Source organism: Trichoplusia ni, chromosome 16 (genome assembly GCF_003590095.1).
Source record: "Trichoplusia ni isolate ovarian cell line Hi5 chromosome 16, tn1, whole genome shotgun sequence".
In the NCBI taxonomy this organism is placed as follows: Eukaryota; Metazoa; Arthropoda; class Insecta; order Lepidoptera; family Noctuidae; genus Trichoplusia; species Trichoplusia ni.
The window spans coordinates 7,385,459-7,624,443 of record NC_039493.1 but is presented as its reverse complement, the minus strand read 5'-3'; the positions used below and the strand labels follow the sequence as shown (position 1 = coordinate 7,624,443).

At 35.9% G+C, this 238,985-nt stretch overlaps 9 protein-coding genes across 21 annotated transcripts; 3 read left to right on the top strand and 6 right to left on the bottom strand.

The window, feature by feature from the left end:
* Positions 1 to 8,328: 8,328 nt before the first annotated feature.
* LOC113501854 (dynein beta chain, ciliary) lies at positions 8,329 to 40,554 on the bottom strand. Its single transcript, XM_026883148.1, has 67 exons — positions 39,419 to 40,554; positions 39,180 to 39,337; positions 38,840 to 39,062; positions 38,560 to 38,712; positions 38,202 to 38,413; positions 36,626 to 37,141; positions 36,403 to 36,513; positions 36,147 to 36,301; positions 35,706 to 35,895; positions 35,278 to 35,539; positions 35,028 to 35,176; positions 34,743 to 34,954; positions 34,364 to 34,649; positions 33,917 to 34,204; positions 33,654 to 33,789; positions 33,362 to 33,543; positions 32,983 to 33,141; positions 32,704 to 32,877; positions 32,387 to 32,532; positions 32,185 to 32,311; positions 31,598 to 31,627; positions 31,011 to 31,256; positions 30,521 to 30,745; positions 30,107 to 30,333; positions 29,881 to 30,022; positions 29,321 to 29,733; positions 28,337 to 28,472; positions 27,833 to 27,967; positions 25,795 to 25,925; positions 25,369 to 25,702; positions 24,509 to 25,221; positions 24,135 to 24,436; positions 23,813 to 23,967; positions 23,590 to 23,726; positions 23,014 to 23,480; positions 22,707 to 22,822; positions 22,470 to 22,631; positions 21,830 to 22,029; positions 21,464 to 21,620; positions 21,081 to 21,269; positions 20,730 to 20,969; positions 20,182 to 20,372; positions 19,701 to 19,870; positions 19,033 to 19,295; positions 18,652 to 18,772; positions 18,390 to 18,565; positions 18,003 to 18,172; positions 17,513 to 17,651; positions 17,206 to 17,370; positions 16,615 to 16,808; positions 15,964 to 16,333; positions 15,695 to 15,835; positions 15,383 to 15,553; positions 14,775 to 15,011; positions 14,615 to 14,694; positions 14,254 to 14,530; positions 13,818 to 14,009; positions 13,360 to 13,531; positions 12,970 to 13,145; positions 12,309 to 12,551; positions 11,728 to 11,910; positions 11,585 to 11,644; positions 11,291 to 11,404; positions 10,786 to 10,934; positions 10,314 to 10,319; positions 8,874 to 9,021; positions 8,329 to 8,525 (listed from the first exon to the last, which is right to left on the bottom strand). The coding sequence occupies exons 1-67, from the start codon at positions 39,729 to 39,731 to the stop codon at positions 8,364 to 8,366; spliced, it is 13,479 nt and encodes a 4,492-aa protein (XP_026738949.1). The 5' UTR covers positions 39,732 to 40,554; the 3' UTR covers positions 8,329 to 8,363.
* Positions 40,555 to 45,029: 4,475 nt separating this feature from the next.
* Positions 45,030 to 167,354, bottom strand: LOC113501815 (kinesin-like protein KIF13A). Of its 8 annotated transcripts, none has more exons than XM_026883089.1 (37): positions 167,104 to 167,354; positions 162,117 to 162,204; positions 112,298 to 112,461; positions 86,028 to 86,155; positions 85,546 to 85,695; positions 74,660 to 74,907; positions 73,429 to 73,576; positions 66,969 to 67,148; positions 65,671 to 65,770; positions 65,338 to 65,486; positions 64,993 to 65,230; positions 64,536 to 64,679; positions 64,060 to 64,170; positions 63,738 to 63,961; positions 63,325 to 63,507; positions 62,872 to 63,033; positions 62,627 to 62,743; positions 62,114 to 62,414; positions 61,589 to 61,785; positions 61,010 to 61,170; positions 60,668 to 60,782; positions 60,360 to 60,461; positions 60,134 to 60,239; positions 59,371 to 59,562; positions 58,770 to 58,914; positions 55,719 to 55,882; positions 55,221 to 55,366; positions 52,986 to 53,160; positions 50,397 to 50,462; positions 49,438 to 49,571; positions 48,595 to 48,721; positions 47,919 to 48,407; positions 47,696 to 47,841; positions 47,073 to 47,223; positions 46,508 to 46,663; positions 45,990 to 46,142; positions 45,030 to 45,774 (listed from the first exon to the last, which is right to left on the bottom strand). In XM_026883089.1, the coding sequence occupies exons 1-37, from the start codon at positions 167,156 to 167,158 to the stop codon at positions 45,689 to 45,691; spliced, it is 5,901 nt and encodes a 1,966-aa protein (XP_026738890.1). In that variant the 5' UTR covers positions 167,159 to 167,354; the 3' UTR covers positions 45,030 to 45,688. The 8 variants fall into 8 exon arrangements, with proteins under 8 accessions (XP_026738890.1, XP_026738889.1, XP_026738886.1 ...); XM_026883088.1 differs by having other exon boundaries at positions 66,957 to 67,148; positions 167,104 to 167,353; XM_026883085.1 differs by having other exon boundaries at positions 64,536 to 64,703; positions 167,104 to 167,353.
* Positions 167,355 to 167,747: 393 nt separating this feature from the next.
* On the top strand, positions 167,748 to 171,602 carry LOC113501817 (proteasome inhibitor PI31 subunit). The gene is made up of 6 exons (XM_026883092.1): positions 167,748 to 168,064; positions 168,330 to 168,479; positions 168,989 to 169,172; positions 170,411 to 170,501; positions 170,815 to 170,961; positions 171,397 to 171,602. The coding sequence occupies exons 1-6, from the start codon at positions 167,924 to 167,926 to the stop codon at positions 171,527 to 171,529; spliced, it is 846 nt and encodes a 281-aa protein (XP_026738893.1). The 5' UTR covers positions 167,748 to 167,923; the 3' UTR covers positions 171,530 to 171,602.
* Positions 171,603 to 172,691: 1,089 nt separating this feature from the next.
* On the top strand, positions 172,692 to 195,771 carry LOC113502135 (protein tyrosine phosphatase type IVA 2). Of its 6 annotated transcripts, none has more exons than XM_026883518.1 (6): positions 172,692 to 172,800; positions 189,077 to 189,269; positions 189,851 to 190,335; positions 191,892 to 192,058; positions 193,376 to 193,507; positions 194,686 to 195,771. In XM_026883518.1, exons 3-6 carry the CDS (start codon positions 190,228 to 190,230, stop codon positions 194,795 to 194,797), a joined length of 519 nt encoding a protein of 172 aa, XP_026739319.1. In that variant the 5' UTR covers positions 172,692 to 172,800; positions 189,077 to 189,269; positions 189,851 to 190,227; the 3' UTR covers positions 194,798 to 195,771. The 6 variants fall into 6 exon arrangements, with proteins under 6 accessions (XP_026739319.1, XP_026739320.1, XP_026739321.1 ...); XM_026883519.1 differs by lacking the exon at positions 172,692 to 172,800 and adding an exon at positions 182,073 to 182,260; XM_026883520.1 differs by lacking the exon at positions 172,692 to 172,800 and adding an exon at positions 182,073 to 182,425.
* A 140-nt stretch (positions 195,772 to 195,911) lies between these two features.
* Positions 195,912 to 199,973, bottom strand: LOC113502134 (deoxyribodipyrimidine photo-lyase). Its single transcript, XM_026883517.1, has 7 exons — positions 199,399 to 199,973; positions 199,095 to 199,297; positions 198,414 to 198,572; positions 197,729 to 197,927; positions 197,324 to 197,516; positions 196,919 to 197,160; positions 195,912 to 196,588 (listed from the first exon to the last, which is right to left on the bottom strand). The coding sequence occupies exons 1-7, from the start codon at positions 199,805 to 199,807 to the stop codon at positions 196,422 to 196,424; spliced, it is 1,572 nt and encodes a 523-aa protein (XP_026739318.1). The 5' UTR covers positions 199,808 to 199,973; the 3' UTR covers positions 195,912 to 196,421.
* Positions 199,974 to 200,607: 634 nt separating this feature from the next.
* Positions 200,608 to 209,589, bottom strand: LOC113502133 (ankyrin repeat and MYND domain-containing protein 1-like). Its single transcript, XM_026883516.1, has 15 exons — positions 209,343 to 209,589; positions 208,787 to 208,960; positions 208,030 to 208,239; positions 206,429 to 206,626; positions 206,025 to 206,233; positions 205,226 to 205,346; positions 204,744 to 204,924; positions 203,971 to 204,502; positions 203,584 to 203,752; positions 203,085 to 203,312; positions 202,577 to 202,816; positions 202,271 to 202,409; positions 201,960 to 202,179; positions 201,298 to 201,667; positions 200,608 to 200,897 (listed from the first exon to the last, which is right to left on the bottom strand). Exons 1-15 carry the CDS (start codon positions 209,466 to 209,468, stop codon positions 200,682 to 200,684), a joined length of 3,333 nt encoding a protein of 1,110 aa, XP_026739317.1. The 5' UTR covers positions 209,469 to 209,589; the 3' UTR covers positions 200,608 to 200,681.
* A 473-nt stretch (positions 209,590 to 210,062) lies between these two features.
* On the bottom strand, positions 210,063 to 214,588 carry LOC113501847 (phospholipid scramblase 2). The gene is made up of 7 exons (XM_026883138.1): positions 214,431 to 214,588; positions 213,787 to 213,840; positions 213,468 to 213,608; positions 212,876 to 213,093; positions 211,509 to 211,676; positions 210,381 to 210,530; positions 210,063 to 210,175 (listed from the first exon to the last, which is right to left on the bottom strand). Exons 1-7 carry the CDS (start codon positions 214,489 to 214,491, stop codon positions 210,119 to 210,121), a joined length of 849 nt encoding a protein of 282 aa, XP_026738939.1. The 5' UTR covers positions 214,492 to 214,588; the 3' UTR covers positions 210,063 to 210,118.
* Positions 214,589 to 214,913: 325 nt separating this feature from the next.
* On the bottom strand, positions 214,914 to 228,147 carry LOC113501846. The gene is made up of 5 exons (XM_026883137.1): positions 227,580 to 228,147; positions 218,626 to 218,829; positions 216,663 to 218,498; positions 216,452 to 216,582; positions 214,914 to 216,368 (listed from the first exon to the last, which is right to left on the bottom strand). The coding sequence occupies exons 2-5, from the start codon at positions 218,813 to 218,815 to the stop codon at positions 216,144 to 216,146; spliced, it is 2,382 nt and encodes a 793-aa protein (XP_026738938.1). The 5' UTR covers positions 218,816 to 218,829; positions 227,580 to 228,147; the 3' UTR covers positions 214,914 to 216,143.
* A 4,629-nt stretch (positions 228,148 to 232,776) lies between these two features.
* LOC113502026 (piggyBac transposable element-derived protein 4-like) lies at positions 232,777 to 235,381 on the top strand. Its single transcript, XM_026883385.1, has 2 exons — positions 232,777 to 233,150; positions 233,306 to 235,381. The coding sequence occupies exon 2, from the start codon at positions 233,306 to 233,308 to the stop codon at positions 234,854 to 234,856; it is 1,551 nt and encodes a 516-aa protein (XP_026739186.1). The 5' UTR covers positions 232,777 to 233,150; the 3' UTR covers positions 234,857 to 235,381.
* The last annotated feature ends 3,604 nt before the right edge of the window (positions 235,382 to 238,985 follow it).

The window sequence follows — 238,985 nt, the reverse complement described above, 5'->3', positions numbered from 1 at the left end:
AAGAACTGTATTAATTTTTAATTGCATTAAATTAGCTTTATTTGCAGATTCGTGGGAACCTTACGAGATTTACTATTTCCTATATATATGACATCTAGAGAACAGGATGATTTAATGGTTTTACGAAGATTATTGTCAATTAAATATTTGGATTTTCTTTCAAATATTAATGCGGTTATAGCAACACTCCCTATATCTATCTGTTCGCTTAACTTGATGGAACATTGTCTTTAAGACAGTCTTCGAATTATAGAAACTAGAATGCCCATATGAGGCTCTTGAAGAAGTTCAAGGGCTTGCTTTTAGTCGCCGCAGCCGCTAAAAATTAGGTAATGCTTATTCTAAAACATGTTACCCGTACAGCAAAAGAGAATGCAAAAGCATTTTAACTTACGTTTTTATAAGGACTTTATCGTACATTGACTGCCAAGCAATTAAATATGTATCTGACTTTCAAACGTTGGATTAAGCTCATGATAAAATCAAACTCCATACACTCATAAACACCTACCTCATTATTTGCTAAAGCTAGAAATCGGACTAAATCTACTTTCCCAGGTAGCAATCGAATGCAACTTGGATAAATATATTTTATTTAGGTAATTGCAGATACTAGTTAGATGTACAGGATTCCATTAGCATTTAACATGAGTAACGATTTGAACCTACAGTTGTTTTCGTCCTGCTTAACATGTGGTCAACGAGGATCCCACGATGTGGGAAAAACAAGTTAATACCAAATAGTCCGTATGATAAAATTGAAATATTCAGAAGAAGATCCAATATTTCTAAGCAAATATATGTGTAAATTTTGAGAAGAAACAAAGAGAAAAGAAATAGCCATCAGTTGGACTAGAAGGTGATAATAGGTTGTGACTTGCCAGTGAGAGAAGAGAGTGAGTGCATATGACTAGTACGTACAAGACACAGGATACATACAGAATGCTATTGTTATAAATATTCTTCGGATTGTTGCCCATAAGTTATATTTGTTACATGGCCTTATTGGAACTCTATCATAGAAATAAATTCTTAAGAAACGGAACTAATACCGAAGGTATATAGCATAACTTGGCTATAACGTTAATTTTTTGAGCGTACGAACAAAATAATTTCAAAAACGAAAGAATTTTAAACTCAATTTGTTACCAACAATTAATTTCGAAGAATGTGCCAAAATTCCTATCGTCTTTCCAAACCCGTCCCTTTAAAACACATCATTAAAGGCGTAAATTATAACTTAGCTAATACATGTTTCACAGGTTTACCTGACATTGGGACTAAAAAAGGTTTTAAAGGAATGAAGCACCAATTTAGATCAGTGGCTGTACTACGTGCTCCATCAACTGAGAGTAGCTAAGGTTGACGTCATCGTGGAAGTGAGATGGCTAGCTACAACGCTTAGCGGCTTCTCGCCTTCACAAAGTCGATAGATCTTTAAAATAGTTATAGTACAGGGTAAAGGCACAGGACTTGGGTGACCTCGGTAAGGTCATGACCTAGACAAAGTTACACAAGAGTATTTTGTCTTTTGCTAGCGATGCTCGACGCATCGGTCTGACTGATAACTATTGATTTGTTAAACAAAAACTATTGGTTTTTGTAAATGTTAAGTTCATGTCTGGTGTTTATTTTTTCTCTTTTTTTATGCTAGATGTTTTGTAAGGTTCATTTAGAGTTCTTGTTTATAGTACTAGACGTTAAAAATGTATTGTTTTTTCTTTATTTTGAATAATAGTATATATAAGTACATTAATTAATTTTATTTTATTTTTGTTCACCAAATGTGCATCAATCACTATCATTTTTATAGATATGGTGTTGTGTAATATCTATCATAGTACAATATTTAATTGCATATTCACAAATTCACAGCATCATTAAACTAAAGTTTTTTTAAACCTCTTTTGTAAGTTTTATAGATTAAAATACATTCAATGCCACATACTTAATACGCTTTGTATAGCGCATAATAAAATATCAAAAACCACAGCTAATCCTCTTGTAAAGAATTCTTTTTAAGATGAAATAATGTTATTTTTAATATTACTTCAAGGGAGTTTAAGCTTGCTTATTAATTTATAATCCATATTCAAGCGGTGTATAATCTGTAGGTATCTATAGAATATCTGATGATACAAAAGGTCAATGCAAATGATAAGTAAGAAGATTTTCCATTACCTATACGTCTGTTAAGAAAGAAGCTTTATTATATTATGTAATTTCATTAAAATGATATTAGTTATTCTATTTTGAGCATTGCCTCTCAAAACAGAAACGATAATAATAAATATAAAAGGTAGAGTACGAGTCGGACTTGCAACTATGAGGGTTCCGTAATACGTCTGAAGAGAAACTAATTTGGAAAAATGCACCTCCTCAATTTTATTATTTATTATTAAATTGGAAAAGGCAACTACACACTGATAATTTTAACTTTCCAGTTATCACGTTTCACAAAATGCGTTTTTAGACACGGTTCATGAGATGCAGTATCTTGATAGATAGACCGACAGCCATTTAGGCTTTAGTAAGAGGGTTCTGTTTTACCCTTTGCGTACGAAGTCCTAAATATTAAAAATCGTTATCGTAACTTAATTATAAGTCTTAAAATTATGATTAGCAGGTACTTATCTAAAGCTTATTCATAATCCCACACGTGTTTACAATAGATGCACAAAAACTGGTGTCAAGGTGAGAGGAGTCTTTCTATTTGCTTTGAGAGTAACAACAAATGTCGCAGTTGTGTAGAATACAGTTCTAACGATAATAATCAAAATGTAAAATTAAAAAATCTATAGTATTAAGACTTTTTTAATTTTGTATTTTTATGTATTTTTTTTTTAGGAAGCGGTGGCGAGACGCCCTCGACGCTTACCAACCAGGCTGGTTCCAAGCGGCCCAGAATAGAGAGTCGTGGAAGGATTTGGGGGAGGCCTTTACCCAGCAGTGGGACATAGTAGGCTAGGAAAAAAAATGTATTTTATGTTGTAATCCTACATTACAAATCAATCACTGTTTTTTAAACTTCTTCATATTTAAAGTAAATAATTCTCGTAGATTGATACGGGACCAAAAATATTAGGTGCAAAGAAAATGTTTTGTCAATATTCATAGAAATACTTTCATATAGAGAAAACTGCATTTTATTGACGATATTATTATGATCTTGGGATAAATATAAACTAAAACTATACAGTATTATTTGTAAAAGCTCCGTTTTTTTTCTCGATTTAGTTAAGTTACCTAATTAGTTTATCACGAGACTTGATTTACTACTTTTTCAACCGGCCTGTTGGCCAAGTGGTTTCTAGTATTGACTGCTATACCGGAGGTCGTGGGTTCGATAAGGAGAGTTCGAGAAGATATCTTTTTCTGTGTCTGGGTGTGATTTATCATCCTGTATGTATCCTACTACTATTATAACGGCGAAAGTTTGTAAGTATGGATGTATGGATGTTTGTTACTCTTTCACGTAAAAACTACTGAATGGATTTGAATGAAACTTTACCACAATATAGCTTATACATCAGAATAACACATAGGCTACAATGTGAGGTCGTAAAAAAACTCATTTTTTGCGCTTACATTGCAAACGCTGACTGAATCCTACAAGATAGATAGAAGGCAGATAGATAGACAGAAGGCAGGTATAAATTATAACTTATATCTTCTAACCACGCGGACGAAGTCGCGGGCAACAGCTAGTTTAGAAATATATAAGTTGTTTTTATCAGTTATCTAGCGAGTATTCATAACACATGCCTGGTTTAGTTTGAGACAAAAAGGGGGTTGCGGAAAAAATAAAAAAATGTTTCACGTGCAGCTTATGATACCTATACCTAATTATTCAAAATAATATCATAGTTCAAAATAACATATCGTACTAAGAATAGCATCAAATCAGTACTCTATACATCAATAAATAATATATAATGTAATAAACACGTCACCAGGAAACAAGGTTCAAATCATTAATTACACATCTGACACCAAAATCATATTCTATTCGCACCTGAATAGAAAAAAATTGACCTAAAAACCGGTTAGGTGCGAGTTGGATTCACGATACTAAAGGTTCTGTATCTACATAAAATATAAATAGGGAATTAGAAAATAAAATACCTATTTGTCACCCATCAAATTTATGATCGTACCAATCATAGCTTAACCTTGATCTTTTCTCATATTTTTTTCTGTAACAGCGTCGGTAGAAAATTTCAACTATGTAACTTAAAGGGTTATAAGATACAGGCTTGTTTTAGACGAACAGACAAAAACCATAGTAATAAGATTCAGTTTTGATCATGCGTGTACGGAACCCTAAAAACAAGGATGACATGATTTAATGATGTAACATTAAGTTAAATAATAATTAAAGTTGATTTATATTGATTTAATATTATAGCAGTTACGTGATCTCCTGACCGACAAAAAAAATGTTTCGTAATCCAATAATGTTTGAGCATTATGATTATGTGTTAAATCTGATGGATGTGGTGCCGACAAAAAACATACGTGTGGTCGGTCTATATTGGTTGATCAAAATCAAAAGTTTTTAGTGGTTTCTTAGGTTTACGCGAATGTTAGACATTGAAATGAAACGACTTTTACGGATTTTATCGCGGTTTAATTTTTGGTTTTAGTTCCCGACGTTTCGACACCTTTGCAGGTATCATGGTCACGGGCAGACGAAAGTCAAAAGTTTTTATTTCAAATAGGCCGTTTATCAGTCACTTTAAAAACGTTACATTACTGACTCTACTTGCACTAAATACGAGTATAATAATATACAGATATATATATATAAGGATATTATATTGTTGAGGAGTTGCGAATTAACCACAATTTGTTTCTCTGAAAATACAAAGCTTTATTTTATTCATCACGCCTTTACTATATTTACAATACTAATAGTTTAACTATGACAACTACACTAATCTTACCTGAAAATACAAAGAAACGACATTAAAGTTAACTGATATCGCCTCCTCAATTATATCATTTCAACAAGTCTTTTTTAAAATATAAATGCAAATAAGAAATCTAAACAAAATCCGCCATTTCTATCACGCGTCTCTGGCCGCTGTCCTCTATCTTGATTGGACAACCTGTCAACGCGCGAAGCGCGTCAAATTCAAAATTTAATGAAACCTCATTTCATTACATATATATGTATGTACAAGGGTCACGAAATTAATGTAGGAAAGTAGTACCGTGTGTGGTGGGCTGTGGCGGAACTTGGTCGATACCTATGTCCAGCAGTGGACGGCTCGATAGATTAAGTTATACTAGCTGTTGCTTATAGCCTAAAGCCTTCCACGATGAATGGTCTATTCAACACAACAAGAATTTTTCAATTTGGACCAGTAGTTCCTGAGATTAGCGCGTTCAAACAAACTCTTCAGCTTTATATATTAGTATATAAGTATATATAGATAGAAGTATAGGTAGATAAGGTTCTTATTTTAGTTTTAGAATCAAATTCAAGTGACCCGATTCTATTTTGTGTTTCCAGCTTAATCTACGCTGTGTTAAGATCTACGAACTAATGGGAATACATATACATCGTCATTCCTAACCTTGCACCCAACCTCGATTTTTACATTCAGATTTAATTAGTTGATTTGGCGAATCGAATTCCAATAACATAAATGTCGTTTATTTGAGCGTGTATGTACCACTGATTACAAAATATCCCTTTCATCGCAGTTTAGTGAAAAGGAACAACAAAAGCAAATCAAATAACCGAGGAATTCCTTATCTTGTCTAAAGAACAATTAGATATCAACCGATTCAGAACGGCTAATCCAGAAAATTCCAAGATAACAAAATTAACCGAACAAATTCACACCGCATCCCATTATTTGAATATCTAAATAATTCATTTCATTAACTTTCGTTTTCTACGCGTTTTATTGTGGTTACAACGACTCAATGCGCGTTTGCCTCCTACATGTGAATCTAACAAGGCTGGGGCCCTAACGATGTACTAACTGCCTCTATGTAGCATGCTAATGTCCCACCTACGAGGCACAAATAACAAACAAATGCGAATCTAATTGTATGAAAGGGAATCGGAAAATAATTTCAGAGTGAATTTGTTTTGGATAAGATAACGAGGTTTGTGCAATTTATTTATTTGTAGAAGTAAAGACAACATGGATGTATTTTAAATTGCGTTTTTTATGCATTTAATATGTATACTATGTACATTTAATTGTAATAGAGTGGAGAAAACTTCTTAAAAGCTTCCTATAAAGTCAAAGGAAAGTAAATTTTGTCGACCCAAAAATCCGCTACCGAGATACTTAAATATTCCGTGAAGTCAACATAAGAGTTTGAAAGGTGATGAAGAAAGATAAACAAAATTCGGGCACAACATTAAATTTGAAATGTTTGTAATTAAAAAAAACTGGTTTCATTAAAATTCTCATTGGAAAAGAAATATGGAATTGCTAATAAATTACCCTCCGTCTCATTTTCTACATTAATTAATTAGGTAAAAACGAAGTTCACGTAAATAAATATCACGCTGTTTTTTTTTTTGTAGCAATTTTGTCCCCACATTGTTAAACCCACATTGTTAAACTGTACATTGGAGAGTATTTTTCTAACTTTTATTATTGATCAAATAATCAAAGTACCGAATTATTCCACCAAAATGTGTTTAAGTACAACTGTTGCTTTACATTTTCAAGTTAAAAATGAGCAGCACCACTATCTATCTGATAAAATATGTAGTAGCAGTTACTAACACTGTATAATTATTAAAACTAGCTGTTGCCCGCGACTTCGTCCCCGTGGGTAGAAGATATAAGTTATGATTTATATCTGCCCTGTTTTTTTTTCACATTTTCCATTGTATCTTCGCTTCTATTAGTCGCAGCGTGATGGTTTATAGCCTAAAGCCTTCCTCGATGAATGGTCTATTCAACACAAAAATATTTTTTCAATTTGGACCAGTAGTTCCTGAGATTAGCGCGTTCAAACAAACAAACAAACTCTTCAGCTTTATATATTAGTATAGATAATCAGTCTATCACATAAATATATATTCTCACATAAAATCAATTTCTTTGATAAAACTAGGTAGTTGGTTTTTGTAATTGATGTCTCATGATAAAGACGAGACGTCGATTAGTCATACGACGCAAGGTCAGAGGGCAGGAACGTAAACTTTTAGCATTATGTAGCTAACAACAAGTTTTTGTACAAACACTTAAAAAGCCTGACATTTAACTCAAATGTTTGAGATAAAAAAATAGTGTTCGCGGCAAAAAGGAATTTGTTTGACTATAAAATTATGAAGTGTTTAAGATGTTGTTTTGTCTATAGTACAAGAGGCATAGAGTTTTATTGAGACTTTTCTAAAAGTGTTTCACACATAATATTTTTTTATTTTTAAAATTTACAATATGGACTTCTGAGCAGAGTATGGAAATATGAAAAATAAAGAAAATATAATAAAGTTATGATGTGAGTCAAGAAAAATAAAAAGCCGCTTCGATTTGAAAATCTCAACCTTCTTTTACTCCATTAAATATTAAGGTCATCTGGCCAAGTTAATGTTCCACACAATAACATAAACCATACAATTGTTTTCTAAATCTGATTAATCTGACTTTCGATGTTAATTAACTGTACTTAAACAATAAATAGAAAACTTTCCTTTCAATGCCGAGTAATGAACAACATTACAAAGCGATAACTTTTGTTCTTCCAATCAACGCAACGCTAAAAATAATCAACAACAATAGTAAGACGTATTAATAGATAGTACAAGAGTGTGAAAGTGACACGTGATAATATATTCAAATATTAATGAACAGAGAAAGTGTATTGGTCTTTCCGTTCGAAATAAAGATGACTCAAAGGTCATAAGGTCCCACAAATGTCAAGTTCGATGTGTCGCCGACGGCCATATTCCTAATGGTGATATGAAATCATGTGTATTTTAAGTTTGTATTATAAAAAAGTTGATTAAAAGTATCTGTGGAATGCATGATGATGGTCGGAGTGTTTCTGGTGATGATATAATATGAGTCACGTTATGGTGTGATTTAATTTAACGTTTATGTAATTTTGTGACAGGTTTTCAATTTGTTTAGCTATCATGTATGGCTCAAATCCATGAATAGGTACTACCCAGAATTACAGAACTACTTTGGTTGCGGCACCCTAAAAGGAACCTAAATAAATATAACACAGTTTTTGCACAACAAGTTTTAAAGTGAAGGCCCTGTAAATTACTTCTTATTCTTTCTCTACCAGGTCTCAATGAAAACTACTATAGAAGGGAATTAAAGACAAGTAAAACTCCTCTTACTGCAACAACTATATATATTTAAGTCAACAACAAGCTATATCTGTAGTAACAACGCCACTCCCGCTAAGTTCCACTTAGAAGGTTTGTCTTTAGTTTTCAAGTTAAAGGTCCAAACGTAAGTAGGACCTCGGGTCCGCGTCTTGTATACCGGACACTCATACATGTTCCTGAGATCCTGTTTGTCTTGGGTTATGGCCTGAGAAAAAAGAATAATTTTCGATCAATAGAAAACAAACACTTTTCGTTAATTTGGATTAGGAGAGCATTTCCAAACTTATCATTAAAAATATATAATCTGCGATGCCGCCACTATATTAGCAACCAGTACAACCCATATTTAAGTCAAGTTTACATGTTATTTTTTTATATAGCCCACTGTGCCCCACTGCAAGGCAAAGGTCTCCTGCAAATCCTTCCACGAATCTCTGTCTTTGGCCTCAAAGAACCTCCCTACGCGGTAAGTGTTTTGATCGTCTTAGCATCGTTTTCTAGGCCGCCCACGTTCCTGAATGTTCAATAACTTCATTCGCCATCAGCTACTTACCCTAACATTTATCACTGGCATGGGGGGAAAGAGATCTTTGAGCTTGGAGTCCATAATGATGCCAGATTGCTGATCCCATCGCGCTCCTTCCATTAACAGACCGTGCACGAAGGCGCCATCTCGCGGTGCTGTCCTTGTGTCAGCGATCCTATAAATACGAAGAAATATAGTAGGAACACAAATACGTTTATAGGGATGATATTCTGGTCCTTAGCATTCGTAATACAAATAGCATTATTCTCATTATTTTTGTAATTAAAATTGCCGATCTTGACATTTATATTTACACTGATATTGTGTACCTGATGGTACACAATGTCTTTCTTAAACTTCGTCATCCCATTCCCCTGTCCTTATCCGAATTTTTTAATAGGGGTCGGCGCAGCACGTCTTTTTTTCCATACCTTTCCATCTCACGTCATCCCACTAGTAACACTCTTTGCAGCCATATCGTCTTTTACACAATCCATCCATCGTTTCTTTAGTCGTCCTCTTTTCCTACATCCATCCACATCCATGTTCAACACTTCCCTCACCTCGTGGTTCTCAGTGAAATTAAAAACCAATTTACCATTAGTATTTTGGCGAACACGAAGGACCAGAACAATTATGAATTCTGAATGATGATTATGAAGAGTAATATGTACAGAGTTCTTGATTACAAATATAGTACTTATTTACAGATACTAAAGCGTATATTGCAATGCTTTCATTGTTAGGGGCTACACTCTATTTTATAAGCTGAAGAAAAAAGAGAGTTTCTGTAAAAGCACATAGAAAGAATTGTTTGATTCACATTTAAATTACATAAGATTTTTATATCTAAGGACCATATAAAGACACCTACCGTAAATTTTATTAAGCTTGAGTTTACATTATAACATATGACAGGCTTTTAACAAGCTCTAAAAGTAATTAAAATTTACATCTAGGCAAAAGTAACTATTAATAAATATGTTAAAAACTATTGAAGGAGATTACTTTAAGCGAAGCGGTTCTTTCCTAAAGGATGGAATAGAAATAGATAGAGTTAAAAATATTTACCTCATCACGAAAACATTTACAGTCCCGACTAGTAAAGTTGAGTTTACAAGATAGGAAGATACTACTGTAAGCATTTATACAAAGGAAGAACTAAGAGAGTTATAGTATATTCTATCTATGTCCTAATATGTAGTTTTATTTTCAGCGCCTAAGAGGACCAAGGACGCCTACTCCCACCTCTTAAAGTACAATTGAAGTTGTAAAAGACAGACGCCACCTTACTCCCACAATAGCAAAAATACTGGTTTAAGAGACAGCGGTAGGACACCCGGGCTTCCGTGCTTTTATTAATTCATGCGAGTGTAAATATTTATTTCAGGCAATCTTTAATTATACGTTAACCGATACACTATGTATACTTAATATCCCAATAATAATTGAAGCGGCTTTACTCACCAGTACCTATGAAAAGTAACAAAACAATGAGGTAAGAGTGACAACATCACATAATGCAACCACAAACATTTGTTATTATAATATTATTACATAATTGTGTTATTTTGACGGCAAATGATGACAGTTAATTGTTATGAACATTGAGTAAATTGATGGAATATCACAATTAGAAATGGTAAGTTTAAATGGCTTAATGTCTTGATGTGTCAATAAGTATACGAAAATTGTACTCATTGGTGGGGTGCAACTGTTGGATATTGCTTGAAGGGCCATCGAAAACACCTTAGATTTACTCTTGATAGCAAAAATAACTAAACGGAATTATATCATATATGAGTTAACATAATGATACGCCCGTTTCTAACTCCAAAATATCCAATATTTGGACAATGCCTCATCGATTCAGTATATATTCACCCCTTATTTTGTTCAAATTATTGCGCACTTCATATCTTAGCAAACATATACTCACGTGAATTCCTCTTTCATTTTCTTAGTGACGTCACACTGCAGACACATCTTGTCGAGAGGCAGTTCGTATCGCCGAGCTGTGCTTTGCATGATCGCTGTCAGCAGACTTTGAGGGTTGAAGAATCCACCCAGCCAGACTGATGCTGGCAGCTAGAAAATTGTAAATGTTTTGAATTAATAGTATGATAGCCTAGTGGTGAGACAGCATTATTGTCGTATCAAAGGACCCGAGTGCGATCCCAAGACATGAACTGGCTTTCAGACTGCTGTGTACATTGTAGAAATTAATACCACAGCTTCCGTTTTTTGGAAAACATCCTGCGCCTGATCTCTCTCCAGTGTTGATTATTCACTGACAAGATGTAAGATTACAAAATACGCCTTAGCTACTGAAGATTATGATCAGAACAATTTACTTTCAAGTTTAAGTACTTTAAGGAAATTGGATTGCCCAAAAAACAATGTTACTAAATGCAGAAAACTTATAAATGATAAACCAAACTTACGACGAAATCTGTTGCCCAAGTTTCGAGCTCACGTAATCTTAGAGTTAGGTCCACAAACCAAGCTGATAGTCCAAGTAGGGAGGGGTAAGCACGATTGGCCCAAATTGCTGGTACCTAAAAATAATATTTACATATCAAAATAACATAAGTAACATGTAGGTACTCGTAAGGGAAAAGAAGTGCATTCATAAATTTTGGACCATTTTAAAATACAAAAGAATTTATATTCTTTGTTCTGTTATCATTGTGTCATAATTGAGATTTGATAAATGAACAGACTTAAATTCAACTTACTTGGTCTAAGAACAAAGCATTTTCTAAATCCTCCATGTCCGATGTAATAGTCAATTCACCCTGTAACAGAACAGTTGACAACATGTTTTCAACCGTATACCGTCTACCATAAGGTTGTATTTTCCTCATATCACATCGTTTACCTTTAGACCCAAATCCAGTTCTCTGAGTGACCTTTTCATCTCCCCCGTGAGATAGTTCATCCGCTCGCACTCTTGGAAGGCTACGATAACGTATGGGGTCCTTTCCTCAACCTTTCCCATAATTTCTGTCATGTTGAATTCCTCTGGCAATTTTTCAATGATTTCGTCTAACATTTGTTTTACCTGGCGAAAGTGATAGTAGATTATATTATTCGGTATTTTATACTACTTTGTCGGTTTAGAAATTATCAAAAATTATCATTTATGTTTTAGAAAGGCCGGCTCGGGCTAAATTTAGGTGTAGCTTGTAGCTCTGAAAAAATCTGTGATATATTATAGATTCCTTCATAAAATAAAATACAAAGAAATGCTCCCAAAAATTTACCCTTACTTTTTTACATCTTCTGTAGAGTTAAAAATACAAGTAAATACTGAGTTCAACATCAAATCGTTCAAACTATCTGCAACTAAAGTTTATTAAGATACATACTAAGATCCTACTCCCATCTACGTAGTTAAAACTTTTTAATTAAGTCACTATGCACGCCCAAATGAAACAATTTAGATATTTCAACACAAACCTTCTCCTCCCTAGTAACAGTAGCAGCGCCGGACGCTTGGGCATCTCTCGGTTGCATCTCAAATATGGTCCTGAAGAGATTCTCCGATGTCGTGGTAAGGAAACCGATCTCAGCGTTTGGATGTAAACCGTATAGGTACGGGGACTCAGCTGGCATGGCATCTTCTATGTATTGGTGGTAGCCCACGTAGTCTGTGTTAGGAGGTGCGGGGAAACCTGGGGCTAGTTGGAGTTCACCGTCAACCTGGGTGAAAGTTAATTTAGTTGTATATTTAGAACTAGTCACGTCAAAAATCTACACAAAATGTAGTAGACTACATACAGTCATGTCCACTTTGAATAAGTTTCCGAGTTAAATGGCATATAACTTGTAGTCTTCTAGTCAAAAATCATTTTTCTAAAAACGTCAATACAAAATACTTGAACGTATAACGATGACAGGCAAACTCATTTTCATACATTTGAATGGGCAGTAATAATTTTAAACATGCCACTTGCTTAGAGGGGAAATTTCAACCAAGATTGAAGATGAGCGCTACATACAATTTTTTTTTTTTAATTAGAGCTTCAAAATATTTTCAGCTGGACGATATAAGTGCCGTAAGACAGCAAGAGTGCTCTCTAACAGTTTTGCAGTTTAATAAATATATTAGTCTACTCACTAGGTCAGGCTGCATGAGTTCTTCTAGATAAGCATTGCACAGTCTCCGATCCCAGTCATCAGTGATATGACCTCCATACATAATCTCTCCGAAGAGGTAACGCAGGTCCTCCCAAGGCACCCTCGAGTTAGCTTCCAGGTAATTGTATAAGACGAATACGCTTATAGTTAAATCACCTAGAAAATTAACATGGAACTTGAAACTTCACCATGATAGAAAATAAACCGGTAGTGATCAAATCACGTCGTTTCATTCAAACAGATCAAACAGAGTAAATAAACTTGTAAAGAGTAAACAACTTGCTGTGTTTAAAACATGACCGATCGATTTTGTTTTTGCTGAAACTGATTCTCTTGTTTCAATTTATAAACGTACTAACGTAATACGTACCAACATTGAAAGGATATATTTTATTCCATCCCTGAGGACCAAACTTGCGCCTCTCAGCAACGACAGCGTGGAAATAGCAAAGAGCGAACAGGATCGCTTTGAACTCTGCTTCCTTACCACACATCTCCAGAGTTTCTTGATTGAAGTTGTCCAGGGCTTTGTGGATATTTGCCTGTTGATAGTTAAAAATATGATAATGATAGAGGGTGTCATTTGGCAACGGTTAAATATTATTTGGTTCAAGCACACAAACTAGAAAAGGGTAATTGGAGCTAATACTCAGCAGCAATAAGCTAACACAAAATTAATAATAATAAGAAATCTGAAGAATTCCGTTATCCAACAAGATTCAGTTGAAAAAAGTAAAAGAAATATCTTAATTTTTTGCGATTTCTAGTCATAATTGATTTTGCCATAACGTATAAGTGTATTTGAGTCTCATATTTGAGGGGACCAACCTGCATTCCAGTGGGAGGTTCATTAGTGATCTTGATACTGGACTCCAATATCCCCTGCGGTATGATATGAGCGGCAGGCGTGGCCGCTGGCTCAGCTGACATGAACAGTCGGAAGTCATCGTGACAACCCGTGGCAAAACTCTCCATCTTCTTCTCAAGACTCGGAAGCCATTTCTTTACTAAGTGAATATTCTGTAATTTTGTATTTGATTGGAATCATCATAGTCAATATATTCAGTCAGGTATTGTGTTTACTTCATGTGTGGTATTCATTATCATAATTTATCATCAAATGATTTATCATCATTTTTGTGGGAACATGTTTGAGATAAAATAAACCGTACTTCATTCAACAGAATGCTACACTACATGAGGGTCCAGAGAATGATTGCAAATATTTTTATTTTTATAATTTTGGCTTATGTTTTATTCTCACCTGCAAAACAACCCAATGCCCTTTCTGCACGCCGACTTCCATCGCCTGTTCAGCCACTATCTCCTGACCTTGACCGAGCGATACATTATGGAAGTTCCCGTTGTCTGCCGTATATCCCATGATCTTTCCTAAAGCCTCCACGTCCTTCAGTGGATTAACTCCAGGAGATAGGATGAAGAATATGGGTGTCGTGGAACTGGTCTCCTCGAAAGATTTGCTGAATTCGACGGTTCTATTTTCAACATATTTGGCACCCATTTTCTCCTCAATGTAGGCTCTAAACATGGGATACAAGAATTCGATAGTTAGCTACAGTATTAAAAAGTTCGAATTTAAATTATTTGTGGCATAAAATACTTACGCAACTGCATATGTCATTCTGTCCGGTCTCAGAGCTCTTAACATACAAAGTCTTTGCAAAGGCGTTTTGTTTTTCCATTCCTGAAAAAAACTCATGTGATGCAATAAAAAACATTATTTTTTGCCTAGCAATACTTTTATTTATGATCAATTTAACAGACCTGAGGAAATTTCTCTCTCTCCGGACATTCAACCTCTACGATCTTCTTCCACCTCTTAGGAGAAGTTTCAATATCTCTATCCAGATTCCTAAACTCCTCTTTACCAGCGAGAGAGCAGATGCCGCCCCAACTCGAGTTGGATAGGAAGTCTACTGGACTGGTGACGTGAGGCTTTATAGGGAAACGAAGGAAGAAGTCCAGCTCCACTGATGATATCTCTTCACTCATTAAGAGTACCTAAAAAGATTAAAAATATTGGATGTTAATAATATATGTCGTCTTAAATTTATTTGATACTAAAAATGGTTTCATCCTTGGCTACAAAAGGTTTTAACCATTGTTTCAAGTTTAACCCCCAACATGATCATCCCTGTCCTGCACTTAGAAATTCTAATCTTGATTTTCATGATTAAAAATTCTAAATTGGGTTTGAACTGAAAACCTAAAATGGCCGTAAACTGTTCGCGTAAAATAAGTTGACATACTTTGTCTCCAGCTTCCTTCCTTACATAGAAACACTATTATGATACCCACTTAATAGAAAAAACATGTATTTTATAACCAACAGCTTGTTTAAAAAAGTCTAAAATTTCAATTTCAGAAAATACCTGAAAGGTCATTTGCGAGGCAAATATAAGTTTGTCGCATTCAAAGAGTCCTCGTGAGGTGTACTGGTAGACGGAGAAGCTGATACAGTCGATGAGGTTCCTGATGCGCTGGCTGACCTCGTCCGCTGGCTCCGCGCGGGATATCGCCTTTTGAAACACTACGCTAAAGGCCTGCAAGGTGCCAATGATAAGGATTCGCATATATAACATTAATATTAACAAAGACGTTTCAACCCTATTTTTTCTTGGGATTTGATGAATAAAGTCAGAAATCGGCTATTTAAAAACAGCTTTACTGAAAACTGTTCTTACCTTCAACGAAAACTGGTATATGGGATTGATGGTATTAAGATCGTTCAAAATAAAGTACAATAATGATGCTCTCGCTGAGGCGGGCCGATAGAACTCACGAGCCACATCTATCTCACGCGAAGTAATTTTGGCTTCAGCAACCTACAAAAAGACAAATTTAGTATAAATATATTTGTATGAATGTATTCGATAATATTATTGTACTGAAAAACACAAACATATTTTCCCTAACATTCACAAAATATGTACATATATGGAAAATTCCTTACTTTCTTTTCAATATCAGCGGCAGTCTTCTTCGTAGTCTCCAAGTTTTCTACCAAAGCTGTATCACCAAGGATATCATCACCAGCTGAGGACAAACGCGAAAGCAAATCGTCCTCTAACGACTTCAATTGGATCTTGAACTGATTCTGCTGTTTCGTCAACTCAGCTTTTAGCTCTTCTAAATCTGGTCTTTCTGCTTTCACTACTTCTGCCAGTAGCTGGTCTTCTAAACCATCTCGAGTGACTGTGAAGTTGACCAGGGTAGTTTGAGCCTGCATTTCTGGTTTATAATGAGGGTTGGCTAGTTTCGTGTGTAAGATTAGTCTGAAATTTGGGCTGTATTCCACTTCTTTGTCACCTATTTTGATGGCTCTGGAAAAATAAGCAGTGATACACACATTGATGTGTATAACATTACACTATAATTGTCAAAACTATCACTTTTCACAACCTTATGTCCTACTAGTGATAAGAAAATGTAATAAAATTGATTTTTGAGATTTCGTCGCGAGTCTTTTTGGAAAAATGAACACAAATTCAATATCTATGGACATTTTGGCCTGCGAGTATTCAGACACTGAATGTTAATGATAATAATCATTCATAATTGAAATGCTGTGCAGGCAAACACTATTAGAATTGGATCCACATACCTCCCTTTCTTTATTAAATTCCTTCCAAGTAGCGGGTCTAGTACAGGATCCACAGTCTCGCCAATATTCTCCAAAAGTACTGTATCACCTTTAATAATGGATTTCTCTATGGTATCTAAATAACCCTTCTGTCCTAATCTTATTACCTGTAGAGCATCGCCATACTTCTGTTTGATCCATTTTACACCTTGTAGCTAAAAGGGAAAAACAATGTCATACACATTATGCTCTTAAAGTTTCCTAACCGCAAGAAATTGCATATCGTTTCGGTATATTTCGTATTTCGACCAAAAAGAGCTTACAATCGGACTAAACCTGGTTTCAGATTATCAGCCTGGAATCATCCACAGCTGGGTTTAAGCCTTCAAACTTTCCTGATTCTGTTGCTGTTTAGAATTTCTCTCTCAAACAGCTAGCTAGTTTCATTTTCCAAGTAAATTTTCCAAGTAAGTCCAATAATTTTAAAATTATTAATTTGTTTTATCCGACCTACCGTTTCCTACTGCTGGACAAATGTCTCTCCCAAATCTTCCTACGATTTTCTACCCTAGGCCAGTTGGAAACACCACAAAAATAATATAATTTACAAACCTGAGGATCAATCATAAGTGGCCATCTATCAGAGTTAGACAATATAGTTGCGTTCTCTGTACTCATGCGGTCAGAAGGCAGACCCTCGTTTTGCCACATCGCTATGGTGGTGTCATCTGTCAGCATCGAAAGGGGATCCAGGCCTTCTGTTATTGGGATCGGCGGCTGAAGAAGTTGTAAAGTTAGTACTTATTCTTCAGATTGTTATCAAAATTGTTAGAAAGAAAAATGGTTTAAACATTCTATTATCGTGATATAATTAATTTGAACAGTAGTAGTTGTGTAAAATTATAAGAATTGAACTAACCTCCAACGTTTTTAAGAATACGAGCCAGTTTTTATGCAACAGGTCCAATCTGAACTGCTTCGTAAAGCAACCCACATATGATATGAAGGCACACACAAGGAGGACATCTCCAGGCAATGTCGTACTTTGTTGCATTAAACTGAAATATAGAAAAAAAATATAAAAATTGACATTGCTTTTTTTTAAACGATATAATTTGCACCATTAACTAACCTAACCTAACCTAATGATTTCGATTAATTGCAAATAACCTAAAACTAAACCAATAACGATAATTGAGTATCTAAGTATTATTTTTATAGCTCTCGTTATTTTGAATTGTATTTGATTTTGAGCAATTAATTTCAGACATCCGGAGTACATAATAATGAGCTAGGCAGCTTCACTCTAGGATCAATCGGACGACTCCGATAAACACGTCTGAAAAACCGTATCGTATGAATAATTACAAAAGTTTATTATTTCACGTTGCCAATTAAACTCAAGTTACCTCGAAACAGCTTCAGCCCATCTGACATTTTCACTAGCCAGCCCGTTAACCAGTCTGTTAGCAAGTTGGATGGTGGCATTCGTAGCGTCGGCTTCGTTCTGGCACTTCATTTTCTCTGATGTGGCTTTCTCGAAGTCAGCTGTTAATGTCGCCAACATTTCTTCTAAGGACTGAAAAATGAGACTCATAAATTAATCAAGAACAATACTTAAGTAAGTTTAAAATGTTTATGTACATTTCACTTGATATTGACAAAAATGCTGAGAGTTTCTGCTATGCCTCGTTCTTGCAAACGGATCATTATCATTTCACTGCCGACATTAACTTGTGCCATGAGAGAGACCACCAACAATACAGTGTAAATTAAACAATTTTTGATATACATACCGCAACTTTACATTTGATTAATCTTAATTTCTCTGTCGCAGCAGCGAGCTCAGCGTTGGCAGCAGCCAAAGCTTTCCTTTTGGGTTCAACATCGCAGAATACTTCGTAAAACTTAATAATGTTAATAACCCAAGCACAAAGACCAGCAGCTGCAGCCGATTTTGATCTTACAAACTCTAAAAATAAAGTTCAATTTTGATCGCACACTAAACTCTAGGAACTGAATAACTTTGATTTAAAGAAGTCTAGTCTTTGGCCTTACCAGGTTCAAACTCCGAATCTTTTAAATAAGGTTGAATAGCTTTGATTACATCTGGATGTATATTTTCCTTGTCGTAGTTTATTAGGCAATCAAGAAACACATCTACTTTTGCCATGACCACCTGGGAAAGAAACATGCAATCTTAGATTATACCTCAGCTCACCGTCTGGATCAATCGTCTGTTATCAAACTTAAATGTCAATTAAAACTTCTTTAGCAAATAAAGAACTTGAGAACTGTTTTAGTAAATTAGAAGGAATAATATTTAGTATAATTCATGTCAAAAGGGTCTGATCATCTTAAACAGATGCTATTGTCTCATTGCGGGATCATAATGTAGAATCCAAATGGAATCGACGGATCGAAGTTAAAAGTTCGAACCTTAGCAGCTTTCCAGCTCCTATCCTTCGGTATCTTCCCTCCTGGAGCCAGTAGCACCATCACGGCCGCAGTCACATTAGTCACAGCGCCGGGCGGTGAACCGAACGACTTCAACTCAGTGAGGTTGGACTTGTTCAGTGTGTTCAAAGCTTCTTGGGCCGCTACCAACGCAGGCTCAGCCTTTATTAAATCCTCTTCGCAATCTTTCTGTTTCTTTGTTACTTCTTCGGCTATTACTGCTACTTTCTCTTCTTCTTCGTCGGCTAGAGGTGAAAAAGGAGATTGTTAGTTGGTCTTTTTTTATTGGTCGCAAGAATCAAATTGAAGGAATTATGGTCTCGTTTAAAAATGTGATAACTGTGTATATTTTTTTTATTAGACACTGATTCAAGCATATTCAACTGAATATATATTATGTATTGAATATGAGGAAAAAGTAAGACAAATAGTAATTTGAGAAATGTTTAATAGTATCTCCAGCAGAGGACGAATATGATACATTATAAAACATACTGTAACTAAGAGTAATTGTGTGCGCCGATGGCGTGACATATAATGTGACTAGAATGTTTCAGATATTCGCGACATAATGATTACATTTATTCATTAAAACCCAAAAAAAAAATGAACTTTAAGCATTATCACATATAAATGCCGTAACATCTTACCAAGCGCTTTCTCGCTTTGCACTTTAGCAGTCTCAACGCCGACCATTTCAATAAGTTTGTCAGCGGCTTCGTTCTTCTGGTGTAACTCAATTTCCTGCACGGCTAATTTTTCTTTCAGTGCATCCACTTGGCATGACGTACAACGTAGCTTCTCAAGACCATTTTCAAGCCTGTTTAAAAAAAAGAACAATATAATCTTACACGTATCCTTGCAATATTTTCTTAACAAACAGGACTTGAAGAATTTATATTTTTCATTGCATCTTGACGCTTCACATGGCGGTCTTTTAAAGTTTTTTATATGAAGATAGGTAATATACATTCGACACACCTAAATTAACAGGATTGTGACTGAAACAATTTTCTACAGAGCTAAGAATCGGAAAAGCCAGTCGAGATCTAAGCTTCAACAAACATTATATTTGAAGTTGCTTTTGCTTTTGTTGGACCTTTTTAGTTAAAATGTAAAAGAATAACTTGCCTAATAATCTTAGCACGCAGTTCATCCGTTTTATTATTGACAAGTTTGGCGTATAAGCTAATTTGTTCCAGGTAACTCTTCGGGGTGGTGTAGTTGTATCGCCTCTCGTTGGCTAGGTAAGCTTTAGACATCGTATTTACTGATGTGTGGACGTACGCCATGAATCTTGATATTGAGTCTCTTAGTGTTACCTGGGTACATAGAAAAGTAATGTTTGACTGTAAGAGACCTTAGTTTTGAATGTAATCGAAACTCTATATTCCGGACAGTCCAGTTTGTGTAATTATTTTAAACCATTTAATAAATCTATAGCATGAACTACAGAATCATGAACAGACTATAGTATTACGACCAATCGCAACACTTGAGGACAAGGGTACCAATATTTACAGCTTACTAAGTAGATATATTTAATATTTTATTGTCATTCAGATCTAGTGTCCGTGTATTATATTTTTATATAACTGATTGGATCATACAAAATATTACAACTAAAAGATCAAAACAAAACATACTCAAATACGTCCTTACTAAAACTATACTCTTACCGGCAAATTATGCAACTCCTCCAAAAACCTCATAGCTACAGACACCAGCGCCTCTTGCGGCCATTCGTGGAACCAGTTAATTGAAGTACAGTTTATAAGAGCCGGGAATTTTCGCGACCTCACTCTGAGAGTAGACCCTACTGGTGAGAAACAGAGCACTACTTTCAATTGCTTCCGGACTCTGTCAATGAAGAACTTCCAACAAGTCTCTCGAGTGTCTGGTAGGCCTGCGCCTTTTACCTGGAATTTGAATCTTAATGGAGTAATGTTAAGGTTGATTATCTGACAATCTGGGCCCGTCTTTCTCAAGAACAAAAAAACACAAGTTTTCGTATATTTTTAAACATTTACCTCATTCCTGACACCAGCTATGATATTTTCCATTTCATCATCAGGGAACAGGTCAGCAACTTCGCCAGACGCCAATAAATCGTTAATTAAGACCAGAAACTGTTCATTAGCCACTTGAGCGTCAGTCATGAGGAACATTATGCCAACGTTCTTAAGGCCAGTTTTTATGTATAACTGATTTAATTCATTCTAGAAACAGGTAAGACACGCGTTAGCAATGTGCCCCACGTTGGGCGCCAAAATAAAAAAATATACAATTATACATTGCGTGAAAGATACTAATTCAAGTCAATGGTAATGTTACACGTTTAAAAAAATATATAATAAGGTGTAACAAATATTTTTTTACTAAATTTTTTTTTTTTTGCTACGGTAAGAATTACCTTTAAGTCAGACACGCCATATCCTTTCTTCAGTTGAATCTGCAGCACTTCCAAACTTGATATAAATGCAGCCAGTCGTGATAGAGACTGCTTGCCAGAGCCACCCACGCCTACCAGCAACGCACTGCCTCTTGGACTCTCAAGTATACGAGATATTCTATAATTATACTAAATATTTAGAAAAGTTAAAGTGAAAAAGCCAATCTTTACGTTGGAACAATGACAGAGACGTAGTCCAACGTTTATATTTAAGGTTTATTTTAAAATTGTGTAGTTACTTAACAACTCATTGCAGTTAATCAATTCAAGCAGTCAACAGAACTTTTATTTAAAAAATCTTTTTAAAAACAAAATGAGGTAGTTTACCTGCAAATATGCATCATAGCATCCTCAAAAAGCACCAAGTTCATAGCCGCTATCAGGTCGTTATAACTGGCCATGGCTTCCGTCAGCAGTTTGTTCAATTGATCCCAGTTCATGATAGGCATGTACTTTGGCTCACCGATACCGCCAGCAAAATGGCAGTATATGTTTGGTCGCTCGAATACTACGCCTTCGTCTATATCCTGAGGACAAAAATACCTTCTAGTTTTGAGTCAGGAAATTAGTGTCAATAAAATATGTATACTATGTATAAGACAGTATTCTTCCTTTTTTTCATGGTGGAAAAGTAGCTTGAGTATTTAATCATAAATACAGGGCAGGAAGCAAACTGGTGTATGATAGTTTGCGTCAACGATTTTTTTAAACGAATCCTTCAATAAGCTACTTAATCCATGTGTCGAGTGGGGTTTCACAAACATACATACAATTCACATACACGAATGCCACCCAGACTCGGAAAAAGCATTCGTGGTTCACACAAATGCTTGTCTTGCGCGGGGACAAACCCACGACACGACGCGCACAGTGGGTTTGGCGTGTTGAATGTGCCTTAAATTAGTATGGCATAGCCTTATAACGTAAGAGGATAAATTATAAAGTATTAACGAAAATATTCAGTTACCTCAAAGTTTTTCTTACAAAGATCAACCTGCACTTTGAGGAATGCGTCAATATCTTTTTCTTCTGTCAACTTGTCGCCGTACACTCGACTTGTTTCGTGCAACCATAGTCTGAGAATATCAGATGTATTTTCTAAGCATTCATTGGTACTAAAGAGGAAACCCTGTAACCAGAAGACAAATTAGTTCCAAGTCTTTCAAACAGTATTGGTCTTCGTAAATTGTACTGAAAACTATACCTGAAATACATTCGATAAGTCCCTTAAATTGAAAATGTAATGGAATTTGATCGCTGTAGGCAGAAAGACCTGAGATATTTTATTATGTAATGTTATCGTAGCCATCACCACGTTCGCTGCGAAAAAACATCATGAACCATATTATACCAAATAAAACGCACTCTTAAAAGTATTATCAAAAGGCATTTAGGCGAGACGAAAAATTTCCTGCAGGTTGTATATTTACATTGCGTTGTCGCTCAACAATCGAAGTGATATATAATCGCCAAAAACATATATCGTCAAAATGGACCTTCACAAATCTTACCAGATAATTTTGCAATCTGCGGATTGATCCTCAACTCTGGGTTAGCCAAATGCTGGCTCAAAATCGAATGATAAATATTATTGAGCGCTTCAGCGTTCGGGAAACTGATGGCAAACACACAGAAATGTCTTTGCAGCCTCGGATTTATAGTGAAACTGCCTGAAGTAGGGTTCATGCAAGACACGTATTGCGTGTTATGAATGTCTTTTAAAGACAGCTTGGTTCGATCGTACCAGTGCCCATAGTCCATATGCTGTCGTATTATTGTGTGAGGTTGGACGGTTCCGTATGCATCCACCTCAGGCATATTCATGTCATCGATGAAGTATATCAGTGTTTTGTTTCCCGGCGGTCCGTAGTTTCGACCTGCTTTCTTTTCTAAAGGCTTCTCTAGAATCTTTTGTAGCATCTCCGATGATGTGTAGAAGTTGAATGGTACCGATTGTATTGCGTAACTTTCTGATAAGCTGTAAAAAAAAATGTCATTATAGTCAGATTCACACTGCACACAAAGTGAAAATGATTTAACGTCATTGATTTTGGATAAACAAGCGTAAAAGTTTGTGTAAATCTCACGTTTGTAATTTCTCATTAACCAAGACAGTTTTGCCACAGCCCGCTGACCCTACCAACATCACAGGGTGCTTATTTTTCATCAGCAAGTCTAGGAAGAAGCGTATTCTTATCGTTTCTGCTGTCGGCACAAGTACAGCCTAGAACAAAAGACACACTGTATTTTTCTCAAACTTATAATAGGTACTAACCTTCATCTACAATAATAAAAGAAGGATTTTGGTACCTGTAAGGGAATATCGGTATCCAATTCAAATTTCGGAATCTTTTCAGTCCAAGGAGTAAATTTCTTTGTTTCATGATCTATGTAGAAATCAAACACGGTCCCACCAGCAGGGAATTTAACCGTCTTAAATTCATTCATCCACCATTTTGAAAACTCTGAAGCAAATAATTTAAAGCAAATAAATTCACGCATATGCACATTGCACATGGTCAGGTACGGCCAACCATTTTGAAAATATTGGAAAAGCAGCAGCAACATGACTTAGAGAGTAAGAGAGAAATTTTAAAATGTTGAAAATCTTAATCTTCAAAATATAACTTACCGATTCGATAGTCAACACTAGCCTCTTGAAACATGGCAGACCCAAACGCCCAGACACAAGCAAACACGAAGAAGATATCATGCCATTCCTTAGGGCATTCCGCTGGAGTATTTTCAGGTACTAGCAGACAGTTTAATAAGTGGCATAGCATATGCACATGCGCCATGTCCACGATAGGAGTAATCTTCTTGAACCTGGTCCGAACTGTCTCTAGGCATGAAGGTATGTATTTATCAAATAGGATGACTAGGTTGGACTTTTCTGCTGGGATTTTTCTTGTTTCTACCCAGCTTGTTACGTATCTAAAAAGTTGAAAATATTATTAATACAGTTTCGTGAAGAAGAAATTGTGAACTCAGGCTATATATACTTACGGATTCCATCCTAAATCCTGTGCATTGATATATAATATACCAGCCCTGGACACAGTAGCAGGGGTCGCGGTACGCAAGTTTGAAATTTCAAACATAAGTCTCATAACTGGAGTTAGTGCTATCCGTTCATTACTGGCCAGCGTCAATATCTTATTATCATCCATTACAGTATTTAGAGATTCAATCCACATAGGATCAATGTCTCCGTCAAGTACTATCCATTTTGGATTATCACCAGCTAAGTTCGCCTGATCTCGCATAATGACCGACAGTAGACCATCCTTCCATTCTCTCGTAGCCGGATTAATGATACCAAATAATTCATCGTTAGTTACTGCTTTAGGATTCAAGTCATTGAATATAGGTTTCTTTTTAAGATTCTGGTAAGTTTTGAAGAGTGTCTTCCATACTTGAGTTTTCCCAGTACCGGAGTTACCGACTATAAAAACTGAATGTCTCACTTCGAGTAATTCTTCTAATTGTACCACTTTTAAAATAAAGTTATCTTCTGGCTGTAACGAGAGATCCATTGCAGCCTGTTTGACTGTCCTCTCAAATTCTAAATCACGTTTTCTTGGTACTTCTAAGGCGGGGAATAGATCTCCGATTAGACCCATGAATACTGGCATATCGTCTGTCACTATTTTCGGTATGTTAAAATCTCGTAGAGTTCTCATAAGTACTTCTTCTTCTGGTCTGCCTGGATCACCTCGCTGAAACACGGCAACGGTAAATCATAAAGTAAAACTTCAACATTAAAAGTACATTACATTTAAAGTAGAAAGTAACAAGTCGTTGACTTATTTAGAAACTTAAGAGAGATTTTGCAAGCAGAGGAACAATATAAGCTACTATTTTACCTTCAAAGACCCAGCAACGACAAGTACAGACTTAATCGCTCTCAACCCCCAATCGTAATGGTCTTGTTTCGAAAGCAGCTCTTTACACAACGTATATAGCGTAATAAACTTCCTCGCCAAAATCTTAGCTTCCTGAAAACCTTCAGCGACCAACATGATCTCACAAATCAATTCAAAGTCAGGTACGACCATAGCACACGGTCTGAATAAAGCCTTTAAATTCTCTGGCAGTTCAGTACGGCCGGCATAACCAGGGTTCATCGTGATGAATATGCCAACTGATGGAACCAAGCATATGATTTCTCCCATGAAATTGAACTTCTGTTTTTTGTCTCTGGAAAAAGACATTTTATTGAATAATTTGTTTCTTTTGATTAATCATATTTATTAATATATCATCCGATTATTTATGGGTAAGTATATTACCTTATGGCATCTTGAACAGATTTGACTTGTACAGCAACGACGGAGAGTACCTCAACGGAGATTCTGTTGAACTCATCAAAACAACCCCACGCTCCTGTTTGAGCTAGTCCTTTGTATATGTTGCCGCAAGACTAGAATCAATAAAAGAATGTAGAAACGTGAAACAATAAACGTGTGGTACAGGGGGTCCATCGCCAAGCAATATTACCTCGTATGGAACATTAGGAATGACTCTCTTTGAGCTTTATTAATATCGCCAAAACAAGTTTCACTTTCCGACACTGACCTAAATGCGACTAGCAATAGTTAGCCTGTTTAGGAACAATAGCTGTAAATTATATTGGTAAATGTATTTCATTGTAGCAATAACACTGATTCAGTGGCTTGGTAAGGAATCCGGAGATTTGAGTCACGCAACCAAACAGGCGACTACAACATTATTTTAAAATTTGTCACAGAATTGAGTAAAGGTTTTCCTTTTGCAATGCAGTACTCAAGACAATTCAAATTTTGTTTAATGGGTGAATTTCCCGGACCCAAAAATTGCGTGGCCTCGATGAAATCGGTACTAAAAAGCATTGTTATAATGTTCTTACATTTTTTTTTAGGTAGATGACATAAATATCTGTCTGTAGCACTAAATATTTTATTAATAGAATTAATAGGTTTTCCAAAAAAAAATGTTAAACCACATAATCTTTCATCGCCGTGTTTGTCCACACGTCACCTTGATGTATTAAAGACATCATTGATGAAAAATGTATCGTTATATATATTAAATCTTAGTTTTATTTGATTCGTGAATAGTTAAAGTATTGTCTCCGAATACATTTATTCAAATATTTAAACAATACAACGTATGGTTAATAAAAAACCGTTTGTCCCAGAACTACCTTTCATCGCCATGTCCTAAACATATTTGAGAATATTGCATATTCTAACGTTTTGCGTCGCTCCCATTTTGCGTTAAACGTTGCATATAAGTAACGTCGAAAGGCTCGACAAGGAACGACGTGTGTACGTGCCTGCGTTTTCGAGCTATAATTAAAAGTATTCAATTTTTTTGGTACTGGACATTTTTTCTTTCATCGCCGTGGATAGGTCTAACTTCTATTCCAATAAGTTTTTAATCTCGATTGAGCATTCAACACAATGCCATTTATATTTAGTTTATTTGTAAAGTATTCATTACTGTGAATTATTACCAGTTTTTTAGTAAATTGAATTATATCCCTTGATTTTCATCGCCGTGCTCTCATTTCCGTGGACAAAATTTGCTATGGCAATGAAAAAAAATACACGGGAATGAAAAAAACATCATCGCCGTGCCTTGTAAAACAGTTTCCTTTCATTGCCGTGGCCACGTGTTTCATTTCCGTGACTTATGTTTGTTTCGCCACTGGACATTAATGTACATATATATTTATAGTTATATTATAAAAATAATATCATGTGTGACTGGATTTTTACATATTATATTCTATTATTATTGCGAATAAATTAACAGTATTTATTTTTGTTTCAATTATTAACTTTATCATTTAAATATTCTTGTACACTACAATAATATTTCATTGCCATGGACGCCTGTTTCATTGCCGTGCATGCATGTTTCATTGCCGTGGCATGGAATTTTCAATCTTGTATATGTCGTTAGTTTTTTAAGCAATCTGCTAGATATTAAGCAAAACTGCATATCTGATCAAAAACTTGAGTAAACACTATTTTTTCTTGTTCTAAAGTTGAAGAATAAAAAATCCACGGAAATGAAGATTTTATTGGACCTGTTGAAATTCACCCTAATGTTTGATGATATCATTGTAAGTAGTACCTAAATTAAATTAAATTCCTAAGTTGTTTATTCAAACTGACTACTATAGAGCACCTATGGATGACAAATCCACACCGGAAAAGTCCCGAATTTGCCTACCTTTTACCACTTTTTAAATGCTTCCTAACTACGACTAAGTCAACAGTTGTATAAATTATGATGTCCATAGGTCATGGGAAAAAAATCTTCTTATGTTTTGTTGTTTACCTGATAGTCCATTTGTTCGGAACAGTTGAAGACATACACCATGATGCCCAGAGCTCTTCCTAAATCTTTGGTGGTCTCAGTTTTGCCCGTACCAGCCGGCCCCGCTGGACCTCCACCCATGATTAAATGTAACGACTGTAAATATGTTGTGATTTAATTTTAAAGAATGCGTCGCATTAAGCATTTTAATCCTTGTGTCGCAAGGGGTTTCAGACACCTTCAAGTCACTGGCGCAAAGACATCAAGACTAAGGACAATCAATTGTAATACGCGGGGATCGAACCCGCGACCCGTGCAGTTAATCGTTGTGATGCTGTCATTTTAAAAGGTATTTTTATCCAACAAATACTATAGTAATAAATAATACTCGCATGAGACGGTAAAATGAATAAGCGAAGTGTGTTTCAAATATCTCAGTGTTTTCCTTCAACCTACTCAATTGATATACGAGAAAAATCTTCTGCATGCGAGATAGTTTTTTCTTTTTCCACAATACAATCTCACCTGTGTCAGTGTGATGTAACATCGATCGGTGAGAGGGGTGATGACCAATCTCGGGGTGTTCCCCAAATACTCATAGCTGTACGTGAACTGCGCGTCACAAATATTTGCAAAACAATGATATTCCTTTTCTCCCCATCTGAAAACAATCATTCATATAAAATTGGATGGAATGAAGTAAAATCAAAATGTACAAATATTCTGTTTCGTGACGATTTTTTTGTTGTTTTGTTATTACAGTGAATAATAACGGTATAATAATATCGTTGTTGTATATAAATAAATAATTGCTCTTTCTTTTAAAAGTGAGACGGATTAATAATGCGTTAAATAAGTAACATCTGTTTCGTTCATGACGATAAACGCGATTTGAAAATTTAATCATTTCATGTTAATGAAGTAAGTTAAACTCATAAAAATAGTTGTTTAATTAATATTTTGTAAGATAGTAACATAGTACATCAAACTAACAACCAATATATGTGTACATACATGTAGCATCAATTAATATTGCCATAAATTATAATATGAATTAACGTGAAATATTAATTGGTAACTCTGATGGTTTATTCAATAAATTACATTGATTAATGCCAACATCTTATTTCACTTCGTTGCATATCGTACCATTAATCTATGCATAAGAAACTGTTTCCTCATGTTTACTAAATAATTATTTTCTTTAATGGTCTATAAATACTAGATTGTATGCATGTATCATAAATAGGAAAAAATACTGGAACAGGTCCCAAATTTCGCTATTTACAATGGCCAATGAATGAATGAGATATGATTAAAATGTCAATATTTGTTTCTCCTACTTAGTATCCGAAATCCAGTACAGGGCGAAGCACTGACGATTAATACAATGAATTTCCAATTATTAGATTGGAAAAATGCTAAAGATGCAATAATATTGTCAAATTTAAACCAATTGCCATTCATTCATTGGCCAGAGTCCATCTATAGCATTTTAAAGAGAAATACCTGTGCCTCAGTTGTGACTGCCATTGAAACGCGGACCCTGCCTCCACCTTCCCCTGAATCATCTTACTGACGACATCTCTAGAGTGCACATCTATAGTACAAATTGTCATGATCTTCTGTCTGTCCTGCTTCGTCAGCTCGCCTATCAGCAATGAGATCAAAGTACTGAGCTGGGACAATTGCTTCTTATAATAATCCTTCAACGCATTGTCGTAACCTTCTTCTAGCCTCGCGAAAGCCATGTTGACTTCTGTCGTCCACCAGATTTGGGAACCACAGAGGGATACTTGAGCCATGAAGTCGAAGAGCCATTGCTCTCGCGGTTTCTCCTCGTAGGAAACTATGGCTTCTCCGAAGTAGTGTCGGATTGTAGATCGCATCATGTCTTGCAGTCTGTTCAGCCATATCTCAACCTTGAAAATAAAGTTGATTATTTAAAAGTTAAGTTCAATTGTTTGCCCGGTATTTCAAGCAGACGTGATTTTTGCTCAAATTCCAAGCTTATTCTTATACGTGGAGTACTATTTTGGTAAATAATTTATAACATAGGTATTACTTACAGCTCCTGTACAATCACAAGAACCATGAAATGGCACCAACTCTCCATCCTTGGCTATCATACCAGAAGCTACTCTATCACTCGGTACATCACTCTCTATAAATTTAAGACGAGCGATAGAGTCAAACAGTTTCGTTAAATGCCTGAAAAATTAATGTATTAACACGTTTGTTGTGATAATAATCTAAACTCCAAGTCACTATCTTATCCTGGCTTTCATTACTTACCTGATTACTAAATCGGCTTGATTGCCATTCGACAATATATCTAACAGATCTGCAGACGATACGAAATAGAATCTAGGAAATGCTAATCTCTTAGTTTCCAGATACTCAGCTAACGCTTTTTCACAAATAATTAGATCTTTCTGTAAAATGTCAAGTTGCTCTACTAATCCCTCTTTATTTGTACCTTTCACAACGTTTGGAGTTTTTGCCATTTCTGAAGATAATATCTGGAAAAAAAGAAATATTATCAAAATTTTCATTTTGATTTCATACATCCTAATACAGACTACATCGAACAACTCATAATTATTCATAAGCATTTTTATAATACTAATTAACTATATTTTACTGACCTCATGACACTAAGAAAAGATACAAATTGAAAGCATCACTCAAAAGACGAAACAATCTTACTTTGAACTCCGCATCAATCCTATCGAATCTTGCCGAGTCATCCGGCAATTGTTTCCTAATATCCTCAGAACTCATGAAGATGCTCTCCAAGTGCGTCCAAGTCCTCTGAACCTCAAACCAGACGGTGATGACTTGATCAGCTATGGACAACTTCTGTTGCCATCCCGACACTTCCTCCAAGAAGTATGCTATGAATTTTGATGTTATTAAGTTTTGTAGTTGGACCTGAAATATGAATTGGTGTCTTCAGATCACAATACAAGAACTTAATACTATGAAATAGAAAAATCTTTGACATTTTCTTTTGATACAGGTGAAGCAATGTTCAATTTCGTAATAAAAAGGTGGTACTCCCATACAAATTTTGATCTGATTTTTTTTACTTGAGAATTGATCTGTATTTTTAAATGAAGTTTTTAATTGTGCACTAAGTACTATTTGAAAATGGCAGGAATATATTCAATAAAATTGTGCATTTCCATCGAAATACCTGATTTTCTTCCAGCGTCTCTATCAGCTCCTCACTGGCCCTCAACAACGTACACTGAGTCCTCGAATGGACTTCCTGTTCAAACTCCATATGGCTCCATGTTGTATGCAAATCCTTCAGTACTTTCTCCATCGACATCTCTTTAACAGCCTTATCTACTATATTCTTCACTTCTTCCTCACATTCGTGCAAGTTAAGAGCCAGTAGATCTGCTAAGGTTGTATTCATGTCCATAACGATTCTTACCTGTTTCATTACAACAATTCATAAAATATTCCAACCACAATATTAAAAAAATAATGAAAAAGACTTGTTACATCTACAGATTTTAATTTGATTTATTTATTTGTTTATGAGTGCGTGTTCAATACTTACTTTTTTTAAGGTAGATGAAACTAAATACATTATGAGGCAGACTCATGCACACCAAGCAGTGTTCATTGATAATAAAATAGGTGCAGATATCAAAAAATACAAAGACGAATAAAAATATAGGTAATTAATAGACAAAACATTCATATACCTACTATACAATGGAAATTATACATATATATACACTACACACACCGCGGCATTGTCATACTTACAGTGAGTTCACGTGGTAATGCTGCTAAGCTCTGTGAATCACAAACATATTTACATTCGCAAAACACATCATCATAGCATTTTGAACATCGAGTTGTATAATACAAAAAAACAGCCAAACACCAAACTGTACAAACGTGTGAACATCTCATTCAAAGCAAATGCATGCCGCCACCAATCTTAAGGAGAAGTAACCATGCCATTCGGAAAAAAACGATCGAACAGAAATAAATTACAATTTGATTCAGTTATGGTAATATCGAATCAAAAAATAAGGAGTAGTTCCAATTCGCACCACTTCACGAACTGGCCGTAGTGTCGAGTTCCGGAATATCGACTCGATTGAAACAGGGCTCGATTCTGTCAGGAGTAAGCCAAGCGGTACTAGTAGTATAGTCGTAGTAAGTATGTTCAAATGGAATGGTTACTCGAAACGATCATGCAAAATGCATAAGTTAAAAATTCAAACCCATCAGCCGATTTGCTATCCTGATTTTGAGAGTGCTAACACAACATTCATGTTATATTTACATTTTATTTATTTTATTTACAATTGTTTATTTATTTGTCCAAATGTTCCAAATTTCACCTTGGTTGTGCTCATGAGTTGGTCCCAATGTCTTTCCCTTATAGCAGGGTTCTGTAGTTCACCGACTGCGCGGAGTGACGTCAGCATGTTTTTAACTGTTGCTTCCAAGTTAATATAAGTGTCCCAGCTGTAAGTCACAACTTGTTTAATATCAACATCGTCAATGACAAAAACCTCTTTTTACAAAACTGGATCATTTTACCTTCTCATTTCCTTGTCTAACAATCTGATCTCTTTTGCAAACTTCTTACATTCAATGTCCATATTTTCTACATCTATCTTCCTCCATGGTGTAGTTTTCCAATCTTCAATGCTCGTTCTTACAATATACACGTAATCCCAAAGTTGCTGAAACCCGAAATAAAGCGTTATAAAAGTGACCATAATTGTTCTGAAAGATTTATTTCTTTACTACTTTGTTTTGTCCGTTTAGTCCGTATTTACTTAAGGTACAACTATACTATAAATAAACTATTTTTTTTTTCAAATCATATAATCTCAGTTCATAAGATTTTTCACCTTCAACATCCTCAATTCTTTTCGACATTGTTTGAGCAGTTTAAACTCTGGTACATTCACTTCAAACAAGGATCCTGACTCCTGGATACCTCTCATCTCTTCTTCTAAGAACAGCAGTTCAAAGTCAACTCGAGACATAACTTCGTAAGGGTCGTCACAATCGTATTTGAAAAACTAAAAGAAAATATGAATAAAAAGCAATATTAACACTTAAATTGAAATTAAATAAAAAAAGAAATCATTATAAAGAACATTTTTGTAAAGAATAATTCACATTACCTCATATCTCTTGAAAACTTCTCGATAGTAAGTGACGTGGCTATCAAATGTGGCTATTTTCTTCCTGATGCCTGACACTTCAGCTGCTTGCAGTGGCGCTACCTGCTGTTTTACTGTGAGTGCCAGTTTCTTTGTGGCTTGCCATTGTTCTGGTAGTTCCTATAAAGAAAGAAATATAGTTCATGCAAGTACTTTGTTTATGACAGGCAAATTGATGTCTAATAAGTTATAAAAAGTAAAAGTATTATTTGCAGAAATATCTTAATAAGCAACTGTTTTTTGTGATTAAGGCTCTTCTAATTTGCGAAAATTGCCGCAGGTACACAATTTACATTACCCAAAAAATAAAGCATGACAAAGTAAACTTTAAGACTTTAACCTGCAGGAGAACATTGACTTCTTCAGGGATATCCATATCATAGAACTTCAACAACTCAATGGTTTCGGTCAGAGGCTGGAACATATCGTCTGTTGTTACTGTCCTATCTTTCACATTCATCAGGTATCCCATGATTCTGACGAGAGCCTCATAGTCACCTTCGGGCACTGGCTGGAGCAAGCCTGAGAAAGTCCATAATTATTTTCAGATTTTACCCCAACTCTACAGTATTGTAACGGACCAGAAAGAAACAAATAGGATATTGCGACAAAGACAAAGAAATTAAATTTACCTTCGTCTGCATCCCGTATAAAATTGCCAAGATCAGTCAGACTACATGTGACGTTGTTCACCAGATGCTCTTTATACATATTTCCCCATTTACGTACAGTGTTTAGAAGAGCCTGACGGAATGGTCTGATATCCACCTATCAAGAAAAATACATTGTAGATAAAACTTTCAACACAACGCAATTTTCTTCCGTTATAATTAACACCGTTTAAGACTTTGATCTATTTTACGATTTGAGTACGCTATAACTGTAAATTAAAAACCTGAAACCAATTGCTGAAAACTTTGTAGGGCTCCATATCTTCAATCTCCATAAACAAATTTTCGTAATGGTCTATTTGTTCTCTGAAACCTTCCATTTTGGGCGGACAAGGCACGGGACCCTCACCCTCAATTCTGTCCTTTTCTTCTACAACTAACTTATCTACTTCATCTGGGGTCAAAATTCTGCCGTACGTAAGGAATATTTCCATTACTGCATCTCTTTCTTCAAGCCACAAATAGGAGTAGTTCTCAAATGTTTTGCAGAATTCGTTTGCATCTTCTATGACCTGAGAATAAGAAACTTCAGTCATCTATTAAGTGCAGCCTCATTCGATTGGACAGGCACTCCATATAATATAGTATTTAAACGTGTTTATTTGTGCTAGTAAAAAAAAGACTCTCATCTTAAGGAAAGCATAGGTAAAAATGAATTAGAAGCAAACTACCTTTTCGATTCCATTTAAAATTTCCTCCTTCATTTCAATAACTTCATCACTGCTAACAATTTCACCTTCATACGTTTGATCTTTCTGTTTATCGATCCTCTCTATCAACGTTGCCATGTTTAAGACATCATCAATAAGACCTTTGATTAACGCTGTAAACCCTTTTTCGTCAGCCGGGTCTAAACTTGGAACAAATACCATATCTGGATCTAAGAGTTCAAGTTGCGCTTCAAATAGTGGTGCCAATTTGTTTTTAGGATTCATATGTTCCGATATGTAACCCAAACTAAAATTAAAATACGAAATTTAGATCATATTCAGTTGTTATAAAGTCGACTTTCATTTAACTGGTTTCACAATACTAAATTGGATAACTCACCTGCAAGCAATAGTTTTGAACAGTGATTCTTCTAGCAGTGCGTCAACAAAAGCGACATAGTTCATCCATATCTGACTGTTCTGATTGTCTTGCATGTTAAATAGCTGCATATTTTCATTTAAAAGCTCATTAATACGTTTTGCTGTTGCTTCTATATCTCCGTAACGTTTGGCCTTCTTTTCTGGTCGATCTTCCAAATTCATTAATGTATCCTACAAACACATAATATAAACAATATAGTTATTTATATTTACATTTAATGAAGAGACTCCAAGTACTTCCTACCTTTTTACCCTCTTTTCTTTCAAACAATGGCTGTAAGGACCAGTCCTTCATGACGTCTTTAATTTCAACCAAATTATCTTGTATTTTTGACATCCTTTCGAATAAGTTTCCAACTAATCTATGTAGTTCTTGCAAATAGTTCCACAGATCTAGAAAAAGCATCAGAGTTTAAATATTATCGTTATCTAACAATGAGTTTCAATTTACATAACAGAGCAAAAACAGTCATTTATATCTTGTTGACACTCACCTGGCGAATTCCAATTCAATTCGTGTTGTGCCATTTCTATCCTCTGATCAATAGCTTTTATTTCCTCTTCAACTAGATCAAATTCTACTTTCTGACTGTTCTTTCTTATCTGATTGTACCAATCAATAGTTATTCCCAAATTGATGCGATACTGTCGATACGTTTCCTGCTTCTCAAAGATCCGGAGACCATCTTTTGGTAAATTGTCTGCGACATCTGCGTTGTTGCGTAGATGATGTACTTCTTTAAGGACGTCTAAGAGCTGCACAAATACCAACAAATTTACTGATTTCCATACTATCATGATATCAATTCATACTCCGTTTGGCAAGCGTACACAAGCAGACGAGATGTTAGAGCAACAATATTCAGATATCCAATACACAGGAAAAACATACAGTAAAAAGTCCAATTAAATAAGTACTAACCATTGGGTGAAAATTCAAAACTAGGTCGGAACCCTGTCGGGCCAGTATCATATTATTTGTAGTGTCCTCAATAATCTTCGAAACATTCAAAGTCCACTCATTGAAATATTTCTTCTTGAACTCGTTGATCCTTTCTATTAATTCCTCATGTCTGATAAAGATTTTCTTTGCCTCATCCGTATTCTTTATCCTAGTTGAAACAAATAAGTGCATCTTAGAATAATTATCGGCTGTTTATTGATAGGCAAGCAACCAAAGCTTTTAGGTAAGGAGTTGATTTACTTCTCATCATTGTATATAAAACTAATAACTGGTTAAAATATTCAAACTACATCATAAAAATCGAGAACATTAAACCTTAACATTGATATTGACAAGTCTATGGATGAATATAAGCCAGATAATCAGCTTTCGCAATTTGCCCCACCCAGATCAACTTACGGGTGCGGCAAATTGCGAAAGCTAGCTATAGGCTTTGAGATCCTCGCAGCTAGCGTGTTCATGAAGAGAAGTCCACCGGCGACGGGCGGCAGGAAGGCATCCACTTCCATCATACCGTATCGCTCCAGACGGTTGCTTTGTTCAATAAATAGTTCCTGAAAGACAATCTCACTTGGACCCAACCTTTCAAATTAACTGGCTACGGTTCTAAGAGCACAAGATTTATGTAAAGTAAAGTTAGGTAAGGTATACTTACTTCGCATGTTACAATTTCAGTTTCAAGCATAACGATGATCTCGACATACTTCGCTGTAAATTCTTTGCTGATTAGAGGTCGATCCAAAACCGAGCCAACAACATCGATGAGCTGAAATTAATCAGCTCATTAGATATAAGAATTAGTACCTGCGCGATCATTTCATTAACTGTATAATTGAGTTTTCGTTGTATAATCTAACATAAACATGCAATCGTATTACCTTGAAGATCGATTCTAATGTCGAGCAATTATCGAATGATTCCACCAGAACGGTCGAAAGTTTTAAGTCCAAGTCGATTATGTTCTCTTGAAAGTCTTTGAAGTCTTCATTGAATGTGTTGTCGTCTGGATCCAGGACATCGTAAGATTTTGAAGCGAAGCCGTGGAAGTAAGCGTCGAATTCAGCTGAGATGTCTCTTATTTGACCACCAAGAACTCTTCCTTTCATTCCACCAATTTCAATTTTCTCCAATTTTTGGAACTCGAGGACAGTTTTGAAGAACCACTGAATGGTGTTGAGTCTATCTAGGAATCTATTTAGTCTCTCAAATACAACGTTTGGGTGAAAGGTCCAAGGGATCACTCGTCTGTCTACGAAGTATTTAGCTAAGTTCTCTTTGAAATATTCGAAGGTGTCTCGAAACTTTTTGAGGATGTTAATTGTAACTTGAATACGTAGTGTCGCTTCATCTATGTCACTGTGGAATAGCGTAGTTGGATCGAGACACTTCTTGGCCTAAAATGCAAAGAAAATACTTGATTTTAAATATCATATATATTTATTAAGATTTTAACTGTTTAACACAGTTAAAATCTTAATAAAAGTGAAAGTTATTACCTACACGCTAAGTTCGAATACTCCTTTTTGCACTAATCATTAAAACAAACTAAATGCCTTCACTACTAACGTTCATGACCGATAGCCGCAAAACTTTATCGTTAAGTTATGTTTTATACTTTTATAGATACCTCGCATGTTTCTAAGTAAGTCGCGAGTTCGTAAATTATGAAATTTATAAACTCCGTGTCTGCCACCGTTGTTTCTATCAGAAATTAATAATTCAACGTTCTCCCAGAAATCGTTGTGGAGTTTGTGGACATTCGTTTTGGAATATCGCGAGTTGGTACCGAATTATTTAACGTTTAATTGCATTTATCATGCCAAATATAGTCAGAGTATGAAAAAATTAAACACAGGAGTTCGAAGTTATTACGCGAAATTGAATTAAATAAGGAACCTTCTAAGTCTTCTAACAGTACAGTATACAGCTAACTAGCTTGCTATTATAGCAACATACGAGTAGTCTAGGCATGTTTACGATTTCAACAGACCAGTCTAGCAGTCCACCTGTCAGAACAAATGACTGGCATCATATTTATCAACATCGCCCGCTTGCGCCTAACGATATGCGATGCAATTTACGTAGACTACTAATTGCTCGTTTAGATTTCCATATTCAGAATTGGGTTTTGCATTTCTAAACATTTTAAACTCATGTTGCGCTACTTAAGCTTGTTAAAACCCCTATTATAAAGTTTAAGTTGAAGTCAATTTGAAGTCTGATTTGTGCATGTTATAAAGTAAGACCTGTAACCCATAATAAGCGAATTGGATGACTGATTTATTAAAGGTTTTTTCTTCTAACATGACGTAAGTTTAGATTCTGGCGGTTTTTATCATATAATCAAACGTAATGGATCTTAACTACGAATGAAATAGAAAATAATAATATCAGTCGAGGCCTATGCAACACGATCGAAAGTTGAAAAAAATATGGCAGATTTCTCTTCATTACCTGATGAATAAGCAAGTTTGATATCTGCCTCAATAGCACAATGAGTTTGGACGAGTTGCAATAGTACTTGGAGTCTCTCCAAATCATGCAGATGACGTGGAACAGAGGTCTGAACAGCGGCTGGCACTCCGTAAAGTCTATCTCTTCTAGACCTTGGAAATGTTTTCCTAGGGTTTGGAGATATAGGTCGATTTCGCGAGCTTCAGCCAATGCTAAAAGGAATATATGTTATTATATCAGCTAAGGTCAATTAATATAATTATAACATATTAAAATACAAATTATTGCAACAACCACACCCTCAAATTAATAAGAAAATTAAGGGGTATATACCCTCTGAACTTTGTCTGGAACAAACCTGAGACGATATTCTTAAATAGTCTGCTGAAACAGGGATAATATGCTGACGTTGTTTTCTCGAGAATAACCGCCATACACCTCACTCTTTCTGTTCGGAGTTGATCGTAAATGTAGTTCAGATTACTCAGGCGTGATTTCCAAAATGCTAGTTCTGTGAAACAAAATATATGTGTTAGATATCTATTGTTTAAATTTAGATTACGGTGTGATAAGGCTTTATCGAAGATCCAAAATGTTCTGCATGTGACGTAAAATTCAGCAAGAACAAAATCACTCACCAATACTTGGAAGTGGATTCTGTCCATTCTCAAAGGCCTGTGCGGAATCCTCCATCATGACATCATTGATCTGCTGCGCCCACTTAATGACCACGCCTTCGATAGCACTCTTCAAGTACAAGTCGACCTCCTTGCCGCGATGAAGGTCCTTCTCAGCCTCGTGGACTAGTTCCACGCCAACTGGCATCGGTAGAACCGTTTGGCCGTTGACTTTGCCTTTTACCTATGACAAAAAAGAAGAAATGACCAAGTCTTATGGATGGCACCAAGTCCGAAACAGTTAATAGCAAGGAAGTCATTCACTCACAGACTTAGTATTTTTACGTATAAATTGTCTTACCTCATACACAGTACTCTTGAGATTATGAATTTGTTTGAGGATATCTTGGGAGACGACAAGTGGCCAACCTTCATGGTTAAGAGGATTTGACAGAAGAGGCACAAAAACCTCGTCGACTAGTGATGCTAGTTCATCTATAAGCCGTGGAGCTAAATCACCTAGAAATTATGAAATGTTTTAAGTAAAATTGCATGAAAAATTTCGGAAAGCCACATTTCAGAGTTTATGAATGGACTTACCAAATATGACCATCTCTGCACAGTTTTCTTTCGGGATGGCATCAGGTTTCTTCTTTACAAAGTAAACGGCTTTGTTCTTCAAGTAACATGGAAATGATATAACAGGAACTAACTGCAGGGCGTTTGTTAAAACCACCACCAGAAGCATTGGGTATGGTTTGTCCACGAAGTCTTTTAGCGTAGATCTGTGTTCTTCTAAACCCAGCACCCTCATCCATTTCTCCGGTTTTAATTTGAGTGACTTGACAGCGTAGGAGCCTATGAAATCGAAACGTGGGTCCTGATTGGATGTGGATGCGCTTGGTTGTTCCATGTTTTAAGGAGTAAGTGATCCTTAGTTAAGTCATTTCGGAGGCTTCCTTCTGTCTCGCCGGCTGGAGTCGCTTTGACAAAGAGCGGCCTGCGAAAGGCAGAGCTAGGCAAATGGCAAGTCACGCAAGTCCCAATGGCATGCCATTATGGAACGATGTCTCCTTTGTAACGAGCATCGGCATCGCTATACTAAAATAGATTAGTGTAGCGTATACAAAAAAAGGACGGATTATGTAATTGCTTTGTAATTGGGGAGGAATAAAGAAAACTTAAATGCCGTCTTTTGAATATCATGTTAAATACCCACCAACGTATACCTAGTCAAGTTGCTTGTATTTTAAACAGATCTTACAATTTTATGCAGTTGGACTAAGCGAAGGCTTTGACTGGTTCAAAAGATAATATTACCTGCGTACCTACTATCTGCCTTAATTTTGGAATATAAATACATACACCTATCTACAGTTCATGCGAGTACAATGATCGTCTCAAGTCAAAAAGGTTTCCTATTAGCCGTCACCTTATTGTCTTTCGCTGTCATTTTCAGGCAACATTCACGCCTTACAACAAGCACCAGTAAACAAGAGATAACATCCAATAGATCAAATATAAACCCAGTGTGTGTAACTACATACTTGAATCAAAATTTCATTATTATTTTATAACGTAAATTACTAATCAGTTTGTTTTTTTTTTCTATCCTTTTTAGTCCTTGTTTCTGCGACCAGTACAGGTAAGTGGGCAGAAGCGCGTACCAGTCGCTGTGCGCGCCGCCCTACGCCGCCCGCCTGCAAGATGACACTCGCGCGACGTCGCCCAAGAATAAGGTCAACTGTCGCTTCTAATGCCTTCGAAGCTGCAAGTTATAGGTGGTAGCGATTCATGAAAACTGTAAGTCTGTTTGATAATACCCTACCCCTTTGAAATATAGATATTTACTGGTGTGTTAATTTTATAATTGCTGAAAACATTCATCATCTTGTTTACCTTTTTCAACTACCTGGGATTAGCAGGCTGATTTTAAAAGATTGCAGATTCGGTATGATTCAATAGATACCATGGAATCAAACCAAATCGAGTAGTGCTGACGGTGATAATGCTCGATGAATTATCAGCGTCGTTAGTTGTCGGTCGAGCATAGTTCCAACTATCCTACGCGAATGGGTGCTAGTGTCAGTTTCCAGACTACCAACTCGATCTGGAAACAGTTCTGTATTCTATTCCTCGAAATTGGCAGGAGGAATAATACCATTTGACAAGTACTTCACCGTACACAGTAATAAATGAATGTTTTGCTCTCGTTAAAATCCTTGGGGGTAATGACGAAGTATTCAAATCAGTTCTATTCAGCTTCTACGACATATTTTTACAGATGATGCACCGCTATCATCTGTATCTTGGCACACCGTGTTGAGAAAGCACTGGGCTAATCGTTACATAACATTAAGTTTACTTCGGCTTCCTGAGTTATAAACTGAAATGACTTTTGCTGCTTACTATTCTTACCGTTCATAAAATTTCACAATATGAAACCGATAATTAACATAAGGATAAATCGATGTTCCGCTTTATTGAACTTGTAAGTACACGATACGTTGTGAAAAAGATGCAATTGATAGGTAAGTAGGATAAGGTAGTAAGGTCTTTAACGGATCTTTTTACGTCATATGTTTCTAAAGAGTTTTACTAATCTTAAACTTTAAAATAAGTATAACTCTCGGATATCTGGTTGCCATGTCACGATTTATACTTAAGATAATTATGTAAGTATTGAACTAGATACTTAATTTACAGAAAAATAAATGAGAAAGTACCTATGAGGACGTCATTGAAATCAGGATAAGGTGTTGAGCAGGACATTCGGGTGAACGTAGAGAGTTATTGACTGTAGCCACAATCATCGGCGACTCCTAAAAGACATTTCTGAATTACTTGAGATCGATGGTATAGCAAATACAAATAGAAGTCATAGAAACCAAAGAAAGATTAGTTCGCTTTGAAATAACATTTAGTTTAAAACATCCCACTGTAATGCCAACTCCTCTGACTCTACAGTGACCAAATGCAACTATGAACTCTTCCTATTCAGTTGTTTAATGTATTGTTGAGTTATATCTTACCTCTGCATACAACCATAGAAAATCCTGCCAATCATTTTTGGCAACAGCAGCATAGCAAATTTTGTCTTGAAATTTGTGAAAATCGCTTATAAAGTGTTTTTTCAAAATAATCTAATTCCTTTGCCTACTATACTTATTTATTCTAACGACTATGTGAACTATTTTAGTAATTAAATACTGTTCTAGTTTAAAATTATACTTACATCTGCTATTCAGTCTACTTGTTACTGTAGTTACACCTAACTTTCAGTCTAGACTACTCTGTAATGTCATCTATATTTAGGGGGAAACTACTTTCTACTAGAATAAATACGAACACAATATTTTATAATACATTTATTGATAATGATAGCGATGGTTGACTCGAACTTGCTACTTGGCAAAAATATTTCCACTAGATGTGAACTATTTCTGTATTTAAATATTAAAATCTCTTTATTATGCTTTATGTGTATAGTAATGAATATGCAACCATCTATGCTACAAAGTAGCTGCCTATTTATCACAAAAATAATAAGAAATACATACATTACTTTGTCATTTATTTATTTTACACTTTCCAATTCTGGCAAATTAATTTACTTAAATACAGTATCTATGCTAAAATAAAATCCATGCAAGTCACAATTTTATAAAATAATAAAATTACATTCACATTCGTAATAAAAGCGTGTGATATCTTGAATTGACTGCGAATAATACACACAATTTTCTAATATGAAATAATAATAAACAACAAATTATTTCGTTTACCTAAAAACTATTTGTTTAAAACAAAAGCACAGCACATGGTCAGCTTAATTTCTAAAAATTAAATTAGGACCTACGAGACACTGCTTTTAAGGTCACTATTTGCCTAAACCTAGGAGCCCTAGTGCACACTCCGAGACACCGATCCCGCCTTGCCGTATCTCATACTTGCTTGCTTGACCGCTAGTCCTCTGCCCGTGGTCTACCAACTACTGGACATAAGCACATCAAGAGTTTCAAAGACACATCCTACTATATTTCAAAATACGTATATTTCATTTTAGATTTTTTAACGTTGACTACACATTGAGCTGTCCTAGTTAGGGCCAGATTTATTTATTATAATGGTAAATATACTTTTACATTCAAGTTAAAAATCGTAAAATGCAAAATAAACGCCATTAAAGTCGCATTCTGTAGTTAAAAATCTAACTAATCATTGATAAATACTACTGAACTTCTGCTAGAACGATAAATGTATAGAAAAAATGGAATGTTTAAGTACGACAGTCTAATAAGCATTCGATAAATGTTAATCGTGAACTCTATGTGTGACAAATATGATGTCAGTCAATGCTTACAAATTATTCGAACCGCCGTCCCATAGCGAGGGAGTCGAGTGACGTCACAACATCAACAATACAACACAGATAACCTGAGCGCTCGGGCTGCACGCCGCCACGGGACGCTCGCGATGGAAACGCGGCCCTCTAAAATTGGCATTAAATTCTCGAGTGCATACTTTTTAAACAGCTGTTTTATAATTTTTGAATAACATTTAATATTAATTACTTACATTTAAATGTAAATATACATATGTTAACAGAGGTATTCGTTGACGTCACATGTTGGAACGCAACACAGCGACATGGGGCGACTCACAACACGTGGATGACTCTTCTGAATGTTGGTGTACTACAATGATCTACGATGTGACGTCACAGAATGTCCCTCGGGGAATGGAGGCAAGTGACGGACTATGAATGAACAGCTGAAGTGGGACTTACAAACATTAGTAAATAACCAGGCGTGTTAATCTATTTTGTGTACTCATTTAGTGTACTTACGAACGATTACTTTACTAAAAGGATGGAATATACATTAGGTGATCTAAGACTATTGCCCCGTATTACCACGGAGCGAACAATGTGGACATTACCTAATACGATTACACGCGCACTATGCCGCTACAATATATCTTGATAATTTATCCAAATTAGGCATTATTCAAAAAATTAAACTATAACTCTTCATATAACTATAATGGAGAGAACATCGATTAAGATTTTCTTTTACTAATTACAGATAGATACCTCATCGATTTATTGTTCGAATGTGGATGGAGATAATAAATTGAGGACATTTTTGTAGTGATATTTTTTATTTTACAGAGTGCCGATTCTCGACTACATTTACATAAGTTTCGAATATACACAACCTAATCGATATATGTGCGTGGCGCAAGTGATGAGTGAATCTATGACGTCCCACCTGTCGCAGCCGACACCTACTTGGCAAGAGGACCATGTCGCCACAAAAATGACAATTGGTACTTATTCGATATTATAATTTAAAATGTTAATATTAGAATAGAAACGATTACTAGTAGTATAGTCGAACAACAAGCAGATAAATGGCAGTATTTCATTGCATTTTCGTTCGCTCACCGCTTGCGCCGTACATCGGAGCGTCAATGTTTGGACTTGAGTTATCCGTCAGTGGTTGTTTAGTGTACTAAGTACAAAAGTCTTTTACTAGGACGAAGATGTAATATTGGACGATTTCATATACTACTTGAGTTACACCTTTAAATGAAAGGGGCAAAAGCAGGCATCAAAATTAAAAAATAAACATATTTAATAGTAAGGTGGCAAGATACTATCACAATCGAAACTGGCAATCGTGTGTTCAACACAAAATGCACGTGAGCGGTATCGAGTATAGGTTAAGAATATTGCTTTACCGTGGAGGATGAAGTATGTAGTTTATTGTTCAGGACCTTAAACAAGTTATTAAGATAACGAGTTCGAAACTAATACTTATATATAAACTATATACTTTACCCTTAGTTTAAAATATCATATAAAATGTAACAGTGAAGAGAAACAGTAGTAAATAGTAAAAATCACAGGAGTTATATTCTCTGTGCGGAATATAAGACTGTGCGGGTCACACGAGGGTAAGCAGGTAAAGTGGTCGATGAGCTAGAAATACATAAATAAGTATACATTACCGTAACGTCTAACCACAAACTATACATTACAAGAAAATTTATACAAATAACTTAATAAACAATATTCAATCACCAATGATTATTACAAATAATAATACACACACAAATCTTATTTACAATCGATTTTCAAAAAATATAAAATTAAATCACATAATAATAATTTCATATTTATATTTACAAATATTTGAAAATAATTTCATTTAATTCATAACATGATAAAATAAAACGACCGGACAGTTGACTACAGAAGCTTTAGTTTAAAATGCAAATATAAATAAATAACAAACGTCATTTCATTAAAATTATTTGTATAACACATTTGTCTATCCTACTATTTAAATATTTTATTACTAAATTTCGTTACCCCGAAGAGAGTTAAGTCTGTCGGAAAATTCAAACGCAATAATTTGTTATTTAATCACATTTGCATCTATGTTTCACTTCTGTAAACGACTGTACTCAAATCAACAGGGCTTTTCTTCTTTCGATGACATTGTGTACATCGAAAGGTGCACATTCTGGAAACGTCGTAACATCTACGTAACTCCATTGACATCGTCAACAGAATCGAGACCTTGTTTCCCTAACTCTGTCCCCGACATAATAATAAAAACGAAGGCGAAATATTGCTTCACAGGTAGTAAATAAACATCTACAATACATATAAGCACCATATAAGTTACATGACTGCAACAAAAAATGCGGATACTATGATACAAGTAGTGTGGGACGTTAATTTAAATTCGGTCCGATACATTGCCGGCTATGTCCGCGTACTCTGAGCTGTGTGGAGGTGGTCGGTGCGGAGCGAGCGATGTACGTCGAGCGACGCACGCCGCCGTCAGTGGCGGTGGTCTATTTGCTAATCCTAGTCTTGGTGCCGACGGCGTTTATGCTGTCGCCACGACTCCGCGATCTGTGCAAATTATGTAGGCCTTCTCCTAGAAATTTAAACATTTATGTCAGACAATACTCAAGTTATTATGACAATCTTATATTCAGATAGGAACAGGGTGAAATGTTCTGTTTTATTAACGCGTGAACTTTTTATACTTCAAGCAATATCTGTCGTATAATTGCGATCGATATATTTCGTATATAAAAACACAATGGGAGTGTTTTTAGCATGTGTGTGTTGTAAGACATGTGCGTATACCCTTGCTGGTCGCCCGCTTGAGCTCGGCGTCGCGGAAGGCGCGCGCGGAGCGGCCGCGGCGGTCGTGCACGATCTTGTCGGGCCGCACGAAGATACCGTGCCGCGCGCGACACTCGAAGTACCGCGTGCCGCCCACCGAGCCGTCGTTTTTGCCTGCGATAACAACATTATACCATCACTAAAAGAAGTTCTTCCGCGGTCCGCCTAAGGTCAAGGCTAAGGAAAGTTAAGAACTTGATTCAATCTAAGTATCAAATAAAAACCATGTACGGTTTGAAAAACGGATTCTTTTAAACTTCTGACTCAAATTATTTGAAAATATATTTTCATCCTGAAATATTAGTAAGGCATTCTTACCGAGCGGTCGAGGCTATTTTAGCTGCATTCTTTGGTATACTTTCATTGTAAAATGGTTCACAAAAAATATAATATTTAATCTATAACATTTCTGCTATACAATTTACTTGATACATAATTATAATTAAATTGTTCTGGTGTTTGTGTAATTGTCAAGTTACCTGTAGGCGCATCGAGCTCAATGCCGATCCAAGTGCCGCTGGCGAAGTGCGTGGGCCCGGCGTAGGCGATGATACCGGTACTGCTGCTCAGCCGCAGTTGCACGCTCTCACCCACCGTCATCCACGGCTGCAGGTTTGGCGATTCCGACGAATCATCTGGAGCAAACCGAAAATTATACTTTACATCGAACATTTAATAGATGCAATGGTTTACAAGAGTCCTTAATCATGAGCTGACGCTGACGCAGCGCGTCGCGAGTTTAGAAACTATTATATACGGGAAACTCGATAAATAGGCGCGAGCAAACCATTGCATCTTTTAAATATTAATAATCAATACAAATATTGCAATGAAAAATAGATCTTGGTTAAAATCTATTACCGCACATTACAAATAAGGGACAGAACCTCTAGTACGAAATAGAACTGTCGATTAAATTGATCATTATTAAATTCATTCACATTTCTTTATAAAAACTGAAAAAAGTATCAAAAATCAAACTTCACAAACTTGGAACGGAATATACTAAAATGAATGATGTAAATGGTGAATAGTTAATGTTACCGTCGCCAATGCGCTCGGTGGAGGAGGCGGGCGTGTCGTGCAGCGCGGGCGCGGAGTCCGCGGAGGCGCGGCGCGCGCCCGCCAGCGGCTCCACCGCCGAGCGCGGCCGCGCGCCCGAGCGGGGGGCGCCGCCCGCGCGGCGACGGACCACCTGCCGTGATAATAATATGTATTAAGCTTTTTACAACAACATTCATCTGTATTCGTTTCTGGACAGTATTTTTTTACGAACTATTTACTTTTTTTAATGTACTTAGATTTAACAGCACGTGGATTGTCAATCAGAAATATTTCATGATTAAGGACATTTATTTCCGATCTTTATGAAAAAAAGACAACAAAATAGCAAGTAATAGTTCCATTAGAGATAATAAGTTAGAAATGTTTGACAAGCGAATGAACCAGCAAAATGTGGCGTCGTCAGATAGCGCGCAGTGCGACGCGGTTTATTATTTATCTCCATGCAGTATGCATCCCATCGGAGGAACAATAGTTAAAAAGTATTGTCGGCGTGTGATCATAAAAGTACCTAAAGTTTTGCTAAATTGTAATCGATATTATTAACAGCCCAAAATAATACTATAATACTTTTGTATAAATATCAACTACGTGATAGTTCTTACCTTGCCCGCAGGCAGTTGCGTTTTCACAACAGTCTGGTCCGGTCCCGTTGACGCTGAATCGCTCTCTCCGACTGATGATGCTTCACGACTCCGTTCCGTGTCGTGGCTTGATTGTTCTGAACTTACTGATTCTACTTCAGCCTCACCTAATAATATAGTAACATTTTAGTTTATGAATAATTTTCAAATGGGGATAAAATCGTGAATCCTTCAAATATCTTACCAAATGATGTATCATGTGACGAATCATTTAGTCCTTCGTATTTTGTCGGCTCGTGTGTCGAGTCACCGTTAACTTGTGTGGTCTCAACACTCTTGCTCTGGCTGGCTAGGACAGCACTCTCGACGGGAATAGCTCCCAAAGGATCGACGAGCGGTGCCTTTGACTCTTCCTCTTTGGCCGCTTCTTCACAATCCCTCAAAAACGGATTGATGCGATTCCGAGAGCCAGGTGTGAGTACTGGAGTTTTCGCTTTCTCGAATAAAGAATCGTCTAACTCGTGTTTAGACTCGACGATATCGTTCTTTAAGTCGTTGATATCGTTCCTCAGTTCAGTGATCTCGTTTCGGAGGCCAGCCATAGAGTTCTTGGTCCTACTGATGTGTGTGTACTCCATAGTTTTGTCGAAGTCCGGTGTCTCGTCTACCGACATGCTTCGGATTGACAGAGTGTCGTCGTTCGTTAGGTTTGTCGAGGATACTGCTTGTGAACCTAAAATTCGATACATGGTATTAGACTATACGACACAATACTTTATGAGCGGTCCTGACAGACGTTGGTGGAGGTCATGACAGTATCAGTATCAAGTTTCACACGAAAACTAACAAAGTTTTGTCAAAATTATCTATATACTTTCATGTCCCATCTACTTAATTGAAAGCATGTATCAAATTCTTACCATAACCGCTTGAGGATATTGAGGGCGAGTTCTTGTTGGGCACGCGCTCACACGCCAGTTCGTGCAGAGAATCCAACGTCTTCGATGTCGGCAAGAAACCGCGAGAGGTCGCCCGGCTACGTGTGCGCTGTAGAAAAACAAAGCTTTACTATAAAACTGTCTTACAGTGTAATACGATTATGTGTTATTAAAAGTATGGAGAAAAAAATACATGGAACGGTGATTGCTGAGTTGGGATCATTTTGAAGACACCTCAGCTCTTCGTGCATCATCAAACGTTACTAATAAAACATTATACATAGATTACAAACATTAAAGTGTCTAACATAATATCGGTATTTAATTTCATGATGTTAGATCAGACAAAAGACATTTGTACGGTTTACTGATATTGCAAATAACAAAGACGATATTATGACAGCATAAAACCGTTTCAACTATCTCATAGCATTCGGGCTTATAAATGATAAAAAGATTGTTTTTCAATTCAAATCAATAGTTAACCATTGAATCTAAAAATTGCTCTCAGGTTTATATACGAGTGCTAACAAAATATTCAACTTAATACAAATGTATTGAAATTTAGGTAGGGGCTGATAATAAAAAGACTCAGTCACTTGTACAATAATTTTATATTGCCTTTTTAAAAACTTGGAAGTAATACGACTGGATCCTACCACACAGTATGACGGAAGAAGGAATGAATAGCATTAGATAGATTGAAGTAAAAAAAAAACAAGATGGTGGCTTGAATGTGTCATTCTAAGAACTGTCAATCTTTAGTCAATACAAAGATTGTTTTTTGCAATCTCAATCGAACAAATCAACAAAATGAATACGTACATGTGACCGTGGCGTAGTGAGTTCATCAACGGGTGCAGACTCAGGTTCAGAATGTGAGTCCTCGTCGTTGCGCCGGCCTGGTTCCTCATGTAACGTCGTCATACGGAGACCCAGTTTACCACTAGCAGGAGACGCTGTAAATACACACATACATTAGTCCTATCAACTATTAAGTTGTGATGATACCTCTGTTACAGTAAAAAATAACAAAGTAAAAAACAAAGTCAGCAAAGAGAAGTGATTAATCAAAATCGTTAAAAACAATAAGTGTTCGTGATATATTCAAATTGGTAACTCCGCTGCAAATAAAAACTTAAAACGCAAGTTTAAGTACTTAAAAAGAGATATATTTTTATTTTATCTCTGCCTGAAGTAGATGTACAAAAATAAGTTTTTGTATATTCAACCGTGCCTTCTCTCAAAACGAATAACTGCTTGCATTCTATCATAAAATAAAGGCAAAGAACCAAGTGCAACTCTCTTAGCTTAACAAATAGCGATGTGCCTAACTTACATATAAAAGATAGCACAACTGATATAATGATGAACAATAATTTCATGAATGACTAAATTAGACAGAAATAACATCATACGAACGCTTCCATGCTTGAGATTGTACAATGATTGAGTCATGCCAATGTTTTCACTAGACGTACTAACTAGCTCACTATGAGATGTAGCAAATAAAAAATTAAAACTAATGTTTACACTTTACGATGCCTAGAGTCCTTTCAGTGTAGTGTGTTCCAACATTCAAACATGGAACATAGCGAGACAATTTTCATAAGATTAGAAACATAGTCTAATCATTGAAAACTGTCTGCTATTCACATTAGAGTAAGACTCAAATTACACTGAAAAGATAATACAATGAGCTTTATAAATAATACAAACATGTAAAGAAAACCGTCAAAAAATAAGCGAAACTAGTGATTCTACGACAGAGTAACTGAACGTACACTTGTTGGGCGTCTGCAGTCTCAGTGAGTTGAGGTTCAAATTCAAGTTTAGGAACGTTGGCCGGGCTGCAATGAAAATATCAATGTCTTCGTCAATACAAACCTTTTACAATACACAGTTACTAGGGACCCTACACAACACGTCTAAGACTCATCACATAGCTAATAGATTAATAAACTAGGGATAGTTTATACAGTATTTTAACAATACAAACAAAATTAAGAAGATATGAACAATTTAACATTTAGCTTTAAAAGATAGTTCTATGTACAATTTTAGCACAGAGTGTCGTTTATTGAGACAAATAAATCTAATTGGCGCACAACAGGGACTACCTAACACAATTTAGCGCTTGACACAACAATATTGATTAATATTGAGACTCAAGGACTAGTCAAATTGAAATGAACTCTGTGACGCCCTCACACTGATTGGTTACTTATTAACTGTCATTAAAGTTGACACATATTGTAGACAGAGTATGCGTCAGAGTCGAGAGAATTTGACTAGTTTGTCTCTTAGATCTACTCATATTATATTGGTACTACTTCATCACAATTTTATACTATATTAGACATTTATTACAAGTTATCACACGAATACTCTAAATTCTGTACATTTATAGGAAATTTACTCACAAAACACCATGTTAAACTAATTACTCCCTAGATAGGGTACGTAACGTCAAACCTACATTACAATGTATTGTACTAACACATGCTCGTTACAGTTTCCATTCAGATAGTAGTTCCGAAATGTCTACATTACATGCATATTCTGACCTAGCACACACACAAACCTACATCCAATTTCATTAGACTATCACTACTATACATAACTACAAATACAAATAAGACTGTTATTCAAGTTTTTACGCATCGCACAATTTATCAATTAAACATTAATTTATAATTATTTGGCTGCAATTATTAAACCCTAACGTATAAGCAGTATTGGTAGTCTAAACTGAAAGCGCCGTTCGTCTTTCGAATCCACAGCAAATAGATCAACGAAGAGGAAGTGGGAAGGAGAGGAAGTAATCACAGGTCATGCGCGGTCCATGCAAATGAAAGAGACACGCAAACAAACAGACAGTAAACACAACGACAGAAGCCTGATGCTCGAAGCTTGTTCTCTCTAATAGCCAATACAAGGGTCTAATTTTATCAAAATGATCTCTGCATAGTATTTTGTTCTCAATCAATTTCGATATGCCAATAGTTTCAGATGATAATTTACAGCCAATTGATGGGTAAACATACAAAAATAAAATTTCTTATGAGTAACAATGATCACAACACATCTATTTAGATTTAATCGTTCGGTTGCATTCGTCTAATAATTTCGCAATACAGTTGCCATTCCGATTTAATACCATATTGTTTTCTCTGTTTACCTGATAGGAACGAGCCTGAAGGTAGCGGGGGATCGAGATACAGAAAATATAACGTTAGTTTCAAAGTTAGGAATATTTTGGTGGTGTTATTCGACCTTGTTCTTTAAGATCTATTGTAATGGAGTCCAATATACAGTGATGTTACACGATACTAATGATTTCAATTAATATAATTTTGAAAGAGTAAAGGGGTATTCGACTCCATTTATGATCAAAAATATCTCAAAGAAAAAGATAAAATACTAAGAAATAGATAGAAGTAATATTAAAGTGAACTTAAAATAATTCACATCAAGAACATGAGAGTGAAAGAAGTAGGGGGTAAAGATAGAAGGGGAAGTTTTCTGAGCCATAGCGTTGCCACAAAGCCATCGGAAAATAAAATAATGTCATAGTGAGGTTATGAAGAGTGGATGTCCAAGTACTGTCGTGACAATTTTGTGAACATGAATTGCCTGATTTCTTTTTATATTTCGTCTATTAGATGTAATGTTTACTATAAACTTTATGTATACACTATTCTAAATAGTCTATCGTGCATTGATAACTGTATATACATACTATCGAAGTTATGTTACCTATTCTACTGAAATGCTCTAAAAATCGTTTGTCTAAAAATAAAATTCACAATTTAATGTATATTATATAAGCTTCTATGATGTAGTTAAATGCACTATTTGTATGCTCATGTGCAATTTAATATATGTATACTGCAAATAACTCGTAGATAACAAATCAATTATACTGGAGGCATGACAATGTACGAGTATGAGTGGTAAAGAATGAATGTTTCGGAAATAGGAGTGTGTCTTGTACTGTAAAAAATATATTATTTAGTTCACAACAGATAAAAAATTGCGGCGATTCCCGTATTCACAAAGTAAACTTTATTTAGAGTGTTGCAATCACAAAGCACGCAGTAGTAAAAGGAAACAATGCTCGATAACTCGTAACTTGTTGCATACGAGAATATTATATGTGAGAGCTATGAGCCATAGATTTTCACTTGTAAGGTCTTCAGAGCATTAACTATTTTAAGTTTATGAGAGCTTGAATAATAAGATTCTAAGATCATTATGTTCATCTTATTAAAAGAAATCCATGATAACAACACCCTAAACAGTAAATTGTGCAAACAGAATCATCAGCAACAACAATATATTGTCATAAGTACACAGTAGTTCACACTTACCGAGTCCGAAGGGTTTAGTGGGTGTGACAATGTCGGGGTCGGCGTGCGCGGGCGCGGCGTACGAGTGTCGGTGCGGCGCGCGGCGCGGGGTCTCGTCCGCCAGGTCCGCCATGCTGCCCGCCCGCCCCGAGCCCAGGCCCGACAGCGACTCGAACGACGAGTCCAGCCGCATTATCTGAGGGGTGAACATGGTTATAATAAGCCTGGAGTTACATTTTTGCTGATCAAAGCAACGGAGATAACATTAACTGTGATAAAAACTTTTTACTATACACATATACATCTTTTGAAATGTCAGAACTAAGATTTAAAGATAAAATTGTGTTCACAATAAGCTTTACTGACACCTTTAAGCTACAACATTGACCACATTATTTTAAGACGACAATTATTATTACTAAATGGCTAAAAGGCGATACATTGAACTAAAATAAATACAGAAAAAGTAATAAATTAAGTGACAAAGAGAACAGTGATAAGCTTACAATAACAGGTGGCGCATAAAACTATAGGTGTAAAATAATATTAAGAAGAACTTAAGCTACAACTGAGCTAAGCTTGTGATGTCTACATTTATAAAATTAACTTAAATATTTACACAAGACGACACAGTTCTATTAAGACGTTTGATCTTAGATCTTAAATAATTTTGATAGTCATTACAATTAAATAACCATTAAAATGATTCAAGAGCGATAAAAAGTCATAAATTATAACACTACAGTGGAAATTACACTCTACGACATTGTGATAAGGTGCGATATCGCGTGATCTAAAAGGATAAAACAAAGTGTAGTATATAATGCGTGGTAGGCCATGCTGGACTCACGTTGTTCCCGTTCTTGGCGGCGTTCTCGAGCGCCTGCGACAGCTGCGGCCGGTGCGTAGCGACAACACACGGGTTAGCAAGCTCAACACTGATCATTGTGAATGTTTGCTTTTCAGGGGGGATTAGGTATATAGTAACGTTTCAAAATAGTATGAAATAAAGACACTTCTGTTACAAACAGTGTAAAAAATTAAACCATTCTAGGAAAACCTACTTCAACAAAGGCGCGGAGTCGCACGTTTAGTACGTAAGGCCGATGCGTACGGGCTTGAGCCACTTTAAACGGGCGTATTACGCATTATCATTTTAAATGTCCATCGGGAGTTTTATATACGCGCTTGTAAAATACTAGTATATGATTGTAAATGTACCATATGGAACCCTGTAGAGCAAACGTTCACAAACGACAATTCCTATTGACTGTGTTATGTTTATATACATCGTGTGGACGTCTAGAGCTATTTAATTGCCTGTGTTCGTTAGTAGCGACTCGGAAGCTTCACAACATCTATTGTTTATTTTAGGTTCGTAATTATAATTTAAGGTTATCTGGATATTTACTTATGGGCTACGTGTGTTATATGTTTGTTTTTCAGGAGTGTCTTAAATACATAAGACTTTATACAACAAACTCTGCCTTTTTACAACACCTACTGTAGTTTTAAGTTGGCCATAAATCTTATTGATCGTTTTCGTAATGTGAAAACGATCGTAATGTAAATCGTGAGGTGTGATCAACTTTTTATTCAATTTGCTGTTTAAACTATTAACAATATAAAGACTGACGTAATATATTCTAAACAAAAAAATATGTATGTAAGACACTTCTCTAAGCCTATTCAACTCATTGTGTTTTACAATGTTTATAATTAAGATTTCTCCTAGCAACTTCTGTGCATTTTTAAGTCTGTATTCTAATCTGCCGTGTACCTACGTGCTAATCTAGCTTCGACTGTACGTGCCTATAAAAACCGTGGTGGTAACGAATTCTATGTCAATATGTACTACTTAATAGTCACACTGCTCAATACTGAAGCATCGAGCACGATGAAAAAAATTGAAGTCTACACTTCAATTTTTTAAGCTATCATTTATTTATTTAATATCGATTGATTTAACACAACTGTGAATATTCAACAATATACCGGGTTCACACTTTAGCATCGAGTAAAAATATCATCCCGTAAATTAATTATTCTTCGAAAATTTCATCGGTCACCCGTGACCGACAAACTGTAGACTTTTTAAATAGTTGTTATCAAGAGTTGAGACAACTTTAATTATTTCTTACAACCGTTTAAATCAGCATGACTATTATTTAATACGGTAGTACAGTGTCATAGTAAGTACAGTGTCATAGTAAGTACTATATGTTATCTAAGTGATATAATGATATACAAGTGTACCTGTGAGAAGTTGGGCACGGAGGCGGTCTTGCGCATGGTGATGGGTTGTCCGCGCGCCTGTTCCAGTTCCTTTACGGCGACGCTCTGACGTAGTCGGTCCAGAGTCAGTATACTTTCGACGGCGCTTACACCGCGAGTGTATTTTTCTGGAAACATTAAAATATCATAATTATACATTTATTGGAGCTACTCGGGGGATTCCTATGTCTAGCAGTGGACCTCGAGAGGCTGAATTAATGGACTGATTGAATTATGAGTTTCGTTTATTCGATTTTTCTAGCGAACTCAATTGGTCATTACGAGAAAAATGCGAGTTCCACTATATTACTTTACTGATCGATCACTTTATCCTCTCCTATTTATTGCTAAGTAGAGCTAGAAAAGAACAGATTACCTTTTCATAATAGATCTTCATTACTTTCTACATATAATCACACTGACGCGGCGACGTTACAGGCGTTTCTGATTAACAATATTAATATCTCCATCATTTCTTACCGATATAAGTCTCTCCGTCGGCAGCACTCGCCTCCTCGCCCGTGGCGGCGATCTGCGCGAGGCTCTCCCTCTCCTCCAACTCCTCAGACGCCTTCGGTATGTTGGAGACCACCTCGTAAGTCACGCCCGTCTGGGTCAGCTGGTCCGTCCTGTCCACGTAATAACTAACACATTTGTATATTACATATGTCTTGTTTTCTTTATAAATTGTAGAAGAAAGCAGTATTGGCTCTAGTAGCTCTTTTTGGCAATTTTTATTTATTGGAAAACACACACAACGTTCACAAAGCAAACATTTACAATATACCAAAAACACGTACCAACAAAGTGGTTTCTTAGGTTTACGCGAATGTTAGACATTGAAATGAAACGACTTTTACGGATTTTATCGCGGTTTAATTTTTGGTTTTAGTTCCCGACGTTTCGACACCTTTGCAGCAATAGCAAATAAAATACGCCGGTTGGAAGATCTCAAAACTAAGCGCGCAAGATACACAACATCTTTAGCATTCTTGAAGAGATGCCGTGACCACAATCTCATCCCAACGTGTCTCAAGATATCACCTAAGAAAGACATACGAGGGAGCGCCAAGATCCTCCATCAGGCAAGCAAAAAGTTACTCGTACTAAAAATTCACGAAACTCGTTCCGACCTACAAAATTTAAACAAAACCGTTGAGATCGTGACTAATGATTTGAAAACAGTTTTATCAACTTTCGATTTTGATACATGCTTAGAAAAACTAAACAAGCGCGAAAACACCAAATATCTCGAGAGCAAACTAAACTTAATAAATAAATATGAAAAATTAAAATCAAAATCGAACGCGTCAAACAAAATAAACGAAAACGGAACGCGCCCGCCAAACGTCAACCAATCACGCGCAGTTATAAATCTGTCAAAACAAACCTTAGATACACCGACCGTGCAAGTACTACAAAAAGGTTTAAATTTCGCTGTAACACCGCGTAGAATACCGTACGAGGACATTATTTGCAATGTTGAGACTTGCCTGTTCAACAACAACGTGAGGAAGGAAGATTTGGAGGCGATACGCCAAGATATATCATCTGTTCTACGTCGAAGTGTAGTGCCCAAACCAAACCTCCCTAAAGCCGAACATCTCGCTTTAAAGAACCTCAAGAACAGACAAGATGTAACTATACTCCGTGCAGATAAAGGAAACGCTACGGTTATCATGGATACATCAGACTACAATGCAAAAATAGAAGATCTATTGTCGGACTCAAGTACATATAAAGCAGTGAAAACTGATCCTACCAAGAAGGTGTTAACAACCACCACCGCCTTGGTTAAGAAACACTCCGAAGCATTAAGTCTAGATGTCACATACTTAATACCTACATGCGCGAAACCACCTAAACTGTATGGGTTACCTAAAATACACAAACCAAACGCCCCGCTTCGTCCTATTGTAAGCCAAATCGACACACCAACCTACAGATTGGCTCAACACGTCGCGAAAACACTCTCACCACTCAGAGGCAACACGACAGCGTTTGTAAAGGATTCATACCACTTTGTCAATGAGATTAAAAATATGCAGAACTCCTAGAACACTGCCTCACATCTGGCTACCTGCTGTGGAACAATCATTTCTATGTACAAGTAGATGGTGTAGCGATGGGGTCGCCTGTATCCCCTGTAGTCGCCGATATATTCATGGAAGACTTCGAGGAGACAGCCTTAAAAACAGCTCCTTTCACTCCCAGGTTTTATAAACGGTACGTAGATGACACTTTCACAATTTTACCATCTAACCAAGTAAATGCATTTTTAAAACATCTCAACTCCATAAATAACAAAATTCAATTCACTATGGAGTTGGAGGATAACAAATCTCTTGCCTTCCTAGACATATTAGTTAAACGGAATCCTGATCAGACCATAAGTCACACCGTGTATCGCAAAAAGACCCATACAGATAGGTACTTAAACGGTGAATCTCACCACCACCCTAAACAGTTAGCTACCGTGGGAAAATCTTTGTTTCAGAGAGCACACGGACTCTGTGATGACAGACACCTTGCCGCTGAGCTTCAACACGTCAAGCAAGTACTGCGAGACAACAAGCTCCAAGTTCCACGGCCCCGTCACAGAAACCGAGTGAAGCCAGCCACAGTTGATCGTTTGCCTGCTGTACTACCATACGTCCGAGGAGTCACTGACAAGATTGGTTACATCCTGAAGCGAGCTTCAATTAAAACATACATCAAGCCGCCCAAGAAGATTAGCCAGTCCTTACCATCTGTCAAGTGTCACATACCTCTACAAGATGCAGGAGTATACAAACTAGATTGTGACTGCGGCCTCTCTTATATCGGTCAAACTAAACGAAGCATAGGGACCCGCGTAAAAGAACACATAGCTGACGTCAAACACCGCCGCTCAACGAAGTCTGCAGTCGCCGAACATGCTGAAGGCTCCAGCCATTATATTAGATTTGATCAACCACAGATCCTCGCTAAAGAATCCAAATTCCTACCAAGGATGTTTCGCGAGGCTATTGAGATTAAAAAACACCCTAATTTCAATAGAGAAGATGGCTGGAAGATATCACCTACTTGGGACCCAATAATACAAAAACTCAAGGCTAAACCCAAGAGCAGCGCTGCAAGACATCACGACACAGTGAGCTCATACTGCGTAGGTCGGACCATAAATAATTAATTAAAAATATGAAGGTAGAACGAGCAACATCTTCTGTCAAGACGAACACCATCTCAGTCTGCCCGTGACCATGATACCTGCAAAGGTGTCGAAACGTCGGGAACTAAAACCAAAAATTAAACCGCGATAAAATCCGTAAAAGTCGTTTCATTTCAACGTACCAACAAATGCAAACTCTAACAGTCATTATTGCAAACACAGCAAATTTTTAAAAAATCTATTTAGATCACTGTTAACACTGACGTGCTGCCCTTTCAACCTGTGCTACCACCATCCAGAGCGTGAAGTAACCACGTGAGAATTAGTTAAAACACCTGCCTACTGAAAGCGGTATGAATGGCATATAGTAGACGACTAACCTGACAATTTTCTTCCGTATCCTGTCGGTGAAACTCTGTCGCTTGTAAATGTTTAATCCTAATCGTTTCCTAAGTATGAGATCCATGGGGGCGGGGTGCGACAGACGCACTGTCGTCTTCAGAATCAGGTACACGCGTTCGTTAGCTGCAATGTTAACAAGTGACTTAGTATTGTTGCTGTTTGGGCGGTTTAACAATATCATTTTTGTATGAAATTATAGCTCTTATAAATTGGTTTCATTATAAAAACATTTGGATGTTGATCGATATCTCAAGATATCACTTTAGAAGACTTGTATCTTGACAACGGCGATGAAACTAGCTCAAACCAATATTGGGTTGCGCCCAGTATTGTAACTTTGGAAATCGGTCGTAGAATCGGCACGAAAATACCAAAACAGGCGAGTTTTTATGCTAAGGCTAAGGAACGTAAACGACGTAATTCAGGAGCATATTCCTGAATTACGTCTATCGTTTACGTGTTAGCGTAGCATAGTAGAAATAATATTAGTACAGAAATGTCAAAAGTTGACAGTTTTTTCTTTATCTCTGCCTATTTATTTGACAAGTAATATAATATAATATATTGGGTGTAGTGTACCTTCAGTGATCCGGTTGAGGTACTGCGAGTCGTGTATGGAGGAGTCCCAGGAGGCGAGCGCGGCCACGTCCTTGTCGTGATGCTGCAGGATGTGCAGCTCGTAGAACTTGTTCCCGTGCTCCTTCGGCAGGATCGAGTGCAGACCCGCCACGCTCACCTCCTCGCCGCTCGGGTGCGTCGTCAGGTCGTCCGCTGGACCATGCATTATTACACATTACGAACAAAATGGTAAAGTTACGATAGCATCGATGTTATACCGTCGACGGTGAAATAAATTCGACAATTAACATTTACTTTTATACAATACTAGCTGTTGCCCGCAACTTCGTCCGCGTGGTTAGAAGATATAAGTTATGATTTACACCTACCCACATGATTTATACTTGTCCACATTTTCCATTGTATCTTCGCTCCTATTAGTCGCAGCGTGATAGTTTATAGCCTAAAACCTTCCTCGATGAATGGTCTCTTCAATACAAAAAGATTTTTTCAATTTGAACCAGTAGATCCTGAGATTAGCGCGTTCAAACAAACAAACAAACTCTTCAGCTTTATATATTAGTATAGAAGTATAGATATAGATTATGTTCTTATACTTTAGTTGGTTATTCTAGTTCTATTTATAGTAAATGCACTCCCACGTCGAAAATAAGTAAAACTAACCGTGATTAAGTCAAATCTGATGCAGAAGCCCTACAGATTTTATTAAAATAAATACTTAAACAAACTAAGTACATCTCTATAAATGTTGGTGTGAACTTACCGTTCAGGTCTAAGAACAGTACTGGTATGTGCTGTTCCATCCCCAGCGGCGGCACCCAGGCTGCGGGCGCGCCGGGTATAGGACTGCCCGGGCTTGGAACTAAAACCTGGATAGATACACAAATGTCTACTTTTAGTCCATTCAAAAAATAAAGGCAACCGAAAATAGAACAATTGAAAGAATATTGATAGTAGGTCACCGGTGACCTACGCAGAGTTATACTCACAGCGTTCCTCTCCTCAGTGAGTGACACCCACTGCTCGACGAGCGACTGTTCCCGCTCCATGTCTCGCTCACTCTTCATTGAGGGCGACATGTTTACTAGTTTCTGTATCAAACAAAATTAACATAAGCGAAATTTTATCTAAACTAAGCGATTTGTTTTACATTTTAAGTACTTAAACACATAGAAAAACTACTTTAGAGAGCAGCAAACCTCTCAAGAACTAGTTTTTTATTTGAAGTCAAACGGACTTTATTTCAAGTCGAGGAGAGTAGTATTTCTTTCTCCACTATAAAGTTATATCTTTGTACCTGTAACTGTGCATGTAAATGCTGTCTTCTGCGGAACAGGGCATCGCTCCACCTTTCCCGTAACACCGCTAAGTCTTCGTCCTGGTATGAGTCTAATGGCATTTGTAAGCGAGATCTGGAACATAAAACAAAAAATTAATAACACAGTAACGGGCATGTACGTGGACATATGTAAATATCAAATTACACTGACATCCTGAACTTCTGAATATCTTAATATCATCAGTTATACTTAATTTTTGTATAAGAAACTATCATGACTTTCCTCGTTTTCGTCACTACATTAGAGGGACAGACACTGATATTATTTGAGGAGTTGTATCACTAGTGTGTGTGACGGACCTGACGCTGACGGAGCCGACCTCGACGCTGACGATCTGCTGGCACACGAGCGGCAGCGTGCCCGAGTTGTGTGCGGGCCGCACGCGCACGGCCAGGCGCCGCTGCTGGCCCTGCCGCACCTGGTACACGCCGCCCGTCCACACGTCGTTACGCTGGACCACCTGTCAAGCACAAAAATACCTTATTATCATCATACTACTTTATAGCCAGCTTTCAGTATGAATACAATAACTATAAAGATCACATCATAATACATGACACGCAATCTCATCGCGGCAATTTAACAAAAACTAATGTTTAATGAGCTCCAGACACCGAACACGCTGTGGAGCGGCCTGTGCGCTTGGTGATATAATCATGATTAACGAGGAGAATATCGACGGCGACAATCGTTGGTGCAGCCCCATAAGCATCACATGTTCAGGTCACAAACAAACAGCATCAACGTCTCTAAATCGATGCACATCATATTTTTATTAAGTACTTATTTATTACAGACATCTAATACTTTGCAGTTTACATATTTACATAGACAATCGAAAAACATTACACTACAACTACTACAGTACTTTCACGTACCTCGACTGGCGCGTATTCGCCGTTATCATTGAGCTCGTGTATCTCGACCCAGAGTTCGATCTTGCGCGTGAGCTCGGTCCAGCGGTCGGCGAGCGAGCGCGCTTTAGCCAACTGCTGCTGTTCCACTTCCCAGTTGCCGCGCGCACGACTGAACCCAGCTGAACGGTGGCCCCACACCTCGATTGATAGGGCGCCCTCTGGTGGATTCAAATATGGTATTAAATATTCCGTGCGTCTTTGGTGTTAATTACCACATATTTACTGCTAAAGCGTCATCATTGATCTGCATATGTACACTTAAAATAAGTACTACATATCAAAAACAATAATTAAAATATTCATTATTAACTTCGGTCGCCAGTGACCGACAGGACATTCCAAATCATAAATTAAAATGCTATACCTTATTTTGATATTTAAAGTGTAGCAATATTAAAAAGCACTTCAGTAAATCCTCACCCTCAACCACTCATTATGTCAATAAAGCTGAAAGATTAGGTAAAGTTAACAATTAGTTAAACATACCCGCACAATGTTCAATGAACTCTTCCGTCAAGGGTATAGTGAAGTCCTTCTTGTGGTCGAAGCGGAAGGTGACGAGGCTCTGATGGCGGGGCGAGACGGGCGCGGGAGTGGTCGCGGCGGGCGCGCTGCTGGCGGGGCCGGCGGCGGCGGGCGCGGGCGGCGTGTCGGCCGACACCACGGGCGGGACCACCACGGGCTCGCCCGCGCCGCCGCCGCCGAACACTGAGTACTGGCAGAACACGAAGTGCGACAGGGACGGGGGTAGGCCTGTCGCTTGTTTGATGGCCACGCGAATTGTCACCTGAGCACGAAAAAGTTGTATGAATTTTGATTGAACTTTTGTTGTATGAAGAATTGTTTAAAATTCCAACATAAGTCAAGTATAAAAATAGAATGCTAAAGAATAAAAGCAAGGCTCTGATTAGGGCAAACGTATTATTAAAACAATCACAAAGGGAAAGTTCTAACAAAAACTTTTTACACACTTTATAATGTTAAAGCAGATAATTTTACCTGTTGCGTAGCAGAATCAGCGGGGTCATCATCGTCTCTCATATCTCCAGAGCTATCTGAAGCTGCTTCGCATATTCGATCTTGAGGAAACTGGCCAGCTACACGACTGATTTCCACCTAAAAGAGAGAAAAACAATGTATCCGTATAGAATATCTATAAATTGCTTCTACGAGACAAGAAATGTTAAACTAAATTCCAAAACATCATCGGTTATTAAAAAAAATCTTCTAGATGCTGAACATACCTGCAGCCTACCAGCGACCTCTCCTTGCTGACTAATAATAGGCGTGTGATAGTCCAGGGTCACATCATGGAACAAAGCTTCTAAGAAGACGTTCGCGACACCGATCAGATTGTGGTTCTCTTGCGACTCGTAGAATGGATCCAGTGCTGTTTCCACTTGTTCCTGCAATACAATAAAATGAAAAATGCTAAAACCATTACTATACCAAGATTAGCAGCAAGATCAGGAAGCAATATATTATATACCGTTCCATCGTTAAATACTTCTAAATTATGAAAGTACCAAACGAACTAACTTCTATTATAGTTGAACCGGTTAATTCTTACAAAAAAAAATGGCTATCGTTCATGCAACTTCTGACTGCCATCAGCGCCAATGTATCAATAATTAACGATCAAGCATTGTCTTGTCTTGTAACACTAGAGCTAAGTACCCAACACCAGTGCTACTTACGGTCTCGCTGGCAGTCCGTACCTCTTCTTCGTTGTCGTCGGCGCGCTGCTGGCGGCGGCGCCAGTCGTCGTACATGTCGCGCATGTCCACCAGCTTGTTGTCGAGCTTCTCCATAGACCACACTTGGCCGCTGCGCCCGGGACGCTTAACCATTATCGCGGGTTCCGATACGAAGGCTCCACGCTGTGATAATTATAACAAAATTTTCAAATTTAAATTATTTTTACTTATACATTCAGTTATATAGTAAGCCATCAAAATTTTAATATCGTAAAAAATATTCAGTCATCAGTATTTTACTCTTTTACCTGAAAAATTTATACATTAACATATGTAAAATTTCGCCTCGAAACTCTTTATTTCTTTCCTTGTCACCCTACCCTCAAATATGCAAAGAAACAGTTGAAGTGTACCTTTCGATTAGGACTCAAGTTCTGCGGTGGTATCTGCAGCGTGACACTGAAGCGGGTGTTCCGTCTCATCTCTTCAGCCAAGAAGTTGGCTTCTTGTACGAGAGCATTAGCCCGCAAGATATCGGCCTTCAGTCTGCCGAGCGACCGTTTGAACGTGTCGTCGCGTTCCGCCGCCCAGCGCTCTACGCGGGCCGCTGTGGTTGGAGTACACGCTGTCATTTTACCTGATAAACAAAAGATAATTTGAATTTCTTGTGCATTAATTCATAGATGATTATGTACATTGGTGATATCTAATAATTCTGGCTAGCAGTGATCTTACCAAGTTTGAGTGGGTCGTAGGAATAAGGCGGGTAGGGCGTCGACGGCGACAGTATATTTCTCAGCTGCTGGAACTGTCTCTCGTACTCCTGCCTCTGCTTTTCCAATGCGACTGTAATCAAAACACATGTTTTAGTCAAATGACAGACAGACTCAAGCCAACTAATTAAATAATACCGTTAATAAGCTTTAAACCACTCGAAGGTAAATCGGATTTATGAAAGGTAGAACATTTGAAAATCATGTATTTTTAAAGATAGTAAATGAGTTTTTCATTATAGACGAAATTTAAGACAACTTAGTAATACTAAGTAGTTGCAATAATGTTGTAATAAGAAAATGTATCTTATTTCCCTTATCACGCCCTCAGATATATGCCAGTATATTTCCACTAAAATCGGTCTAGCCGTTGCGGACATTAAGCAGTTAAAACTAAAAATACTTTATATAGTATTGTAATCAGTCGTAATAAAGTACCTTGTTTATCTTCCTCGTGTTGTTTCTCAAGCCTGGATATAGCGGTCTGTATGGGATCGTTACTGAGCTCGTTCAACATGATTTCGTCGCGAGCGAAATTGTAGTCGATTGGCTGCGCAGGAGTCTGTGGCTCAGACGCTGCCGCTGAGGAATAAACAGAATCTTGTTCTACAACGATAACGTTAGTAGAACATAAATCAAATTAAAAAAAGAAGCAAATAAAATGCATTTTATAAATAAACATATTTTTAACGCTAGATACTGTAGGCATATTTTGAAATCGCCTTTTAGAACCACCAAAGGTATTTTTATCGTTATCAAGCAGAAAAATAAAATTGCATATTTCTTTACTGATTACTATTAATGTAATGCCAAATCATAAACAGCATCAAACGGAATGACATAAATTTCACTGTGACATAAATAAACAGATTAAAAATTTATTTTCCAAACTCACCGGCAGCCTTTGGGCAGTTGACCCTGAAGAAGTGATGGTTGCCCCACAGTATCCTGTCAGCGTGTCCGAGGCGGACGCGGGAGACCACGGGCGTGCCGTTGACGAAGCAGCGCGCGGCGCCGAGCGGCTCCATGTGCAGGCCTCCGCCCTCCACCAGCAGCTGGCAGTGCTGCGGCTGGATGCCGAGGCCGGAGAGCTGGATGTCTGCTGAACTCGCCGCTCCTACTAGAGTACGATCCTGGAATATGGTGTTTTATGGTTACACCTTTATTTTGCAATCAAAATGTTTTAAGATGACAATGTCCGATGATGACGTTCATTGATATGAATTGCGTTGAAACAAACCTTTAGATAGTACACCAGTAGCTCGTTAAGCGAGGGATCGGCATTGAGGTTGACGAGGTAGTATTTATTCTTCTCCACTTTGATACCGCTGGCTTGGACGCTGATACCCATTTTCTCTAAAGCATGTTGCCTCTCGCTCTGTACACGACCTGAAAAATTTCAAATCAACAAATGACCCGTACAAATTATCACAACGCAGAAACACGTGCGGCAATAGTAACGACGCAGATCAGTCCAACACGACAAAGTCAGTCATACATTCAATGAAGCATTTAATATTGTTTGAAATATCATAGTGTTTATTTAGTATAGTGAGTCATCTTCGATACTTACCAGTTTCGACTAGTTTTTCTTCCCAAGTGCGCGACATTTCTTTCATGAGGTGTTCACTTTGCGCGAGTTTTTCGTGAACTTCTTCACCCACCGGTGACCCCTGCAGAGACATTTAATTTATATTTTTGATATTGTAGTCAAGAAATATTGTTGGTGTTGTAGAAAGAATTTGGAGAAGGCCAATGTCTACAAACAATCCCAAAAATAGTCCATCTAACACTTTATTCAAACATTAATCTAAATGAGATTCAAAGGTTCTTTGTTAAATGAAACACCATGAGTCAGTAACTCGAGTTATAACGCTTTACTAAGCCCTAATTAATTTCGCCAGTAGCAGTAAGGTTCCTTAACAAGAATACTAATCCTCGAAGATATCCGATCGTAAATCACGTTTTCTCTCGCCCCTTTGCAATTCGAAGTTTCGAGTGGGTTTTATTCAGCGAAAATAGGCCTTTTGGTTACAGCCTTTGTTTTATTAAAACGTAATATTAAAATCATAGCAAAAAATATTTGTATTTATAACGCTTTTAATCGGTCATTTTAATGGATTTGCGGAGCGTATTTCGAACGGCTTATTTTATAATGAATTCTCTATAGCCACTGTAATGTTCAAGTGAGGAATTACATTTCATAAGCTTTAAAAATAATCTCTGTACCAATTTAAAAATTCAGAACACCAATCAATCTTTTATCGTTAAAATGTAAAAGTGTTACGCAGTATCGGGCAGCAGCATTGATATTCATCAAGCCATTGTCATATAGCCGTGACACATTTTATGTTTCCCTTGAGCGTATCGATCCCGTGTCATCTATGTGTAGGTACCTACATGCGATATGACCATGTGTTGACACAACGTGCCATGGTGTGGTGCATGAGTACTTTTGTAATATTAGAAACGCTTTTGACCGCAGTAATGGTTTACCCGAAAGTGCATACTGAATCGTTCAGGATGTTTTCGCCTTTATTTCGTGAGGCTTAGCATTAAAAGCAAATGAATAAAAAATAAAAAAGATCAAGTTAAATTTTAAGAATTGAAGATTACTTTCACCCCTTTTAGAACTTGCAATGTCTCAAAACGTTACCCAACTTAAATACCAGAAAAGCTCAACCAAATCTGAACTTGTTGTCATCAATAGTCCTTACATCCATACATACTTAGTCCTAACAAGAGAAGGCAAATTTGCTCTCTTTAGTAAATTACTGCGGACCGAAAATGCTCAGGAGTAATTCAGGGAATAGAAGATAAAATAATGACAGAGCAGCATCCCCAATGCTTCGGACTTACCGTGCCACTTACCGTGGCATATTTGAGCATCTCCTTGAGGGTCTCCACCTCCTGGCGCAGCTCGCGGATGATTCGGGCGTTGGGATCCTCGTTGACGACAGCGTGGTTCACGATGCGTTTCGCGCGGTCGGCGTAGCGGAGCGTCGATAGAGTTTCTTCGTAGTTGTCCGCGGCCGGAGATATTGTTGCCACCTGGGAATTTACAGTTCCTTCAATATAATGACCGTGAAGATTGCGAAGATAAAGTTTCAATTACATAAAGTGCACATATTAGAGAAAATTAGCTAATCGGAACACGGTTGTCCTTATCAAAGACAAAATAAATGAATTCCAGAATTGACTAAAATGACTTGCATAAACTGACTTTTCAAACCAGTCTTCAAAATTATATCAAAATACTCAGATAACCAAAACAGTAAAATTTAATTTTCTGCAAATATTAAATTGTATTTATTGTCTTCGCAAACTAGCAAGAGACAAAATATAAAAATAAACAAAAGCAAACCGTCCCACATATCTCCATACATGTTGTTTAAGTAAACGGTGGGTCGTTTGTGTGAGAAAACTGCAAAATATATGGGGCAGCACAAAATGGTACTCGTTTTAACGTGGACGGAGGTTTTAAAACATTTCTATGCAAGACGGCAAGCTATGAGTGTTTCAAGTTGGGTGCGGTGACTCAAAGGATGCGACGCCCCGTGGACTGAATTTGAATTTACTTCAAGTCTAGAGAAACCTTATTTGCATTAGCTTTCCGGTTTAAGAGCTTTTTAAGTGAAAACTGATTGAGCTTGTAATGTTGCAGTTTTCTGGAAAATAACCTGAATAAAGCGATAGGTATGATATCAAAATTACATTCATCATAGAAATACCATTGAACTTTTCGTAAATATCATTTATTTAACAAGACTGACACTAACAGACAAGAAGACAAGTGAATTGTAAGTTCAAAAATAAACAATTTAGTTTACAGAAAACGGCTCGGCAAATAACCAAATATTTTAAATACCTGACGAATAATAAATAAACGCTTCAAATATCTCTCGACTTTTAGATAGCCTCTTCAAAACTCCTAACATTAATCAAAATAATATTTAATCAAGATTGTGAGAATAATTCGATACTTACTGATATTTACATTTAAAATAAGGCACTAAGAAGAATTCTCATTCATCATCAGTCAAATACTATTAAAATATTTCAAGATGTAATAAATTTTACACAGGCACACAACAAGGTATATTTTTATCAAGTGTGTATATAGAAATAAAAGCAAAGTGCGTCAAGTCACGCAAATAGTAACCGCACACGTAGCTTGAAATGTTTTATATTTACTTTCTTCTTTCATTATTGTACGTTAAATAAGAACATTAATTTATTTTTCTTCACCGTTGTTAATCTTTAATTTATTTATTTATTTATTAGGGAAAACAAACAATTACACACTTAACATAGTTATCTAAATATAAATTTCATAAGTAATAGAATCAGTGCGTAACTCACAACGTTATCCACAGTTTATATATAAAAAACACGTATGGTTAAAAATAACTAAGCTTAAAATTATTATTTTTTTTTTTTTTAAAACAAATTAATTTAACTTTAAAACAGCTGAAATCAAATTATAATATCTAAAAGAGAATGACGAAATTTATTGGCTGGCCAGGAAAATATATCCAAATCTGAGGAGTAGACATTATAATTATGCGCCAGGCGGTACAAGGGTGCACGGACCCCTGCATTTGTGCGGCATGAAGTTAGAGCAAACAGTGGGCGGGTGCGCACCTCACGTCTTATAACAGTCCTGGGTACTATATAACATATCTTGTTAGTTAAGTCAGGGCAATCGTATTTGTTATTACACAAGTCATAAAGAAACATAGTTTCCAAAAATGTGCGCCTAGCTTTTAGGGTAACAAGTTTATAATATTTTAATAAATGATCGTAAGAGTCAGTTTTACGATGACAACGGTAATGTGTGGTTCTAAGAAATTTTCTTTGTACATTTTCCAGATTATCTACATATTTTTTATAATAGGGGTTCCATATCATTGCACAATACTCTAACTGAGATCTAACTAAAGACTTATAAAGATAAATGTATGTTCGCGTGCTTTTAAATTCGGTCGTAGATCGCATCACAAACCCGAACATACGGAAAGCATTATTTATAATTTTATCAATATGAGTGTCAAGATGCAGCGAACTATCCAGGAGTACTCCAAGGTCCTTTACTGAATTAACTTTATGCAAATCGCTGTTATTTAAATTAAATTTGTAGGAAATAGTATTTTTCTTTTTAGTAAATGTTATAAAAGAACATTTTTCAGTACTCAATTGAATCTTATTATTAACGCAGTAAGCTGTAAATCTGTTTAAATCTTCCTGTAGTAAGTAGCAGTCATTAATATTTTCAATTTTTCTATAAATTTTTAGATCATCGGCATAAAGTAAAAAATGTGAGTGTTTAAAACACCTGTCAACGTCATTTATGAATAAAATGAATAAAAGAGGACCTAATATGGAGCCTTGGGGCACACCGGAAGTAACATGAATATTATCAGATTCAAAGCCTTTTATGACAACCCTTTGCGTCCTATTCGTTACATATGAAGAGAACCAGCGAAGTAAGTCCCCACGTATGCCGTTAAAAGCAAGTTTTGATAGCAGCAACTCATGGTCCACCTTGTCAAAAGCCTTCCGGAAGTCTGTATATACAGCATCTACTTGTAGTTGATTATCCATACTATTAAATAAGAAGTCAGTGAAAACCATTAAATTTGTGGCAGTAGACCTTTTTTTGACAAAACCGTGTTGTTGTTTTAATATAATATTATGTAGTATAGGATAGATCTCGTCATGTACAAGTCTCTCGAAAAGCTTAGGCAAGGTAGACAAAATAGAGATAGGCCGATAGTTTTCTATAACATGCTTAGACCCAGACTTATGTACTGGCGTTATGTTGGCACATTTCCAAATATCTGGGAATGTACCTTCTGTAATACATTTGTTGAAAATTATTTGTAGAGGTAGACATATAGCGTCAGCGGTTTTTTTTAAATAATACGCTGGTATTCCATCTGGCCCAGGACCTTTAGTGGTATCTAGTGATTTTAGACTTTTTAAGATTTTATCAAAAGTAAAATGTAAACTATTAATAAGAATGGAATTTTCAACATATGATTGTGGCGGTAACCAGGTATTTTGATCAAATGTGGAATGTTCGTAAACTGAATGAAAGAATTTAGAGAATAAATTGCAAATCTCAGTGGGATCGTTTGAGCTAAGTCCATTGTAAGACATTGTGGAAGGTATGCCGGCTGTATTTCTACGATTCGAAATATAACTCCATAAAAATTTAACATTTTTATTAATATTTTCTTCGACAGATTGTATGTATTTACCGAAACTATCTCTACACTCCCTATCAAATCGATGTCTTAAAAAGGAAAATTGTTCATAGTCTGAAATATTGCCGTACACTTTCCATTTTATCCAGGCTCTATTTTTATTTCTAAAAGTACGTATAAGAGACTTAGGGAACCATATCGGAAATTTAGAGGAACGCGATGAAACTTTAGGGGTATGGTTATTTATTGTGCGTAAAATAATTTCATAGAAAGTGTGAACAGACTCCTTGGCGCTTTTTCCACTAAATATATTAGACCAATCGGTTTCACGCAGTTCCTGATTAATCAAGTCATAATCGGCTTTGTGAAAGTTAAACCTTGTTATTTTATCACGTGGCAGCAATAATATAGGTTTGAAGGGAATAGTAGCACAAAGAGGAGGATGATAATTATCTTGGGGCAATAAAATAGATGAAGGTACTTGAACACAACAGCGGTCATTAGAAATTATTAAATCAAGAATACGCCCCTTACAATTGCGAAAGTGGTTAAACTGGGAAGCATTTAATAGGGAAATAAAATTTTCCAAATGTCTACTAGCTATCGAAGTTCCATTACTATAAAAAGTCCCGGAAATTTCATTATTATCACATGGAACCCAAGTGATATCAGGTAAATTATAATCGCCAAACAAGTAAACCTTGCCGGAAACCATCCCCTCCAAAGTACTAAAAAGGTTCTCCAGGTAAGTGCAATAACTCTCGTCTGATAACTTAGGTGGAATGTAAGTTGCAACAAAGTAATACTTTTCGCGGCCGTCTCCGGGAAGCTGTACAAGTATGTGTTGTATATGAGGATTTCTAGAAAAATCGAGTTGCACGCATACAGCATTGAGCTTTTTTAAGACAGCAACGAGTACTCCGCCACCCTCTTTTTTGTTTGTCGCAATGCGATCTCGGTCACATCTAAACACAACATAACGATCATCAATGTATTCGCTATCAAATATATGTGATGTAAGCCAAGTCTCAGTCAGAACAATAATATCATAAGAGTTGCTTAGAATATTCATGTACAACATATTAAGTTTCGTGCGAATACCCCTGCAATTCTGATAATATACTATCAAATTATCTAACATTGTAAAAATATCGACATAAGGAAATATAATTTAACATAATCTGAAGAATGCAATATAATATTATTCTTACATAACAGGTTACAATTAGCAATATCGGCCGAACCCCGATTTAAATTATGCAAAAAGCTATGCAATATGTAAGTAAAAAGCTGTGTAATAACAAATACATTAGCCCCCACACACCGCTCAAAGTCCCGCATACTAAAATATAAATGTTTATTTTTAATAAGCAAAGCTACATAATTGCCAAGAGAAGACTCAACCAGACAATAGAAATAATTGCAAAATGAACGTATTATAATAGTTATAAGAATCATAATAACATGACCGTAACAATAAGTCATAATTTTAAGACTGTTGACTGTCACTATTATACGATTTTGTTGATCCATTGCCAGACTTAATCTTCTTGATATCACTTGATGAGTGTATCGCCATTGCCGCAGTAGAATCCGTTTCACGTACAAGGATTGTGCCATGTTTGACCCACACATACTTAAATGCATGTTTTCTGGCCGCTTCCCGGGTCTCTCGAAATAATTGTTTTTTTTTCAGCGTCAAATGCTCGTGCATATATATACGATGCGAGTTGCCAGATAGTCCTAACTGATCCGAGTTAATACCTTTTGCTAATCGAAAAGCACTAAGCAAGTTGTCTCTGAGTATGCGAGAGCTTAATTTGATAATTATATTTTTCGGCTTGTTATTGTCCTTATGCGCATGAGGTACGCGGTGTATGGCGATAATATCCTTCTGCTGTAGTGGAAAATTTATTTTTAAACAGACATTTTCTATAATTGTAATCAAGTTTTCATTGCGTTTATCAGGCAGATTACATAGTTCGACATTGCAATTTCTGGCCTGCTGCTCCAAAGTATCCATTTTCATTTCAATCGCTGACAATGTACTGCATACTAGGTCGGAGCTTATACCTTGCGTACAAAGAGAATTAATTTTTGTTCGTAAATCCCCCTGCTCGTCCACAGCGTGTTGGAGGGAGGTTTTTAGCTGCGTCACTTCTTGGGTCAACGCCATGTGGTTTTGGCTCAGATCAGATACCTTTTTTCCAAGACTTGAGTAATCTGATTTAAGAGAGTTGAGTTCAGTTGTTATATTAGATAATAGACTTTAAGCACAACCTTTACCGTAAGAAGGGTTGAGAGGTATATGGTGACTTATGGTGTGGGCCGAAGCGCTTGTCCTTCCACCTCTTTAGGTACTTAAGAGGTGTGTTGGCACCAGTGACAACACACGCAACTTCGTAGATTGTCCGACTTGTAAAACTTGTCTTCTTTTGCCTACGTCCTCCATGCAATCGTTCAAATACTTCAGTAGGTGACTAGCAATTGTGCGCAGTCTTTGAAAATATACCCTTTTATGTGACTCGCAGTTAAACTTTTTTAAGGCTAGTTTGGAAGGTCCTATAATGGCATAGTATTTGAATATCAACATCGCCAAAAGGTGTTCCAATCGATCGGTTTCGAGAATACATTAAGGTTTATGATATCGATGCCTGTTTCAATGTATACGATAATAGCGTCCCGCCCCTATGTTATTGGGCGCTTTAGGTAAAAATAACTAGAATTCGTATCATTTATTTACATTAGCATTCGCCGATAAACCTTACTCCTATGTCGACGTTGCTATACGAAATGTGTTACGGAAATACCCATTCAAGTTAGGTTCACCTAGCTGACTTCAGTTAGGTTTTTCTTAAAAGAAAATTTAAGTTAACGATAGAAGCTGATTGCTTTTAAAATTTAGATCGGCGACCGATCAAATATGATAGTTTAGACTAAAAAATCCTATATTATGCATTAGCAATAACAAGGCTTAGAGAGGTGATCCTTCTTACTTCACGTTATGTATTTGTGGTAACGAAACAGTACACAATGAAGAGCGGCGCCTGTCATGTAAAACTGCAAAAATATTAATTTCCAAAGTGGTGGTTGGCCGTCTGACGTAAGTAAATATAACTCACCATGACAGTTTTACTGTTCCCTCCGAGGTTGTCTTTGAGCAGCCACGTGAGTACAGAGTCTCTGTAGGGTACGAATTTGTCCTTGTTCGGTTTGCCAGACGACTGGTCTGCCAGTTTTGATATGACGAGACCGAGTGTTGTCAGCGATCTAAAACAAAACGAAAATCAATTGATAACCTCGAGCGTAGAACCTTCTGGAGCAGCTGGCTCTCTAAGACAGGTACAAGAAAACTTTAACACCCTTTGTATTGAAGGCTTACCAACCCTATGTACCTGTGTATGACACGCGTATAATATAGACTCTATCTTTCAGGAAATTCGAACTGGGTCAGAATTTCCTACCGAGAACTAAACTAACTACAAACTTTAAACCGCTAAAAGGTGTTGATGGTATTTACTGCTGGTATTAAAATACAAACCTCAAAGTTTGAACTCCTCTACAGAAATGGGCAACTAAAATCTTGACTATTATCAAGCACCCAGTGAAACGCTTCATGAATAGCAAATCGCCTCTTTTATGCTGTTGTTTGCGGATCTTTACAGCTAAGGCCATATGCAAAGCATTTTGCAAATCTGATGTAAAATAGTCGTAAAAGTGAAAACCTACTCCCGTTTTACTTGAGCGTGTCGCGATCTAAGTTTCTGAGAAATGTTTTTGTTCGCAGGGAATTGCGGTAAATATTTTACCTATATCAGGTAAATGTGAGTAAACACATTAGCTAGGCAAATTCGTTATCTTTGTCATTAAGGTGATCTTATTACTATTAAATAGATCTAAAAGCAGCGGTGTCTATAAATAAAATTAGAAAATACGAATCCTAAATGTTCTATTATTGTAAGTGTAAGTCTATAAATAATATAATCTGTAGAAGACGCCGCCCGTGACCTTAGAAGCCACACAGTCACGACAAAGGCTGAATAAGTAAGAAGATCTGTTCGCCTTTAGTTTAAACTTGACACTTTATACTCATAATAATATACACAAAGAAAGGCTGGCTTTGTTTCTTGTGTCTAAAGTAATCCCTGAAACTGTTCAATGAATTTTATAATCATGGTGACGGATCACACGGAAACAAGACCTTCGCATCACATAATGATATGTTTGGGGACTATTAAATACTTTGCTTATTGCTCCGATTAATTCGACTGATCCGGTACAACTACTAGTTACCAATTAGCCACTTATTAAAGTACCGTTATAAATAATTTAAAAGCTACACGTTCCACCTACTTGTTAATATTTGATCCTTCTTTCAATCTGTCGCCAACAGCGCCGGTTTTCACGGCTCGTTCAGAACCCGCCAAGTCGACCAGCGACAGTCGCGCTACTTTTTCGCCGCTGACGCCTGTAGCAGCGTCCGTTAACGTCTGCGTTAGAACGACGCTGAAGACGGCGTGCGACCGAGACGATTCGCTGTTCATATTCGTAGCTGCGACAGTACGGGATTTGTTGCCTTCAGTCATTAAGTTGTCGATGTCCTGGGGACAAAATAATAAATATAGTCAACAATTATTTTAACATACCTACAAAACAATAATCATAACAAAAGGCTTATCAAATCACATTGTACGGTAGACACATTGTAACAGTTTACTCTATTCAAAACCAGTAAAACTTTTACACTCGTGTTACACAAGTTTCCACTCCATTGTGTCCAAGTCACTACAGGTGCAAGTTTCCAAACGTACATATGCAATTACATAGCACGAATAGGCGTGTCAAAAGAAATAATGCAACTTCGTCTTAAAATATTTTGTATTCGAGTGTGTTTAAGAGGAACTGTTGAATAGAGCACACCTTTGGTACCAAACTTATCAATTTTAACATGATACGAGTGCATCTTTTTTCGGGTATTTATATGAACCCTAGATATTCTCTGCCTTTAGCTTTGCTTATAATAGTGGTTATATTTCATAAAGACTTAGTCGTTCTTCTCTGTCCACAATCCCACTAAGTGCGCCTGTACCCTTCAAAAAAGTCACGTCTGCCCTTGTATTGTCATAGCACCTCAAGGATAGGGTTAAATAGTATTAAGTAGTGTTAAAACTTTTTGTTACTGGCCACGTGGTACCGTTCTGCGATGTGTTTACGTATGCACAGTAACGATTAGTGGTCCGTCTGATTTTAAACTACTGTACTATGTATGTAGTACATAGTACCAGCGGGTTTTACGTTAGGTTTAACATTGGCTGGCTTAGTACATACTATGTACTAAGCCAGGCTTCTGACGTGCTTTGTCATTGTAAAATTTAGCACCACGTTTTGTAATACTTAGTAATTAATATTAGAGATTTTCTCAAGTCTCCACCGGAGTGGATGAGCAAAAACGACTAACACTCGTCGGGAATTAAATTTTTATGAATTCCTTCAAAAGACCAAATTCGCATTATTCAAAGGTTATTTTTTGAAAGCTTAACAAAAGCCATTCAGTACTTTGAAATCAGGGACCGGACAACCCCACTTTAGAGTTAAGCCGTTTGACAGGGTAACCCGTACACGGGGTAACTCATATCGCAGTGTTACCTTTTGTTCGAGTTACATCCTCGAAACCCAGCGAAATGGTTAACACCTTCATTATGGTAACCACGTGAAGGGGTTAACCCCTTCAATAACTTAACCCTTTGAAGTGGTTACCTTCACGAAAGGCTTTTATTCGTGTTACCCTGAATTAACCACTAAACTTGAGCTGCATACTTGCACCCTAGCGGCCCCTCATTGCTTTACTAAGACTACAGCTGATTTTTTTCTACCGCCGACGCGTCGCGCCGCGACTCGCGCCTCTCGGACAAACTACCTACGCGCGAAACGTCATATAGGTAACTAGCTGTTGCCCGCGACTTCGTCCGCGTGGTTAGAAGATATAAGTTAGGAATTTTTGAACGAAAGCCCTCGAAGATTAATATTTTTCCCCGTATTTGCCACATTTTCCATTAAATCTTCGCTTCTATTAGTTGCAGCGTAATTTTATATACCTAGCCTAAAACCTTCCTCGATTATTGGTCTATTGAACACAAAATGAGATCAAATTTTTTAGATGAAATTATTTATAATAATTTAAAAAAAAATCGATTACAAGTTTTTTTTTTCATTTTTTGCATTTTCTGAGAAGATTTGACGGGTGAACTTTCGATTGAAAATTAGAGTGTTTTTTTATATTAATTCAAAATAAGGTGAAAAAATAAATATTTTTAATCAAATAAATTACAGCGTATTTGGGACACAAAAAAGTGAGTTTTCACCAAATTTCGTTACAAAAATATTTTTTTGTAAAAGATAAAAATAAAAAACCACAATCTTGGTTTTTTAGATTTTTCACATAAATTTTGAGGTTATGTGAAAAAAATGTAAACACAAAAGTTTTAGATCTTTTTCTTTTAGAACTTTGCCATTTGACTTTTTTCGATACGAATTTTAGTTTTGCCGGAAATCGATAAAAACCGTTTTTTACTCTTCAAACGTCACTCCCACCCCCTTCCCGACCTCAGATCACCCGTAAATTATTTTTCCTTTCATTTTTATAATATTCCCCTCCTTTTCTAATGGGTTTCATCCTACTATTTTTTTTTTGGTTTTAAAAATTATCGACCCTGGTCTACAAGTATAGACACGAAAAATATATATCACAACGTTTGAAAAGTGCGACAAGCAAAATTAAACTGTAAGATCATATCCACAATGATTTTTATTCCATGTTTACAAGTCGCTCGGTAAATGCAACAATAGCGCCGCTGGGCGGTAAGATGTCACGTGCGCTCGTGGTTATACTATTTTCAAACTAATGTCTATGATAAAGAGTGCATATTGCATTGTCTTAGGTTGGAGTGGGTTACCCTGTTACAGTGTTACAGGGTAGTAAAGGGTAACCTGTTCGGAACAGGGTTACAGTAATTCGTTCGAAGGTGTAACATATGTCATAGGGTTTTTTCTTGAAGCGCTTAAAAAAACCCCTTGAAAAACCCTTTCAATGAGTATCCGGCCGGTCCCTGTTTGAAATAATATGTTTATTTTATTCGATTCTTTCACATTTAATTCATTAGTCAGTTGCCGTTGACTAACTTAACTTGTTTTGTACCGGAGACCGTACTCTACTTGAAAACTTAAGTTCTGCTTCAAATTAAATTTCATTCATTGAGATAAGCTAACTTAAGAGTCAGGGCTGTAAATGATTGTTTCCCAAAAGGAAAACATATTAAAATCAATGCGACCAATCAAAATTTGGATTGATAGCAATGAATTGAACTAATACTGAATGGTGCTTATTGTGGAGATTGTGCGGTCAGCCACTGAAGTGGGTTACGAAAAAGCAGAAAGTAGAGACCCCTTTAACCATCCAATATTATTCCATTAATTGAGTCTATGAAGTAACTTGTTCTTATACCCGCAGCGGAATGATCGAGCGAGGTACCTTGCAATGGCGGTAGTACTCATGAAATACCTAAACATGTAACAGCCCTGTGTCCTAGTGAGTTGGCTTGTAATAACTCTACGCAACTGGGATAATCCTGGCTGTGCCGCATGATTAAACACTTAGCCGACACTTCAACGTCACAAGGATTAACAGAATCTGATTAATTTTTGCCCGGAGTAGTAAACCATTTTAAATGTCACAAAAGACTGACATTGAAATTGTAAAGGTTGTTTTATTTGAGGATTTGGTTTAAGTAATAACTTAGTGTTAGGTGGGCTGAGCTAATTCTCGTAAATGTTAATTACTTGGATCTACTGTTTATGTCTAATGTGACTGTTACTATGTTAGACCCATTTGCAGTATTGCCATTAGTTATTAGATATAAATTGTGCACTGATATTCCAGATCTCCCGAAACATGCAAAAATGAAACCCAAGTTTATTAAAATAATCTAGAATCAGCATAATAATACCCGCCGTAAATTTTGATGAAAAGGCTCTAATAAAATTATCATCGCAACCAAAAATGTTTCTGAGAGGAAAAGTAAACGAAATCAATTTATGTATGTAGTAAAATGTATGTTAATTTTAGGTAAACAAATTCATATGTGGGGCAGACACCCAATCACCATCCGGCGAGGGTTGCTTGCGCACTCCGAAAATAAAACCCCCAACAAAAACACACCAAGACATTTGTACTGAAATTGTGTTAACAGGGCTGCCAGATGACCCCTATGTGGTTTAATATAAACGCAACATGTTTATACAAAGACCGGATGATATAATTAAAACAAATAACAAGAAAAGTCAGAATGTGGATACTTCGCTTTTACATTTTATTAAACGTATTCTTACATTGTATTAGTGCAGATTTGTGGGAGACACATATTATTTAATTATTATTTTTTAATCGTTAGTCTAATTAAAATATTTCATGTTTTAAAATGTCAATGATTCAAACCAAATGTTTAATAAAATTAACAACCGCTTCAAAAAACTGTCTCTTTAAAAAGCAAATTTTATAATAACAACAGTCCAAGCTAAGTATATAATTGAAAACTCTGCCAGCCCTACAAGTGCAAGGCATCGAAATTCAATTTGGCGAGAATGGTTTATTACAAAGATTTTCATTCGCTTTCGTTACGAAAAAAACAGAAGAAGAAAATGAAATTATACTATTTTATTCACCACAAACCATCACGTGCTTGAATTCAATCAACATCTAGTATGCTTAGTTAGATATTCATCGTACAATATCCCGGTTATGAGGTAGACTATTTGGATACATTGGTAATGTCGGGTACCGGCCTGCTTGCTCACATCACTCAAATCAAATATGTGGCGGAATCGATCAAATTGAATTAGTAAACATACTTCAATTTTCTTAGAACCAGGTGTAACCTCTTTGGAACCTTTCGAACGTATTGCCCGGTAAGGCTATTCAGCTTATGTTTTCCTAATTAACTTGAACAAACAAGTCACGTGAATATCGAACTACTAACAATATAAATACTACATCAAATCAGTACAGTATGTCAGTAGACTAAATGTGTATACACATATTGACTTTGAAATAAACTGTTACTAAACCGAAACTTGAAATCGCAGCATTAACACCAGCGCCACGTACAATATTAGCATATTGGCTTACAGATCACTACAGCGTGTGAAAACAGATTGTCAGAGCATTGCCATGAGACCAGAGCAAGCAAATCTGAACAGAACTTAATATTTCAATATTCAAGGCAAACACTGGAAGCAAGATGAGTTTCAATTTCGTGAAACGTTTGAATTTATTTGACAACCGATAACTTGAGGTGGCCGACAAATTGTATTATATAACAGCCTTGGGTACTAGGAACATCCAATATTTTGAATCAATACCGGGAATCGAAATCAAAAGTAACAGAAATATGTTGTAAGCACAGAATATTGTTTATTTAATAGACACAGGATAAACAAAATCAACAGACATTCGAAATACACTTTTAGTTCATGTTTATTTTAGCTGGCTCTACAAATAGGGGTAAATAGAATAAATATGATTCAATCGGTGCAATTCAAAACGGGTTTAATAAAATACGGTATCGAATTCGGAGGGTGAATGTTTTGATTGTAGCAACTAAATCAAATAAATACATAAAAGTTTTCAATATCGTAGTCAATAACACACCGTAGAGACTATAACGTCCGGTCGGGATACATTCGCTTCGGTCATAAACCACCATTGTAGTGATTTCCGAATATAATAAACACAAATGTTCCCATTTCCTTTACTTCGTATTTTTTGCTCTTTTAGAAATAGTTTTAGGGATATTATGATAAAAAAAGTGAGAAACGTGACATGTATCAGATCAAAATATGTACGGAGAATTTTCAAATACAAATACTTACTTTGTAAAGAAAAGGATCAGTAAAAAATGAAACTACCGATATGGTCAGGGAGCTAACAAAGCCACAAGGGATTCAAATTGAATGTCAAAGATATTAAAACCTTTACTCCGATACATGAAAGGGGATACCAACATTTAATGCCCATTTACCCAAATAAGGTAATCGCATTAAACAACTGAGTTTCCAATAGGGTCGGATTGACAGCGCGACTGACGGGTTCAAGGTCACCATTGACGTTGACGAAACCACAATATAAAAACATGGAGAAGGGTCACTCGTTCAATGCCCTCATAATTCTCATTCAATTTATTTTATCAGGTTCTATCTACGTATACCCCTTAGTGGATGTTCGTATTTTGTTCTGTATTGTGAAACCTTCTAACGGCCTCTTTGATCGGGATTATAACATTAGAGGCCAATGTCTGTTGAGAACATTAACCTACTATAGGTTTATTTTTTGGTAAGGACAAAGAACGTTAATCTCCAGATTGCTGCAGATGGAGAAACAAAAAGAACCTAAATATATAATTTATATCAGTGGTAAAGTATTATTTACTATAACAACAAGAATAGTTTGAATTATTTTCTTTATTACTCTAAATGGATTTAAATTTCCAAATTAAACTCCCAACAAATCAGGGTATATTAAAGTTTAATCAGTCTATACAGATTCGTCACTACGATGCACGTATTTGACACATCGAGTTGTGACGCAATCGTCTATCTATCACCGCGAACTGATTTGAATCTGCAAAACGTAAGCCCGCTTAATCAGGATTATGAAAATGAATTTAATAACTGCGGCGATTGCAATTCATGAACAGCGAAATGTATTTACGAGAGTTGTTAATTATTTGATAAAGATAAAAGTGATGAATGGGTTTGTTGGAAACATTCTGTCGGTGTTTGCAGTTTGTAAGGCAGGGGAGGAATCGTAACGGAAGGAAGGAAGTTTCGAAACAATAGACGTATAGCCCTTTGTCGTGAGGCAAGTCAAACGCACAGAGAAAGCTAATTTTAAAGCGGAATCAGAGATCGGAGAATGGACTGCACGAACTTCCGATAAATCGAGAACTATACACAACATATGATTTTAAGACGAGACAAGTTACCTATAATGGGATTAAGTCCAAAACCAATTACGTCTAATCAACGTCTTGAAGTGACTCTCACTTTTGAAGCCAATAATGCAAATGTGAATGCATCATAAATCGCGGAGCGTATAAACAATTCATCAACCGTGACTGGAATGATCGTGTCTAATCCATCAAGCTGGACCTGTACGCACTCGTAACATGATGTATTACATAGCAACGTCTAAACCGTGACGTAATGCAGCATAGGAAAAATATTCAATAGGCAGGCTTTGACAGAAAAGAAAGAAAATGGTCTACGTATTTATACCTATTATTTCATTTATTAATAAAGAATAAGTGATTTTGAAGCGATTTTCCGTCCTTGCAATTTACCTTTGTATGAGAGAAGTTTTTTTTTAATTGGGCGTGGAATATTCATGCTGGTATTATAATAGAGGCAGCATGCAAATGTTTTGCAATGGTTTTCGGAGGTCAGAGAGTAGTCGCTTAGGAAAAATATTTTATTCAGGTAGATTCGTTAAAACAAGAAGTCGAAAAAAATATATTTTAATAAGAAAACAAATAACTTAAATTCACAATTCCACTCGCGTTAATAAAGGTTTCCTTGGGAAACACTTGAAGCGTGTTAAAAAACATTTTGTTGTTGTAAGTTTGAACAAGCATTTAAACCTAATCTTGGAAGCGCTGTTATTCAAAGGGAGCGTAGGCGTTGAAAAGTGTAGAGTTAATTGAAAACGAAACAAGACTAACAATAACAAAGAGACAGGAGTATTTACAATATTACCACAACTAGGCAAAGAAAAATTTGTAGCTAAATGGTTTGTGCAAAAAAAAAAGAACCTTTCCGATATTTACTTCATCGTTGAAATAAACTATTTGAAGACTCGAACCCAGCAATATTATTTTGATTAAACAATAACCCGATATCCCTAGTTTATTTAACGTAGTGAAGTGGTTTCATCGAAGCTTCTTTAATCTTGGATGAAAAAAGATTTAGAGTGAACATTTTATGCTTATATACAGACGAAAACAACGGTTGCTGTTGTAAAAGTAAAATTGGGTTTCTATAACCGCCTTGATAAAATGATATTGCTTGAATTTTTGTCGATTAATACGTTTGATTCAGTGTTGTAATAACCTACGCAAATTCTAAATGAGAATTACGTTCGATTTGCATATCACTTATGTAACTACCTACACAAGTTAAAGTCTCATTGAAGATTATGAAACATCAGAAAATCTAAACATACTAAAGTAAGAAAAAAAGTTGCGGCCAATAGATAATGAAATGGTAATAGCCACTGTACAAGTCAATGGTACAAGTCAAAGTATTATTGAAAAAGTAATCTTACCAATAACCTACAATTGAAAGTGCAGCCAACTATAAAATTGTACCAACATCTGACACACGTGGTCTGCTCTACATACAATTTTAACACAATTACAGTCCCTGAAGTGTTATAAACTGGTTCAGCCCACTACATGTAATTCGAAGGAAATTTAATAAAACAAGAGGGGGAAAACGTTATAGTTTTCACTGAAAATAGGTCGCTCTAGTTTAATTTAAATCATCGGACGCTTGAATACTGTTTGAGCTACCGTTTTAGAAACTGGAAATTGGAAAATAAATTTAATTTGGAAACGAGCTTTAATAAAAATGTCCAGTTGATACAATTTTGAACACCTTGGCAGAAAATATATTTAGTTAGAAACGTAATCTGAAACTGATTTGAATTAAATAAGTTAGATATAATTTTCAAGATTTCAAATCAATAAATAGCGGAATAAATGTAGAATATATTTAGAGTCCACAAATATAATAAAAAACTTAAACTTACTAGTTCAACAATAAGGTGTGTTAAAATTGATTAAACATAAACAATTAAAAAAATTACTTATGGATATTTACAATAAATTCCGAAACACGTTCGAATAAATTTAAACAAAAAGATGTTTCGCTGTCAAGTAAATTTAATTAAGCATCCTGCTTCAAGTTGGGCCGTTACCCAGCACTGTTGGACAGTAACCGCTCTCGGAATACAAACTTTTCGAATTATACAAGGATGCCGCAGTGTAACCAAATTATCAAATAAGTGATTGAGTGGAAACAAGGTGGAGCGAAGGTGGAAGGCTTCCGTTCTTAACTAGGAAGGAAAAAATAGAAAATAATAAAGACGCTGTCGAAGGTTGATCTTACCGAAAAATAAATAGGAAATTCATTGATGAACTGTTTGTAAGCCTCACTACTATTTATACCTAGGAGTATGCACAAATATAGTTATTTGAAACAATCGCACTAAATAATAATTAACGTGAAAATCATCCATTATTAATTAATTAAATGGCAATGGTTTAAAAATTGTTGTCCAGAATATCATAAAGTTGGGCATTAAGTCAATGTGGTGGAACTCAAAAACGTCTCAACAAATAGCTCCCACAATAAACACAACAGCATATGATTGACAAATGATCAATAAACTTTACTGGTCCATAAAATTGGAGTCGACTTCGATAAAAGCCGTTTAGATTTACGATCCTTCAAATTACAGTTACCCGAAGCGAGGTTAGGGCAACCATGCAAAGTTGAGGTTTAACGAATTTGGACAAATTGAAAAGCTATTCAAAGACGTATTGAAAGGTTTCATCAAAATAAAGTGAACATAGAGAGAAAAAACAACAATTATTTAAACACATTTCTAATTCAACTGTTGTTGGGTTTTCGGTAGGAAAGGTAACTGAACTGCGGGCGAATTTTAATAGGAATAAAATCAAATCGGTGGCAAAACCCTTCTGGCGAGTCTAAGCCACTTTAATGAACCTGTCGAAACCGCCAGTCCGCTCGGAAAATGGGATTATTGCAGTCAATTACTAAATCTTCACCAAACGTTTCTTTTTTTGTGAAAAATATATTAAATGTATTTTATTTAATAGAAACCTTATAACTTCATGAATCTTTCAAAACTACTTTGTAGATTTATAAGCACTTATTCAATCAAAAAGTATTTAACTAAAACCGATTGCATAGCAATTCAATACGACGGTCGTTTGAATCCATATTAGCTACCCAGCAGCAATCGTGAAACATTCACGAGTCGAGAGAACTTTTCAAAGTATTTTATGAGGCAATGAAAATTTAATCTGGAACTGGGAGCGCTGGTATAATGAGCGACAGTGGATCGCAATTAAGGGCAAAAACGAGCTCCGACCTTTCGCTCCGAACACAATTTAGCAATAAAAATGCCACTATAGCAATCACAGGGTTGGTGTCGGTTTCAGTAAATAATGACTGAGTCTATCATTAACCATGCTTTCAAAGGAAATAGGTTGAACCACTCTTTAATTTACCAAGCTTTTTGGGTTGATGTTTTGTTAACGGTGGCAATCAAGGGCTGATATGAATTTTCCGGTTTATTCTGCCGACACATTTATTCTATATAAATGTGTTAAGGTAATTCAAATATGTGTTTGACACAATTCCAAATAATAAATTAGAAAATAATATCCTGTACGCATTACTTTTGAAGGGTACTCTTGAGTATCACAAGAAGGTGTCACATATCCAGAATGTAGACTTACTAACTTGTTTACAAACACTTAATACTCCTAGGAATGTTTAGGGCCATAAAACTTTACGTCATCTCAAGAGCGTAGAGAAACAAACGTAAAAGCGTCGTTCCCAACAATTCCCAAACTCAATGAAAATGCTTTCAGTTCTTTGAAACTTGAGTCCGTACAGTGCTTACGGTATAGATGAAATCTAAACATTTTCGGGGTAAAAGCAAATCTTTTGAGAAAGGACAAGGTCAAGGATTCGTGGAAAAGAATCTTCGTCTGTATAATATTCCCTCGTTTATACGATGGGGAACGTATTCAATGGGCCATAAATAGAGGGCTTAAGCAGGTGAGCTGCGAATGAGTACTTTCTGCTTTACCCTTGAGGATGAGAAGGGCCGCTTTTGGGTGATATTGTGAGACTTTAACGACAGCAAGATACTTTAGGTTGACATTAAGCCGTAGCAGTACTACTATGCTACGGCTCGTCAGATAAGGCGAGGAAAATGACTTTCGCAATAAGTCATATTAAATTTCAAATTGCAATAGTTCTCAATTTAATCATTAACATGACCATAATTAGTAAAAAGGGTTTTAAATGTACAGTTTCAGACAAAAGCTCTACAATGACTTAAGTATAGAGTTTTACGGTTATAGCTAACAAACCTGGAATGATGTGACGGCGAGTTGCGAGAGCCCGTCCACGTATGGACCGAGCACGGCATGCTCGCGCACGCGCAGCGACCGCCGCGTCGTCTCGGGGTCCAGCAGGTCGTGCACGCGTTCGTTGTATATTTCCATGTACGACACTTCCACCTGTGCGGAAATTAAATTCCAATAAGCCTCCATCAAAACACATAATCTCTATTTTTTTGTGACTTTGTGATTGCACACCGGAACTTCAGTTTGGTTTTAGCAAATATAAAATATTATCAACAATATGATGACAAATCACAGCGGCTTATAAACGCGATCCCGTCAGGGTGGACTTATGTATATTGCGCCCATTGACCATTTGACTATTTACCCGTACTAAATACACTTTATTTACTCTAATTAGTGCCTCGAAGTAAATTACAGTCAAGATAGTTCCAAAATAATATTAAAATAGTATAATACGTTTAGAACAACATTGAAATAGTTGGTACCTTGTAAGTGAGTGCCGGTGGTGATTGTTGCACTTTGATCCTCTCGAACAAAGCGTCGCATAGCCGAGGTATGATGCCTCCCTCGTCAGCCCCCGGGGAGCCCATCATCGTGTAAGACTTCCCTGAACCTGAACAAAGTGAAAGGAATTTGTTAGATAAGTTTACACCAGAGAGTTAAATCTCCGCTTTATTGCACTTAGATCATGAGCTGCACTTTGAGGCAAACTTTTAAACAAAAGGTGTATGGAAAAGTTAGGATTTAAATCGCAATATACATTTACGAATCGATTTCAGACTACATCATATCAATGATGAGTATATCAACTCGTAAAACATAATTCAGATTGACAGTACAAATCATATTAAGAATTTCGTTCGCACTACAAACAAGGTTAGTAAATAAATTTGGGACTGAATGCATTTGCCTCTTTCAATCAATCTGTTTCGCTCACTGAACGTGAAAACGGTTCGTTTGTGAAATCCCACACTATACACCTACGTGAAAAATTTGGTCTAAACTTTTTGGATAAAAACAGAGTAAAGCCGAACTAATACACATATGTACTTACAACATTGCAATATTCAAATAAAGTTTTACGAATGTGGAGATTTCTAAATATCATCCGCAGTTTACGTCCTTAAATAAATGCAGTAACGAAATACCTACAGATACCGTTATAGTATCGTACAAACAGTATCGGAAACATTAATTTGTTTAAAGCGCGTAAAATTTATATTCTGAATATGTGAAATCGTTTTTTCTTTCAGTTGAATTGTTGTTTCAAGCCTTGCTTGTAATGTAATGTAAAAGCTATTTGCCTGTTTCTTTATTAGCATTTTCAAAATTGAACATCTGAGCCGTACAGCTGTTTCTTATTTTACCGTCGACTAAGAACAATATTATGTATATCGCAAGCCGCCTACACGCTGGAGAACGTGTGGCTGCGCACCGGTTTTAAACGTTTCATGCGATTGGCTAATAGAAAACAAATATTTTATTTGTTTCGTTATTTACAAAACTACAATGACGCACTTCTTTAATTTTCTCCTCTTAAATACACAATAAGGTGTTAATTGCAAAATATCAACGAAATCAGAATCAAGAAAATCGTTCACTTAGACCATTTCAAGTAGGAGCTATTGTTCGGAAACCGTGTTCGAATGATGTTTGTTATCGCAAGGCCTCAACTATTTCGGGACAGGTCCGAGTTCTGGGACAGCAGTTTGTACTTACAACAATATGAAGTTAGACTTGTACATTGTTTATAGATTAATACAGGCAGAATCAGAAACAAAGCTTCTTGTAAACTTGGAATGTTTCACTTCGATAGAAATTAGGACAAATGGTATACTAAGTTTTGTTTGTTGTTTCCAAGTTATAAACTGAGTCTAAAAGCCCAGGTGAAAGTAAATTCATAAATTTATTTACTAGACATTTCTGATGTTAAAGAATAGCTTCTTGGAAGTTCAGAACTCACTCAAAGTAAGCACGAAAAGTAATCTCTCTAGAAGTCGGAGAGAACCACTTCTGAACGCTGGCTTCAAACTTTCCGTATCAATATCAACTGAGTATCGACCATACACTCGTAAACGTAAAGAACGTCATATCAAGTAAAGTTTCGCGATACGGCCAGTCAAGTTCAGGAAAATTACACATTTATCTTCGTTGACAATAAATGAAGACGTATCATAAGGGAACTTACGACTTACGTTTCTAAGTTAGAAAAATAGTTTGGACTGTTTCCTTTGATGGGAAAGTGAGAGAAATCACTGAGTTTTCGAGTGAGCTTTACAAAAAGTAAAAGTTTTATTACTTTCTGCGAGTTGTCTCTTATAAGTGACTTAAGCAAATATAGTGTGAGAGTGTAACAAAGTAAATTTGTAACATCATCCTGTACTGACTTCTGTTCTCTATAGATAATTATATGCGATATACATATGGTCCTTGGTTTAAGGGTTAAATTTAATGTTCGAAAAGCTATCAGTATTCATGGAATCATGTAAAAACTTATTTTCCTCTCAACACAACAACCTGTCAAAAGAAACAGAATCTTACATAGCTCACATTTCGCAATACATGAGGTACACGCAATGTCGTCCCAAACTCCATATTTCATGCTTTGTGACAATGTAATACAAAACTTCGTTACCTACGCAAGTTATTTTCTGCACCCATAGCTTTATACGACTTACTCCATGTTACGCAGTAATATGACACGAGGAAAAAGTTCACAAACTACTCGTCCTTTGACGTAGACTGCTTATGAAGTGTCAGAACTGACGTCCTACGCGAATAATATGTTTAAAGAAAATAAACTCGGGCATTGGACGGATATTACTTAATAAGATAAAATGTGTTCGTACTTTTAATTTCCTCGAAGCGTATAGGATACGAACGTTACACTGCACGTGGTAGTTATCATATTTCAATAAAGGAAATGAATTGTGGGCGTTTCTGCACGTGATATTTGTTTGTAAATATTCCCGCACGATTTCACGCTATAGATAGAACCGGTTACATTAAAGTGTGTTGCTTAATTGCTCTGGTCTTAGACCTGAACCCATTATTTAAGTTAAATTTAGCGACGTGTTAAGATGTCGGGTTCCTTGACAATTACACGCGTATATTGCAGCCGCCAAATACCGCAGGCTCCGGTGAACATGTTGCATTACAAAGGGAGCCCTGAATCACGGAGGCGGTGAGCTAACAACACGAGTACCTCTGACGTCACTGTGCCATGTAATTACGCTGCAGTTGTTGCAGTGTGCGCTCCACAGTTAGTGTTCTACGAATATGTCAGTCTCATGATTACCTATTCACATTTGAGTTGATTAATTACTCATTTTCATTATACTCTTTCTACATTATTTACGTACGTACTAATCATCAAATAACAAACAAAATTATTATTATTTGGGTTTGAGCTACATATTGTTATGGCAAAATATAAAATATTCCTGCATGTCACACCTTGAAAAATTGTGTGCACACAAATCATGGGTCGAACGTGTATCACGTATTGATTGAATATTCAAAACGCGTGTCGTGCTTGTATCCAGGGAAGATGGAAACATGCTACTTACATTACGTACATAAAATTTTACGATTGAAAGTATTACGAAAAGATGTAGGAAATGTATGTTTTGCTTAAAAATGTAACTTAAAAATACAAAACTAGAAGTACCCTTTTATATAATAAAACCTGACAAAATATAAAATAATCCCTAGCATAAAATATCGTGTCCCATAAAATCCTTTAATTCTGTCAACGAGTAAATTACTCGGACCGCGAACAAAAAAGCAACGTGTCACAAATTTACTCCGGTTCCTAAATCCGAGGTTGGGCTACCAGGAGCCCAGGAATATAAATCACAAAGGCAACAAAAGCACGAAACACCATGGATTACGGCCGCATGAAACATTTGGCCGACATAACTCTTTCCGACCGCTCGCTACCGGAATGTCAACTTTTATTAGAACACATACTTGTACGGTTCGGAAACCATTTCGCTTGAAAAATGTTTGCGGCCGATGGATTTTATTGGTGATAGGCTCTTTGTACAAATATAGGTCAAGAAGGTAAATATCCTGTCGGCTCAAACGTTGCGTAAAACAAATGTGGAACAGAATTCTCCAGGAAATTCACCACTGGAAGCAAATGTAATAAACAATTCTAAAAACTAGTTAAAATGTTTTCAAAGGATGAAACGATGTATAAAGCGAACCAATTTCCACGAACTCGTTTTAAGATTAGCCTGAAGAGCTTACCGACACGCGATGGCGAGCTTATATCGATATCGGCAGTAATAATGAAAAGCTATTGGCTAGATAAGTTTTCTCTAAGTTCTACCTATAGGTCGTACATCGAAGAAACGAGGTAACGTTGAAATAATACACAAAGTGATTTATACTCTACAAAATGTAGAGAACCTGATTTCAGTGTATTCCCAGACATATCTCCAGGTAAAAACATTGATAGTTATCTAGGTCGGACGTCTAAAGTAATTTGTATTCCGCAAAATAAAACACAAGCTGGCAGTTCGGGTACGTTTTCTCTGTTATCTGATGTGGTAAAGATTTTCGACAAAATTAAAATGAATTTTAGTAGTGAAATGTTAAAAGTAGCATTTGAAATTTTTGTTCTAACAGGTATTTAATAATAGATAATGCCTTCATTGCTCTGTCTAAATATTCCATTAAAATTAATATCACTCTTAAATTGAAGTGGCACGATTCAAATCACTTCGCTTCGATCGAATCAATATTTGCGATAATCCATCAGTAACCGTTTCGGTAGGCCGTCCCAATTGAATTATAACTTCGTTGGTGCTTGTAGATCTGTATTAATTCTATTGGCACATGTTCTATTTGGCATAGGATCAGACACATATGCATGTACAGATTATATCCCACGGATTTAATCCTTTACTTTCATATTTTTCATCTGTGTTTTTGAATCGATTTTAACGTGTTTTACATGAAATCCTTTACAATTTCAAATGCTATGTTTAAGTACTATACTCAAAAACTTGGCAGTATTTTTACGATGGTTACAAGTTAATTTAGCCTGGTTAAAAAAAATACAGCAGAAATTGTTACAGTTATGAAACATAAAATAGCAAACATTCCAGCTAAAATTTCTATTATTTCTGAAACGATCAGGAAAATTCACAACGGTGTAAGGATAGAGCCCGTCCTTTTAAGGGATTATGCGAGAATATACTCAAACAAGGGTCTTTTTACAGTTTTAATCTAAAATGGAATGGACGCAAACATCCCTGAGTCCCATAAGATTACACTTGGGGATAGCTACTCTCTGATACTTGACCCTAGTGAATACAAGATGTCGCTTAACTAGAGTAATAATATGTATCGGAGATCAGACCAGAATATAAGAACATTCAGAACTATGAAAAGTATCGTACAAGTATGAATAAATTGAAAATAGTCTCTTCATAATCCTTTAGTTGTAAACTTGACTGTACTAACACTCAAGTAAGTTAACTAACAATTGTGTTGGCACAGCTCAAAGCCAATTTAAAGCAAGAACAAAACTTTAATTAACGTTTCTACAAACATGTAATGGCGGACTGCAAAGTTTTGGAGAAATATTAAACATGGTCGGAAAATGTTTTTTCGCACTAACAATTATGTCTTATACGGAAATACTATCAACAAATTTAAGAAAGTTGATAATTTTCAGAATATTATTTCTTTCTGCAATGATTGTAAAATACACATTTATCAAAAGACACTACGACACTACGCCAGAAACCTCAATGTATCAAAGAACAACTTCAATTTGGGAAGTAATCTGAGATTTTGTCGAAACAAAACTGCAGTCGTGACTTCAATACAAGGAGAGTGTACGTCTCTGCTGGCTCGATTCCAGCATCGGGATATGACTCGTCAGCGTCATTCCGAACGTAGTCATTTATCACCGGGAATTAAAATTTGTACGTGAAAACAACAAGCTTTATTTTTTGCATTGATAGAAAAAGTACGTCACTAGAATATTGTTTGTTACCATGATTTATGTGTTTCGATATAATCTAGTGTTGCGCTTATCGGATATTCAACTATCATCTACCAAGAATAAAAACAAACCTTTCTTTTCAATCTAATATTTTATTGGAAGCTGTGATTTAAAACTGATAATCTTTATTAGATAACTACACTACAGATATCGGTTAGATACAGGGCTGATGACTGGTTGGCGACCGTCCAAGCGATGCGTCAGCATCGTTGTACCGAGTCATTCGTCAAGATTACTGACAACCGCTACATATACGTATAATATACGATCTTAATCATATTGATAGGGTTGTTAAAGAATTAACTTTATACAATTTTCGGTATTACTTGTCATTTTCTTTCTCACATGTTTTGATGAGAATAGAAATTACATGTGACAATGTAATTTCTACTCAACTTTTTATATTCAGTGAACATATGGTTGCCGTATAGTCTTCCTTTCCCACATCAATCAACGTTGATGTTGCAACCGTAAGTGGCCAAAGTCAGTGATATAAAAGCTATCAATGGATGTAACATCTGCTGCTTCGTTCTCAAGATTTTTTATTGGCGACGTAAGTGAACTAGGTACTTAATGCTATTTGGTAAACTAAGAAATACTCTAAGACATGCATGTCGAGCAATACAAAAAAAGGATGGTTAAGTAACAGTTGTACTGTTGTTTTTCTTTCGGAAAACATTTGAGGGGTCGCATTTGACCGTTTTTTTAGGAAAAGAAATCTAATTTTCATCTTAAAATATACTCATTGCACTTTAACACGCTATGTTTATGTATACTCTCAAACACCTAAGCATGCTAACTAAATATCTTAGGATCCTGCAAATTTACATAACTCCGAACTACGAGATTACATTTTAGCATCAAGTGCTAGGGACGTATTCCTCGCTCGCCTACTGTGAAGCACTCTCGAATAAGGCATAACCTAACGTGAGTGTGTACTTATCCGGTATCGATTGACTGTTGAGCCGCGCACCTGCACAATTAACGAGCGCAAACATCGGATAGTTAAAACTTAGCCTTCCTGCACTTAAAGCGAGAGCGTAGAGCGAGCGTGCAGTACTTCTTAATATGAAGTCATTAGTTGTTGAATGGCATGGGGAAATTGAATCGGAGCTTTTAGAGATGTTGTTGGCATAAATAAATCTTTCTCCGGTACGGCGCTATCACCGTTTATGTTTAGTAAAGATACTAGACGGATAAGTATGATATACATTGCGCAGTACGCAATTACATCTAAAGTCAGCTGTTACCGTAATGTTACCGAGGACAATTTCGCGGATGTCTAAAATACGTCTTTAAGGAATGTTCCTTCATCTGTGAAGTAGAATCTTTCCGTTTGGTCGAACGTCAAAGCTAAGGGAAATGGGCGCGACCGACAGATCCAATCTCGCACAATATAAATAACGACGAAGGGAAATTCGTCAATTACGACACTAAAAGTAAAATTAAGGTCATCAAAAGTGATACAAGAACTCTAAACCAAACAATTTCAGAGAAAATCTTTTATCTAGTTTTCAACACATCTTTTACACATCATTACATGTATTCAAAATAAAAGACCAAGACCATCAATCAAGTTTATCCTAGTGAATTATACCAGTCAGAGCTGGAGCTACATAATATACTACTAATAAACCTTCTAAAATCCCTGTCAATTTCCGAGCAAATGTCTGACAATATCCAGTTTAAACCTTTCCTAAAACTCTGGCTACCGCTGTCAGTTTATACATTACAGTGCCGCGACGCTGGCACCTGCAGTTTTAGGTCACCCGGACGCGGCACCTGCCACAGCCTCTTTGTTCTTATTCCTGTCCTATTTGTTACGTAGGTGCAGCCAGATAAGTGCTCCGTCCCACGAGCAGTAATTACTGTGAGTGCTCCAGACGTTTAGATTTTAGGTAAACAAAACTGGCTTGAAGTTTTCATTGGTCATGTCATGGATTTTTTTTTCAGGTGTTGTAAAAACTAGTACTTTATAACTGGTGCGAGCTTAGCTTACCAAGTTGGATAACCATACTGATTCCAAAATGTATTTTTATTCTTTGTGAGATGTTTGTAATACATAGATGAGCATGAAGTTGGAAATATTATATGTGCGATAAGGACTTTGCAGTTGAGAAAAAGAAGAATTTCATAAATTAATCTTAGTCACAATTTTTTCTCGTATTTTATGTGCAAAGCTATAAAACCGTTACTTTTCGTCCACTTCTACGACGCGCAACTGCCGCAATGCCTCATTTTTCACTCTTAGCACCGATGTAGTTTCCACCGCAACATTCGCTACGTCGTAGCAAACTCGTAGACGCGAGGCTACGAAAAAAAATTTTACTTACGCCAATGTACCTACATTGAAAATTGGGGTACATATTTCAAGTCACAATATAAATTCCAGATGAAAATTTATGTGTCGAGTTGAGGCAATAAGCCTGGCTTGAAAGGAACTTGCAAGACCAAGTTTTAGTGCCACGCCAATACAGGGTCCCTTGCAAATTCACGACACTAAGTTCGCGGGTATATTTGCATTGCTAAATACTTCAAGTAAGTAAATAGGTATTAGAGAAGTTAATAAACGTAACTGTCTAACATATGCTACATACCGTGACGGCACAAGTTAATAACAAATTAGGACAAAGGTAGGTTGTCTAAAAATTTTAAATATCCGTTGAAGGAGGAAATAGAACATATACATACGCAATTTATACAGTACAAAGATATATAAAGCTGTTTATAATTATGATTTCAGCACAGAAGCGTGTAATGAGCTTGTATTTAAATTAAAAGGAACTGAACAAAGAGAATTTTTCCATAACATTTCTGTTAATAATACAATTTTAAGAACAAACTTCTTAATTTAACAATGCGTACTCAGCCTTCTGTAGAGCAAGCCGGCTTTTATTGGCAAAACACCGAGCTTTGTTAAGCTCAGGCTTTTGCTTTTAAAATTAAGCAATTTGAATGACAATTTTCTATTGAGGAACCAAACAAGGTATTCCTATGCTTACATAACGGTAACTAATTTTTAGCTAATTAATTTAGACTAAGTAACCAATTTTTTGGCTTTTACTATTTTGTTGTTTAGGTCGCTTCTTTCCCCCAAGTCTGCAAATACAAAAACATTGTTACCAGGAAGCATTTTACTTCAGTTTCCGAACCCACAAACATAAAGCAGGAGTGTTTACACGATAAATAAAAAAGGAAACAAAGGCTTAGATCCGAAGTTGACGAGACAAGGCTGACGAGGGTGCCGTAAACACACCAGTTATCATAAAACGGCGTTTATCACCGTTCACGTGACCGGCTTGAATAAACAAAGTCAAAACTTTAGGAATGTCACACCATGTTGTGTTACGAGGCTGCGCGCGGATCTGGCGGTAGCAGATTAAAGATGAAGTGAATTTAATCTCAGTATTCATTATATGGATTAAATGTAGAGCCATGATAATCTGATCGTAATTTAAACTTAAAATCTCTTAAGAATTTTATTGCAAAGTAAAGGGTAAAATCGACCTATTCAAACATATGTATTTTATAGCTGAACTGAAACGATTTTGATTGCGAAAAAACCGTGGCAATAGTGGTTGGAAATAAGTCTGTAATGTATATTTATTTATAAGCACGGCGTATGACGTATAGATGTAAAATAGTTGATACCTATAACATGCAACGAGTTGATGGCGTGCTATAATTGAAGGTAATCTTACTAAGAAATCAAAATGGGAATAAAAGTATTGTTTTCTTAACGTATACACACATTCACGTAAGCATAGGTATTTACCAACTTATTTAAATGCAAAAAATGAATTGTCCTAGATATACCTATTGTTATATATACCAAATATCAGTAACTGAAACATACTTCGATTTTTTACAACTAAACTACAATTTTAGATCCCAGTACTATCAAAAGATTGAATAAAAACAAAGCTGAGTGAATATTACATTTCCATTTTAGTCAAATAAAAACTGTTTTATTTATTTTGCGTAACACACAAAGTACCTACTAAGAATCAGTAACGAGAATCCAAATAATCCGCGCACATTTCTGAATACTTCATGAAGACGTTATTCTAATAAAGAACGTGTTTGTGACAAACAAACACATTTGTTCACATCAAGGTCGCTGCATACGAACTTACTCTACCGTATAGATGATAATGTACGCAAATGTTTACGAAGATTGGTTTTTATTTTTAAATGAAACTTAGATGGAAATATGCAGCCATATCTGTCAAATTATAAAACGACGCAATGATTTGTTTTAACGGCATTACGAGGTGTACTTACTATCTCGTTTAGGTTGTTACTAGACAGTAGTTACTGGTGTTGAAAGGATAGATAGATTACAGATAATCACCATATTCGTCTGCTTCTTTTAAGTTTTTACAAACTTCTCGGACCACAATTCCAAGTCCTTCTTATATATTTAAATTGTACTTTATACTAAGATAACCTATACTTGTGATGAACAGGGTTTTTGGAACGAATTAATATATCATATTATGTTACAAAACAAAAGTTTTGTATCACAACACATACAAGAAACTAATGCAATTTGCGACCACGCTCTAAGCAAAAACAGTAACATTTCTAAGAGCAAGTAAATGCTCATGAAATCGCTCACGTATTTGCATTAACACGCACGAATCTTGAGACCAACCTCATGTATCTCGTGAATACTTTACAAGAAAGATATAGTTACAAAAAGTGGGTTCGTAATGTAGGTATTATAGGTAGCAGAATTATTAAGCATCGTCGGTTCATGTCAGGGGAGTCGTAAGTCTCGTGTACCTCAATATCACGCGAGTACATAAGGTAAGTCTCCCCTAGAGACTCGTTCAGATACCGCAACTCAACATCAGAGCAGATAGTACGAGCTATGACCTACGCCTGTAATATGAACTCTTAAAGTAGGATGTGCAAATAGAGCTGCCGATGTCGAAGCGAGATATACTGCGCATAGCGGCATCTCGCTTTCGCAACGACAAAAAAGTTACATTTAGAGCTCATCGTACAGCACTGAATTCATCTTTTTTTAGAGTCAGATGAAATCAGGCGTCGCGTTGAGCATAGTTTGCATTGTGCAGGTGGATCTCTTTTGGTTTTACCTCAGGAATAAAGTTATAGGGCTTATTAAAAAAAACGATCTCTATTTATGCAAGAACTAAGTATTCTTGTTTGTTTGCTTCTTATTGCAATTTCTGTCAACAGATCAGTGCGAGAAATGTATAAATACCTAATAATCCGAAATACTTTAAATATAATAAAAAGTATTACAATTGTTTAGTTATAATTCTCAGAATCTAATGTTAATGAAGCAAATATTTGCTTGTAAATAAAAGTCTTCATTACATACACAACAGTACATTCAACATACGTGAATGGTTGACGGACCGTTAAATCCATAATTCCGTTCGAGATTCGGTCTTGCGTGCACGTGGTTGTAAAACTTGGAGAATATCCAATGTGAGTCAATTTGAAGTAACGCTCGTCCAAAAAACCGTCGAGATTCGTAGATCGTATATATGGGGTCTCAGGAAGTAATATTCGGGAGTTCCAACCATTATGCATGGCGATCAGCCAAGTTGTGTGTGTAAGCATTACTTACCAACGTAACAACAGTTGTTACAAAGTCTCGTGATAATAGTAGTTTGCTTTCTTCTGGTTGGTATATTTTATAATGCAAAAGAGTTACTTCTGATGTCTGTGTCGGTAACTTAATTTCATGTATACTGCACAATTTCAGACAGTCAATCTGTTATATCAAGTTAATTAGTAAACAAAACGGTATATCACTAGCGAAAACAATACCACACGAACGTACACTTGAAGTCTACTCAACAATACATCCAAACAGAATGCACGACAAATTATCTGTTCAAACTCCGATACAGTTCGCATCGATACTCCAAATAGTTGAATTCAATAGAATCATTGCAAACGAATCAAACAATGAGAGAGACATGGAATGCCTCAATAAATAGTACAGATGCAGCGGAACCACTCCAAAGCGGAGTGTACATAGATCGTTATTGGAAAATGTTGGAAACCACGCCGCGGGTACACATTATTGTACGACATACAGTAACAATATGAGGTTTCCAATACGTTTCACACACACTTTACAAACGCAAACTTGTTCGACTATGCTAATAACTATAATAAACGTATTGTCGATGACGACGATTATGTTTCTGGTATTGTAATGTTCGTGTTTTGTTTTAATGGGCTTGCTTTCGCGCACACTCGGTTTTACGTTCCTTTACGACAGTAGTTTCAACTTCAAGTATAAGAAATCTAAGGAAATATTACATTCCGTGATAAAATCTCTTCAGCATATCTTTGCCTCGTGGATGAAACTATTTGTAACCAGCTCAGAACTTCGACGCCTCGGCGGTGTTGTCAATATCGCCAAGCGCTTAAGTTGCAGGTGTTGGTATACAAAGGAAGATAAGCTTCACTACCCAAGATAAGCTTCCTGAAGGATGACTTACTTCCGTACATACCACCGTAAGCTGTTTGCGAGATTTAGGGCTACCGAAAATGGTTCTAAATTCTAGGAAATTCACGTAAGCATTTTCTATTTTCTAATTTGTATAAAATCATCAGTTTCATACACACAGCACATACACATATACATACATCTTAAGTTAAATTTCTTAGTCAGTTTGTTAACTTTTATGAGTTTTATTTTTTTTACTTTTTCCATTTCATTTTGCTGTTTTTGTACCAACTAAGATAAATATTTTCAGAACTTCCACCACTCAGGCCTTCTAGACAGAAACTTAAGCTTATTTTGAGGATCAGTGTCATTGCAATGAGTTATCTAATTTAATTTTATTATTACAAAATATTAAAATCATCGCTTTAAACCGAAAAAAAAACCCCTGCCTAACGCGGCTTTTTCTATTGGTAAAAACGCCGAGAGAAAGGTTCTAAAGTTTGACGGTCACAATCATACGGTGACATACACACAAGCTTATAAAAGTGGCTTTCAAAGTGGGATGCCATGAAAATATGAGCATACGGCTCGGTTCGCATTGATTGCAACGCGTGAATGATGGGGTGGAGCACAAAGCGCTAAGTGACGTATCTGGGTGAGCGGCCCGGGGCACTGCCTTTTGTTCGAGGCTTCGGAGCCGGGACAACGCCAGGGGATAACGAAGCACCCCACTAGTATAGACAATGAATGGAAAAAGAAAACAAAATTTAGTAAGGGAAAGCTTGAGCTTTTAAGACTTAAAGGGAATTTTGATAATTGCAGAGTAGGTATATGTAGTTTTTAATTCTTTACTTAATAGATAGTTTGCTTTTATGTAGATAAATATAAGTTGAAAAAAAATCTATTTAATGAAGTCCTGTGAATTGAACATCTACATTTAATAATAACATATTCCATAAAACCTTTAAAAAGGTTTTTACTTAATGTGTGTGGTACATGTTGCGTTATCGTTAAACACACTGGTGTTTTAGACAATTCCGATTTAATGTTTAGTCAGTTAAAACGTTAATAGCCGCGTTATAGGCGGAACAAAAGGTAATGGCTCCTGAGAGAATGAAATCAGGGTTGGGGTGTGCTAGTCACTGTTATTAGATTAATACCGTGTTTAGCAAAAGTATTTGTTACTAGTTTATACTTTTAAATACGCTAGTCACTGCAACATATTGGTGATTTTTTAAGGTATTGGTATTTATTATACAAATTATAATTTTAAATATTAAAATACAAAATTCGTACGGAACACTCTACATTTGTTGAGTTGGATTTACTAAAAGCAAAATGAAAATTACTTTTAACTGTACCTAATTAAGTTCTGTGGTCTTTAACCTTAAAATTATACTCAAGGGTCATATTTTTGGGATCCCTAGTTGGATAGTTGCATGCATTAGCAACACAACAGAGGCGGTGAACTCAGCAGTTCAATGTTACTAACAAACTTAATTCTGGCGTAAGTTTAAATAATGAAAAATTACGTGTTCAACTGTGTGTATTTATTCTCAGCTAAAACTTATAGAATTTCAGAATGCTTCTAGAATTGCTAATAGGGTATTTATTACAAAGAAATAATCTCTACTATTTTTTTGGTAAAAAATCTACACGTGCACCGGTTATTAAAATCTGTTATATTCGAAAAATCATATCACAGTCTGAAAAATATTTCAACAAGACCAAATATCCAATTCATGGAGTGACCAACAGTTTGCGGCCAAAAACCGCTGTACCTACGTAAATCGTTTTTGCACGAATACTGGAATATTCTAGCAACGTAAATAGGGCTGTCACTTTTGTTCCGGCCTTGGCTTTAAACATCGATGTACAAAGTTGTGACTGTTATGTATTAAAATTGAGCGAAAAATTTATCTTTTATCTTTTTGAAGTTAAGGTCGACAAGAAATTGGGAGTCTTAAATATTACTTTTTTGTCCAGTTAATTCTTTACTTTTGAGTTTACTTTGAAGTGGGTTTTTTGGACAATAAGCTTAAGGGACTTTTGTCAAGTATAAGTAAGTGATAGCCCTAGAGCTATCGCAGCTCAGTTATTGGCTATGAATATTCAAAGTTATTCGCTAAACGTACGGTGCGTGCGCCTCGCGGCGCCATCCGAACGCGTGGCATCCTCGTAATGAAATTTTGAGATAGTATGAATATCTAACGGTGGTCGAACGATCGGGAAAACATTCTGCAAACGAAAGGCGGCGGAGGTCAGTTTTGATATTGTACATTCCATCAATTCTTCACGTCGTCCAATAAAATAGAGAAGAATAAGTACAAAAAGGCTTTTACTTTACTTTTACACAATCGGTAATTTAATGTTTAATTCATTACAGCCTATGAGCTCGAGCAGAGAGAAATTTGTATTTTAAAAATAGTGCCTGAATATCTACAAAAACGAATCCATCACCCGACCGAACATGATATAAATTTGCGTAACCAGCAGTATCGCACTGAATACGTTATTACGATGTGATAAAACATCGCAGCTTGATTTATGTGCTACTTAAAGGTTGTCTAATAATCAAAATGAAAACCTGTTTATTATTTGTTTCCAAACGTGTAAATCAATTTTATGACCGACTTTAACACTTTCCAACAGAAAAAAATTCTATACCGAGTGTAACAAAAATATCATACAAAAGTATGTATCTTCACAAAACAATTTTACGAAGAGCCACAGATTCCACAACAGCGAATATAAGTACGTCTATTAACACGGTATAAATTACGTACTAACACCTTGGAACAAATGCCGTATATTTAATAATGACAGCATGAAACGGCGTTGTTTAGCAAGGCGCCCCGTGGTATTTGACATTACATAATTGGGCTTCCCGCCTCCGAGCGAAATGTTTCAATTGAACCCACAGGAGGCGCTTATATGGAAGTCAAAAGCCCAAATGTAAGGTTAAATTACAGCCAAAACACTTTCAAACAAAGTCAACAATTACTTTTACATGAGAGTTTAAAAGCTACATCTTTCATTTACTTTGTGGCTTGAGAACACAAATGCCGCTCAAATACAACTCCAAAAGTTCACACAGCAAAAATATTTATCTGGTAAATAAGACCTAATAACTATAATATGAAACTCATGAAAACCAGCCTCTGATTGTATACAAAACAATACAAAAGTATTTACAAGGCTGTAAGTAAACCAAGCACGTATCCTTGATAAACCCAAACGCCAAATAGCGCCATTCAGTAATCTTCAAAGAAACATTATCTAAAGCCGCCATAAAAACAAAGACCTATTTTAAGGGATACGAAACAAAAATATATTAATGAAAGACTAAAATAAAACGTTATTCAGAGATAAACCATCCAATTATGAGGAGGCGCAAACAAAATAAGAGATGTTTAATAAGGTAATACATTTAGACGAAGCTTTACGTAACTCCGGCTGGCTTCGTAACGAAATGCAATTTAAAAGGAAAACGATCTCATTAACTCTGAAACACCCGAAAAGGGGAAGACTCAATTTATAAAGTTGGCGTCACTAATAAGTTCACATCTAGGTGTGTATGGCACGTAATGGGGTTTCGTTTGATTTACCAAGTGTGCAGTATTTCAATCTTTATTTAACAACGTTACGTTGCTGTTAAAGTTTACGTTGCTCTAAAAAGATTCCAATTTAATTCCAGCTTATCAATCACGAAGGTCATGCGATATTTTATCCGGCTAGCTGACGGGCATTCAATCATTACAGATAGGGATTAATTAAATCATCCGGGTCGTTGCGCCCGCTCGTCACATGCAGTGCTTTCCGGCAGATGATGAAATTACTAAAACGGTTGCAGTAATGTTTAAAAATCAATTTCCCGTCGTCTTTCAGACCCTCCCCCGTCCGGAAATTAAGAATCACTTACGCTATTTTGAGCTCTATATATGCGAAAGAGAGATACATATTCTATCCAAATAGCATTTACTTTCACAAATTCTTCTAAAATTACATTTAAAAGGCAGACACTTCGGTATAATCTTAAATAGCATTGACCTTTGCTTTCGAATAGAAGTGAAGAATACTTATAAATAATTCAGTAATTCATTGTACTTTTAAATACCCTTTCAGACCTATTTACGTAGAAATAAAATACAATCTAAAGCGAACCCTAGCCATTTGCATTCCCTTTGTAACAAAATATTCCGTAAGAGGTGACCATTTACCTACTACCTTTATGAAAGGAATCTGGATATTACACAGATAAATGGCAATTTCATGGCTGTTTAGATAGTTGACAAAGGACTGTGGTGTCGTATCGTTGAATTTCACCGACGAAAGTGTTCGCCACCACGGTATTCACTATTCACCGAGAGATATTATAGTTATTTATTACTAAGATTTGCATAAAATAGTCTACAAAAGGGAAACGATTATTGAAGAGAAATACAATACTGAACTGTCATTTGCACTTAACTGTGCTGAACTTTTTAAATTAATAAATAAAAGCTTTGCTTTGAGAGCTTGTGGTTTTTCCGCGTGCTTTTATTCCAACTTGTTACGCAGCCCTCGTTGGTTTAAATGTGATGATTCAGAGCTCTCTGGATATTAATAAATGTGAGTTACCATTGCATGTTTTTAATTGGCTTCACGAGTAACGAAAGTTTTAAATCACTTTTTAACACGTAGTTACAAATATTGTCTAGAGCTAAGTCAGAAGCAACAACAAACCTTACGCAAGGGACTGAATACTGGCATAATGCTACTTGTAGGTACTTATACTTCTTGTGTCCTTAATGTTTTTGCTTTTTTCCACTTTCATGAATGTTTTAACCGGTGCGTCTTGAGTCGGTACAGGGCTGAAGGACATACCTTTAGGAAAACCTTTGAGAAAACTCCGTCCCAAGTATGTAATGTAGGTACATTTTTTATCACGTATTATTCGGAATAATAAAGCAAATGGTTCCCAGTGGTATCATAATAAAGGAGGGGAAGCATCATTCAACAATGTATAAATGAATTCATAATGCGATCATCATTCCTCGTGGTAAACGTGATGTTGTCTGTAGTAACTTTTGTTGTGGAATCTATTGTTAACGACAAAGGAATGTCTTCATTGGTGCTGTACTGTTCAATATTCACAGGTCTATTGATTTACTTCATTCGTCACATCAAACAATGTGACTGACTGGCACTTGACATGATCGAACCGATATAATTCACACGGTTAAGAGGAACATGACAAGTGTGTCACAATACCTACTCAATATATTTGAGTGATAGGATATGATACGGATCCCTTCTGTTAAATCTTAGGGATCTACTAGATAGTTGCCCAGTTCGTATAGTGCTGAGTGTGGTAAATTGATATTTGTAAATAACAAGAGTATTTAAACCTTAATACAAAGAGACAATACTCAATTAAGTATCCTAAAAATACAAATTCACTACGCAAAGTTAAATCTATACAATCAATTAACTATTGGGTTTATTACATTTTACAAACGCTTAAGTTTAATTACACGATAAATTAAGGAGTTCATTAGGCGAAAAACACGAGTTCGTAATTTATCGAGCAAGGTAAGCACACTTGTTCACCTGCGCTAAAAACGTGTAGATAAGAGATAAAAGTTCCACGACAGTAGGTATTCGCGTGTTACGAAAGCTTTATTAAAATTATGGATGATGGAGAGTGTCTGAAATATGTCTGTGAGGATCGTAACATATACTTTAAGTTAAGAATAATAATTTTAAATATACGGTACGGTCTTTGAGACCATTATTGGGGGTATATTTAACAATTAAAATTCGATGTACTTAATAGAAACTATTTTAAATAGAACGAAAGTGGCGGTTGACTTTTTGACGCATGGAAAGTGTTTAATATTTTCTTGAAAAGTGAAAACTTTTACTTGCACAATACAACGCTGCAATAGAAGTAAAACAAAATCTTCGTATGAGCGGATCTACAAGTGATATAGATAATTTTAACTCTGCAGAAATGTTGTTACGTAACGTAAATCTGTTAAACAGAAGAACGTCTTAGAATTTTAAATAACTTTCACTTTGATATCCGTTATTCGTAAAGAAAATCTATAAAAAAAAGAACCAAGTATTCCGTTGTAAAATGACAAAATCAACTCAAATCCAGTACATATAAAGTAGATTACTGATATCGATCTGTAGATCTGACCCACTAGTCAGCGCGTTTCACGGTCCACGTCCTAGGGATATCCCAATTAATCTTATTCACACGATTCAGCTACATTTGGAAACGCTTGAATTTTCACCGCTCCAACAGCCTTTGACAAAGCCGCAGTGTAGATGTGCACAGAAGGACAACCTTTCAGATATATTTAGGCCTAAATTGAATAAAAAGTATTGTAAGTTGATAATATTCGGTGTACCATATATTTTTTAGATATTGTAATTCTAGTTTATTCAACAGATGTTTACCTGTACAACAACGTTTTTACTAAATTTTAGAAAACTGAATCTTAAGATAATTTTAATAGTTTGACAATGTCAAAGTTTTCTTTTCAAAGTACTCCAGCATCTAATATTTTTAACATTATTTGAAAGGGGGTTTTCTCGTATAACTTAACACAGAACGTAACCCCAGCCAGAATTTACAGAATAATCCGCGGTGTGATCAATTTGGGCGATTGAATGCTATTTGTAAGCCTTTTCTCTGGTTAACGTATTTCTTATCTAAGACGTGAATTTTCTATCAGTGTGAGATTAAAGGACAAGGATTAAACGAGAGCAACCTGCTATAATGTTAAACTAACTGAATATTACGTTAAAGAATTAAATTTAAAAAGAGCATGCGGTATAGAGTTTTTACTGTACGTAATAAATACTGGGATCTGTATTTGATCATCATGTCAAATGCAAATAATTAATATTGAAATACTGTCAACTATGAAACCCTATATAATTTAATACCAGTTCATTAAATAACTAACAATACTGTAACATTCATACATGTAATAATAAATGAGAGGTAATGAAAAACGGGACTGTAATTATCATAAAAGTTGTTATTATGAATTTAGCATTCAACCGGCTGTTCATTATTTTTAACCTACAAAAATAATTATTGCGAAGTAAATGACAATTTTGGTTAGATTCTCTCTTATTCGCACGTTTAATTCGTCTAAATGGCCAAGACATTGTTTTTGCAATTTTAATTTTAAGCATTAATTACCATATTTTGGTATCATATTAAAAGCAAACAGAAGCACATTCCGTTATTTCTTTATGCTAACGAGAACTAATTTTAATGTTTACAGTTAAATACAAAAATAATACAATGCAGACACTCATGCATATTCTTTTTTTTGCGTCAAGACGATTAAGCTGTATCTAAATCTGCTATCTCGAGTTCAAATCTCTAGCACAAAAACATTAATTGTGTTAATCCGTACTTCGTGACAATTACAAACGTTTAAGTTTTTACTGATAATGTGTCTATTCTCACGAGAAAATTTTACAATATCAGCACGAAATGATTAACTCTGATCAATCGTGTCAATTGAATCATCAGGTGTTAATCAGTCTTGACAATAATAATTCACTTGAAATAAGGTAAAAGATTAAAGATTAATAAAATAATGAGTAATTAAATGCCTCGAGATAAATCTCGTCCATTAATTATTTACAGCTCAATTCCGTGTCAAGTCACGAACCATGAAACATAAGTCTTGAATTACTTATGCTCAGTATAATTAGAGTTTTTATTAATAAACTTACCGACAATGACACGGTAGAGTACAGTTACCGGTTAATACCGTTAAAAGAAGGTCAGGTAACATGGATAAGCTACTTATGGTTAGTCATACACTAACTTAGTATCTGTTTTATTTGTAGGTGATGCGCGTGGCCTGAGTACTAGTTGTCTTATAGTAATACCAACTTATATATATATAATACGTCCCAGTGCATCCATCGATTTCAGATTCCAAGGTTGGAAACCCAGGTTTTCTCACGATGTTTTTTTTTTCACTGTTTTCTTAACAGTTAAGAATTTGTTTCCAAGCTATAACGATTTAATCTAGGCGTACCTTAAAACAAATAAGTATTCTATAATATTGCATTTCATTTTCGTCGTGTTGAACATTTATGACTAAGCAACTGAGGTAATCCAGTTATGACTTAGAAGAATACCGGTTCTTAACCAGACAGATATTATTTATTGCACACTCTGACTGGCATTGTTCTGATTTTTATATCACGATTCACGACTGCAAAGTACTATAAAAACACTAATTTAGAGTCTTCAAATGTTTGTGTAATATCCTATAGGAACCTACCTACTTAGTTCACTTAAGCTATGAGGAAAGGCAATTCTATTTGTAACTTTTCAGTGGTCGTACATTTTCAATTAAGATATCCTTTACAAAACTCGGGTTCCAGAAATGATATTTTTACAAAGTTGTGTATTACTTGAAATGAATTTCGAAAAGTCGTTCGTTATTAAAGCTCTCCTTAAAACCCACGCAAAGAAAATGTTATCTTACCCTTATTCATTTAAAACCTTACCTTGATTCTAAGATCTTAAGTATATCTACAAAGTTTCAAGGAAGTTGAAGTATTACGCCTTTTAAATTCAAGTATTGAAGCTACCAGATTCAATATCGACTAACGATTACTCAACCTCTTTGTCTGAGTAATAATTTCAACTTAAGGTCTCAGCTGTGGCTGTATTATAAAGTCATCTACCTATTTTATTCAAAGAGAATAATACTGAAAGAATGATATTAAGTTTTGTTTACGGTGACTGGATAATAATAAGGTAGATAATAATTTGAAAGAAAATACAAATATTATTTTCGTTTGTATGTAAGAGATTTTGTAAGTAAAACCGGGGAAATTGGTTTCTGTAATATGGGATGTTTCGGTGATTACAAAATAATGTTTTGTTACCAAAATCCTATGAGGTAAAGTTTCAATATTGCGTAGAAGCATTGACAGCCACTATTTACTGTAAGACCTATATGTCCTATATCATCTTAACTTCCAAATTTTGAAGGAAAGTTCGAACTCGATGTGTTTCTTTGCACAAACATATTTCTCTACAGACATTAAAGAAACCACTCATGTGTGGCAGTAATTGTACAAAATTTAATAAGGTAACCGTCAAGTGAATTCCCGATAAAATTACGTCAAATGAAAAAATATCAGCATAAAGGGTATGAAGGGCGTTGCTAAATTCCAGGCCATACTTTTACTGTTACGATTTCAACTTTCGACCCGAAGGCACATCGAAGTCGCGCCAACGCCTCAAAAATGTTAATATTACACTTCGCTTACATTTTTACGCTCATTTATTTGATACATTAGACGTAAATTGCACATTTTGTTATTCTCGAAATTACCTTACCGACATTCGAGGGTTAATACATTTTCGTACCTGGATATTTTTGGGCAGAGGTGTTGCGAAAATGGTATAATGCGAATTTACATAATATAATAAATATATTTGCCATAAGCTGCCCGGTAGAGAACTATCTACATCCCCTGTACTCCCTGTGAAAGTTGGGTAAGAAGAGGCTTAATTAAATATCATAATGGAATACATGCTTCAGTGTTAGTGCTTAAATGCTTAATAGCTTAAGTAACTAACAGTTCAAGGAGGAAAGAGTTTCTTTGTCAACGTTAGTTTTGACGCAAACTTTAAATAATCACCTTTATTTATTACACCTACATCCAAATACAAACATTCGTTGACACAATTTCCATACATACATACAAAATGCAGAATCCGGGAAACAAATATTGATCGTCGATAGGCTTGACGGCGGTCCGCTGGATTTCGGACGGTGATGCGAGAGTGATATAGTCTTCTCCCAATAATCCCTCAAATGTGACAAGGGTGATTGATAGCGGAGGATTCAAGTACGCGTTGACTTTATACACATAAAATATTTTCTACCTCAAATCTTTCAGATTGTGGATAGATTTTTTTCTTCAGAAATGATTTACTGTTTAACTTAATTTTATCTTGGATGAAACTCTTTTATCTCTTTCTCTTTTCATATTGTAAATACAAACAGGTTAATGGAAATATATTCCTCAAAATGTATCTACGTAAAGGTCGCTATAAAAATATCCCTTAAAAACAAAGTGTACGAACGAATCTATTCTTGTTTTATTTACGGTCCTTTATTGTTTATATTGCTTTCAATAGGCGCTAAGCGTAGCGTTGGAACAAAAATAACCGTTGTTTATAATAAATGTTGACGTAAAGCGTGTATATATTTTTGTAACAGAAAAAAGATAGAGACTGGGTATATTAAGTGGAATACGTCGTCTAGCCGACACAATCAATTCATTGGACACTTTATGAGATACATATCTATTTTAAAACATATTCGCACACTTTTATGGTAAGCTTTTAATCCTATAAATGCTTCACCTTCGTCTACATGTGAGTTTTTAAAATACATTAATTTATCTAAATTGTATATTCAAGAACATTATCCTTGTCTTCAAAATGGAGGGATATATATTTTCCACTTCTAACATTTTGCTGCTAAAAGAAATTGATGGAGATCTTTTTTTATTGCGGGAAAATCCTCATGAATCCCGGAGGCATACCGGACTGTAACTGGAAAAAGCCTTCAAGGAATTACTTCCCTACGGCCATAAGGCAAGATTTACTCCGGCGTCCATAATATCCTATTGACCTTAATAAAACTATATATTTTTTTATTTATTAGCGCTGGATTATTGATTTGTTGCAATGCCTTGTGGATTCCCACACGTGAAAGCCTCATAGCTCTACATAATGGCTCCTCTATATAATTTAATCATTTTATATTGCTTTTACAAAGGAATGTTCATTACAATTTTATACTTAACGTTGTTACATGTTTTTTCTGTCACTGGTCGTAAGTATGATCTGAAAGTATAAATCTAATAAAATACCCCATTATTTCAAATGTAACGTTCGCGAGAGTCAGCGTGACGTCACACTCTCAGCTCATATTCGCACAAGCAAATAAACACGTGTTTCACATTTCAAAGCGCTTTGAGCATTAAAACTTAATGTGGAGCATAATTTAAAACCGCCACGGGTGAGAGTCTCTCGCAAACATGGCGCCCGTATCCGTTTTAACCTTTACCGGTAATGATATTTTTAATAAGCCTACTTTATTTTACATCGAATGTATTATTTGGAAGGGTATTTATCTAAAGACAACAGGATGCTACATTGATCATTTTGTTACCTCAATCATACATCAATTAAGTTAGCGCATGTTTCATCCTATAAGACTATCAATGACTTATTTAGGAGAGATCATAATTCATCATTATCACAATCTGCACCCAGGATTGCATTCGCATTATAATAACAATTTCTAGGAATACAAATAATAGCTAGGCAGAGCTTTGTTATTAGAACTACGAGTTGATCTTAAGAATGGCTATGATATTTTCTTAATGAATAATAAATAATAATCACTGCAGTTGTGAATATGTCTATGGAAACAATTTAATTGGTAACGAAGCGTTAGTAAATTACATTTATAGTTTTACATCTCATCAACAACTGCAGTACTTCCAGGTTTGTTCAATGTAATAAGACAAGATTTGACTTTTTGGACCTAGACTATATTTACAATATTATGTAACACAAAAATATTCATAACCTCTACATTGTTCGAGGTAACGAGCTCGGAAATAACGTTTAAAACATGTAACAGCGAGCGGTCTTGAGTCTTTCATGCGCCGACTTAAGTACGTAGGCATGAAATGTTTGGATATCATTAAACTTTCTGTGCCGACGACCGAACGTGCTGAATACAGTTTTTCAAAGAGCCTTTTTTATGAGAAAAAAATACGTTTCACTAATTACGTAAAAATGTAATGGTGACTCTCACCTTGGACTTTTTAGTTCGTAGTTAGTAATAATTTCGTTTGTAAACATCGAAGCTTTATTAACAGCGTTAAATGCAATTCTTTCTATAATACCATACTATAAACACTCAACCCTATCCACTTGTTAACTCAACAGTTGACGTCCAAAAAAACTCAAACAAATAGTGAAAACTCTAGCACCTCGTGAAAATGAATAGTGGCAACATTTGAGATGGTTTTAACTGTCCGGCACGTGACGTCACGGCGTGGTGCGTGGACAAATCCCTTCACGGTCGGGCAGGCGCCGGCGCACGTACCGCCCTTCGTGAGCCATTTGTGACCGCGTGTCGGAATTTTTAATAGGACCGGAACACCGTCCGTCCGGTAAGTGAATCATCGGGAACGGGCTACAGAATTGCACGGGCTTTTATGCTCATTGCACTTTCGAGCAAACTGTGTTGTTTTTCGTTTGCAGTTATGTCTATGTGAATGAGTTAAACAGAGTTCATATGAACTTGTTACAAGTTAGCGCGAACTTTAATGGGAAGTACGTATAGCGTTTTTAAGCAGGCCGTTTGAAATCATAGATCCTTAGAATACGTAGCGGCGAAACATTCATATTCTTCTTTACATTTCAATGTTTACGTAAAAGTTTAGTATTATCAAAGTCTGATACGAACGAGAACTCATACAAGTCTCGTAATAACATTAACTTACATGGTGTTCAGAAAGGGGTAAAGTTTTTCGATTCCATTACTTATTTCATAACTTTATTATACTTTGAATAACTGTCGATAAAGCAACCGAAATCTGTGAATCTATCACACGCCATGAAATTGAATCCGAAGCAGAAACTAAAATGCAAAAGAACAAAAACCCTATATTTTATATAAATAATTCAAGAAGCTATTCACTAGACAAAAAGCCCCGACGAAACCAAAAAAATCATCTTAATACTGTAGAAGAATAATGGGCATTATTTCTCGAAATTTGAAATAATCCGTACTACGTAAGGAATACTTATTTTTCGTCGGCCGAGAGCGATAAACAAGATTAAAATTACACGAGGCGAACTGGGAGCGGCTACGGCATAAATCTCGAACTAAAGCTGGGGAGTTGAATGGCTAGTTTATAGTACAAACAACGGTCAACAAAGAAACAAACATTAAAACAACTACCGTGGCTTTCTCTGAATATCAAATGAAAGAGAAAATGATACTGCATAATAATCTCGTAGAGCTGAAAGGACACTCGGTTCAAGGCCGCAAGCACGAAGCGTGTTTGCAGGTACGGAACATGTGCTTTCCTTAAGATTACTCCCTTGTATAAACTCGTAAAAATTAATGATCGTAGACGATCGTAAAACCGGGTATGATCCAGACGACTAAACGGTAAACATTGTTCAATCATTCTGTTATGAAAGTGGAAATGACGGTCTGGATTGTAATTAACGCTGTCGCAACTGTACCGAACAATCCAAATTAGAATTTGAGAATTTCCTTAAAATATTGTTTTAATCAAATTCTGAGAAATTAAAAATAACATCACGGTATAACGGCACGTTTTTCATCTGCATGTATTACGAAACGTTTAGGTTTATTTAGATTGCAAAGAAGGAAGCTTATGCAAATCAGGATATAAACAAACGATACGAAGATATATTCAAAGGTCCTTGCGGCATCATAACGAGAATCAAGTTTAGCCGTCTTATTTGACCTTTAAACAAAAACATTAAGCTGTAATTTTATTTGTTTTCGTCAATTCTGAACATGATCGGTCAAAGACCTTTCTGTGATAGAATAAAATATATCTTTGTTTAGCTTGCATGAATATAGCTGTTGAAAACCCTTGGGGAAGCATTTTATCTGACAAAATACTAGCTATTCCCGAGCCATTACTCTCGGGCCACAAATTAGCATGGACTAGATGGGTATGTCTGAATTCACTTTTTATTTTTGCAATATTTCAAAACATAACGTAGCATTTGTTATTTATTTTTCTCTAGGGAGTTAACGGAAACAAAGAAAAACGTCTCAAGGTCAGGTTAATTCGTTACCATTTCATCCTAAACACACTAGATATCATTTCATTTATGTCTTAATAAGGTCTATTAAAGCTATTTAGTGACAAAATATTATTGATAGTATCACTCTTTCGGTCAATTTACTTTTATTTTATCCCAAACAAGCGACGACCTTACGGATTTCCGAGAAGCTTTAATAAGATTCTCGATATCTCTTAAGAATATAAGTAAGACGCTTAAATACGAATTCGGAAGGAATATGGAGATGTGTATGAGTCCCTTTACATTTTAAATCAGAGACAAACAAGAGCCATAACTACGCACAAGTTTAACCTATTCGATTCTACTAATTATAACTTCTATTATTAAAACAAAATTGGTGAACGGTAACAATAATGAGGTCATCACTAACCTGTTTGTCCATACGCGAAGATACAAGCGTTGTACCCGTCGAATGCATTGTCGAGAATATCCCTGCCGAGACATTCGAATACTGTCTTCTGAGAGGCAAAGTGAGGCAGGGCGGGGTCCAGGGAGTAGAAACAATGGTCGAACGCAAAAGTCTTTGGTTGTTTTCTGGAAGAGAAAAAGCAAAATTAGTTTCAGTTCATCTAAGCTTCCTACTATTTATAGTGGTTGCGTAAAAGTCAATGAAAGAGATTTGAACGTTTACGGAATACATTTTTTTTAGGTTTAAAATACATGGTTCGTCATAGTTTAATCACAACCCGTGCACGAAAACGATCGTTAACCATATACATATCTGGCACGAAATGCAAAAGTGAATACGCGTAATGGGGCAATTTACGTGATAGATCGCTTCAAGATATTTTAAATTATACGTAAATAAAACATAAAGCATATTGTACGCGAAGAGTTCCTAAAGAGGAAAAACTCCACCACGTAATATGTGGGTGTCATTGATGTTCTGATAAAATGTTTCTTTAATATAAAGATTTCAATTTCGAAATCGTTTTGTGAGCTACCAATAATTGTGAATTATTTTGAAGTGACATGAGACCTTAACAATATAACTAGGCCATATTTAGAATATCTATTCGACAAATCGGAACTCACTATTCTCATTTTACTAAAATAAACTGTTTTTGTCGTAGCTTGTAAAGTTACGTATAAAATAAACGATTTCGAAAAGCCTTTGTGGTAGGCTATGTCCACGGACGTAGTTTCGCTTTAATCAAACTATGCTAATGGTTGTAACTTTAAATTAATTGCATAGTCCGACCTTTACTGGATCCGACACTATTTAAACTAACGTGCTTAAAATAATAATACCATTCGAAACATTCTGTGACCAGCCAAATTAGTTGGACCCGTAACGATATGAAAATGCAACATTTTAGGATTATTCGTGTTTGAAGTTTTAACTTTTTGAGGTTTGCCTCAGCTTAAATGTAAATACGTCTTTACTTTCCTCGTTTCTATGCAGCGTGACCCAAAATTTTACAAAGAAGTGGAGTGCAATGCAAGGTCTTTTGTAAGTCGAACGACACCCAAAAAATTCTTGAGCATTGGTTTTAAATTTAATATTATGCCAAAAGAAAATATTTCGGGTCTGCTAGTAGAGGTTTCTCCTAGTACATCTTCTTCTTATGCCCTGGTTTTCTACTGTTTGCTGTGTACATTAACTATTGAAAACATAAGCAATAATTGAAAACCATCAAAACAACATCAAACTAAAGTTTTGTAAGGTTTTCTTTGATGTTAAAAGCAAATTACCGTACGATTCAAACGGGTTCATTCACTATCCTACTGTGGAATCTTTTATGTCTCCACCCAATGACTCGAGATGCAGAATTTTTCAGCCAACTTAAAGCTTCCAACTGAACTTATTTCTCGGAACTATCCAATATATCCTATCCCCTTCACCCTATCGCATATTGAGTGGGACAGAAAAAGGAATAAATTTCCTCAATACTTTTCGTTTGGATTGGATACGAGGCGCGTGCCAAAAGATAATGTTATTACTTCGATTTATTGACCTAATTGTTGATTTTTAACGATAGGACTGTAACTTTCGAACTAGATTTGTTATAGCATGCCTCATTAGGTTTTATGGTTTTATGTTAAACTTAAAAATACATGTTTTCGTATTATGAGTAAGTTCAACGACCCCTATGACCAAATAAAGTTTAAGTATGTACCTATATCTTGCATAAATATATTTAAAGTAATATCTATTAAATACTACTTTTTGGTAGAACCAGTTGTCAACAAAAAACGAGATAAAAATATCTATGTTTTAAGGAGATTGGGTTGCCAGGTAAATGTCCCTCGTTTAGTAAACAGAAGAAACAAAAATGCAGGTTTAGCAGGGGTTAGTGACCTAAGGTTGTAGGAACTACAGGCACGCACATTGGCTTTGCGTGTTATTGTTACATTTTAAATACTATAGCAGAGGTATTTGTACAAGACTAGTAGACTAATGCATCTAAACTGTTCCCTGTAACAAATAGTGTTACATTCAATAAATTTTCCTCGTTTTGGCAACTTTACAAGAGGCAACGACCTCATCTTAATTTCAGCTTCTTTTCACTTCCAAAATGGCGCACACGGTTCAGGTAACTACACAATTTAAGTATTTTGTTATAAGTTAAAAAAAACATAGGTATTTTAATGAAATTAAGTTTCTTACACTTTGGTCGCTAATAAAGGATTTAAAGTTCTCAAGTTTAATTTCCGTGAATTCCAATCATTTTGAATTCCGATCAAGTTAAAACTTGGCTTTAAATTAAACGATGAGGAGTGGGATGAACTTCCATTAAATCTTAAGTTTAATGGAAGTTCATCCCTTATCTTGGAGTCCGTAAATCTGGTTCAAATATCAAACCGTTAAAAGATGGCGGCCTTGTAAAATGACTTGGGTATGAAACCATTTCAACGCGTGTCAGATAAATTGCTGAAGCCGGATAAATTCCTGCACACGCCGAATTTTCTGATAACAAGTTTTCGGGAGGCGGAAAATAGCTCGCGTCGTAGAGCACAATAAAATTCATTAAAGCTACTGTCATCCGCGTTCCATATACAGCACGTTCTGCATGTGGCTATGACAGAATTCAATTTGCTAAAGCGACGACTAAGTCACACCTTCGAGCATGCACGGGTTAGTAATCTACGTCGAGACATGCTTTACCAATTTTAGCTAAGTATTAAACTTATGCAAGACAGCAAACCTTCTTGAGACAGTAAATTGCGAGAGGTGTTGAAATAAATCGATCTCAACTAATGAAGGTAGTATCTACGTTATAGTGATAATCAAAATAATTATTTATTTAATAAAAGAAGTTACATTTTCAGCCCCAATGTTTGGGTTCATAACTGAATAATAGGAGGAATTAGAGTTAAACTAACAAATTAGCTTTACAGTCTAATTTAAGTAGTACGTAGTCATTAGCAAACGATTCAAAACTAATTTAATTCCGTTTCGGTCGTAGAATAATTTCAGTTAATTTGTGCAGATCGTACCGACATCAAACTTACTAACGAGCGCCGCAAACCATACTTAGTTAGAAATCGGCAAACTGCTTGCAAGAGTTGCAAGTACGGCCATATTATAAGGCTAAGTTTGAAAGAAGAGAGCTTGACGCGTGTTTGACGACCGTTCGTTTACAAAGTCTTAATGAGACTCTCGTTTGAAGGTGAAACCTTTTGAATATCCTAGCAATGGTATAGTTAGAGTTTGAGCATCGGGAAGCAGGTTTATGTATACCTGAATTTTAGCCTGACATTCAGATGCATGTAGAATTGTATCTAATGTATTCGGCAATAAAATGTTGGTTCTACCATCTGCCACTAGATCATGACGTGTAGGTATGAGTTTGATGAAGTGCGGGTAATAAGCTTGTTTCAATTTAATAAATTGGTACTACAAAACTATTGTGCAAAACTTTTGTTACTAACTCTAAATGCGCCTTACAAAACATGAATCCGCGTACAGAGCTGCGTCAAAATTTCATTAGACAGCAACATGTAATACACTCTCATATTCCCGCGAGATAACACTGGACGGGGAAACTTTTAAAGAGCTTCGCCGCTACACTTATGTACAAGTAACTGTAATACAAAATCTAGTCAGACAAGGGACATGGATTTATACGTCGCGAGGTAAAAACAGAGTGACTTCTGTAAAAGAGTTTGTTGTTCGGAAATAAGTCGGGAGTGAAAAAAGAAACACATGTTATTTTGCGCGGGGACGGTGATTGCGTCACTTAAGTAATTTACAATTGTCGGATAAAAAATAACATTGGTCGTCGTTTTATGTTCGTAGTGTGTAGCTAATAGTTGTCGTTAGAAATCGTGTTTAAATTACTTTTCATCCTCGGTTCGCAACTGATAAAACAACGCAATATTCATTCATTAAACCTAAACTAACTTTCACGAGGGAATTAAAATTAACATACAAATTTTCATTGATTAAATTTATAAGTTAGAACAGTTTGGAAATTCATTAAAGTTAATAAATATTGTTTGAAACTCGGAACTTTTGTCTGTGATTAACAATCACTTCTAAGTTTATGGGTGCCTTTATTAAGTAGCCAGCGCATGCTTTCTAATGAAAATGCTTTCGTGAAAGCTATTTTACTTTAAGGTCAAAACCCTTATGTCGGTGCCAATCCCCTAAAGTGCTATTCACAACCGCACAACACACACGAAATGGTAATTCAATTCCATTAAATTTAACAGCAATTTTGCTTATAACCCAGTATACCGAGTTAGGTACCCTTACACCGCATACAAAGTCCCATCCAACTTTGTATGCCATTGAGACTGCCTCGTCCATTGCTAACAAGTCCTGCAAGACATTAGCCACAAGACAACTTTATTAAACTTCAGGCGGTAAACCACAGAAACAGAAGACAAAAACGTTTCTCCCAAAATGTATAGGAGTCTCATACATCTCGGAAGAATTGTGGGATTTTAAATTGGCTCCCAGACAAATAAAAATATCATCGAGTTCAATAATAGCTCATGTATGTAAAAGCGGGAAGTCCATGCGGCGGCAGGACGCCGGAAGGCTCTGCAATGTTTGCCATAAAACAACATTCTCTGGCAACAATCCAGATGCTCGCTCATAATATGGATGCGGCAAGAACGTAAATGCCATGATCCTTTAAAAAAACTGAAATGAATTTAGTAATAAAATAACAAGCAGCTTCTGAAGGGTTTTACGACAGCAACTTGGTTCTCGAGTCAGCAAAGCTTAGCAAGGACTCAGGGACAATTTACGTTGACGACGTAAAATAGTGCTTTACTGTAATGAAACGTTTCATGTTAGCGGTAAATCCAACACGTAGCACATTATTTAGAGTTATTTAATGTGTAATTTTGGAAATAGTGGATGCTTCTTTAACATTCTTGTCTTAAGCACAAAATTAGCCATAATACAATTATATTTTACTACATTTTAAAAAAGGACGATGAAGTACACCCACATATTATCCAAACTCTATAGTACATGTAAGGCACGACATGTTCGCAAATTAAGGAACATAAATTTGCCAGAACCGTTAGGAACAAACCATTATCTCTCTAATATAGAAGTTTTAGCTGAAACTAACTCCGAGTAACTGTCAAATAAATACTCGTTCAAACTGCGGGCTCATTAAGACATTTATGATAGTGCTAAAATCTTCGATCTATGGGAAAAAGGATAAACTTTATTTATTGGAGATAAAGCAAATAAAAATTGGCTTTAAACCATTTTAGACAAACGAAACGCATATTGTTTTTGAACCATGTTTTCAAACGTTTCATGTCATTATTAATAAAATTCAATCATATTTTTTACATTGTGAATAATTTGAGTTCTGCTTGTGTAAGCATGAGTAAGTACATTACTGTGAGATAACACAGCTTGCAGACGTCTGCAGTCTATAAGTTTCTAGTTCAATGCCTTCAAACTCATTTCCCTTCATTGCCTATATCAAGCACGCAAGATGAACAGCTGCTTCACACACGATATTATGTTCCATCGTAGCAGTAATAGGAAATAACACCCTTGGGGACAATCTATTGTTTCTTGGATAAAGAGTATTATTATAATAACTAAGGTTGCAGCAACTAATTTAAAATTATGCTAGCCATACATTTCAGCAAGAAGCAATTCCATTTGTCTGAGCCGGAGATCTAATTGCTAATTTAGCTGGCAGACATGACTTAAGTGAGGTACCTACCAATTACCAGCACCTCTCCAACTCGAAAGGTAACAGATTAATTAAAACCAAGTAAGGACAAAAGGATGAAAGTAAGTTTCTTTTGTCACCGATTGGTCGACAGTGAGCAAGTATACAATAGGACCAATCCCTCAAAACAGCTGGTCTCGGATTGATGTACTCCTTTATTGGCTCATAAACCCCACAGCTGAGCACACTACAGATGACCGTAACAAAATCTATGGAAGCTGCCGCAATCACTATAGGAAGGTTTCCTGAGGTAATCGTTTATTAACTTTTTGAGACGCGCCCTTGTAGAAAAGAACACGCTACCTTTATCGTAACCACATAATCTAAATTTCATTTCCACGATGAATAGGTACCGCTAATGGCACTCGAAGAGGTTACCTAATAATGAACCCTACGTATTTATAAATTTTCTGTACGCGCGACAAACGTCTTCTTTTTTACTTAATGCGAAAATGGCTTCGCAGGTCAAATTAGTGCGCAAATTGCTCTTTTACTCATCTGATAATGCGAACACCAATCATTTTATACCCGGCCATAATAGTTTTGTTTTTCTATACTTTCACTCTCATTTCAAGAAATGGTCGTAGCGAAATGAAATGAAAGGAAAAACAATTTTCTCGCCTTTGTGCACATTCTTTGACTCATTATTATTTCATTAGAAATTCACAGAATGCAAGAATGTTTTACGGAGATTCCTTTCGCAGTAGATTGCGTAATATCCTACGTATATTAGAAATACTGTAAACTAATCATACGAAAACGGTTCTGTATTTTGAAATATTCACCTATTATATTTTGATAATGGCTATTTTTAAATTAAGTAATCTAAGTTAATCACGGTAAATACTTTTGGTTTTACAAAACAAAAGATGTTAATACAATATTTACCGTGAACGAGAACAATAGAGGAAAGGTAAACGAATTTAAATGGCGGTACTAAATATTCTTAGTAGTGCAAAAATATATATAGGGACCCCTCTGTGTACTTATTAGGTTTGCCTTGAGTTCAACAGTACTAAACAAAGATTCTATTATCCTTTTAATCACCATTATAAATTCAAATAGCCACTAAATACGTGTCTCAAGTTCGACACTTTTACAAGTTACATATCAATTTTATTACAAGTTCAGTCGAGTAATAAAATGAGATCCATAAAATATCGTCGTTAATCAAATTTGGGAGACAGATATAAAGATTTTTGAAGAAAAATACGATGCCTAACGTGTGCTCGGAAAAAATGACACTGGAAAGATATTCCTCGCTGGAGACCTAAAACAGGTAAAGGAAAGTAAATATAGGACGAAAAAGGTTGACAGATGAAGCTACGAAATTAGATTTATTGTTATAAAGAGATGGAATCGCAGACGTGTTTGTACAAAGGGAAAACGACAGGAACTTGGTATAACAGGCAACAAATTGTGTTTGGTGTAAATGTAAGTTTACGGAGCCTTTTGGGATTGGGTCCAACCGCATGGACAAAATACAATTATCCTACACGAGCCAAACACATTTTCGCAAAACCAATCATTATTTTTAGTATTATGGATAACTTAACTAGCGTTCAAGGTTTAATTAAAAAGCTATCCACAAAAAGAATAATATGATGTTGAAGATATTTCAAAAGCGCAGTGTAAACCGATCTATACGGGAGTATATTCTATTCACAAGCTGGGAATATTGGCGAAGAGTAATATACTTCCCTTCAAGTATTAAGCTATCGCTCCTGTGAACACAGTGATAATGCGAGGCGATATTGCTCCCCTCGAAGATTATCATGTCTGGCGCGTGGCTATAGCAAGTGTGTACAGGTGAACGATGTAGTTCGCGATTAAAGATAACATTACTTGTTGTACTTGTGTACTTAAGAATTTGTATTGCAAATATTTGCAAGATATACTCGTACATACATGCCAGAATTTATTTTGTCAAGCAAAGTCTTTGGTGTTCTTGTTATTTTGTGTTTTATTAAAGTTCTATATGTTTCTTAATGGCATGCTCAATACAGTCTAATTACTTTAGGTTTAAATGTGCTATATACTAATTTAATGTTTCCATCGACAAATTTCGAAAAAAAAACCCAACTATTTAAGGAAGTAGAAATCTGGCTGCATTAAAAAGGTTTCAGTTGCGTAAATTAAGAGACAATTGAGTACAAAAAGTATAAAAGGCAACTTTCTAATGATCATGACCCGTGTCTTGTGTAAGCGCAGAGCGTGACGTCAAGTTAAAAGTGTCGTTTGTCCGTTATCGAGTGACGATTAAGCGTTAGACTCACTGGGAAGTAACATTGGCAGGTAACAAAATCTCGCATACCTACAGAATATTGAATAATATGAATGAGATTTGTTAGCGTTACTGTTAGTACACGAATGCAATACGTCATTTTAATTATCATTAAAATCACGACGATTAGTTCTGCGAACGAAGAAAAATTTTCGGGTGTCGACGTCTCACTTATAATTTTCCATGAAATTCTCAAAGCAATATTTATGGAGATGAATCAGCATACATTATAATGAAGACAAGTCGTCTGCTTTTTTACAAATACGTCAGACACAGAATTCACAAGTTCTTTGTCTTTTAACTTATTTGCATTAATTTTACATTTTGTTTTCACTTTTTAAATCTATTTTCCCCTAGTGGAAAGCTATAAATGTTGTAAGATCTCCGTTAATCCGAGAGTTGTTTAACCCTTGTGCTAAATTTACAGATCGAAGTGTAGCAAGAAAACTAACCTAATCAATGTATCCCTGATTTATATTCCTTAATGATACAAACCATGATATAAAACTAAGCAAACTATTCTTCATTAGAATCCTACTCTCGTACAAAATATTTAGGAATAGTGTCATTACAACCTTCATGATAATGACTCTTACCAAAAGTGACTGGTACATAATGGGATAACTTTTCAGTAAAAGATCCGCATACAAATGCTTGCATGCCAGTTACGTTAAGCTTTCCTACCTTTAACTCAGTAACTTTGAGATATTTTATTAGGTTGACATTGTTAGAATATTTATTAAAAGTTACTGAAAACTTCACTCAATCCTACCGTGTATATATACATATGCTGCAAGACTCGAAATGTAAAGTTTGGAAATTCAACACAATGTGGGCAAAGAAATAACAGTATGCATGTTTGTTTAAGCTTGAAAAAACTTGGCATGCGGGTTTTTCGTTGGTTTTGCTAAAGCATTTTTAGGAAAAGGTGAGCTTGTTACAAAATTTAGAAATACAAAGAGCCCTAATTTTGTTCTACAGACTTTTTTACAATATTAAAACATGATATTCGTTGTCTGACTACTACAGTAGGTATAATTAATTAAATCTAACAGGATAGAATACCAAATCACTGTTAGGTACATGTAGAAGTCCATTTAGGAATATGTATCTACATAAAAGTATTCAGGTCCACCCACATCGCTAATCGAATGGAGAATATGTTGATGACCAGTCCTAAAATAATATTAGGAGAAGTGTAGGCGAGTCATCGCAGAGGCTAGCAGACTTGTAGCTAGTCTCCCTCAGCTTCGTCTATCCAAATTAGGATTTTATCTTCGTCAAATCCACTGGTGACATCATGGCTTCGCCGTTGCAATAAATGTATCAAAATCGTGAAGTGAGTTATTAAATCAACGGGAAAAGTTACAAATATGAAGGTAACCAGGTAAACATGACACATGGGTCGTGTTTACCCTGTGTTAAGGGCCGAATAGGCCAGGGGCGAGGCGATGACGTCACGGGGCGGCGCCCCGGTGGCTCGGAGCGTTTCAGCTATGCTCACGCTGAAACGCTGGCGACAGGACGGTGATATGTTTACTTTATTTGGGAACTTGCAAAAATGTTACAATAAATCTATAAAAGTGATAAACATTTTATAGTCTAAATAGATCTCTTATTGCTGAAACGGAAACACTAAAAAAACTTGTTTATCCATAACATATTTATATTCGCTGGATAGAAAAAACCAGTCTAATGAGTCAACATAAACACGATAAAATTATACACAAAAGCTGACATCATTGATAACCGGCTCGATTTATCGCGCCACGAAAACATTGTGCGCGTATAAAACAATTTGCTTGGAACTCTCGGCTCATTGGATAATAACTTTGTTGCTAAACAGTTTTGTTTGCGTCTGTCATATTACGTATAACGACATCGAATCTGATACACAAGATATTTAGTGACTGAACATAGACTGTTCAAGTGATTTTAGGAAATCTTCGCAAATTATATTATTTGGGCCGATGTTTTCTTTTTTAGTCAATTTTGCGACATATCGATGGTTTCAATGAATCAATTGATTTTATTTGAGAATAGAATTCGCCATCAATGCTCATACACAATCAATGTCACGGACTGGCGGTCACGATGATCATCACAAGGTCAGAATCTATTTCATCTTAATGGACGTGAATAAGTTTCGTCACCTATTGTGTAGCTAACTTGTTGTGATTTTGCTACGCTTGTAAATTCGCCATTCGATGTCTCAAACATTGGAAGTTATTATCTATTTAGTATGCATTATTTGTGATAGAGGTCATTTTAAAATGAAGTTTAGCAAAATAATCAACGTTTCGCATGTTGATGAACAATTTATACAAACGATAATCGGCAGTGAGCTCATCTTTAAAAACTAGTAGCAAATCCACGACAGCTCACAAAAACACTACTAGGAATACTCAAAAACATCTTTAACAAAAATAAAAAGATCGCTAATGAAACTTGTAAGAGTCGTGAGTTTGAATTTTAGTTGAAACCTTTTTAGTAAACAAACAAAGTAAAAAGGTCGCTAGTTTGTTCACAAGGTGGCCCCTTTGCCCTTATTTAGGCATACTCACGTTGAGTGACCTCCTAATCTGTTAGTACTCTATGTAAGCTTAAATTGAAACGACCTACATTCAGTTAAAAACTTAATTATAATAATTAGCATTAATGTTTGACATTTTGAACAGGTAACTGAATAATAAAAGGTGCTACTTGTATACTTTAACATATCTGATCGACTTTTAATTGTGAACTTAATTTAACATCAAATGAACTCAAAATTTTGGACTCGCAACTGATCGCAGACTGCTAAGAACCTTTATTAAGAAGATAAATAATGATGAGAAATAGTTCAGAACGACTACGTATTCGGCTAACAATACGTCTACTGCACTAAGAAATTAATAAGTAATGTGTATCTGATGATCTTGAGTATGTTACCTTTCTTCATTTATTTTGTTACTATGTCATCAATTTAATTGTTATTAGAAGGAAGCGCGGGGTACGCTTAAGTCTCGATCAAACCTGCTTCATCGTTATTAGCGGGTTGAATAATTTACATTATATTGTCAGACGACGCTTTGTGACAACATGTTGCGGTAATTGACATATTAAAACGAAAAGACAGAAATTACCTGACAAATTCTGTGAAAGTAGCGATGAACTGCTTAAAACAGTGTCGATCATTTATTTTGAGTGTTACTTTTTCTCATAGGTGATGTAAAAAGTTCATTTAGTATAAAAAAAAAACTTAACTATCTTTAAATTTGAAGATGCATCTCAGGTTACTACTGATAGTGTGTTTTTCACAGAATTGAATGGACCACTTAAGGACCTATAATTCTTGAAGCCCAAACCCCAAATATGTCCCATATAAAACAGAAACGTCGTTAAAACAAGACCCAACTCCTTTCCCTTAAGAGGGAGACACAATAGAATGATAAACGACGTCCTTACGTCATATCGTCGCAAGCGAGAAAGACAACACTAATTATTATCAGATAATACCGCTATTCATCACGGGGGCGCAGCGATCGCGAGCTCCACAAATTAAAGGGATAAATAGCTCACGATCGAGAATTTGCATTAATTTTCCGCATGGACGGAAAACGCAGGAAACCGGTAATGATATGAAAATCCTAAGATGCTTTAAAAATATGGACGAGCTCACGTATGTGGAATGAGTTCGGTATACGCGACGTATTATGCAATGGAAGTAGGTCACATTAAGTAGATTTAGGACCTCAAGAATTCTATACCTAATACATTTTCTCGACACCAAATGTATTTTAAATTAAATTGAATTATGGCTGCACGCGAATGGGTATTTTATGTCGGAGAGGTAACTTACGTCTCCCATTCTATTTTGAAATACGTTCGATTTTATCTTGAATGGATGTATTTTTACCTGATAACTCGTTAAAATCTTTTATAACATATGTAAGGTTAGTTTTCGTTGCCCTTTTCTCAGTCAAAGCGTATCTTTCTTTTATTCCTTATCCCCGGGCAATACAAACAATAAAGACAAGTATCTTTTCCGTTGAATGTAATATTGCCCCACTTCTGTTTATTCAAAGGATTCAAACTTAAGATATTACTTTTAAAAGTTATTTTAAAATTCCCAAGAGTTATAAAGACTGTTGTATACACTCTACCACTTGCCCCTCTACTTTGGCATATAAAATGATTGGGGTCGGTTTACAATGCCTGAACAGCTCTATCGAGACCAACTTAGATTTGATACTATTTGCGGAACAAATTTAGAACCACATAAATTAAGTGATTCTATTATTTAAATTGAGCAATTAATTTTATAATTATTTACAGAGTGTTCAAATTGGCCGAAGCAGCTAATTGTATCATTGATAATGTTGACGCACGGCGTGACTAATTCAAACAAAAACATCCTTAAAGAAAATCTGAAAATAGATACGGTGAAACATTTTTTCTCTCTCAAGTTAAAGGCCCTGAGCCAAGAAGAGTAATTTTGTAGACTTTCATGTCTTTCCAGTGTTAATGATCACATCAAAGCAAGAAAGCAATTTAGAAGTGTTGTAAATTAGCGTTTAGAAATAGTTATTACGGTGAAAGATGGCTCAGAAAGTCAGAATGAAGACGTCCATGGTATTTACTGTAGAAATGTAGAGTTCAGCTTTCTACAGCTATTCATAGAGAAAAGAGATCACTTGTTGGAGAGACTAAGACGTCACGAACGAAAATCGTTTGTTGAAATCTAACTTGGATATTTATTCAGATTGTCCAAGGACGTGCGATAACCACGTCCATGTCATCCTTATATGGAAATTCTTGCAAGTATCTTTGACCTGTCGCTAGTGTTATTGTCTAATATTCGGGCTACTTCCTTAAAATCTTGATAGTCTCTTTATTAAGATAAGAGTTTTCCTTGTTCTTTAAGCATTAATCTTAGAACAGTTTTAGAACAGCTATTTTTAAACGTTATTACGTTATTATAAACGTTATTATCAACAAAATATTTTCCTTGAAAAATTCTCGTCAAAATTTTCTAGTAATTAATAACTGAACGTAGTAATAGTATGTTTGTTATACCGATTAATTAATGGTAGTTTACTAGACGTTACAAAACTATATAATGAGTCATTTTAAACCCATGGCAGGGATGCAAAAAGTTTGAAACAATTCACAAAATCACAAGTTTTGGTAAAGTTTTAACCCTTAACGCAAATACGCTATTTGTGTAAGGCTGCGTCACTATACCTCTTGAACGCATGACTCGATTTTATTTTTCTTTTTTGAAAAAGTAAATTAGGCGGAAATATTTTTTGTTATTCTTGTTGAAAAGGGCTGAAGTGGTAGAATACTAAACCACTAAGAAGAACATACTAAAAGCATACCGATTCGACGTGCTTACGATATCTATTAAGCTTGGTGTAAACAAACTCCGCAAAACTAATGAATATTAAAGTTTTTAGTAATTGAATTAGAAAAGTACTAAACAAACAAAACAAAAACACGTTTGTGAATATAAATAGATTATGTTTATTTTACCTTCAGATGTACTGGAATTTTCATTGGCATTTCGTATCTTACTAGTCGTTTCACAAGTATTTAGATAGCAAATCCTTTCTATGAATAAGCTCTCGGTAAATAAATAGACAACATTTATTTTAATAAAGTCACAACGCTTTACAATTTTTATAAATTTTCACTTAGATTTATTCATGGTCACGTACGGAACCTTTTTACTCTAATTTCGGAATCCTCCAAGCCCTTATCGAAATCCTTGAGCGGGAGCTCGGGAATCGAGTTGAACAGGAAGGGATTCCTGTTCAACTCGATACCATAATTATTCGGTTTACTTCGTGACTAAAAGCTCATGATTATTTAAAACTGGAACATATTTATAATGGCTTATCAATGCGTTTTGAGACACGGAACGCGATAACGATCACGTGTTACATGGTATTAAAATTCGCGATATGTTTATTAACTCGTATGCAGTTGGATTCGTTCAGTCTGGCAGTATCCTGGTTTAATTTCCAATGGGTAACGACAGTGGACCGATGTTTCTTGGATAGGTGACGTGTACCCTGCTTACTAGGATTTTAATTACTGATATATCGAACGTAACCTGTTCGTTTAAGAGTACTTTAACATTTACATAAAACTGAAATGTGTAGGGATCAATCACTCACAAATGATTTTAATTAAATTTTCATAAAACAAAGATCTCGAACTCATTTTTACTAACGCGTTTTTATTTAAGGAAAAAACCTTCAAATTGCTTTATTAATCAACAAAGTGATAAATTCATAAATTTTAAACAAATCACTGTCGGTAGGTAAAATGAAAATATATACGAGAAAATTAGGTACTCGTCGCGTAATTTTCCGCTGAAAGTGAAGCGAACAATTAACACGTATTTGTCATTTTACGATACAAATTAGTACCGCTCGTGTACACGTGTATTTTGTCGTTCAACTGTACATTCGCCTGTACAAAATCATGTACCTAATTAAACACACTCTCTCTCAACTTTCTTAACTTTTGAATCAATCAATTACAAATCAATGCAATTCCGTCAAATTGTACAGTTAGCAAAAATGTTGTTTGAACTTGCACAATCTTGAATCAGAAAGCAAATTTAATAGGTACCACTATTTAAGAGAAACACTAGAACACGACAGGCCGTCAGCGTATTGGCGTTTTACACGGTCCAGCAAACACAATAAATCTTTACGATTGGCTTTAACGTACTCAGTGTGGCGTCTAGACTAACACGGTTCTACCAATTGTTATGACAGATATCAATTCCGAGACACTCGGCACAAAGCTGCAGACACTTAGGCAATATCAATAAATCATTGGACCGGAGAGAAATTAATGGCGCGAGCAATTTGAGTTAAATATCCTTGAAATTCGAATGGTTTTTCTAAGTCATATGTTATTCTAAAATAAGTTGTGTTTAGTTCATACATAATACCAATTCGCCTCCCGAAATTATTCCGTATCAATTTAAACTGTTTAAAACAAGCCAGAAGACTAGCCCAAAAATTACCTAAACACAGGAAACGTAAACTCAAGCTAACCATAAATTTATTTCAGTCCGCTGACGTCGGCAGAGGAAAGTGATACTATCAATATAATTTATGAAACAGGTACTTTCATTCGCACTCCATTTAATTACACAACACGAGTAATTAACTGCAAAGTACCTGCAATACGCCCTTATTATATTAATTTGACAGTTAAAGCGTTATAACTACTCACGTAATTAACGTTCTCTATTAACGTTATTAGTGTATTGTTGTAAATAGGTGTGGTATAGGTACTGAGAACACAGATATACATCAATTAAGCTGTCAGACATTCTGACAGACCAATCTAGTATGAAATTATACTAATATAGTTTGTGAAATGAAAAATCATAAACTTAATTCAAGATATAAAACTTAATTATTTTCTTGAAGAGAGCGACGAATGAAATAAAGAAAAGATAAGGCTGCCGAGTTTTCTTTGGAATCAAAATGTTGTGTTGCTTCGTTTAAGGAGAACACACGAAAATTCAAAAACTTTAATTAAGGCAAGCCCCATCTGTACCTAATTGGTTGACGACACTTATTTACTCAGAGTGAATGAAAAATATAACGAATTGAATTACGGATATTATTTTACTTACCTTTCGTGTCACACGAGTTTATTGCTTATAAAAATTTATCCAAATATAGGAATCACACCTCACACTAATTTAATATAATAAAGTGAACGTCTTTTGTATGTATTTGTGTAAGTTTGTTACCTCTTCACGACCAGGCTAGGCCGATTTCGATGAAAGGCAATATGGATGTAGTTAATGTTGTGAGTAACACATGCTTATCTGACTTCGTTGAGCTCGAAATCGCGAGCAACAGCTAGTTTTACATAATTAAGGTTTTCACGTCAAACGAAAACACACTACATAATAGCAAACATCATAGTAAAGTTTTTTTACCTTTTACGTCATATAGGTAGTTAGTATACAAAATAACGAACATACATACAAATTATAAACGACAAGCAACAGATGACATTATAATGACTTACTACGGTCCCCCGAGACACGTTTTTTCGAACTTGACACCTGCCCCCTCGTTCGAAACGAACACTGAATACTAATTCTTCGGTACCCTTCGAGGGCGTGGTATAAAGCCCAATAAAGAACATTTAGTATACTATACACATAGCTACATGAATTAAAGGCTAGACTATAGTATTTTTGAATGTTTTTTTTTATTTTACTGTACTCTACGTATAAATGGTACCTAGTATATTTTACTTGAGCTTTTATTACGATTATACGATAGGAAAAAAAATATATATGCGATTTTATCACTTTACAAAGGAGGAGACCAGTCGTCGTGTACTTAGTTATCTAGTCTCTGTCACATATACCCATATTGTTAAGTTTATTCAAAGAAGTGTCAATAAACAGACAAATTGACAGCTTTAGTTTAAAGCTATTCCAAACAGTAAGCTTCTATTGATAAACACGACGTAGAATCTATTATTCCATACAACGCTCGTGAGTTTACGAAGTGATCGCTTCTGAATTCATTGTGCATTGACAATGCAGCGCATTCATGAATATTGCTGTAAATGAGATGGAAAAATATGTTTCTAACCTGCATCGTCTGCATCTTTGCAACGAAAATTTATTCTGAAAGAGAGCGTTTTGCAATTTTTGCAAACTTGGACCATTTTCTTGTTTAAACTGATAAAATTATAATATGTTTGTGTGCATACTTTTTTTATGTGTAATTTGCGTAGTTACCTTATACCGTATCCCGTAGTAATTTGTCATCATGCCAGAAAAAAGTAAACAATTTAATACTATATTTTCACTGATTTGTGTCTGCTGTTCTGCGTACTCAACTCCAATAGTTACCTGAAACAAAGCATAAATAAATTAGTATTATAAAAGCGAACAAAAGTTTCAAATGCAAACTTTTTCACTCTAAACCGAACATCAAAAATTTTCATTCGAGAAAAATCTTAAAGCTGTTGTATCAAACGAATAATTTATAGCTAGAACTCCAGTCTGAACTTTAATGACACGTCATAAAAACTTTAACTTGACTTCAATCGTAATTCAGCTCAGCGAGTTTCAATTCATTGAATTCAATAAAAGAGCAAAAGCGGCTTACACGGTATTAAGCGACTCAGAGTCAGTTCACAATGTGAGCTGAGCCGAGGAAGTGCTGTGCCTATAGAGAAACCTTCAACGTGACTCACGTGAGTTCTAAGTAAACCTTTACAATTGTTGTATTTTCGATATGTAGCAAGAAACAATGTAACTTTCTTAAGGATAACCAGAGTACAAAAGTTTCGCGAACTTTGTTCTTTCAGCACCAGTAAATATAATTTTATTTCCAGCAACCAAATAGAAATAATAAGTTCGTTACATTCAATTGTTACGAAGACGTCTGTTGCCTAAAATAGAAATTAATCTAAATTGCGGACAGCTACTTATCTATAGATTGATATGACATTGACATCAAAACTATATTGAAATTGCTACCGTTACATAATTCTGCTTGATTCTATAACTTTTTCTGTTACAACAAAATAGGTTTCGCAGTGTGTTAATCTTAAGGTTGGAGTTGTAAACATTCGCATATCGCTAATCACTTGTCTGCGCAAATGTTGAGTCGCATCATTAAGGAATCGAAACGGTCGCCTTAGTGACGGTACGTAAACACTAGTGACGCGCCGTGTCCGCACGTATCGATTCGACCGCGGCAGAGGCACCGACCTCGCCGCCCGGAGACGTCACCGTGTTGATACAGATACTGTTACTTGTAACGAGAATTGATTACATTATCTTATCGATAGGAGCGTTATCGACGGCATGTACATTGAGTATGTATTACTTAAGCGTTTATGTTTTGAAGATCGATATAAGAATTGTGTCTGTCATTCAATTCCCTTTTCATTCATTTCTGAATATCTTTTGCAAAGTACAGAAGTAATCATTTGTATTTTACCAATACAAATATAATATGTAGCTTCAAATATATGGTTACATTAAAAAGCTAAAATCACTAAGGCCTACATCAAACTTCAATATCTTGAATATTTTCGTGTTTCGCATTCATATGTATATTAAGTGCGGACATATCCAAAGTGAAAAGTACGCAATTTATATTATGTTGAAATGAAACTACTTTTACGGATTTTATCGCCGTTAAATTTTAGATTTTAGTTCCCGATTTCGATACCTTTGCAGGTATCATGTCCATGATAAATTCAATGTCTAACATTCGCGTGAATATAAGAAGCCACAATTTACATTATCTTTAATATCTACTACTGAGATTAATCTAAATCACAAAAAAGATATTGCACAGAAAGGAAACGAAATTATATTATGCAGATTTAACTAAATGATTGTGAAGGTCGTTACTCCAATACTATGAATGAATTATTCCATTGAAAGGTCACGTCGAGGTCACTAAACGTAGTAGTATAAAGACCAAATGTAGAGTTATAACATACAGTTGGTCTCTTCTCCGTAACAAAATTTGTCTTAGAAGAAACGAAGTAAAATGTTATATTCATAAAATTTCATAAAATTATCTTTAACTGACTCACTTTAAGACTCATTCTCGCTTTCATACCATAAAAGGCTTGATAATTTAAACAAATCTTACAATCCTAACAATGGGGAAGTGGCTATGGTAAATAAACTTGACGGGAATGTCAGCGAGCCTTTAAGTCCCAACGGACCGTACGTGCCCAATACCACTAACAGTGTACCCTTACCTAATTGCCAATATCATCCTACAACGAATTGATCATCTGACGGAAGTACAGAAATAAACGAAACAGATCGGCTACAATTTGTATTCAAACGCAAATCTATTGTGGTTGCCATGGCCACGCTCAATTTAAGTTCCATAGAAAACATTTTGGTGATAATCAAATTCTCAGGCGAAATGTGGTTGGTATCGATTTTCCGTTACAACTGGGTGCGGTCGCTGTAGTTATAGAATAATTTGTGTTTAATTATTACACGACTATACAAATAGATTATAACTAATTGAGTCTTTGATTTACCGCAGACCATTTCTTTGATTAAAATGAAACAAAATTTATGTTTTCAGACTTAAAAAATACCGAGAAAAACATTAATTATTCTTATTTTTCTAATGGACGCTACAAACTTTGAGTACCTAAACGATGATTTACTGCAAAAAATATATTAAGTACTAGAAATAACAACAACGCCAAGGCAAAAATGTCTTGTCAAAAATAAAGCTATTATTAATGTGACGTGGCGAACATAGTAATAACAGGGTGGTCGGAGAATTTCCCTAAAAGTTTTCTTCCCCTTATGAATGACTCGAGGGAATACGAGAATAATTTTATAAGCTTCCCCCTAAGTATGGTCGCAGGGTGCGCCGACTACAAAACGTTGACTTTACGAAGTCACGAATAGTCTCAATACCTTCCACTCAAAGGCATGCCGAAGAAAATTGTTTGTCTGTAAAATCTGCCTTCGTTATTTTATAAAAATGATACTTTGTGTTTGTTGTCGTTTGAGTAGAGCGTGAGAAGAAAAGTGTTACTTTACTATTTTTTCCAGCTATTATTCTATATTTTCCTATTTGTGAGGTCAGGTTCATTGAAAACACCGTTTACTATAAATTTATAACCTGAATAACGATTTTGCTGACCATATATTTAAGCAACGCAACATACACGTTCATGTTGGTACTGCATTCTCTGCAAGGTTTAAATCCTTTAAATTATTTCAGTTAAAACAAGTATTCTGATTTTTTAAAAATACGTTAATAAAAAACAATAAACATTGGCGAGCTGCCAGCGACAGTTTTCGCAGAAATCTATTCAGACAGTAAAAACAAAAGCATAAACGGACAACAGTGATGAGTACGCTACAATAAAACTCGGAATTTAATGTTAAAATCGGTTTCTGACTTTGATAAAAGTGACGGTTTCAAATAAAACTACGGAGAAAGTTTGACTGTTGTCAAACGAGCAACTCGTTATTCTCACCTAGGTACTTTTTGGGGAACACGGACGATGTTCAAAGCATTCACTATTACGTTTTTGATCGTACGAATGACAGGCAACGCAATAACCAGCCGAATTCCTCGATATAATAAGAGGCGGTAGATATAGCGAACTATATGACAGGACTATATTTGCTGGGCGCGGGCGGCGGCATAATGAAAGCTAAACACGCGACGACCCCTGGCCAGCACGCACCCGAATATTATTAATTACAATAACAGAACGAACTACTTTGCTTACTTTGACATCTACGACGTACTGCAAGTTATTCTATGTGACAAAAATGTTTTCTTATTAGAAAAGCACATATTTTTCCTATCTAATGGTCCAAAATCGCGGATTTCGAAGTAAAATTCAAAGGCTTTTTTCTTGGTTTTTCAATATAATTATTTACTTTTTGCAGGTTTTTTAATTATCTGGTGGTGAATAAAGGCTTTGTTTGTTTAAGATTAGTTTCGTACATGTTTACAGCTTCGCGGACAATGAATCATAAAAACGACGTAACAATGTCAAAGAAATTCACACAACCATCAAATAATATCTCTGTTTTGTCTGTTAATCTAGACTATTGCATATTTATCATTGTAGAACAGCTATCATCATCGGCCTAGCCTTTTCCCAACTATGTTGGGGTCGGCTACCAGTCCAACCGGTTTCAGCTAAGTACCAGTGTTTTACAAGGAGCGACTGCCTATCTGACCTCCTCAACCCAGTTACCTGGGCAACACGATACCCCTTGGTTAGCCTGGCTGTCAGACTTTTTCAAGTTTCTGACTACCTGTAACGACTGTCAAAGATGTAGGAATAACAGCCGGGACCCACAATTTTACGTGCCTTCCGAAACACGGAGGAACTCGTTATGACAAAGATGGTCACCCATCTACGGACCAACCGCGTCAAGCATAGCTTAACCTGTGATCGAATCACTTCTGCGGTTATAGCTTAGCCACGAGCTCCTCTTCCCTTTAGTAGAACAGCTAAATGGGTAAATTAATCTAAATAAAACCTTATTAAATATGTACACATCTAGCCCTAACTCATTAGGATTCTGTAGTGTCCAATTAAAGTCCCAAAAGACATAATAATGAAAAGAAAAACCTTTTTTCCAGATTAGAATAATAAGTTCAAGTTCTTCCCATAAAGTCTAGTGAAAGATACCTACTTCCTAAAGTATAGTTTAAATCTATAAATTTACGAATTTCAACGCGCAAAATTCATAAAAATGATAAAATTCCTCTTCAAATGCTGTCACACATGTCTGATCAGCGCTTGCACGGCGGGCATATCGAAAAAAATATACCAAAAATGTCATCGCTGTGCCACCCTAGTTACGGCAGTTATGGGTTTTTTTATATGTCTCATTGCAAATGGGAGAGACAGGCGGACGCGTTGTGTAGGCGGCGTTAAATAAATAAGCAGCATTCTGTACTGGAACGACCTTCGCCATCTGTGGCCGGTCTAAAAATACAACCCCGGCGTCGACCGGCGTATTTTACCTAAAACGTTCCTCGAATACCTGAATAATTAAAGGAGGACCCATTATGATTCGTACCATTATCATTTTACAGACTAAAATAAAATAAATTTGGACAGAAAATATCGTCACACTGGCTCTTACTGGCGCTCAATACAAACACATCTTTCTTCGTGATTATCGTCACTTAATACTTTATACATATTATAGATAGCTTCTGAAATAACGGTTTGATTTTCCAAAATCTATAAAAACGCCACAATAGCTCGCCAAAGAAAAGGAAAGTGTGAGCAATTTCAATTCATGGCACTCTTACGGGTAAGCAGACTTTGCGAGAGAGACGAGGTGAATGTGCAAGCAAATATCAGGAGCCATTCACAAGCCAGCAGAGCGGTCCCCGAGGACCTCGCGTAGTCTACGTCTTAGAGCTTGGAAATTTCATTTGGGAACTGTACGTGATACCGCGTCGAAATGCGCCCCTTTCCAAGGGTCCGCGATTTAGGTAGAAACTCTTTCAAAGTTATTCAGACAAACGTTCGTAACAATACCCTAGCTCGTTGCTACGGAATTGAAATTAGGGCTGTTACTATCACGCTACAGTGGGCAAATAGAAAAGTTTCAATATGGGACTCAATCCCATAAACAGCACAAACTCGAGCCCGCGAGCCCGTGACCCCGTCCTTGATAGAATTAGGTATTCGGATAACTCAATCGCGTAGCCCTCCAGCGAGCTGACTGTGCGGTGTGACCCGACCTTGTACGTAAAACAATAGCTTGTTGTTGCTGAGCAGGTTGAATCATATTGACGAGATAGTACAATGGGATAACCTTGAGAAAGGGAAAATCTCAGTTGCAGATGTCAGCACTGGAGTATTCCTGCGAGAACAATATCACCGACCGTCTTTGTAGCGGCACGTAGAGTGTAAATTGGCGAGCACGTGCGTCACTCTATAGTACAGCACATAGAGTTGCGCCGTGTTTACACACGAGGTCGACGACAACAAAAACACTTTACATTCTGCTACCGTTCTAAGCTGCCCCACGATTATTTCTTGTGAATGTGATCTCAATTCAGTCAATTAGTTCCATAAGCTGAAGAAAATCACATTATAGGTGCAATGTATCTGAATTATGTCTCAAAAAACTAAAATTAAACTTGTAATAGTACCTAAAACACATCATGAGAACTCAAGTATCGAAACAGTTTTACTAATTTACTAGCATACCACGTTCGTAATGAAAATACGCAGAGAAATTACAAATATATAAATAGAAATGCTGGGTGTCACGTAAGAAACGTGGGTCGGTTATATCTAAGTAGGGGATCGTTGACTCAGACCTCAGGCTCATTTGCGTAGGCAGACTCGTTGTGTGTGCACCATTCTGTAAAAGCTGTTACATAGAAATATTGCAAAATGTGTACTTATACGGTATTGTAATGAAATGGTTGCAATGTTTAACAATTGCTAGCAAACAGGGAAAGCAAATTTTAGTCGAAATTCAGAAGACAACAGACAAACGAATATTTGCCTGCTGAAAAATTGAAAAAGAAACAGATAAAATTTGTATCGTATAAATTAGGTAAATGTTAAACATGGTAACCGCCTGTAAACCAACATTATAACTATGTCCTTTTACAATTATTTCCGTAATTCATTACGCCACCTCATATTTCATTACCTAACCTTTTTACTACACGTCACAAAAATTTACATGTACAAATCACATCCCGTACAAAAAAATGATCACGAGAACGTACATGAAACTGCAATTCTATTCTCAGCACGTGCGATCGTGCAAATCCAATATAAAGGGAATTAGCGTCCCGCGCTCGGTCAACATCGTTAACTTGTCAACTATGATATGGACAGCGATGCGGAGGCGAAATCAGGCCTATACGAGTGGTACGCGTGTAGCCGAGTGGGCGAAGTGAGAAGTAGAGTGACTTAAATCACCGCAGTGTGTCCAATTTTAGCTCAAAACGATGGCATCTACAGGCCTGCATTATGTAGTAGTTGTCATTATTGACATTAGACCAGAACATTAATGTAGGTGATTTTGAGAAATGGCCACTGCCTACCAAGCGTAGGACTGATGAGCTATGAGGTCGTAAATTCAAACACCGCCCACCTTACTTGTGTAAACTTCCCATTGACACAAGTAACTTTACCTACTTGTTTTAAAAGGATTCAACCTTACAACACAAGCATCTCGTTGGAACTTACAGAAAACGTATTATTTCTATAATCAGTATCCTCTAAATCCTAAAAAGTAATTGATTTTGCTAGTACTTTCTGTGATCACGTGGAGAGATGAAGGGAGTTTCGCCATTGTGACCTGCTCACACTTGCGCAAGTCTCACGGGGCCTCCCACGTGGAGACAGGCTGGCTGAGACTCGTGAATCACTACTTTAACCCACCTTAATGTTATAAATTATGTATGTCTAGACTTCTTAAGTATAGCATTAAAATGTATTTATTCTAAACTAAAAAATAATTCAACATCGTGTGTTTCAACAGAGCCGTAAATGAATTTCTCTTTTAATGTGGCTGCATTCAAATTCTGTCACAATGCCTGTTGCTCTACAGAATGCAAGCTTCGTCCACCCTTTACAAAGCTTCTAAATATTAATGCCTTGTTCCATGACCGCAAACAGTTACTAAAGCCAAATGGCAGAGCGGAAAACACGGAACCGAACATTTATGACTTTTGTTCCGAAAGATAATTTTAAAGTCAACATTAGTGAGCAGAGTAGACGGAGCAGCATGAGTTAATACTGCGGTTGCTCTCGAAACCACGTAAAACATTAGTTTCAGAAACAAACAACGTTACTGTTTCTACGAAGTTGAGGTCTAAAGAGCTCATGAATACGGGGCCCCAAGTCCAAACTAGTCGGGCAAACACGAAAGGTCACGTGCTACGTACACCTGTATAACAGAACTAACTAAAGAATTTATATTAATACTAAGTATTTTTGCGTCTATTTCTCCCCGCAAGATGTTATCTTGATATAAGACAAGCCACAAGAATAACTAGTAAAAAGTAAAAAAGTATCTCTTAATAGGAAAGTGATATGAATTATGCAGCTGTGCGCACAGTTTAAATGGATGTTAAATATTTATATTAGTCATTGATACAGCGAGCGATCCGTGCGACGATAGCTGTTGATTGGACGCAGTGGCACGGAAATAATTGGTATCGTTACTGTTTGCGTATTTGTCGGAAAATCCATTAACCAGATGAAATACTTTAATTCTTAATTATTAACATAAAGTATTACACATTTTGACAAAGAGAAAATGAAAATACTTTATTACTTGTGCCTATTTAATTTAACCGTACCTGTATATATTTTTCGGATAGACATCTGATAAAAACGATTGTAAATTAAAGAATCAAATAGGGTTTACTTATCACTTTCACGTACCTTGACTAAATATATTTTTTATAACCATTATTGAAGTAAAAGAAGGACAAACAAACTTCTGGTCTTCGTCGTTTAGCTTTAAACAATTCGCCGAAACACTTCGGAGAAGCTTAATTAATCATTTATTTATGTATTCTAAACTCTTCACAAGTTAACAAACTAGGACACTCAAAGTTTCTTTGTTATCTTAATTATAAACGATTTTCCTTTGAATGATAAATCAATTTAAAGAAAAAACAATGAAAGTATTTATTGAAATGACACAACACGTTCCATTGTTACCTATAAGTTCTATGATTTCTTTAACAAAAATATAGATTCAGATAGAAGAGTAAAACAAATACATCTGGTATTAAACTCAGGCTTAACAACGCGGAAAAGGAAATGTCAAGGGAGGAAACAGAAGTTTTCCCCAATGCTACGTCTGATACAAAATAAAAGTGGAAATCTTTTCTGATACACGCGAGCGGGGCATTTTGATGTCAGGGATCAAATACAGAGTGCGGAATAAAATCCACGAAACCATATTGAAAATGTCTATCACAACCACAGAAATCTAAATAACAAGGTAATAGAAGTGCCAACGCCGCGTGACCTTGTCGCCACACTGGTGTCTTGGACGACACCAGCGCGCGAACTTACGCTCAGTCGCTCGCGGAACGTTGTCACAGCAAGAACCACTAAAAATGGTGTTTTGCGGCGTTTCTCAGGCTGGAAATTCATCTGCATCGTGTAATAACATAAATAAATAGATAACATTTTATCGGTAAGTAAATTATTGCAGTAATATTGATGTTATTGCAAAATTAAATTTCAAAACATAACCTTCATTATAAACCATATGAATATCGCACCATCCTACAACAATTGCATTCTTTACTAACCATTGCCTCTGCAGTAAGAGACTTACGGAAATGCACCGTTGTAAAAAGAGAAATGTATAACGAAAAATAATATTTTCAATACGATCGTATTTATAGTGGTACGGCCGCACAAAACTGTCGGAAATAGTGATGTGGTTAAGTGCGGACAAATTATCCAAAATGAACATTGTATACGAAAAGTAACAATTTTAATAGTCGTTCGTTTTTGTGAACATATTATTGAATATATTTTTATTTCAGAATCCCGCAGGATGCAAATAAATACAAAAGACAAGTGGATGACTACCACGGGTAAACGAAATTGGTACCCTACAACTTAGGCCGAATATACACTATGAAATTAGTTGCATGCTTGATAACTTGCCGCCCGCCGCCGCCCGCGCCCTTCTCCATTTTTATGGCTCGGACCGCGCTCGCAACTAAATGTTTAAAAAAGTACGCCATGCGCTATAGCATAGCATTGAATAAAACTTGCAATTTAAATTTATCCAAATCTCATAAATACCTATTTTTTCATTATGAACGTTTACTAGTCATTCGATACATGAACTGGGCTGCTTTTGTAAGACGACTAAAAAGTCACCGTATAAACCAAACCTACCTAGGTACCAAGTATTTCCTAATAATATTTTTTTTTGTCAACCGACAATTAGCGATTTTTTTTTTGTAAGTAGGTACATATTATAATGTAATCCATAGAAGAATACAACAAAAAACATTATCACTCATAATTTCGTCTTTCATTATATTTCGGATCCGTAGTCAATCCCTAGTGTAGTTTACGTAATCACTACAACTAATGCAAAAAAATGCAATGACTGTGTGAGTTAGTGAATCCATACAACGACAAAGTCAACCTTATTACATTAGACGTACGGCCTAGTGTTGTTTGCTTGGTCTTCTCGATGTTAATGTTTGCGTGATTGCGTAGTTATTAGCTGTGAATGTGTTGAAGCCCCGCCCACCGGCGACATGCGTTTCGATAGATCGCCGCGGTGTATGCCATTTCTATTACCTTGTTATTTAGATTTCTATGATCACAACTGTCTACGGGTACGACTGTATGAACCCGATGTTCACGTGATTTCCCCTACTGCTCACTCTAGTGATATTGCGTACTGAAAATACGAGAATACCAACGTTTAACATTATTCTGTTAAATGAAAATCAGAGACATTCAAATTGGATTTCGCTTGCTGTTATGTGAGATAGAATTGCATGTCAGAGTATTTGATATCGCTTCGTAACTGTTCGTTTAAAAGTTAAGGGGTTCGTTGATTCTGTAGTGAAATATAGGGAATGCTTGTTTTAAAATTTTAATCAATGGTTTTGACTGTTTCAGTTCTAAACTAAAACATGAGCAACGCATTATGTAACAAATTCAGGCCTAATTATTACTTAAGAGCCTAGGCTTACAGTACTCCTTTATTATAAAAGCTTGTACTCAATGTTACTGATTGATTTGGACGCATGTTCCAAGACAGTCAATCTTGCAGTGCAGACAGTGGTATGCGTTGCTTAACATTGATATTTCTGATGTACAGGAGTAGCTAAGTGATGTGACGAGCGTGTCCAAACAAAAACCTTAAAAGTACTATTTAGACCTAAAAATAATCGATACTAATATATATAAAGCTGAAGAGTTTGTTTGTTTGTTTGTTTGAACGCGCTAATCTCAGGAACTACTGGTTCAAATTGGAAAAATCTTTTTGTGTTGAATAGACCATTCATTTAGGAAGGCTTTAGGCTTTTTAACCATCACGCTGCGACTAATAGGACTGAAGAAACAATGGAAAATGTAAAAAAAACAGGGCAGGTATAAATCATAACTATCTTCTACCCACGGGGACGAAGTCGCGGGCAACAGCTAGTAATTATATAAATGTAATGTGCAGCTATAACCATACGACGATATGACATTTTTCAGAACAAGTAAAGACTGTGTACACGACACACTTCTGCGCTCGACGCGACCTGTATCTAAGGTTTGACAGCATAATGCCGTTATATCTAAGCATAAAGTTTTTATAGCACATCGTGAATCAACAAACCACACGGTGACATGTAAACAAATGCTTTACCTATTCTTGTGGTCGGAGTAATAAGTACGACTACGACAAGCTTAAGTACCCTCCGACAATTTAGCTTGACGTTTCTTTTAAAATGTACTATTTATACATTAGAAAGAACTAGCCTTAAAATGGATTTAATCATACAAATCTTTTATTTACCTGACAAACAAGGAAAATCTTTGAGAATATATTGCTTACCTTTGGTTGGGAACTAGATCTAAGACTAATGGATATTATCCTTTTCCAACGCAATCATGAATGTTTTAGCGGTGTTAATTTCTACTTGTTTTTGTATTTATCGACCGATGTCATAAATATGTAATGCAGCCTGATAAAACAGCATAAAATAAATTCAATGTCACATAAATATTTACAGAAACAATAAATGTCGCTTATCGGTGCCATGCGTTATGAACTCATAGGCGCTTCCTACTACATACCAATGTCGACATACTGATGATAACAATTAAACGGTTATCAAAATTACATATGTTCGACAAAAGTTGCATATTGCCTGGAACTATGAATTGTATTTATAAAACTCCAACCAGCATGAGCAGGTATAAGTACTATACGCTTTTTTATTCTTTGTTTTAAAACTCTTTTCAACCCGGAGTTGGTAGAGCAGGCTAGTTATAATTACTTATCGGAAGATATTAAAAATGGATAAGGAAACAAGGAAAAGTCAGTCAGAATTCTTTCACAAATCCTCGTAAGTCTGGATGAACAATAGGATCGAACAAAGCCTTCCGGGAGAATGGTAGGTAATTCTGTATTGTTCTACTTAACATGAAGTTCCTTAATTCGTCCTTACTTGCCTTTGTTATTGCCAGAACAAATTTTGAAAGACAGCCTAAACCGAGTCCGACCGGTGTAATAAGGAAACGGGTCTACGTAATTACATGTTGGCGAACAACCCGAAATTCAGCTGAAACGGGTACCTCTTGGGAATAACTATAACTATAAGCCAAGTTTGTTTTGTTCCGTGCAAACAAAAAATATCAACTTATTTACGAAGGACGACACCTGCGATTGCCTGCTACATTTGCTATATTATTTTATCTTTTCTCTGTATTAACGTTTCTGAGAATTATAACAGTACATACCTATATATCATACATATGTCATTGTATTCTGATGGTAATTTAACACCAAGTGACACGCTAGCATGTTGTCATCTCACATTATAAAAATATGATAAAAAGTACTTGTTGAGAAATAATAACAGGATGCTAACAGGATTGCTCGTACAGCTATTGGTCGTAATCTTTTTTATATCATCTGGGCCTCGAGCATAATCAGAGCGGAACCCACCACAACCTTGGCTAATGCAAATGGCATGTTTACTTTATTGTGCCAGATCTCTCTTCACACGTAACCCTTTCTGCTTTGATGAGTTAACTGTACACAGGAGTAGCATTTAATAAACGAAGGAACTCGACATAATGGGACGGTGCTCAAAGAACGCATATTTTCGTTTTGTTCCGGTAAATTTTGTCGAGTGTTTACCTAATGGGTGCAGCACGAGACCATACTTAGAATGTACATATGTTACAAGAATAAACGTGGTGATAGTCCATGCTGGTTTGAAATGCGTGAAAACGTTAATGTATGCCGACAATACTTACTTATAACAGCGCGATTAGAGGATGCGCTAAAAGAGTTGTTTCACCGCTTACATTAACTAATAACACAAGAAAACCGTTCCAGTTAATATCGTATGATTCGTATTGACTGACCATGAGATACGTTGTAAAGATAAAAACAAGTGTTATGTTCATTATGCAAATTAAGCCAAAACCATGAAACAGTCCAATGTCACCGCAACTGCAGCACACGTACGTAACCTTACCAACATGTTAATGAGTGACTCATACTTTCTAGCCTGTTAAAATATATTTTTAATTACGTACACACATAAATTATTCCGGCGTTTTATTGTTTTTGTATTCGCATAATGTATCATGCGACGACCTTTTGGACCATTTTTAATTGAATTTTATAGCTAGGTTTATGTAACATTGTGTACTTTATAATTTTGTGCAAAAATAATTGTGCACAACATGATAATAAGCAAAAAGTTGAGTTTGTAAGCAAACAAAAGACTACATCTTGAGACTTCATTGTAGCAATAAATAATTTATAATTAATCGGTACCTGTATAATATGGTTTAAGGGTACTGAAAACGCGGAAGGAAATCTAAGATCTAGGTACAGGTTACGACACATTGTGGTTTTACGTGATCAGCAAAAAAAGTAGTAGGTAGAAGAATATAAAAATACCTTTTATCAGTGGTTTAATTTGAGAATTAACTACCTAAAACAATTTCACAACAGATTGTTAAATTTAGATAGGTAGGTTTACACGAGTATCTCAGCATTAAGTAAAAAACAATTAGTATACGGAAAACGTAGAATAATAATAACGACCTTCGCCATAATATGCGAAAAGGTTGCGAAACAAAAGTTAATTCTATTCCAGATTATCTTCTCAATGTTCGTCGATCTAATTGCGTCAGCGCCTACAACAAGAGCAAAAGGTCCTGGATTCAAATAACGAACGACGGATGCTGGTTACGGTTCAAAGGTAAGTCTGCTTGCGCAACAACTCATTTCAAGATTTTTATTTTTACAGCCAATGAAAAACAATTGTAGTTCCATAGAAACATATGCGATGAAAACTTTAAAATGAAAACAATGCTCAGATATTTCGTTTCATATTTTTTCGCTGGAGCATAGCCAAACCACGATATTATTAAATTAGGTAGAAAAGTGGCAAGAAAGCATACTGCCGAGTAATTTAGACAACTGTATTCACTTTCACACCTTAAAATATAGCTTAAACAATAATATTTTGAAAACAGAGGCTATATCATAATACGTGAATAAATAACACCTGGTTCTGGCCTAATGATAACAAATCATAGTTCAGGCTCTTCAGGCCCTCGCGTATCGGAACACTTTAATCCACACACACATTAATCTCGTGTACATCACAAGTAAATCACGCGGCTTGCTGTTCAATCCTATGGGAACGGCTGGCGACCGGGGTAATATATTCCCTAGCTGGCGTCCCTAACTTATTGATACCAGTAGCAACCAACAACCACTGATTGTATGAGACAAGGACGGATCGCCGGGCCGTGACTAGTATTTTGACTAGTAACACGAGTGTAATTAGCATACACGCTGCCTGAACAGAACGTTGTTTAGTTCGTGGTACACATTGCGAGTACAACTAGATACTGTTATTCTAATTAAACAACGTTTCTATTATATAGTGTACTAGCTGATCCGGAAAACGCTATTTTGCCATATAAATTATTTCTAGGGAATTTCTGATTAAAAAGAATCATTGAATAGAAGATGATTAGAAAGTTATCGCGGGTATGAAAAAAGATAGTAGCTTTAAAAAGGAGTATGGTACCTAACTGACATTCACAATTAAGAATTTTATATAACAGTTTATAAAATAAGTACCTAGACAACGAATTGGAAAACCTTACAAGTATTACGCGCCTTAACTAAATTGTGTGTTATTTAAACACTTGTTTGTAGTTGCTATTTTCGTAGTCGTATAGACAGCAGGTTTGTTTGTGAAACGAATCGGATTCACTGGACCATTTCTTTCACTTGGGGGAAATCGCAATGTTACAAACATTTCAATAAATGAACAAACATTACGATTTAGGTACTCCATTTGGCAATGTTGTCTGGCAACGTAGACGTATTTCTTCTGTTTTCTTCTTTTTTGAATGTTAAGGGTATATTTATAATATGAAATCCAAAAAGATTTAAGTTAAATGAAATCACAAGCCTCGTTTAATCAAGTGGATTGTAGATCATTAACTTAATATTTAGCATTAGTATCTGTTTTGTGTTTGATGAATGAAAAATAAGCGACTGTTTATTTCAAGCTATGATAAATAACAACTCAAGTAGCGGTAAATATAACTGTTTTCGGTAAGATATTCAAGAAACTAGTTCTATATTTATAAGGAGATATTGGTATATTGTAATACTACGACGAATAGGTATGACTCATTCATTGGTCATGCTTCGTCCTAGAACTTGAATAGGTTATTCTACATACGCTTCGCATTAGTATATAAATCGTAGGTCACATACGAAAACACTTCATTGAAACAGAACTACATATTATTAATACTGTAAGTATATCAAAAGATAAATAAACCCTGACCTCCGTGGTCGAGTGGCGTACGCACCGGTTTTAAGGGTGTCGCTAGCTCTGAGGTCCCGGGTTCGATCCCCGATACCCAATTGCTATAGCAACTTACTTTGGGTTCAGAACAATGTATGTGATGCTGTCCGCATTTATTTATTTACCGCAGGCAGGTAAAAGTGGTTTACTAATATATTTTTCATTACTCAATCAAAATACAAAAGCTTGAGTCTTCAGTAGCTACTATAAACCACGCCATCAACGTGTCTATTACGGTAATTACCTTTTCATTTATCTAGTCAGACCCGCAAACTACTGACCCATCTCATCAATTGTAACGTCAAAGCTTTGTTACTCTGCCAGTAACCAATAACCAGAATAACCTTGAATCATAGAAGACAAATAAATATACGAAGTACTTGATCAAATTACTGAACTACATACATTGCGACGCTCACAATTAAAACTTAGTCGAACAACAAGTACAAGTGTAATTAAAATTACTGGAGCTTGTTAATATTTCTTATTGTCTTTTGACAAGTTGTTTTCGTCTCCATGTTTCATCTTTGTGAAAACAAAGAGAACAAACTCTTTATATTTGGTATCAGATAACTTCAGGAGTGTTTATCACAATGGCAATTTCTCGACACACCATGTCGGCGTCTCAAAACGAGCTAGAATGATTCTGCTGTTATTGACAAAGCTAATATTTATTTTGTATATCGCGAACGACGGGCTAGACATAGTTAGGCATTGTCAAACAAGGTGTACAAATAAAAACTCGTATATTCGAATAAACAAGTGAACAATGTAATAGTTTAACAAAAAGTCTCTCCAGACTTAAAAAAAGAAGGTAAGAGCGGAGGTCGCTATTCGTAAATATCGATTCAGAATAATGGATGAGATTCCACGAATTTAGTTTACGCTAGACTGAGTGTTTTGAATGTAGCTAACTGTTAGTTTAACAAAGGATTGCTCGTCATATGTTCTAGGAACACGAATAAAAAGTTAAATGAATATTAATTGTTCTATTCTTTACTGTATTTTTTTACCGTTTATATCTGTTTCTTTTTTCGATATTTAATATCTCCCTTATTTGAAACTTTTCGCAGTTGTGACACAAACGAAAACTTTAAACTTTAATAAGATCAGCCTCACAACTATTAAGCAGGCAAACTCTTACTCTCATAAGATTAAAGCAGTTTGATCAAAGAGCTCCCGATCGTACCATCAAAACATCTCGTTTTAACGATCGTTAGGCAGGCTAGGCAAACGACGTGCACCGTTAAATCAACAACACACGTTTACGTCTATCGGCTATGTAGCACTTAACTCACTACATATTCACAATTTGTAGTTGAATTCACATCTCTTCGTGGTATTCAGAGCAGTGGATCAAATCTGTAAAAACTTTTAAGCTAGTATATAAAAACTATTCATAAAATTGTTAATTTCTATTGGATTAGAAACTATCATAAAAATATACGAATGAGGTTAACTGTTTATTTAACAACTTGAATCTGAGTTCCTCAACGTATTAGAAAGAAACCGAACACAGTATATAAGCCCAATCAACAAATTACCTACATACACACAATCAAATGATCAACGCACTTCATCTACTGCACGAGTCATACGTACAAACAATGTATTACATAGGTCCAAGTTTAATACAAACAAAACTGGTGCGATTAGAGTGTATAAAATAGAAATGAGATAAGACTTCACATTATCTACTTAACACTAACAATACCACGCATTCTCCTAACTACGCTTGCATAGAAAATCTTGTTGTACATCACAATATGGAGAAAAACCTGTTGTATCATGAAACAGTTAATGACATGAACAATAATGTATGTACACGTACTATCAGTTAACATAAGGCGAGATATTGCAATGTTATTTTCATATGAACATACATTATACATAGAACAGCATAAGACCTCTAGTTCTCCAAGCATCTGTGGTCTAAGCCTAGAAATCCGAATAGACAAACGTGAGGTATTAATTAGAACCTTGTCCCATTTGTCATTCGAGGTCGTATGTCCCTGTGACGGGTTAATTCGTCGTGTAGGGACTCGGAAGTCGGTGATACTACGGTATAATAACTATATAGGGCTGTAAGCCCACTGTGATGTAGAATGACTTTTGGAAGTAAGTAAGTTACAGCTAAATATAAAATACACACAATCGGAACTATAAACAATAAGCTAACGACAATTCTAAGATTTACGAGAGTATCAGGATTCTTTTGTTATTGATTCACATAAATGATAATTATATACTTTTTTTAAATGACCGACAGTCAACGAGCTTTAGTGAGACTTTTGTTTCAGGTGACAAACAAATATTAGTCGTTTATTTAAAACGTACAATACAATGAAAGAATGTCTTTACAAACAAATTTAAAATACCATCCGCACAAATTATGTGCTTCTTTTCGTATGGTTGATGTACAAGTAGGTATCAGGTATTAAAGCCGCTCCAGCACACCCTTAAGAATCTTCAAATGTGCTGAACGATGTTCAATTCCACCGATTTTATTTTACTTATTCATAGACACGAAAATTTTTGTGAACGTTAAGATACGAGCGTTTGTCTTGGTAGTCCAACGGTCATACTTCTAAACATTGCATTTTTAATGGTTGTACCTGGCTATAAATAAATACACAGCAAGAAGTATCAACATCTAAAGAAATAAAACCGTTCTCATTGATCAACAGTCTTGTCATTCACACTAATTAAATGCGATAAATATCAGTATAAGCTCCATTGATGACCATCTATTTATAGAAATGCAATCGAGACCGGTCGCATAGCAACGTTGACGTGAATGAACAGCCATTGTGTGGATGCACGGCAGTTAACCGTACGGCACTAAGTCGTCAGCCTTGGGCACACTGCTAGCTAACAAGATGTAAGAATGTTATTGAAGGAAGCTGCAGGAGGGTTTAATTTATTACCCTTTTGTATTATAAATGCTGTTGGTCGTTTATGATCGCACCTGTCTCTATATGGTATCTTGCAGGATGAGAAATGTTTTGTGAACGTGTAAATTGATAGCTTTATTGGTTCCTAAGTTATATCTTCACAATGTGAAATTTGTACTTAAAACAAAATATAAGTGATCAATTTTACTTCATACGCTTTCTAAAGCCACTAGTCGAAAATTATGGCGAACCACATAATTCCGGCAGGTCAAATGTCAAATCAGGGACCGTTCAGTATAAACCGCTCATAAATCTCGAAACGCAACCGAAATCGGCAGCCGTGTTTCACAAATGTAAGGTCTTTCAATCCGTCACTGATTTACGACCTTTTAATATTGGTAATGAATAAGGTCTCCCATCAATTGACCTACACTTGTGGAATTCAGTATCAAATTAAGACAAAAACATAAGAGTAGATGTCCCGTGCGAAAAATAAAATAGTTACAAAATCATCATTTGAATGCGAGGGTTACTACAGTATCCGGTGTTTTATTCGTTAGGTCAACGCTTCTATTGGACTTTAGCGGTTTCTTACAAACACATAAAACGAGTGTTAAACGTTCATCTCTTTCGATTTACAACCTAAACAGAGAGCTACGTAAAGCTACCTCGTGCTATTAACAGCGAACAGTAGTCGGTAATCACATCGTTAAGTCTATGGTTCGTCTGGATGGAAGTAACGGGCGAGTCACGCAAGAAACACGCTGATACCCTGCCATTGTTTCAGCTAGGCCTAGCTGTTTTTACGTGAAACCTATGTTAAAGATGCCTCTTTGTGTAATTGTAGGTCTGGTATTCGAAATATTTAATAGTAAAACCTGTTCCCAGGGTTTTTAACATACTTCGTGAGAATAAGCGTCAATTTATTTTAGGCCATAAAAATATTACTACCTATTGAATTTAAAATGGCACATCATTTTATTCTCTTCATGCACATTATAAATGCATACGTACAATATTATGTTTGTTCTTGAGACGATTGCAAATTTCCGATTTTGAAAGTTCATGGTCATAAGCGGACAAAGTGTGTGCGTCCACGTCGTCAAAGATAGCTCGTGCTATCAGAATTAATATAAATATTGATATTATTTAGACATTAATAATAATTGTAGTATGGACATAGCAATATGAAATTTTTACTTCATTTTTTCTATGGATGAACGTGTGAAAGCTGAGTTGAAGCAACGAGATATCAATATTTTTTTTCATTCCAATTTGCTATAACAGCAAATTGACCTATATTCTCAATAAATCAGAAATCATCACAATCACATTAAAACATTTTAAATCGATCTGTCAGACGCAGCACGCAGCCTTTAATTCTTATTGAAAATAATATTAAATCTGTCAGTCGCAATCGTCTGGTGGCTTAGTCAATATAAAAGGTTCTATGGTCTAGGTATTATGTTGAGCGTAAATTTTCACAGTCGTCATAAAGAATAATGGCGGCGTCACATAACCAAGTATGGGACGGGCCTAAAGCTCGGCACTCACGCTGATGAGGAGGAATAAACGTTCGCAGTAGGGTTACCACAGCGTAGATTAGCATTAATGACACAAACTATTTCGTAAATCTGCAATTTCATATATGTCGGACACCAAACTTTCGTAGCAATTTTTGGGAAATCTTTCTTTTTTGTATAAAAAAAAAATAAGATATGAAGAAGTCACAGTAATTTAAAACAATGTTCAGGGAAATGTATTCTTCTTACGTCATAAGGAAAAGTATTAAAAAATCCTGTAGTAATTACATTCAATACGTGCCTAAATAACGAAAGCCTCGACAAGAATTCTAAGAAATGACATGTAGATCGATGAGTGCCTTGATTTGTATATCGCAGCAAAAAAGGAAATGGAAAAAATCTGTTCTTCAGCGAGATATCGGGCCCACGTTATGTAATAACCGGTTTTGGTTGTGTTTTTTTTTTGTCGTGTTATTTATTTATTTGTAATAAAAAAGTATTTAGTTTTGTTTTTGTATTGAGTTTGATTTAGCCATTCGTCTATTTGTTTCATTCATTAATATAACTGGTTTTACGTAACAGCAATTATTCCTCCGAAATCCATTTTGGCTCTGAATACATTAGATCCATTTCCTATATTCACTTAACAAAATTAACCTGAAAGGATATTAATCTGCCAACAGCGGAGTTATGGCTACCCTACCCGGGTTCCTTATAAATAATTCCGTGTGACCGCGAACCTGGGCCGAGGGGACCTAATGAATAGTTTAGCTAGCTTTATCTGAATTAGTTACATTTACCTACAAATGTAACGACGTTCATCGTAAGCCTAATACAATACCTTGGGTTAATTATGTGGGAACATAATCAAGATTAATGGAGCACCTATCTTGCATGTTAACTAAGATACGCTCTCGGCATCGTAGAAGTTAGAAGGCGCAAGGAATAGATATTCCCTATTTTATTTACTGGTGCACAAAATTGATCTAAGGAATCTCGTGTAGCACTGTGATAGATAAAACTAATATCATTATTTATTTTTAGGCTGCTTTGATATAACATGATAAATACCTAATAACACAGACTATTAATTGAGATCGTCTCCCTTGATTTACTTTAGTTTACTACATTTTTTTCCAACAATGTTCTAATCGATACAATGTATCAAACTACTATCACGACTAATGTTATGGCTCCTCGTTAGATATGAGCCGTGCGTGGGTGTTTAGCCCACCGATATAACTATCACCAAACATAAATCATATGAACCCACGGCATTTCCGATATTCCAAGCAAATTCCAAAACTACCGCACAGATTTAACTATTTAGGTATGCTTGCGCAATTTCCATAAAACGTTTTACGTCAACTTTTGTTAGCCAATAGTTCTATTCCGATTCGGAAAACCATTCAAGAAAATTAAAAATAAAACTTTTCTATTTATGCGATTGTTGTTCGGAGCATAAACGAAATTAGGACGTCAGAACGGTGCTGGCCGTAGCTTTCAATATATTTCATCCGAGATTTACGAGAGTTGTAATATCGGTTACTAGTTCCTACTCTGCTCACGTACTGCACATAAAATCGCAAGTAACTCACACATGAGGACTTAGAATCCCCAATCTATGGAGTGGTACAACTGTAGAAACATATTTATTTTACCTTCAAAACGAGAGGCTACGCGATCGTCGCGACGTCTTGATCACAACAATTCTCTATATCCCTACATCCCCAACGCAACCCACTCTACCCCCTAGGCTCAAGTAATGCAATTAGGTCGATATTCCTACAAAAAGGGATTTCGAATTTGGAATACAAAGCTAACAGCAAATTTAACAATAATGGCATGTAACAGGCTTGTCGGAGAATTCTCTGAGCGACGTATTAAACGAAAACGATAGTACTTGTAGAACATCAAACGAACGTCTTTTAACTATGAGTCTTCTTGCGTAACATTTCTTTTACAAATTATATGGCGAAAACCTTATTATAACATGGTTAGATTGTACTAACAAGACTTGACAGTGTCATTAATTACCGTCAATGTCAAATTGTCTGTTCAATCTTGTTTCGTATGGAAAACCGTTGCCTTCACGGACGTTTATCAAATCGTGCCAGTCACCTTACTATTCAAATATTAAGTTTCCTAATAAATGTACGTCAACCAAACGTGGGTCTAGTTCGGGTTTTAACCGCTTTACACCGTTAAGGATTAAAGATTAATAGCTTTAATATGCTTTCAATAACAATACTGAATTGTGTTCTAATTCAAGGGCTGGTTTTAGCATCATCAGGTTTTACGAAGCTGTCAATAGTGCAAGTAAGCTCCAAGGATGGAAATAGAGGCTAATAACGTCACTTGTCGTTAAAAAAGTGTACTGTAAAGGGAGGTCCCACGAGATTTTAACCTAATTACTTATTTATTTATTTGATCATGTATTTCCACAAAAAATAGTAATAAAACACACATAACGAAAAATTTAAGTGTTATTTTTTATTATCTCTATAAAACAAAAAAATACAACGGTTTCCGATACTTTTGGATTCAATTACCCAATTAATCACCAATAAAAACAGACTACACATAAATGAATACAACGGCTCATCGCCAAAATGTAAAACGAATAAGATCTATACAAAAAATGTTTTAGAACGGTAATAACCAAATCAGTATTCAAAATGACATTAAAGGAAATCAAGTGATATTTGTTACCGCCTAAATCCAATGGCTTTTCGGTTTCAACTCGCAAATCTTCTTAGAGATCAAGCGCGTTACATCGGAAATGAACAAGGGTCTACTATTAACGAGATTACAATGTCGATTTATTGTTTGCTAATCAAGATTTCCTCTTGAAGTATCCGCAGGAATTTGCAAACGTATAATCGTTCGAAATGGGTTTTCTACTTAATGGGATTACTGTATGAGGTAATTTATGACCTTAGGTATCATAACATATTTCACAGATGTTGTATGATTACAGATGAGTCCATCGAATGATATAGAACTGAAATAGATACCCCTGTTGTTAATAATATGATTGCGTGACTCGACTACTTTCAGTCTAATTTATTTAATCACAGTAATGAGATGCTGTAATGTAACAAAACTGGTGTAAACATACATCCAACTACCAGTGCACCACAATAATTATCCAAGCAGTATTTTATTACTACATTTTGAAAATAAAGCAAATTAGGTTTTAAACTTAAACACAAATATGTTTAACGAATGAATATTGTTAAGTAAATATTAACGTTGCTTAGCAAAATTTTGATTTTCTCCCAAAATTTTGTCAAACACAACCTAAATATTAAACCTGTGTGTACAATTATAGTAAATCCTAATACACTAGAGATTTGAAATGTGTGCTCTAAAGATTAAAATGACCTATTCAACATTAAACTAACCTATAGCTACATTATTACGCAGAATTTGTGTTCGATAACAGACTACGAAGTACCGTCTACTAACCGATCTAAAGACATGTTAAAAACAAACAAAGCGTTCTTATTTATAACAAATAAGGCACGACAGTGATATATTAGTTCATCAAAACGGTTAATTTGATCATTATCGAGAGTGACTAGCTTGGAAGATGTGACCGAATTGCGCTCACGTACTTCACTATCTACAAAGTAATTAATTCAGTGCTCACATCTAAAGACAATCAGAAGTATGCCGAAGACGCCCGTATCGTCAGTTCATTCAAGAACCTATTTGGATTCCATTCGAGTTCCTCGTGTAAATATGTAGGAACAAACAACAAAGGGACATGAGTTTTATTATAATAGCAACAAAGGAAACGTTTATATAGATATAGCTATTTCATTCGCTCTCATTAGGTAGTCTCTTTAATGTCACGATGCTTATGTAGAATAGATTAGTAATCACAATTGCTCTACATAATTTAGTTGAATACATATACATGTCAAGACTAAGAGTAAGGATAAGATTAAGATCGAATTTCTATTTTGTCACGCTTATTACGTCACTGATTAAAGACAGGGTAGGTTTTTTGTGTCAAAGATCAGCTAAGTTACAATTAATTTACCACTGACAGACCTACTATCGCCAGAGGCTCGACGTAAATACAAAATGAACAAAGTAAAATAGAAAATTGTGCCTTAATAGAATACTAATCTCATTCGTGAATACAGCAGGCTTTGTTAGTAGAGCAAAGACAGTAAATTGTTACAGTTTGCTACTTCACGTAATGTAATTAGTCTCTTTTCTTTAAGAGAAACTTCAAATTGAAAGAATTCCTTTTGTATTTTTAAAACAATTTAAGGCGGCCTTGGCTCTACTAATACTTTTTCTAACTAAAGTCCGTCTTACAGTTGCGCATTTAATGCAATAACTACTAGCAACCACTTGTACCTAACTGATGCGGAAGAACACTTCATGGAAAAATCTAAATAAACAAACATATTTACAATAACATCCGCGGCTGAAGGAGGAAATTGTGAAACAACGTCTTATGCAAAACATACCAAACTAAAAATACTCATAGACAAACTTGGGCAACATCTGTAGATGTTTATCCGACAGCGTCTTGGTGGCTCTATTAAAAGCGAGCATTCAACACAAAATGAGGTCGTGCACAAAGAGATTGTTAGAGGTCCTCGGGAAATCACGAACGGCAAGGCGTATAAGCCGAGTTCTTAGGGAAAAAATGCAAGATTGCTGCGCGGTAGGGAGACTAAGTTAAACAGTGTATATCACAGGAATGGTTATAAAACCTACTTCAGTTAATGAGGTTCTCTTTATTAATACCATCTTGAGGCTAAATTACGGAGGTAAATTGCAAAGCCACAATTAAAAGAATTGAGAAGCAGCTTGTTTCGACTGGTAGGAAATCAGCGTTTTCTTTTCTAGACGACAGAGACGGACAGAGACAGAGATTTTCTTACGATTCTTACGCAATCCAAGAACAAAATAAAGCAAAGACTACTAGATACTACGCAAAGGCGTCAGATAAAGGACGTGCAAAAGTAGAGGGTGTTAAATGTGTCCTCTTTGTTGGTTTATAGCTTTTAGTGGAAGATATAACCACAATGCCAAGAGTAGAAAGAATCCTAGGCATTAGGACGGAGAATCAAGATTATGTTACACTAGGCAAAAAGGCTGCCAATAGTGAAAATTGTAAAAACCTTTAATGTAAACAAAAACGAAATAGTTTAAAGTCACGGAAACACAATTATTGTGTTAACGTACGTACTGAGTACGGAAATGCGGTAGCATTTTCAAATAATAGGTCAAATAACAAGTTTTGCTAATTACTTCGGTCACGGTTAAACAAATTGTAGATCATGATATAGCTAACCTTTAAAGATTAACCAAAAAGGCTAACTAGTTAATTATTTTCTACTAATTCATAACTTTCGTATGTGAAACCGTGCAATAGAAGTTTCATACCCCGCCAACCTAAGAGTAAGAGGCTTAAAAATAATTGGTTTAAATTTATTATTAAGCTAAAACTCTTATCAATGTGGTGTTAGCCACAGCTGGAGTTAAAAATATTTTTGCTGGTTTGCTGGTCTGTAAACTCTTACTTCCTGGTCAGTGTAAACAATATTTTAAAATATTGATATTCGTATTTATTACAAGAAAAATGTTTAAAAATATAGATGAGTGATCATTTGACAGCATAACAACCATCGAAAATTGTATGATTAACTTTATTGATTCAGCTGCCAATGCATTTTACAAAAATTGTGACAATTTGCATGAGTACTTATTTCACTTCGATTCGTGGCACCTTTCTTATTTTAATTTTACGCTTTTAGTAGCCATCTACGTCAGTCAAAGAAACATAATCGTTCACTTGTTTTTTTTACATTATTTTATGCACGACAATATGAAGCAACACAGATCAATAAAATAAATTTTGTTGAAAAGAGTTTGTATACCCCAGACACACAAAACCCGATACATGTTGATCATTCAAACATATAAATTAACGCAAAGTATATGTCAACAATAACCCTTTTTGGGAGCACTACCCGAGTATAAAATAAAGCAGTAACTTCCAAAATACAACCTCATGTATATATGCACAAGATTGTTTCGAAAAGCAAAGGTCCAATAACAAGTAGAATGAAGTCATTTTGGTGGTAACTATGAAGGTTTAGGTAGCCTAAGGACACGATCACAGCTCACAAGTGCGAACTCGACCCCTCGTGTCATGAACATGAGCATGTTAAGCTTAATTAGAGGGTTTAACCGGAATATTAGTCATGCGCAACACATTGCTAGTCCGTGTCTAACCCGGGATGTTGTTACATGGACACGTGTGGCAACATCCCGGCCTGACAGAATTTAAAACGTGCCAACGAAGCGTCGGACACAGATTGTCAGTAAAATGAAAGGGTAAAGGAATAACTTTATTTGCGGCCAAAGTTTTGATGGTTGTTAAAATAAATATTAAACATCAAACCTTTGATAGACATTTGCTGCGATTATAAACATGAAACTATTTTTTTAGTATTGGATGGAGTCAGTTTTCGGAATCTTAAAACAAAGAAGCTTCATATAAATCATATTATTAGTGCCGATCAGACGTAGTGGCCAATAACAACACGTAAAGTTACGACAAAAACTACATTTGGGTCAATCGATACGACCGACGACGAATCGCGTGTCGGATCGTACCACACGCACCGACACTTAACTATTCATTATGGAATCGATGATTGTCTATCATAAAAAGATGGGGAAGTCACCGGGAAAAAAGCGCCATCATAATTTACTAATTGAATCATTTTAAACAGTAATGATGTTGTAATACATGACCATGGAAGATAGTTCAGAGCAATGACCTTTTGGTGGACTTCCCCTGATTAAAACACCACAACGCATTCCGAACAAATGATTGCCATGACTAGAGCAAAATCGAATATGACTAAAACTAAATATACAAATAATTACATTATCTAACAAAGGGAAAGATGATCCAGTTGCATTGAAGCGATAAGTACTTGGTAGAATATTGATGAATCATTGGTATTTTGCGGAACAAGTCATATATCCGTATCGAACTCGATAATATTAGGAGCATTGCCTTGCCCTAAAAACGCCTAAGTGGCTTATTGTCTTAAATATAATTTAATAAAGTAATCCACCTTGGATCTAACTGCATATGAAATGTTAAGAATCAAGGTACATTTGAATCTATACGTCGATTATATACTTGATAAGAAATTGAAGGACAGGCCAGATTCGTTATCTATTTTAATGAAACAAAAATGGTTATCGCAAGCTCCCGCGGCCATGAAAATATCCTGATAACGCTCAAAACAAACATTTTAACAACAAATCAAACGATATTTTACAACACTACGGACGGGAGTTCATAAAGTTTTTATGTAACAAGATTGAAGAAGTTGGCATAAAAAAAACGTATAATAGCTTCGCAAATAGATCAATGACCTGGGGTTCTTTGCCTCAAGCGATATTGACACATCAGAAATAAAAATGTTGATAAGTAATCTGTAATGAATGAGGTAAAAACAGATAAAATATTGATAAAACGGGAAACAAATAAAAAACAGCCGTACAGTAACAGAAACCAGACAATACGCGAATAATGATTTCGTGGTATAAGATACAACACAGTCGACAACTAACATTGAAGGCCGAGACCGAATTTCGACATAAAATTACGCTAACATCGTTGTACATAACTAAACCAACAAATAAACTTTTACGTCATCTTTAACCCACGAAAACACATTTAATAGTAATACTTTTAAAGTTTTCGACGTAAGAAACTAATTTTGCGGCAAACTTACCAACACCGATTTGCATAATGCAGGTGGACTGCGCTTTATAGCTCCCATTTCATGTTTTATTTAGTGGATAAAATGCACAGACCATATAATGGACATGATATACAAAAAGTTTGTTCTGTAACACCTGGAGGTTGAATTGTTTCACTCTAGTGACACTTTCGGAGCACAAAGTTTAAGGAGCAAATTAAAAATACTTATTTGTAGCGAATTTGAATTGGTATTTTAAGACCAGTCAGAGTCATGACATGCTTGATATAAGAAACTACATACAACAATATCGTATGAACATTACAAGAATAGCAGGATGGACGCGATAGAATATTAAGTGAAAATAAATGATTCATATTATCCAACAGTAAGATTAATACTCAACAAATGACGCATTAAACAATGTTAACAATAATATAAACACAAGCACATTTCATTTAAATTCCAATGTCATGGAAAACGGGCTCGCCCCGAATGCAAGATGGAATTGAAAACGCTGAGGCCAAAAATAGTCGTGCAAAATACAGGAGGGAGACGTAAACGGCTTTCAAAAGAATTGAGCACAAAACTATCTGAGACTTGCGGAGTTTCAAATGGGACATGCATTGTGGAAACTGACGGTGTATCCCAGCTTTACGGAGTGGCGCGGAACGGTGGAACTGTAACGGTTACGGACACCATCTGGGAAATGGGAGATACACTTCATATGGACGCTGCTGAATATTCTTGTTGTATTGTAGTTTCACGTGCATCAAATATGCTAACAGCGTGTACGGTCCTTCAATAATATAAGAGTTTTCCAGCTTTGTAGTAGGAAATATATTCTGGATATTTTCACACCGATTTTATGAATTGATGTTTGCTTCAATGCGATATTACTTCTGAATTTATGTGAACCCTTTTTGATACATTATTTGAATCTGTTTCCTATCGATAGCGTTAGCATTTCGCATATCGATGTGCGCTTTCATATTACAGCACAGTAAATTAAAATAGCTCTAGGAAACTTATCGTTCATTCAAAGATAAATCATTTGGATGCCTTCAAAAGCCGCTTTACAGAACAAACTAATATAATAAGTGCAATAAGTTAACTTTAAGCTATCGTGTGGCATGTGGCAATGAAATGCAAATTTAGCCTTACAGAGTTGAAATACCGTTCTGCAGTAACTGTAAGAGAATTTAAATTTCAAGAACCTAACGTTGACTAAACCCTAAAGTTTTTTTTTTATTTACGTCAAAGACTACTTAAATACACTACACTTGTGTTAGTGTTCAATGTAAATAATATGCAAGGTACTAAAATATTGTGTCACAATCTTTCACTCGAAACAGTCTAAAGTGGATACAAAATAAATACCCCGACAACACATTAAGTAATAATATATCCCACCAAAAACATTAAATGTAAAAAAATGCCAAGTCTCTCGATGCAGTCTTTCCATCGTAAAAAGTTTTGAGATCTCATAGAAGCCAAGTCCTATTCAAAATATTTTGTAGTTATAAATCAACATTTAGTAATTGTATCAATAGTTTTCTTTATATTATAATTATAGTGACTTGGCAATGAGCACAAGAAGAAACAAATAAAACGGCATATTTGTAGGAGTTGAAAGTTACACACACCGCATGCGTAAACATTAATATCACAAAATTAATTTTCTTTTGGTTTATCCGTGTCGTCCCAACCGAATTTCGGCAACGGCAGTCAGTCTTAGTGTACTCTCGATTCATTTACTTTCATAAAGCGATGGCCCGTAAGGTATTCTTAATTATTGTATTGGAGCATGTAGTCGGTAGTGACCATCATGATTCACACATAACAAATAATCTGATCACTGGTCTCGTCAGTAACATTTGCACATAATTCCAGGCATCAAGCAGCTTTTAATTTGTGCTCATTGCCAAGTCACTATAATTATAATATAAAGAAAACTATTGATACAATTACTAAATGTTGATTTATAACTACAAAATATTTTGAATAGGACTTGGCTTCTATGAGATCTCAAAACTTTTTACGATGGAAAGACTGCATCGAGAGACTTGGCATTTTTTTACATTTAATGTTTTTGGTGGGATCTCATTTATTTTTTGTAAGTGTATTTCTTTCTTTTTTTTTAGGTGTCATAATTTCTAGGACTTCAGCTACTGCTTTGCTTAGAACCCATTCTCTATCTCTATCTCTTTTGTTTCTTCTCTGAGACTTCGTTACTTCTAATGTAAACAAGCTTAAACTTATATATATATGCATATATATATCTACTAACTTACAAACTATAGCTAAACTAAACTAAATAACACGTAAAGTTCTCCGAATATCAATTATCACTACAATATTTTTTAGTTTCGAAATGGTTTTTCATAGACAGGTGGCGCTATCAAATGAAAATTATCGAATTATTCTGAAGTACTACTTAGACTGCGCTTTGTAACGAAACCATAGCGCGATTCAGACACGTACAACGCCATCTATCGAGCGCGCATACAATATTTATCGCAATACAATGGAGTTTTAGCTTTATTAATTTAATGAATTATGAATTTTATGTATTAATTTGTATTAATGATAGTCTGTGTATTACATTTATATTATTCTTTTCTATTCTATGTATGTATTCATCCAATTGAATAGGTACTTAAACAACGAACAAAGTTAACAATGCAGTCAAAATCCATACATAATGTTCTTGCCAAACCGCAAATATAAAATTGTTTTCTATGGCATATAATTTTTTAATGTTTTTATAATTTTTCCTTTATATGTGGCTAAGGACCTATCTTGGTGCAAAATTTGAAGTTTCTAAGTCTGCTAGAAGTACCTTAGATTTTTGATGATCTGTCAGTGAGTCAGTGAGTGACAAAATGGTGTAACTTTGATCGACCGTAACTCCTAAACCATTAATTCAATTGGCATGTAATTTCGAACTTAAGCTTGTTCTAATGCCTACTATTATTCCCCGAAAAGCTAAACTCCTAGCTTTGTCCACGTCGAAGATACAGGGGGGGCGAAACAGCCGCGAATCGCTTCGAGAAAAGATGGTACGGCCGTGCCCGTTTTGCTCGAGACTTGGCAGGGGCACTGCCGTGCCCTCAGATTGACGACAAAATGACACCTATACATACAAGAGATTCTACGAAACCAATAAATACTTGTTACAAGCCACTAATACCTCGAGTGCTTTCCAAGACACGTAGATACAACATTAGCCGAGGAAATTTCACACCACACCCATGAGTCAACAGACTAACCGACGATTTATATATTCATTAGCAATCAAAATTCATGAATCAACTCACAATTGAGTACTAATGTATATTTCCGCCAACTTTCCGGATATATGACGAGGCCGATAACCATTTATTGCGTCGAATATTAAGATATAACTTATTATTACAATAATTAGTTAGCTCTACTACAATTTCCTACCCCTAATGTTTGATAGCATCTTTGTATTCAGGCCACAAAGGATTGAATGCCTAGTTTTGCTATTAACTTCCGTATACATATTATTGTATGATTTGTATGAGCGTTTGTAAAATATGAAGACCCAGATTCGACAAACAATAGGTATCTTATGCTTGGTCAGCTTAGGCTATTGTGTTGGAAACAATGTGACCTAGTTCTAATACCTGCCAAATGCTTTGAAACTTGAACAGTATTTTTGCAAAAGCATATTTATCAATGGGTAAACCGCGTGGAGCATGGGCCGAGTCATGTGTTCAGAAGGCGGTGAAGGACGGAAAATAATGGCGGAAGTCCGTCGACTTTATTCAGCACTTAGTGGTAAATGGGGGTTAAATTAATGATGATATGGAGACTGAACAAGGTCTTGTATAAATCTTATTTGGAGTTATCGAAACGTGTTTGGTATTATTATAGTAACACGATCAATAAAAATATATTTATTGATCTGCGTTGTGTTTGTTGATTGTGGTGTAAATATTATGTTTTATCAAACATGAATGTTATATTATTAGAATTCTTGGACTTTGCGTAGGCACTGCGATGTTAAAGTATATAAATAAATATTTTAACTCGTATACATATATAAGTAGTCTCTTAATACCAGACATCGCACAGTGTATGGTGCGGGTGAAACATGGTGTCAAATACGAAACGAAAACAAACATCAAAATTAAAGATCACTGACGTAATTCAAAGTAAAATCTAGAAAGCCGAATCCCCAAGGTTAGATAGGCGCTAATAAATTAACATTCGAGGCAACAAAACCGCGATAAACTTGGCCCAGTCGTTTCAAGAAATATTTTTGTCTGAATCATTTTTCATAATGAATTACCTTAACTGCTCAACTTGTAATTTAAATAGCAGAAAGGCATTTAATTATATTTTTATTTGTTTTTGTAACAATGACCACAGTTAAAGTGTCTTATAACAGCTACTTTAACAGTTTACTTTCGGGGTAGGTACATAAAGTATTATGTCCTAGGCCAATCAAACTTACGTAACTGCATCATTCCGCTTGCTTATGTTTTTTAAACTTTACCAATTATCGTCAAAAATAATGTTTAAGAACAAGTAATATAACTTTAATAGCATGTTTCCGTGAATTTTCAAATTAGTTATTTTTTATGCGCAAGCGCCACTTGTGTAACAACTGGCAGTGGTAACGCGCGAATCAGAGCATCTCGCTCCAACACAGGTATGCAGGTAGGTACTTAATGTAACCACAAATTTGGCAACGCAATTCTATTACGATTTGATCGTAATTTTTTGGATTTTTATACGTAACATCATTAAAGTACATCACTGTTTATTTTTAGACGTGCCGCTTATTAAAATATTCTTGGCGATTTAACCTCCTCTTTAATTATTTCCTTATTCGAAATCAGTAACATTCTGTATAAAATCTGTAATTTACAAAGAGAAAACATTGAAATAACAGGTAGAGCGTGCGACCTCACAACAATCTTCCTATTCGCTAAACTCGCGTTCTTCCATGTAGGGCAAGGATGATCGGTAAGGTCACTACGGAAATATTCAAAACAACACGAAGCTAGCAATATAATTAAACGATCAAGTCACACTCTTCGAACAATGCTTAGAGCTCCTGGAAGCTACCTACATAAAGATTTGTAAGGAAGTAATCAACCGTGCGTTCTAAACAATATCATTTCCGTTCGTAAATACGAATAAAGTTAGAGTATTAAGACGGCTAATCCATCTTACTTCGTCCTTTAGGAGTTTTGTGGTCGTTAATACGAAGCCTTAAAAAAGGAACAATAACAATTACAGCCGAGTTTCTTTTCACCTTCTTACAAACAAAAGCATTATTCTGTGCGATTTTGTTGCTTTTTCTTTATGAAGAAAGTTTAAATACACCAATAAAAGAGAGGAACCTTGTTGGTTCTTTTATTAGACTGGTGTGATTATTCTGCTTAAATTTAATTTCGTAATTTATCTATGTACCTTTCTTTGTCGTGTGCCGATTGCGGGTACTGCAATACGGTCTGCTGACTCTCCATTTCCACCACACATTGTGTACCCAGTTCGAGTTCTGAAAAAAGAAACAAAGTTAATATTCAAATTATTATCGATCACAATAACTAGAAATATAAAGGTTGTGTCGTAAATATTGATGACTACCCGTTGGAAAGTGACGAGTCATAACGTATATTATGACCTATTGAGTTCTTTAACCTCTTGACCTAATAAACGGAAACGTTTCGTAGTTAATCGATTAAAATTTGTAGAAATCATAATCACGTAAGTCATTTAACAGGCATAAACTTTCAATGTACAATTAATGAGTTCGATATCAGCAGTCCTTTCGTAACTTGTATTTGAAAAGCAATAAGCTAGCCACAGCCACTATCCGACTTGTAATATGAAATTTTTACCTGCGCAAGCCTTTATTAATTAAGTTGATACACCACAAAGGTACAACTAATCTAGAATACAGCTTCATTATCGTAAACCGTCATTAGTAGTAAAAGTCACAAATCGTACTCAAGATAACTGAATGGAATCGAACCAGCTAGTGTTATGTACAAGGAAGCGTGGGGACCGGAATCCTAATCGCCTTTAATTATTTCACGTTAGGTTAATGTCAGCTAACTCTCTGGAAACTGTAATGAGTGTTTACTATTCTGTCGATACGACAATCAATGATTATCTTATTGGTAACGTTACGTGACACCTGAGGATGTAAGTCCGTAACATTTCTTGTTTTTTCGATAACAATTGATTTTTATTTTCTACGCAGGCATTATTGTTATATAAAAAAGAATCAACCTATTTACTGTAACGTAAAACAAACAGTTTTCCAATAAAATGGCTTTCATATTTCTTTTGCTTTTTTTATCTGAACCATTTATTTCCACTGTGATTAACTTTACACTTGGAAGATTCTTAGAAACAAAAGATACCACTTTTTATGATTTATCAAGCATCTTTTTCCTCGTATTTTTAACCTGTGGCAGTGTTTCATAATCAGACTGTGTCTACTGGATAAGGATTACGAATATACATTATTGGTTTTACGTTCGGGAATATTTTGATACCATTTCACAAATTCAACTAGCAAATAAATACACTAGAACCAGCGGTGAGTCAAAGCACGGCCTGGGGTGTACGTCCGTGGCGATGCTCTTTCAAATCCGGTTACGCTAGCTAGACTATTTTATGAGCCCTAGGCTTACGTAAAGTAATCTAGTATTTCCTAGGCTAGACGTTAACAGAGACTCGTTTTTAACACAAACTTACAACTAGTAACTAAAAGTTAGTGGAAATATTTTTAACTTTGCCTTGATAATGCGTTTAAATCATTCAATATTATTTCGCTATCTTAAATGGATTTAATTCTTATACCGATTTAGTGTCTCATTTAAATGTCAAGGATGATCATAATCTTAATAATATTTCATGTTCTAACCAAAATTTTAAATAAAAATAGTATCATATGATACAAACACCTGCACAAATAAATGTATTCACTTGATTCTGGTCGGAAGTGTACAAAACATGATTGTTTAGTTTCACTTTACAATTGTATTGTTTAAATCAATTTGAGCTATCCAGCAGCAATAAAATTGTGTATCGATAAGAAACGATTCACGTTTAATACTCGATCGACCTGCTGCGGATAGCAAATCTTACAGTAAAAGAAGAAAATTGTGCTCTCCGGGGCGCAGCGGCTGTTGCAATAAATAATTAGGTCTAGAATCGAATTGACAAATTACGTAAAGACGTTTCGCTGAAAGTAGAGCAACGGCAATCACAACGAGAACTTCCACGAGTTTATTTACCATGACGAATGCAAGTGAGCGTGCATTCTTGTACTAAAATGATCTCGCGTCTTACTCAATCATTTACTAATAAAGTAATTCAAACGTCTTTGTCAAGGTTAAACGAAACGGATTGAATACATATACAGTTAGTTGTTCGGTCTTTGCTGATCTCCGTTTGATAGTATTGTGAACTGAGTGGAAAATAGCGGAATATTAGGTACATAACGTATAGCTACTGGGTATGTTCTTTCAATAGAAACATAATTTATAGCATATTCAAGCCATATCTGTATCAATAAGGTATAATTTGAAAGCAGCCTTAAAAGCGATAATACCGTAATATTCTGATAAACCTATTACAGAAAACCAATGATTATGTTAATTAAGAAACCTTATTTAATACCTCAGTCATTGCCTTGCATAGCAACGATCAATTAATTTATGACACGATCGGATTAATAACAACTTTGGAATTTAGCAGTCTTGATACAAATGAACGAAACGAAATAAATGCTCTCGAAACTTTCGTACATACACGTCCATTAAGTTCGATAATACGAGCTTTACGTTGTATATGTCAATGAATGTCAATGAAGTAAGGAATATTAGAAATTCAATGGCATTTACGCTAAGGCACATGATAAATATGTAGGTCATCCAGCTGCTGTTTTCACAGTGTCGTTATGTTGATCCAGTCCATCCATTTCCATTGTACATCCGTAGCAGAAGTATAGGGCCGAATAAATTTTGCTTCATTCGTACCAATCCGTTTTCCGATAGCGAAATAGTGACAAATGCCTTACCTTCACAAAAAAGTGATGTTAAATGTTTTAAAAGGTCATAAAAGGTCGGAGGCAATGTGTTTTTGTTACGTTATTTTAAGGCTGCGTTTAAACTAGAGATGTGTGAGTAAAGTGCCATGATAGGATGTCTAACTATGCTGTTAAAAATGTGTGGGGCTTTTCGTAAAAGCAGGGAGCGAGGAAAATGCGTTGTACGAGTGCGATGCGAAGGTGCGTTGCGGCAAACCCCGTCGCACACTCTGTTTGTTTTACATGCGCAAAAATCTAGTTTCGGTAAGCCGTTTCACCAGAACTGTCCCGCGGCGACGTAAATGTAGCAATTCTATAGGTTACAAACACATCCCTCGCTACGCAACCCCGCACATCTTTGGCCGAAATGCAGCCTTTTACTTGGTTACTTATTGTGCATAAATGGAGGTATGTACTTTATTGTAAAATAACATGGACATAATGTAAGATAGAAATGTCTCTGCACGACGTAGTAGTCGTTTTAGTAGCACTTTACCATAAATAAATTAGCAGGTAAAGCCGTTTAACGAAGGTTGACGTCCATGCGGTCCATGAGCCAAACATATAAAACCTTTTTAGCAATTCTTTTTGAAAATCGAAATTACGTTTACATCTTAAGACGGCTTTTAATACGTATTTTAATTAGTTTTTATTTTAATTCCTCTGATATTAATAATAATAGCAAACATTACTTTTGTGTTATTATTTTAAAATGGTGAGTAAAACAAACTTGTTTACTTCTATAGTGACATTTGTTACATTGTAAAGAGTACATAGTCACTGCATAGTTTGTGACAAATTACTGGTCAATAATGGCAATGCCATAACTGCAAAACATAATGTTCATAATTAAAATAATTGTGTGCATGATTTAGTACAAGGCCAACTGTACTTAATACAGATTAATGGTACAAAGTTGATTTTGTAGTCTATTAGATGATGTCACAAAATACTGTATCATAAAAGTTTGCAACAAAGTCCTCACATATAAACATACAGTTATATATTTACAATACTGAGGAAAATTTAGTACATACATACAATATATTACTCAATGAACTAAGTCATCTATTCTCCATCTGTTTAAGTCGGTTTATACATATAAAAACATTCATTTATAGAATTTAAAATAAGCTCCTAATGGTAAAGAATATAAGGTCTTTACGCCTACTTAATACTCTACAGTGGTAGATCCAAAGGTTATGAAACCCTAAGATTACCTAAACAAAGAATCCTTTCTGTTTGATTAGCATGGTGTTCCTAACATATTGTAGCAACAACGAAAATAATGAATGATTCATTAATACATCGGCAAGGCTATACTTATTTTGAAATATGAGTAACTTGTAGATAGTTCATTTTTCTTGAATGTGAGCGGTATTATGAGTGATGTAATTTGTGGCATATCAGAAATTAATGATAAAATATCTTTAGTTGCATTGTAATTTTGATAATACTAATACACCACATATATTTTTAAGTTATGCTACTGTCGAGCCCATCATGCTTTCTTGGTGAACAGTTTAGTAGAAGGTAGAAGTTCTATAAACAATATCTAATACCATATAGGAACAAAATGTTATCTTAACCAATATTTTTTTTTTTTTTTAATCCCTGTTTAACTAAAAATATTTCTGTATGAAAATGAATAAACCATAATAATATACTGAGAGGATTTCTTAAATAACTTATTTTAAAGTTTGGCACGGGTCTACTCATATAAAATGCCTTTCAGTGATAGTGAAACATCAAAACAAGTTACTACAAGAAACAGTAAAATACAGTACATTAAATAATTAAAAAATCTATTTGGTTTGGTAGGCCAAAACCTAAAACCAATATGTAAATAAAAAATATATTTTCATAAAGAAATTCAATTCTACTTTTACTTAACACTTATACCTTTCTTTACCAATGTTCTTACATCTAACATTTGCTACATAAGCATCACTACTTATATTGGTTACATAAAATTGAGTTACGAAATTGCTTACTGCAAGACAAAGGTTATTTTATGTAGTTGTAAATAAACAAAGTTAACACAAGTCACTAATTATAAATAGCTTATTAAAGCAAGACGAAGGTAACGTACAGCAATTAGCTAAAAAATACTAATTACAAATACAGCAGAATAAACACAAACGACAGCAATATCAAACGCAAATTACAAACTACAGAATTCGAACATAAATCTCATCACAGTACAGTAATCAATTGTATTGAATAGAAACACGTAGAACAAGCATAATTTTATCTTGTATATTTAATACTCAACGTACACAGATAAACTGAAGCAGCGTAGTCACCTGAGTGATAGCGATTTCTTTATTTATTAGCAAAATGAAACCAGCTTACCTCGCCTGTTAAAAGGACGAACCCGAACGGCTACTTTAATCTTATCCGTGGCCATTATCACACTCAAATTACACAAATACAATTAAAACACAACACTTCGCACACAAATGTTTAATAAATTATTGCACATATTCACCCATATTCTAAAACAACAAAATTCATTATTTCACGTTACGATCACGACGTTCCCGGATTGACACTGTCCGCCATGTTGTTTTTACTTAAGCTAGTGCTTGACGTGACATGACGGTAAGCAAGACGATTACCGAACGTTATATCGATTTCGTGTTCTAGTGATGCGATACAATTTTTTTATTAATAATCGAGAACGTTTTCAATTGGTAATCAATAAGTTTATTTACATTTTAATATACTGACAAGGATTAGGGGTGATCAATACGGGTTCTTCGAGCAAAATTACTTTTTCCTAAATAAACACTTTATAACTCAAATTCATAATTTTATCAGTGTTCATGGGAATTTTAGTAACTTAAACAGGTTGTAGTTATGCGTGATTAATTTTAAGATCTTAATAATTCTACAACAAAGATCTTTTAAATATAAGTTTTGAGTTGATACAAGTCATGAGTAGGGAAACGTAATTTTCAATGTCAATTGTCACCCAGCCGGCTACAAACGTGACATTTGGTTTGTCATTTTGACAGTTGAAGGAAAACATGACGAGTCTTTTTCAATTTCACAAGAATTTATAAACACATAAACTGTAAACAAGAAATTTCACAAATACAAAAAGATTACTAAGAAGTACTTAGTACATTTGTGCGCATATTAAGCGAACATTGAGTAGTCCAAAAGCGCAATGTCTGACGCACTATTTGGATGGGACTTAACTTTCAAAACGGTCGAAAAAGATATAAAACGGAAATCTGATGTTATTATTGCATTTATTCATTGGAATCTATCTAAGAGAGGTTTTAGAAGTATTGGCATAGGAGATGAGGTAAGATGTTTGACACACATTTCCCATAATTTTGTTGTTTAAAACTTTCCTAAAATGTTAACGTGGGTACTTTTTTGCACAAGAAATTATATATTTAGTAATATTAAGTTCATAGTTGTAAATTAATTTTGTGCTTCGCTCATTATAGTCATTATATCCTAATGTTATTCATGGTTTTAGCTATAGTTGTTTCAAAACTGTCAACTGCAAATTACGGAAATAGTATCAGTTGCTATAAATAAAGAATTATGAAACATGATTTCAGAGGACATTATCTGGTGATGAAGAAAAGAGTGAGCTGCTGCCAACTGGCTGGAATGACAAGGACAATTATGCCTTGAGATATCTTCTTGAAAATAAACTGTTTATACTGCACGGACTGAACACTGATGGCAACCTCATTGTCAATCTGATGGTAAGAGAGTCATTGTATAATTATTCATCATGTATTAATAGAAAAAGAAATGCTTTGTGCATAATCACACACTTCAACTATTGTCAATTAAAGTACAATACCTATAATTATCTTGAAATACTGCTCTTATAACAAAAATAAAATTTGTGATGTCTTTTGTAAGTATGTTCAGTCCCTAGCTGTAATAAATTGTTTTGCATCTAAAAATACTTGTAACGCAAAACTCTTTTGAAAATCTATGCTTGTGAATATAGATTTTTTATAGGTGAAAGCAGTTTTTATTACATTTAACAACTCTTTGTTTCAATTTCTTATCTGGAGTAGAAGTTGACACTGTCAAGTTTATGCACATGATATTTCCAAATTAACTTTATTTATAAAATAATGTTATCAATACAATAACATACTTATTACTAACTACATTGTGCACACAGTTCATTCAGCCAATACCAACAAACAAATATGTCCTAGGTACAATATTACTAAACTTTACAAAACTATGTTTCCAGAGATCAGAAGACTTGGTGGTATCGAATATAGCTGTGAAGATAGATGACACGGTGAAGGAGTTGTGTGGGCCTATTGACAAGATGATGCCGAACCACAGGGAGTTAATATACAATGTGAGGAGAGACCTCATTGATACGGTCACAGAGAGGCCTACAACTACCACTGAGACCCAGACTTCTAGAAGTGAGTACATGAGATATTATTATACAATAAATAAATACTATTATTTGTATGTAAGGTAGTAAAGGTATTGAAGTATCGCACAATGACCCAACTGAGTGCATTAACCAATGGAGAATTCATCAAGTAACCAAGTTTAACGGCCATTTTGCTTGAAGTATTTTACTAGCACAGAAAACAAAATGTTATCCATAACATAGTCATATTTAAGCAATAGGTTAATATATCAATGGAAAATAACATCAACCTGTTTGTATTCATAGTCTAAGGTCTTAGGTCAAAGGTTAAAGGTCTTAGGTCTAAATAACAAGAATGAATGAAATTGTACTATCGTTTTATACTTTTGTTATGAGAAGATTAAGTAAATAAGAATGCGAAATTGTAAGTGGTCATCTCCGCACCTACTAAATCAATAAAAAAAAATATCCATAGATTTAACCATATTGTTTGTGTCTTGTTATAATTAAACTTCACAATAAATTAATCTTTCATTGGCAGCGCTGATATAACTGTGTATTATAAATAAATAAAATACTTCCTTATGTTTCAAGTTTAATGAGTCAGCTAAGGAAAATGAGTTGAATTGCAAAAAAGGAATATGTATATTCTTTAGAGTTTGAATATGTATGTTCTTTGTTTAGAAATCAGTTCTGAAGTTAAAGCTTAACATGAGGCTGTGTTTAAGTAATTTTATTTGGGTTGGGGTGCTAATTACTGCATGCATTGGTAAGCTCTTTCTTGTTTTGTTTGAATCGCGGTTTTTGAAGCACGAATTGTAACAATCAATGAAATTGTACAGTGTGGTATCACTTTTTTATCGTCGTATCCAACTCCATGCAATGACGTTTTGGAACGGCGCAGCTATAGTCATTCGATCTATAATTTAATGTTTCGCAGGTTTGATATAATAAAGTGGTTTGGAATTTTGAAGTATTTTTATAGCTTTCTACTGGCATGTTGGATGATTGTCATATTGTGCAAGGTCAATAGGTCAAAGTGCATGTATCTCGGAAATTTATAAAATATTAATGTTTTTCTTAGACATTTTGATAACAATGAACAGGATTTTGATTAGATTTTTACTTATATATATTAAAAATCTACTTCATATATTTTGAAGCTTATTTGTACACTATACAAAAGATTTGACTAGACTATCCTAGCAAGAAAAATACCTGTGCATTATTTTATTTCTATTATCATATAAATTCTGGTTTAACGTTACAAACCTCTAATTTCAGGTGAATCAACAACAAGGAGGCCGCCAGAAGACCCGCTGAGGGTGCCACCGCGACCGATGCCAGGAGTTAACCCTGACACCCCAGACCTATGGTACCTTTAAGTAAAGGCCTTATGTGAAATTGGCTTCTTTTTTTATATACTTAATTTTCCACTGTCAACTCAAGCAGTACTTAAGAGAAGGCAAAACAGTCAAAGTCTTTTCCAAGGGTAAAAATTGTGCTTTTAGTGTAAAAGTTGTGTACTGTATCAAAGACTAGGTATGTAGCACTAATATGACGCTAGTGGGACGATCTGGGTCTGTTCCATATAGAGTGCATGAATAGCGAATCGTCTAACAAATAGGTTTTAGCTTTAGCGAACACCAGTAACCGCTTAGACTACTATTATCTCTTATGTTTCCTAGGGGAATGCCACCACCGCGCCTGCCAAACATCGGCAGCTCCGACCTGGACCCGTTCGCGCCCGGCGGCGGCGGCATGCTGTTCAATCCGTTCGAACCGCGCAGGGATCTCGAGAACCCTGGCCTCGGAATACCAGGAGGACTACCGAGGTATAAAAATGCTGCCTTTATTAGATCTATATTATAGGTCAACAATTAAAAACGCACTGTGGGCGGTGTGTTGTTTCTTTGATCCTCTCATATGACGAGCAGGACAGGAGCTTGGTTTCTTTGTGCATGTGACTTATGTGACTTAAATTTACTTATTCTTGTGAAACTCTTCTTCTGTGGAGGAAAAAGGCTTCGTTGTGGACGGTACTGTGAGCGGATTTGCTAATACTATGAAAAGACGATTGTTATTTATGATAAGAACTTTAAAAATCGACCTATGTAGTTTAAGATAATTTAAAAATAAGGTGAAAGAGACGTTTATTGAAATAAGAAGAATATCAAACTGATTGCAAAATAAACCAGCCAAACGTATGTCGTATTAATTGAGTTCATGATACTACCTCCGTAGTAACAAACCTTTTATAATTGTTATAGGGGTGCAGTTCCCCCAGGAGCCCGGTTCGACCCGTTCGGTCCTCCCGGCGGGCCCATGCCGGGGCGCCGGCCCGCGCCGCCCGATGCCGACCACCTGCCGCCCCCGGGCTTCAACGACAACATGTTCTTGTAACATGGAGTCCTACCCTAATTAATATCCTACATTTGTTCACATCAATATGAATAAAGTTAATTTGGAAATATAACCTGATTTATTTTTTACGAGCTTACATCAAACTGCAATGTACTAAATGAAAAGAGTTCAGGTGCATGAAAGTTACTTCAGTAATATGTTAAAATATCATATCGAATAAAAGAAGTAGCTGTCCTTAAAAAGCACATATTCGTAAAAATAGTACCTACACTGTAAAGTATACGCCATGTTATCATTTAACCTTAACGTTCTAACAATAGTCAAGAAATTAATCTTTAGGTACTGTAAGTACCGTGAAGATTACATTAACCTAGCCTGCCCATTATAAGTATTGATCGACTTAATCTAAACATTTCCAATGTCATCGCTCAGATTAGTAGCGCAAGGTAGCAGTGCGGTGCTGCTATAAGGAAACACCGATGGCTATGGACTTGTATACCTACCTAACTATCAACCGATTAGGTTGCCGCTAAGTATTCGTTTTCCTTCATCTTTGACTATTCATGTTTAAGGAAAATTTAACATCGTGCTTCATGCTTTAACAAATTGACGATAATAATATTGCCTTAAGATTGTAGATTTTGAATCGGAAGTTACAGAAAGTGTTGTAGGTATTTGTGGCGTGCATAAATGTATGAATAGGAAGGAAGTTCGACAAAATATCAAATCTGCATCCTTTACCCATTATTGCTTTTGCTTTCTAATTTCCCGCAAAATCAATACCATTGCCACACCTTCCACATAGTAGTTTTTGTTGTATGGTAAATTTACAATTTATTTCTGAATAGTAGTTTCTGCAGAAAGTGTGTGGAAAAAGAATTACTCCTAAAGTCATTTAGGTTTTACGATTAATCATAATAATTTTTGATGACATAGTAGCATAATAAAATGTTAAAATATCTAAAAATAAACTATATAAACATGGAAATAAAATTCTGCATACAAAGGTTCACGCTTTATCTCTATATTACAATGTTGGAATAATGTCCCCATGATGACATAATATACAAAAGATTATTTTCCATTTTATATTCTTGCTTTGGTCAAAATATTTAATTCAATTCGTTGGTAGAATAAATCGAATAAAAATGATATGGCAATCTATTTAGAAATATGCTATCTGGCAGCACTAATAGTCAGTCTAGCAAGTTATTTGTGCGGTGCACACGTTTTTCGCGTGTGTAGTGTATTTCCTTGGCTGCTCACGGCTGCAACCGTTCAATTCCTATTCAATGTGTATGGCTGTGAAGGTAAGTGATAACTTTTTTACCTCACACGTGTTTACAGTCATAAATTTGTAGTTAAATAATAACATAGGTCGTGCCCTCGCGGACACTAACGTCAGCAGGCAGGCGTCACGAAACTATTTAAATTATAATACAATTTGCATTATCCTTTTGAAACAAACTTCTATATAATTAACCACGTTGCGTGTGTGGTGCTTGAGCCATGTTTATTATGGTTTTCATTTCTATATGACCCACCCAAAGTGGGGGGTTAGTAGTAAGTAGGTATCCAACTTCCTAGTCATACGCGTGGTCTTGATTGTTCGATTCCTAATTCTGCCGACCAAATTGCCGGTCGATACACCGATGGCGTATTGTCGAATGAGTCACGCAACAAACTAGACATAAAAAGTTATGATGTTGCTGAACAGAACATTTGCAACCTTATCTAACTACTTGTTGTAGGTAGTTAGTGTCCTAGCTGTGTTGGATTGGAAAGTTAACTTTGAAGTACTTGTAGCTGTATTTTAAACTTGCAAAACTTGCAACAAAACATTTTGGAACATATTGTTAGTAATTTTCAAATAGTCAATTTCTATAAAATACCACACTTGGCCTAATTGCTACAATTTTTGGGCTGAAATGTGTTATCAGGAGTTTCATAGTTATTAGACAAAAGAATGCTACAACTGTACGGTGGTAAAGATAACAGGAAATGCTCTAGATAGGTTACATTAGGCTTTCCTTGTGTTGTGAAATAACACCATGACCCATAAACAATGGATGTATCGTGGTCAAACACTAATAAATCCACATACATATAAAATTAAAGTAATGAGTCCCTAAATTAACTTGTTTAAATTTTTTAAGGTATATTATTAGCATTTATGTTTATAAAGCGTTGGATTGTTACAGCATAAATTTATAAACTAAGCTGCGACAGTTCAATTGTTTCCATTTATAATGTCCATTGTCTTTGGATTCACTTTGTCCATGGCCAGTTGGCTCTGAAGTATTTGATGCACCCATATGTGATTTGTATCTACCTATTTTCATGATTCACTAATAATGGGTACTGCTGTAACTACAGACACAAAGATTTTGGTTATTTAAGTGTTTTGTACTTCGTTTGATACCAAACAATTATATGAGAATAAATTAAAACATTTCCTGTATTTTTTACTACTACAGAGCTGTAATAAACTTTGTTACAATGAAACAAATTGTAAGTACTTCTGGTTCATAAAATATTATGTTATAGTCTTTCAAACTATTATCATATTCTCAAAATGTGTCTGCAGTGGCTTGTTTACAAACAATGGCTCCCTTCCTCAGGAATGTTTACCTGATGCTGGCTTGTTATGCTTTTTTTTTAATAGGGTGCAAAAAAAAATGTTACCTGAACTTTTTGTGACTATGATTACTAGACATCAATGAATTTACAAGTTTTTATATTCGGTTTGGTGTGTTCTAGAATGTTTTATTATTATTTCAATTTACTTTAGAAGGTAATAATAGAGGTATTCTTAAGAGTACAAAAACAGCTATTTAATAGGTATGTTTCGTCATTATTTACTTAACTTGCTAGGCTAGTTTTTATCTAGAAAGATCTGGACATGATACGAAATCATGTCCAGATCTTTCTAGATAAAAACTGCGCATTTTTCATACAAACAACAAGCTTTGTTTACGTCACATTTCGTTTTCTTACGTCAGTTTATTGTCTCCTTGTCAACAAGTCTTCGCTTCATGGTGCAAAACTAAAATGCAACGTTAAGGTAATTACGTCAGAATTGCATAATATGGTTTATCGATAAGTTGTGAAACACGAGCCGTATAGACTCATTGTTTTAACACAGAATTTCATGCACGTGTAAAGTCAATAAATCTACTACTAGCCGTACGTAAGGTTTGAAACCGATTTATGTGCATAGATTGTAACTTTACACTGGAACTCGCGCTCTCGGTAATTAACCGTAGGTATACTTGGAGAGATAAGTGTCTATTTGTGACGTTATGTGCGGTGTTCAATCTTACCCGCAACGTGATCCCCGGTAAGACCACCCACGTAATGGTTTAGTGATTTGTATATTCAACACCAATTCAAAACTCAGGCATCTTTAGATTTCCCGCGTCCTATATCTAGGACTCCATGGATAGGGCGTCGACCCGACCTTGGCTAGCGTATGTTGACCCTGCGCAAGCGCTGGTCCGTTACCCCGACCACGCACGATCCCGTCCGACTACGCACGGAGAAACGTGATTGTGAAGCATCGCCATTTTCTGCGTTTCGATATGATGTCGCTAACAATGATCGCTGTAAAGACGTCATCACCAGTTGAACTCACTAGAGTGCGATTGTTTAAAGTAGTACTTTAATAGATGACGTACCTACTGATTGCTTGCATAAATTATTCAATGAGTACGTGTTGTTTCTCCAGTTCATGGTCCGTTTCAACCATAAATAATATGCTCAGACGCACGCCGTTTCTAGAAAAATTGTTAGTTGCCATTTTATCCATAATGTGTCTGTGGCTTTGTTTTCTTTCCGTACATAATTATACATAAACATATTAACGCTAATGAACGATAAAACGTTCTAATTGACAACTAATATAAGAATAAATAAATACAATATTCTGTTTTACTAAATGAATCCCAGACCTTTGTTCACACTTTATTACTAATTAAAGTGTATTTTTAACGAGTGTTGCGCACACATTCTTGGAATTTCCGTAGCGCCACTCAGACTCAACTAGTAAGTTGTTAAATGGCGTTGCCATTAAGCGCCGCCCGGGTCGGGGGAGACGAGGGCCGCTTGTCAAGCGATAGCTATGTAGAAAAACTCGGGCTGTTATTCAGCAAGGGCTAAGGTCGTTGCTCCGAGTTACTTGCATAGTCAGGCTTTCGAACCCGCAGGGCGACGCACCCAGTGTACTGCGTAGTCCTTTAAACATTTCGAACACGTGATACACATTTGATGAATGTTATTTCAACCAGACTACATTGAATACATTTAATTGATTACCACTGGGAATATGCATAATTGTAGGTCACGCATTAAAATACTAATTGAGGCAAACCCACAAGCATTTATAATCTTGTGACTTATGTAATCCACTGACATTTAAACAACACACCTTCAAAACTTTCAGCCAGAGTGTATCTCTTGCTGAAAGTTCTGAAGATTTGTTGCGAAACTGTAACGTCTTTAGCGTTGAGTTTCGCAATATGCGTTGTTTCTATGTCAGCATCTACTGAATCATGAAAGCGTTGAAATGCGTATGATTATCACGAGTACCTACATCTTAAAATCAAGTATTTTTCTTCGCACCTTGGTGGTTTTAATTGCATTATTATTTACTACCTTCCTTCTAAACAGACAATGCAATTTCCTTGTCAGAAAAAGGATTTCAAGCGTTCATTTAATACCGGTAATCCATGATCTATAAAATTAATGATATAAACAAAAGATACTTTTGCAATGTGCAATGTAAAGTTGTCGGCGTATGCATGATCGTTTAAGTGCAGGTAAAAGGGGTCAGAGACGCTGCGCAGTCAGCGCGGGAAAACCGGGTCACCGAGCCAGGTCGCGACGATGTACTACCACGGTCAGACCGATTCTCATGTTGCCCGTTTATAAATAGAATTTGCTACAAGCATATATCTACCCTATATAACCTTTAAGGTATACCTCATTTTATATATCCAGGCTGATAACATTTTCTAGCCTATGTATGTTAATACAAATGAAGTTATATTTATGTCGATAATTTCTAAAGCTTTCGCAAATTATCATTTGTGCCCAGACGGCAGACACCCGTTTTATGAGTTTGTTTTTGGTACTGTTGTAGATTTATCGTTGTGTTCTCTCATGCTTAGTATTCGTGACCAAAAATATTTGAAGGTGACCTAAAATTGCGCAATCCGCAAACGACTAACATTAAAAGATTTTTTAGAATATTATTTCAGGGAATCTATTAATAATTCATAGTTTTCCAAACTTGGTTTCTGGAAATGCTTGTGTCCTAAATATAGTCCATTGGCCAGTGCGCGTGACGTCATGCGCAGTACGTCACAATTGTTACGTCACACCCCGTCTCGTCCAGTATTCAGCCCCTATTTGAAAATGTCAAGATCGAGTTGAATGGCTGGTTAATATAAAACTTTACTTCTGTGTATTTCTAGCTGTATAATTACATGTGTACAATCAATAATGTCATTGCCCACTTATTATTTACTTCTTCTGGCGTTTACCAAAATGTGATTTGGAATAATAATCAAGAACCCATTAATATGAGTAATTCGATTTTAGTATGGTAATCAAAGGGCTTGAATATTGTACAGTACTTTCGTTATCCGATAAACTGTGAATAAATTACCCTTCAAGATGCAAATTGAATTAAATGGATCGCAGTAAACACATTATGTACCTCGGAGATTTCAAACTACGTAAATAACGAATTGAGACTGCAATTAGGCCTTTTAAAGGGGTTTCTTTTATGAAGTCTTTTAACAGCCCTATACAAAATAGTTAAGGCTTTTTCCTTGTGGAAATAAACCTGCTGAATGCATACTTAATTAGCTTTAATAATAATTTATTAGATGGTGTCCTTATCCGTGTTTAAAAAACAAGTATCGTAAATATTCAATCACAATATACATGCATCAATAAAATACGCTAAGTCGATAACAAATGTTCAAAGCCAATAAAGTTTAATGGTAAGTAGCATTGAAAAGATCAAAATACGTGCAAAACAAATCAAATTGCAGCTACAATATTGTTGGAGACACAATCGTAAAAGGAAAGTATCACTTATAACAATAATTTACTTCACAATGCTGACAGTGCGGCAACGACTCGATAAACGTACATCAAAAGTATAAGAATGACTCAATCATCGTGTGGTCGGCTTTTACGGTTAACGAACACTTAAAAGCGACGGATATTTGGACAGCCCGCGCTTTTAATTTTACTTTTCTGCTTAAGGCAGCCAGACCAAGGTAGCACAAAACAATCGGTAGTTTTTAGATCAGAACAATTTGATGGTATCTAGTAACCGGACCACACCGGACCGGATCTATAGAAACTCTTATAAATATACCTCTTAGACTTTTCATGTGTATATAACGTTCTAATAACCTTGGCAGAGCTTAGTTTATTCTATGCCATTCCTAGAAGAGATTCTTTACCTTCGAGCTGATAATAAAAACGTTAATCGCTTTCGTCGGATACGTGTTTACAGCGTGTGCTGGTCAAGTATAGTAATTAACCACGCCTGTTGCAAAGTTCATCGTCATAGGGTTCATACCTTATCACTACTGCAAGCCACACGTGATAACGTGCCATACATCAACAAAACATCTGCTCGTGATATCTTAATAAAACGTCATGGATTTATGACTCCTAACAGTCCTAACTTCCACACGTTTCGAAATGTTTATGCATTTCTGTGTTAAAAATAGTCCCAGACTGGCATCTGAATATTAATGTTGGCTCCCGATATTTCATCGTTATAACTTCATCACGAATAATAAAGATGTCGATAAACTTTCGGAAAAGTTTTAACCACTGCTAATGGTCGCACTCATGCTTTAAAAGCACAAGTCAATGGTCAAGCTTTTATAGTTTGTGGTTGCAATTTAAGTTCTTTCCTTGTATGCCTTCTACAGACATAGGGAACTAGAGGCGCGGCAGAGTCGATGACCGAGTATTGATCCCGACGAAGTGGGTCGCGACCCGTTTTCCGTTGCAATACACCCGAGGGGAGCGTTGCAACGGTCATCACGATACACCATTGCATTAACCCATAACAAATAGAGAAGCGTATCGTCTTCACGTGAAGTGCATTATCTTTGATGCAACTCTGTCTTTTAATTTTATTTATAGTTTGTTCCTGTAATAAAATATATATTTTCTTAAAGTGTAGTAGGATTTTCGGCCAGGTGTCTGACCATACATTTTAGAATATTGATACCTACTGTACGTTTTTGGGCATGACTCGAGATCCATACAAACTTTACCCTCAATTACAGAATTACGTTTTACCCAAACAGACTTCACCATGGAATATAACTGTTAACTTATTTATAGAATTAAAGACATTACAGTTTATACTGATGACTGTACATTTAATACATGTAATGTTGCATAGGACGGTCGTTGTTATGCGTGGCCTTCAGAAGTTTAGTACCTCACTTGCTTAATGTCAGTCACGTCAATTCCGTGTTTCTTCGTAACCGGTACGAAGTTATTGCCCCAGCCATCCTGGAGAATTTTCGTTAATTCCTCAGTAAACACCGAGCTGTAAACCTTTCCTGTCGTTCGAACTATACAAATTCGTATCCTATTTTTAACCACAAAGTATCCCGCCTCTTGGATCTTTAAGAGAAAGATGTTCTGAAGAGAAAGTGTGAATAATTTACATTGAAGATAATGAGGTCGGATATCAATGGAAAGCTTTTCTTAAGCGGGGTCGTTAGCATGAACAAACTCCCGGAGGCACCTATGTTGTAGCGTCAGAACGTTACGATTGGTCCATTGCATGGGTGGGTAAGTATCGGTGTTGTGAAAGTTGATTTGCACTGTATATTCCCCTCCATGTTGAACATGTGTATACAGGTGTGTGAAACGTTCACTTTTCTCTGCCGGAATAACTTGGATTGTTGGGACTACGGGACGACAGACAAAATGATATATTTTCATTACTTTGATGCATAGTGGAGGGCTAATTCAAATTACAGTGCATTCTTTGTAAATGTACTGTCCCCATTATTAATCTTTAAATTTCCTTCATGCTATCATGTAGGAAAATTTGGGACGTAATCATTTGATACAGTATCTAAATAGACTACTCGCGATTCATTTAATCTGCGTTATCGATTATTCTAGAAATCAATATTTATGACAGAATAATCTATATCTCAAAATACTCTCAGTCCGCCCGTTGCCATGCCGACGCCGTCGATGGATTTGACCTTCGGACTGCTTTAGTTTAGTTTTTGGCGCCGTGCAGTGTTCGCTATCGGCCCTAGTCATCATGTATATATTAGTGAATTATGAGTATGGCTTATATTAAGAATTACAGACTAATTACTTAGTCTACAGGTTTTCCTTCACTTTAAAGCATGTAAAGTCGTTATATTTCTACTGGTACCACAGCGGCAAACAACAGCGCTTCATTAAGACTAGTGCGCTTTAAATACGGTTATCTGATAAGCATTATCAAATCCATTATTACTGCGGTATGAACCATTGCAAACTGATTTTAATCTGCAAAGATTCCAGTGTTTACGTTATTAATGTAATTATTATTTATTACGGACTTTAAGTGAGGCATTTTCATAAGTTCGGCTGAACTTTATTCCACGATCGCCGTGGGTGTTTGTTAGCCAAACAAATATGGTCTCGTTTTGTTTATGCAACGCACGCCGGTTCATGTGCCACGTGACGTCATCACGTGGCACATGGACACGTTTTTGCAAAGCCCTACTTCTCTAATAAAATCGAAGTTCTATTTATTATCACGTAGAGAATCTACGGTTAGCAGTTTACTTCCTTCTTCTATTAAAATAAATAAAAGGTTATCACTCTAGGCAAGTGAACAATCTATTTTTTATAAGATTGATTAACAAATACATTCAAGTCCATCAGGGCATGCTGGTTTTGGTGCAAATGAAAATGAAAATATAGCCTCTATCTCCGCGACATTATGAATGTAAAGGTGAGAATTGACAACCTTGGAATAAAAAATATGTTGCTTATCACCAATAATCAAATCGTATCGTTCTGGAATTCTTTATCAAATATATGAGCTTCTTATCTCGGTAGAAAATCATTTCAACCACAAAATTATTCTCGAAAACATTCGTAAGTCATTATCTATAGGTAGATAAGTTTGCGTCACAAATATACTGCCAAAACGCAGGTGATTGAACTACGTTCGAACCGGCAATCTGTGAAATATTGATTGAAATAATATAGGTCGGGGCTCTGAACGCGTTAAACATGTCGATAAAATTAAAACATGTGTAGAATCAATTCTAGAACCGTCTAAAATCCAAGTAATAGTTAACACCTCTTCTGAACTTTTTTCATTATATTGGCAGGTATGACGACTAAGCAGGCATCAATCTCTGATTTAAGATTGTGTCAATAAACCTCCTATCTAACTAAAATAAACCGGCATATACAAAGATAAAAATGTACTTTGCTTAGCTCGTTCCATAATTCTCAATGGACTAGAAAATTTCCTTTCACTCCCGTGGGTGGATCTAAATTTGTCCTAGTGTTAAAGTGGGCAGGCTTCGACAATACGAGCTGTATGGCAAAGCCTGTTTTCCAATCTAAACGTAGGAGGATATTGGCAACATGACAGTGAATATAATGAAAATTCTGAATCCCTGCTTAAATGTCAGTCGAAAGACTTACGATCTACATCTTAGATAGGTGAAAGCAAACGAGGTCGCCTATACGATAACCTTAGTCAACATTTTCAGGATTTGCAATATAATATCCACGGTATGTATATTTTCGTCTCCCTTCTCTTTTTGTTTGACCTAGTAAAGGCCTTTAGACAAACATGCTTAAGATCTTTCATTGGTCCCAGAATTTCAGACAGATTTTTCCAAGGTTGTAATTTCTTCGTCATGGGCACCCTTAAATGTGTTTATGTAGATATGCTAACGCGTGGGAGTTTCTTAATTCGAATTCTTTCTCGTTTTTCTCGCTATTATTAGATTGTGACCGACGGGCGGTGGCGACGTTGGTTGCTAATCGAATCTTCCCGGTCACATTTGTGAGATGCGTCGCACAAAATGCAATCATTTTATTTCAAATCTTCGGCAGATTTATTTTAGCCCCACACCTCCAAACGGTAGTTGGTTAATTTCCAAACCTATAGCTTACTTTCTCAACTGTAAAATTTTACTGCAGATAATTTGTTGTGAACTGGCCTTAATGGTTTATTTGTCTTTTAATTTATCACCGACGCCTGTACTGTTTAGTCTCGGGTCTTCTAATGTGTATTTGAAACTCGATTCATAATTCCCGACCGTTCGAAAATGAGATCTATCAAACAGTCATTGTTTCATTCATATGGTGGATCATAATTGAAAAGTTTCAAAACTCGTTTGAAACATCAGACATTTGAGTGTGTGCGACGTGGGCACTGACGGCAGCTACAGCATGTGGCAGCGCAGTACTCGGTAGGTACGTCTGGCAAGTTGGCGAGTGACGCCAACGCCCCCGCCAGCTCCGCCGTGACGTCGCCCGTGGCCCCGCTGGGGCGGCGCGCCAGTCTCTGCACGACCGCGGCACGGACAGTGTCGAACCGTTGCGATGTAAACGCCTAACCTTCAAATCTGTCAAATACGACAGCCTCAGTTGCGTGTGCATAATAGTTTCAATTAATTTTCTCGTCGGTTTATTAACTTTATTTTTGTGTTATAATAACTGGTTTATCATCTGCCGCGCCGGATTCATGTAAGTGAAGTTTTTGTGTCATCATTAACTTTGTGTCCCGCATTACTGACACGTTTTGAGTGAATCCTCGAAGAGTCGCGCGAGCGTGACCAAAGTAAGACCGTCTGGGAAACACGTACGCCATTCAATCCTCGTTGATCGGATATGGTCAGAATAAGTGGCCAGGTAATTTGTTGACTTTGCACTAATAATATTATTAGTTTAAAATATAGCACCCATACTTTTTGGTTTTGCTAGGTGTTTATGTCGCAGTTCGCTTTTATTGATCAACAGGTGTTAAACGGAAAGGTTGGTCACAGTTCGCACTTAAAAAAATATAATTATTCACATAAACTCTGATATTGTTTGTTATCAATGGATAAGTACTGCAATGTGATTACAAACATCTAGAAAGTCGTACGTGACAGCGGCTGCTAAGTTTACTCGAGCGTTAAACGTGCTTAAAAATTTGATTCAATGTTTCGCTAGCCTTTTCAAGACACCTTTCTTCTGCCATTATTATGTTTGCATTATTTAATTTTCGACTGAATCCAGTTATTCTTTCACTCGTGTATAAGTAAAGGTCATCATTTCTCCTAAATCTATCAAAATTTCTATTTAGATTAGGGTAACTTTAGTCAAATTTAATTTCGCTAAAAATTTAGGTCGCAAATTAGTTAAATTGTGATCCTAATTACTAGTATTACTGGGTGTGTTGAAATGTGAGTTTGTTGATTAGCTTGTGTGTTTATTTATTTGGTGTTAATACGATATAAGTGGAGCAGGCGGGTGGGGCTCCGTGACTCTCACGAGCTTAACACGAGATATTCACTGCTTGGGTATTTATGTTGTATTTTTCTTAGTAACCGTAGGAACAGACTACTATTAATAATATATGTCGCAGTATATCAGATTTCTCTGACCATATTACGTGGGCTATCAATGTCACGGTTTCACGGTCAATTATAATATCATGGTTATTGTAGACTCTTCATATAGAATACTCCATTGTTTGTATGTAGATGTTTTTATCATCCAATCGACTAATAGTCTCGCATTGTTACTTTGTACGTATCTGTTTACCTTGAATGTGTTTAGTCCAACTCTTATTGGTTATCATTATTACGGTACATTCGTTTATTGAAATGCCGTCTGCGAGTAGATCTGACTCATCTAAATGTCTATCTATATTGAGATAATTTTAGTTTGAATTGTTGTACAGGTCGATTATATATTAATAACGATCGTTTATGTATTCAAGTTTCTAACGATTGAATCGTTTTGTATAACATACATTACGTTTAATGTTTCATACGCACATGCACAGTACTTGTGCTGAAGATGTAATGATTATATTAAATGGTTTTATTGTATCTCCTAGAAATTAATTTGGTTGTTTTGTTTATTCAGATTCAATGGTTGCTTATGTTTCTGTTTAAAATAAAAAAGAACAAACGAAGTATTAAAAGGTATACAATTAAAACTTTGTTTTAAGTGATCGGAAGGTAAACTGGTAATCTCCAACAATTGTATTTTTACGGACTGTTTTAAGATTTAGATATTTCCCAGGTAGATTTAGTTAAAGTACATATTGTCTTACATTCTGAATAGGGCTATTGACTCGTTGACAGCTTTGTGAGCTACAACAAATCACGGATTATATCCAAGGATTTACGAATAATGGTTTACAGAAATAAAACAATGTACAATGGAGCGTATTTTTAGAACTTTGTAGCATCCCTGACGAGATTGGCCTACTTTGTATTCCTCTCTGATGCGACGTTAAATGTCCTTCCCTTTTTTGCACGGAGCCCTTCGTAGTCGAGGTCACAAGATAACGATTTCTCAAAGTGGTGAGTCCCAAAATAGATGCGGTGACTTCCTGAAACAAAATACGATAAAAAAAACATGGATTTACTAACAAGTGATTATCAAACAATAAGTTTTATTTGAGCTCAAACTCCAATCTATTAAGTGTTTTAATTCCTAATGACAACTATAACATATATTTACTTTAAACATTGTTAATCTATATTTGTCATTACTTAACGCCCAGTCTGTGATGGCAATTAAAAATCGGTTAAAATTAATTAAAATTTCAGTATTACACAAAGAGTTTGTAAACAATAAAAGGGATCGATGAGGATTAGTATTTACATGGTAAATTCAATTCTTAGTCCTGAAAGATTTTCTTGGGGGACTCACTTAGCTTTGTCGCCACCCCTCATATATAAAAAGTAAGGTAATCAAAACAAACACTAGAAAATTCAAACATCGGAAATCAAAAGCCTTTATCAACACGACAAGTATTGAACTGTCCGCATAATTATCATGTCTGTCACACAAGACGCTGTTTGTTTGAGTTCTCGGTCCTACACGATAGATACGAACGGATATGAGTTCATTCTAATGGTAACGCATAAATTACTTAAACACAAGATAAATAGTGATAACATTCTGAGATGATATAAAATTCGTAAATATTTGCGTGATGATGTTTTCAGTTTCATTTATGAGTCACTTACGTAGCCTAGAGCGAATTGTAAACATGAGTTTCATGGAAACGTTGACGCATTTCCATTTTTTTGAACGAAAAACATTTCACCTTGTTATTTTCGATGTGGAATAAGACGCATTATAGTTTGGATGTGAATGAAAAACAAAATGCCCTTGTCCTGAAATGTTATTCGAAATAAATAGTGCTGTGGACACACCAATCTACTTCTTTTGCTATATTGTTTCCCGATGCTTAAAATAATAAACAGAATGGGAGAAAAGATATTAGAAAGAAAGGTTAGAAACGGCAAACGAAAATAGATCAAACCAAGAAACATACTACTACTATACTTGAGTGAAAATGAGCTTAACCGAGTTCCATTATCTAATTGATCTAATCTAAAGGACTTTATTTTTATTACTTAGTAAAGATTTTCTCTCGGTTAAACATGGTTCGGACACAATCTCAGCTACATTACTTCTATATATAATACCCTAAATAAGTATTTGACTAGGCGATATAATAAAGTCGAATCGTTTTCATGCTGTGATTTCTAGATAACAATGGTATTGCTTATGATTTTATTATACCTTTGCCCCACGATAATCCATTCTTAGTACCTACTTGTATTAAAACAAGCTATTTGGTTTTAAGAAGTACTAATACTGTTCTACTGAATGGTTTAAGAAAACTTGCAAACCGCGTCCAAATCGGTTGACCAATAAAGTATTTACGATCTCATTGACTGACTCACATAGCGCTCAAACTTATAACACTCATGTTAGAAAATATTTCATGCACTTGAAATGGCCTGACCGATTTTGGGAGAACATGTCGAAAAACCGTCACTAGAAAACCGCATCTAAATCAGCGGTCGAGCTTGAACACCTCGTTTTTCGCGTCGGACGTTAAAAAAATCACTGTTTAATTGCAAGCTATTTCATTTTTACACATGTAGTTTCGATAAAACAAACGGAATGATATTGTAGGTAATTTGTTTATCTGCCGGTGGCCTTCGGTGGCTTGTCGCTGGCTAAATCATGGCTATCGCTATTGTTCACGTCAGTACTCAATAATATCGCGATATATGTGTGTCAGATTGATATGTTTGAATAACATGCCTCAGGGACCACGTACTTTGGCCAATACTGCCTGTATAACATATGTGTTATAATACGTTGACGTTAAATTGAAGCAGTGAGACTTTAAGACTCGAGTGGCAAACTGGGAAGGAAATAATCATAAGGAATCCTGTATTCCTAATATTAGAATCCAAAAACCGCCCAGATCAAGGCTCAAACCTTCCCTATATGGGAAGAGGTGTGTGCTATGTGCCCAGCAGTGTGACGTATAAAAGCAAACGCAAAGCAAAAACAATTTACAATTACCTTATAACCTTGGCGAATACTTGATCCTGAACGTTTAATATAAACTTTAAATGTACAATTTTATTAATTATTACTGCGGTAGTCCGTTGCGTCGTTTCGACAAACGTTGAAGTTAGTGCGCCACAGACAAAAAATGTTGCAATTAGCAACAGAATTTCGTCACGTAATTGATTGTTTATATGATTGTATTACCTACATATTATATGTCGTGACAATCTGGCGTCAAAAATTTCGGCTTTTAATTAATATGTCATTTACCTTTCATTACATGACCAATAAATTAGTCTTAATCATTGCTAGAATTAACTAGGCGAGAGGAGATTTAGTTGTAGTACCGTGTGAAAGGAAGTTAATTTTCCTGCTAGTAAAGAATTGCGCTTTATTTAAATAGCAGTAAACAAGGATATTACAGCCGTTTGCAAAACAGGCTGCAATAAAACTAAACTTGCTACTAGTTGCATAGCTATTGTCGAACGATGACCCCGGCATTTCCATGACTATGGATATTCAAGTATCAGTTTATTGCAATGAGGGATAAAATTGTTTTGCAGTCTGTTCCGTGAAGTTCACGACTTCACGAGCTATTGCGCCTCGGCGCTGAGTTGTTGTTGAATTATAAATAGAGACTCGTCCCCGTTTTGTTCAGATGCTGACAAACAACTAGTTCCGTAAAATACTGCAAATGTCTTCTCACGTTGTATTCTTTCGTTTGTTCTCTTTACCCGAGAATACAGCTGTAAGTACCTAATATTTAATATCTATAACTCTGAGGTAAAATATTTTTATATTCGGTGCTTCGGTTGCCTCGTTTATCTTAGCCGACAGTTTATGTTATTATTGTAATTTTGACCTACGCATAAAAGTAGTCGTAAATCTGGGGCTCGTACTCCAACTATAAAGTCCCGAAGAAGCTGCACTTGACAAATATTGGAACACATTTACGTGAAACTAAACAATAGTTAATAGTTGTGCGTGCGTGACTTTGACCAACACAATGAAGTACATTGTTTCCAATAATTGTTTGCGGTTTCCCAAGTACTATGTTACAAGTTCAACATGGCGTGTTTGCCACGTGTCAGCTTCTATAAATTTACACTATGTTGTGCCAGTCGTTCGTCCATTGAATTCCATTGCTTGACTGCCAGTGCTATTGATAGATCAATAACATCCGTATCCTCGTGCCCTTGCTTTAATGAATCGATATTTCGAAAATATTGTTTAAATTTAATGTCATTTGAAAAAATGTAAGATTAATATTCTTCAGGCCTGTGTTTGTACCTGTGTGATGAAAACTTTCCTAAGAGAGTCGCCGACGTTTTATGTGATAGTAAAATGTTAGTTTGTTTACTTATTGATATTAACTCCTTGACATTGGTTGCGATAAGTAAATGTCTGAGAGCAAATGTTCTGAGTTTCTTCATTGAACAAATATTTAGCGGTAAGCTGTCAGGTTTGTGTGCTGAGGTTTCGAGTGGCTCCTCGTTCGGCGGCTATCTCGGCTAGACGTCCTCCCGGGTTCAGACGGTCAGACGAGGCGATTTGCTGTTAGTTTGAACTGTTTGCGTTGTTGCACATGTGTGCCGTCTGGCCCGAGTTTATCGACCGTCGCGACTGGGGACAATCTACCCTCCTGCATCTGCAGGATTCCAACTTAGTGTCACAATTTATTGCTTACTCGCCGTCAAACAAGCTCAATTTGACTTGAATACGTGGGCTTTGTTCTCCATTGTTTTTGCAATGCATACGCCACCTTGTCAATATAAAAATGACCTAATGAGGTCTTTCTTGTTTTGGACATACAGATATAAGATATAATATCTGTAAACCAAAATTTTAATAAGAATGAATAGTGGAATATATTCTTTCTGTTTCATAAATGTGAAGTATGAGTAAGCAGTTACGAGCTATTTCGGTGACGTCGTCATTCGTATTTTTATCTACAGTTGACGGTTCTAAAGTAGATTGGAAGAGCAATTATCATGTGCAGCGTAACAGCATGATACTTATAATAAGAACACGCTATTTTCATTTATCTTTAGGTAAATTAAACGATCACGATGCATCTATTTTAGTAAAGGAAAATTAAATTAACCTTAAATACCTCTGTGAGATATGCGTGTAGTCGCATTCGCACGAGAGATTGTTCCTTTTGGCCTGTGCCCAAGACTGAGCCATCTCCTTGATAGATCTGAAGGAAATAAACTAAAACACTTCAAAATATTTGCGAAGCTTTTCAAATCACTAGGTATTGAGCAAGAAGGAGAGTAGATTCGATTGCTGCCAATGTTTTGCATCAAGATAATACATTAAACACGATTGTATATTTAAATGTAAACATATGACGTATATATGTAAATCCCACGCCGGGATGGTAGTTGCCAACATCTCGTACGCCGCGCCGCCGGGTCGAAGTCGGGCCCGCGCCTCCTCACTTATTCGTCGTCTTTATTGTATTGTGCTAATTGTGACAAAATTGTGTTTTCACTTCGAAGTGTTTAGTGAATACATGCCGAGTGACGCGTAAGATGCCAGATATTTGGAGGGCAAACGATATCATTTATATCGTGCTAACTGCACTCTTCTCTGTAATGCCGCATTTGCTATATACATTTTGGGATCTCCAGTTTTTCAGAAATGTGTTAATAAGTGTTTAAAGTGCTGTCTGTCTTCGATATTACGTGTTTCACAGCTAACGTAAATAGTATTTGTTCGTTTTGTGCATTCCGTCATTCCTCTATCAAATCAAAGTCACCATACACCGTCAAGGATTGATGCCTTTATCAAAGATAAATATTGACCAAAACCCAGACGTTCCTGCATGTTTATGTAGCCAACAGTTCATACGACTAGCAGGTGTCCATTCTAAACAAAACCTCCATGTTTCCTAACAATATAAGTAATTAAACACATGTCCGCAGCATTAAAACTTATTGTTGGTCTATATTGTTGCAGCTGGAGATCTCTTCTGTGGCGACATTGATGGAGTTCCGCTTGGACAGCGCGGAGTACTGCCAGGCCCAACACAAATAAACTGCAGGGCGTTTCGTACGACGAGGGAGCGGAGCCTGCCACCGCTGGACCCATGCTGCCTGGAGCGCGCTACACTACGCACACCACGCGCTGTACCACGTACACTCACCCACAGGTAACCACAACGATTTCTACTAAGATTTTATCGCCATATTAAAATCAGAGTGGGGTGAAGTCAAGTCAGGCGTATGACGGTATAACTATCAGTTGTTATCTGCTCCTGACCAAGACAAGACCGTGATACCGGCGATAAAACTGTAGTCGAATCAGTACGCCTGACGTGTTACATCATTTTACAATATACATATAATATATGAGCAGCAGGTATTTATCGAAATACATACAATAGCAATATTGTTCAGATGGCGTTGTGTTTACATACTTTGTTATCATACAGTCATGTTGTGTATGAGAGTGCACAGCGAGGCACGTCCACAATGGCCGCGATGTTGGCTCTGGATCAGCTCGCAAATACCGACGTCGATGGACAGACAGGCGTCCAGCGCATAGCACGTCCACATGACCGAAACTTCGCGTTATCCCCAACGTTATTTTTAGCAGCCATTTTTTATTCCACTTCAGTCGTTGCTCCGGCTTTGACGCAAATACGCTTTAAAAATGATATTCGTCGTATATCAGAGTCGCGGTGTGCCGGCCGGATCGCTGATTTTAACGAAAATATTATTTTTGTTTCAGTTACCTTAAATTTGGAATCAACAGTTAATTGGAGCATATCATTCAGTTGCCGGAGTTGGTGTGACAACTTTAACAAAGCAAACTTATGTTTTTCGCATAATTTCTTTTAGTTCCATTCCACATTCTGAACTTTTCTTTGTTCGTCTCCGAATGCGATCAAGTGGTTGAAAGCGACATCCATGCGGGTGGTTCTCATTATATAATTGGACCCTTTCTAAACAAAAGTAACGAAACTGTCGTGTGTTGTGTGGAAATAGAGTGACAGTTTGTCTGTTAGACTGTGACGGACCGTGACATCTTTCTCTGACGCGTGTGATTGAGCGTGCCCGCGCGGTACTGTGGGTTACTGTTGAGCCGGACGAGAGGACTCCATCACCATGAAGCAGAAGGACATCAGACCGGCGCCCTCGCTAATCGAGTACAAGAACATGCGGTTCTTGATCACCGACCGCCCCTCCGACGTCACCATCCAGTCCTATCTTCAGGTAAATATTACTTACTATACGCTTGCCGTGAGCATTTGAATGCTATTGAGTGCCAGAGTAACCTTTGAATCAAGACGTATATTAAAAAGTACTTGCATATAAAGTGAAAAGTGCTGAATACAATATTTATTTCGTGACCTGAATAACTTAATTGTATCTCAAGCAACGTAGAATAGATTATAGAAACTTTGATCTCGTTGTTTTGCCTAATTCGAGATGTTTTTACTTGAACAACGTATAACATCTATAAAAATTATAATCAGAAGCAGAACTTGGAACAGCATATCAAGCACGGAACTTGGGTACTTGTATTGCTCTTTGCTCCCTCAATTTTCCTCGAAAACTGTTTTCGAATTCAAAAAGTTTCTTGAGATAACTTGGTAGAACCGTTTAAAGTTACCTAAAAATAACACCGGAGTCCAAATTTTATTACTTTTTCTTAGAATCGCGTAATAAACATTTACAAAATATTTTGTTAGTTTCCTCACGTTTTTATCCGGAATAACAAATGTTTTTTTGACTCGTCAATTAACTTTTATTTGTGAAGCGAGGTCAATGCGGTCGATGACCATATTATGCCATAATATTACTATTTTATGATTTTAATTAATAGGTAGTGTGCTATAAATATATGTTTTAGGATATGTTTTATGTTTCAAGTTTAGAAAGACGGAGCAAACAATACTTGAACAGCAACAATTCATTTTGCTTTTTGGACAATCTTAATCTGGCATAATATTTAAACGTCAATACATTATCTGTATACTAAACACTGATTTCTTTTGTAATTGGAGTATCGGAATCCGTAAGCATTCCGATAGTCTCCTTATCTATTCTTTAATTGATTACTTATAACGTGCAATCGGTCTAGTCATTCCAATAAGGGCTCGAAAATACAAAGATTGACAAAATATTATACCTTTATAACTCAAATCGTTTTGTGTATTAATACTTTTTACATATGCTCCTTTTTAAAGTCACTTATAACGAGGTGTATTACAAAGTACTTCGTTCCTAAGACCTTAGGAGACCGGTCTCGCAGGTTGTGTAGCGGAGGTTCGTACCTTATACAATGGTATCTCATCGCATCTCGTTATACTGGTAACAACGGTATCCTTTACCACTCGCTCATAGAAACAGCACTGTGTAGGATGTTGTAAATGCTCAACAATGTAAAACTCGTAAAATGTCAAGTGAATGTGGGCTGCAATGACGCAGTTCACAGTTATAAACTAACGTCAAATGATGGGTGACCTTTCACTTGCTTGATGTCGTATTCGTTATTGAGATAATTATTACAAACGGTACTAACAAAGGTAGACCGTGAAATAGCAAGGGTATACAGGTGGGATTAAGGCTCCTTGTAAAACATTGGTACTTAGCTGAATCCGGTTAGACTGGAAGCCGACCCCAACATAGTTGGGAAAAGGCTAGGCCGATAATAATGATAAGTAGGATTTATTGTGTATAATTAAAGTTACAGGCGTTCCATTCAAAGAAATAAATCTGATACTAAAGTCAGATAACAATGCTAATAATATTAATCGTTTATACAGGAGCTGCGGAAGCATAACGTGTGCACCGTGGTCCGCGTGTGCGAGCCCAGCTACGACACGGCTCCGCTGAAGGCCGAGGGCATCGAGGTGCGCGACCTAGCCTACGACGACGGCACCTTCCCGCCAGCCAACGTCGTTGACGACTGGTTCGAGATTCTACGCGAAAAGTGAGTACACGATGCATACTTATCTAATTTAAGATCGAATCCGGTTAGGTTCTTTCTAGGAAAACCTGAAACGATAACAATCGAAACGGAAAGAAATAAACGGAATAATGTACAAAACAAATACTGAATATCGATAAAACCTGCAGAACCTATTTTACACCTTGATAAATCAAATTCAAAATGGTGTAAATCGTACCTGGAAGCTAGGCAAGTGTTGTTCTAGAGTAGACACGCCTTAATAAAAATGTAGTCATAGTCTATTTCCAGTTCTCGTTTCCACAAAGATTTTAATAATCGAATGCCGCTATCATAAAATAAATCTTTATAATTTCATCTTTATTATAATTGGCTTACACGGCTACAATTCATGACATTAGCAACAATTACACATAAAGCAATACATAGATATTATGAAAATTCATAAACAGAACGCCTAAGGGTAGGTAATCTAACGTAAAAATAAACTTCACTCCCGCTATCTCCAATACAATATCGTGGGCGTATACAATACCTCGTTACTGAGAAATACCTTTGTAGTTCTGTTCCCAGAATATGTGTTAATGTTGCTTTTATCTTTTACGTTCTGTAGTAAATAGTAGTCTATTTATATGTATCTATAAACATCAAGTCACACCCATTTCGCGAGGACAGAGCAGTCTTGACATTCCTTGCTTCACTCTTCATTACACCCTGCATAGCTTTTCGCTATACGTTGATACTGTACATATATTACGCTAATGATGCAAATAAAAATGTCGTTGCGCAATTGACGCGGTTTACCAAACTGATTAGATTTAAATTGTAGCTGGTAATGTTCTTATTTAGCTTACATTATAATGAGTTGCAGACTTGATCTAAATATAGTACAAAACTATTTTAGTGTTGCTACCCCGTTATCAGACTTTCGTTTTCATTGTTAGCTTATTACAAACAATTGATTGTCAGTTATATTTAGATTAGATATTATTATAAATGTGTTATTAATTGTTGTACAAATATTATGTACAAGTTCGTTGTCACGTATTTCATATTGTCATTGATATATCTTATGATCCTTATTACTTTGTCACTGAGGAATATGAGCGTCTGTATTTATTCTACCCTATCAATGCTCTTTATAGTCCAAAAAAAGACACGATACGAGATGGCTTTTTTTTGAAACGAACTTCAACATTGTTGTCGTCAGCTTATCAATATTTGTGCGGGAGGAAGACCTAACTTTCCATACTACTACTAGTCTAGGAGATTTCTAAACTATGTGTAAATAAGCGTACTTTGATGATGTATTTTAACAAATTATTGTGGTATTACCTTCAGGGCTCAGAACAAGCCTGAGGCGGCGGTGGCGGTGCACTGCGTGGCGGGGCTCGGTCGCGCGCCCGTCATGGTGGCCATCGCACTCATCGAGCTCGGCATGAAGTACGAGGAGGCCGTCGAGAACATTCGAGAGTGAGTACCAACAATTCTTTAACCATAAATAGCTACTCGCTATCAAGTCAGGAACTCCTTGAACGACAGCAGTGGTAGGTAGACATACTAAGGTGACAGATAGATCTTGCATTAGGTCGGAGTACTTGCGGCATGAGTCGACGATTTTAAGTATCTAGCATGCTACTTCCTCAAGTTAGATACGAGGTTGACCTAATTGAGTGACACCAAAGTTCAACCTATTTGACTACAATTTGGGCTTGTATATAAAAATCAACAAATAGAACATTGATGACTTCACTTGGTATATGACTCACTGTGATATTTTACAACCCAAACCTTTGTAGCTCTGTCTAATCATAGATATTAATTACCAAAAGCTAATTACTGAAGCTTCGAGAATTAGGTATACCAACACTAGACTTGACGTCACATGCACCTATTTATCGCGTGACCGACCGTGATTCCACAAATCCAAAGACAAGTTATGGCCTTAATATCCTAAGTAGATAGTTAATAATACTGAAGACTAACGAATGTAAATGGAAACTTTACGTCGGAACAATTAGAACTCACAAATGCGGGGATGTCGCGAGTCGCACTAAATTTATTAAACTCTAGATCAGAATAGAAAGTATCGCGAAAATGTGCACCGGTAACATGGAATAATATCAGCTTAATGTAATTGCAGTTTTATTCTTCCTGCATTATAAGTTTGCTTACTTGTTAGTTACAAGAGCGCAGGACGCTAACATTCGTGACGTACATAGTAATTAGCCGATAATTGCCTCAGCAAAGCATAAACGTTAATACCTATGCATGTATTTCAACTTGAACGTGCAAATGGGAATATTGTTTGCTAAGAATATTTGCATTTTCTAAATGCGACGCTATTGCGCACATGAGGCGAGGTACCAACGAGATTATGCGAGTGGCGATCGTTATAATAAACATGTTGGTACACTTGGTACATGAAAATTATATACGAGTACTAAGTAAATCATAAGATTATCCTTAAAGGGTTTCTATTAATCATTCTATTCTATTATTAAGTGAGAATTAACTTGTCAAGTCGAGTTTATCGTCTTTACGATCCGTAGATCTTGAAGTATAATTTAAATTGAATACTTACCTTGTCTATCTGTATTCTTGTGGGTGGACGGGTTCATAAGTATTAACGTGCATGTATTGTGTTCCAGCCAGCGCCGCGGTGCCATCAACGCGAAGCAGCTCTCGTACTTGGAGAAGTACCGCCCGAAGTCGCGGCTGAAGAAGAACGGGCACAAGGGGCCCAACTGCTGCGTGCAGTAGCGCGACTGTAGGAACCGTCCTGCGCCCGTAACAGCGAATGTAGCTCTGCTTTCACACACACACTGACACAGGGGAGCATAGACAACAATCAATTAGTTTTTTATCCTAGTGTCGCCTCTTATTGACGACTATTTTCTTTATTTCTCGTTTCGTTGAGGGGTTGTAACCGAATTCTGCCTTAACCTGCAAGAGCTTGGAATTTGCACATTCCCATTTGAGTTAACCTGACACGACTGAGAATTTGGTTATGATCTCGGTTTCTTACTACCCGTCTTCGACATGTTTATCTCGGGTTTTCTATGGAATTTAACTGAAAGCCTTATCGTAAGCTAATGTTTGTATGTTGAAAGTAAAGGTGTAATAAACCCTTGTGCTGTAATGTGTATTAGTGGAATATGTTATAGAAGCGAGCCACGATTTGTGTTCATAGTTGAAACAGTTTACTAAGGTATGCCTATACCGACACGTATTGAATCATAATAAATTTCAATATCCATAATAACTACGAAGCAGTCAATGTCACTAGAATTTTCCGTTAATTATTATGTCGTTGTGTGATGAAATCATGTTTTTTTTTCTATTATTTTCCTTTGTAGAGACTTATAATACCTATATAATAATAATAATTTGAGACATAATATAAAATCGTTATGGTTTTGTGTTTCATAAGACAATTTGACATTAAATTACCTAAATGTTGCTTTCATAAGATATTGTGAGAAATACATTATTAATTTGAATGCTACCTGGCTTGGTTACCCACACAAGCATTCAGCCTTTGACTATTTAGCCCAATGTGATGAAATTCTAATCAAACGCAATATAACCTGACTCACCGAAAAGTTCCAATGAAGAAAATAGCTCTTTGATATTATTTTTCTATTTCTAATTTTATGAAGATTATTATCGAAATATATGAGAAAAGTGTAACTACAAGAACTCACATTCTTAAATAAAAATATTTATAAGCAAAATGGATGTTTTATTTTAGTAAATCACTTACAAAGTTGATTGATCTTAACCTACGTGAGGTAGTTCGCTGAGATATTATTTTAACAATATTATTGATATTGAACATCTTTTTAATTACAATAATAAAAAAACAGTAAAAGAATGAAATTTACTCTTGTATTTTAACTTCGAGATTCTTAAACATTTGCTATCATGATAATACTTAACAGTTATTAAGTAATTCGCGATATTGACAACATACCATTAAATAATAATTGTATTGCATACAATCTTCCTTATCACATAGTTTGTACTTTTCGATTATATACGTGTAACGTAAGAAAAGTAATCTAAAAATAATTATTTGAAGGCAGTGTGCAACCCAAGAGCCTTCCAAAAAAAAATTATTGTGATGATCAGTGTAGTGTAGAAACAGCATATGATAAAAAATATAATACTGCCGGCTAGTTATTTAAAACAAACAATTGAACAATATTTTAATTAAAATATTGTTCAATTGTTTTTTTTCCTTTACTACAACTGTTTTAAAAAATAGTTATTTTGATACCGACTGAAACCCACTGAATACTCATTAACAACTTATAACGAGAAAATACCTTACAATTATTAAAAACTTAATAATATTCCGAATCTTCGCACATTTACTTGCCGATTACTTCTTTGGCACATACTTGTGTACTTTGCCACCATACCTGGCTATAAAGGCTTTGATATCGAACTTCCGCTTACACCCGTCATAGTTCATGAAGCGAATCTTGCCAAACACAGCCCTCTCAGCCCAACCTTGGTCGTGTATACCGCAAACTGACCACATGCAACCTGCAGAGAAGAGAGATATTATATTTGAGATTTAAAACATGGGCATATAACAGTTGCCTTGCAACTGGGTACCTGTGCACCCAGTGTGCTATAGAGGTTCATTTTTTCCGTATTGTGATAATCTAACTAAACAGTCATCAAAGAAATACTGCCTAATAAGGTATGATATATCTTAATAATAAATTTGTTAGTACAAGTTTACTAAGCTGGAAAGTCTCCCAGTGAAATAAGACAGTTAGTGTATTGTTCAAGTAACTGAGTACATAAACCAGAAAAAAACAACTATTCAGATAATTATTAGATTTCCATATTAATAGATTTTAAACTTACCGGTGTATCCATTAGGGTCTCTTCCATCAATACTGTAATGATCATTCAGGTAAAGCGAATACTTCAGCGCGTCCTCCGGCGAGGGCGTCCACTCCAGGATTTTCTTTGCCCAGTACATCCTCAGGAAGCCGTGCATCTTGCCTTCCTTCACCAGTTGTATCTGAGCAGAGTTCCATAGGTCGTCGTGCGTCTCTGACTTAGCTAACTGGTCTAGTGTGTATATGTGTGTTCTTTTGTCTTTTCTGCGTGGGAGAACAAATAAAAAAAATCCGCTATAAAATTATAAACGGTGTTTCGAAACTTCAACCCCGCTCATAAAGAATTCCAAACATTCGAAAATGAAACAATAAAAGAAGTCTGAAGGAGAAAATATCTTTGCAAAGCTGCTAGACAATCCTAACTCACCTGTGATCATCAAGCGTCTTCTGCGCCCACTGACTGGCGCCCTTAATACTATCATAATGCTCGCAATAGAAACAGAAGTTGTCGGCCAGTTCGCGCCTTACAATTGCCTCCTCCAAGAAAGCATTCACAGACTCTGTGTACTTTGACTTGTGCTCTTGAACACTAAGGGCAACTCTTTGTACTGATATTTGACCTGTAATATGGAAATAAAAATATAAAGTTGATAAAAGCGTTTTTTTCCATTTAACTTTTTTTTTCAGATCTACAGTAAGCCTGAGGGAAATAAGGAAAAAACATATAACATGCACTGCATATGAAAAATGATAGGTACTAAAAGAAATAACTATCATTAAAAAAGTAAATTATAGTATGTCAAGGCAAATAAATAATGTAAAAAATTCTTACCAAAATGGAACCAAGGAGATAGATTACTTAGTGCATCTTTAGTGGGATCATTTCTCTTAGTGGCAAATACTTTTAGTCTGTTATCAAGAAAACTCTTCAGCATTTTAACTGCCTCATCATACCCCGGCCGGGCCCATGCTACGGGTCCTACATTCTTATCTGCCTCTCTCGAAACTATAGCTTCGTCCCAATCTATAGGCTGCAAAAAAATTATCGATTTTATTATGCCTATATTATGATAGCTGTGCCAATATAGATAAGATTAGGATGTAATTGCATAAGGAAGTGGCGTGTGCCTATAATGTGAAGTGATTTAAAGTTTTCACACTGACTATAGTAAGAGGAACAGATAAACCTAAAATATACTTGCTGTTTTTATTAGTGAGATATTCATGTTGGTTATTTTATGCAATAAAACAATATTTACTAATATACTTGGGCAAGAAACATGACGGTGACTATGCAGTGTTTTGTTTTATCACTTAACAGCTGCGCTATTAAATTTTACAGCAGCTTATGCTAAGGCCAATGGGGTGACAAATGGTAAGTGAAATAAACTTTAGATACAACAAATAATTCTGTAACCTTTTCCAGGTATGTAGTATTTACAATAACTCAGAGCATTTAGCAAAAACTAATGTCATAACAAATTGTAAGTACAAACAACATTTTTTTTAATACTAACCTCAGGCTCAAATTTGGCTGTGTATGGGTGTTTGATAACAGGAGGGAATTCAGTTAGGTATTCATCCAGCTTAGAGTTTATTTTATTCCGTATAGTCCTTGCAGAGTACTCCTGTTTATCTGATGCCACCCAGCAAGGAACAACATTGTGGGCATCAACCTATAACAAATTAATGGAGATCTATATGTAGTGGTAAAATAAATATAGATAACCCATAAAGCATTCTTTATATTAGGATATAACTTTAATAAATAGATATAAAAGTTACTACTAAGTTCTTCTATTCTGTTCAGATTATGCTTATCAGATATAATGTACAATTTATGATTCACTTGCTGTTGCCCGTGACTTCGTCCGCATGGGTTAGAAGATATAAGTTATGATTTATACCTGCCTTCTATCTATCTTGTAGGATTCATTCAGCGTTTGCAATGTAAGCGTAAAAAATGTGTTTTTTTACGACCTCACATTAGAAACCTCAAAAATTGTAGCCTATGTGTTATTCTGATGTATAAGCTATATTGTGGTAAAGTTTCATTCAAATCCATTCAGTAGTTTTTACGTGAAAGAGTAACAAACATCCATACATCCATACTTACAAACTTTCGCCTTTATAATAGTAGTAGGATAGTAGGATATGCATGATAAAAGATTAAACAAACATTTAAAACCAGAACATACCTGTATAAGTGGCACATCTTTCTTGAGTTTCTTTTTAACCCCATCCAACCAACCTAATGGTACTCTCAGTGGATTGAAGTCACAGACCACAGCTCCTATGTTGTGTTTCACCACCCACTGAGGCAACACCTCTGCCCCGCTACCCTCAAGCAAATGAAAAGATATGTTCAGTTTCTTGCAATCTGCAGCCACTTTCTCTAAACCTGAAAATAGACAGATTATTTAGTACTCAAGGTGTGTTTAGTAGAACATAAACTAAAGAAATATGTGTTTATTGTGGAGTTATGAATGGAACCTTATTTACCTTTAATCAGAAAGTCGAACTGCCTGACAGAAGCGTCTAAATATTTGGCAATCAAACAAAAACACACGTGGAGTGGCACTTCGTTTTTGAGCGCGAGTTTCTGTGCAAACAAGAAAGCCCAATTATCTTGCACTCGGCTGTCTCTAGACATCCAATACACGATCCCCTCGCAATTGTCAGGCACCATTTGCTCCTGAGACATTATCCTGAGGCGTTTTTTATTAAATTTGTAGTCCATTATGGACTTGGCGGTCTCATTGCGCTTAGTTTGGAACTGTTTCATTAATTCTTCGGCATTTGTGCTGCTTCCTTTAGCCTCAGATGAAAACGGCGCCGATAATTTCAGTTTTTTGGGCGCTGAAGCCATTTTTATTTCATTGATTATCAAAGGAAAATAATAAAATCTCATAAAAATAGAATCCTTCGAAAAAGGAACCGTAACAACAAAGAAAGACAACCAAGTTACCAACCCTCAAAATTACTGCTATGGTGTGGTATGGTACGGTGTTATGGGTACCGACTAGTGATTGGCCCCACTATTTTGATTACTATCGAAACTATCGATAGTATGATAATTCGTAGTGATCATAGTGATGAATTGTTTTTCATTAATTAATACAAATTATAAAAACATAATTTTCATAACAACAGTAGTAGCGTGGTAATTTCAGTTTTTCATAATAACCTAGAGAGCACTCGGCTATGTCCTAAAAATGTTTCCAAGGTTTAATGTTATGTTTATCGATACTTTTACAGACATTGTAGTCCAACTAAGTTGGCCGTCTATGTCAAATTATCTTTAGCATCTCTTTAAGACGATGAAAGATTTTTTAACTGGCAATCTGTCGAATTAAGAACAAAAATAAAAATTGGTATGATAATTTGACCTATGAATTAACTTTTAATCCTCTAACTGGTAAAAAGCAGTCCCGCACTATCCCAGAGATAAAATTATGTTATCGAGACGCGGGTGCCGTTATCTCACCTAGATACGGTACTATAATTATCATAGTTGTACCTATGTCGCAAAAATGTATGTAACAACGACTAAACAAGTAAACGTCAGATATTTATCGATATTTCTGATAAAAAAACATTCATAGTTATGTAGTTACTCACTGCTTATACATTGTTTATTATGTTCATGTGTGACTCGACGTAAAATCTAAGGTCTCATGAACTAAAACAATTAGATTTAATTCAAATTTATTAAATTAATATAAAATATTTACTGTAGGTACAAGAAAACATAAAATTAAATACTATAAACAAACAGAATCTATTTAAACAAGATCAGTTTCAGTTTCAGTATCAGCTTCTTCGGGCGTTGGGAAATATTTGTTTTTCAAATATTCACTGCATGGATGGCAATTGGCTCTACCGATGTTTGCTTTCATGCAGTCAAAGGAGCAGAATGAGATTAATTTGCAGGATGCACAAGGTATCTTATCGTCAACAAGCGGTAAGGCACAATCGAAACACACGTTGAACTTTTCAGTCTGAATTTCAATAAAATACAATAACTTAACATTGTATGCGGTTACTATAAATTATGTTTTATACATTAGTCCTAACATACATCCAAGTTTTGATTGATTCAATACCGTTAAAAAGGGGGGTTTGGACTGTTGCATTGATTGAATTGGGATTAATAGAGAAGGACATTGCTTTTGTTTTTTTGATACTATCAGATTTTTGGACTCTGCCTCTCTGACTCTGACTCTGGAACCGCTGCCTGATAATCATCAGGCAGCGGTTTTCATTAAAAAATATAGACATGTGACAAAGCTAACTAGTGAATTTTGTGTTTCCAAAATTCGTTTCGCTTGTCACATACACACTCATGTACGGTACTGAATCATTAGACTGACTGGATACTTAGGACAGGTTCAAACTTACCCCTTTTACAGTAAGCTCCGGTGTAACATACGGTCGTCTAGAAGTCATCACGTCTGGGGTCGACATCGTAGCCAACTTATGTTCGTGGATGAACGCCATAACTTCGGACTCTATCAAAGCCTTCTCCTGTGACGTCATGGTGTTGGAAGGTTTCACGATAGGCCATCCCCGCAAAACTTTCCACATTCTCTTGTAATAAAAGTGGACAATGCAAAGCAAGTGCCTCAGGATCCGGTCGTTGTATACTTTTTTCTTGGTGGTCTTTAGGACTTCCCAGATTTCGAGGCATCGGAGGGCTGTTAGCCAGAGGCCTGTACTTTTCTTATTTTTGTGCTCCTTCAGTATCATGTTCCATTGACGATGTTTATATCTTTAAGAAATTGGATTAATATTTATACACACTCAATTAAAAATGTGATTGCACAGAAAGCTGAGACGTAAAGGTCCACCCTAAAACCATTTAATTGGGCGAGATGTGACGCGGATTCGATTCACGCATAGGCGTGATTAAAAAATGATTCTTTCAAAAATCTGTCAAAAATCAAAGATATTTGTCAAAGCGACAAGGATTAAAATGAGCAGTATTTTTTTAAACTTTGGTTTGATATTATAGTCAACATAGCTAATCAAGTAATTTGAATCAACGATAAATGCACACGTACTTGTCAACGATTTCAATCAGCTCAATCAGAAGCTTGGCTTGCAGCCACCTGATGTACAGGAGTCTTGCGCACTCGACGACTAGGTCCAGTGCTTGTTTGTAATCAGCGATGTCATCGGCCGCCGTCCTCGCTACTCCTACGGCTTTCGCAGACTTAGTATCCTTCGTCTTGGTATCTTTCTTTGGTTTGACTTCGCTTTTAGCCTTCTTTGCGTTCCCTCCTATTATATGAAATTGAGAAAGATTCTACCTTAACTTGATTTTTAATGTTCAAGTATATGTTTTTGTTTTTGCCCATGTTGTCGTTCTTACCGGTGGGACTTGGAGGCTTTCGAGACGATTCTAGATCAGACAAAACCTTTCTTGCATAAACGAAGAGGTTGCTGTATTCATCCTTCCCATTTTGACATTTTATAAGAGGATCTGCGCCGAATAGGAGCAGGTTTGTCAACTGTAATAAGACCTGTTTCTGAACAACCTTTTGTAATATTTTGGGGGTACAAATAGGCATTATTTTTTAAAACGATGAGTAAAAGTTACGGGTATGTAAATGAACTATGCTGGTTGATTTATGCTACTATGTGGGTAGAATTTCCAAAAAATTCAAGACTAAAATACCATTTGTATTTTTTCTTGGAGTGGAATCAACTTGCAATATGGCAAATAGAACATTTTCACCAAAATAGTTTGATTATTTTCATTGATGATAGCGTTGAGGTCAGTGTTGGGGCTTCTCAAGACGATGTCGAATATATCCATACTCTTTAACATAGCCATATTAACTGCTGAGTGACCCTTATATTGAGTTATAGGATCGCAGCCATGTTCAAGAAGTAATTCTAGGATGTTACGACGAACCTGAAAGAAATGAATTTCAAAAATCGTTATCGCTTCATTCAGTTGGTTACTACGTTACTCTATCCGCTTTTCTAGTAACGTTTTGACAGATCATAAGATTGACCAAAGTTACGCTTCCGCTTAAAGTGGAATTCGAAGCCTCAATATCATGATTTAACAAGGGGTTAGCTATTGTCGTAATTCGAGCTTTTTTAACATTTATACATGTTTCTCTATCTGATAGCAACTTTAGATCATTATTGTTTATCGTACACCATTTTATTCCCACCTCTTCCTCTGGTTCAAAGTCTACTTTCCTCGCCATTATTGCATGGAGTAATGTTGGCCCTTCTACGTTTAGAACTGCTGGTTCCAGAGATCCGGACGCCACTCCATCAGGGATCGGTAATCTGTGGTCTGTTCGAGCTCCACTCTCAAGCAAGGAGCGTATTACTTCTAAATTGTCGAACGTCAAGGGTCCGCTAACAGCTATATCTAGTGATGTGTATCCTAACGACTGGAAAATAAAAGAAAAGGAATATAACTTTGAATTATTTAGTTAAGAATACCTATGTAAGCTTTCTCAAAATAATATTTTTTAACAGTCACCAAAGCCCTGTGTTATACTCGTATTAGTTTCTCTAAAGTCGTTCGTGCAGTGTGGCTTTCTTTTCGGAAAGGTTTACAATACTAACCGACACAGTGTTGGTTTTAAAACGTTGTGCGATTTTGGCCTCCATTGGCCGATTCGAGCATTGATATAAAATAAATGTAATAAACCAACAAACTTTTGGAAAGGCTTCATTGACATCCGCGCCATGGCGAACGAGTTCACGAATTAAGTCAGCACAGCCGGCCACAGTAGCTATCAAGAGTGGGGGTTGTGGACACTTGACTTTGCGCGGGTCTGCGCCGTCTTCCAGTAACTGAAGGATGGTCAACATTATCCGCCCCATCCTGATAAATAAAAACTGTTTTCAGAGATTAAAGTAGAAGATTAGCCACATTCATTTATTTCAGAAATATAACAATATGGGAGTTTTATTTTAACATCTCCTTTTGATGCAGTTGTAAACGGTCCAGTGTCTACTAAGTTCCTTAATAATTTAACTTACTTAACTCTCCATTGAGAATACGTTGACTGTTCCTGTCAAAAACACTATTATAATACTAACTTATCCTGTTTCATTTGTTCTATGGTATCTATCATGTCGTTTTCCGTATCGAATGCCTGCCACATCATGTCTCTGCTGGGTCTCAAAGTATCCTTTATAACTTTCGACGCAACTCTCTTAGCATTTTTATCCGGCATCTTTCTGTGATCATCTTCAAACATCAAAATGTCTGCGTCAACTTCTTTAGACATATCTCGAACTTCAAAAATATTCGGAATTGACGAATGTGGAACAATCGATGCAAACTCATCATGGACTCGTATTAAATATTCACTATTGATTGTACTATAGAGTCGTTTTTCTTCTGAGAATGCGTCTTCAACTGCGCTTGGTCTGCTTTCAGCAACTGGTTCTGGTATTGGTTTTACTTCAGATTTTCTTTTCGTGGCCGTTGCTGGTACCACTGAAGCCATTCTTTTCGTACCTAAAGGCTTCAGTGTTTTACTGGGGACCTTAGATAATGGTGCAACTGCAGGAGGCGGGTTTAAATCTCTTTTTATATGCCATTCTAAAACTGCATGTTCTGCTACGTCTGTTAAATGTAAATATTAAGTGTAAACTTGACTACTGATTAGCGAAGTATAGGTATCTTAACAAAATGTAAAAGTATAATGTTGCTATATGAAAATGCAACGGTATGATGTTCAATGTATTTAGCGTAAGAGATCTTGTTTACGGTTGTCATGACAAGCCTAAAGCACTTTTTTATTGGTTTTGTCGTTACTTATTATTAGATTTTATCTTTTTTAAAATCTTTTGTATTGCCAACTTACGGGGCAAGTGGTGTGTTGGTGGCAGTAGCGCCGCTAGCATCGACCCTGGCGGTATCTCCCAGCGAGCCATCGTGAACCGCAGCAGAGCGATGCCTAGCGGGGTGCAGCACACATCGTTCTGGCTGTCTATTTCGGCTCCGGCTTCCAGCAAGAAATGAATTATTTCGGGCTGATCTCCGCACTATTGGTAAAAATGATGGTATGATGAGTTATTAAAACTTATTAGTTGCGATGAATCCGGTTCAGCTGAGCGCATAAGCCGTTAATATATATTGCATTTTAACATTTGACTGGACTTTAAAAGAGGCAGCGACTAAATGACATTATTGACAAAAGTCCTACTTACAAAATAAATGATACCATTTCTTAGGGTCCATTACATAGCGAGTCTTCAGTGTTATCATATGGCGAATGTCTTTTCTCTCTGTCGTAAACCTGAACTGTCCAATCGTCTAGCCTATGTCATTGATATTGTTACTTACCGCTGCGTACATCATTGCCGAATTCCCTTTTAAATCTGTGACGTTAGGGTTTACATCAAACTCATTAATTAGCTGGGCAACGTTGGAGATGTGTCCCAAAAAACATGCCATTAACATCGTCCTAGAAAAGATGAGTTTTAGATAAATATCTAGAGCGATTCAGGTCCGTTACATAACGACCTCAAGCCAGACTGTTGTCAGGCCTATAGTTGAGGCATGGCATGACCCAGCCAGCTAACTTGCCATTTTGGTTATGTAAGCCAATTTTTTTTTGTGTTTGCCAAGTAAAATTGGTAATTGACGACACCAAATAATCTTAAACCAGTTTTATTCCGCGTTTTTCTATCAAATCAATCAAATCAAATCAAATCAATTTTATTTGTTAACACAGGTATGAAGTTACAGGTCTTATTTTTAAATTACAGATCGCCATGTTATGCCTGGAGGCGTACAAATATGCAATTATAATAAAATTATACTTATTACAACTTTTCCTAATAAATGAACTCGGGTGTAAGTCAGGTTTCCTAAATACGTCCCCTAATAGCCTATAGACGTCCCACTATTGTGGCCTAGGCCCCCACTCTTATTGGGAACGAGCATTGATCACCATGATAGCTCACTGCGTCTTGACGATTTTCAGATTGCATAAACTTAACGATGTATTCCTTCACTGTTTCGTCAGTGGTGTCATAGCATACCAATCCATGCATAGAACCGAAAAGGCACGAAGATACTATTAAAAGTACTACAATTGATAAAAATCAGAAAAATACGTTTTAGTTAATTATCAGCTGACCTGCAATCCAGCTCATGCCTCCCAGCAGGTTTGAAGGAGCTCCTGGGGCCAGACATTATTTTGTTCAGCTGCAGCTTGAACTTGGCTCGCTGCTCCTCGTGCTGGTAGCAATGCTTCATCATGTGTATGATCATCCTGTTGTTGTTCCATGCGTTGTACACTTTGTCTTCGGGCAAACTGTCCTTGGTCATACTGTCGTCACTTACCGCCTAGAAATACATTTATATATCTTGAAGTTAGATTTTTAATAAATGGTTACGGTATTTGTACCACGTTGTAAGTCTAAAACTAAATAACCTAGTAATTTGGATTCAATAATCTATTAAACAAACTCAATCTTTTCCCAATGCCATTGCGCAAAGTAGCTGGTAAACCTATGTCTTTAATTAAAACTTAATAAGTACCGGTAAAGTTCCAGAGTGCTCGACAAGGGTGTTAATTTGGTTGTTGTAGTAGGCGCGGTCGAAAAGCTCCACATGGCAGAGCTGACTGTTGGTATCAGTGCAGGACTTCGGGTACAGCCTGGGCCAGTTCTCCGCCGCCACCAACGGATCACACCCGTGCTTCTTCAGCAGATCTAGAGCCGAATTTACTTCGCCAACCTGGTGATATCGAGTGTTATAATGTGAGTACGATCACCTCCAAAACAGTACAGTGGATCGGAACCTTACTTGATTTTGGATAATTGTTGATTTATTTATCAGTACAAGAACACCGTACTACTGGTAATTGATGATGTTATTATGGAAACAGATTAATGAGGATTATTATTTTCTATACACTAATCGAATTTACAAAATAAATGCCATGCACTAATAATGTTTGCTTCGAGTCATATCTCATACTGAAAAACTTCAAAATGTAAGGCTGTCCAAATTAGGCTCGTGAAGGATTTGAACCTCCGACCTCCGATGCACAGGTGTTTTAACCTGGATATCGGCGCTCTCGCCCTCTGAGCTAACGAGACCTGTGAGAATAATTTTGAATTTATCGACCAGTACACTCAAATTTCGTCACTACCATTTGAAAATCGACCTTAAGTCTTAAAGAATAAAGCTGCTATTCATATCTAAGTAACGTCTGACTGTGTACCATGAGATTTCGTAAACCGACACGCAACAACAGGGCCGACCTTAATGCTTAAATAATAAAGTTGCTATTCATATCTTAATAATGTCTGACTGTGTACCATGAGATTTCATAAACCGACAGGTTAATATTCAGTAGTACGTAGGGATAATGTCGTATGGTTTTCTCTATGTTGCCGATTTCATTTTGGTTTGGCACCGACTTCAAAAAGTATAAGTTTGTAATACTAGAGGTGTAAATATATTTTATTCTTTTTAGTTCGTTTTTTGAAGGCGGTTCCTTTTTTTTACGTAAAAAAATAAACATTGTCTTTCTGTTTTGAAGAATTTTTGTTTTAATTTTAATTTCATACTTACTTTTTAGTCGCAAGTTCTTAATTAACGTATATAAGGTTTTCGTTAAGTTACCTAATGATTTAGTAGTGAATAAGTGATGTTTTAAAGGATAAGTTTTTTTAATAACTCTGTTTAAAAATAATCACATAACAGATTATATTGTATTTGTATTGTATTATTGTATTATTATTTTATTGTATTGTATTATTATATTGATAACTTCTTGTCTAATAATAACTAAAAACCTTCATGCACACATACCTACATACATTCTTACAGGTGAAACTCAGAACCTCCTTCTTTTAGTTAGTTAAAGCACTAAAACCTTCTTCTGAATGCAAAAAATACTTTTCTGAAAACCGCATCCAAATCGCTTTAGCCAAACGCGAGATAATCGCCGACAAACATACATACATACAAACGATCGAACTGAGAACAAAAGTCAAAAGTTTATCATCAATATTAGAAACTGATCAGAACTTAATCAGAAAACTTAAAAAGGTCTGCTTATTTCCAACTATCGGTAAGTAGTTTAAAACTGAGGACTAGATTAAGATTATTTCTAACAGCTAAGTACTAACAATCTTTGTCTCATTAATTAGTTTGATACGATGAGGAGCCACTGTATTGCTTCCGTGTGTCGAAGTATCCAGGTCGGGGGCTATGGGGGGAGCCGAAGGTCGCCAGGAGAGGCGCATCAGCTGCGTACCACGCCAGAGACCTACGTCCGCGCGAAGGCAAGCGTGGGACTCCACGCCAGGTCCCCAGCGCACGTCGTTATAGTACAATCCCTAGATATAATTGAGTAAGATTACATTAGAAGAAAATGTTTGCTAATGCCTACTTATTTGATTGCTGGTAAGATAGGTAAATTTAGGTTGACGCATTTTAGTGCAGATTACACCGATATTTTCTTATCCCCAAATTAAATTAAAACCAACAAAACAAACAACAAATTGCACACGTAGCTGTTCCACTCTTCATTTAGACTTTGGATTAAAAACTGTAACGGAATCATGACTGTTCTGTTTCCAAATATCCATCGATATCTACACTAATACCTAGTAAGTACTTCGCAGCTTAATGAGTCATTTATACCAAATATTTCATTTTTAAATTGTTTACAGGGAATCCTGGATTTTCCCACGTAATCTCCGTTTGTATGACTCAAAAACAAAAAATTCGACACAAAACAAAGAGCGCCGAGAACCATTTCTAAATGTCTCTGACTTCGCCAGTGTAGAGGCACTTTCCTCTATTTTTCCACTCTAGTATACGAATCTATCGTTTTACAACTACTTTCACCTTCACAGGTTCATACCATTGGGATACACTAACCTTAAAGACACGTCCATCGGGATACGACATAGTCCCGTAGCCATGCATGCGGTTGTTGTAGTAGTGACCTTCGTAGGTGAAGGCCATGTGGTTAGCGTCGATGTAGCGCCAGCGGTAGTCGCCGTAGCCGTGCATGGTATCACGTAGTAGGCTACCATCGTACGATTGCTGGGACTGGAAAATATAGTAGGTGTGGCAGTAGATAACCAGATGGTTAATGCTAAAGTGAAAAACGCTATTTGGATGCGGACTTCTTTGGGATGTTCCCGGAAAAACCCAAAATATATCAATTGTCATAACTTTAAGCAGTTGTTGGTAGGTACAATGAAAGAATGTTGAAATATTTTGGTACTTTTTGTTATCATTTTTTTCCCTCCCCCTTGAGAGACAATTATATCAGTTGCTTATTTGCTAGCCTTGTAGTATAACTTCGTCATTAAAAGCTTCAATTCTAAGAAGTTTTGCTTTATGGTAAGTCTACCCCATCACTGGCTTCATTAGAATCACTTGCGTACACCTGATTCACTTGCATATTCCAAAATGGGTCACATCTTACCTCGGCTCCAGTCCAGTGGTTCCCACCATGCCCGTGTTTCCTTTGATCCTGGTCTCTCTCACCCTGATAATATTCATCATAGGGCCAATCCTTTTCAACAGTAGTCTTCGGACCGTGACATGGCATGCCGTATACGGTACTTGTTTCCCTATCCTTGTGTATCACAATAACTTCATTTACACCTTCCAGTTTGGATTTTTTAAAGTAAAATTTATATCAAAGTATTTAATAATAATGTCAAAAAAATTAAAAGTTATCGTTATCATATTTTTGATATTTTTGATTATGTCATTTTCGCTACTTTTTTTTACTATATAGGCTAAAAAGTTTATGAACTCCTTAGAGTTGGTGAGAGTCTGAAGAGGTTAACATCATCAATACATTTTTGTAAAGAAGATTCTTGAGTGTTTGGCAAGGTATAACAGTGAATAACATCGGAGTCCCTTGGTCCCTGGTACGAGGGAAGGGTAAAGACCTGCAGACCAGAAGTATTGGAGTATCGCTTCGCATCTTAAACTAGAATAAAATACACCGACAGAGTTACATAGTCCGGAAGAATGATAATAAAACCAGCTTGTTAACGTTTCGCTGTCATTTGAAGACCACTTATCATTTAGAAAAAAATAAAGTTAGGATTACCACTGCATGTAGGGAATTAGACGATGTGAAAGTAAGGTAATTGAAATAAAAACGACACTTGATAAGCTTAAACCATACATATATTTAATAAAACAATATCACTTATTAAAATATTATAGAACTTACGAGTTAAAATGCTAAAAACAATTACATCTGCAATAACTTGATTTCGATCTTTCGAAGTAAGTGTATTCCTGAAACAAAAAAGGACACTTAACAATTTAATTTGACATTTAGCAAGAATATTGCTGTCCCTCGCCGTTAGATTACGGTTAAGATTTTTCCATGTTTCTTTTGTCTAGAGCACTTCAGATTTATATTTTATTTCTTTTTTCGAATTGCTTGTGGTAAATTCCACCTTGTAAGTATGTCCATAAAGTTTTAAATAAATAAACTTACTAATAAGAAGGCAGCTGAGAGAAGCAGCGCCTTGTGTTTCGGCTGCACGGCTGAGGAGGGTATAGACAGGGTGGTGACGAAGCTGTTGAGGTTCCTGTCCCAGCCGTGCTCGATACGACCGACCTCACGCAAAGAGTCACACGTCATTATCTGGAATACATAGAGATATTTTATATTTTTTTCAAGTTATGTACAAAATCCGATAACATTGGAGATTCATTTTGATTACGATAGACAAATTTATTTTGATTTTTGTCTAGAATTTAAAAGGACGATTGCGTCACTTAAGAATTTACATCCACGTAGACAAAGCTTATCCTAAGAGACTTTTGAACCAAAATAAGCCTTACAGTAGCCTTAGCCGTATTAGTTTACCATATTATTGACTTTAGATAACACGGTTACTGATACAACTTGAATCTACTCGTACGATAATAACGGCTGGCGGCTAGTTCGTCAAACATTTCAATATCTTAGAATTTCGATATGAATTCTATAACCTAAACAGTGTAGTGAAATTTCATTTTAATGACTCCTTTAAGATAAGGGTTTTTGGTAAGCCTTGACCTTCATACAATACAGTACGATTTGGCGAAATTGTGTGCTGCCTTGCATGTAATATTTCTACTTTGACTGAGCCTTAATGCTTGTTCTAAGTCTGGGTTTCCTTGTGTATGTGATTTCAAGAACACCCGTGAAACCGCTCGCGATGCAGGGATCAAATCACTTTTTTATCTAATCAAATTTTGCGGGATTTTTTTTTTAATAAATGTGGAACGAATTTTAGTTCACTACTACTAACCACAATACGTGGGGTGAACTTTTGCTTTAAAATTTCAAATTTTGAAATGTTGAGTAAAGAATTCGAAGTAAGCGTTACTTCTTAAACTGTCCTGAGCGTCTACCACTGGGACCCAAAGAAATGTTATAACGGTTTTGGAAGCGTGAAGGCGAAATGCACGTTGTAGAGCATCACTCTTCCTCACCAGCAATAATACCTCTAAAAATAGTGTAAAATTTGGTTGAATAAATAAATAAATATTACTTTAAGACGTTGTGGAAGAATCTGATCCGTTAGAATTCTTGAACTTATTATCCGCGATTCCATAACTTCCATAAGCAACGCACCTTAAACTCAGAAAGCAGAAGAGCACTCTTCTTTAGAACAGCTGGACCCTCGATGGCGAACAGAACTTGATCATTGGCATCTTTGACGTGGAAGAAAGGCACGATCCACGTACATTGCTGTTGTACACGGCCCACGTAGTCTCCAGGAGGAGTTATCACTTTCATTTCCTGTAAACAACAATTAAGATCATTTTAGGCTCTCCTTTATTCTAGGCGTAATATGGAAGACTTGTTACATCTTAACAAGCTAAATAAATACTGCGAGTAGCGTGCTAAACTTTATCATGATAGGTTTCATCATGATTTTTAGTACCCATTGGCTATCTTTATGCCTGAAAGCAAATTTATATGGGTGGACAAAACTTTTGTCCATAATTAGTGTATAGTTATCGGCACGGATCTTGAGCGCTGACCTTCACCTGCGCAGAAGTGTTTTTTTGGGTCCCCTTTGCGGTATGAAGTGAGGTGCGGGGCGGATAAAGTGTAGTGATTGGCCCGCAGCGCATCGCGTTATAGCCATCACTCGTGATTGGTTGAAATTCGACGAGTACGCACAATTGATTGGCGTTTTAGTTTACGATGCGCAAAGCGATCCCCACTTTTCCGCCGAGCGCCTAAGATCCGTGCCGGTAACTATACCGAATATAAAGTTCCCCAGTACAATTAATAAAATATTTGTGACATCATCATCATCAGGCATCAACTTTGAGTACTTCAAATAAAGATGCTTCAATGACGTAAGGCTTGCAGACTGCTGCCCAGGGCCGGATTTAGGGGCCCAGGGGCCCCGAGGCCTCTAGGCAACAAAGGAGTGGGGGCCCCCCACTGCTGCTGCCCCTTTATGCACAAAAGTTGTTTACTTAAGATTAGTTCGAATGACGTCACAAACTCGATTTCAGTTATCTTCCTAACAACAGTTCCGTTTATAGATAACAGACAATTACATCCACCTCTTGGGCCGTAAAATTATGTTTTGTTGTCTGATAAATTATTTTGATAAAAACATTTTCTATAAAGGTTATTGTTCGTAAATGTATGTTTCTAACTATTAATATCAGTACCGTTTTGATTAAGGTAGCATATGAATACTATATGTATTACCCTTTTTGAGATACATTACTCATGAGAGGAATAGTTGACCATACTGTAATAGCGGCGTATCGGACAAAACTACGGATGACGTAGCACGGCGGTTCAGGTTTAGTCAGTAAGAGTCTGACACTACCCGTGCCCTCTCCCAAGAAAGCGGGCGTTGATAAAGGTTCCCCCGCTTTATTAAAAACAAATGTGTTCTCGTTTTGGCGGCCATAAAAGCATTGAATACTGATCCCAAGATCAGCAGAGGAACCATTGTAAGAGAAACATACCTGCAATCGACATGGGAAGCAACAGGAGGCGGCTGCCAGTCTTCTCTCCATGACTACAGCTTCCTGCCTAGTGTTGTCATGCAGGTGCATGGTGAAGGCTCGGCCGGTCCCACACAGGCATCTCTGAGAAGAACTCGAGGTCTCACTGGCGATGTAGAGTGCCTCCCCATTCGGTACTCGTACTATGTATCGATTCTCCGACTCGATTCTGGATGTAACTGATGATTTTACGATTGATGATTGTACTGTATTTGACATTTCATAAACGAGAAGCAGAAGGGAGAAATTGAAAAGACCAATAGCAGTTATTCAGTATGTTATACATGTGTAGCTCTTCAATTTTATTTTCCACTTTTGTCAATGTCAAAGTATTTATTTCAATTAGATCAATTTATGGCAATTTTTGACGTCAAACAATTTATTTATACAATATTAAAATCTAGTGTCAGTCTGTCGGTCAATCTCCTATTGAAGTTACCTTATAATGGCTTCTCTTGTAATGGCTTAAGTTACTTGATTAAAGGATGAAAAACTTTATCAAACATTTTGGACGGGCAAAAAACTTTTCAAGACTTAGCATGAACATACTTACGATCATTTAACTCAACAGTTTGTTGGATGAGAAGGCTGGATACTCCGATTAGGAAGTCCAGTCCATGGATAGGGATGAACTGTCCTCGGGAATTTGTACGCCAGTCGAGTGTGGAGACAGGTAAGTGTGCACGGTTACCACCTAAAATACATGAGTGGAGAGGATTTTTGTTTAACGAAGCTGTGCATATGGCCGTAGACAGTGATGCATAGATAACAAATATTTCAAGAATTTTGAGAAAGCTCTACTTTTTAATAAATCATTTAGTTATTTTAAGTAAGGTTGTTTTAAACATTGTTCAATAATATAGTTAACTCACCCTGTGTAGGCTGCACACTTATAACTAAATCTGTCCTAACTGGTGTCCCATCATCTGCAAGAAGATCACGACATTCTTTTGTAATTTTTTTTCTTTCGTCAGAGGAAATATAAGTAATTGTTTGTGTTGGATTTCCTACAAAGTATTTCGATGTGTGGTAGAGTTTGTCTGTCCCATAATTATGATTTCCTCTGTGTAAAGGATCTATCGAATGATATAAATTATTCAAATTCGCCGAATACCATTTGTTGATAAACATTGTGCAACAAATTCGCAATATTAACTTCAGCAGTTTATATAAATACATTAAACAACCACTCCACTGTAATCCATAGCTACTTTACCATAACACTTAACTGATAACAGTTAAAAAAGATAAAATACCTTTTAAAAAGTTTAACTTTCATGGTCATCACTACTTTTGTGTTCAGATCATCATGGTAAATATTTTTTTAACCTTATTCCAGAAATTTGTTCTTTTCGCAAAATCTATAATATTTTAATAAAATCTATTATTACAGTCGTTCATTATTCCAGTAATTGTCATAGATTTATTACTCCTATCAGATAGCATGAAACAAACAAGTAATTATCGGAATTGAATTCTTATCTTTTCATTATTAATTTTATAATTTCCGCTATACCTTCAGTCGCTGCAGCATTTTCTATCCCCGTAACTTTCCTGGCTCGAACACTGTCATCCATCTTCGGTACAATATCGATCACTTCACCACCGTTTTATTCAATTCCAACAGAAAGATGTTATTTGTTGTCAATGCGTCGGCAAACTGTGTTATCGTCATTTTTACACGTTGTTATCGAGTTATCAATAAAGATAAATCAGCAATATAATCGACGGACAGACATACGTTGCTCTCAGATTGCTACATTAATTATAGGTATTGGATAGAGAACTATGTGTAAAGGCTGATATGTTGTTGGTTTTCCTTAGGAACGGATTTCTTTGTTATATTAATTACGTGATGCCGGTTTTGTTTCCAGTTTCTATTATTAAAATTTCAAAGGGGCGCAAAATAATCTTAGGTATTGTATTCAGGTCAAACTTATGCATAGGAACTGTCGTTTTGATTTTGACCAACTGATAACGGGTAGCAAAAAATATAAGATATGATTGAAACATGTTTTATTGAAAACCATTTATATTTGGGTGTTAGTAATTACTTGAATAAAGTGATAACATTCAAGTCGTTAAAATGACCGGTACATTACAGTACAGTATTAATAATAAATTACATTCATATATTCTATCTAATTCTCATCACTCCGACTAACATTTATTGTAAATGTCAAGATAAAACATTGTAAATTTCGCATAGGGATTAGTAAACACGCGGTCTGTGCTCGTGGAACGAAGGACACAAGTTTGAAGCCAAAATTTCGATCGGAAGACTTAGAGGGTCGAGTGCAATATCCACTCTTCTAAAGACACTTGGTGACGTCACTCCGCAGCTGACGTCACTCGTGTTAACCAAACATTTATTGTCCTAGTATAGTCTAAAGTGCCGCGCTAGACTTAAGCTATTTGCGCTCTCATCTCAGGCCAGGTGGTTTACTGTGGGGCGTCTGACAAAGCAATACTGTCTCTACCTTTCCGAATCGTTACATCTAAATATAGTTTTAGTTAAATAAATAGAAAATATAGATATAATAAACAGGTACACATCTATTAGTTACATGTACCCATGTGATATTTCTCAATACATTGGAATATATTCCCATTTATAATAGTCTCATACTTTGGAATTACATTTATTATACATATAATATTCAGATTAGTTTCAATACTTACGTGGACACACTTAAATACAAATATTCGTAAGTAAATACTTAACAACAATAAAGTTACCATCTTAATACATCCATAAACACTTCGAATTTCCGAAAAACTCACATCTAATCCTGCCCCGAGTTCCACATTATATTATCATATAAGATGGATCTACACTTGAAATACGATCGCAAAAACATATCTAGCAAAAGTCCATACAACGTTCAATATAATATAATAATAATATTCAAATTACATTTAACAATGAAAGCGTAGAATTATCGCATAAATAACATGCTAGCTGACGTAACTATTGAGATCAACTTTGTTTGACTGTTAAACTCGGTATCCCTACGGGTCTATGGCTGGTTAGACTCGTACGAATACGATAACAAAGTCTTAACTAGATAATACTAATGGTGAAATGATATACCTTTAGGTGACAAGTTTAAAAAAAAGTACATTTATCGGAGAACGGCTCGTAGAGGGACGATGGAAGTAGCCTTGTCCATTACATGAGACGTGCCTCGTCCCTCGTGTTGGGGTGGTCGGTTGTAGTGCGGGTGGTCTATCGCTGGAAGGCTCTCTGCCAGCCGAGGTTGAGCTTGAGGGTGGCGGGCAGGCAGGGGCTGGCCTCGCACTCCCCGTCCAGCTCGTCCGCGAGGTTGTCGTGCAGCTCCCGGAGCGCCATCAGGGCGGAGCGAGCAGCTCGCTGGCAACTCATGTCCCCTTCGCAGGTCGTGTCAGCTTCAGACAGGAATACTAAGTCGCAAGTTGTTGGTGGTGCCTCACCCTGTAATCAAGAAAATAAGATTACACAATTTAGAAGACGAGCGTTAAAATTTCAAGAAAAATAAGGCAAAGATAAATTCATACGCATAGATAGCAGATCTGATGCAGGCTGCAAAGTGGAAGGAACAGTTGTCCACGGTCGCCGGCTAGCAGGTCTACTCCGCGGCAGCGCTGCACAATCTTTGCAAGGACTGGGCATGCTCCAGAGGCTCCCACTATAACATATAATATTTACTACATTAGTTCCCACTCATCTTATTTTTTTTAAATATTCAGAACTAGCTAATATATTTACCAGTTGCCATAACAGGAATACGGTGTCGTCCACTTCCACCCATGTATCCTTCAGAGAACTGTTCTTCAATCTTTCCGTTCAAGTAGTGACCTGCTCCTTGTTCATCTTCAAAGTCATTGTTCCTGTCATCACTCTTCTCGAATCCGGGAATGTCGTTGTTCAAAATTTCCACCTTTTCTTTTTTGACGGCAACGCGCTTAGCTTTAGCGTCATCAGCGGGATTCGGAGATGGAGCTACGTTTACTTTGGTCTTCTGAATTTGTAGACTTTGCTTGAATTCTTTCAGCGCCTTTCTCATTTTTTCCAAACTGTAAGCAGCTGCCAGTCGTGACAGTAACTTCTCCTTCATTTCTTGTTCCTCCTTTGAGTCAAGTTCTTCGCCTACGTTCGAGTAATGCAACGCCTCATCAACAATCAGTCCCTCCATATTTCGTAGCTTTTTGTCAATGTTGTCCAACTTAGAATCATTATCAGAGGCAGAGCTTCTCTTGTCGTCATTTTGGATAGCGAGATGAGCTCTATCAATTTGAATTTCAGTTTCTTCATTAGGTTTCGTTTCGACATAGTTTCGTTTCACGTTGCTATGTTTTCGAAATGAATTCAAAGGGTAAATTACTTCCTTGTTGAACGTATCAAAATACTGCTTTCTCAGTCTATCTTGAGTCAAGTCGTTAACAAAACCAACTTGTTTTTTGCTGCGTTTGTCAATGCCGAAGTAATCAGACCAATCAATAGATTTCTTCTTAATGTGTATAGGCTTGTCTTTGTCGCTGTGGTCGTGCTCAACATGGTCATGATTGTGGGCATGGTCGTGATGATCTACTTCTTTACCGAACACACCAGGGTGATGGAGGTTGTGCCCATGATGTTCATGGCTATCATCTTCCAAGACTGCAGAGTTGTTGTGTTCATGAGTGTTATTGTGGGCAGTTGTCAATAAAGGCGGTTTTACGTCGTGGCTATGTTCATGCTCTTCGTGATCCGTATTTCGTTTTACAGGTGTTTTGATGATTTCTATCTCCGAACCCCCGAATATCTTTGAAAGATCTTTGATTAACTTGGGGTCCGTACCTGCACTGCTTCGGAATGACTTAGCAGTATCGCGTTTATTTTGGTTTGGGCTAAATCTCTTTACATTTAAGCTATATGATCCGCTACTGCGTTTTGTTACAGGGAAACGCTTTTCCATGGCATCGTAGGTATATTGGTCTTCATCTGCTAAGTCAGACATATTATCATCATCCAAAGGTTGAAAGGCGATAGCATATTCTTCACGAATATCATCCTTATCGTCATCAGAGACATCATAACCATTGTAGTTGGAATCAACAGAACCGTCTCCACTCTTTCTGCCATCGTAATCCAACATAATAGGATGATTTGAATCAGGTTCAGAACTTCGCTTCCTCTTGAATGCAATGGGGCCCCAGTTGTCGGGGTATCGTTTCTTAACGATTTTTTCTTTGTAAAGTTTGACGACGCCCTGGGGTGCACTCTCGATATTGTTAGCATGTTCCTTGTTGTACTTGTATTTTGACCAGAGCTGGCCTAAGAGTAGTGCGTATTCTTCGTCATTATCAGGTTCAACCTCTAATTCCTTCTTCTCTGCGCCTTCATTTTTATCCATAAATAATTCGCGCAGTCTATCATTGTCAGAGTGATGAGTCCTCTCACGGAAAGCGGACTCTTTCTTAGCACCTGGGTTAGCCGAGTTCTTTTTCTTAATCAATTTATATTCATATGCTTCCGGAGGTCTTTCATTCTCGTCTAGTAGTTTGACGATGTATTTAGGGGAAGGTTCCTCTTCAATATCTTCAACGTCAGCATAATCGGGTTCTGAAATAAGCAAATAGTTTCAATAATTAATTTTGTCTTCTAATTCTCGCATGAAACACTGTCTGACGTAAATGAATATCTCAAAATTATAATTTAAAGTTAACATATTATGCGTGTGTTCATATACCTGGGTATCCTTGTGGTGGTACAAACTCGTAGAGGGAATCGTAGTCGGGTTGCGGCAGTACCGGGCCGTGCATGCGTCCCCGCTGCCGTCGCTGCAGCGCCTCAAGCGCGCCGCGAAGCGACGAGCCTCCCCGGTCGGCGCACGCGCATGTTAGCGCGCACGCCAGTAACAGTAGCCATGTTAGGCCCATTGCTTTGTATGTTTCTGGAAAAGTAGAGATCTTTGTTAATCAAGCGACTTGTGATTGCGAAAATATTTTTATGGGCTTAAGGACCTGTTTCATCTTACTCAGTATTTTTATTCATATACTTAACAAGAAGTAAAATAAAAAAATAGTTTCATTTGTTCCCTAAAAGATCTAGATCTAAAAAGCTATTGTATTCATTTTCTTATTAACAAAGATCGTTGTAATAGTCTCAAAACATTATATGTCAAATTGCAAAAACAGTACTAAAATGGAATCAACCCTTCTTAAAGCAAACTATCCCATACTAATGAAAGACTAACCCACAGATACCTAACAATGAGTACAAAGAGGTATGAAATAGTTGTGAGATTAAAATAACTGCACGATTCTAACAATACCCCGGTCTAAACACTCAGGCATCTAAAGACGTGATCCCAGTTATATTCAAAGGGCGATATTAAACGGTTCATGGCCGCCGACCGCATGGCCGGGTTAAATCGAGTTGCCCCGAGCGCCTTTTGTATCCCGATGAAATAATTGAGTCAGGGTGGGAAATTCATATTTTATTGACGGTTATTTATTTTGATGCTTCGCCCGGAAAACACTCGATTTACTCCGAGAGAGGTTGAGGTTTAATTGAGTTTGATTTTAAACGAAGATTTATTAAACGTGTTTCAGACGAAGAAGCTTGATAAATTTAAAGTGATTTTAATAGAGAATGGGAGTGAAAAAAACGTATATGAACCGATGAATATGACGATCTTTTAATAGTAGCGAGGAAGACTAAGAACAACACAGACAAAAGAAAGACAGAAGTGGAAACATACATGAAAGTGAAAAAGAAAAAACGGAAGTTCATTAATTTTAGATTACGAAAGCATAATTAGGTACCTAATATTCATAAGTGTGTAATCGAAATTATATTTTCCGACGTATAATTGAAAAATCTTCAACATAACAATATTTCATGAGCATTAAATCTTCCGTTCCACATTTATGAAAATTCCATCTGACAGCGTTGAACGCTAGATATTAAGGGTCCACTAAGAACCGTGGGGAATGCGTGTTATGAAGGCTGCGTACTTAAGTTCTTAGCGACGCAATATCAGACAGCCGGCCATGAATATTTCATGTACTATGTACGTGATACTTCGCCTATTACTGTCTCGGTCAGGGCCTTTTTCGCAAAAGTTTCAGAGCATCGGATAATTTCAGTCAGTATTTTGACGTATTAATTAGTTTCGGAAGGCACGTTAAATTGTGGGTCCCGGCTGTTTTTCCTACATCTTTGACAGTCGTTACAGATAGTCAGAAGCTGTAAAAGTCTGACAGCCAGTCTAACCAAGGGGTATCGTGTTGCCCAGGTAACTGGGTTGAGGAGGTCAGATGGGCAGTCGCTCCTTGTAAAACACTGGTACTTAGCTGAAACCGGTTGGACTGGTAGCCGACCCCAACATAGTTGGGAAAAGGCTAGGCCGATGATGATTTTGACGTATTAATCAGACTCTGTAACTCTGTTACATTCCTGCAGTCACTAATCGTAGTAGAAAACGTTTAAATGTATTTCAATGACGATAAAACGACGTATTTAAGTTTCGTTTAGTCACGTGACTTAGATCTGTCATTTCCATACATGAGCTATTTCTATCAACGCTAGCCATTGTCGAAGTGACGCTGTATTGAGAAGACTTCAGTTAGGTGAGTTGTGTTTATATACCCACAAACAAATACTCGTAGCAAGAGATACCAAAAATTACAACGTTATATAAAAAATAAGCATAGAAAGGTTTTGAGAATCAAGTATTTTTACGTAAAAAGGCCGAAAGGACATGACGTCTATATACTTTTTTATAGAGAAAAAATACAAAGGACTTCTTAGAAATCGGATGTACGGGTTTGTTGCCTTTAGAAAATTGATAATGGTATCTTGGGAAAAGTGAAATGTGTATCTTTTTACAAATAAAGAGGTACTTTTATAGAAAAAAGTGGTTTGAACTTCTTTTGTTGTCCCGGTCTAATATAGTGAAGCCGTCACGGAATACTGTAATAAAGTATATTGTGTACTTTAGTATCTATCTATAACTTTTTTGGATTCTCTGGGGACGTTTTGAAGTGTACCCTTTAAGGTCTTTAGAAACGTATCCTAAGTAATATTATACGTCTATGCGTATAGGGGCCTCCAATGTGTTGTGTTACATGTTTTAAAAGTAGTCACTAAATAATTCGGTAAAATGTGTGACTTAGCGGAAGCTTGAAGCTTTTTAAAAGCCGCTTTGAGCAATTTTTTTATTCTGTTTCCAGTCTTTGATTTAGGAAGTAACATAAATAATTTATTTTTTTAGGGTTCCGTGCCCAAATGTTTAAAATGGAATCCTAGTACTAAGCTTCCACTGTCAGTTCATCTGTCCGTCAGACAGAAATGCGACACATGAACTTTCATAGCTGACGTATTATTTTGAAATGTTACTGCGTAGCGTCTAGTATTGCTTAAGATTCAGTAAATTTACAGGGAATTAAAAAAACCGGTAAAATGCGAGACGGCCTCACTACACAGAGGGTTCAGAGAGTAAAAATTGTTAATTTACTGAATATTTAGCCAACTAGACACTAGCCTGTTACATAACAAAAAATTACTGCGATATTTTTGCGTATCATCCCTTATAAAACATGCAGAAATGACACGAATGTTATAAATTACGTTTTTCTTTGTCATCAATCATATAGATAGACACGTGTCGTCTGGTACGTAGACACTACATACTGCTAGAGGTTTTTACCTAAATGTCTGGAAATAAAAAATGTACATTTTTTAATGTTAAAAAAGTACAAGTGAGTAGTTGGCAAGTTTTCCTCATGGAGTTTAAATTAATTCGTTTTCGTTTATAAGTTTTCACCCTTTGGGCATGAAACCTTAGGAAAAAATGATTAAACGTTAAAAATAGAACATTTGACATGGGCACGAAACCTTAGAAAATTGATTAATGTTAAAAATAAAACACTTGAGTTTCGAACTCATGACATTTAAACAACCTCCTTGCGTAGGAAGCTCTTCCGCACACTTGCAAGCTACGGTATTGGAGTAGACGAGTGCACTTCGTTTGCTAGTGGCTTAGTGCCAACCACCCACGGTACACGAGAATGGAAAATGGAACTTCCCACAGACATTTATTTTAAAAATGAAAGCTCGAAGTATAGTAAATTATGTATTCAATTTTTGGGAAGGGATTTGCTATTTAACTCTGTAAGTGTCCAAAAAGATTTGCTTTGCGTACCCTTTTTTTTAAAGAGGGTTGTACGATGTGTCTATCCAAAAAGAATATTAAATTAACGGATTCGTCGATATAACGGTTTAGTCATAGCCAAAACACTTAAATTGATTGTATAAAATGATAGCAAATTTTAATAATATTCTATGAAATTCTATTTAGGTATTCTTATAATTTTATTTCAGGCAAGCAATTTCGTTTATGTATGTATTCTGTCTCAAGGTGAACTGACAAGCAGAAAATAGGTATCTTTAACTCGACATCTATTCATGAAACCTTTATTCTGCGTTATGATAACTAGACGCGAAATTAAATGTCCTTCTTTGTAAGTTTTCCTTCTGATAGTAGCATCCAGACATATTTATGCTTAAAGGGTCGCATCATCATAAAATATGCTCAGAATGTATTTATTTGGTCAGAATTCACGTATTTACAATAAAATTATGAATTGTATATTCTACTATTTTGTCGTGCAAACATTGATGTAGTTCATCAAACATTTGACAATCATTTTTCCCAAGAGTGCTGGTTCATTTTAACTCTTCTGTAGTTTTAGTTTGATTTAAACTTGTTCACGTAGGTAAAGCTTTCTTATTCAAATGTTATACTTTTGCACTGGTTTGACAGTTCGGTTTGAAGGACCTTCAAACGGATTTCACGTTTGAGTCAAACTTAATTCATCGTCTCACCCATTCAAATACCTATCAAGATGAGAAAATAGATATGTATAGTGAAAGGTGCTTTTCTCCGAAAACTATTTTCTCGCAAAAATAAAATTGCTGTCATCTCATTTCATCCGTTATTGTCATGTTGAGGAATTTTATGAATATTGTGAGTAGTAGTAGTAGTTTTCTTAGAACCTGCTATTCATTACTATAATTTATGTTATTCACATTTTCAACAGACAAGTACGAATTGGCCTTCGATAGTGAAAGTTTCAAACATGAAGCCCAAAAAACATTTTTAAAAGAACAATCATAATCACAATAAATTTGTAGCTGTACCAACTGTTAATTTATTACTTTACGAGATTATTACCTTAAATCTAACCAAGATTATAATTTATAATCTTTCATACGTAGGTAAAATTCCATAATTGCGGATCTTATTTGGAATAATTCATTTCATTTTACCAAAAATAGATGAAGCTTTAAAAGCAATTCGACTTTGATAATTACAAATCGCATGTCACTTTCCGACAGGTTATATGAAATGTTTCACGATAAATCTCTTCCATGAAAATAAATAACGTTATATTAACGTTAAAATTAATAACAGCTGTCAGGTGGATTCTAACGCTTTGTGCCCTTGTCATGGTACTGCAATAAGAACTGAAATATTAAGGACCTTTTTAATACGGACCGAAGATTAGACGAAAGAGCCAAAATAATACATTCATGTTTTTCTTTTGTTTTCCTCATCATTGGTTATTGGTAGTCATAGTGGTTCTAAAAACTGAATATCAAATTTTGTTAAAGAAGTTTGTACGTAGGTAATGTATTTTTATGTAGGTAAACTGGGAAAAGTATTCTGACATAAAGGAGCATTAAAGCTGAAAAACATGAATTTCATAATTTTCAGACTTAAAGTTGCTACAGCCTTATAGTATATAATTGTGTTTCCTATCAAAGAAGAACTTCATTCTCTAATCATTTAATAGGTATACATTGAAGCTACGGACAGAGCACAAAGACCGCCTCTTTCATGTTTTATTCCCTAAGGACCAAATTTATAGCTGCGCTAAGAAATTACCGCGACCGAGTTATCTAATTTACAAAATAAATTGTGTTTCGTAGTCAGGCGCTACTATCTCACCGAGTCATACAATAGAAGTAAAATATACGTCTGGAAAATGGAAACCTACGGAAAATATCTCTTTTATAGCACCACTAGGTTTTATTCGCGTCGATTTAGGTAATCGCCGCAAAAAGTTCTGTGTGCCCTTACTCGGAATTCAAACTTTTTGCATCCAAGTCGATTTGAATCGTTTTAGCGGTATATCTGGACAGCCTATATTCAGACACTGACAAATACTTTTGTATTTATCCAGTAAAACATTGGTTGCTTCAATGTATCTATTAACAATGTATGTATCTATCAACAGTACTAGCGAGTTGTAATTTCGTAACAAATTGTGAACATAATTACTCATAAAGATCCTAATTCAACATTCTATCAATCCATTAAGAGGGCGTATGTCATATTGCATTCTGCGAATCTATACTAATATATAAAGCTGAAGAGTTTGTTTGTTTTAACGCGCTAATCTCAGGAACTTCTGGTTAAAATTAAAAAATATTTTTGTGTTGAATAGACCATTCATCGAGGAAGGCTTTAGGCTATAAACCATCACGCTGCGACTAATAGGAGCGAAGATACAATGGAAAATGTGAAAAAACAGGGCAGGTATAAATCATAACTTATATCTTCCCGGGACGAAGTCGCGGGCAACAGCTAGTATAAAATAAAAAGAATACTGGGAATCTATGAGAATATCCTTCCTTTTTGACAAGTGACGATTCTTTGACTTGTGTCACCGTTAAAGCTCGGAGAAATGTTACTTGTCAACACAGCCTGCTGAAAATCTATAACGTCAATTGAAACGCCACATATTTCCGTCATATTGAATGTCAATAGACATGTCTTACCCCGTCGTCGAAATTGGAAGTGATAAAAAAGTCCTTGGGAATGAAGTGGAAATAAGTGGCATCAATTTATTTTATTGACATTAAGATATGTGACAGGTAGAACGATAGAAAAGTATTGGTGAGTAGAAGTTACGAAGAATTAATACATTTTGGATTATTGCAAACTTTAATATAGTAACATGTTTTTTACCAAGATTTTAATAACAAATTTTTGTTTAAGTTGTTTTCAACAAACTGATAATAGAATCCAGTGATTATATTGAATTGAACTTGAAGAAAAAACCCTGAAACTGTAACACAATTACGCTTTGTTTTTGAACCAAAAACAAAGTTTTGATTTTGTTTTTGTGACAAGAAAGTTGAGAGGAAGCTCTTATAAAGTTTTCCTTAATATTGATATTTAGATTTTTTTTTTCTTAAATATTTTTTTTATGTACTACACAAGTCACTTAATCGAATTTATTGATTTTAAAATATTGTTTGGAGGCAGTACCTACTTAGGAGAGTAGTAGGTTAGAACTGATTGCTTGTTACGAATTAATTTTAAAAGCTTTTAGTCAAATCATATTATAATTTAATCCGTTGTGTTATGATAGTGAAGTCCCAAAACAGCTTGGTAAAAGCCTAAGGGAAAATGCGCATATGACATACGTAGGTAGGTCTTTTTTAACATCATAAAAGAAGGTGAAACACACACAAGAGAAAAACTTTATGTTAAAAATAAATCTAAATAAAAATATGTTGTTTTAAACTAAATAAACGTCAGAGCCGTGATCCCGACCCTGCGAGGTCCCAAATCCCTCCTGATGCGAAAAGTATCGCTATTTTGAGCTCCATTTACAGCCAAATTGATTCTGACTGAATTATCCAATTTACGTGCCTATGAGATTTTGTTTTGAAAAGAGCTTTACTAACTTACTGTGAGCGGACGACTTTTGAAATGCCTTATACCGTCTAAAATTAAAAAGTCTGACGTGAAGACAGACTTTTGACAAATGGCAAAGAGATTAAATGCTCTTATCGCTATTCGTCGGTTCGGTTCCGATCCAGGACCAATGTTTGTGTGGTGAGACGGTCATTTGTTCTGTGTCTGGGTGTAATTTATTTATATTCTGTAAATGTTTAGAAATATATTAATTAGTCTCGTACCCATCCAACAAGCTTTGCTTAATTTGAGACTAGATGAAGTTCATGAAGATATTCCATTACAGGCTTCTTTCAATGATATATCTTAACACGAATGTAATTAGATAACAATGTAATTAGGTACAGAAGTTCAAATCGATGCGAAGTAACGCAGTAAGGTGATTCTCAGGTCTTGGCAACAAACTCCAGTTCCGGAATAATCAAATTAGGATAAGACTAAAATAGATCCTCATTTCGCTGTAATGGGTATCGGAAAATGTAAAGTAATTAATTTTGTCAATGTGTTCCAGTTGAAGTGATTTATTTCGTTCACTTCATTTACTTGATTTGGGGAATGTTTCAGACATCAAAGGCATACAAATAGTGGTCTTTTGATGTCCTCGCTGAGCTCGTTCATTTAATTACTTTACCATAAAAGCCTTTTATTTTTACTTTACTATGTAGGTAGGGAAAATAAAATGTAGGTTATTTTTTAGATAATATTACTTTTTGTTAATGGAAAAACAGTCGTTTGTTTCAATCAGCGCTTTTGTTTTATACACGAGCTTTTTGCTGTTGTTTTGTGTTCTGTTTTTTGGCATTGCTTAGAATTAGATCTACTACTTCGAGAATCATGTTTTCAATAATAAGTAATATATTCTCATCACAGCCTCAGAATGTTCGCCATCTGTACCCATATAAGCCTTTGAAAAGTAAGGTGCCGCTTCTCTTGAAGTATCTCGTAAATCAAACAGACCAATTACTATCCCTACTACCTTATTAAAGCACATTAGGTACTACACGTTTTTAATTGCAATAAGTACAATAAAAATACTAAATAGCATCGATTGAATCGGTAATCACATTAGTTAAGTGCCGAGGGTGGTGAGTTCGACCCCCTTGCGATACAAATATGTACATATGTGTCTAGTTGTCTATGTATTTGTGCATTCAGTACTTTGCCCCAGTCTGTCTGGGTCTATAACCACAATTGCTTGTAACGAAATAAAAAGAAAAGATGCAGTAATAAAAGCCACCTGTAGAAAAATGATTTTATACTTCTTTCTGTTCACGTAAAACGGAATGTTCTAAATATCAACTTAGTCAATCAGTTTGGTGGCTTTGTCGTGTCCGACGTTAAGAAATATTCTGTTACCCCTCAATTCAGTTCTCTCTACGAGACGGCAGACAGCTTTTGTAAACATTGAGGTGTTAGCTTCTCAGCTGGGTTAATATACTTGTGAGAAGTCGTTATCGAACATTAAGATTTCAAATCGTTCGAGATGAATCATTCATGGACCCGACGGCGACGGCCAAAATATTTGGAGAGTCAGGAAATGTTTAATGCATGAATGTCACTTTTCAGAACATCCTAACTTACCATAGTAGCAGACTTTGATCAGAAAATAAGTAAATAAAACTTAATACGTAACAGTAAGTAATATACTGATTTTAATGTGTTTTGAATTAGGTACTTATAAAAGTACACATTTTTCGCGTTACGTTGTCGTGTTGCCTAATAATAAAATTAACAGCTGATTTAACAAACAATTCGACCGCCGCAGTCAGGCCTGGCCTGATTAATTACCTTTTTATGGCCCCATTAAACGACGGTCTAAAAACAAAGTTCCCCACCGCAGGCTAGCAAACACATCGAAAAGTGAAAAACTGACCGAGAATATAGCTGAAAAATCTCAAAATATGGATGTAATTAGTACCAAGACTTACCTTAGAACATTTATCGCGATTGTTCACAACAAAACACCGCGGAAAGTTGTGCCAGCGTTCGTTCACTCGGGCGCTTTGAAAACAACTGACATAGAGTGGAGAACTTGCGCGGTACTTAATGCGCAGAGACTAGAGGGTTCGGAAGGAGCGAGCGCGGACCGCCGGCTGCGGAACCTGACTTATGAATGATATAGCCTGCGAAAGGTATCTAGTGTCAGCGGCTGGGGCGCGGGGCGCGGGGGCGCGGGCGCGCGGGGAAGGGTTATATAACGCGCCGATCGATACCGGGGGCGGGAGCCTAGGGCGCGAGCACAACAGTTTTCCCCCTTTTTTCCGGCAAAATATACATCGGAGTTTAATCCTTTTTATTTTATTGCGGCACTTGTTTCACCTATCAATTACGAATTGATAGGTGAAACACGTGTTGTTAGCTACAGCGCTTGTAGCATTGTCCGGGGTTATAATTGTTGTGGGGAAAGCTTTGTTCTGGAATTATCTGGAATAAAGCGAGCCAGAACTGTAACAGTTTTGAAAGATCCTATATATCAATATCAGTACAGACAAACGGCGACAACTTTGAACGACTAAATTATATTAAGTACTTTCTTTAAATCAACAGATAGCTCTGTCGTGCCCCTAGGTGCTTCCTTTTTATTGGAATGACTGTATCATCCACAAAATTTTTAACTATACACGTAAACATTGCGATAACGGCGCCATAAAGCATCTTCCGCGCCATTATACGTAATAAAGCACTCACTTTCTTTCAAACAGAACGTAAAAAGTCTTTATGAACGAGGTCTAATACTAGGTGATAAGGCTTCCATTCTTTCGGCAGAATAATACAAGCTCTCCGCTGAGTTTCACGCCTTCACAATTAATTCAATGCCTATTTTATTGAAAGGACCAACAAAAGCTGAAAATGGTCCTTCGGTACAAGTCTATACCTATGTTAGTGATATCCAGATTTTCCAATTTGAACTTGTCAGGGAAAAAATACTTCATACATAAGACAAGTAAGCAATGCATTAATTTGAGTTCACTAATAGTCCGATCTCTGCCACTAGCTCTTTGTCCAGTAGCATCTCATAGATATTAATATCATAGCTGTGTGGTGTACGATAAAAGTCCAATAAAGTTTGCAACCAATATATCAATGTACCCATACGAAATTGGACCTCCTGGTTCCAATTTAATGCCCATTGATAAATTGGAACGACAGCTATGTCCTGAAAAATATGTGTGCGATATACAATTTTCACATGACATGGTTCCTTTAAATAATTTATTACTAAGTCACTGTATTACAACGTATGTTGGCGCAGTGTGCTGTTCAATTTGAATCACGCTTCGACGTCAGAATGAGTCCTTTATAATTAACATGGATTATGTTATTGTGCGCAATGGAGACGTAATGAAGCAATAAAATAAAACAGCGCCGAAATAGCTTATTTATAGAAGCTTTTACGGTAGAATTAGTTTGTGAAATTATTAAAGCTCTAAAGCTCTAAAGTTGTAATTGTTTGTCAGTAACAAGTAAATTAAGTTTCAAAGTTTTGACGTATTTCATAAGTTTTCTCTCTACTTTTTATATAAGTATTATAAGAATAGATTGACGTCACGTTCTCTTATAGAAACTAAGCGTAACATCAGCAATATTGCTAAGTCAGTATACGAAAATGCGTATATTTGTCAAATATCTTATAACGCATACCTTAGACAGATTTCCAGAAAATATGATAATATAAATATTAGTGAAAAATATCTCGTGTGACGTCACTTACCAGTAAACTTTTTACTAGCAAGTGATGTTGCTAGCCCCCACTACCATACATTTCATCATATTGAGTGCTTCTAATCTTCCTAACTTTTGAATTGTGTGACAAAATGAAAAATACATACTCAATGTTTTTGGGAAACGTGTCTGACGGACTACATACATTTTAACCTTACAAAAATAATATAAGGACACCCTAAAGTTGCTTAATCATATAAAATATTTATCTCTACCTTCAGTTCCTCCCTTAGTTACCATACTAAATAACTAGTAAGATCATCTAACATAATTCAGTAATTAATTAAGTGTAAGATAATATTAATTGTCTTGTTAATTAAGTCTTAGCCGTTCCCCTTAGCGAAACATTTGCTGACACAGACATATTTGTAGACTTAGAATTACCAAATAGTTAGAATTTTTCTGTCCCCGAGGGGAACTTAGTCTTGGTCTGGTCGCCTGCGGTTAATGTAGCGTGGATGGATATTAACGAGATAATGAGAAGAATGTATGTGTGTAATTATGATGTAATTACTGATATGTCATCTGGTTACGTAGGTGCAGGTTCGGTCTCAGAGTTGGCAAGGTACCAATACGACTTTTTAAAACCTAAGTACTAAGTACTCTTAATCATTTTAAAACACAGAAAAATGGTGACGGAAACCATCATGAGGAAACCTGGGTTCCAAATATTGGAATGGAAGAGGCTGATTTGGTTTCTAGGAACACCTACTTTAATTTGAAAGAAAAGTATCTTCACCTAAGCTTCTTGAATATTAGTGACTAAGGTACCATAGACTGAAACGTGGTCTCTTGATCTCTAATAGACATAAATCCTTCCTTTCATTAACGTTTATCAACTCCAAGACTATTGTGTTTCCCGTAAAGCCTTGATAATTAGAGGCTATCCGTTTTGATTGTCGGCGGTAAACCGACGCAATAACGGTCATTCCCAGTTTCATTTAAACTTAACCTGCGTCCCTACCAGCTATTAAATCTAATGCAGTCGTGTAAGCGAGACAAGAATCTACGCAGTGTAGTGCCGTCTCTTTTCTGCAGCTGAAATAGTCTAACTCCAAAAAGGTGGTAGTAGTTTTCTCGGCCTTAATAGACAAGGCGAAAGCTTTCAATACCTAGTGTACACTGTAAGCTGTAGTTTAACTTCCAATATCGGATGCCCGTCTTGCACCTTAATGATGTTATCAAACGATTATTTTATGGGTTTTCGGGGGAATGGACAGAGGTAGTAAACATTTAAGTATGGATATGTGGATGCTAAGTATTTAAAGTAAAAATCTATCTAGTCCGCTAGGTAGGAAGATAATGGAATATTGAATAAGTGTGCTTTCGTTTTGCTTATTGTAAGTGTCATGTCAGCTGTCGAAACCATGTATCTAAGTCTTATACTTTCTTTAACGGTAAACGTATTGTTAAACAGTTCTAATATCTTTATTAATTGATTAGACGAGATAAAATAAAATAAAATAAATCCTTGACACTAGAAACTTTTAAAAAGAAACCACAACTTTAAATGGTTCGACTCATTTTTGTCAAACATGTCAACTTATACATAGCACATGCAAAATTAATGTCAGACAGACAGACAGACAAAAGACAGACAGACACTTTAAACTTGAACACCAACTTTGTGCCGGGGGCTAATAAATGTTGGTTATTTTGAGAGAAATTTTTCTTGTCATAAAACATTCTCCGTAAAAGATTCGCAAAGGCTACACAATTGTTGAGTTATTAGGACGAAGAAATGAGAACAATTTTCTCGTATTTTCTCACGTGAATAATGCTTGGAGTCTTTATTTCGGCGAATGTAATTTATATTTTAACACGCAAGCCGGCTTAGACCCCACCTGTTGGCCCAAGATTGGCCCATTGTGTAAATCGATGAAATAACTTTTGTGGCATGTTCTGTCAAGTTTACCAAAACTGTTAAGGAGGGGAGAATTTGTTTTGGGGTTATTTGAGTAATTCAATTATTAAAACACTTATATGTTACAAAGGGTGAAAACGGATCAATATGACTGCTATGCCGGAGGTCGTGGGTTCGATTCCCACCCACGAGAAAATTTTGTATGATGAGTACGATCCAGACATTTTTTATTTGTATGGGTGTAATTCATCTATAATGTGTCAGTAATTAGTATGTTTGTACTCATAATACAAGCTTTTCTTTGTTTTAGACTACACGTTTGCAAGTTTTAGAATCTAGATAGGTAAATACGCAGTAGTTCATGTTACACGTGTTTGTGATAGATGTGTTACTCTATTTGATATCACGTAAGCCGTTGGATATGAGGAGGGTGTTCACAGAGATTTATCAAGGCACTCGTGTAGTCGTGACGAGAAAGTTCTAGAGGCTTCTCAAGGACGGCCAACGCTAGAGTGAGATATTAGATATTAGAGGTATTAATATTTCTAGAACAATCGACTTTGTATTGATATCAAGCTAGGTTATTTATCTTGTTGTACATTTATTTGTAATGTTAAGTATGATAGGTTTATTTTTTAGTTTACGTCAAGATCAATCATTGACCATCCATATTATCAAAAGGAACATACGAAATACTGTTTTATGGGTCATTTTTATATTCTCTAGATTTTTTTCACAAAGGGTATAAATGAAACGCTCTACTAAGGATCCGTCGTCTGTTTATCTGTCTTTTCGAGATACAAGTAAACACTATACTCAAAAACGTATTTGTCGTATCTTTTGCCTATTTGTACGGAACTCCAACCTAAACCCCTATGGTTTTTTTACATCACCTCTTTAACACAATTTATTTAACGTATATGCAGTGGTAGAGGCATTTCCGTATGTATTAAACGATGATGTAATCACATTATAAGGGTCGGAGCTTCATTTCCATCAGGAGAGCTCGTGGGCGGAACTTATTGAAAGTATTGAGAAGATAGCGCTGCGGCTTCTACTGATAAAATTATCTGGAAAATGCTTAAGCGCTTACCACAAACTTAAAACAATTCAATTTAGGACTCAAATAGCGTTTCTTTATCATTTTATAGTATAAATTCATTTTTACTTCGGATAATGTTAAAGAAGTATCTTCTTACTAAATTATATAAGCTTAACCTACAGGTAAACGGGGGATGGATTGAATAAACAAAATACTATAGGTACTAAAATTCGAGCCAAGCTTACAAGTTTCACAACATGACGAGTTTACTGGGCATCGAATCGTCGCCACTATTTCGACAATCCGATCTTTCAATGAAACAGATACAATATTTTATCAACCAAGAGTAACCTTAAGTCTTCATGAAATAGATATTGAACGTACTCACCACAGAAATACAGGACTGAGAGAACATAAAACGTTTGAAAGTGCCGACAATAGGCTGTTATGTGAAACTGAATCACACCAGTCGGAGAGATAAATCCAGGAAGCTTAACACGTTGACGGACAGTACTTCCTGTAGGCGTCAAGCCAGTCAGAAGTAATACGACAGTACGTCCTTCGACGTCGATCTTTTGACTAGTTTAAACACAGTACGCCATAAGACGTAAAATTTTACAGGCATTCATAAGGAAGGGCATGTTGTACTGTCACCGAAGATATATTTTAGACTTTATACTGTCACCACACAATGTTTAAAAATCTGTTCAAAGAAAGTACCTGCACACACACATCCACATTTTTTTGGCACTGCCCTCACACACACTACGCCCATAGCCGTCGTGTTTTCATACATTTTGTTTAGTACTGCGCCACGGCGGTGCGCCGACAGGTCGTTACGTGATTTCGCGCGCAATTATTTTTTCGAACGTAAGTATTGTTTGTTTTCAACGTAATTTTATTGTTTTATGAATACAAAATACTAAAATTAGTATATTTGTATATGCAAATAACTTATTTATGTTGCTAATGTATGTTTTCAATACCATTTAGTTGTAATACATTGTAAACTAATATTTTTGCAGATGGCTTCCCGCGATTCATATGAAAAAGAACAAAAGCGGATTCAGGACTTATTTGACGCTGCTTTGTCTTCTGAATCGAGTCATGACCCCTTTGAAGATGATGGAGAATTCGGATCCGATGCCGATTTTCAACCATCTGGTGAAGAATCTTCGAGTTCCGAGGGTGAAGCTCAGGCATCACAAATGAGACACAAACAACATAGAACAGCTGCAGTATCCTCTGGTGAGTCTACATCCTCTTCATCTAGTGATACAGATGACCCTGATGAACTTAGTAATCACGTTATACAAAGTTCTGAGATACCTGTAAACCAAGAACCTGCTCCATTGGTACCTGGTGTGTTTGTAAATGACGAAGAGAACACTAATGTGGATCAAGTCACCTCTGATCAACCGAACCCTACCAATACGAGTCCTAGGGTATCAGACATACCTCTTGCAGATGAATCATGGTCTCACACAATTGCTGAAATACCAGATTTCAATTTTGATAGCTCTCAATGTGGTATAACCGTAAATGTTGATGACATGAACGGAGTTCTTGATTTTTTCTACCTTGCATTTCCGCAAAATTATATAGGATACCTGGTAAACTGTACTAATAGTTATGGGAATGCTTTATGCAATAGTAATAGACCTCACACCAGACATAGCCGCAAAATGGCATACCGTGAAGTCACTTCCGAAGAGATTATGAAATTTCTTGGACTTAGCCTACTCAAAGGTCATATAAAATGTCCTAAACAAAGAAACCTTTTTTCATTATCTGATCCACTACATTATCACCCCATATTTAGTTTCATAATGTCCGGACGAAGATATGAGCAAATCCTACGCTGCCTCTATGCATCGGAATTGGAAGCCAAAGGAGAAACTAAGGTTGTAAAATTTATTGATATGATGACTCTAAACTTTCGTAAAATTTACAATGCTGGAAAAGAACTATCATTGGATGAGTCGCTTCTACTATTTCGAGGTCGTTTGCACTTTCGTCAATATATCAAGTCGAAAAAGGCTCGCTATGGCATCAAATTTTATGAACTCACCACATCTGATGGCTATGTGCTAAATATGAAAATGTATTCAGGTAAAGAAGCACCTGAGCAAAACTTGGGTGAAAATGGGTCTAAGACAGAAAAGCTCGTATTGCGATTAATGCGTCCGTATTTGCTACATGGTCATCATCTTTTCATGGATAACTACTATAATTCTGTGAATTTATCACAGAAACTGATTGATTTGAAGACCCACTGCACTGGAACTTTGCGGGCAAATCGTAAAGAAAATCCTGTATATATTGTAAAGAAAAAGCTGAAGAGAGGTGAGCACGTATGGGCACGTAAGAATAAAGTTTACGTTTCAAAGTGGAAAGATAAACGTCCAGTAATGATGATTACCACTGGCCAACATCCTTCGATTGTGGAAGTGAGTAACAGATTTGGCAAGAGAAGACTGAAACCCGCAGAAGTGGAACTTTATAACAGGTACATGTCTGGCATTGATAGGTCCGATCAATTGATATCTTATTACTCGTGCCCCGAAAAACTATAAGATGGTACAAAAAGGTATTGTTTCACTTGCTAGATATTGCGGTATGGAATGCTTACTTTCTGTATAAAAAATATAAGAAAAACAACGCCTCTTCGTATCATTATATTAACTATCGAGAAGAACTGATCAAGGTGATGATTGGGATTCATGATCGAAATATCAAAGGAAAAGACATGGTCAATCAAAGCAGCATTTATGATAACAGACGATTCCGACCAAGCACATCATCTGCTCCACAGGCAGTCAATATTTCTGGTACTGAAAATATCATAACTGGTCATTGGCCAGAACAAATTTTATCTAGACCTGGTACAGCAAAAAAGTTTGCTTTCCTAAAGTGCAAAGTTTGTACTAAAAAAAATATTCGAAAGGAAACGAGCTATCGCTGTAAAGGATGCCCCGATAAACCTCCATTGTGTCCACCATGTTTCGAATCTTACCATAATAGTATTGACAATAATGAATAATTACGCTGATTTTTAGATTATGAAACTGATTGTGATATCACGTTCCTTACGTACAAAATGTAAGCTCCTGTTGACATGGGTGTGCCGACCGGATCAGTGTTCGGACCAGTAGGCTATATAATGCATGTGAATAGTGTAATTAACGTTGTAAGCAGATGTCGCGTGTATATGTATGCCGATGACATGTGCCTATTGTATGCGTCGAAAGATCTGACCGAGGCCCAGGAGAGTATTCAATCCGACTTTGAAAGAATAACGCAATGGGCACATGACAACGGTATAATCTTAAATATTCAAAAAACCAAGTACATGCATATATACTCACCGTATAATAACCGTGCTAAGGCCGCTGATGACAGCAGCATAGGTATAATAGGGCATACATATGACTGTCTTCATAGAAATAAAGCAAATTGCAATTGTGTCAACATACAATCAGTCACCACATATAAATACTTAGGCTTAAATGTCGACAAACATTTCAGCTGGAAGTCTCATGTAAATGATGTATGTAATAAGCTTAGACCGGTCCTTACCAATTTTTACCAACTTAAAAAAGTAATTAACAAAAATACGATGAGGATGGTCTACTATGCTCTGGCAGATTCTATAATTAGTTATGGTCTTAGTGTATATGGACGCACGTTTATAACATATATACGAGATATAAAATGTATTCAAACAAGGCTCATTAAATATTTAGTTAGTGCTAAAATTAAAAAAAAGTGCAATAAAGAATATGAAAAACTATATCCTATATGTAATATATTACCAATAGATGTAAAAACTATTTTTTTAATAGCCATAGAACATTATTATACAGATACATACAAAATAAAAACTGAAAATATATACAACACTAGGAACGTTGTACAAGGAAAACTAATAAAACCAAAAATAAACAACTATTACGGAGAGAGAATGACTGAATATTTAGTCCCTAAAATATTTAACAATATAGAAATACTAAGAACTGAACCTAAAATAAGTAAATATAAGTTAAAAGTTAAGCTGAAGGGCTTTTTGCTTAGCGAAGCTGACCCTAGTACTAGTGAGATGTAGTAGACTGATTTAAATATAATTATGTTGATTTTTGAGAAGATTTAATTACATTTAGTTTATAAAAATTGTATGCCATTGTAATAACTGTGATTGTTTTGATATTTTTAATAAATAAATCTTAATTTTGACTGATTAGCTTTCTTTTATTTTTATACTATCACATAGACATTGACGTCTGAGGGCGTAAGTGCACAAAGCATATACTTAGGGCATATAAAATATGACACTACGGATGTAGACGTTTACGCCTCAAAACGTACTGTCATATATCTACAAAAATACATAACCTATGTGACGGAACGCCTTATGACGTTCACGTCTATATCCGTTCTGTCATATCATGTGTTATTATAATAGTTGCGCTGTGACGCTACGCCTATGGGCAATGTATGAAAAATAGTACTGTCTCAGCAACCATAACATGTGAGAGAGTACTGTCCGTCAACGTGTTAACACCGCCTCTTATACCAAGATATATGGTTGTGGAAGAGAGATGACTCCATGTCCTGTGAAGCGCCGTCTCGCTCTTATAGTGGCTATACTACCTTTCTTTGAGACACAGCTTAGTGGTAGATGCTAAGGGTTCTGTAAAAGCTCTGATTTCACACAATTGTAGGCATTTTTCGCTGTCTTTTATTCTTTTACTGTTTTTTATTTAGCGTATAGCTATGGTAATACACATCTATTTTTATATGGGTCGTTGGCTGATGTTTGAGTGATCTCTACGAAATCAATCTTTCATTATAATATAATTTTTGCCAAAGATTTATGTTTCTATCGATATGTTATTTTTAATGTGATCGAATCGCTAAAGTGTAATCACGAAAGTGGTCCAGAAGAAAATCCATTTCTATGTATTCCATACCAGCAATTTTTTATCTATTAATGTCAATAACGACTGTAGAAATAACATATTAGCACTGCGGAGTACATCTATTCATAGGCCGTATAATACCAATCAGAACTGCAGCAGAGTAGTATGAAAACTCTTTTAATTTACTATAGAACCATTTCACCAAACAAAATTGATTTGAACGCAATAATCTATCTATACTAATATATAAAGCTGAAGAGTTTGTTTGTTTGTTTGTTTGTTTGAACGCGCTAATCTCAGGGACTACTGGTCCAAATTGAAAAATTATTTTTGTGTTGAATAAACCATTAATCGAGAAAGGCTTTAGGCTATAAACCATCACGCTACGACTAATAGGAGCGAAGATACAATGGACAATGTGGAAAAAACAGGGCGGGTATAAATCAAAACTCATATCTTCTACCCACGGGGACGAAGTCGCGGGCAACAGCTAGTTAATATATAAAGCTGAAGGTTTGTTTGTTTGTGTGTTTGAACGCGCTAATCTCAGGAACTACTGGTCCAAATTAAAAAATATTTTTGTGTTGAATAGACCATTCATCGAGGAAGGCTTTAGGGTATAAACCATCACGCTGCGACTAATAGGAGCGAAGATACAATGGAAAATGTGGAAAAAACAGGGAAAATTATTCATCTTCCAGGGCTCCCGTTCAAAAATTCCTAACTTATATCTTCTAACCACGCGGACGAATTCGCGGGCAACAGACAGTTTACTATAGATCCACTTCTCTAAACAAAATTAAATTGAAGGCAATAATTTACAATAAACTTGGAAAACATTGACTCGCAGACAATACTCCGAAACTATACCCATTTGGATCGGATCAAGGGAAGTCTGTAAAGGCAATTTTATTATTCTTCTAAATAAATGTAAAGCCCTCAGATACGACCGGAATCCTTACAATTTGAAAAGGAAATCTAGGACTTAAGTTCCTTAGGTTATAGTTTTGAAGACAAAAAATAAAGGCTAAAAGTGCTAGTATTACATATCTCGTAAAATGACTTTCGACAGTAACTTACAGTAAATAATTAACTATTTTAAAATTGTGTTGTATTTTAAGGGTTTTTTTTAAATTAAAATTAACAACACATTTACAATATAAACCATAGTTACAAAGGGAACATTTGCATTTAAAAATACGTCCGCAACGTGAGTAAGAAAGAGAGTGAGTTCCACAAGGCTGCCAACTTTGCCACATTGAATGGCAATGCCAATCCTCTTCACGAGTTACAAAATGCCTTTGGAGTCACCTTAAGTATCAACAAGACGCTTCACCAGATCTTAGTAAGCTTGTCAAGCAACAGCTGAGTAGCAATTAGTACTTCTCCTATTAGTTTACGTTCATTTACAATTAATACATTATTTGCGTTTAGCTTTATGCTCCCCTAACAAATAAGGATTCAAGCAAGATGAGCCTAAAACCGACTACAGACACCTAGTTCACAATATACGAGAGACCGTCTCGTATAATTATGCCCATACGTGTTCAAAATCGATATTCTAATAGGTACGCAACACAGTACGTACAGTCGCCAACAAAGTGTTATCAAGGAGATGAAGTATATTATACTAGTTGACAGATCCCATTTCGGAGGCCGGTATTTGTTTAAGATTAGTATATTGTCTATGACATAGCAAAAAATTGTGGCTTCTATTGATTTTAACCGGTGAAGAGCGAGTCGGACGCGCAACATTAAGGGTTCCGTAAAAGAAATTAGCCGCAAT

What these genes read in the sequence shown, in the direction of transcription:
- LOC113502133 (XM_026883516.1), bottom strand. Translation starts at nt 209,468, where the DNA reads ATGCCATGTCACGGTCCGAAGACTACTGTTGAAAAGGATTGGCCCTAT. An exon ending in AGGCATGAGCTGGATTGCAG is followed by an intron (nt 205,347 to 206,024) that starts GTCAGCTGATAA and finishes CATCTTTTCTAG; the next exon opens with GACGATGTTAATGGCATGTT. An exon ending in AAAGCCTCCAAGTCCCACCG is followed by an intron (nt 202,180 to 202,270) that starts GTAAGAACGACA and finishes TTCATATAATAG; the next exon opens with GAGGGAACGCAAAGAAGGCT.
- LOC113502134 (XM_026883517.1), bottom strand. Translation starts at nt 199,807, where the DNA reads ATGAGATTTTATTATTTTCCTTTGATAATCAATGAAATAAAAATGGCT. An exon ending in GTTCGACTTTCTGATTAAAG is followed by an intron (nt 199,298 to 199,398) that starts GTAAATAAGGTT and finishes GTCTATTTTCAG; the next exon opens with GTTTAGAGAAAGTGGCTGCA. An exon ending in CAGCCAAATTTGAGCCTGAG is followed by an intron (nt 197,928 to 198,413) that starts GTTAGTATTAAA and finishes ATTTTTTTGCAG; the next exon opens with CCTATAGATTGGGACGAAGC.
- LOC113501817 (XM_026883092.1), top strand. Translation starts at nt 167,924, where the DNA reads ATGTCTGACGCACTATTTGGATGGGACTTAACTTTCAAAACGGTCGAA. An exon ending in GTATTGGCATAGGAGATGAG is followed by an intron (nt 168,065 to 168,329) that starts GTAAGATGTTTG and finishes ACATGATTTCAG; the next exon opens with AGGACATTATCTGGTGATGA. An exon ending in ATACCAGGAGGACTACCGAG is followed by an intron (nt 170,962 to 171,396) that starts GTATAAAAATGC and finishes TAATTGTTATAG; the next exon opens with GGGTGCAGTTCCCCCAGGAG.
- LOC113502135 (XM_026883518.1), top strand. Translation starts at nt 190,228, where the DNA reads ATGAAGCAGAAGGACATCAGACCGGCGCCCTCGCTAATCGAGTACAAG. An exon ending in TTCGAGATTCTACGCGAAAA is followed by an intron (nt 192,059 to 193,375) that starts GTGAGTACACGA and finishes TATTACCTTCAG; the next exon opens with GGCTCAGAACAAGCCTGAGG. An exon ending in GCCGTCGAGAACATTCGAGA is followed by an intron (nt 193,508 to 194,685) that starts GTGAGTACCAAC and finishes ATTGTGTTCCAG; the next exon opens with CCAGCGCCGCGGTGCCATCA.
- LOC113502026 (XM_026883385.1), top strand. Translation starts at nt 233,306, where the DNA reads ATGGCTTCCCGCGATTCATATGAAAAAGAACAAAAGCGGATTCAGGAC.
- LOC113501846 (XM_026883137.1), bottom strand. Translation starts at nt 218,815, where the DNA reads ATGGGCCTAACATGGCTACTGTTACTGGCGTGCGCGCTAACATGCGCG. An exon ending in ACCACCACAAGGATACCCAG is followed by an intron (nt 218,499 to 218,625) that starts GTATATGAACAC and finishes TGCTTATTTCAG; the next exon opens with AACCCGATTATGCTGACGTT. An exon ending in TATTCCTGTTATGGCAACTG is followed by an intron (nt 216,583 to 216,662) that starts GTAAATATATTA and finishes TATATGTTATAG; the next exon opens with TGGGAGCCTCTGGAGCATGC.
- LOC113501854 (XM_026883148.1), bottom strand. Translation starts at nt 39,731, where the DNA reads ATGGAACAACCAAGCGCATCCACATCCAATCAGGACCCACGTTTCGAT. An exon ending in GGATTGATGCGGAGTTCAAA is followed by an intron (nt 30,334 to 30,520) that starts GTAAGATTGTTT and finishes CTTTTTTTCCAG; the next exon opens with ATATTATCTTCAGAAATGGC. An exon ending in GGCATTGGGTTGTTTTGCAG is followed by an intron (nt 14,010 to 14,253) that starts GTGAGAATAAAA and finishes ACAAAATTACAG; the next exon opens with AATATTCACTTAGTAAAGAA.
- LOC113501815 (XM_026883083.1), bottom strand. Translation starts at nt 167,158, where the DNA reads ATGGCCACGGATAAGATTAAAGTAGCCGTTCGGGTTCGTCCTTTTAAC. An exon ending in GTCGGCTCCGTCAGCGTCAG is followed by an intron (nt 60,783 to 61,009) that starts GTCCGTCACACA and finishes TTTATGTTCCAG; the next exon opens with ATCTCGCTTACAAATGCCAT. An exon ending in CAAGCGGGCGACCAGCAAGG is followed by an intron (nt 45,775 to 45,989) that starts GTATACGCACAT and finishes TTAAATTTCTAG; the next exon opens with GAGAAGGCCTACATAATTTG.
- LOC113501847 (XM_026883138.1), bottom strand. Translation starts at nt 214,491, where the DNA reads ATGGATGACAGTGTTCGAGCCAGGAAAGTTACGGGGATAGAAAATGCT. An exon ending in AAGTGTGCAGCCTACACAGG is followed by an intron (nt 213,609 to 213,786) that starts GTGAGTTAACTA and finishes CATGTATTTTAG; the next exon opens with GTGGTAACCGTGCACACTTA. An exon ending in TTCTGCTTTCTGAGTTTAAG is followed by an intron (nt 210,531 to 211,508) that starts GTGCGTTGCTTA and finishes TATGTATTCCAG; the next exon opens with ATAATGACGTGTGACTCTTT.